The sequence below is a fragment of the Carcharodon carcharias genome, chromosome 4 (assembly GCF_017639515.1).
Source record: "Carcharodon carcharias isolate sCarCar2 chromosome 4, sCarCar2.pri, whole genome shotgun sequence".
NCBI classification, from domain to species: Eukaryota; Metazoa; Chordata; class Chondrichthyes; order Lamniformes; family Lamnidae; genus Carcharodon; species Carcharodon carcharias.
Window position 1 is genome coordinate 64,280,005 of NC_054470.1, and position 288,358 is coordinate 64,568,362.

Sequence of the window (288,358 nt, forward strand, 5' to 3'; positions counted from 1 at the left end):
GTCAGCTTTGATTTATGTGTGCAAGTCCTGGAGTGGAGCTTGAACCCACAACTTTGTGACTGCGAGGCTATCAACTGAGCTGCAGCTAACCCTCTAACTTATGTGGCATCCACCTAAAAACGGATTTTAAAAGAGAAACTGTACAATGGAGCAATGAAACTGTCAACTTTCTTCAGGAAAATAAAAACCCAAAGAACTGCAGATGCTGAAAATTTGAAACAAAACCAGAAAACACTAGAAATATTCAGCAGGTCACTCACCATCTGCACAAAAAGGAAGATAGCTAGCTAATGGTTCAGATATAACTGTTTGTCAAATGCTGCTTGATCTGAGCATTTCCAACATTTTGTGGTTTTGCCATTTACCTTTCAGGTGTAACTCTTCACTGTGATAAGGAGAAAATTCTATAAGGAAGGAACCCCATAATAATTCTTAACAAATTTTGTTTTAGATGGGCTGCATATGTTTCAACAAAATGTGTACTTTACCATGGACCATTTTTCAGCATAATGTGTAAACAGGATGTGTATATGTACTTCTGTGATATACTTGTCTTTCAGTTGCCTTCCCTCTTCCAAAGCCTCTGCCAATTCCACTGCATAATCAGATGCAGGGAACGATTGGGAGCAGACTGAAGTCACTGGTTTTCACTTGAGCTTTACTTCCTGCCCAGCCTGGATATGGCTGAGTTCAAACACCGATACAGGGAGTCAGCAATACGATCAAGAACATTTCCACATAATACCTTTATCAACTGGGCTGCATTTAACTTAATTTAACTCAGAAGGTCATGGGCTCAAACTCTGCTCCAGGATTCAATCAGATAATGCAGTCTGATACACTACAGAGATGCCAACTTTTGGAAGAAGCTTTAAACCCCTTTTTGCCCCCTCAGGTGGACAAAACAGATTGCAGGGCATTCTTTGTTGAAGAGCAGGGAGTGTTGCTGAAGTCCTGGCCAACATTTATCCCTCAACCAACATCACCAGTAATAAATTAATGTGTCAGTTATCTCGTTTGCTGTTTGTGAGATTTTCTTTTGTACAAATTGACTGCTCTGGTTGCCTACATTTCAGTGACTGCACTTCAAAATCAAGTTCTTGATTGTGACACGCTAAGGATGTGAAAGTCACTATATAAATGCCAGAACTTACCTTATAATTTTTTAAGCATGATGCTTTTTTTAGGCCTTGGAATTGCACAGCGTCTGAAGCCATTTGGAGTGAAGAAATTCTTTTACACTGGACGTCAACCTAGGCCTGAAGCTGCTTCCCAGATACAGGGTGAATATGGTAAGAAGGCAATCTTAAATTCTTTTTAGGGTCTTGTCCTTTCAGAAATCATGCCTATCAAGCACAGCTGTAGATTTGTATTCCATTTGGAGAAAAATTGCAACATTAAATTAGTTTCCTTCCATACTTGTATCCGTCATGGATCTCCCTTTTGTTCTTCGTTTGAGGCTTTCCCACTTCTGTATGCCCAAGATTTTGTTGTTTCCAACTGTTAGATTAGTAAATTACCAGAAGCATTTACTCATTTTGTTAATTCCAATGCTTTCTGACACAAAAAATGAAATCTTGTGGACAATTTGAAATTCTTACCTTCACCTCACCCCAAACTCCAAAAGCAAGTTCCAGATGATCATGGTTACCCATGAGTTATCACTGGTTGGAGTTCACACAGCCTGATGTCCTCCTCCCACAAGAACTTGAATTACGATCCCCATAGATGCCGATAACTTTAAACAAGTGACTTGAATTCCCAGTGACCATCTGAAAGGACCGCACAACCAGATTTCAAGTTTTAAGACTTTTACTGTAACAAACTGAAAACCAACCAAACTTTATGTAGCGGGCAACTAGTACACTAAACTGCAGAAAAGGTATCCTCCTTTTAACTTTTCACACAACCAATTACTCGAGGCCACAGTTATACTTTGTCTTGCTGTCTGCAAAATAATATTTTTCATAAGAATCAGTCCAACAGTCAAAATAAGTTTCCAGTGGGTTTGCTTCTCCCCATTTGGTCTTGCCAGCACAAATCTTTCAGATTTCTTAGAATGCCACGCGATGTGTCTCTTCAACCAGAGACCATCTCTCTCGCATTCTGCTTGGATGCTTGGTAGTTTAAAGAAAGGGCACCGTTCCTCTCTGCTGACTATACTAGCTATAGTCCTTTGTCTCTCTCTGTGAGAACACCCTCTCTCTTTTCTACCCAAAACTTGGAGACTGAAAGTTTTTCCATAGTCAGCACAGCTGCTCTTGCCTTAGTTTTTCAAATGTGAACAGTTTACACCTTGGTCCTAGGAAGTCTCAACCTGTATGTTCTTATCACATGCAGTGCCCCTGAATACACTAGCTGAAGAATCTGACTTCATCATCATATCGTGTTCTTTCAGTCCCCAAACAAAGGGAATGTGCAGTCGTGACCTCTTTTCCAAAACGAAGAAGACAGCGATATTTATCAATACGAGCAGGTAGGTGACATCATAACTCAGTCCCTTTCTCGTTTCAAAAGCTAAATGCAGGAGAATTAGGCATGTGTACATTTAACTTTCATAGGAACTATTCAAAACTAATCTGTGGAAAAAATATTTCAGTGAGAAAGTGGGCAATTGTGGAAGATATTTCCTGGAGAGAACTGGTGAGAGCAGTTGATATTGATTCACTTAAATGCAACTAAGATAGATTTCTTTCAGAAAATAACATTTTGGGATACACTAACTAAATTAGGACATGACATGTGTCAAGTGCAGTTTGAGTAATTTGGGACATGTGATAGGTGTAGCATGACTGGGAAAAACAGATGACTTTGGACTCATGAGTTCCAGAGCTTCAGCAATGGGGACTTCCTCTGTTCTGGACTAATCAATGGAGATTGATAGCTATGATTAGTCAGCAACTCTCTTATACATCGTGTGACTAGGAGGTGAACTAGATGGGCATTGGCCATTTTCTGTCTAGCAATTCCTATATTTGTATTTGGAACAGCTTACTTTCCATAAAGGAGCTGCCTTAGCATTAAGGTAAAAGGTTTGGCAATGACATCTTGTGCCAAATACACTTGGTGTGCTATGACTCTTTTCGGAATAGATTCAGTCAGGAGGTCTCAAGATATGGCAGGATGTTTACCAAATCCTTGTCATAAAAGACCATACCTCTTTAAGTATCTGGGCTTTTGTCTGATTTACCCTTTAAAAAACATGCCTTCTGCACAATGAGTTTCTTCTGCTAAAGAGCTGACCTGAGCTTAATAAGTTCATTGGGCTGTACGGACACTGTGATTAACTCAAGCTCCTGGATTGTGGGTGGTACTTACAAGATCCTACTTGTTGCCCATCCCTAGTTGCTGAGTGCATTAACAGCCAAGCATATAATATGGGACTGGAATAATGACTACATCCAATCATTTAGGATGGGTGGGGGGTGGGGCAGGTCTACTGCCCCAAAAGACAATGATGAACCAGTTGTTTTTTACAGCAATCTAGCTGATTCCACTGCTGCCAGCCCAGTGACCTCTAGGTTGCTAGCACCGTACCAGAACCGCTAAACTGCTATTCTAAATCAGCTGTTGCCTATAGTCTAAAAGACTCGACAGTCTATCAGAAAGGTACGGATGGAAGGTTGCCCCTGGGGTTTTATGCCAGCCATCATCTTGGCGGGAGAGAAGAGAATGATTGATTTAAGTCAAATGTTATAATTCCATTTATGTCGACAGCGTCGTGCTGCTCAATTAATTGAGTTGTCAATTTCAGACATTGTGTAGCTGTTACTGAACCTCCACAAAAGTAATGAAGTTCCCGCATGGCTACGATAAAGGGTTTCCTTGAAATGCATCCACTGTTTCGATGATTTCTGTGTCCTGCAGAGGAGCTGTGGTGAACCAGGATGATCTTTACCAAGCTCTAACCACTGGTCAGATCGCTGCAGCGGGATTAGACGTTACGGTTCCTGAGCCATTACCTACAGACCATCCTCTACTCTCACTGAAAAACTGCAGTAAGTTATAACTATCAGGTTAATGGAAGCTGCAGGGACGGAAAGCTCATATCAATCATAGTTAAAAACTTCGCAGGAACAATTTAATGAGAAAAATCCCTTTATAACTGTGGATAGTTTTTCAGTATCACAGTATAAACATATCTTGATTCAGTTATTCACTGTATCCACACAAAATACAAAAAAATCTTTGTTTATTTATATATTATTTAATTAAGTAGCAAAATCACCTATTGTTTCATGGTGAAGATCAAAACTGAAAATGCTGGACATCAGCCAAGTCCATTTAGGAGAGTGAATTTGTGAGAAAGAATGAAACTAGAGTGTTTAAAAAAAGAAATGATAGTTGTGACTGTGGAATAAATTAAAGCAGTTATGTTTTCAAATAAAGTCAGAAAACTGTCAGCAGGACAACCAGCATTTAAATAATGAGAAAACAAGTTATTGACCAGTTCTGTCGAAGGGTCATGAGGACTCAAAACATCAACTATTTTCTTCTCCGCCGATGCTGCCAGACCTGCTGAGTTTTTCCAGGTAATTCTGTTTTTGTTTTAAGTTATTGACCTTTCTAGTTTGTACCTCTAATTTATTCTGATGCAGGATTACGCACCCAGAGTGACATTTATCAATCTTTCTACATGTTGACTGATGGACCTGAATATTTCCAGTTGTTCCTTTTTATTTTATTGGTTATGTTTTGGGCTGGTGATGCCCATTGGTCAATCTTCCTGCCATTCCAAATCCCACATTAGTTTTCCTCCTGTGATCCCAGAACAGCTTTGTGTCTCCCTCCTGAAGGGAATCCTTACAATCCCTTTTTAAACCCTGCCACATTTTTCTGTTTCACCAAATCTGCTTGTTACACCATTTTGAGACAGATAATATCTTGTTGATGCTGATTTGAACAACTTAAAATTGGGCCTTAAAAAAGGGGAGAGATGCATGCAGGGATTACTAGTAATGTGGAGCAAGTTTCAGGGCTGTGGAAGGGGTTGTGGTGGTCTGGTGGAACAAAAAAAAGTTTCTCTTCCATGGAGAGGGCCATTTTATAAAGACTGACCATTCTATCACAGAATCGTTACAGTGCAGAAGGAGGCCACTCAGCCCATCGTGTCTGCACTGACTCTCAGCATTTTAACTTTGTACCAATCTCCTGCCTTTTTCCTGTTTCTATTTAGATAATCATCCAATGCCCTCTTCAATGCCTCAATTGAACCTGCCTCCACCACACTTCCAGACAGTGCATTCCAAAAGTTTTTCTCACCTCATTTTTGCTTACTCTAAAACTGTGCCCTCTGGTTCTAGATCCATTTATGAGCAGGAACAGTTTCTCCCTATCTACTCTGTCCAGGCCCCTCATTATCTTGAAAACTTCTTCTATCAAGTCTCATCTTAGCCTTCTCCTCTCCAAGGAAAACAGTCCCAACTTCTCCAATCTTTCCTCAGAACTGAACTGTCTCATCCCTGGAACCATTCTCATAAACCTCCTCTGCAGTCTCTCCAATGCCTTCACATCTTTCCTACAGTGTGGTGCCAGGAACTGTATACAGTACTCCAGCTGAGATCTAACCAGTGTCTTATATAAGTCCATCTTAACATCCCTGCTCTTGTACTCTATGCCCCTATTAATGAAGCCTTGAATACTCCATGCTTCAGAAACAGCTCTCTCTAAGTGTCCTGCCAACTTTAGTGACTTATGTACATATAGGCCCAGGTCTCTGTACTCCTGCACGCCCTTTAGAATAGTATCCTTTATTTTATACCACCTCTCCATGTTCTTTGTACCAAAGTGCATCACCTCACACTTCTCCACATTGAACTTCATCTGCTGCCAATTTGCTAATGTCCTTTTGAAGTTCTACACTGTCCTCCTCACAGTTTATAATTCTCCCAAGTTTTGTGTCATCTGCAAACTTTGAAACTGTCCCTTGCACAAAAAGATCTAGATCATTTATATAAATCAGAAAGAGCAAGGGTCTATACCGACTCCTGGGGAGCTCCACTACAAACCTCCTTCCAGCCCAAAAAATACTCATTAACCATTACTCTGTTTCCTATCCCTCAGGCAATTTTGTATCCATGTTGCTACCATCCCTTTTATTCCATGACCTATGACTTCCCTCACAAGCCTGTTGTGTGGCACTCTTCCAAATGTCTTTTGGGAGACCATATACACCACATCAATGGCCTTGCCCTCATCAACCATCTGTTACCTCTTCAAAAAACTCCAAGTTAGTTAGACACGATTTTCCTTTAACAAATCTATGCTGACTTTTCCAAATTAATCCACAGTTTTCCATGTGACTATTAATTCTATCCTGAATAATTGTTTCCAGAAGGTTCCCCACCATTGAAGTTAAACTGATTGCTCTGTAATTGCAGAGCAGATCTTTACAACCTTTTTTGAACAAGGGCATAATGTTTCTAATTCTCCAGTCCTTTGGCACTTCCTCCGAATCCAGGAAACATTTGAAAGATTATTGCCAGTGCCTCTGCAATTTCCATTCTCACTTCCTTCAATATTCAATATTCTTGGATGCAGATTCTATAAAAGAATAGAATCTCGCTTCTTGATCCTGCCTTGCCTGGTGGTCCTATCATGATCGATAATTGAGCACGTAAACTGGGCTGACTCTTAAGTGCAGAACTCGGTAGTGCTGTCTTTCAATAATGTAAAAGACCCACGGCACTATTCAAAGAGAAGGGAAGTTCTCCCAGTGTCTTGGCCAATATTTATCCCTCAATCAACATGTAAATCCGATTATCTGGTCACTTATCTCATCGCCATATGTGGGACTATGCTGTGCAAATTGGCTGCCATGTTCCCTACAGTACAACAGTTCACTACACGTCAAAAGTACTTCATTGACTTTAAATCTTTTCAGATGTCCTGTGAGTCATGAAAGGTGCTATATAAATGCAGCTTTGTTCTTTAACTGCCTCAGGACTACCACTTCAACCAGGTTTATGCTGAATGTGACACTCTTGCCCACGTTTGTTATAGGCTGCATACAACTTTAGACATTCTGAAGCATTCTGTACTTGGAATACTTTTAAATTTCCAAAGATGACAAGTTCAGGAGCACATAAATGTTTCTTGGTGTGGGCCTTAATCTAGTGATATGTTTCCATTTCAGTTATACTGCCTCACATTGGAAGTGCCACTTATGCGACCAGAAACACCATGTCTATGCTGACAGCCAACAACCTCCTGGCTGGACTCAAAGGAGAGCCAATGCCAAGTGAACTCAAATTGTAACTGGAAATAAACTTTCTAACTGACGCACATGTTTGTAAATCTTCCCTGTGAAGCATTAGGAAGTTTAGTATGTGAATTTATTTTGGTATTACTGTTTAAACAATAGCTTTTATTAAGGGATATACTTGGAATTGAGTTTAAAATGTTGAAGAGTTTCAATGTTATTGAAATCTAAGAATGGAATGGGTATTTTGTAAACATTTTAACCCAGATATAGGATCATTCCTTTTACTGACCATCACAGTTATTAATATATATCATGAAATATATAAAATTAAGTGACTAACGTATTCATCTAGTCGTGCACAATCTGGGTTGCAAGGTTGAAGTGGTATGATGTTATCTGCTTATGACCATTAGTACATGATTGATACTATTCTTCTTCCAAACTATTATAAATTAGAGAAACAATTTGGAAGGCTACTTCGGATGTAACCATCTAGATTGCAGCCCTGTGTATTGTAAGCATCTGAGTGAGTCTGTTAACATTAAAAAGGTGAATCTGAAACGCTCTGGTGTCACATAGCATATTAAGCTGTATGGTCACATGCACATACATATGCTCTAGTGCAGCAAGTGAGGTTGACCAGTTCACAATAAAACTTCAATTATAATCTCTCCATTTGTTAGCCTTTACTCTCGCCACTTGTATAGATAAGAAGGTACAAGACATCATCCAAACCTGAATCAGGAGACCAACTTTTCTAGGGACTGTTTGTGTTTTTCCAAAGAGAAACAACTTTCCTATTAACTCCATAAGAATTCTGAAAAGTACCATCTCTACAGCAGAAATCATGTATGTTTATCACTGTATCAATGGCTAGGTGATCTCCACCTCATGATAGGGTGCCTCAAAAATGTATGCATCACATGCTTGAATCTGAGCCTATCTGGAGAAGATGGAAACTGAGCCAAGTAGGAGATAACTGGACAGATGACCAAACACTATGTCAAGGTGATTTATTTTAAGGAAGGTCTTTAATGAAGGAAGTAAAGGGCATTCCAGAGCAAGGGGCTAGACAACTGGAGGTACAGCCAGCCATGGTAGGGCAAAGGTGGAATGTGGTGACAGGGATTGCAGTAGGTTACGGAGATATGGAGCAGTGTGATGAAGCGATTTAAACAAAATGAAAATTTTAAACGTTATGGGATTGAGAGCCATTTTAGATTAGTAGGGACAGGATATGGGCGGCAGCATTTTGAATGAGTTGAAGTATACGGAGATAGGAAGACAGAAAGCTGATCAGGAAAGTATTGGAATAATTGAGTCTGGAAAACATCATGGCACAGATCTGCACTGGTAGATGATAGTGGAAATTTAGATCACTTCCCCCAAAAGCTGTGGATACTAAGTCAGGTGAAATTTTCAAGATCAAGATTGATACATTTTTATACAGTAATGGTATCAAAGGAAATGGAGCAAGAGTAAACATAATTGAGTTACACTCAGCCACGATCTAACTGACGGGCAGAATGGGGCTTGGGGGGTCTACTACTGTTCCTATACTGAAACTTGTTCCAAGCTTGGTTAAAACATTGGGCAGTCTGTATGCCAATTGAGGTAGATGCATAATGAGCCAATGGGGTTCTGCTCAACATTTATTCCTCAACTAATACCACCAGATGAACTTGTCATCCATCTCATTGCTGTCTATAAGTCTCTGTTATACACAAATTGGCTATTGAATTTGCCTCACACAAGTGACTGTACTTTAAAACTTGTTCTTTAGGGATGTGAAAGACACAATGAAATTGTATGCGCTTCTCGCTCCTTCGATTTTACCCCTCATATTCTGTGCCTATATTGGTGTTGAAACAGTATTGGAGCCAAGAACCTGCAGGTTCTCCAATACCAGTGCAATAATGTACTGTATTTATATCCCACATTAATGATCAATATTTACACTAAACTAATGCAATATGGAGTAATTTTATGCTCCATTCAATGAATTTGAAAATTAAATTGAAACAATCTTTGCTTGAATGATTTTTCCTCCCTTTTAGGACTAACTTGAATGTGGTAGTGATTGAGAGATCCTGTGGATTTTGGCATGTTATTTTAAATTTACACTACCACTGTGTAAAATATTTCATGTAGAAGAACAGATCTTAAATAATATTCTCAAGTTTAAGAATTTTGCTGGACATGAACTTTTATTCATTATACAGTATATTGACCTTTTACAAAGACAGTATTCATACTGTACAAAATTACTTTTTACTACACAGTATACTTTGACAGTGTTTTCACCATTATTCTTTTAGTCCTATTCCATAGCAATTTTTGGCATATCAATCTCAAGTCAGGATAACTAGTAGCATAAGACTCTTCACACACTCTAGTATAATAAATACACCTTTCACGTTGCTTCAGATTTTAATAACTTTTGGCAGAGGATCCATACAGCTGAAATTTTCGATGGGGCTTTAGATAGGTACTGCTAATCAACCGGGTCCTCAGTCTCCATATCTAAATACTGAATAGTAAGAATACTTGTTTAAAAAAAAACTTAAGGGGACTCTTTAAATAAATTTAAAGTTTTTCCTTTAGTTACTTGTGGTTAAAAGACATTTTAAATGTTCGTACACCGCCCTTTATTTTCAGAAAGTGCTGTGCACTTAATTAATGCCAATCTTCAACAGAACCATAGTTTTTAGAAATCTGCAAATACCGCATTGACATCCATAAATTTGATGTAATATCCTGGAAAACTGCTGCATTTGAAATTATGAATAAATATTCCAGACCAAAAGTATACTGTATAACTGACTGCGCTGTCACTATCTTAAACAAAAGTATTGCCTTAAAAGTCTAATTTATACACTAAAGCTTGTTTATTTAGTTTTGTTTCTGACAGGCTGATTTTCTCCAGTTTTAATATTGTTCTTTTAAAAACAAAGTCGGACTGATTTGGTTACATTGACTGGAAATTGTCTTTTAAAATTCTCTTGTAAAATGTAGATAGAAATGGGAAATATTTTACCTGCCTGCACCCAGTATCACAAGCTCAGGTCATTCATGACAGACTGATCCATAAAGCAGCATCTTGTCCACAACTGTCTGGCATATTGGGAGGGAGTGTGTCATATGACAAACCTAAAGTCAATGAGGGGTAGGAGCTTTAAAGCAGTGGGATCAACCATGGAATCAGGGAACTTGATCAGTAGCAAGAGCTAGAAAACCAGGAAACCATTGACTCATGGAGAAAGTTAATGTATGTGTCATCAGTACAAACCTGTAATCCAGTCTAGAAAAACACCTATGTATGTATGTTACTTGCCCTTCTGTTTGGTCAGACTGTGCTTGCTGTAAATGATATACCTTGTACTTACAAGACATATACAGCATGGGATAAATGCAACATGGAGCTCCCCAGGTTCTACAAGTATTCTCTCCAACACCATTATAGAAGACAGTGACAAATTCTGGACAACTTTGTGCTGTCAAACAAAACCCCAAGCAGAACTGGGTTCATTTCACTTCTAATTTCTTTCCGAAGGTGGTTCTCTTCATTTATTATCTTAATTTTGCAAAATTTCCTCTTTTTGGATGTTCCATCTAACATTTCTACTAGTGCTGACGATGGTTCTAGATAGTACCAGAATATCATTTACAGAATTGAACCATCAGAAGGTTTCTGAACAGTGATGTATTTCTCCTGCAGTCCTCCAGCACAAGGTGGTGTGGTTATTAAAGGCTTGTTCAATAGTAGGTGATGAAGTTCAAATTTTGACCAGTGCTCCCACCCACCCCCCAAACACAAATATAGATTCCCAACGGTTGACAAACTCAGCTTACTAGTTCCTTCTTTAATTTAAATACCTTCAAGAGATAAAACACAAGCTAAACTTTTGAAAGATACACAAACAGACACAATTCTGTACTAATCACTTAGCAGATTTGCTTTAGTGTGCAACTACTGAAACAAAACAGCTTAAGAGCATATAAAAGTGCAGTACATATATACAGTTGCTAAATTCTACAAAATTTAATTTGTCCTGGACTCAGCACCTTATGGACACTGCTAGATAGTCAGTCAAAAGTCTTTTCATCTTTAATTTTACAAGCAATTTAAAAAAAAAAATCATCACTCTTTAGAATGATGAATCGTGCTGAAAGTCTAATCTCAAAGCAGAGTACTTGGCAAGCTGCTGCCATGCCATCTCAAGCAGGTTGTTTTGGAATGCTTGTACAAGTGGCTTGACTGACTGAATCTTTTCCCGCATTTTAAACATGCATAGGGCTTTTCTCCTGTGTGAACACGGATGTGTTTCTTGCAATCCGTTAATGTTAAAAAGGTCTTGCAGCAAATTTTACAGGCATACTTACGGGCACCTTCCACCACCAAAACATTGTGTTCCGACATGGCTTTCTTACACTTTGAAAGTACATCTGCAGATGCCCGTGTCAACTGGGGAGGGCCTGACTGCAAAGAATGATTATTTTCAAAAGCAGAAGAGGTACTGTTCAACATTCTGATCTGGGAATTAGAGCCAGTGTCCTGGGAACCAGAGCTTCCATCTCCAACTGAGGTCACAATGGGCATTTTTGGGGCAATACGACGATAACCTGGGAAATTACTGGCTCCTCCTCGCGATGAAATGATAGATTGTCTGGATAGTGAATGCAATCCAGAACTGGGCCTAGGAAAGTCTAATCTGAATGGCTCTCCTCCGGTTTTGTACCCGGTGGATTGGCCACAGGATAGGCCCAGCAAGTCATGCATAGGTCGCATAAAATGAGCATCAGGACTATCATTAAACGGATTTTCCATTCGAGCTGCCACTATTGCAGAGTTGGCACCAGCTGAAACCCCGGACACCGGGCTCATTAAATAAGTAGCTTCACTTTCTATTCTGCCATCGCTCGTTGTGTTCGGAATGTTATCATCAGCATTCTGGCCCCCACTGTAGCTGTTTGTTCGGTTCTTGTTTAAAAAGGTGGAAATATGAAAGGGAGCTTTTGAGTCAGTGTTTGCCGATTCTAGCATATGTATGTCCGTGACCCTGTCAGTACTAGACTGAGGATCAGAGAAACTCCGGTCACTACTCTCTGGGCTAAGCTCTAGCTTTTCTGCACCAGGCATTCCTCCTTCCACCTCCACCGATTCGCTACCTTCAGCCTGTGAGGCAACATCACTTGCCTCATCTTGAGGATCAGGTGAGCTTAATGGTTCAGCTTTCACAACAATTCGGACCTGCTCCTCATTTCCATTCACGTGAAGTTCTGCGGTCTCAGAGTGAAAATCCGATTTCTCGTTAGCAGAGTCTTGACTAAAAGCAGTTTCAATGTGAGTCGCTTGAGAAGCCATGGATGCTTGTGAATGACCAACTCCACTGTTATCTGACTGACTGGGCACCTGATTATCTTCTGGTGTGCTAAAGGCCTGTTCAAATATGATAGCACCTTCCACATTGTTTTCAACAGTTGCATCGGCTTTCGAGCCATCCCCCAGCTTCAGGGAGTCTGGTGTAAAGAGTTCCTCACATGTATGCACCACAGCTTGTCCATTATCCGATGTTTCCTCAGTGATGATAGACTCATCCACGGAAGGTCTCATCCTTTTCTTTGATCTTTCATCAGGAATGGCCTTCCTTTTCTGCAATCGCTGGACAGGAAACGCAGTTGACTGATCCTCCAAGTGATGGCGGAGTGATGAGTTCACGTTGACTTGCTCATCCATTGCCTGGCTGGAGCTGAGAGCAGAGCTTACTAAGCTCAAACCCAGCTGCTGAAGTAGAAAGGACCTCTGCATACGAGCATTTTGCTCCTGTAGCCTTTCACTTGTAGGAGACATAGGTACAGTCCTGGTAGTTAAGTAATGTTTGCAAGCCTTCACAACAGAATTAAGGTGGAGGTGGGAAGCTGCCAGCAGCACATCCATAACGTTACTCTCTCCTAGCATAAGCGTGGACGTGTACATCATTTCAACAAGGGCTGCAAAAGCCTCTGCTGTAACCACTTCACTGTCCAGCTGAACCATGTTCAGTGATTGATCACTCTCTGGGACAGTAAAGAGAGCACGGAAGTGGGTGCTGCATGCTGCAAGCACAGAGCGATGAGCTTTGAAATGACGGCTCCCGACAACAATCACACAGTCACAGAGCTGTCCGTGAAGCCGCTGATAGTTCAGCTGCTGGAAGACTTGTTCAAAGTGGCCTGGAAAATCCATGACCCTGTTAAAACAAAGAAAAGCTGTGAAAGTTTTTCCATGTGCAGCAATCCTCATTTCCCAGTTCATAACTTTCCTTTGGTTATGAACAAGTCTCATCACAATCATTTATCTATTTGCAGTTAGTGAACAATAATGGGGAATGTGTTAAAACTATGAACTGGTCTTAGCCTAAAATGTTCCTTCTAAAAATATAAATTTAATTATAGCAAGTACTTAATTATTTCATTTATGCATGAAGTTTTAAGATGAATGATTCCGCTTACTGACAGCAGTTATTGCTTGCAATAGAGACTGTCAGCAGCTTTCTGTTGTCAGATCATGTTAGCACAATGAGATGACACAGAAATGAAGGAACTCAGATTCTCCCGTTCACAGGAGTGCAGGATAACCATCAACAGAGGAAAGTACTTATCCATTTCAGCATGAGTAAGACATTTTCATGAAATCTATTTTTGAAAAGCTGTATCTTGACATGGGCACTTTCAAATGTTCATTGCCTAAGTTACATTGCACAAAGCATTACAGTATCTGGAGTACTTCAGACTATTTTAAATAGATATTTTCCCTAATGCAGTCATAAAAACCAGAGTTCTGTTCACACGCTTGGCCAAATGCGGTTCTGCTCATCTGCACATTTCTGCCAATATTAAAGAGATTAATTTTTATTTGGTTGTGATACATTTAAAAGCAATGCAGAAGGTCACACATGGATTTGTATTTTAAAACTAAAAGCAGCTCAGCACCAACTGCAACAAGCAGAGCCTGTGATGCAGGGCCACGCCTCTTCCATGTGGTCACACTAATGATTCCAAATTATCAATGTCTTCAAGAATCAGCTGAATTACACAGTACATCTGACCTCTTTATGGAACAAAACAGTCAGCACAGACACCAAGCATGTGCAACTAGGCTGTTTGCCAGGAGCAGCTTTCTGAAGATATAAGATTGCAGTTGTCTCTAAAAACAGTAACTGGCTAGTCTCTGTGGGTTAAGTCAAAATATTCATTTTAAAAATGTGCTTTTTTCCCCCCAAAATGACCATACCTGAAGAAATTACTTAAAAACTGTGCTGGAAATTAAATACCACAGAAGTAATGAATACTAATAATTTATATGGAGCCTACAATTTCTGAATTATCTACAACAATTCAGATTATAGAATCTTACACAGTACGATTTTCGACCCAGTTGGTCTGTGCCAACTCTTGAAAGAGTTATTCAATTAGTTCCACTGTCATATTCTACCATAGCCCTGTATTTACTTACCCTTTAGAGGAATGTGTGTGTGTGTGTGTGTGTGTATGTGTAATCCCCTTTTGAAAATTACTATTGAATCTATCACCTTTTCAGGTGGTGCATTCCAGATCATGTTGCATAAAATAAGTTTTTCATCTTCCCACTGGTTCTTTTGTCAATTATATTAAATCTGACCTCTGGTAATTGATCCACCAGCCTGTGGAAACTTTCTCCTCATCTAATCTATCAAGAACGTTGGAATATATAAACACCTCTATTAAATCTCCTCTTAGCCTTCTCTGCTCCAAGGAGAACAATCCAGGCTTCTCTAGTCTCTCGTCCCAGATATCATTTTAGTAAATCCCTGCATTCTCTCCAAAACCTTGACATCTTTCCCAAAGTGTTAGGCTCACTCCAGCTGGAATCTAACCAGTGATTCACAAAGGTTTAGCTTGCTTTTAACACTATGGCTGTATTTATAAAACCATGGGTACTGTAGGCTTTTCTAACAGCATTATCAACTTGTCCTGCCATCTTCAAAGATTTGTATGAACCACCAGTTCTCTCTGTTCCTGTGTCCTCTTTAAATCACATGGTGAAGATTGTAAATACGCACATTCCCTGGGGCCTAAAGTTCTTAAATATTGCACACTATAAATGTACCGGGTGTAAGTGTTGCAACCAAAAGTACAACAACGTCAAATTAAAAAAAATCAAGCTCCCACAGAGGCGACATCTAAATATCTGTTATAAGTTCTGCTTTTTAGCAGCTTTTAAAATTTTGGGCTTAAACCACATCTCTGTAATTCAGCTGCATTGATTCTTGATGCTCAGAATGAAACCTGTATTATCCCTTCACGCAGTTAACAATATTCTCTGAAAAATCATCAGTTCACCTCAACAATGTCAACTGTCTTTGGGAATCACTTCTTCCAATTTTTTTCTGCCCACTCCCTGACACTTCCAGTCTCATACTTGAAGTGCCGGAGGGGTGCAAAGCCAACCAAACTATACCCCTAGCAGGTTTTGGGAAGAGTAAAGGATGAAAACCAGAGAGGAAATAAATGGTTCTATTGCTGATGCTCATGAGGTTGATATAGCACATACCAGTGGGCGTACATGTGATGGCCAGTACAGTAGCAACTGTGCGTGTCCTATACAACATTTACTTGTCACTGTGAATGTAATGATTACTATAAGTACTTACAGGTGTACATGTAATGGCTGATTTTGCACATTCCTGCATACAATAACTGCTACAGCATAAACCTGTAATAACACTTACAGCATCCATATCCATAGGTATACATGTAACGATTGCTTTGGCATGTACCTGTACCCAAGGCCATACATGGAATGGCTGCAGCATGTACCTGTGGTCATAAATGTACTGATTGCTTATAGCATGATTATAACAAGATCACCAGGACAAAGATACCATGTTACATGTGCACTTGTTTTTTTTCCAGATAATGAATCTTTTTTTCTTTCCTTCTAATTTTGGCAGATCTCTTGTGATTTATTATTTGTATAGTGTACTGTTACACAATTACAACGCAGGAGATCACATTATATATACAGACTCTAGTCCTGGCTGCTTTGCATAGGTGCAAAAACAGCAGGCATGTCCAGCCTAAAATTTGCAATCCCCACAATAATTAGTGGACATACATGCCTTGGTTATCTTTATTCCTTCACTAGTCTATTATAAAGTAATTTGAAAACAATTTTGATTTCCTCTGGGATGGCTGGTGTGTGTGGGTGACAGGGATCCGCTTGTGTTGAGGTGAAAAATGATCCAGGATTTCCCAAGAACTTATGCAAGTACCGGTCTGCCTCTGGAATCTACGAGCTTAAAGAAAACACCTGAACAAGGCTGTTGATGTGTTAATGGAACATGCTTTCCCCAAGTATGGTAAGCTATGGCCTGGATTTTGCAGTAATAAAGATGGTGAAACTATCATTATTCCTTTGAAAATGACAGTGATTTCTGCACAGTTAAACAGGGAAATAATTCCAGGAGTTGCAATCAATGATTCTATGGTTCTCCAAGTGTGTGCTGTTGAGGTCCTCCCCTCAGAATGCAGTCAACTGGAAAAGTGAACTGATAAGAACATCTACCCTTATGCTCTTAGCCTTGCTGTAAAATGCCTTGAAAAAGTTATGCCTTGTTGAATGAGGTACAAGTGGACTTTTAACAGTGCACCAGATTCATAACTACTGCTAAGCAGCCTTAATGGCCCCATAAGAGTAATTTTATATCTGCTGAATGTCAAATTTCTTGGTAAGAAATTTCACATATTTAAAATAAGAACATTTTAAAAGTTTGCTTATTATGCTTTTGTTTCTACCTTAAACCGATATATAGGTTCAAATCTTATGTTTCAGTATATATAAAAGTTAGAAGCATGGGAGTCAGTGTTTATACTTCTCGATTTGCTGTCTGAGACAATACTTCAATGTGATTGGCTGCTTATCCCCTCCTCAGATTTCATAGCTGCTGGATGCCTGCAGATTCCCTCAACCTGATGCCAAAAACAAAATATGATGGGAAAGGGAGAGTTCATGCAACAGAGCTCATGAGATCTTTGTTGACAGTTTTGTTCAAGGTCAGCAGCAAGTACAGTATCTTCACTGCTGACCAGAAAATCCAGCCCAGTAAGCAATTTAGTAGCCCATCTTGGTCATAGAACCATAGAAAAGTTACAGCACAGAAAGAGGCCATTTGGCCTATCTTGTCCATGCCTGCCCAAGGACACCCAAGTGCCCTTTTTAATTCCACCTTCCTGCACCCAGCCCATAGCCCTGCAGCTTACAGCACTTAAGGTGCAGATCCAGGTAATTTTTAAAGTTTCTGCCTCTACCACCAACTTGGGCAGCGAATTCCAGACACCCACTATCCCCTGCATAAAAAAAAGTTCTTCCTCATGTACCCCCTACACCTTCTGCCACTTATCTTGAATCTATGTCCCCTGGTTCTAGAATTCTCCACCAAGGGAAACGATTTTATTCTGTCCACTCTATCTATTCCCCTCATAATTTTGTACACCTCAATCAAGTCACCTCTCAGCCTTCTTTGTTCTAAGGAAAATAACCCCAACCTATCCAATCTCTCCTCGTAGCTACACTTTTCTAACCCTGGCAACATTCTTGTAAACCTCCTCTGCACTCTCTCCAGAGCTATTACGTCCTTCCTGTAATGTGGTGACGAGAACTGCACACAATGCTCCAGTTGTGGGCTCACCAGTGTTTTATACAATTCCAACATTATATCCTTACTTTTATATCCTATACCTCTGCCAATGAAGGACAGCATTCCATATGCCTTCTTTATAACCTTGTCTACTTGAACTGCTGCCTTCAGGGACCTGTGTACTTGTACGCCAAGATCTCTCACTTTATCTACCTCTCCTAGTATATTCCCATTTATTGTGTAATTCCTGTAACCGTTTGACCTCCCTAAATGTATAACCTCACACTTCTCTATGTTAAAATCCATCTGCCACTTTACTGCCCACTCCCACATGTGGGAACTTGTCAAATGCCTTGCTAAAATCCATGTACACAGTATCCACTCTAAGTACCTCACATCTATTGTACTGGGAAATCTCTGAACCCTTCTGGCTGTGAACAGAGTCTCAGACTGCCAGTCAGGCTTTAAAAAGAAAGTTGCGTGGGAAGGTTTTGGCCGGCTCAGAAGCGTAGCACACTGAAAGCTAATTAGGAGTTATTTTATTTAAATATAGTAAGATGGCTCACGAATGTGGGAAGCATAATCATTTTATTATTTTGTATTATTACACATTTGTATTGATTGAAACAAAGTTACACTAACTGCTGTTTTGCTTGTTCACTCACTGTGAAATAAAGCAGCTTAAACAAATGTGTAAATTACACAAATATCTAGTCCAGACTTGCCGCTGGATGCTTTTAATACATAGCGGAACCCTATCATTAGAGAATGGGAATGGGAAATGAGCCCACATGCAGGTAACATTCATGTGTGCTTTCCTTCTCAAATTTGTAAGAATTCTGCAATGACTTTCATTCACAGCCCCTTTCATCCAGTCTTTGTTCAGCTCAGTGTATCAAAATCACAGCAGCATGACTTCAAAACAGCTGTTTACTTCACCTGGTTACTATCCTGAAGCATTTAGAACAAACATGCACTAACAATAAAAGGAACACTGACTTTTTTACTTTCGTTATGGATCACACATTAACACATACACACAAGATCTGCCATGGTGCTGCTTACAGTAAGTCAGGATACACTGTCTTGTTTAGATAGACTAGGAGATGTTGACACAGTGAGTCAATAAATAAATATGAGTAAATAAAATAGTTTTACTGAATGGTAATCTGGAATTTGAATTGCTATTTACTGGGAAACAGACTTGAACATCTATGGCAGATAATGGCTTTAGTCATGCACTGCCAGGTCTGGCTGGATCATATAAAGCATTATCTGGTCCTGCTTTCCTCTGTCAAAACTGCTCATTACTCCAGAATCATGCTGGAATGCAAATAAACTTGCTCTCTTCTCCAATACAAAACTATCTCCTCCACCCTAACCTTCAACCACAAGTGCAAGGAGCTCATGGACATCTTTGTCACTAAGGCTGACTGTTTGGCTGCTGGCTCCCATAGGCCAAATTTCTGAAGGTTTCCCCCATTCGAGCTCCGAACGTGAAATTTTCTCCAGTGTCACCATCTCCTCTCAAGTTCACCTTGTCCACAAGACTCACAACTTGCTCCCTTGACCCTATACCAACTAACTGCTAAGCAGCCAACTTCCCCCTTCTCCTCTTCTTTTAAATTTGCCATCATTACCCTCTATCCTTGTGAACAATTACCCCATCTCCAACCTCCCTTTCCTCTCCAAAGTCCTTCAATGTGTTGTCACCTCTTAGACCTGTGTCCCCTTTCCCTTTTCTATCTGACTCTTTCCAATAAGGTTTTCATCCATGCCACTGTATTAAATAATCCTCATTAAAGTCACAAATAACACTCTGCATGAATGTGCCCGTGGCAAACAAGCATGCCTCATCCTTCTTGACCTGTCTGCATCTTTGACACGTTTGACTGCACCATCCTCCTCCAACACCTCTTCACTGCCATCCAGCTGGTTGGGACTGCACTCACCTGGTTCCATTCTTATTAATCCAGCTGTAGCCAGAGAATCAACTCCATTGTCTTCTCTTCCCGCTCTAGGACGGTTATCTGGTGTCCTCCATAGAACTATCCTTGGTCCCCTCCTATTTCTCATCTGCATGCTGCTGCTCGGCAACATAATTTGAAAACACGTCAGATTCCACATGTAGGCAGATGAAACCTCAGGTCTACCTAATTAACATCTCTCTTGACTGCTCCACCGTCTCCAATCTGTCACACTGCTTGTCAGGAATCCAAAACTGAAAATTGCAGTTTTCTCCAACTAAATATTGGGAAAACTGAAGCAGCTGTCTTCAGTCCGCACAACAAAATTTTGTTCACTAATCACTGACTCTACCCCTCTCCCTGGCAACCGACTTGAGGATAAACCTTGGTGTCATATTTGACGCTGAGATGAGCTACTGAACACAGAACACATTACCAAGGCTGTATAATTCCACATCCATAACACTGAGTGACTCCAGCCCTTCCTCAGCTCATCTGTTGCTAAAACATTCACCCCAACATCAAACTAAAACATTAACTCTGCTTCTTGTTCCGCATATGCTATCTGAACAGTTGAATATTTTAAGCATTCTGTTTTGATTTTAGATTCCCAGCATCTGCAGTGTTTTGCCCTTGTATTCCAATCAATATACTTGTAAAGGCATATATTTTTAACACAGTAATTCACTGTAACAGCAAAATATCTTCATTATTTTATCATGTATTCTCTGAGAGATCTTCCTTTCCATTTATCAAGATAACTGGATCACAAATCACCCACCCAGGTTCCCACTATATCATGCATCATATAAAACTATTCTGAGATAGCACTAATTCAGATACATCACTCTCAATTTGGAGGACAGGTACATCCCACTGAAATATTGTGCAACCAAAGAAATGGGAGCATGGGGCCATGGCAACAGAAAATGTAAAAGTCTCCAGCATCTTCTTTCCCACAGATCTATCCAATAATACAGCTCTTGAAATTAAAGCAGGTGTGGGGATTTGGGTGGTGTAATTCACTCTTACTAATGACAGAGAATTCTTATTCCTGTGTGTTAAAAGAGCCACAAACACGGAGTACACCTCTTTTTAAAGAGTACAAATGATCCCTAAATTCTGCTATTTTTACATCAAATTTTTTAAATCAGATTCCAAAAGTCCAGCATCCATGAGTGAAATCCATGCATGTTAAGTTTATCAGTTTGCTAACCAGTACTGCAGTTCTTTACACCCAGATTGGAAATGCTACACCCTCCTTTCCAGGCACTTAAAGCACACACATTACATTATCTACACACAATAGCTGTCTGTCAATTTGTCAAAAACATAACGCTGACAGACTAGGAAAGTTCAGTATTCTAATTACACAATCATTCATAGCGCTGTCAGTGGCCCCACCAAAACAGAGAAAGGTCTTATGACCCCATATTCCCTAATTTCCTGAGACAATTTTCCAAGTCACATGATCCTCTCCAATTTCAAAATTACTGAAAACTTGCAGAAGATCAAACTACAGCATTAGTTTACATTTAGAAAAAGGTTTTGCATTTGGCAGATGCATTAAAAGAACGTATTGGATGCCACTGTTCCACAATGACAAACGACTGGTTGCCTTATTTTTGATGATTATTTTGAAGAGCACAAGTTAGTGTGGGGAAATGAAACACTTCCTTATTTCATGAACTCAGCAGCAGCAAGTCCTTCCACATCCAGCACAAGTAACATGCGGTCTGAACTTCCTCATATTCTCTGTCCCAAGAACCTTTAGTCCCAAATGTAAGACAGGACTGCATTATCGTGATACATCTCATTTATCTGACTACAATTATCAAGCTAGCACATGCCCTAAGTTGGACAAGGGGAATCAAGGGCACAGAATGCACTCTGGGTGAGAAAATTTCAATGTCTCATCAACAGTGGCTTGGTCATATAACCACTGACAGGACCTGCATCAGATGGTGAGAGAACCAATGAAGAATTAACACTTACTTAACCTCATCCTCATCAACCTACCTGTTGCAGACACATGTCCACAACAGCATCCATGGTCAAGATTGTGTCCTTACAAGGTCTGTGGAGAGAAAATATTACCTATATCACAAGGACATCTCCACTGTGAAGTGTGACACTACAGGGACAAACCAAGGATAGATTTACCTCATCAAATCCCTTCATAATCATGAAGGCTTCCATCAGGTCACCCTCAAACATTTCAACTCCAGTGGGAAACTACTAACTTCTCAAATTTCTTTTTTGAATTGTCGCCCTTCATCTCTTATAATGTCCTATGCTGTGTTTTTACGATGGCAACAATATAATCATCAGTCAGAAGCTATCAATTTTCAGGTCAAAAATTTCTATTGTTGAACTTAAATTAGACAGATCTTCCCCTTGGCAGAATTGGATTTAACAAAGCAGATGCAGATCAGTGGCAAATGGAATTTAATCTGGATAAGTGTGAGGTGATGCACTTGGGCAGTACAAACAAGGCACGGGAATGCATGATGAATGGTAGGACCCTAGGAAGTACCGAGGATCAGAGGGATCTTGGTGTGCCTGTTCACTAGTCCCTTAAGGTAGCGGGACGGATAGATAAGGTGGTTAAGAAGGCCTATGGGATACTTGCCTTTATTAGCTGAGGCATAGAATATAAGAGCAGGTAAGTTATGTTGGAACTGTATAAAACGCTGGTTAGGCCACAGCTAGAGTACTGCATGCAGTTCTGGAATCCGCATTATAGGAAGGATGTGATTGCACTAGAGAGAGTGCAGAGGAGATTTACCAGGATGTTGCCTGAGCTGGAGAGTTTTAGTTACGAGGAGAGATTGGATAGACTAAGGTTATTTTCCCTGGAGCAGAGGAGATTGAGGGGGGACATGACTGAGGTGTATAAAATTAGGAGGGGCATAGATTGAGTAGACAGGAAAGAACTTTTCCCCTTGGTGGAGGGATCAATAACCAGGGGGCATAAATTTAAGGTAAGGGGCAGGAGGTTTAGAGGGGATGTGAGGAAGAATTTTTTCATCCAGAGGATGGTGGGAATCTGGAACTCACTGACTGAAAGGGTGGTAGAGGCAGAAACCCTCATAACATTTCAGAAGTAATTGGATGTGCAGTTGTGATGCCATGGCGTACAAGACTATGGGCCTAGTGCTGGAAAATGGGATTAGAATAGTTAGGTACTTGTTTGACCGGTGCAGACTCAATGGGCCGAAGGGCCTTTTTCTGTGCTGTAGACCTCTATGATTCTATAACCCTTACCGGAGGCATTACAGTCAGGGCTAAGAATCAAGAAAAGTAAGTTTGGCCTTTGTTTCAGACTCTTAATCTTCTATTCATGTAAAATGTTCTGCAGCGCTGTAAATAAGGGAGCCCTACAGAACCGGTCACATTTTTTGCGCAAGCCAGATCTAATGCTGCAATGGTTCGTTCCTTTAACAGAAAGCATCTACTGTTGCAGCTAGCAGCATCACAGCCTTTTGTCGCTCAATTACCTGCTGCTGAATAACAACTTGTATTTATAGAGCACCTTTCAAGTAGTGGATTATGGGGGATAACAATCCAAAAAATATTCAAAAATCAGTCAAACAACTTGGCCTGGCCTTCCTTTCCCCCTCCAAACATTCAGAATTCTTTCAAAAATAAGGTCAGTTAGAATGGAAAGGCCTTAATCGGAACACTCAGTAGGTGACTGATAATAAAATCAGTTAAGTGATTACAAACATCTGCGAGAAGCTGCCTTGTGCTGAAATCTCACATTATAACTGTAGCAAATGGTCTTGGCGTGCCTATTAACACAGCCGCTTTAACCTCTCTCTCAACTCAAAGAAACGAGGCACTGAAGAAGTCTTTAACGTATGTGGATATGATCTCTGCATCTTGTGAATAAAGTCACAATGTTGAAAAGTTGTTTCCACAAAACATATATTGTGCGTCCTCTACTGCTTCACCAATACCCTGGATATCATTTGTGCAATGACATCTATTGGATATTTTAAATCTATTAGTTTTGTTGATGGTGAAGGAGATGGAAAGCATCTACACCACCCTTTTCCATCTGTACGCACTGGTTTATTGCTCATGATAGCCTTGTTCTATGTTAGGAGTGGTCACAGAATGATTTCTAAAGACTTCTGGTGTTTAAGGTAATGGAAGAGTTAAAAATCAGTTGCTTGCATCCAGCTTCCATGAAATATCTGAGCTTCAACCCAACATGGGTAACCTCATGCTCTGTACAGTTTGAGGTTCTACTTCACCTCCAGAAACTAGGCACTCAATCTATCCACTCATTACACCAACCCAAAGTTGCACTAGGTCTACTTTGCATTTTTAAACCAGTTGCAAAAAGAAAGGAATTAAGCCAATATGCTTCTTTTGTAACACAATCAAATCATCTCATTGCTTACCTGCATTAATACAGCTATAATCATGAGAACGTGTTATGCAGCACAAAGTACTCTCCAAACACAATCCAAGTTTAGAAGGACAAAATCTATAATTGCATTGTTAGATTAACATGTTTATCATCATGATTTACTGGAATCCCTGTGTATAACACACCTGCATGACAACGGCATGAAAATTTCACACGCCACCATTATATCTCATAGTCGTTTGGTAGTACAGAACTTGAGTATTGCTGAAAAAAAGAAACATATCGAAGCTTTTTGTCTTGCACTCATCAGGACAGCTCATAAGAATAGCAATACAAGGCAAAATAACAATTTATACTGTATGTGAATACAGTGCTGGTTGGTTGAGGCATTGCCATGGAGAATGCACAAGTGGTGACTGACAATTAACTGCCAAGCATTGCTTGAAATTTAAACCAGGCAGCTTGATCCTGATTGGTCAAGGCATTGCTTTGAGGAATGAGCAGTGAGTGGCTGTCACTTATTTTGTTTAGTTGAAACAAGCACAATGTGCGTATATGTTCTTTCTGTCTGTGCAAAGTATAAATTGTTGTTTTCCCCCTTATATTAGTATTCTTGCGAAGTATCCTGATGAGTGAAAGATGAAAAGCTTCCACCTCTCTTTTTTCAGCAATACTCATTATATCTCAGCAAGAACTGCAGTTGCTATCATTAGCATTTAAGTGTTTTGTTTTCAATTAAGAGGGTGGCTTTTCAAAAGGCATGCTGCAGATTTTCTCCCTCATTTGTTGCTCTCCAAGCTGGAGGAGACAGCTTGCAACTCTGCCTCTGCTGAGGCTGCACTAAAATCAGACACGAGATGTGCAAACATAACCAGGTGTACTTCCTGTGGAAACCAGATTTACTACCACTTTCAGCTCTCGCAGAATTGTGTGGTTGACATTATTAACTCAACACATTCTAACATTTATACAGCCTCTTTAAAACAGAAGAGAAATAGATACCAAGCGGTAATCAGAATTGGGGCAGATGACCAGAGTTATGGAAGAGGGAGGAGAAAGAATCCCCGAGTTCAAGTACAGACTGACCTGGAGGCAGGGCTGGAGGAGACTGCCACAGGTGCTGGGGTGCAACTGTGAAGTAATTTGTAAATGTAAGATAAGGATTTAAAATTTACTGTGTACAGGATTAGGTGACCAGTAGAATTGGTGAAGATAGGGTTGATGGGAAAGTGGGACAAAGCACAGAAATTACTTTACATCTACCTATATACTTGGTGCAAGCGTCACACTTACGCTTATTCTCTGCCAGTACATTAAAAGTGTACTCGTTCCAGGGTAACTCCTTGGGGAAAACAAATGTCATTAGAGAACTGGGAGCGAGAAAGCCAAAAGGGACACAGAGGGTGAAGAGCAGAAAGGTGAAATCAATGAAATTCTCAAGGTGAGATTTAAAGTCTTAAAAAAAAATTAGCTTTACAGTGGCACCAGAATTACCTACACAGTCCTGATATACTCAGTAGAGTAGCTGGTGGTGCATAAACTCACTCATGAGCGCCAAGTACTGGCTACACCTTCAAAATATCCTTGAAATACACTACAATGTACCTAGAACATCATAGTGCACTGGTACAAAGAGCCCTAACAACAAGACACAAACAAATAATTATAGAGACCCTTAAGATGACGATTCCTGAAATGGTGCTTTGAGTTCTGTGCATAGAAAAATGGCACAAATGTCGAGAATCTGCAACTTTAAACATAAGCCCTCCAGCCCCATAGTAAGACGTTGAAGTCTTGTAGCTGTAGATATGCAGACAATTAGATTAGAATTTGATCAATGTAGTAGACTACAAGTTCAATGAAGACCCAATGCGTTCCTGTTACCAAAATCCAGTGTTTTTATAATATTGCCATGTATACAGATAAACGCCCATGATAAATAGTGAACATTGCCTTGTATATCCCTGCATCTGACTGGAAAATCTAGATTAAGATTAGAAACATCTGTCTTAAAGATCTCCACTTTCATGTGAAAGATCAACTGTTCCACAGGGAAATTCCATATTAATAAATTCTACTGAATATCTGTAAAGAGCTAGACTTTCTGTTTCAACTATTTGATTGGCAAGATTTATCATTCTGAAAGCACTTTTTTGCAAACTCACAAATCAATGTGGATTTACTGGATTTTGCCTAAAACTAATCTAGAAACAAGAGAAACAAACTTCTTCAGCACAAAAAACAAAAATACCTGGAAAAACTCAGCAGGTCTGACAGCATCTGTGGAGAGGAACACAGTTAACGTTTCGAGTCCGTATGACTCTTAAACAGAACTAAGGAAAAATAGAAAAGAGGTGAAATATAAACTGGTTTAAGGGGGGTGGGACAAGTAGAGCTGGATAGAGGGCCAGTGATAGATGGAGATAACCAAAAGATGTCATAGACAAAAGGACAAAGAGCTGTTGAAGGTGGTGATATTATCTAAGGAATGTGATAATAGGTGACATTAAGGGTAGAAAGCAGGACGAGCAAGGTACAGATAGCCCTGGTGGGGGTGGGGTGGGTGGGAAGGGATCGAAATAGGCTAAAAGGTAGAGATAAAACAATGGATGGAAATACATTTAAAAATAATGGAAATAGGTGAGAAAAGAAAAATCTATATAAATTATTGGAAAAAAGGGGGATCGGAAAGGGGGTGGGGATGGAGGAGACAGCTCATGATCTAAAATTGTTGAACTCAATATTCAGTCCGGAAGGCTGTAAAGTGCCTAGTTGGAAGATGAGGTGCTGTTCCTCCAGTTTGTGTTGAGCTTCACTGGAACTTCTTCAGGTTTTGCATTTTCTGATGCCTATAGTGTGCTAATATCCAACCACATGGATTTTTGGTCCTAACTGAACAAATACAAACCAAACACTTACTACAGAGTGACTTATATCAGAATACATACTGCCCTCTGTCCAATTTCACATTTCCAGATTGACATCTGTAAAGCCAGCAATGAGAAGAGCAAAGAGAATGCACGCACATAATTTGAAGTTGCAATAATGGTACAAGATTAAAAGTATGTTGTGGCTGCAAATGGAAATATATTGATGGTTGTATCTTGATGTTGAAATTCTCCAGGCTAACTTCCTGACTTTAATCTTCCAATTCTGCTCTCATTTTGAGCATTCAATTTAAGTTAGATATCTGATACTGTTCTGAGGAACAAAGGGTGGTGTGTGTGTCCATAAATCTCTGACGGGCATGTTAGTGGGGTGGTGAAAAAGGCATATGGGACACTTGCCTTTATCAATCGAGGCATAGATTACAAAAGTAGGGAGGTCATGTTGGAGTTGTATAGAACCTTGGTGAGGCCACAGCTGGAGTACTGTGTGCAGTTCTGGTCGTCACATTATAGGAAGGATGTGATTGCACTGGAGGGGGTGCAGAGGAGATTCACCAGGATGTTGCCTGGGATGAAACATTTAACTTATGAAGAGAGGTTGGATAGACTTGGGTTGTTTTCATTGGAGCAGAGAAGACTGAGGGGCGACCTGATCGAGGTGTACAAGATTATGAGGGGCATGGACAGGGTGGATAGGGAGCAGCTGTTCCCCTTAGTTGAAGGGTCAGTCACTAGGGGACACAAGTTCAAGGTGAGAGGCAGGAGGTTTAGAGGGGGAGGATGTGAGGAAAAACTTTTTTACCCAGAGGGTGATGACGGTCTGGAATGTGCTGCCTGGGAGGGTGGTGGAGGCGGGTTGCCTCACATCCTTTAAAAAGTACCTGGATGAGTACTTGGCATTCATAACATTCAAGGCTATGGGTCAAGTGCTGGTAAATGGGATTGGGTAGGTAGGTCATTCAGGTGTTTCTCACGTGTCGATGCAGACTTGATGGGCCGAAGGGCCTCTTCTGCAGTGTTTGATTCTGGGATTCTGACAAAATTACAGATGCTCAACTTTTCAGATAGTTTATTTTTCAGAATGTAAAACAGAAAGGTGGTCATTTTTTCCCTGCAGTTCATTGATCAGAGAAAGGAATCTGGTATGGTATCCTGTGACTAATAATCAGGCTCCCCCCTCCACCACCGACCCCCCCCCCCCCCCCCCCCCCCCCCCCCCCGTGTGAAGATTTTATTTGAAGATTTTGAAAGTTTACCTGGATAGTGAGCACCAACCCTTTTCTGAGATAAGCCTTAACATGAGTTACTCCACTGAGGTTGGGCAATAACTAGGTCACAATTCAGGTAGTCCCCTCAATACTCATACATATTTCCATAAACATGCCCATGAACTTTAACCATAACAGTATACAGCAAGTGAATGGGATAAAATACCTGCTGGTTAACAATCTAATCTAATGACTAATTAACATGCCACCAAATACTTATCTCTCCACTGGGGAAAAGCACACGCTGACAGAATGGAATGGCTATTTCAGACTCAACCATTAGCCGCTTATTACTAGAAATAAACGTACACAGAGGAAACTTAAATTAGAAGATAAAATCGCAACGCAATATTTAGCTCTCCTAGAAACTTAATGATCTGAGACTTAAATAAGTATTCTGAGTTTTTTAGTCCTTTTTCAGAATCTTTCACATAAGACATGCCTTGGCACTTTATTCTTTTATCACTCTTACACATTTTGACACTTACACTCCTAATTATCCACGCATTTTTCTCACTTCGAAATTTTCAAATATTTTCCTGACTTTTTTGCTGATTGAAATATTCTCTCACCATAGTTGCCAGGAAATATATTGCAAGACAATTAAGATAGAAAATGGAGAAATAATTGCTACTAAACTAGTTGAACTTAGGCAAGATAAAACCCCTGGTCCAAATGGATTACACCCACCCAAGATTGCTGAATGTTTATCCATTCCACGATCTTAAACATTTACTCCGTCCATCGACACACAATGGCCGCAGTGTGCACCATCTACAAGGTGCACTGCAGCAACTCATCAAGTCCCCTTCGACAGCATCTCCCAAAACCACAACCTCTACCACCTAGGACAAGGGCAGCAGACGCATGGGAACACCACCACCTGCAAGTTCCCCTCCAAGCCACACATCATCCTGATTTAGAACTATATCGCCATTCCTTCACTGTTGCTGGATCAAAATTGTGGAACTGCCTCTCCAACAGCACTGGGTGTAGCTACATCTCATGGACTGCAGTGGTTCAAGAAAGCAGCTCACCACCACCACCTCAAGGGGAATTAGAAATGGGCAATAAATGCTGGCCCAGCCAAGCGACACCAACATCCTATGAAAGAAATAAATAAAAAATAAGGTCTTACACTTTGGTTGAAAGAATAAGGCAGCCGCATACTGCTTGGGTAATAAAAATCATTTGATGGTCCATAGGCTGGTCCAAAATGCAAGTCACTGGCAAGCAACGCCAGGGCCAAGGCCAAAGAGAGAACAGACCAGAACTCTCATTCCTACCAATTGCATAATGTCACACAACCAGGCAGGTTCCCATGTGCATAGCAAGAGTCATCATAAGTGCAAGCAAAGTCTGAAGGTGGATAAATCACCTTCACCAGATGGATTACAACCCCGAGTTCTGAAGGAGTTGGCTGAAGAAAGAGTGGAGGCGTTAGTGGTGATCTTTCAGGAATCACTGGAGTCAGGGAGGGTCCCAGACGATTGGAAAATCGCTAATGTAACCCCCCTGTTTAAGAAGGGAATGAGGAAAAAGACAGGAAATTACAGGCTGATTAGCCTGACCTCGGTCATTGGTAAGATTTGAGAGTCCATTATTAAGGATGAGATTTCAGAATACTTGGAAGTGCATGGTAAAATAGGGCAAAGTCAGCATGGTATCATCAAGGGGAAGTCATGCCTGACAAATCTGTTAGAATTCTTTGAGGAGGTAACGAGTAGTTTAGACAAAGGAGAGCCAATGGATGTTATCTACTTGGACTTCCAGAAGGCCTTTCACAAGGTGCCGCACTTGAGGCTGCTCAGTAAGATAAGAGCCCATGGTGTTAGAGGCAAGGTACTAGCATGGATAGAAGATTGGCTGTCTGGCAGGAGGCAGAGAGTGGGGATAAGGAGGTCCTTCTCAGGATGGCGGCTGGTAACTAGTGAAGTTCCACAGGGGTCAATGTTGGGACCTCAACTTTTCATTTTATACATTAATGATCTAGATGAAGGAACTGAGGGCATTCTGGCTAAGTTTGCAGATGATACAAAGATAGGTGGACGGACAGGTAGTATTGAGGAGGCGGGGGGGCTGCAGAAGGATTTGGACAGGTTAGGAGAATGAGCAAAGAAGTGGCAGATGGAATACAACGTGGGCAAGTGTGAGGTCATGCACTTTGGTAGGAAGAATAGGGGCATAGACTATTTTCTAAATGGGGAGAGAATTCAGAAATCTGGAGTGCAAAGGGACTTGGGAGTCCTAGTCCAGGATTCTCTTAAGGTTAACTTGCAGGTTGAGTCGGTAGTTAGGAAGGCAAATGCAATGTTGGCATTTATTTCGAGAGGACTAGAATATAAAAGCAGGGATGTGCTGCTCAGGTTTTATAAGGCTCTGCTCAGACCACATTTAGAATATTGTGAGCAATTTTGGGCCCCATATCTCAGGAAGGATGTGCTGGCACTGGAGAGGGTCCAGAGGAGGTTCACGAGAACAATCCCAGGAATAAAAGGCTTAACATATGAGGAACGTTTGAGGACTCTGGGTCTATACTCGATGGAGATTAGAAGGATGAGAGGGGATTTGATTGAAACTTACAAAATACTGAAAGGCCTGGATAAAGTGGACTAGGGGAAGATGTTTCCATTAGTAGGAGAGACTAGGACCCGAGGGCACAGCCTCAGAGTAAAAGGAAGACTTAAGAACAGAGATGAGGAGAAACTTCTTTAGCCAGAGAGTGATGAATCTATGGAATTCATTGCCACAGAAGGCTGTGGAGGCCAGGTCATTGAGTGCATTTAAGACCGAGATAGATAGGTTCTTGATTGGTAAGGGGATCAAAGGTTACAGGGTGAAGGCAGGAGAATGTGGTTGAGAAACTTATCAGCCATGATTGAATGGCGGAGCAGATTTGATGGGCCGAATGGCCTAATTTCTGCTCCTATGTCTTATGGTCTAACACTTGTTTTATAAGCAAGCTTTATGTTACATCTATATTAATCAATTAACAGTAAGTATTAGTTTCTTTGAAGATTGTGATATTTTATAACATATGTTAGATAGAATGTTTCAAATAAATGTACTCTCCTGTAGTCTTAAATGTTTATAACATGAACATGTCTATACTTTAGTTTATGGCATGAATAATATGCTTTTATTTCATAAAAAGTAGCAAAAATGCATATTTATAGTTTGGTTATGACATGGCAGATAGTGTGCGGCAGGTGGACCAAATCCACAAGGGAAACTTGGTCGCGCTATGACAATGGTTTTGCAATCTGTATCTATTACGAGAAGGTGTGTGCACGGAATTCAGAAGTAATAAATCCACCAAGACCTTTACAGATTTTAAAAATTAAATTGATTAACTAAATAAACACATACATAAGACTAGTTTCTTATTACTTACTATAGTAACTCCTAAAATTTCTAATTAACCTGACTCAGTTACACACCTCTTTTAAGGCGACAATCCAAAATAGATTTTAGATTTAAAACAAAACCAGCAAGTTAACACAATACCCACGTGATAGTGGAATTCCAAATGGCTTTTTCCCAACTTCAGTTTCATTATATGGCAGACTAATGCACAAATAGCTGGAGGCGTCATTAAGGCTATTTCACACACTTAGATTCTAATATCTCCCACATAGCCTTTCATTCTCCTTTTTATATGTTTCCCTTTTTAATATGTAAATTCTATTGTTCCATATACCTTTGAAGCTGTATCTTCCTCATAATATAAAAAACTTTAATGTTGCCAATCTTGTCAGTAACCTTTGGGAAAAATACACACACTCCTTTGCCTTGTTTATCTGGCTAGTTGCAAACAGATTAAGGTCCCTTTAAAATCCAAATCCCTTCATTTATGTAAAAATGCAAATTCTCCTCACACCTTACATGCTAAACCAGCATCCATATTTACTCATTAGCATGTCAAGCACCTAGCTTCTTTTGATGATTTCAAGCTTGCAGTCTACTTAGCTCCAAATGTAATTAAATCTCACAGACGCAACTATACTTACCCCCATAAACTTGATTCACAATAAACCAGAAAAATATTATGAAAATTATTATACTTTCATCACAGTTTCCGTAAGCTCCCATTAATTCTGATGATGTTTGCGCTGGCAAGTGAAAGCAGGCTGAGGTAGGACCTCTAGGCAGGGTAAACATTCCCACAGCCCACTTAAGTGGTCTTCAGATGAAAAACTTTGAGAAATACTGATTTAGGGGTATAGATACACATCACTAGAAGTATCAACAGGTTAATAAGACCATAAAAAGGGGGTTTAATTTCTAGAAGAATAAAATTGAAAAGCAGAAAATTTATGCTAACACGGTATCGAACCTTAGTTAGAACACACATGGAAGTACTGGGCACAATTTTAGTCTTCATGTTATAAAATGAATTTAGCAGCACTGGAGACAGTGCAATAAAGATTCACAAGAATTATACTAGAACAGATAGGTTATACTTATCAGAAAAGGCTGAGCAGACTGCAGCTGTTTCTCTAGAAAAGAGAATGCAGAGGGATAACGTGATAGAGGTCTATAGATTATGAAAGGAATTGTTAGATTAGACATAGAGATGATGTATCTGCTTACATTGGTGCATTTAAGAGGAGGCTAGATAACTACATGAGGGACAAGGGAATGGAAGGATAAAACAATAGGCTTGGATGAAAAGGGATGCATGGAGGATTTTGTAGTGCATAAGCGCCAATGTAGACCAGTTGAGCCAAACGTCCTCTATCTTTACTGTAAACCATGTACAGAACTTACGCTTCCAATCTATTGTAACTGGTTCAGGCAGCTTCTCATGCTTCAGAAGAGAAAAAAATATTTTTCTCACTGTGCAAGTTGTCATTAATTTTAAGGATCCTATAGTCCTGGCTCAATTCTGTCACAAATTTTTCAATGGGAAGATGGTTAATCACTGCCATCACTTACTCAGGTGAAATGACCAGGTTTTTGTTAACCAATCCGTTAATTTGCAACACCCTGCAGGATATATGGAATTCAGCTTCCTTCTTGAGGTGCAGATGGATCCAATCAGTATGGGTCATTTATCTATCCGACCTATTGTTTGCTTCATTCTGCTCAAGGAGCCGTGAAATGATTGACGCATTTGGTCACTTGTACCAAAACCTACGTCTAGCAACCTTCAATAAACAATCTTTTCACTTTAAAGAACCTATTTCTTAACTATGTTACATTTTCTCCCACTAACCACAATGCCATTATACAATGCACTTCTCGTTATCTCTCTCTGTAACCATAGCTCAGAGCTTTCCGCAATATTTTAAGTTTCAGCCTGCGTGCCCTGGAAATGGTAGGAAGGCCTCACTTTACAGCATAACAATCCACACTACTCATCTGATTTACACATGAAAGCACAGAAAATCCTTTATCGCTAATTGTGAGGACCATCATTTCTGCTATCCCAGTTCTGGTCATTTGCTAATAATTCAAAAGTCCTCAAGAATTAGTCTATGTTCTTTAAAATTTGGAACGAAGGTAAATTTAGTAAAAAATTGATCTGGAGTTACCAACTGGATCCCACTTACCAACCTCTCAATTAATAAGCTTTCCCCGGCAGGTCATGGGTATGTTGGTCTTTTCCTCTACCCCTTGCTTGAGCAGTGCTTCCTCATTTCTTCAACCTCTTACATGTATTAACTTACAACCGTTTTCTTCTCCTTGTGCTTGTGCTGCTATTTTCAGCTCCCAACATTTCTAATTGGTACATATGGTCCTTAGCTTTTTTGTTTTGGGTCCTTATCTTTTAATGCTGCTGCTGGATGAGCTAATTCTAGATTTTGTTCTTCATCACTTAGAGTTTCTAGTCTTTAATATTCGCGCTGCTTGCTTAATTTTAAAACATGAGCAACTCATCTGGTCTATACATGGTAATTATTCCACTTTAGCAACCATCAAGCATCATGACTTGGGTTCTCTCTCTAGCTGTGGTCAGCATCCTTAATTTATGTTTGTTGTGAGAGCAAGCCCTCTCAAAGAGAAACTGTAACTGTATGTAATGTGCCTTAGGGGTAAGACTGAAAAAAATACTTCAGAATGCCCACTGTACACTCCTGATCATTGATTTATGGGAAAGGAATACACAGACGGGCCATTTATTTCAGGTTAAAACTATAAAATGGAAACAAAATACAGTATATACAAAAGCAAGTTAAATCAGCAGATAAAATCATCACAGCATACTCAACTCTGGTCAGTTTTAACAGTTTTCTGAGACAAAACCATGAACCATTTTGAGATTTTTAATGTTCTTCAGAGTTCTTCATACGATCTATCAGTGAGGACATGTGGACCTGACTCCCAGCAGTGGCCTGCTTGTCATATCTCAAACCAGAGACTTCCTCACGAGGCAAATTACATTAAAAGAAGCACCAGGTTATCCCTCAAGAAGTAGGTACATAAGTTTCTAATCAGTTGAATCTTCCAGGCCAATGCTGTCCTATACACTCGCCACCTGTGGCAAATTGATGCCATGCAATTTAGATCCACATAAGACTGAGTCATGTTAAAGTTGAAGCAGTGGGCATGAGTACGAGTGTCAATCACTAGAACTCTATTTGTCATCCATCCCTAATTGAACAAGGAAGAATCAATCATATTGCTGTGACAAGAATCACAAAACAGCCAGACTGGGATTATGCTTATCAGAATATAGATCAGTCGTCAGGTTGTCAGTGACCTGAAAGCTGAAGGGCCACATACTCAATAAAACAAGGAAAAATAGTTGTTACCTCCTCTGTTTCTGTTCTCTCTGAGCGTGTCTAAATAATGATACATTTAGATCTCAGGATCGCTCTGTGAAAGTCGGGCTGGCCTTTGGAAGGATAGCGATCTGTCTGCTCTCAAAATTTTCCTTGGGAATCCAGTGACACTGGAGATGTTAAGTGAAGAATTTAATTTTGTCTGGCTTGCAGTCGGGGTTTTTTGCCCCAAAAAAAAAGTTGAATGGTGGACAGCGCGACATGGCTGCCAATGAGGGTTGAAATGTGCAATTAAAGCAAGCTGGGCTGGTGCAGCAACATCCAATATATTCAGCCTTCATATTAATAAATTAATTGAAATAAGCAATTAAGAGGAATAGGGCACTTTAGCGTAAAAGGAAAGATTACAGGAGGTTCACATGAGCCAAACATTTATTAAATGTCCAGAAGCTGTGTTTGGAAATGGCAGGCGACAGAGCATAAGTAAGGCAAGGGTTAGATCGCAGAAGCCAATTCATAAGAGATTTGTCAATTCTTTCCCCTCTGAGTCGCCTAAGATATCAATTCTGATAAAAACAGTTTATTCTTGAAGAATTTTTTTTAAAAACTGGAGCACACGGTCAGAAAGAGAACACTTCAGTTAACAGAGTGTCACCCTTGAGAGTATGCTGAGCGCTTGCTTTGTGGAACAGTTGGATTGCAAAACCCTTTTGAAGTTTTCTCCTGGTTCTGGCAGTGTGTATCGATCTTGATTGCTGATGGTTTAAAACCTCAAACCTATTTTTAAAAGGTTGCACATTTGTTTTATTAATATTGCATATACTTTGTATCACGTGGCGAATATGATGACCTGATCGCCACAAGTTTGTCGAGCATCAATATCCTACTGGACAACACCACTCTAGTCAGACAGAATATGATTTGCTACTTCCCTTATCTGCTTGATTAACAGGTTAATCGCTCTGGCCTGTTTTTTGTAAAGCAAGATCATTTTCAAGGGCCAAGTATGAAGCATCTGAAAACTCCCATTCATTGGACACCTGCCAAATAGAAACCTATAAAATAAACACCCATCCAGAGGTCTTCATAACTTGATCCCAAGGCCATTAGAATTGCAAAAAATTGTGAACGCATTCACTCAGCCACAAAAAACTCAAAGGAAGGTAACAGAAACTTCTTCCAGAAAGCAATTAATTCTAAGCAATTGAAATCTGACGTCAACATGTAATGCCTCCAGAGGTTCATATTAGTCGTGCAATCAGGCTCAAGCTAAAAGTACAAAAGAGATTGTGAGAGAAACGCAGCTATGGCTTCTACTTTAAAAATCCCTACAATTCAAAAGAGAGAAAACTGATACCTTATACCTTGTATCATTAACCATTATACCTCCCACATTAGGAGGCAATCACATCACTTTCTTAGATTGGGAATGTGAAGGAACAACAAACTGAATTTATTAGAACATAAGAAATAGGAGCAGGAGTAGGCTATTTGGCTCTTTGAGTCTGCTCCGTGGGTCAACAAGATGATGGCTAATCTGATTGTGGCCTTAACTTGAGACTTGAATATATTCAGTAATTCAGCCTCTGCAGCTCTCTGGAGTAGAGACTTACAAAGATTCATGACGCTCAGAAGAAATTCCTCCCCATCTCCATCTTAAATGGGTAGCCACTTATTCTGAAGTTATATCCCTCATTCTAGATATCTTGAGGGGAAACATCATCTCAACATCTACCTTGTCAAGCCCCCTCAGAATCTCCTGTTGCAAAAAGATCACTCCTCATTCTCCTAAACTCCAAGGAGCCAACCTGCTCAAAATTTCCTCATAAGACAACCCTTTCATCCCAGAAATCAACTCAGTGAATCTTCTCTGAACTGTCTCAAATGCAAGTACTGCTCCTTAAGGAGGCCAAAACTGTATATAGTACTCTATGGTATATAGAGGCCTCAGCAATGCCCTGTACAGTTGTAGCTAGACTTCCTATTTTTATACTCCATCCCTCTTGCAATAAAGTACAGCATTCCATTTGCCTTCCGAATTACTTGCTGCATCTGTATGCTGACTTTGTGTTTCATGTAGGAGAAGACCTAAATCAAATGAACAGATGGGTACAACAAAGAAGTTTGAGGGGACATTGGTTGTAGCGCTAGGGGAGGTTAGAGATTATGGTGGAATGAGCCCATGGAAGGATTTGAAGGCCTGAAAGAGAATTTTAAATGTGAGGTGTTGCTGGACCAGGAGTTAATGTAGATGAGCAAATTATCTTTAATAATTATTAGTATCCAAGTCCAGGATTCAACACTGTTTTTAACACAGGTTTTGTAAACATACCCTGACTTAGCAGTATGATTTGCATAATGACATAAGACCACTGTTTCTCATACAAGCGGGTTCTGCTCAAATTTAATGGTACCAAAAGGTCTCTGTTTATTATCCAAGGATGAGAGAAGTGTATGCAAAAGAACAAACCCAAAATGCTTCTCTAAGTATCGTGATTTGATCAGAGCACCCAGGTGACTGGCTCATATCAATAGATTTACAGCAACTGTAAACTGAGCTTAGTGGTAGCGCTCTCACCTTTAAATCAATGGTTGGCATATGATCCAGGCTGATGTTTAATTGTAGTAAGAAAGAGTTGCATTTGTGTAGACTTTCATGATCTCTAGGATGTCCCAAAGCTCTTTGCAATTCAAAAGCACTGCACTGGCTGTAGTCAATGTTGTACTACAAGGAACACAGCAGCTAATTTGTGTACACTAAGTTCCCACAAATAGGAGTGACCAGATAATCTGTTTTACTGAGAGTTGCTGCATTATAAGAGATGCTGCCCCTTGGATGATACTTCAGACCCAGTTTGTTCAGATATAAAAGATCACATGGTGTCATTTGAAGAGCAGAGGAGTTGTCATGTTTGCCTACATAACAAGAGTGACTGTTTGAAGTATACTTCATTAGCTATGAAGTGCCCTGAGAATGTGAAATGTCTTGTACCAATAAAAGTCTTTCTTTCAGGAATTATGGTTTTATACCAGCCTATCCACTGAAGATTCATACCATCACCTGAGGATGTTGCCAGCATGAGGTTCTCTTGCTCGATTTTTAACAGCACCAAGACATTCAAAATACCTATGGTAGCTGCTTAGCTCAGTGATCATGGCATTACAGTGAGTAACAAATCAAACTGGAATGCCCAGAGGTTCTAAAATGATCAACAAGAAGCATACTAACAATCTTAAAAGGACTAGAACATTCTTTGCAAGTTACTCCAAGTGTCTGCTGTCCATCATATAAATATCGGCTTTGTAATTGAAAGACAGTTGGCATGATATTAATAGAATGGTTTGAGGATAACTGTGCAACACAACATCTGATCCCTCCCAGCACCAAGGCTAGAGACTCACCTGACCTTCACGTTGTTAGGACAACTAGGAGCCACAGCATCCATGCTACCATACAGCTGCATATTCATGTGAAAGCTCTTGATCTATTTAATCTCCTTTTGCCAATATTACAAGGATAGTGGGTTTGCAAGTAGTAATCTTATTGAAGATCATCTTCTACCAATATAAGAAATCAGAGAAGACAAAAGGATAGCTGTGTGGACAATTATATTGGGGTTGAATGTCCCTTTCCTTATGGCCAATGTAGGTCAGTGAGCACACGGATCAGCTGAATCATAAGGAAGATCAACCATACACCATACAGTTCAGAAAAACAATTCAGACCCCCCGCCCCCCCGGGGAGAACACATCTCCATTCTCCACGAACATCATCCAAGCTTACACTTACACATTACATAATTAACAGGGGGGAGACAGTGGCATAGTGGTATTGTTGCTGGACTAGCATTCCAGAGATCTAGGGTAATGCTCTGGGGAGCTGGGTTTGAATCCCACCATGGCAGATGATGAATTTAATTAAAATCTGGAATTAAAAGTCTGATAATGACCACGAAAACATTGCTGATTGCTGTTAAAAACCTATCTGGTTCACTAATGCCCTTTTAGGGAAGGACATCTGCCATCCTTACCAGGTCTGGCCTACATGTGACTCCAGACCCACAGCAATGTGGCTGACTCTAAATTATGGATGGGCAATAAATGGTGTTCCATGAACGAATGAAAAAAACCAGACAATGGCATCTTCTCCAACTTTCACTAACAGCATTGGGAGTGCTAGCATTGTGATAATATTACTGGACTAGTAATCCAGAGGTGAGAGGGGAGTTCAAATAAATCTAGAATTAGTCTCTGTAAGTGATAATAAAACTACTGGATCGTCAAAAAAGTCTAGTTCACTGATGTCCTTTTAGGTCAGGAAATCTGCAGTTCTTATCCGGTCTCAATCTGGCCTACTTGTGATTCCAGACCCACAGCAATGTGACTGACTCTTAACCGTGCTCTGAAACAGGATCGTAAGCCACTCAGTTCTATCAAACTGCTACAGAAAAGTCAAAAACGAATAATGCCAGAAAGGACTGCCAGGCATCAACACAGCCACTGGACAGGACAAAACTGGGCCATCAGCAGAACTGTGTGCAATCTGTAACCTCATGGCCCAGGATATCTCTCATTCTACTATTCACAGTAAGCCAGGACTGCACACAAGCTAAACAGCAGAAGCAGCATGAAAGCGTAACCAAGCTGTTCCACAAACAACAGATCAAAGCTCTGCAATCCAGCTACATCCATGAATGGTGGTGGCCAATTGAACAACTAATGGGAGGAGAAGGCTCCACAAACATCCCCATCCTCAATGATGGGAGTGCCCAACACATCAGTGCAAAAGAAAAGGCTGAAGCTTTTCTAACCACCTTCAGCCAGAAGTACCGAGTGGAGGATCTATTTCAACACCCTCCTAATGTCCCCAGCATCACAGTCCTCAGTCAATTCGATTCACTCCACGTAATATCAAGAAATGGCTGATGACACTGAATACTGCAAAGGCTCTGAGGTTTGCAGCTGTAGTGCTGAAAATTTGTACTTCTGATTTGGCTGCTCCTCGAGCCAAGCTGCTCCAATACAACTGCACTATTGGCATCTACCTGACAATGTGAAAATTTGCCCAGCTATGTCCTGTCCACAAAAAGGACAAATCCAATGCAGCCAATTACTGCCCCATCAGTCTACTCCCAATCATCAGCAAAGTAATGGAAGGAGTCATTAACAGTGCTATTAAGTCCCACTTACTCAAATGTTCAGTTTGGGTTCCATCAGGGCCACTCAGCTCCAGACCTTGTTACAGCCTTGGTCAATACATGAACAAAAGAACTGAACTCAAAAAGTGAAATGAGAGTGACTGCCCTTGACATCAAGGCAGCATTGGACATTAAAGAGCTTTAATAAAACTGATGTCAATGGGAATCAGGGAGGAAACTCTCCATTGGTTGGAGTCATAACCACACAAAGGAAAATGGTTCTGGTTGTTGCAGATCATTCTCAGTCACAGACATTGTTGACTTCCTCAGGGTTGTGTCCTAGACCAAACCATCATCAACAACCTTCCCTCCAACACAGAATCAAAGGTGGGGATGTTCGCTAATGATTGCACAGTGTTCAATACCATTTGCACCTCCTCAGATACTGAAGCAGTCCATGTCCACATGCAGCAAGACTTGGACAATATTCAGGCTTAGGCTACTGAATGTCAAATAATATTGACACCACACAAGTGCCAGACAACGAACATCTCCAAGAATCTAACCATTTTCCCTTCACATTCAATGGCATCAATCTACAGTATCAACATCCTAGGGGGTTACCATTGACCAGAAATGTAACTGGGCTAGCCGCATAAATATTGTAGCTACAAGAGCACATCAGAAGTTGGGAATTCTGTGGCAAGTAATTCACCTCCTGCTTGCAGTGGTTCAAGAAGGCAGCTTACCAGCATTTTCTCAAGGGCAATAAATGCTGGTCTTGCCACATCCCATGAACAAATATAAAAAAAAATCAGAATTCCCCATCAACATTCTGACATTCATCAATGATGCTGAATTGGACCAGCCATATCTACACCATGACCCTGGTTGCTCAGACAAGCAACTTCTGATCCCTCAACCTCACCATCTACAAGCTCAAATCAAAAACTTGTAGGAGTACCCGATTGTCACCGAGCCAAAACAACACAAGATGCTTGACACTACCCAGGACAAAGCAATCACCTTGATGAACACTCCTGCCACTGAATTTAATGTCCACTTGTTCCACCAAAACACCGCAGTATTTACGATCTACAGAATGCATTGCAGCCACAAGGCTTACTTATTCCAAGAGAGTAACTCCCAGCACCATGACATTTAAAATGAAGGACAATGGTAGTAAAATCATGGGAACACTTATCAACTGAAAATTCCCCTCCAAGACAGACTTGGATATACAATCACCATTTCTTCATCATTACAACATCAAAAATCTGGAATTCCCTACCTAACCCCATTATGGGAGCACCATCATAGCCTTGCAATTGTGGACTCCAGATTGAGAATATGTAAATCTAAATCTATACACACACAAGTATTGCTGAAAAAAGACATTTTGCTGAAGCTTTTCGTTTTGCACTCATCAGGGCAATCACAAGAATACCAATGTCAGGGGAAGAAACAACCTCCTACCCCTCGCAAAGTTCCAATATGTGCGTGATACATTTGCTATATTTAAATCTGTAGCAGCATGTAATAATTTCCTTGCATGTCTAAATGAGCTCTATCCTGCGCTTAAATTCACCTTTGAAACATTGCAGTCAAATTAACTCCCTTTCCTTGACGTACTAGTTGAGGAATCTGCCGGGGGTTCTCTACCACAGTCTACCGCAAGCCTACCTTCACTGGTCAATATACACGTTGGGGTTCTTTCAGTTCCATGCGCTATAAAATTGGCCTCATCGGTAACCTCGTAAATAGGGCCCAAGCAACTTGTTCACCATACAAGCTTGATCTGAAATTGGGCTCATCAAAAGCATCCTGCAAGACAATGGCTACCCTGACCAGATGATTTCACGCTGTATATCACGCAAACTCATGAACGGGCCTAAGACTGTCACTTTCAGCCCTGAAAAAAGTGCCCAGTCTACCTCGGATTACCCTGGAAGGGCAAGGCATCTCCAAAGTTTGAGCAACAGCTATTTCACGCTGCTACTATGCAGTAGCAACACAAGTGGTATTCACCAGTAACAGGATGCTACCGTCAAGCCAAAAAGATGTTCTGCCTATTACACAAATGATTAATGTGGTATATGAATTTCAGTATGATGCTAGGTATGTGGGTTGTATGTCCCAAAGACTGGCGGATTGTATCAACAGCATATCCCTCCCGCTGTTCGTAACAGGCAAGATACAGACCATACCCAACCAGCCCATGCTTGCAAAACTCAAAACACAATGTCCAACATTAGATGTGATTCCACAATTGGACAACATTTGCTAAATAAATAAAATTACGCTGACAGACAATTTAAAATTGTCAGTCAGGCTCGCAGTATGGCACATGTGCGTGAACTGCAACTACATATATTAATACAAAGGGCCCTGTCCTTTCCAGACAGAAAGAATACGTACATATATTGCACCTGTTTCAGCTAAACAAAATAAGTGACAGCCATTCGTTGGTGCATTTCTCAGGGCAATGCCTTGACTAATCAGAGTCAAGCTGCCTGGTTTCAATTTCAAACAATGCTTTGCAGTTAACTGTCAGTCACCATAAACCGGTACATTCTGCATGGCACCACCTCTGCCAATCAGTGTCCACTTGCTTACCAATCAGCAGTTTCATTCTCATATGGTATATGAAGTTATTGCTTCCCTTGATATCGGTATTCATACGATTGTCCTGATGGGTGCAAGATGAAAAGCTTCAACACGATGTCTGTTTTCAGCAATACTGAACACACACACACACATTAGCCAATAAATTGAACCTACAATTAGTCACTTTAAAGCAAGAATCCTTGTATTTGGAAACATAGCAATGGAAAGTCAAGCTACTTTAGAAATAACAAAGAGAGAGACTCAGCAACAGGAAGTTGTGCAGTATGTAGCTCCAGCAGTTAAGGTAGATTAGAACCTTGCGCAATTAAGGTTGACCAGGAAACTAGAGTTGAAGTCTTAAAGCTGGAAAGGAACTTGCATATATGTTAAAGCTGACTAAGTTAAAATATCGAAGGCCATTGCAAGTCAATAGACCAGGTTCAAGGAACCAAGAAGAAGAGAAGACCCCAGAAGTCCCGGGATCTACGGAAAGACAGACCGACACACGTTAAACTCGTGAATTGTGCCATGCCTTTCCGAGTGGAATATTAAATATTAATCTTTGTTATTCAATAAACCTTGTTAGTCTGTATTCTAGGTTAGTGATTGTCCTTTTTGCCAATGCGGCTATTCCCTGATAAGAATTTTCTTCCTTTGGGGTTTCATCCAAATCCCCTCGAGGCTTCCTATATCATCCAGTTCACTCACCATTTTTCATCTCTCCCACCTGCTTTATCTGCCGATCTTCTCACACCTCCCTAAAGCATTTACACTACCTGGGATACAGTTATATGGTCACCATTCTCCAATGCTTCGCTTTCATCATCCAGCTCAGTGACACTGCCCTTGCTTGGCTTCACTCTTATCTATCTAGTTGTGGTCAAAGCATATCCACATGGCTGACATTGTTTTAAAAATACATTTACATTGCCGTACACAGATCCAAACCGCATGCAAATGTACGCTGCACAAATACTTGAATTTGCAACTCAAAAATGGCATAAACAAGTAATTTTAAAATTGTTATTCACTTCAGTAGAGTTCCAGGGGTCAAGTCAACACCCAGTTTACAAGCCACTGGAAACCTGCAAGCCCCAGATTCAATTCCCAAGCAGCAATGAGTTAAGTTAATTTCAGCCAAGTCAATATCTGACCTCAACGTCACTGGGAGTGGAATCACAGCTCCCACTCCTGACCACTATCAGTCTGGGTGAAAAACAGATCAGGCTTCACAGGCCCAGTAAAATGACCTGCTCACATTTCATGTCTTAACTCACAAAGAATGACCACAGACAAATTACTGGAGGCCAATCAACACTTCAGAACTGTATCCCAGCAGAGATCAGCACCTTCAGGAATAGAGAGGAGTAAGCTGGAACATGGGACACTTGCTCACTGACAACGTGCTGTCACTTGTCCAAACTTATATCAGCAGGAAACAAAGTTTCTTTCTATACTTAGGTAAAATTTACTCCGAGGTAATTTTGGTTAATGTCGGTGAGTATTCGCAACTCTAATTCAGCTGAGTTTATACTGACATACATTTGAAAATCGAATGGCAACCACCATTTGTGAACACAAAATGCATTGGCAGAATGCAAATAAAGTATTTATGCTGCATTGCACAATGCCAATATGTCAGTGCATAAACACCATTTATCAATCTAGCTTTTTTTTGTTATTTAGCAGACTTTTTCACTAAAATATTCCTTTTTTCCTGTTCTCTAGGTCTTTTTGCATGTCACACCGTTCTAAGCGAAAACTAAAGCTGCTCTGACACTGTCACAAGAACAGCCTACAATTGGTGGTCTTGTCCATTCCCCATATCAGCACAGCTGAATTCAGCGCATATGAGAGTTCCTATCTCTAGCATGTAGCTTCACTTTTCCTGACTTGGGCCGATGGAGCTCTAGTACACTGTCCTACACCAACCTGTTAAAACAGCATCCAATTAACTGAAGCCTTCCCATTGGTGCACTGTCATTTTATTTACTTATAATATTTTAAAAGCTGCATTTGGTAAAATATCCTACATCTCAGGTCAATCAATCTTCCCAGGTCATTTGTACCAGTCTTTGAATTTGCTTAAATCAGGGCAGCCAGAAAGTAACATGTAAGCAGCGAGGTGCAATTTCAATATCCCATCCTGACATGGCTCCAGAACTTGAGGGACTTAGAGTCATAGAGGTCTACAGCACAGAAAAAGGCCCTTCAGCCCATCGAGTCTGTGCCAGTCAAACAAGTACCTAACTATTCTAATCTCATTTTCCAGAACTAGGCCCATAGCCTTGAATGCCATTGCATCGCAAGTGATAGAAAAGTAAAGAACTTATCCTTTGCTGCTGCTATTCTGTCCCAAGGTGTCATCTAACCTTAATGTACTGAGCAGTCTACATCTACAATCTGGTCCTGTTCCACAAGGTGCCCATAGGACAGTGGCAGCTCAACCACATCCAAAAGGAGTAAGCCCAGCAACAAAAAGCAGAATCAGAATAAGGATAATATATAACTCAGTTAAAATGCAGCATCCTGCAGGTTACCACTGACCAGAAACGAAACTGCAACAGCCATATAAATACGGTAGTATAAGAGGTCAGAGGCTGGGAATTCTGCAGCAAGTAACTCACCACCCAACTCCCAACAGCCTGTCCACCATCTACAAGGCACAAGTCAGGAGTGTGATGGAATACTCTCCACTTGTTTGGATAAGTACAACTCCAACAACACTCAAGAAGCTTGACAACATCCAAGACATAGCAGCCAGCTTGATCGGTATCCCATGCACCACCTGAAACAGTCATTCTCCCCACCACCACCACAGTGGCTGCAATTTGTACCATCCACAAGATGCACTGCAGCAACGCACCAAGGCCCTTTCAACAGCACCTTCCTGGCCTTTACCACCTAGAAAGGACAAGGGCAGCAGATGCATGGGAACACCTGCAAGCCTCCCTCCAAGTAACACACCATCCTGACTTGGAACTATATCATCGTTTCCTCACTATCACTGGGTCAAAATCCTGGAACCCCTCTCTAACATTACTGTGTGGCTGTATCTTTACCACATGGTCTGCAGTGGTTCAGGCAGCAGCTCACAGCCACCTCAAGGGTATTTAGGGATGGGCAACAAGTCTTGGCCTTGCCAAGTGTTGGAATGCACACAGCCCAAAAACGAATAAAAAAAAACACTGCACACAACCTGAATAAATAGGACAATGAATACAAGTTGCTTACATTGAATCCAAGCTTCCTTTTTCTAAGGTTTAATTTGAATTAAATTCAAAGAAAGTCACTGACAGAGGCCTCATAGGAAGTATATGAGTCTGCAAACAGTACTGAAAACGTAAGTCCTGAACACCAATTCAATTTAAAGGGGAGGACAAGAGGCTGACCAAACTTTTGCACATCTAACCTAATATCTCCTTGTGCAGCTTGATGCCTACTCTGTTCTGTAATGCTCTTCTGAATTCATGCAGCACGGAATGTTTTATGTTATAGGTTCTGTGTAAGTTGTTGCTGTTGGAACTGTGAAAGGCAAATTTAGCACTTACACACAGCATTTTCTAAAATTATGGAATGCAGCAAATGGTGTATGTTGAAAGAATACTTGCAATAGAAGGTACCTTTTAGAGAAAAAAAAATAAACGCAAACCTCCTGTCTCATAGGACGTTTCAAATTTCAGCTCCATGAAGGAAATCATTCAATTGAAAGTAGCAAGCACCCCGAAAGGGAACCCTACAAATCAACAGGCTTTCTAATCCTGTACTGATTTGAAGGCAGTTGATTTGGGAAACATGGTATCTGCAGTCTGAAACATTGGCACGCTACATTGTTATGAAGCCACTCTTTGGCGCTGTGCAGGTTTTGTTCGAGGTCTGCATTTTCACCCACTTGTTTTAAATCTTCACTGTCATTGAGCCGTCACTGCAGGAGGGGGACAACAATCTAATTTCAGTCCTTCAATGTCAATACCCACCATCCAGCAAAGAAACTGAATAAAATGACTGCATAAAGTTCAATGATTAGTAAACGGACACAGGGCGATTTCAAAGCCGTAACTCATACAGGGGTTCAAATCCAGTTCTTACCTGATTTAAGCTTCATATTCTGCTGACTTGCATCACAATCTGAAGCCCTGGTCTACCACTCCCAGTTGTCGCTACTATAATGTATCAAATCCGGTGTCTGGCATACTCTGACCAACGAAAACACAATCTGACAACTTCAACCTGTTCATTAAACGGTCCGCGTCCCAGCCAGAAGATTATTTCCCCATGAACAAGGTGCGGGACACACGGCACTGTCTCCACGCTTGACATTGCAATAACACTGGTACCATTTTTGGACGGGGCACTGGGAACAACCTGCGTGCAGTCCGTGCAAACACAACACAGCACTGAATCCACATTTGCAAACCGGATGCATTGATGGATTAGCACCATCGGCCAAAGCACTCGCTCACGATCCAGCCTTCAACACACAAAACCTGCTGCCTCATTCCTTCCTCACTCCCGCTTCCTTGGCTGTTTAGGCACAGGCTGCCAAACGCTTTTCCCCCACTAGCCTTCCAATGCACTGACCAGCCCGCCTCCCCCCACTCTCTCTCTCTCCAACCCGCGCCTGCCCAGTTTCGGGTGCAGCTGCTTTCAGGAACTGTAATACAAAGAGCCTGGGAGCTGCTGCCACTCCAATGTCCAGTGTACGGGGGTGCTGATGGCTCTTTAAAGCTTTGTCAGTGCCTCGTCATCTTGCAATGCACCGTTGTAACGAATGCATTTGCAATGGCCTGCTGGTATCCAGTTAATTTGCCTAAGAATGTTGCATTAAACCACCCCCCTCCACCACAATCTATGTATGGGACTCACTGGAGTGTGGATTCAGTGCCTGCAATGAAAGCTCCAACTAAACGTTGCCCAGGGAGTAACTCTCAATGCCAGCGATGTCCTGGGTGGATACAAGCATCACAATCGCAAAAAAAAGGGAAAGCACTTCATACTAAACTTGGACAACAAATACCAAGCGGAGGGAGGCTGCCTCTCCCAGCTCAGGGTACCCGGACCCTGAATTCCAGTTGGAATTACACTGCGACTCCAGACAAGCAAATCCCACATCACGTAACCAGGAGGCCGGGTTAATCCACGAAGAAAAAGCGGACAAGTTGCACCGTGATAGCCCGTGCAGGTTCGGATGCAGGAGACTTGGTGGGATCGATGCGGACAACTGGCTTAATGGGGATGGCCGCTGCAGAGGGGGTGTCCTGGCCAGAGAGAAGCCCGGGCTTTGGGACATAGCCTAGTGGGATACCCCTGGTGGGTGCGTTTATATAGCACTATTAACACAGTAAAACGTTCCAAAACGATTCACAAAGGCAATCAAACAACATCTGACATCGAGGCAAATAAGGGCAGGGAGGTAGATTTTAAGCACTGTCCTAAAGTAGGAGGTAGAAAGGCAGAGGTTTAGGATTTTATATAAAGTACAACACAGGAGGCCATTCTGCCCGTCCAGTCTGCACCAATTCTTTCAAAGGGGAATCCAGTTCGTCCTACTCCCCCACTCTTTCTCCCTGCAATATGCTGAATTTTAAAAAATATACAACTACTTTTGCAGCTTATTTTTGGTAAAACAGTTCAAAAAGCAGCCTGCTGGTACATACGCAGCAGGGCTTTTTCGTGCATGGTAAAGGGTTTCTGCAGCTGAAGGCACAGTTGGCAATTGTGAGTGAAGAACATCTGACATGATACAAGAGGCCAGATTTGGATATGCAGGAAGCTGGGTGCACGGGCATAACACAATTGGAATGCAGGAAACAGGGTACAGAGAGGGTCGTTGGAGATGACTGGGTGCAGGAAGCAGGGTGCAGAGAGGGTGCCTGGAGAAGACCGGGAGCAGGAAGCTGGGTGTAGGGCGGGTGCCTGGAGAGGACTGGGTGCAGAGAGGGTGCCTGGAGAGGACCGGGAGCAGGAAGCCGGGTGCAGGGCGGGTGCCTGGAGGAGGCCGGGTGCAGAGAGGGTGCCTGGAGGAGGCCGGGTGCAGAGAGGGTGCCTGGAGGAGGCCGGGTGCAGAGAGGGTGCCTGGAGGAGGCCGGGTGCAGAGAGGGTGCCTGGAGGAGGCCGGGTGCAGAGAGGGTGCCTGGAGGAGGCCGGGTGCAGAGAGGGTGCCTGGAGGAGGCCGGGTGCAGAGAGGGTGCCTGGAGGAGGCCGGGTGCAGAGAGGGTGCCTGGAGGAGGCCGGGTGCAGAGAGGGTGCCTGGAGGAGGCCGGGTGCAGAGAGGGTGCCTGGAGGAGGCCGGGTGCAGAGAGGGTGCCTGGAGGAGGCCGGGTGCAGAGAGGGTGCCTGGAGGAGGCCGGGTGCAGAGAGGGTGCCTGGAGGAGGCCGGGTGCAGAGAGGGTGCCTGGAGGAGGCCGGGTGCAGAGAGGGTGCCTGGAGGAGGCCGGGTGCAGAGAGGGTGCCTGGAGGAGGCCGGGTGCAGAGAGGGTGCCTGGAGGAGGCCGGGTGCAGAGAGGGTGCCTGGAGGAGGCCGGGTGCAGAGAGGGTGCCTGGAGGAGGCCGGGTGCAGAGAGGGTGCCTGGAGGAGGCCGGGTGCAGAGAGGGTGCCTGGAGGAGGCCGGGTGCAGAGAGGGTGCCTGGAGGAGGCCGGGTGCAGAGAGGGTGCCTGGAGGAGGCCGGGTGCAGAGAGGGTGCCTGGAGGAGGCCGGGTGCAGAGAGGGTGCCTGGAGGAGGCCGGGTGCAGAGAGGGTGCCTGGAGGAGGCCGGGTGCAGAGAGGGTGCCTGGAGGAGGCCGGGTGCAGAGAGGGTGCCTGGAGGAGGCCGGGTGCAGAGAGGGTGCCTGGAGGAGGCCGGGTGCAGAGAGGGTGCCTGGAGGAGGCCGGGTGCAGAGAGGGTGCCTGGAGGAGGCCGGGTGCAGAGAGGGTGCCTGGAGGAGGCCGGGTGCAGAGAGGGTGCCTGGAGGAGGCCGGGTGCAGAGAGGGTGCCTGGAGGAGGCCGGGTGCAGAGAGGGTGCCTGGAGGAGGCCGGGTGCAGAGAGGGTGCCTGGAGGAGGCCGGGTGCAGAGAGGGTGCCTGGAGGAGGCCGGGTGCAGAGAGGGTGCCTGGAGGAGGCCGGGTGCAGAGAGGGTGCCTGGAGGAGGCAGGGTGCAGAGAGGGTGCCTGGAGGAGGCAGGGTGCAGAGAGGGTGCCTGGAGGAGGCAGGGTGCAGAGAGGGTGCCTGGAGGAGGCAGGGTGCAGAGAGGGTGCCTGGAGGAGGCAGGGTGCAGAGAGGGTGCCTGGAGGAGGCAGGGTGCAGAGAGGGTGCCTGGAGGAGGCAGGGTGCAGAGAGGGTGCCTGGAGGAGGCAGGGTGCAGAGAGGGTGCCTGGAGGAGGCAGGGTGCAGAGAGGGTGCCTGGAGGAGGCAGGGTGCAGAGAGGGTGCCTGGAGGAGGCAGGGTGCAGAGAGGGTGCCTGGAGGAGGCAGGGTGCAGAGAGGGTGCCTGGAGGAGGCAGGGTGCAGAGAGGGTGCCTGGAGGAGGCAGGGTGCAGAGAGGGTGCCTGGAGGAGGCAGGGTGCAGAGAGGGTGCCTGGAGGAGGCAGGGTGCAGAGAGGGTGCCTGGAGGAGGCAGGGTGCAGAGAGGGTGCCTGGAGGAGGCAGGGTGCAGAGAGGGTGCCTGGAGGAGGCAGGGTGCAGAGAGGGTGCCTGGAGGAGGCAGGGTGCAGAGAGGGTGCCTGGGGAAGGCCAGGTGGAGGGTGCAGAGAGGGTGCCTGGAGAAGGCCGGATGGAGGATGCGGAGAGGGTGCCTGGAGAAGACCGGGTGGAGGATGCAGAGAGGATGCCTGGAGGAGGCAGGGTGCAGAGAGGGTGCCTGGAGAAGACCGGGTGGAGGAGGCATGGTGCAGAGAGGGTGCCTGGAGAAGGCCGGGTGGAGGAGGCAGGGTGCAGAGAGGGTGCCTGGGGAAGACCAGGTGGAGGATGCAGAGAGGGTGCCTGGGGAAGGCCGGGTGGAGGGTGCAGAGAGGGTGCCTGGGGAAGGCCGGGTGGAGGGTGCAGAGAGGGTGCCTGGGGAAGGCCGGGTGGAGGATGCAGAGAGGGTGCCTGGAGAAGACCGGGTGGAGGATGCAGAGAGGGTGCCTGGAGAAGACCGGGTGGAGGATGCAGAGAGGGTGCCTGGAGAAGACCGGGTGGAGGATGCAGAGAGGGTGCCTGGAGAAGACCGGGTGGAGGATGCAGAGAGGGTGCCTGGAGAAGACCGGGTGGAGGATGCAGAGAGGGTGCCTGGAGAAGACCGGGTGGAGGATGCAGAGAGGGTGCCTGGAGAAGACCGGGTGGAGGATGCAGAGAGGGTGCCTGGAGAAGACCGGGTGGAGGATGCAGAGAGGGTGTCTGGAGAAGACCGGGTGGAGGATGCAGAGAGGGTGCCCGGAGAAGACTGGGTGGAGGGTGCAGAAAGGGTGCCGAGCAAGGACAGGATGCAGTGCGAATCCCGGGACAGGACCACTGTCACATGCAGTTGATGGCGCTCGCGCCCCCCTTATTGTGTGCTCACTCCCTCTGGCGCACTGCGCATGCCCCCGGCCCGCTCGCGCCTTCCCCTTACCTGTGCCGCGCGCCGCTTTCTCCCGCGCTCAGGAACAAAACAACCGGCGCGCCCGTGCCGCGTGTCGCTACCGCCGAGCGACAAATCGAGACCGACCGGGAAATCGGCCTGGAGCCGGCAAGCCGCTCGTCACAGAGCTAAGCTCCAGCGTTTGTTCGGCTGTGAACGAGACCGGTAGCAGGAACCTCCTCCTCCCCATCGGCCTCTGACAAACGGTCACCTCTCACCCGGAAGCGGAAACCACCTTCTCCTGGATTGACATGTGGAGCTTGGCATCGTTTCTGTGTCTATGCGTCATTGACTGACTAACTCAACTAGTAGCAAAGAGAATCAGTTGGCATCTGTGATACTAAAGAATTAAGCTTTAAATAGAATGCAGCTGTCTTAATGATTTATTGTAAAAATAATAATACATCACATTAAATCTTTTCGAGAAAAAAACTTGCATTTATATAGCACCTTTTAGAACCTAAGAACGTCCCAAAATGCTTCACAGCCAATGATGTGTAGTTACTGTGAAAACATGGGGCAGCATAGCAGCATTTTTATTTCAATCAAAGAATGATAGCAGCACAGAAGGTGGCCATTCTGCCTGTCGTGTCAGTGCCAGCTATCTTGCATGAGTAACTCAGCTATAGTTCCACGCCTCCACTCTCCACCCTTTTCCTGTAACCTTGCAATTCTCTTCGGGTGTTTATCCAATTCCCTCCCGAAAGCTGCAAATGAATCTGCTTCCACTACATTCTCAAGCACTGCATTTCAGATTCTAACTGCCATGTGCATAAAAAAGGTGTTTCTTCATGTCACTGTTCTTTTGCCAATCACCTTAAATTAATGTCCTCTGTTGCTCAACCATTCCACCAATTGAAACAGTTTCTCTGTCTAATCACCTCATAATTTGATCTATTTAATCTCCCCTCTACCTTCTCTTCTCTAAGAAGAACAACCCCAGTTTCTTCAGTAGAGTGAATAGAAAACATATAACCACTTAGCTGTTGAGGAATTGTTAAGTCAATTAAAGTCTAGCTTGGGAAAACCAGTACTTGTGGTTAAAGTTATGTTGACTAAGTTAAAACCTCGAAAGGCATCGAGATTCAAGGGACCAATTTCAAGGAACCAAGAAGAGAAGACCACAGTAGTCCTGAGATTCACAGGAAAAAAATGGACCAACACGCATTGGACTTGTGTATTGTGCCATGCCTCAACTAGTGAAATGTGAAGTATCAATCTTTATTTTCCAATAAATCTTGTTATTTTGCATTCTAAATTAGTGATTGTCCTTTTTGCCAATAGGGTTATTCCTCAACAAGAATTTTCTTACTCTGGGGTTTAGTGTAGGCTAAATCCCTACAACATCCTTTCCAAAGGGCTGTGCCCAGAATTGGACACAATACTCCAGTTGAAGCCAAACCAGTGTTGTGTAACCATAACTTCCTTGCCTTTGTATTATATGGCTTGAATTTTATCAGAAACCAGCATGTCCTGCCACCAGGACCAAATGTGGGTCCCAAGCCCACATCGGTGAACGACAGGACCGCTGCAACATTTTTATCGGTGACGGCAATTGCTAGACCTCTGTCTGGGACATTAAGCAGGGTGACCTGCCTCTCGGAGCTATTGGCCCAATAAGAGAGCCTGCAGCCTCAGCTGTGCCATGAATTGCTGTAACTGCTGCTGAGGCTGGAAAGGGAAAAAGAGGTGTCTTCCTAATGAGGCAGGCAGGCCCCGGTGATTGGAGGGCTGAACCCTCCATTGATGGCATCAGGGCTGCAGGAGCAGCTGAACTCAACTTGACCATCTATATAAGTACTGTGGCTACAAGAGTAGGTCAGAGACTGGGAATTCTATGGTGAGTAACTCACCTCCTGACTCCCCAAAGCCTTTCCACAAGTCTCTTTCTCCTCCCAGCCTCACAGTGGCTGCCACCAGTGGTGGCACTGCAGAGCTGCTGGCCCTCTGATTGGTCTGGTAGCTCAGAGAGACAGGTTGCCATCCTTAATGTCCCTGACAGAGGCTGATCAATTGGCCATTGCTGGTAAAGTTGCCATTGCAGGCCTACTGTTTGCTCACTTGCACTTGGGACCCACATTTGGTCCCAGTGGCGGGATATGCAGCTTTCAGATAAAATTCCAGCCATGGAGTACAAAAATCACCTTTACATGGGCAATTAGGGATAGGCAACAAATGCTGGTCTTACCAGGGACGCTCACTTTGTGTGAAAGGATTAAAAAAAAATCACCCTTAATTTCCAAGGACTGGTGATCTGGAGGAAAATTACTTTTGTATTGCTGAAAAAAGGGACATGCTGTTGAAGCTTTTCATCTTGCACTCATCAGGACAAAATACAAGAACACCAAATTTCAAAGGGATAACAATTTATACTTCATGAGAATAGGGTGTTGATTGTTTGGCCAGTGGACTCTGATTGGCTTGGCATTGCCATGGTAAATGCACCAGGGAACAGCTATACCCCAAGCTTTAGTTTAAAGTAAAAAAAAAACCAGGTTGACTCTGATTTGTTGAAGTGTTGCCATGGGGAATGCGCCAGGAAACAGTTGTCCCCCGTGCTTCTGTTTAATTGAAAAAGACAATGCCTGAACATGCTCCTTCTGCCTGCAGAGACCAAGGCTCTGATTATGAATATATATAGTTTCTAGCAAGCATAATTGAGCCATGTTGCGAGCCCAAATGATAATCTTAAATTGGTTGTTAGTGTAATGCTTAGCACACTTGGTATTGTTCAGTGAGTGCTGTCCAATCATGGAATCACATCTAATGTTGGACACTATGTTCTGAGTTTTGCAAGCACAAGCTGGTTGAATACAGTCAGTACTCTGTCTGTTGTGAACAGCTGAACATACTTTTGCCTGTGTGCTTTGTGCTTCAGCAACTTCATAGGCCAGACTCTTAATTGCCATCCCTGAGAGAGAACAAATTGCAAGGGAGGCAATTGCAATTCCAGTGCAATCTACAAACAAGCAAGACTTATTGTGTAAAAAATTCAAAAAGCGCTAAGCAGACATTGTAATATCCACAAGGAATGAAGGTTTGGTCAGTAGGTCTGGTAGCACCTGTGAAGAGAGAAACAGAGATTAATGAGCTGAATTTTATGGCCACCCACAGGCAGGAAAACATATGGTGGACCAGTAAATTAGGGAACTGTGCCATCGCAGCTGGCCTGCCCACCATGCTACTATTTAACAGATGGCAGGCGAAGGGTTGGGTGGGCCATCCACCCGTGGCCCAGTTGAGGCCCTAGATTGGGCAATTAATGCCCCAATGAAGGACCTCATCCTGCCGCCACTCATATTTAACAGTAACTAGAAAGGCCCAGGCTGAACATGTAGCCTAGCAGGCTTAGCCCTGCAGGCCAGTGAGAGGTGGGGTGTGTCCTTCCCAGGCTCCCTGTGCCAATTGAAGGACCCTCCCACAGGAGTTTTTCCTCCCGGCATCTACCCTTCTCCCCTGCCCTGCCAACATGCACCTGCACCCTGGGGGTGCCAACCCAGTCCTGGCGATATCCCAGATTTCCCTGGGTTTGGGGGCATCCATGGTGCCTTTTCCTGCTGGCCCTCCTGCAATACTGGCAGTAACCACTGATCCTGGTGAACTGCTGGCCTCCGATTGGCCAGCAGCCCAATAAGGCCACACTTCTCCCTGGAAATGAACAGACGTCTTGCCTCATACTGATTTTTTGGATAATCAGCTCGGGCTATTTTACAAAATGTTGCTCTCTGGAAGAGGAGAACAATCAAGGAGAAAGCAGGTAAGACATTGTCAGATGCATTGCATACCTTAAATATAAAACATCTATTTTCAAGCAAAAATCAGTCTTCTCATTGAACAGTGAAGTGACATTTTGAGAAGCTGGCTGACGCATTTTGCATTGAGATTGATTTTGACAAGCCAGATGATGATTCTTGCATTTTACAACAAATCAGAGGAGAAATAAATTCAAAGCAGCAAAAATTTGATCAAAGATGGTTAGAAGTTTTTGAATGGGCACTACAAAGTGAAAACATCTATTTTTTAAAATTGCTGCATTTTTTCTTTCAAATGCAAGCGTTTTCAGCATAATGATTCAGCTTTGGATCAAAGAAAGGAACCAGTTACTGCATGTGATAAGACTTGCAAAAGCAGAATTAAAAGATATAGCTGAATTATAGCTGAGGAACCAACTAGAGAACAGGCCATCCTAGACTGGGTATTGGCTAACGAGAAAGGAATAATTGGCAATCCAGTTGTCTGAGGCTCCTTGGGGATGAGCGACCATAATATGATAGAATTCTTCATCAAGATGGGGAATGATGTAGTTGATTCTGAGACTAGGGTCCTAAATCTTAATCAAGGAAATTACAATGGTATGAGACGCGAGTTGACTATGATGGATTGGGAAACGTTACTTAAAGGGATGACAGTGAATAGGCAATGACAAACGTTCAAAGAGTGCATGGGTGAACTGCAACAATTGTTTATTCCTGTCTGGCGCAAAAGTAAAATAAGAAAGGTGGCCAAACTATGGCTTACAAGGGAAATTAGAGATAGTGTAAGATGCAAGAAAGAGGCATACAAATTGGCCAGAAAAAACAACAGACCTGAGGATTGGGAGCACTTTAGAATTCAGCAAAGGAAGACCAAGGGATTGATTAAAAGGGGAAAATAGAGTACGAGACTAAGCTTGAGGGGAACATAAAAACTGACTGTAAAAGTTTCTATAGGTATGTGAAGAGAAAAAGATTGGTGAAGACAAATGTCGGTCCCTTACAGTCAGAAACAGGGGAATTTATAATGGGGAACAAAGAAATGGCTGACCAACTAAATACATGCTTTGGTTCTGTCTTCACGAAGGAGGACACAAATAACATACCAGAAATGTTGGGGAACACAAGGTTTAGTGAGAAGGAGGAACTGAAAGAAATCAGTATTTTAGGGAAATGGTGTTGGAAAAATTGACGGGATTGAAGGCTGATAAATCCCCAGGGCCTGATAATCTACGTGCCAGAGTACTTAAGGAAGTGGCCCTAGAAATAGTGGATGCATTGGTTGTCATCATCTGAGATTCTATAGACTCTGGAACAGTTCATACTGATTGGAGGGTAGCTAATGTAACCCCACTATTTAAAAAGGGATGTAGAGAGAAAACAGGGAATTATAGACCAGTCAGCCTGACGTCGGTAGTGGGGAAAATTCTAGAGTCCATTATAAAAGATTGAATAGCTGAGCACTTGGAAAACAATGGCAGAATCAGACAGAGTCAGCATGGGTTTACGAAAGGGAAATCATACTTGACAAATCTACTGGAATTTTTCGAGAATGTAACTAATAGAGTTGATGAGGGGGAGACAGTGGATGTGGTTTATTTGGACTTTCAGAAGGCTTTCGACAAAGTCCCACATAAGAGATTAGTGTGTAAAAGTAAAGCGCATAGGATTGAGGGTAATGTATTGAAATGGACAGAAAACTGGTTGGCAGACAGGAAACAAAGAGTAGGAATAAACGGGTCTTTTTCCGAATGACAGGCAGTGACTAGTGGGGTATAGCAGGGATCGGTGCTGGCACACGAGCTATTCACAATATATATTAATGATTTAGATGAGAGAACTAAATGTAATATCTCCAAATTTGCAGATATCACAAAGCTGGGTGGGAGAGTGAGCTATGAGGAAGATGCAGAGATACTTCAATGTGACTTGGACAAACTGAGTGAGTGGGCAAATGCATGGCAGATGCAGTATAGTGTAGATAAATGTGAGTTAATCCACTTTGGTAGCAAAAACAGGAAGGCAGATTATTATCTGAATGGCTATAAATTGAGAGAGGGGGATGTGCAACGGGACCTGGGTGTCCTCGTACCCCAGTCACTGAAGGTAACCATGCAGGAGCAGCAGGCGGTAAAGACCATAAGACCATAAGACATAGGAGCAAAAATTAGGCCATTCGGCCTATCGAATCTGCTCCGCCATTCAATCATGGCTGATAAGTTTCTCAACCCCATTCTCCCACCTTCCCCCGTAACCTTTGATCCCCTTACCAATCAAGAACCTGTCTATCTCAGTCTTAAATACAGTCAATGACCTTGCCTCCACAGCCTTCTGTGGCAATGAATTCCATAGATTCACCATTCTCTGGCTAAAGAAGTTTCTCCTCATCTCTGTTCTAAAAAGTCTTCCCTTTACTCTGAGGCTGTGCCCTTGGGTCCTAGTCTCTCCTACTAATGGAAACATCTTCCCCATGTCCACTCTATCCAGGCCTTTCAATATTCTGTAAGTTTCAATCAGATCCCCCCTCATCCTTCTAAACTCCATTGAGTATAGACCCAGAGTCCTCAAACGTTCCTCATATGTTAAGCCTTTCATTCCTGGGATCATTCTCGTGAACCTCCTCTGGATCCTCTCCAGTGCCAGCACATCCTTCCTGAGATACGGGGCCCCAAGTTGCTCACAATATTTTAAATGTGGTCTGAGCAGAGCCTTATAAAGCCTCAGCAGCACATCCCAGCTTTTATATTCTAGTCCTCTAGAAATAAATGCCAACATTGCATTTGCCTTCCTAACTACTGACTCAACCTGCAAGTTAACCTTAAGAGAATCCTGGACTAGGACTCCCAAGTCCCTTTGCACTACAGACTTCTGAATTCTCTCCCCATTTAGAAAATAGTCTATGCCTTTATTCTTCCTACCAAAGTGCACGACCTCACACTTCCCCACGTTGTATTCCATCTGCCACTTCTTTGCTCATTCTCCTAACCTGTCCAAATCCTTCTGCAGCCTCCCTGCCTCCTCAATACGACCTGTCCATCCACCTATCTTTGTATCATCTGCAAACTTAGCCAGAATGCCCTCAGTTCCTTCATCTAGATCATTAATGTATAAAGTGAAATGCTGTGGTCCCAACACTGACCCCTGCAGAACTCCACTAGTCACCAGCTGCCATCCTGAGAAGGACCCCCTTATCCCCACTCTCTGTCTCCTGCCAGACAGCCCATCTTCCATCCATGCTAGTACCTTGCCTCTAATACCATGGGCTCTTATCTTACTGAGCAGCCTCCTGTGCGGCACCTTGTCAAAGGCCTTCTGGAAGTTCAAGTAGATAACATCCATTGGCTCCCCTTTGTCTAACCTACTCGTTACCTCCTCAAAGAATTCTAACAGATTTGTCAGGCATTACTTCCCCTTGATGAAACCATGCTGACTTTGCCCGATTTTACCATGCACTTCCAAGTATTCTGAAATCTCATCCTTAATAATGGACTCTAAAATCTTACCAACGACCGAGGTCAGGCTAATCGGCCTGTAATTTCCCATCTTTTGCCTCACTCCCTTCTTAAGCGGGGGGTTACATTAGCGATTTTCCAGTCATCTGGGACCCTCCCTGACTCGAGTGATTCCTGAAAGATCGCCACTGGCGCCTCCACTATCTCTTCGGCTATCTCCTTCAGAACTCTGGGGTGTAATCCATCTGATCCAGGTGATTTATCCACCTTCAGACCTTTCAGTTTTCCTAGCACCTTCTCCTTGGTAATAGCCACCGTACTCAACCTCTGCCCCCCGACTCTCTTGAACTTTGGGGATGTCACTCGTGTCTTCCACTGTGAAGACTGACGCAAAGTACCTATTCAGTTCCTCCGCCATTTCTTTGTTCCCCATTACTACTTCTCCAGCCTCATTTTCCAGTGGCCCAAAGTCCACTTTTGCCTCTCTCTTACCCTTTATATATCTAAAAAAAAATCTTGCAATCTTCTTTTATATTACTGGCTAGTTTACCCTCATATTTAATCTTTTCCCTCCTTATTTCTTTTTTAGTTGTCCTCTGTTGGTATTTGTAGGCTTCCCAAACGCCTGGTTTCCCACTGCTCTTCGCCACATTGTATGCTTTCTCTTTAGCTTTTATGCTGTCCCTGACTTCCCTTGTCAGCCATGGTTGCCTCGTCCTCCCTTTAGTATGCTTCTTCTTCCTAGGGATGAATTTTTGCTGTGTCTCCCAAATTACTCCCAGAAACTTCTGCCATTGCTGTTCCACTGTCTTTCCTGCTAGGCTCATCTCCCAGTTAATTCTGGCCAGCTCCTCCCTCATGCCTCTGTAGTTGCCTTTATTCAACTGTAATACCGTTACATCTGATTCCAGCTTTTTCTTCTCAAATTGCAGGGTAAATTCTATCATATTATGGTCACTTCCTCCTAAGGGTTCCTTCACCTTAAGCTCCCTTATCAAATCTGCCTCATTACACATAACTAAATCTAGAATTGCCTGTTCCCTAGTGGGCTCCACCACAAGCTGCTCCAAAAAGCCATCTCGTAGACATTCCACAAATTCCTTTTCTTGGGATCCACTATCAACCTGATTTTCCCCAGTCTACCTGCATATTGAAATCCCCCATTTTCACTGTAACCTTGCCTTTCTTACACACCTTTTCTATCTCCTGGTGTATCTTGTGCCCAACATCCTGACTACTGTTCGGAGGCCTGTACATAACTCCCATTATGGTTTTTTTATCTTTGCGGTTCCTCAACTCTACCCACACAGATTCTACATCATCTGACCCTACATCATTTCTTGCTATCGATTTAATTTCATTTCTTACTAATAAAGCAACCCCATCCTCTCTGCCAACCTGCCTATCTTTTCGATAGAATGTGTATCCTTGGATATTTAGCTCCCAGTCCTGATCCCTTTGCAGCCATGTCTCCGTAATGTCCACGACATCATACCTGCCAATTTCAATCTGCGCCACAAGCTCATTTACCTTATTTCATATACTGCGTGCATTCAGATACAACACCTTCAGTCCTATATTTCCCGTCCCCTTTCTCGTTGTCATCCCTTTATCTGATGTGCTTGAAGTTAGATTCCGAGCCCTTTCCACACACACTGTGCTAAAGAAGGAAAATGGTATGTTGGCCTTCATAGCGAGAGGATTTGAGTACAGGAACAGGGATGCCTTGCTGCAATTATACAGGGCCTTGGTGAGACCACACTTGGAATATTGTGTGCAGTTTCTGGTCTCCTTATCTGACGAAGGATGTTCTTGCTATGGAGGGAGTGCAGCGAAGGTTTACCAGACTGATTCCTTGGATGGCGGGACTGACACATGAGGAGAGATTGAGTTGGTTAGGATTATATTCGTAGTTCAGAAGAATGAGGCAGGATCTCATAGAAACCTATAAAATTCTAACAAGACTAGACATGGTAGAAGCAGGAAGGATGTTCCCGATGGTGTGGGGGTCCAGAACCAGGGGTCACAGTTTAAGGATATGGGGTAGACCATTTAGGACTGAGATGAGGAGAAATTTCTTCACCCAGAGAGTGGTGAGACTGTGGAATTCGCTACCACAGAAAGTAGTTGCAGCCAAAATATTGTATGTTTTCAAGAAGGAGTTAGATTAGCTCTTGGGGTGAAAGCGATCAAAGGGGAGAAAGCAGGAGCAGGCTATTGAGTTGGATAATCAGCCATGATCATAATGAATGGTGGAGCAGGCTCGAAGGACTGAGTGGCCTACTCCTGCTCCTATTTTCTATGTTTCTATATTTATAGTATGACTTGTGCTAACTTTCAAATATGTCAAAGGGTTATGAATTGTTGGAAGTATCACGGACATAATTTATCTGCTCTCTTATTGCCTGTAATCAATGTGTTTTGTATGGAAAGAGTTGTGTCTTCTCTTATCTTGGAGTCTGTATTCCAATTAAATAATTCAGCAGCAAGCTTTTGTGAGTTTAAACTAATGTTATTTAATTTCATACTCTTTCCCTGAATTAATGAACATCACACACCCAGCCTCATGCGCGCACACACACATACACACAAAGATTGGATACAGATAAAGATAGTGCACTTTTACAGATTATGTTAATTCAGTCTCTTACAATATCTGGTTTGCCACATGGCAGGCTTGTGGTTTCTTGAATGGATTTGATAATTTAAAGTTGAAGTGAGGGTCTTTTAAAGTAAAGTGTTCACAACAGGTTGCTATATGTCTTGTAGTTGATTATCTAGGAGGTTGGTGCTCAGGTGAACTTTGAAACTGGAACAAGTTAAATACTTTGGCTGCTTGATGACTTGCAGCTAGCTTCCAAGTCTAGTTCTCAGACTGGCTGATGACTGATGGTTCTCATGGATCTGCTGGGTCCTGGAGTAATAAACATGCAGTCCCTGAAACCAGCTTTGAACACTGGTTTAACTCTTCTGAGGCCCACCCGGTCTAATGTGGATGGGGATGTCAGTATGAAAGATTGGGAAGTTGATAGTGACCATTGAGTTTCGATCTTCCCTTTTGTCCAGCATGGTGACAGGCAGTCTGGAAACTCTACAGTATTTGGGTGTTGGCTCATCCTTAAACAATGAGATGTGTGAATTCAACAAATGGCTGTTAAGTACCCTCACCTCTGTCCATATTTAATTAGATATTTGCTGGAGACTTGATACTGTCTATAGTTCAAATGCCAAATGTCACATGATTTGCAGCAGCCATCTTAACAGCTTGGTGTGTCCAATTTTTAAAAGTGACTGAAAGTTCAGAACATGACATGCCTGTACTGGGCATGACAAATGCAACAAGCAGCCAACTCACTAAAGCTTCCTGCTGAATTATTTAATTGGAATACAGGCTCCAAGATAAGAGAAGACACAACATAAGTACAGATTTAACAAGAAAGAAACTACTAACAGAAGCACTAAAATAGAGGGGACCCACCTTTATAAAGTGGGTGCAATAACATTTGTGAACTGCAACATTAAATTGTGGCACGACTGTGCCACATAATCAACCCTCCAAGAATATGTCTAGCCAGAGCTGGCAGCCCTTGTGGGATTTGAATTCAGAACTGTTTGAATCACCTGAACCCAACTACAAAAAGTTAAATTGTTTGGCCTGGTAGCTTAGTGGGGTATTGGTCTAGCAACCTGAGGAACTGAGTTCAAATTCCAGCATGACGATTTGGAAAATTGAATTCAGTGGACTCTGGTAGATTATATTCTGGCATCAGAAAAAAATCAAAACTGTAGGATTGTGGTAAAAACCAAACTGGAAAAGCAACCTTCCCACCCACCACTCCTGCCCTCCACCCCGCCACCCAATCTGGTCTGTCCTCCATGTGATGCAGTTTTAAATCTCGTTTGATAATTATCCTGTGGAACGCCTTGGAACATTTTTCAATTTAAAAGTTCTTATAGAAATGCATTTTTTGCTAACATTCCTTCCAGTTCTGAAGCTGCACTCGAAACGTTAACTTGCATGTTCCGTCCCTGGATGCCAACTAAATTTTTGAAATTTATTCTGGGGACAAGGCAACAAAGAGCAAGGGTACTTGGCCTTGAACCCGTTAAGGGTCATCCACATAATGTGGTGTTGGAAAACAGGAAGGAGTTGCACAATTTAGATGTTAACAAAAACTTGCATTTCTGTAGTGCTTTTCATAAAGTAAAACGCTCCAGGGTGTTTCACAGGAGCTTTATCAAACATAATTTGAAACCGCGCCACAGAAGGAAATACTAAGATAAGTAACCAAAAGTTAAGCTAAAGAGTTGGATTTTTAGGAGCATCTTAAAAGAGGAAAGAGATTAGGGAGGTAATTTCAGAGCTTGGCCTGGACAACTGAAGCCAAATTTGCCAATGATGGGGTGAAAAAAATCATTAATGCGCAAGAATTGGAAGCGTACAGAGACCTCAAAGGGTTGATAAAAGCAAAAAAATACAGATGCTGGAAATCCAAAACAAAAACAAAAATACCTGGAAAAACTCAGCTGGCCTGGCAGCATCTGTGGAGAGGTGCACAGTTAACGTTTCAAGTCCGCATCGAGAGGAGCACAGTTAACGTTTCGAGTCCGCATCGAGAGGAGCACAGTTAACGTTTCGAGTCATGAGTTCTTGAAGCATTAACTGTGCTCCTCTCCACAGATGCTGCCAGACCTGCTGAGTTTTTCCAGGTATTTTTGTTTTTGTTACCTCAAAGGGTTGGTTGAAGGAGACTACAGACACAGGGAGAGGCGAACAAGGTCACAGAGGTATTTAAAACCAAGGATGATAATTTGTAAATTGAGGAATTGCCAGACCGGGAACCATTGTAGGTCAGCAAGGCACAAGGGTTATAGGTGATTGGAACTCAACAGGCAAAAGAGCTTGCGTTTACAGAGGGCAAAAGATGGGAAACCAGCCAGGAGAGCATTCTGTGTCTCTCCTCTCTGCCTATGCTGCACATTCCCAATATTCTCAGTTTTCTCTCAGACCTCCAGCTTTTTATTTGTACTTAAATATTTTTTTTTTTTAAATGAGCTGAGTGATTGTTGCTCTTAATAAATGAGCCTAAACAATATTACAGCATGCCAGATTATAATAAATTAGATCAATATCTAATTGATAAAAGAGTTCGGTTTATTTTTGGACCAGGGGACTTCAAAGAAATACATTTTGTCTCCCAACTATTTTGCAGATCCTTTGTGTTCTCAGTCCAAAGGAGAGTGTGAGGTTTTATTGTGTGGCTGCAGTGAGAGGTCAAAGTTGGGATACCTGAATTCCAACATCATTTGCTGATTTTGCAATGAGGAAATGATGCAGTTGCTGTGTGTGGAGATGCGGGGGAGGGGAAGATAGAGATTACTTTTGCAAGAACACAGAGCACAGGTATATTTAGAGATCTTAAGAATGCTTGCCAAAGTTGGACCATTGCCAACAGTTGTATGTTATATGTTCTGTAGGTTTTGCAAAGAGGTTCTGAACCATATATGGTTGAACATCAAGGGCTGTAATCTCCAAGCTCCTCAGCGTCGGATTTGGGGTTACCCTAAAGATGCGCTGGGGAATCCTGGGAAGTTCCCAGATAGGGGTTTGCATGGCAATTGCCCTGAAGTGCACACTTCCTTTGGACACTTGCGCTGCGCTGGGAATCATATGAAAATGCAGTTTAAATGGCAAACTTCGAATGGTTCCACCAATAGTTTCCCAGAAAAAAATAGAAGAATTAAAACCTCTTTGAACTTCTGGGTAACTGTTGTAAAGACCCAGACCGATCCCTCCACGGCACTCACCCCCCCACAGCCCTGATCCTCCAGGGCACTACCCCACCCCTGACTAACCAATCCCCCATGATATTCCCCATCCACTGACCCCTACCCGCACGGGACTCCTCTCCCAACGCCACCCGCCGCGGGCCCGATTCTTACCCCTGGACCCCACCTTACGCCCCATCCCTCTGATGTCCGACCCATACCCACCAAGATTCCAATTCCCCAGCCCACTGAATGTCCACCTCCCCCCAAACCTCCCCAATGTCTAATCACCTCCCCAGGCCCTGATGTCTGACCCACTCAACCAATCCTGATGTACGAGCCCCTGCCCCCCTCCTGATGCCTCACCCCCCACATCCTCTCCCAATGTCCAACCCCCCCACCCCCTCTGGATGTCTGACACCCCCAGCTCCCATGATGTCTGACCCCCACCACCTCTCCCAATACCTGACACCCACAACCCACCGATGTCCGAAATCCCCCACTCCCACAAACATCCAACCTGCTGCACCCCTTCCCAATGTCTGACCTCCCAGCCCTTCTGTTGTCCGACCTCCCCACCCCCATGAATGTCTGGCCCACTGCACCCCCTCCCAACGTCCAACCCCTCCCCAGCCCCAACAAATGTCAGACCTCCCCGCCCTCCTGATGTCCGAAAGCCCCTACCCCCACGAATGTCCGGCCCACTGCACCCTCTCCTGACGCCCAACCCCCCACTGTTCAACCCCCCCAAATTTCCAACCCCCTTCAACCCTCACAAATGTCTGGCCCACTGTACCGCCTCCCGTTGTCCGATCTCCCCCACCCCCCCAGTCCCCCCAATGTCTGACCACCCCACTCCTCCATTTCCACCTGACCTCCAAACACCCCTTTTCACTTACCTTAGGCACCTACCTTCTCCCTGGCATTTCAATTTCAATGGGACCTTTAAACTTACCTGCTTTACCAGTGCCATAAAAATGGGGGCGTGTCCTGCTTCAATTTGACCATGGTAGACTTTGATGCTGGACTTCAGAGGCAGCTGTGCTGCCTGGATCTTGCCCGGCCTGTGTTGGTAGGTTGGGCACAACAGGCACGGAAGAAATTTGGCATAGGTAATTGGGCACAGAGCGGCGATCTGATGCTGATGCCACTCTGAGGAAGTTATAGGCCTAAGTGTTTATTGATTACACATAACTATGTATGTATATATAGGGAGCTTGTTTCTACACAGGTCTCTGTGCAGTCCATAACTGACCCTAGTCTTAGGTAATTTGTCTCTTTACATCACATTTTGGGCAGTACTTATTCCCAGTCCCACATTAACCCTTGCTATGCCTGATACCCTTACACTGCAACAGTTAGATTTTAATAAGAGAAACAATTGCAAACTGATAGCTGCAAATAAAGCTGTGTTCATTGTTCAGTGAAGCACAGAATCAGGGTATATTTTATTCCCTACAAAATGTTTAACCCAAAGTAAACATTATTTAACAAACTGTGCCCAAAAATAGATATTATACCATAACAAGGAGAAGATCCAGTCAATCACAACCCAGCACTGGATTCCTGGCTTCTATTTTATTTTGTCAAGCTACAAAACCTCCAGGAGAAAAGAAAAACTGGGCAATTTTTAAATATTGTCTGGGTTTAATCGAATGTGGAAGACCAAGCTGGGTTAATATTCAGTATGTTTTAAATTATTCATGTTTAAATAGGCTCTTGCAGTCTCAAATTCTTTGAACAGAATGAATGGTGCGGTGGTGAGCTCTAGGAATCTGCTGCAATCTGAAACCAGCAATTTGTACTTTCTGCTAGGAATTAAATATTAATATATTGGCTAATAATTCCTTATTTCCAACCACCGCCTCCCCCTCCCACCACACCCACACCCAGATTACCCTTCTGTAGAGTTTTGCTGATAAAATTAGGAAATGCATAGCAGCTGCCTTAAAACATTAAGTGGAACATTCCGGTCTGGAGTATAAGTTGGGCATCAGGAATGGAAGCGAGAGTGATTTCCTCATGGGAGTGGGACGGCTGGCCACATGCTTGTCAGTTCATTAGATGTATATGCGTGAGGAGTACGGTGAATCATGCGGCAGGTTGGGCAGGATGTCGACGTCCCCACTGCTTCCTCCTCAGCTGGACCATAGCTAGTAGAAGAGCTGGGTTGCCTGGAGCTAGCATCATGTCTGCCTGAGGTGATCTGTGAACAAATTGCGGTGGCCCATCTAGTCGGCATATTCTTTTAAGCCCTGAGCATTTCAGCCAATGGGAAGCCCTGGGTTGAGATTGACTGGAGCCTCTCCTTGTTATGGTATAATATCTATTTTTGGGCACAATTTGTTAAATAATGTTTATTTTGGGTTAAACATTTTGTAGGGAATAAAATATACCCTGATTTTGTGCTTCACTGAACAATGAACACAGCTTTATTTGCATCTATCAGTTGGCAATTGTTTCTCTTATTAAAATCTAACTGTTGCAGTGTAAGGGTATCTGGCATAGCAAGGGCTAATGTGGGACTGGGAATAAGTACTGTCCAAAGTGTGATGTAAAGAGACAAATTACCTAAGACTAGGGTCAGTTATGGACTGCACAGAGACCTGTGTAGAAACAAGCTCCCTATATATACATACATAGTTATGTGTAATCAATAAACACTTAGGCCTATAACTTCCTCGGAGTGGCGTCAGCATCAGATTGCCACTCTGTGCCCAATTACCCATGCCAAATTTCTTCCGTGCCTGTTGCACCTGACCTTCCAACTCAGGCCGGGCAAGATCCAGGCAGCACAGCTGCCTCCGAAGTCCAGCATCAAAGTCTACCATGGTCAAATTGAAGCAGGACAACCCTGCACATTTGCCTTCCCTCCCTGGCTCAATCCTTGAGCCAGGCTCCTCACCACTCCCTCAGCCAGCCTCCCTGCCCCATGCCCCTTAGACTAGCACCACCCGATCATCACCTCGTTGAACAATGCTCCCCAAAGATGAAAAAAACAGTGGCTACTCACTCCAACTCCAGCAAGTTGATTACCTCGCCTACTCCACACCAGTTAGCTGCAGTCGTAAATCTGAGGGCACGTACTGCTCGTTTGCCAATAACTTAATTGGGAGGGGGAATTTAATTCTGGTGAGCTGGCCTTTTAATGAGCATGCATGAGATGCGGATACATCAGGAAGATCAACATGACTTCAAACTTCCCTGAACTTAATTGCAAAAGTTCACCCCCGCTGTTGGGAAGCTGATTTCTGGTTCTCCAATTCAGTTAAGTTCCCCTGCCTGCCTTGCCTCCTGCTCCTGGGAGCAGCACAAGATTCTACCCATTATGTAGCTTTCAGGCACCATTATTTTTTCAGCCAAATAAGTCCCCATGTTCTTGAATCTTGCCAATGCAAAACATTCTCGGAATTAGTATTTGGTTGCATTAATTTTTGATGGGTTGCCCTGTTCCTGAATAAGCACATTTCAATTGACATAATCATCCATTTATTTCTATCACAAAATATAAGGCAAAATCAAGTTACCTATGTTAAAATTTATTTTAAGTTGTACTATTTTTATAATGCTAAATTTGACATGTAAGGAATTCACTCCCAATGTAGCACACACACTTTTTTTAGCAGTAAACCAATAGCCTGATTGTCTGTTAGATCTTAGCAGCTATTATTAGAATTAACCCTTTACTCTATATCTACCACTGAGCATGTACATAAGGAGCAATATCACAGTGATGTCATTCACTGAGAAAAGATGAGTGTGAAGCATCTTAGAGAGTAGCTCTAGCTTTGTCTTGGTCTTCCTTCCCCTTTGTAAATAGTTATTATGTAAATAAATGTGTTTTCAACAGAAAACCTTTGCCACCAGCAAGATCTCTTCTAGAGTAAGAAGCTAATGAGTCCCGAGATAAAAGCATGATAACAGGGTAGAAAAAAAATGGGATCCTTCCTAAAAGAGAAAATAGAAAAATGTAAAAACACAAAATAGAAGCTGGAGTAGGCATTGAGGCCCAACGAGCCTGCTCTGCCTCAATATGATTATGGCTAACCTTCTACAATTTCATATTCCTTCACTTTTCCCATATCCCTTGATCCCGTTCATGCCTAAAAATCTTAGAATCTCAGCCTTGAATGTGCCAATTCACTGAGCATCCACAACCCTCTGCGATAGAGAATTCCAACCAATTACAACCTTCTTTCAGCTGTGGCTCAGTTGGTAGCATTCTTGCCTCTGAGTCACAAGATTCTTGGTTCAGGTCCCACTCCAAGGGTGGGATTTTCCCACCCAAAGTCAATAGACTTTTGGCTGCTCTTCAAATTTTTTCTTGTCCTGCCCAAGCTAATTCCTGCTGCGGGTGGGACTGGAAAATCCCAGCCCAATGTTTGAGCACAAAAATCAACTAACGCTCCAGTGCACTACTAAGGAAATGCTCCACTGTTAGACGTGCTGTCTTTCAGTTGAGATATTAAACCATGGCCCCATCTGCCTGCTCCATTGAATGTAAAAGACCCATGACCCTATTTCTAAAAAGAGCAAGGAGTTAACCCTGGTGTACTAGCCAGTATCAAAATTTTGCTGTTTGTGGGAGTTTGCTGTGCGAAAATTGGCTGCCTTTGTCACTCTGGCAATCACCTTGTTAAAAACTATTACTTAGTTAAACAGGTGATGGGCATTGATTATCCCATTTAAATAGAATAAAAAGATACAGCTGGAACACTTTGCGTGGAAGCTACTTGGGAGCCAGTAGCACTGAGCAGTTGTCTTGAAAATAAATCAACTTGAACCAAAAGACTAGCCTGGAGTAATTCTTCCACTACAACCTCTTATTGTGAGTAACATGGTGGCAGAGAATGAACTTTAAGATTTGCTGATTGATTGCTGTATATGAAGATTTTGGTCTCAATCCTCTGAGGGAAAAGAAGTGTACTGTTGCTGACAATTTAAGTTATGGATTGGCGGAAGGTCGGTGTAAACTTGTAAGCTTTGACTATCCACTAATTTTTTTCTGACTCCGAACCCTTGGAAGGCTGAAGTTGAAAAGTGGACCTGTGTTACTTCTATTCCCTGAAAAAGCAAGGTATGGCTTTGGCATTATCATTACCAGCCAAAAATAAGATAAGGAGTAAAGTATTTTCAGAGTGGAAAGTGGGTGATTTGGATCACGAAGAGGAATTAAGCCTTCTGTTACAATTTTTAAATAAGTTTCACAAGAAGGATGAGTTATTGGAGGCATATGAAGCTTGGATGATCTTTGATAAGTTTAGAAAATCAGATGATCAGTCCATGGAAGAATATATCATGGATTTTGATAAATGGTACAGGAGACTACAGAGATTTGAACTTGAAATTTTAGAATTGGTACTGGCATTTAAATTACTGCTGATACTCTTTTAGTACCAACAGAGGTTCAACTCTGAGGGAGAGAATCTTTCTTAGATCAAATGGCTGCTTCCCTAAAAAAATTTCTGGGGAAACAGTCATTCCCTGCCACTTTTTTAGCAGATTTGAACAACTATGCTGTAAAACAAAGAAGTCAATAGTGGCTGAATTTTGAGTTGTCTAAATATTAGATGAAGATTCCAATACAAAGATGGGGTTAATGACAAGAGGTCTGAAAATGGTTGTAAGACGAGCCAATTTGAGAGTTGGGACATAGACCGTGTCTGGGGCGGTGACCGTAGACGTTTAAACCCAAAAAATGCATGGAGAATGGTTAATCGGTGTGATTCCCAGTATCATTACTTGATGAACTGCCCACAGCAAAGGAATCATGTTTTTGAAGTGACCCACAAGACAGATTCACCTGAAACTGAAAATGATGACGGTGACTGCCATGATGGAATTGTATTGATCACTGAGAGTTTGAATCCTGTGATGAGCATCCTGATGGTAGATTCCTTCAACTGTGCAGTTCTGGAACAAAAACAGAAATACCTGGAAAAACTCAGCAGGTCTGGCAGCATCGGCGGAGAAGAACAAATTCTGGGATAGTGGTTGCATTTCTACGTTGTGTGGCATGGACTGGCTTGACTGCTATCTGGAGTCTCTTGATGAGGCAGACTGGCTGAAGGTCAAACTGGCTGTAGGTCAATGAGTATGAAAACTCTACCTGCTTCAGGTTCAGAGAAGACAATGCATTAACATCCTCCAAATGGGTGGTCCTCCCTTGTAAGATAGCAGGGATCAATCTGTTTATCAGTACTGATTTGGTTTCTAGTGAGATGCCGCTATTGAGTCGATCTGCGATGAAGAAGGCTCAGATGACACTAGATATGAAGAATGATGGAGCAGTCGTATTTGGGAAAAAATGTGAATCTACATTTTACTGGGTCAGGCCATTACTGCTCAACACTAAGCCAGAGGTTTCACATCAAAAAGTTCACGAAGTTTTGTTAACTGTTGACAAGAATTTGGACAAAAAGAAGATCATTTGGAAATTACATACAGTTTGCACATCCGGTGCCACAGAAACAGAAGACTCTACTTTGAGATGCAGGAGTGCAGGATATGATGACCTTATTGAACAAATCACTGATCAGCATGAAATTTACCTTAAATATTGCAAGACACCATGGTGTCCTGTTGTGAGCTTGTCACTAGCCAGGGAGTTTAATGATGCAGTGGCAATGGAATTGAAAGTTTGGGACAAGGATAGGGGTATTTATTTACTACACTTCATAGATTATGGCAACCAGATTTAGCCTATCCACTGTGATATGTAGTGAAGACAAAAGGACCATTTTTGATAAAGTCATGAAGAAATTGGTAGGAACAGGATTAGAAACACTAATGAAGTTCTTCACAGATAATGGTGGGGAATTTGCCAGTGAGGAATTTCGCGATATGTATGAAAATTTAAACATCATAGTTATGCACACTGCAGCTGAGAGCCTGTTTAGAAATGGTCTTTGTGAAAGAAACCATGCAGTAATAGATGACATGTTACATAAAACATTAGCTGATCAACCAGGTTGTAAATTGCAAATGGCGCTAGCATGGGTGGTGCACACAAAGAACTCTCTGCAACTGGTTGGGGGGTACAGTGCCTACCAGTTGGTGTACGGAAGAAATGCGAAATTATCTTTGGTCAGATGCTCCCCCTGCTCTAGAAGAGACTAGCATTAGTTCCATCTTTTCTGCTCATCTGGGCGCTTTGCATGTGGGCAGAAAATCCTTCACTTAAAGTTGAAAATTCGGCAAGCCCTACGGCACCGCATAAGACCATCAGGAATGCAGTTTAGACAAGGAGACATGGTATATTATAAAAGGGAAGGCCAGAGAGTGTAAAAGACCTGGCAAGGTAATAGGGAGTGATGGGAAAGTAGTAATTGTGCAACATGGCAATCAAACTCTTAGGGTACATTTTTCACAGTTAATTGGTACTGACTATACCTTTACAAGTTCTGAACAGGGCATAGAATGTGAGGAGGCACCATGTACGCACGCGCGCACACACTAGTTATGAGGAGCAGACGACAGCAGATACGGGGTCCACTGACTTATGAACAAAGTAACACTGAGGTACAGGATAATGCTAATGGCCCAAAAGGGCAACTATCCAAAGTAGGAACAGAGATAACATACATGCCAGAAGGGACCAGTGTGTGGAGGGATGCCGCCATCATAGGGAGAGCAGGAAAGGCCACTGGTAAATACAAACATTGGCTAAATGTGCAGGATGAAGGACAGGAGACGAGATCTATTGATTGGCAAACTGAGAAAGCGCAGTATGAGTTCTAACAGTGGACCAGAAAGTGGTCGTGATCCTAGAAAAATCACGGACTTGCAAACAGGGTTCTGCTCGCATGGGAGAATGATCATAGTCGTAATCCAGAAAGGGAGAGGAATGTGAGAGGTTGTAGCTTAACAAGAACAAGGACTAGAGACCAAGCCAGGAATCTCCACAGGAGTAGAAGTCCTTATGACCAAGAGGACCCGCTAATAAATTAGAAAATAAACTGATAAAGGGAGCCAAATGGAAAGAGTTAGAAAGTTGGAAGGAATTTGGGGTATATTCTGAAATACCTGACAGAGGACAGCCAGCTTTATCTCACAGATGGATCTGTACAGAAAAGGTACTCCTATGCCGGCATATATAAGGCCAAAGTGAGATTAGTAGCTCAAGGCTTTGAAGAGAGATTAGGAGATCAGGATGTCAGAGTGGACTCACCTACTGCAGGCAAAGTGAGTTTGAAGATTTTTTTTAGCTATTTTGGCATCCTATTCCTGGGAGTGCAAATTGATTGATATGAAGGCTGCGTTTTTACAGAGAGGGATGTTTCAAATGAAAGTTTTTTTTTGAAATGGCCCAAAGAAGCCAGGGAGATAGAAGGAAAGCTATGGAAATTGAACAAATGTGTTTATGGATTGAATGATGTGTCAAGAGTTTGATATTTTTCCATGAGGTCTGTCCTGTTGAAAACAGGTTGCATTCAGTTGAAGGCAGCACCTGTGATGTTCTACAGGAACCATAGGGAGAAACTAGCTAGAACCTTTATCATGCATGTTGATGATTTCCTGTCAGGAGGCTCTGTTGAATTTGAACAATGGGTAATTGAGAAGATAAAGAAGGAATTCAAGGTCAGAAGTCAGGCTTCAGGGGCCTTTAAATACATAGGTTTAGACATTAAGGAGAGCAAGTTAGTAGTGACATTGAATCAACAATCTTACCTAGAAAATGTTAATCATATCCCAATAACTAGTGGTAAATCCTCACAAAAAGAGGATCCTGCTACCAAGGAAGAAACAGGACAGTTGAGAAGCTTGATTGGGCAGTTGAACTGGTTGTGCACTCAGACTAGTGCATTCAGACTAGGCCTGTAGCTAGTTATGGTGTGTAGGAGCTGAGTACCATGATGAAACATGCTACAGTTGAGCAAGTTCTGAGAGCAAATAAAACACTTAAAAATTAAATTCTGAGAGATGTGTGCTCTCGTTTCCAGCCTTGGGTGATCCAGAAGATGTGAGGTTGGTCATTTTTAGTGATGCTTTACATGCCAATCTTCCAGATGGGGACTCTAGCACAGAAGGGTTTATTACATTCTCGGTGGGAAAGAATGATTAAATGTTGCCCTCTGTCTTGGAAAGCCAAGAAAGTAAAAAGGGTAGTGAAAAACACTTTAGCTGCTGAAATGCTAGCCTTGGTAGAAGCATTAGATAAAGAGGTGTACTTATCCAGTATACTGGCAGAAATATTATATAAGGGGACAATGTGGGAAAAGTTTGCCCATAGAATGTTATGTTGATAACCAATCCCTTTGGTACAATGTTCATTCCACAAAAAGTGTCACTGAAGAAAGGCTAAGAATAGACCAAGCCAACATAAAAGAAATGTTAGAGAAGAGAGATCTCTAAGATAGAATGGGTTGACACAAGTCACCAACTATCAGACTCTTTTTACGAAAAGAAGTGCCTGCTCTAATAAATTGATAAATGTCTTGGATGAGGGGTGTATAATGATGCTGTGGGGAAAAAAAACTTTTTTTGTTTTATAATTGTTTATATATATTTGGTAAAAGAAATATAGGAATTATAGATGTAGAAACATATGACATTGTTTCCTTCTGTTTGTTTAAATAAAATGCTCTTAAATTTTTTTCAAAGTTTTAATTTAAAAAGAAAAGAGGGGAATCTGTCAAAGTGACAATCACATTGTTAAAACAAAACAGTTAAACAGGTGATGGGCATTGATTATCCCATCTAAATAGAAAAAAGATACAGTTGGAACACTTTTTGTGTGGAAGCTACTTGGAAGTCAGTAGCACTGAGGTGTTGTCTTGAAAATAAACCAGTTTGAGCCAAAAGACCAGCCTGGATTAATTATTCCACCACAACCTCTTATTGTGAATAACTGCTTTGTCTACATTACAACAATGATTACACTTCAAAAGTACTTTAAGAGCACAAGGCGTAGGAGCAGGAGTGGACCATATAGCCCATCAAGCCTGTTCCACTATTCAATACGATCATGGCTGATCTTGGGCTTCAACTCCATTTTCCCACATTCTCCCCATATCCCTTATTTCCCTGAGGGAGCAAAAATCTGTCTGTCCCAGCCTTAATTGTAATCACCTTCATTGGCTGTAAAGTGTTTTGAGACATGTAGTGGTCAAGAAAAGCGCTACATTAATCCAATTATTTCTTTCTTTTCTGAGTGAGGAAATTTCTCATTATTTCAGTCGTAAATGGCCAACCCCTTATCTTAGACTGTTACTTCTAGTTCTAGACTCTCCAGCCAGGGGATGCGATCTCTCAGCATCTACTCTGTCAAGCCCTCGAAGAATTTTATGGTCTGAATTTTGCCTTTGGTGGGCCCGCCCAATTGGCAGGCCCAGGAGGGGTCGGGAATTGGACTGCCAACCGCGATTGGCCCCCAACCACAATTTCACACTGGCTGGTCAATTAACCGGCAGCCAGTGTGAAATGTGTGCTGAAATGCTCAGCGCTGCTGGGGCGGGGGGCTGGAAGAGGGTGGGCGATAATGTCATCACGGCTGTGGGTGAGTACTGCGAGAAAGCTCCCTGAAGGCATTCAGCTGCCTCAGGCAACTGTGACTCCTCAGATACTGAAGCAGCCCATGTCCAAATGCAGCAAGACCTGGACAATATCCAGGCTTGGGCTGACAAGTGGCAAGTAACATTCGCACCACATAAGTGTCAGGCAATGACCATCTCCAACAAGAGTCCAACCATCACCCCTTGCTGTTCAATGGCATTACCATCACTGAATCCCCCACTATTAACATCCTGAGGGTTACCATTGACCAGAAACTGAACTAGACTAGCCATATAAATACTGTGGCTACAAAATCAGATCAGAGGCTAGGAATCCTGTGACGAGTAACTTGCCTCTTGACTCCCCAAAGCCTGTCCACCATCTACAAGGCATAAGTCAGGAATGCGATGGAATACTCCACACTTGACTAGATGAGTGTAGCTCCTACAACACTGAAGAAGCTGGACACCATCCAGGACAAAGCAGGCTGCTTGAATGGCACCATATCTACAAACATTCATTCCCTCCACCACCGACGCACAGTAGCAGCAGTGTGTACCATCTACAAGATGCACTGCAGGAATTCACCAAGACTCCTCAGACAGCACCTTCCAAACCCATGACCACTGCCATCTAGGAGGACAAGGGCAGCAGATAGATGGGAACACCACCACCTGGAAGTTCCCCTCCAAGTCACTCACCTTCCTGACTTGGAAATATATTGCCGTTCCTTCACTGTCGCTGGGTCAAAATCCTGGAACTCCCTCCCTAACAACACTGTGGGTGTACCTATACCACATGGACAGCAGTGGTTCAAGAAGGCAACTCACCACCACCTTCCCAAGGGCAACCAGGGATAGGCAATAAATTTTGGCCCAGCCAGCGAAGCCCACATCCCATGAATGAACAAAAAAAAAGACCTGAAAATCATCAAAGGTTTTAAAAGCTGAAAAAAATTGTCAATGCGTCACAATTAATCACTTGAAAATATAACTGATTAAAATGCTGCCCACAGATTTTTTAAATTTTATTTCATAATGGAAATTTCATCCGGCCCTTGGATGAGGTTTGATGAAAAATGTAAAGTCCACCTGGCCGATTCTACCATCCGCCAATCATAAGGTTGGACAGGCAATGAAAAATCTGAGACAATTGCATCTTTGATGGGCTTAATTGCTCTCTTCATGGCATGCACGCTTCCGACTTTTGCGTGTGTTACGCAGAGCGAAATATCGCACGAGTGCACGATGATGTCAGGACGCTTGCCTGACATTTTACACCTGATTGGGTCTGGTGTGCACCTGCCCGTGGGATGTAAAATTCAGCCCCATATGCTTCTCATTCTTTTAAACTCCAGAGTATCAGCCTATTCTACTCCATCTCTCCTCATCGGACAACCCTCTCATTTCTGGAAACAATATTGTGAACCTTCATTGCCGCCCTCCAGTGAAGAATCTATTGTATTTGGAATGAGCAGTGGGTATGGGTTTGCAACCATCTACAAAGTAAAAATGTAATAATGAGTAGTCAGCATGGACTTCAAAAGGGAAAGTCTTGCTTGACCAACTTCACTGAATTCTTTGTTAACAGAGATAGTAGACAAGGGTAATATAGTAGATGTAACCTTTCTAGATTTTCAAAAGGTCTTTGATAAGGTGCAACATAAAAGACTAATGAAATAATGTTATGAATGAGAGACTTTATAAGGCAGTAATGTTTTAAATTATCTCTTTTAATTTAACGTAAAACAGAATGTCCTGGAATGGGGGGTGACATTCATTCTAAATGCTGCCTGGAGACAGCGGACACAGGTCCAGGCCAAATCCCATAGAAACTCAAGTGTCATTTTTTTTCACACCTCTACACAAAAGCAGGGCAGTTGGTATTGCTGGACCCAGACTCTCAGACTCAGTCAGGCAGAGAGACTTGGAGAGGAAGACCCAAAAAAAGCTACTGCCATGCCATGCAGAGGGAAAGACTGTTTTTGTGTTAACCACCAAGCAGAGTGCTGGTGAGAACAGATTCCCTGTTGAAGAGACAAGACTTCTAGAGACTTAAAAATCAAGGAGTGCCTTGCTGCTGGAATTTGGTTTGATGAAACTCAGGAGATTGAGTGAAAGGATTTTCAAAGAGACAGTGGAAGAGTCATCCTGGTGTGGCAGGGAGAAGAGAACTTGTTGAATAGGAGTTTGGGACTTTATCTTTAAGGCTATATATCTGCTGAGAGTGTGGTGTAATGTATAAACCTGGTGTGTTTTCCGTTGTGTTAATTGGTTAATGGGGAAAGTACTTTTCTGTAGTTTGTGTATTAGTTGCTTATTTATTAATGTTTAATCGATGATTTTATTCATTCTCTTAAAAGTTATTGGTCTCTGCGGGGATTGTAACATTAGGTCACAGCAGGCAGAGTCAGGACAGTGGCAGAATAGATAGCTTGTTGGAAGACAGAAAGCAAAGAGTAGGAGTAATAAAGGGTATCTATTCAGAGTTGTGGAAAGTGGAGTTCCCACTGTTGTTCATTTATATTAATGATTTAGACTTTGGAATCAAAAACACAATTTCTAAAGTTGAGGATGACACCAAATTGTTGGGTGTGGGGTGGGGGCATATTCTATAATGATGAGGATGGAACAAATCACAAGAATATATTGAACTTGCAGAACTGGTATATAATTGATAAATTAATTTTAACAAGTGTGAGGTGTTACCCTTTTTTAGTAGGAATAATGAGGTTACATATTATTTAGAGATTAACAATCTAAATGGGGTTAGATGAGCAAAGGGATCTAAGACAGCATATGCATGAAGGCTGCATCTGTTACCAACGCCACATTAGGCCCAGATAACCTGCATTGGCCACACACAGGGCAGAATCTTCTGCCTGGCGGGCGGGCTGGTCGGGCGCAGGCGGATATGGAGCCGATCACTGTCCACGATAAGCTACATGCTGCCATTTTATGTGGGCGGGCCAATTAAGGCCAGCCCAGTGTGATGCGTGCCCAGTAGTATGCGCGTGAAAAAGCACAGGAATCTCCGAGGCACAGAGCTACCTCGAGAGTTAAAGTTTAAATTGAAAATTGGGGGGAAAAAAATTATTCAGGCATGTCCCCTCATGTGACAGTATCACATGAGCTGGGATTTATTTAATTAATAAAATCTTCATGAAACCTCATCCCGCCCATGGATGAGGTTTCAGGCAAAACGTGAAGGCTGCTTGGGCTCTTTGCCTGCCTGCCGACCTTAAGGTTGGACGGGCAGCCCTGTCAATTAGTTTAATTGCTGTATTAATGGCCTTAACAGGCCTTTGACAGTTCGGTGGGTGCGCAGCCAACTCCGGTGCGCTCCTGCCGAGCGAAAGACCGGAATGATGTGCAGTAATATCGGGACGCATGCCTGATGTCACCGTGCGTCATGTTACACGTCAGCAATTCTGCCCACAGTGATACATTAATCAGAAAGTAGCAATGCAGATCAATAAGGTCATAACAAAAGCTCTAGGGTTTATTTCTAGATGGATAGAATTGAAAAAGAGAAGTTATGCCAAACTTGGACACCTCAGGCTGCCAAAGGGATTGACAAGAATGATACCAGAAATACAAGGTTACACCTATCAAGGAAGAATAAACAGGCTGGACCTCTTTACTTGGCCAAATAGAGATCTGTAAAATTATGATACGTTTTGACAGAAACACAGAAAAAAATGTTTCCACTTGTGGGAATAGCAAAATCAGAGGCCAACAATATAAGATGCTCACCAAGATTCAAATATGAAATTCAGAAGAAACTTCTTTACCGAAAGTGTGGTGAGAATGTGAAACTGGCTACCACAGGGAGTAGTTGAAGCGAATAGTATAGATACAGGTAAAGGGTGGCTTGAGAAGTATATGAGGGAGAAGAGAACAAAGGGTTATAATGATAAAAGCTAGATAAGGAAGAATAGGAAGAGGGTCAAGTAAAGCATAGGTGCCAGTTGGACTGGTTGGGTCAAGTGGCTTGTTTCTGTGCTGTATATTCTCTGTATATCTATGGGGGAGGTGATGACCTTATGGTATTGTCACTGGCCTGGTAATCCAGGGATGCAGAGTAATGCTCTGGGGATCTGGATTCAAATCCCACCATTTCAGGTGGTGAAATTTGAAGTCTATAAAAACCTGGAATTAAAAGTTTGCTGATGACCCATGGTAAAAACCCATCTGGTTCACTAATGCCCTTTTAGGGAAGGAAATCTGCTGTCCTTACCTGGTTTGACCTACATGTGTCCAAACCCACAGCAATGGGTCTTAAATGCCCTCTGAACAAAGGCAATTAGGGATGGGCAATAAATGCTGGCCTAGCCAGTGATGCCTACATCCCATGGATGAATAAAAAAATGTAATTTTGTAATTCATGTGCCACTTACTCCAATTGATGGATGTCACACAGCTACTTTGTTAATGCATATTTTTAACTAAAAAATAAGATCTGGAAATGTACTTTGTGGCGTTCATGCCATATGCTGTGAACTTAAGGAGATGATGGATGTGTTTACTTTTTTAAAATAAAAGAACATGGCTTATGGACAATTTACCTTGACCCAAGATGGAGTCCAAGGGGTCAAGTGAATTTTTGTGATTTCTGCTCAGGCATGGACCAACTCATGTCTCTGGAAAGTCTTTAAAATGTAAATGTCCATGAGTGGAGGATACTTGTGGAATGTATAGCTTCTATTGTCTGGATATTTACTGATGTTCAAATTCAACGGTCACTCCAGACTCTGAACTTGAAATCTAAGAGGTATGAAAAAGAAGTTTTTATTACAAGGAGGTGTGAACAGCTACCATTCATCCTCCATTGAGAGCAATGGCTCCTATCATTGTATCATCTGTGTGGATAATGGAAGTATTGATCATGTGGTCACATGATCAAAACTGACTTGCAATAACACATCTTATTATTCCAGGGGCCAGTCAGGGACAAGTGAGCCTGGAAACTAACAGGGCAAATGAGGGACCATCCTCCAGCAAAAGGAAGAAACCGTGCCTAATGCAGGCATCTCAGGCAGTGAGAGAGGGGCTAACTTGTCATCAGCAGCAAGATTTGTTTTTACTGGAGCTTGGCCACAGCTTTGTGCAAAAACCCAGAAACATTCAACCTAAGTCAGGAAAACAAGAGAAGGAATTTATCATGCTTGCAACATTTCCCGTCTTAAAGAACTAATTTAAAACATTGGTTTGTCTCTTGTTATTCTGTTAATAAACTAAGTGTATGCATTATTTCTAGAACTCATCTTTTCTTGTATGTGTATGTTTGGGGGAGGGAGCATTTTGTTGTATTTACATTTTGTGTATTGTGTAAATAAACATATATCATTTCTTTGATCTAAACTTACCAGAAGGCCCGTTTTGTGTCAATTCTTTAATTTCACAACACTCAAAAGGTTTAAAACACTCCTTCTAAAAAATAATCTTGTTGTGAGCAACCGCAAGGGGAGGAGAAAAGGGGAAAGTTATTCTACGACCTCTGTCCCATTCATAACAATGTGCATCATATTGATGACATTAAAACACATGTTATATTCTGTGCGTGTCATGCTGACATGACAAATATGATGTGTGTGCTTCTATGATAAACAGGTTTTGAATGGAATTGAAGCAAAGGCTGCAATTTGGATTATTCCTGGATCTTCTTCAGGTATAGTTGCATGCTCTGTGTTCTTAGTACTGCAGCAAGAGACTATTTTTCATTCCTAATTGGTTGTGCACCAATGGCAGTAATGTTCTGGCACTGGTTATCCCTCAAATTTTATGAAAAAAATGATCACTCAAAGACAATCTCAGGTCACATACTAAGACATCGCTTACTAAAAACAAGATCACGACTATCTCCCTGAGCATAACTTTTATTATCCCACTTATCATAGTGGCAGGTAAGCACCTGCAGCCAAAATAATGAAGAAAGGTTTTTCTATTTTAGTTATAATTGAAGAAAAATTGTCTAGGGCACAAGTAAAATTCTTATGATGAGTCCCATAAAAGTAGAATCCATAACTACATTAGTAATTATGGCTTCTCATTTAGTCAAATTCCTTTTAAGTCCTTTAGTTATTTTCTTGAGTGTTAGTAATGTTCACAATAAAAAGTTCTAATGCTATTTTCTAAACGTACCTAGAAGTATCGGGTCCAATATTTCCGCCCCCGCCCCCCCCCCCTACCAGTGATATTCTTGTTTTTTTTTTCATTGCTCACATCCCAAGCAAAAAACAATTCAAAAATTACTCTTGTATTCACATACGCATGGGATAGGTTTGTAAAACCTTTGAATTTTTTTGCATACTCTTTCTGCATTTGCAGGACAAATTATCTCGTACCAGGCATGAACGAAGCAGACAGGAGGCCACCAATCTTGTGAAAGTGAGCAGCATAAACCCCAGAACTTTGCTGCAGGGCAGACAGAAATTCAATTTCCTTGCCGAGTGTGCTAATATGGGAAATCTGATTCATTTATTGTTTTGCCTCCGGAGGGTATGATCCCTCAACCTCACCTTCCGCCCAATCTGTCATTTCCTTGGAAGCTGCCCATAGTTATTTGTTGTGCAACAGGGAAGACTCTGTACCTCTTCTTGTTAATTCTGCCCCTCTATGAAGAGCATCTCCAGTTGACCATCTATTGTAACAGTTTATTACTTATTCCTGCCACCATTCACTCTCTAGGTGTGGATAGAGAATGTGGGCTATAGTTATGTCACATTATCAGCACTCTTAAGAAGAAATAGCTGGTTTTTACCAGAACAGAACTTAAACTGGCCAAATCTTTATATCGTACAATGCAACGAATGGCTGTTATTGGGGTGCTGAGTTTCATTAGACTTTCAGAAGATAACTGATAGCGTGAACAGAAATTCATTATGGCAAATTCCTAAAGTGTGTGGGTTACAGAGGAAAGTTATGAGCATCATCGGGGTTCAGAAGCAAATCATAAGAAGACATTGAACCTGTAGAATCGGCATATGATTGGCAAATGAACTTCAAAACAGATTAGTGCAATGTATTACATTATGGTCGGAAAAATAAGGAGGTTACAGATTACTTGGAGAATAAGAATCTAAATGAGAACAGGCAGAACAGCCAATGAGCTATTTAACTGGTTCAATATAACAACCAGTGTCAGACGAGGCTGCATTTTTTTTTCCTATACTTTTTGGCATTGTAATTGATTTTGTGATGAGACATTCACCTAGCATTGAATCAGGCACTGTCTGGGTTAGTGGAGAAGTTTAAACCCAAACTTTGCTGATATCAGCCACTTCATTAACAAAAATATATAAACTACCCAAAAAAGACACAGGCACAGCCAGAAACGTTAGGCTATACGTCAATGGCGAAAAGCCCAGGTCATGAAAGTTAATGCTGACTCTGACAAAGAGCATAGGAAAAGGAGTTGGTCATTCAGACCATTGGGTCTGTTATGCCATTCAAGTCGATTATGGATGATCTATACCTCATCTCCATTTATCCATTTTTGTTCCTTTGTTCCATATCCCTTAAAACCCTTACTTAATAAAAATGTGTTGATTTCAGTCTTAAACTTTAATTGATCCAGCATCCACAATAACAACTTATATTTAAATGGCACCTTTAATGTAACAGCCCAAAGTGCTTCACAGGAGCATTATAAAACAGTGTGACATTGAAACACATAAGTGGATATTAGGTCAGATGACCTAAAGCTTTGTCAAAAAGGTAGATTTTAAGAAGTGTCTTAAAGGAGGAAAGTGAGATGGAGAGGCAGAGGTGTAGGAAAGGAATTCCAGAGCTTGAGGCCTAGGCAACTGAAGGCATAGCCACCAATGGTGGAGCAATTATAATTAGGAATGCAAAGGAGGCCAGAATTAGAAGAGTGCAGACGTCTTGTGGGGTTAGGGGAGATCATAGACATAGGGAGGGGCAAGATGGGTTTGAAAACAAGGATGATAATTTTAAAAATCAAGACATTGCTTGACAAGGTGCAATATAGGTTAGCGAGTACAGGGGTGATAGGGTAACAGAACTTGCTGCAAGTTAAGAAAAGGGCAGCAGAGTTTTAGATTACCTCAAGTTTATGGAGGGTAGAATGTGAGAAACAAGCCAAGAGTGTTTTGGAATAGTCCAGTCTAGACTAATGAAGACATGGATGAAGGTTTCAGCAGTAGATGAGCTGAGACAGGGGTGAAGTTGAGTGGAGGTGGAAATAGGTGGTCTTAGAGATGGCATGAAGATGAGGTTAGAAGCTTATCACAGTGTCAAATATGCCACCAAGGTTGCAAACAGACGAGCTTAATCAAAGACAATTTTCAGTGAGAGGGATGCAGTTGGTAGCTAGAGAATGAAGTTTGGAGTGGGGACCAAAAACATTGACTTCAGTCTTCCCAATATTTAATTGGAGGAAATTTCTACTCATCCAGCACCGGATGTCAGATAAGCAGCCTTTTAATTTAGCAACAGTGGAAGAGTCGAAAGAGGTGCTGGTGAGGTAGAGCTGGGATTCATCAGTGTACATATGAAAACTAATGCTGTGCCTTTGGATGATGTCACCAAGGGGCAGCATGTAGATCAGAAATATGAAGGGGGTCAAGGGCGGATCTTTGAGGACACCAGAGATATTGGTGCAAGAACATGAGGAGAAGCCATTGCAAATGATTCTCTGGCTATGATTAGATAGGTAGGAGTGGAACCCAGTGAGTGCAGTCCCACCCAACTGGACAACAGTGGAGAGGCATTAGAGGAGGATGGTGGAGTCAACCGTGTCAAAGATTGTAGACAGATCAAGAAGGATAAGGAAGGCAAGTTTACCTTTGTCATAGTCACATAGAATGTCATTTGTGACTTTGATAAGACCTGTTTTGGTACTGTAACAGGGGCAAGAAACCTGATTGGAGGGATTCAACCATGGGAGTTCTGGGAAAGATCGGAATGGATTTGGGAGGCAACAACATATTCAAGAACTTTGGAGAGAAAAGGGGCAATGACAATGGGATGGAGGAGAGAAACTACAGAAAATTGCAAGTTCAAGACCAGGGCAAGGGGGAGTATTCAAGGGAGTTTGGCCAGGTGGGCTGGTGGAGGGCTACCAGTGGTGTCTGTGCCTTCAGCTGACAAGGCTGTAAGCTCTGGAATTACATTGCAAAACATCTCTGTAGTATAAGGGGTGTCTTGCATAGCAAGGATTAATGTAGGACTCGGAGAACAGTATCATCCACAGTATGATGTACATAGACATATGGCAGTAGGCAAGAGACAGTTGTATGGAGAGACTCGAGTAGAAATCAGTATGAAGTTAGCTCCTAGTCTGGGCTACACTTTGTACATAGTTATATAGATATGTGTTACCAATAAACAATACCATTCGACCTTGAATCCTCTGAACCTCTTCATGAGACCTACTGAACCAACCCTTACAACATGGTGGCAGTTAATGAACAAACTCAAAACCAAGGAAGCTGGTGAAGGACCCGGAATTTGAAAAACCAAAGGACAACGTCCTGCTCTGACTGACGTGTCCCTGAACTGAAAACATAGCTGGAGGTCTACTAAAAAGAAGTTCCGTTTCAGATTTGGATGCTGAAGGGCAGAAGAAAAATTCACCGTGCAGCTAAAGGACTCCACTAGAGCACATGGTGGTCCAATGTGAATCCCCAATGATTGCAGAGTCAAAGTACCTAGCAAGGGTGAGCAAAAATTCAGTACAAAGGCTGAACTAGCTTTTAAAAGCCTTCAGGCCATTAATCAGTCTGAACAGTCTGTTTTGTTAAACACTGCGGCCAGCCCAGGTTCAGAGTTGGCACCACACCATGTGGCAACCGAGCTTCGCTGAGGGAAAAAAACAAAGTTTTAAAAACTCAGCCAAAGCTGGAAATTGCTTTTTAATCACCCTAACGGACTCCAAAAATGTTCTAAAGGGCTCAAATCTTTGATTTAAAAATTTGCTGCAAGAAATAGATCCCTATGGGTTGGGTCTGCAATTGCTGTGGGTGCCTGCCAAAACCTGACAAGCGTGGGAGGAAGCATTGAAAAAGTGGTTACTGCAGCGCCATCATTAAAAGTGAAACAGCATTTAACAGTACTTCCCTGAGCTGAAACACAACCATGGTTAATAAATCAACCCTACCAGTTCAATCTGGGCTGATGCAAGAGCCAAACTAGATGTAAAACTGGGTGTCATGGAGAAGAAATTTTTTAAGTTACTGGGGTAGGATTAGGTAGGAAATCAGAGGAAGTCCAAGTTAATATGTTTTTATAATTATTTGGTAACATTTCCAATGAAATAATCCTAAAACTAGGCATTGATGAAGCTTCAGCCAGCTTTGATGAGGTATTAAAAGCCTTTGACAACTATTTTAAATCTTCAAATGTTGGAGAGTGCAGAGCTTAAAAAGAGGTATAGAACACCCACTGTAAAGCAACGAAAGGGAAAAAGACAACACCCAAGCAACCACATAATGGTTGCAGAACACGTCAGTGCAATGGGATGCATGAACTGAAGAGCTTAGTGCAGGGGAAAGAGGAGGCTAAGAAGCAGCCAGAAGGCTTAAGAATATAACTTTCTGAAAATGCCAACAAATTACCCAAACTGCAACAGCTGGTGGCAGTACAAAGCAGGCAGCTGGTTCTGTATGAAGGGACAGTCATAGACCATTCCAAGCTGAGAGCAGATAATGAAGCCACAAGTAGCATGACTACAGGACTGAAACAAGTTAAGGCTTTGTCGGAGACAGACCTGCCTAACAATGAAACCAAAATGAAGGACAAGGATAAAGCTTTGATGTAGGCAGAGAAAGAAAAGACAGAAATAAGATTGGAAAATGTAAATCTGAAGCTGAAGATCAAGGAACTAGAAGGAAAAGCATCGGTTGCCTCAGACTTACTGAGGACCATTGAGCTGTTGAAAGATGTAATGGCTGAAGAGAAAATCAAGAACCTAGAATGCCAAGAAAAAGCTGAACAGTCGCATGAGAAAATAGAAGCTCTGACAATGTTTCTGAGACTCTTCACACTCCAATTAGCAGAAATAAAATTACAGAATGTGAGCTTGAAGGAATTGCTGATAAATCAGAACAGCTGGTTGAATGTGGAATTAACAGCCAAAACTGAGTAAATTCTTAAACTACGATCCAATCTGAAGAACACGAAAGATGACATGTGCAGTATGGAAGGACAAGCCCAGACTTTAAAAGCAGATAAGGCAAAGTCTAAGAAGCAGATTGAGGATTTAACGAGCGAATTGAACGAGTCTAAGGAGCAGTCAGTGACTGTGGAAGGAAGATTCTGAAGGGAATTGAATGCCCAGGTGAAGCTGTTAAGTTTGTATAAGGATTCCATGGATAACTCTGAAACAAAAAGAATTGAACTCACCAGAGCAGTGGCTGAGCTGAATGAAAAGATTAATAATCTTGAACAAGTATCGGAAAATAAGAGACTAAACAAATATTTGGGTGAAATTGTGAAGCAAATGGAAACAAAGGTTACATTTTTGAAACAACAACTTCTAGGAAGAACATGGCGGAACCCACGAAAAAAGAAAATCGGAATCTGCTCTATGAATGAACAGAGCCAACATTCCCTCTGGAAGGAACAGGATAAGCAAATGGTATCTAACCACAGAAGATGGATGGTTGATGAAGAGAAATTCAACATGAAGGAGGGCAAGAAACGAATCAGATGAAGACAACCAAGTGCCGGAATCACAGAGTATTGATTTCAACTCCAAACCAACAAAGCTCGCCCAAAGGAACTGAGCCCACCATTCCTCCAAATGTGACCAGAATGAGAAACAATAACAAAAATACCTGGATAAACTCAGCAGGTCTGACAGCACCTGCGGAGAGGAATACAGTTAACGTTTCGAGTCCGTATGACTGTTCACCAGAATTGGTGTTCGGCATAGGAAGGGTTAATGTGGGACTGGAGAACAGCACCTCCCACAGTATAATGTACAGAGGCACATGACGGGGGATAGAGTTTTACGGAAAGACGCAAGTGGAAGGAAGTCAGCATGAAGTTAGCTCCTAGTCTGGACTACACTTTATACATGTTTATAGTTATGTATTACCAATAAACAGTACAACCTTACAGATCTCTGAACTCTCCACGAGACCTTTTGAACAACTAATAACAATCTTTGCCTCTAACTTTCTCACCTCATTAAATATTGGTCTTAAAGCCTACCATTTTGACCAAGCATTTGGCCATCTGCCCTAATATCTTCATACGTGGCTTAGTGTAAAATTTTATTTCATAACACTGCTGTGAACCGTTTTGGAAAGTTTGTACGTTAAAGACGTTATATAAATACAAATTGGTGTTTTTGTAATCCAAATCTTCAGTTGGTTATGTGCGGCTTTGACCTCTAGATGACAGTGCGAGCACGCCGTTAGCGGTGTTCCTGGCGACGAGCGGCCTCGGCCTGTAGGTGGCGGTATTCCTGGCGACGAGTGGTTTGGACCAGTAGGTGGCGGTGTTGCTGGCGCCGAGCGGTCTGGGCCTGTTGGGTCCTGTGTTAGAATCAGCGGCGTGTTTGTAGTGGTTGTGGCGATGGCGGTGGTCGGTGTGTGGAAGTACAGACCTTCAGCGGAGTTGAGTCCAGAACAGTCGGCCACACTTGGTAACCCCTGCGAGTGCTGGATTGGGGCAGCGGTTAAAGGCCCGGAACTGAGCGGTAGCACGGAGAGAGAGTCTGAGTATTAGATTCACAGATGGCGAGAAAGGGGAGAAGAGAGCTGGAGTGTCGGGGGTGGGCTGAGGGGAGAGACACACACAAAGATAAGGAGGGGTGAAGGAAAGAAAGGCTTACATTTATATAGCATCTTTCATGACCTCCTAGGTGTTTCAAATTACTTTAGCCAATTAAGTACTTTTGAAACATAGGCAGGAATTATCCAGGCCCATTGGCGTCATTCATCATGGCAGGCGGGGGGAGAATATGGCGAGAAGGCCAAAAATCGGTTTGGCGGCATCATGAAAGCAGGTTGCGATTGTCCGTTCCACCTGTCAGTAGCGGGCCATGCTTCCTGCTGCTGCATGTCAGGAACCTGAGTTCAATAATTTAGCATCTCATTATAAGCTCTGCTCACCAGAATCATTCCTCCACGCTGGATCACCCGGGCACGATCATGCCAACATGTTTCACAACTGTACATAAGGAACGTGCACCTGACGAGCTGCACTTCACCCAGGGCTTCGAGGCTTGTTTGCCTACCTTGCTTCAGATAGCATCACAGTCATCAGTACCAGGCAACACCATATCACTTTTAGGGAGGCTCATGGGCAAGTCTTTACCTACCAAACCAGCCGTAGAGGCAAGGGTGGCTTTTCAGTGGCTGTATGGCTAGGGCTTGCTTGGGAAAGGGGAGAAGTGCTCTCAGGCAAGGGGAGAGAGCAGTACTTTGGGGGGGGTGGGCACACCAGAGTGTGTGTGCGGGGGCACCCCAGAGTGTGGTTGGTGGGGGGGGACATCTTGATCTGTGCAAGTGGCCTCAAGATGGTGAAGACTGAGGAGGTGAGGCCAGATGGAGATGTGAGGGTATATGAGAGACAATGTGTAGTGATGTCCTTTGAACTGGCAGTGAGTGAGTTGCCAGTGAATGTGAGATGAGCTGTGTGTGATTGAGTGAGTGTGAGAGTTTAGAGTGATAAGATGGTTGCCTTACCCTGACTGGGCGGATGAGATAATTCATTTTTTTTTGCACCGGTTGGCTGACCTCTTGTGTGCAGCATTGGCACTGACTGCCACTGCTTTCCAAGCCGGAGTGGTGAGACTGATAGGCCTCCCGTGGCCAGAGTGGCGGCAGAGGACATCACAACAGGCTTCCATGGCATCCAGATGGTGTCCAAGGATGCGTCACTTAATCAGGGGGCTGTACTCTTGTTGCCTTTTGGGGCCATGTCTTCACCACAGCAGCCCTGGGCTGCAAGCATTGAGAAGTGTGTCCGCAGCTGCAGTTTAAATATGGTGCCTGGCGTGAGGAAACGGTGAGGCAAGTCAGAGGCCGCCCGCCAGCAAGATGGCGTGTTTCCTGTGGCTGCATAATTAATGAGGTGGGAATGGGACGATGTGGTGCAAAAACAAACTACTTTTTTCCTGCCCACTACTGCAATTTGTGCAAATCTGGGACGATTCCACCCATAATTACTGTGGTGATGCAGAAAATCTGGTAGCATATAGCCATGTGAAAATACGATGCTGTTGCGATAATGGAGCACTGGCTCAGAGAAGGGCAGTAATTGAAAAGCAGAGTAAGGCGAATGCTGGAGATCTGAAATAAAAACAGAAAATGCTGCAGCTACTCAGTAGGTCAGGCAGCATGTGTGGAGAAAAATAGAGCTAATGCTTCAGGTGGATGATTTTCATCAGTAAGATTGGACGATATAAGAGTTAGCCTTCCAGGGCCAGAGTGAATGGTGATGGGACAAGAACACAAACAAAAGATGTGCCTAAAGAATATAAAAACAGAAAATGCTAGAAAAACTCAGCAGGTTTGGCAGCATCTGTGGAGAGAGAAACAGAGTTAACGTTTCGAGTCAGTATGACTTTTTCAGTGCTAAAGTAGAAATGTGATGGATTTTATCCTGTTTAAGAGGGGGTGAAGCAAGGTAGAAGGTCAGGGAAGAGTCACATTTCTACTTCTCTTTAGCTCTGAAGAAGAGCCATACGGACCCGAAACGTTAACTCTGTTTCTCTCACCACAGATACTACCAGACCTGGCTGAGTTTTTCCAGCATTTTGTTCTTATTTTAGATTTCCAGCATCTGTAGTATTTTGCTTTCATCATTTGTCTATAGCAGGTATGCTGCTGACTGAAAGCAAAAATTAAGAGAAAAATTGAGGAAAAGGGAACAAGATGGAGGCAGAGATTATGGTCTGAAATTGTTGAACTCAGTGGTGTATTTGTTATGATGCAAACTTCACATTATTGTTTCTGAGATATCTTTTTTCCTTATCTGAGGATTCCAACCCTCTTTTCCCGCATTGTAGTTTATAGGGTTCTTGATCTTGTCTGCCACATTTCTTGCACTTCTCTCACTCCTTCCCCTCCTTCCCAAACCACGATAGGGTTCCCCTTGTCCTCACCTTCCACACCACCAGCCACAGTATTCATTGGATCATTTTCCACCATTTGTGCCACCTCGAGCACGACCACATCTTCTCTTCCCTTCCCCTCCCATTTCACCATTTTAAAGAGAATGTTCATTTCGTGATATCCAGGTCCGCTCCTCGGTCATCCCCAAAACGCCATCCCTTTCCCACGGCACCATTCCATGCAAATACAGGAGGCGTAACACCTGCCCTTTCACTTCCTCCCTTGCTGCCCACGGCCCCAAACACTCCTTCCAGGTGAAGCAGTGATTTACATGTACTTCCTTCAATCTAGAGTGCTGTATTCATTGCTCACAATGTGGTCTCCTCTACATGGTGAAGACAAAACGCAGATTGGGTGACTGCTTTGCGGAACACCTTTGCTCAGTCTGCAAGCATGACCCTGAGCTTCTGGTGACCTGTCATTTTAATTCTCCATCTTGCTGTTACACTGACATCTCTGTCATCGGCCTACTGCACTGTTCCAGTGAAGCTCAACGTAAGCTTGAGAAACAGCACCTCATCTTTCAGTTAGGCACATCACAACCCTCTGGACTCAACAGTTCAATCATTTCAGGCCATAATCTCTGCCCCTATTTTGTTTCCATTTCTTTGCTTGTTTTGGTTTTTCTCTTTGTTTTGCTTTCAGACAGTAGCACACTTGTTCTAGGCACATGGTTTGTTTCTTGTCCCATCATCATTCCCTTTGTGCCTGGAAGACTAACTTTTCTGTCATTCAATCTCTCCAATATTTCACCCTATCATAGACCGTCCTTTTTGTGTCCCACCCATCCCTTGCTCAAAATCTCTTATGTTTCTAACTTTTCCCAGCTTTGATGAAAGGTCAACGACCTGATACGTTCACTCTGTTTCTCTCTCCAATAGTGCTACTGACCTGCTGTGTGTTTCCAGCATTTTCTGTTTTTATTTCAAAGAAGGGTATCACTGGGTACTAAATATTCCTGGATACAAGGTGTTCAGAAAAGACAAGGCAGGAAAGAAAGGTGGGATAGCAGTATTGATTAAGGAAAGCATGGCAGTGCTGGAGAGAAAGAGAGGTTGTCCCAGAGGGGTCAGGAACAAAATCTTTGCCTAGAGCTAAGAAATAATAGAGGTACATTGCTCGGTGTAGTCTATAGGCCATCAACCAGTGGGAGATATGTAGAGGAACAGATTTGTGAGGAAATTACAGAGAAGTGCAAGAATTATAGAGTGGGTGTAATAGGGGCCTTTATTTATCTTAACATAGATTGAGATAGTAATAGTGTAAAGGACAGAGAGGAGCAAAATTCCCTAGAGTGTGTTCAAGTGAATTTTTTACATCCATATGTTTCCAGTTCAATTAAAAAGGAGGCATTGCTTGATCTGTTTCTTGGGAATGAGGTGGGCCAAGTGGATCAAGTGTCTGTAGGGGAACTTTTAGGGACAGTGATCATTGTATCATAAGACTTAGGTTGGCTATATTTAGGACAAGGAGCAATTCAGAGTAAGAATAATTAATTGGGGAAGGGCAAACTTGAGTGGGTGAGCATGGATCTCATCCACATAAATTGGAATCAAAGATTGGCAGGCAAAACTCTGAACAATTGGCTCCCTTTAAAGAGGAGATAGTTCAGGTACAATCAAGGTGTATTCCCATGAGGGGGAAAGATAGGGCACACAAATCCAGAGCTGCCTGGATGACAAAAGAGATGGAGAGTAAGATGAAGCAGAAAAAGAGTGCATATGTCAGATGGATAATACAATTGAGAATCAGATTAGAAGGTTTAGAGGGGAATTGAGAAAAGACGTCAGAGAAGCAAAAAGAGAGTATGAGAAGAGACTAGCAGCTAACATAAAAGGGAATCCAGAAGTCTTCTGCAGGCATACAAATAAGAAGTAAAAGGAAAGATTCACAAGAATGGCTTGAAGGATGAGGAACTTCAGTTACATGGATTGGAGAAGTTTGGGCTGTTTCTCTTGAAAACAAGAAGGCTTACAGGAAATTTGATAGAGGTATTCAAAATCATGAGGGGTCTGGACAGAGTAGATAAGAAGAAATTGTTCCTATTGTATAAGGATTGGGAACAAGAAGACCCCGATTTAAGGTGATTGACAAAAGAAGATATGTTGCCGTGAGGAAAAAATGTTTGCCAGCAAGTGTTTGGGATCTGAAATGCACTGCCTGAGTGGTGGAGGTTTTATCAATGTGGCTTTCAAAAGAAAATTGGATCATTATCTGAGGAGGAAAAAAATGAAGGGCTACAGGGAAAAGGCAGGGGAGTGGCACTAGATAAATTGGTCTTGCAGAGAGTCAAATTGCAGCCTCCTGTGCTGTAACCATTCTATGATTCTATGAAATTTGTGCACAGTAAGCTCCCAAGTACAGCAGATATGATAATGACCAGTTAACCTTTTTAGGTGATGGTTGACAGGTAAATATTGGCTAGGACACTAGGAATAACGCCCTTACTGTTCAAAATAATGTCGTGGGAACTTCTGTGTTAATCTGAGAGAGCAGGTGGACCCTAGTTTAATATTTTCTCCGAGTGTTTGACAGTGTAGCATTCTCTTAGTTCTGCACTGAGGTGTCAGCCTTGAAATTTGTGCTCAAGGCCTAGAGTGGGACAAGTCAGAACCTTCTGACTTAGGTGAGAGTGCACGTGTGGCTTACTCAGATGGAGTATTTTACCTAGGCAGCCCACAAGGATGGAGATCTTACTGGATTTGGTTATGAGTAATGAAGTAGCTTGGGTAGATGAATTGAGTGTGGATGAGCATCTTGGCAGTAGTGACCACATGATAAGATTTAAGATCGAGCTGGAAAGGGAAAAAGCCAGTTCAAACACTAGAACACGAGATTGCATTAGATCAGATTTTTAAAAGATGGTGAGCAAGGTGAGGTGGAAGAAACTGGCAAACACAACTGAGCATCATTTGCCAGCTAAACTACATTGATATTTAGTATAACTATGCAAACATGCAATCTACTTTTAAATTGAGGTTAAGCTAGAGTGATGGGGGGGTGGGAGCCTGAGTGGGGAGACACGAGAGGGAAACAAAAGTAAAAAGCAGAAATGAAAGGCAGAGGAAACAGGGACTAGCAGCAAATAGGGCCATAGTACGAAAAAATATGTGTAAAAAGACAAGCCTAAAGGCACTGTATCTGAATGCAGGGAGCATTCGCAATAAGATAGATGAATTAACAGTGCAAATAGATGCAAACGGATATGATATAATTGTGATTATGGAGCCATGGCTGCAGGGTGACCAAGGCTCAGAAATGAATATCCAAGGGTATTCGATATTTAGAAAGGACAGGCAAAAAGGAAAAGCAGGTGGCATGTCGTTGTTAGTTAAGGATGAAATCAGTGCAATAGTGAGAGAGGATATTGGCTCAGAAAATCTAGATGTAGAATAAGTTTGGAGCTAAGAAGCAGCAATGGGTAGAAAATATTAGTGGGAGTTGTTTAGGCCTCCAAACAGCAGTGGTAAGGTAGGAGAAGGTAATTAAACAGGAAATTAAAGATGCATGTAACAAGAGTGCTACAGTAACCATGGGTGACTTTAATCTACATATAGATTGGGCAAACCAAATTAGCAGTAATACTGTGGCGGATGAATTCCTAGAGTGGATTTTTAGACCAGTACATTGAGGAACTAACTAGGGAATAGGCCACCCTAGATTTGGTATTGTGCAATGAGAAGGGGTTAATTAATAATCTTGTTGTGCGGGGGCCTTTAAGGAACAGTGGCCATAACATGATAGAATTCTTCCTTGGGTTGGAAAGTGAAGTCCAATCCAAAATTAGCGTCCTAAATCTAAGCAAAGGTAACTACGCAGGTATGAGGTGTGAGTTGGCGAAGATAGATTGGGAACTTCATTAAAAGGTGGATGGGCAATGACAAACTGTTGCATTGTATATATTTCTTTCTGACGCAAAAACAACAGGAAAAGTGACCCAACCATGGCTAACAAGAAATTAAGGATAGTATTAGATCCAAAGAGAGTCATATAAAGTTACTAGAAAAAGTAGCAAGCTTGAGGATTGGGAGCAGTTTAGAATTCAGCATTGGAGGATGAAAAGATTGTTTAAGAGGGGAAAAATAGAGTATGAGAGTAAACTTGCAAGGAACATAAAAGAGGGCTGTAAAAGCTTCCATAAGTATGTAAGAAGAAAAAAGATTGGTGAAGACAAATGTAGTTCCCTAACAGTCTGAAACAGGAGAATTTATAATAGAGAACAAGCAAATGGGAGAACAATTAAACAAATACTAATTCTGCTTCAAGGAGGAAGACACAAATAACTTCTCAGAAATACTAGGGAATTGAGAGCTTAGTGAGAAGGAGGAATTGAAGGAAATTAGTATTACTAAAAAAAAAAAGTGCTGGAGAAATTAACAGGACTGAAAGCCGATAAATCCCCAGGGCCTGATAATCTACGTCCCAGGGTACTAAAGGAGGTGGCCATGGAAACAATGGATGTGTTGGTTGTCATCTTCTAAAATTCTGTAGATTCTGGAACAGTCCTGGCAGATTGGAGGGTGACATATGTAACCCCACTATTCAAAAAAGGATGGAGGGAAGAAACAGGGAATAACAGACCTGTTAGCCTAACATCAGTGGTAGGGAAAATGCTAGAGTCTATTATAGAGGATGTGATAACAGGACACTTAGAAAATATTAATGGGATTAGACAAAGTCAACATGGATTTATGAAAGGGAAATCATGTTTGACAAACCTACTGGAGTTTTTTGAGGATGTAATTAACAGAATAGATAAGGGAGAACCAGTGGATGTGGTGTACTTGGATTTTCAGAAAGCTTTTGATAAGGTCCCACACAAGAGGTTAGTGTGCAAAATTAAAACACATGGGATTGGGGGTGATATATTGGCATGGATTGAGAATTGCTTAGCAGACAGGAAACAGAGTAGGAATAAATGGGTCTTTTTCGGAATGGCAGGCAGTGACTAGGGGGGTACCACAGAGATCAGTGCTTGGGTTACAGCTATTCACAATATATACCGATGATCTGGATGAGGGAACCAAATGTAATATTTCCAATGCCGACGGCACAAAACTCGGTGGGAATGTGGGTAGTGAGGAGGATATTAAGAGGCTTCAAGGCGATTTAGACAAGTTGAGTGAGTGGGCAAATAAATGGCAGATGCAGTATAATATGGATAAGTGTATAGTCCATTTAGGACTGAGATGAGTAGAAACTTCTTCACTCAGAGGGTGGTAAACCTGTGGAACCACAGGGAATACGCCCCAGAAATACTAGGGAATTGAGGGTCTAGTGAGAAGGAGGAATTGAAGGAAATTAGTATCACTAAAAAAAACAGTGCTAGAGAAATTAATGGGACTGAAAGCTGATAAATGCCCAGGACCCAGATAATCTACATCCCAGGGGACTAAAGGAAGTGGCCATGGAAATAGTGGATGTGTTGGTTGTCAACTTCCAAAATTCTGTGGATTCTGGGAGGGCTGAGGAAGCCAAGCCACTGAATATATTTAAGAAGGGAATAGATACATTTCTAGACTCTAAAGGCTTCAAGGGGAATGGGCAGAGAGTGGGAGTATGGTGTTGAGATAGAGGATCAGCCATGATCATATTGAATAGTGGAGCAGGCCCCAAAGGCTGAATGACCTACTCCTGCTTCTATTTTCTATGTTTCTATGTTAATTCAAGTTACTGTTACTTTGAACTAATTGACAAAAAGAGACACCTTGTTCTGTTTTATTTAAATTACAGTACACAATGGTGACTTATATTTTTTCCCATTTAAAAAAAAGTTTGAATTAACAAGTGACTGGCATAGACTCGATGGGTCTAATTCCTTCTGTGCAGTTCTGTTATGACTATGACTGTATGTATAGGGTATGGTGACTTAATAGCTCTGATTTTGGATCAGCAACCCACAATGGACAATGGGTTCAAATCCTATCAGGGAGAATTGTGCAATTGAATTCAATAAATTTAGTAATTTGTAGACTCACCCTGGATAAAATAACCATCAAAGCTGCCAGATTATCATAAAATTCCAATTGCTTCATGAATGTCCTTCAGGGAAGGGAATCTGTCACCCTACTCAGTCTGGCCTATAAATGACTGCAGCCCAAGGACATGATTGACCTTTAATAGGCTCAGGGCAACAAACACTGCTTTGCTGGCATTAACCACAACCCAAGAATAAATCTAAAAAATTGATTCACTGATCTACAGTTTAGAAATAAATCATATTGCATTGGTTGTTTTAAAAAAAAGTTACCAGAATCATGTACAACTTACTTTCTGGGCTGCTAATTAAGTTTATAAAAATGTTGTCCTGTTTTACAGTTCAGTTTTCCAATGGGAAGCTCACAAATTCAGAAAATGTAGAATTTCAGCTGCACAAAAATATACACAAAAATAACCCCCGGAAGAAGAATCAGCTTATCATGGTAAGGGTTAAGTGACTTAAAACACTTAACAGTTTGTGTCATGGTTAAGCCTGGCATGGCTGATTGCTCTGATTGTGCTATTCCTTAAAGCTGTGTTAACAACATTGCTAGTTCTTTGAAATTGTTACACTTACTTGAGATGATTCTTTTTCATCCCCCTGTAGTCTGCTGAGACAGATAGATTGACGTACGTTGGAAATAATTTTGGATTGAGTGCCCTGAAGTGTAACTCACTGTGCAAGTAAGTGTGTTTCTTTGACTCAAAGGCAGAATTCCAGTTAAATGTAAAGTGCTGAAAACATGGGTTGTCAGCATATCAGAAAAGGAAGCAGTTGTGATGACAAATAGGCACTCTCTTGTCTCTTTTATATCTGCCCACACATTGAGTCCTGAGAGGGGTAATACAGATCAGCTGGAAAAAAATTGTCTTCCTTCCAGTTTGACCTACTGTAGTGTAAAGTAAGTATTGTATCAACTAGTCAAATTTGCAGGATGAGGAATCAGTTGATATCTCTTTGAAAGAGCTGGCTCAGGCAAGTTGGGGAAATGGCTCTCTCCTGTGTCGTAAGGTACAATGATTAATTTTTCCCCAAAACACAGCAACATTTTGGACAAAGCGCATTTTTTGTTTCATTTACCAATGGAGTCCTGGGAGCTGCATTGCCCATACACTGTACAAAGTTTGTTTGATGCTGGTCTTTGCAGTGAAAGCCAGATGTTGCAGTATGAAATAGAGACATTACTTGGTGTTTAGGAATAAACTGCCCTTGGTAACTTGAGAGGGGAAGGGTGAGGGCGAGACAGGAGGAGGAAAGAGGAGAAAGTGTGTGCAGGTACATGATATAATTGTGCTTGTTGTCATAATGAGAATTTTCATCATTTTTATTTTAACAGATCTGCTATGGAATTGCTTACATTGAGTTGGAAGATACAGTATTTCATAACTATATGGCTATTCTCAACAAAGTGTGTCAGGGAAAGTGTTGCATTAAGTGTGGCAGGATCATGTGCTAGATGTGAGAATTTTAATATTTATATTAGTCTTGCATTTGGCTGGCCTTTTGTCAAGTTTTTCTGTTATAATTCTTGTGTCCACATTTATAATATCTAATCTGTTTTTATAGTGGAAACTGCCTATGTAAACTCCCCCTCATGGGTGCAATTATAGTATGACAAATATGCATGGAGAACAGTTTGCAAACTTCTCAATATTTTCCCTGAAAAACTTTTACACTATAATATATCATGAATATAAAACCTGATGTGTGTATGCACTTCCTGTACATCATCTAATTCAGGTTTCTGTGTCAGAACAGCAGTAATTATTTAGCATGTACAAACTCTTCAACAGGAGATACCTGTCACAGCATCTGCAGCTTCTCAGTTGACCTGTATATGAATTCTTGAAGTATTACTTAAATTAATCACGCTTTGCAATTTGAGTGGGACACACACTCTTACGCCTTAATGGCAGAATAATACCTTGTGGTTTAATAGTATAATGTTTGTGTCCTTACAATGCTGCACATCCTCTGACTTGCTCATGTCCATATCCTGAACTTGACAATTTATATATAAAGTAAGAACAAGAAAGGGTCTCTCTGTTCTTCGTCCAGAACTTGCCCACCTCTTGCCTTAAAGATTCGGCATGATCTATGTTAATTGCTTTTAGTTGGGGCTCTTTTTCAACTTCTTTATCCTTCCAGTACATCCACAGCTGTTGATGGCCCTTTGCTACCTTGTGTAAATAGTTGCTGTTACAAGTATGAGCCTTGAGCCCTGTTTTCAGCCAACACTTACATTCATGTACTTTCCAGTAGAGACTGCTGGATAGTGATCAAGGTCAGAAAAGTTTCTCACCCATCTTATGGGCTATGGTGGCCAATTTAAGATCAAAATTCACCACCAAAGTGAACACATTATGAACTAGCATCAGTGGAAAGTTTGGTCAAAGTGATGAAGAGTGCACCAATCCCTTGCACTTTGACTTTTTTTGTTCTCTGCCATTTTCTCCCTCTAAAGAGTTTTCGTAATTTAGTGAGTTCTGAACGTTCTTTATGGATGAGCAATGAATATTGAGAGGTTTTTGAATGCTGGGAAAGAGATGGGGGTGGGTGATGAATCACAGTCAACCTTGATCCTGCTGTCATCTGATACCCAGATGCATGTTTCCAGCACAGAATGCTGGAGCACAACCCCTTGCCAATGTTTCATTGTCCTGATGAGATGCTGTATTCAATTATGGTACCTCTTCTACCTAAAATCAGCTAACCCACTGTAGACTCTGTGTTAAAACTAGGACCATTGCTCATTGCCATCAGGAACCAATGGTGCTTTAATTTTTATCTTGGCTCTTCTGGTAATCTTCTGAGAGTTCTGTGTTGACTTTCATTTTTTGAACCTGGGAAATTGACTAGGCAGAAAGTGACAAAAACAAGGTTTAACTTTATAATGTGGCTTACTCAGGCTGCTCAAGTTGTCCTTTGCTTTATACTTTTTTAATATGTAGTTAATTTGATTGTTTGCATGTTACATTTTGATTGGATTTTTAGCCTCTTCAGAGAGCTGAAGAATCTGTGTTACAGCATTAATAGGAAAGTGACTACGTGTTAACATGCATGCGGTATTTTTGTAAAATAAAAGGTTAATGCTTGGAAATTACTGTCCCAAAAATGCAAATGTTTGGGAAGTTACTGCAAAAAAAATGATGATAAAGTTTTCATTGATTGGAATGTGTTCTTGACCCATTCAGGTATTTTGTTGGTGTGCTAAATAAAAGAACTGGGAAAATGGAGGTGCACGATGCTCAGCTGTTCAACATGCAACCCTTCTTTCCTGGTAAGTTCTTCAGTACATAGTTTTTAGCCACCCAGCGAAGATAATTAGATATGGCTAAGTCAGGCTTCTATGCACCAACAACTTGGATGTATGTGCTACAGTTAATGTAGAAGCATTCATGGCACTTTGCAGAAATGTCATCAGCCAAAAAATGGGTACTGATTCAGAGAAGGGGATATTAGATGGATGACTACAAACCTGTTGACAATTCTGGGTGGGGTGAGTGGGATAAGGAGCTTGATAAAGTTAGCTCCCAGCAAGTGTGCTGAGCGGAGGTTGGCGAGAAAGGAGGATGAGGCAGCTGTGGATGCTGCTTCTAGGGTGGTAACAAGAGGTGCCTAGATGGTTCGTTGAAAAATGCAGCAAGAGATACTGGGGATAGCTGTGGACTTATCTAAAAGAGATTGAAGCCTGGAATGACAGCAGGAGAGTAGAATGGGGCGTTGGGTCTGTGCAAAGTACCTGAGGGAAGAAATGAAAGGTGCCAGGAGAGTGGGGAAAATGGTAGCATTGGTTTGGAGCAACAGCCGGAATGAGCTCATGAATAAACATAAAGCAATTTAGGTTACATGTGATCTCATGATCTGTTGAAGGACGTTTTAAAGAATTTTTTTGAGTGGGTGGAAACAATAACTGGGATGAGATTGTTTTGAAACTGGCGAGCCTACCTTACCTTATTTTTCCCAAGTAATACTAGCTGACCTCTTGTGACATTACTCATGGGTAGTTTGGAATTCAGAGCAGGGTATAGTTGTTTGGATGGAACTGTGCTTAATCGGTTTCGTCTTTTTTGAGACTACTGCTCAGGTGGTACTCCTAATGGCATTACTTTTGATTGGTAAACGTCTTCTGGTTCTGGATGACTACATAGCCAAATTGTGATTCTTGGTATGTCCACCTAGACAGTCTAGCAAGCTACTTGATCATCAAGAGCATCTCAGCTGGACTGCCGTCCGTCATTGTCTACATATGCATATTTCCAGCTGGAGTCACTGGACTGGATTTTGCTGCACAGGCAAGTTAGGAGGCAGGTCTGTCAGCAGTTTCGTTCAGCAGCATTGCTTGCTGGTTGTCCAATATGTTGCTGCCTTTGTGTGATTTTTCTGGAAGCAGCATCCTGAGGAAGAGGGCCACCCGCGTGGAAGCAGCTGGACATCAAATAATCTCATTGTTAACCCGATTGAGTGGTCTATTTCCAAATAGCTGCATCCAACTGCGCCTGTTGAAGCTAATGTCAGGCAATTGCCTGGTGGTGGCCTCCTGGTGACAGGTTGAGAGGCAGGGAGGCCTCCTTTAAATCCACCCAAGGGCAACAGCGAGCCACAGTCAAGGCTAGGTTTGCCAACCCTCCAGGATTGGCCCGGAGTCTCCAGGAATTGAAGATCAAACTCCAGGACACTGCTGTGTGTAACGCTGGAGAAAAAATCATCAGGATGTTAAAAAAAGGTTGTTTTATTTTGTCATTTTCTTTGAACATTTCTTGTTACCAGATATAAAAATATTGAAAATAGGTGAAAAAAGGCTGTTTTGGCTGACAGTCGAGCATTATCCAATTGGGTAATGAGCCTTTTGCTTTCCAGTTGGTGTAGAAAGGCAGTTTGTCAAAAGGGTGGATGTGTTGGCCAACCAATGGCTAGAGTGTGGGGCAAGTCATGTGATGAAACCTCCAGGAATACATTTAATTACAGTTGGCATCCCTAGTCGCAGCTGCAGGTTTCCTCATCACAATGATTGCCTGGCAACAGTGGCCTCATTTACTTTTAAAATTTTAGAAGTCTTTGGAGGGCATCTCCATTTTGAGGCCCCCTTGAAGTCCCCCCCATGCATTGGCAGAACCCACTTACCTGGTGGAGGGCACAATTAACCCTGCCACCTGTCCAATTGGACAGTGTTTCCAGAGGCAGCCTGTAATCAGCTGCCTGCTGGATAATCTCACAGGTGGGTAGGACTTGAATACCATCGGGGTTAGGACTCCCGTATGATCCTGACACCTGCTGGAAAATTCAGCGCAGTAGGTGGGGATTGCACCCTGAGTAAACATAGTATGAATTAATGATTGAACCTCAGACCTTTATGGTTTCTCTGTCTCAGTTCAATATGTGGAGCTTCAAGAATCCAGACTTTTGCTAGCTAGTTGCTAATCACTGTAATCCAGATCTCTGGTTTACTCTTAAAAATAAGAAGGAGCCTGGAGAAGGCTATGGGCCAAGTGCTGGTAAATGGGATTAGGTAGGTAGGTCAGGTGTTTCTTACGTGTCGGTGTAGACTCGATGGGCTGAAGGGCCTCTTCTGCACTCTGATTCTGAGATTGTTATTGTCAGTTGCTTCCCTTTCTGGTAAGATTAATTTTCCACAATCAAAAGCATGCTATAATGTCTTTGCTTTTCCAGGTTTTTTAAAGCTCTTCTATTATTAACTCTTATAACTTTAATGAATTTCATTCAGAGTATGAAATGTAATTTTGAACTGGTTGATGCACATCCTGAAGGCTAATAGGAGAACTATTCCTCCCCCATCGCTGACCGCCTCTGTCGTTACAGCTATTTGAACACAACAAGCTCTGTACACAATGTAATGTAATTCAGCAACAACTTCCACTGATGTGGTGCCTTCAATGTTGAAAAATATCCTAAGCTATTTCAGAGGCGTGATCAAAATACCAGTGCTGGGCCAAAAGAGGAGATGGCAGGATGGGTCACCCAAAGCTTGGCCAAAGAGATGGACTTTAAGGAGGGTAGGAAAAAACAGGGTCAGTAGAACAGTTTGTGTGTGTGGTGGAACAGGCAGGTGGGTTAGAGCTTTAAGATGCTGCAAAGTTGGAGAGGAATGAGGAAAAGGAAAATTTAAACACAGGGTTAAGGATTTTAAATTTGAGGTGTTGAGGACCAGGAGCCAATCTTAGTCGTTGAGAATATAAGTAATAGGTGAACAGGATTCTATATAATGCACGTAAGGATGTTTGTGGCATATGATCAGGCACAATATAAATGCACATTATTTTTATTTCTCTGGGCTTATTGGAGTATGTTTGGAATGGCTTTTTATTGTGGTCTAGCAAGGAACCACAGCACCATCACCTGTGAAATCGGTCTTTTAACCAAGAATTATTTGAAATGTCCATTTATAAATTGGAGCAGCATTTTGATGCCAGTGTCATTTCCTCAGGTGAATCTGCTACAGAAGGAGATCCCAATGAAAAAAACACCTCTTACAGGGAGAAGGTAATTACTCTTTGTGAAGCATTTGACAAAGACTCCATTTGTGGGATGCACTGCAGCTACTTGCCAAGGCTTCTTCAGCAGCACTTCCCAAACCTGTGGCCTCCAGCAGCCGGAAGGACAAGGGCAGGAGGTACATGGGAGCGAGTGCAATGAAGATTTACTAGACTGGTCCCTGGGATGAGGGGTCATCTTATGAGGAGAAGTTAGCTGGACTAGGCCTATGCTCCCTGACCAATGAGAGAGAAGAATGAAACGTACAATTCTTAAGGAGCTTGACAGGGTAGATGCTGAGAAAACTTTTCCCTGGCTGGGGAATCCAGAACATGGGGTCACAGTCTAAGAATAAGCGGTCAGCCATTTCAGATTGAAATGAGGAAAAAAAAATTTCACTCAAAGGGTTCTGAATCTTTGGAATTCTCTACTTTAGAGAACTGTGGATGCTGAGTCATTGAGTATACAGTATTCAAGACTGAGGTTGATTGATTTTTGGGCACTAAGGGAATCAAAGGATATAGGGATAGTGCAGGAAGATGGAGTTGAGGTAGATGATCAGCCATGATCTTAATGAATGATGGAGCAGGCTCCTAATTCAGCACCTATTTCCTATGTTCTTAATTATAAATACGTCACGACCACAAGTTCAATAAACAAAAATATAGAGGAGGACACCCTAGATAAATCTATATTTATGAGTACAGCAGCCTGGTAGTGATATTGGACTAACACCCGGTGACTGAGAGCTAAAATTTATTTAATGAATGATAAGTGTTTGAAAAAGAACAAGCAGATCGAGGCAGAATCATTATGAATATTTAGAATACAACTGGATATCATAATGGAAAAGTTAAGGTAGCAACCGGATGGGACACAATGCCTGATATTTTCTTACCCTGACATTTGTGTGTTTGTAAAGTTCTTTCTCCTTCCCTTCTGCACACACAGCACCATTTCTAGGCTGAAGCATTGTAAACCCAGTGATTTTTTTTTTATATATATCAGGCATCTCGGAATGTTGCTTTGTAAATAATTGCCAGTACTCTTGAGAGCAGCCTTAGATTTAACTGCTCTAGTCATTCTTCACCCCTTCACTTCTACTTTGTGCCTGTCATCATGTGCAATAATGGAGCAAGTTTATCTTGACATTGGTGATGCTGCATCTTAATGACAACACTCTTCAGCTGAGTGCTTGGGGCTTTCTCTCAAGCATTAACAAATCTGGCAGGCATCTAGCAGGAACCGCAGTTCAGTCCTTTGAGTTGGTTTGTGTATACTTTTCCATCTCACATGGCATCATGTGCTCATGTGACAAATGAGAGCTCCTGGAATTTGCACAATAATGGTAAACAAGTGGGAGTAAATGGAAAACCTCAGGTTCTTAAGGCTTTTAGGGTGACTGCTTGATCAGGAATTAGAATATTGCATTCAGTTTTATTTTAATCGGCCTGTACAGGCCTGTGAATAGGAAGGAAGTAATTAACCAAACTGATGTTTCGCTATTAAAGTATATTAACTGTTTGCTGTTGATTTCTAGGTGGATTCCCTCATTGAGGCCTTTGGTACTAACAAGCAGAAACGTGCCTTGAGCTCTCGCAGACTGAATCGGGTTGGGAATGAGACTTTGCAGGAAGCTGTGGCCAAAGCAGCAGAAAATATAATTGAAAAGAAAGGAATAACAGGTAAAGCAGCCAAATTGCAGGGCAGAGGCTACTCTATAAGTATAAGATCAAACAGTCTGCCGTCACAAAATAATTTTCAGTTACAGCAATCTGAGTTATTAAACTGAGGAAGGTGCAAGGAGCAGAGCCACTGAGGTTTAATGACTATTTTGTCAAGTTATGTGGATAAATCATGTATGCATCTCAAAACCATCCATTGTGATGATTGGTCAGTGCTAAGCTTTTGTATTACGTTGGGCATTGAGAATCAGTAGTCAAGAGAGGAAGAATGCAACTGTCAGTCACTTTGGTGACAGCTAGTAAGATAGGGACCATTAAGTACATGATGCATGAAAGAATCTTTAATATAGTGAGACTGCTCATTTTGGATCTTCGCAGTTCTGAAGACTGCTGTTGGGTTTGAACAATTGGGGAACAACATCTATCTGGGAGAAAATCTATAAGAAGCAGTTTCCATGTTTACTTCGCAGTTTGTACTTAACACCTGAAGGTCCTTCGTCCACCCACCCCAGGTTATGTTAACCTTTAAGAGATCAGTATAGGGACTATATTAAGACCTGAAGATTATTTAATCTTGTTACCATCCTTGTAGAGACTGATAACTTTTTAAAAGAGATGAATTTCCCAAATGACGAATGGAAATAACTGAAGGACGACTTTTCACATTTTAAGGCTTTTACTGTAGCTATAACTTGGAGTTTTGGAATCGGGCTGGGAGGCTTTTAAAACTTTATAGCTTCCCAGTAAACAAACTACAATCAATATAAAGACCTGAATCACAGTGAATGAAAGAGGGGAATAGTATTCTTAAGGTGGGAAAAAATTATTTTAAAGGGTATGAAAAGCACTGAGTAATGAAGACCAGGAATAGGCTGAAGTAAAGAATGGTGGGCTTATGTCAAAAAAATGATATTTCTAAATGTGCTTTATATATCTATATTTTAAATAGCTTGTGGTCAATTTTAAAGAACTAGCAGACTTGTGCGGGTTTAAATAAATTTATTACACACTTGTTCCGAAAATATAAACGCTACCCCAGTCACACACCGCACGCTCAAGAAAGATACAATAGAAGAAGATATTTCATTTCTTCAAGGTTAAACGAAAAGAATAGTTAACCATTCACGTGGTTGGCAGTGTTGTAGGCGATCAGTCATTGCAGGCCCAGTAAAGAATCTTTTTCCACTCTTGAATTGTAGTTCAGATGGGTTCAACTAGCTGAAGCCAGATATCCTGATTATTGCAGGATTCCCTCGAAGAGGTGACTGCTCAGTAGGTCACAAAACTAGGCACTTGTGATTTTTGTTTCAGGAAGGCAAATTTCTTTACAGATGGACTTGGAGTTTTGGAATCGGGCTGGGAGACTTTTAAAACTTTATAGCTTCCCAGTTCTTAAAAGGTAAAAATGATACGAACATATGAGCAAGGAGCAGGAGTAGGCTATTCAGCCCCTTGAGCCTGCTCCGCCATTTAATAAGATGATGGCTAATCTGATAGTAACCAGAAATCTGCATTCCACTGATTGCCAATAATCTATCACCCCCTTATCAAGAATCTACCCACCTCTGCCTTAAAAATATTCAAAGACTCTGCTTCCACCACCTTTTCAGGAAGAGAGTGCCAAAGACTCATGACCCTCCGAGTGAAAAAAAATTCACCTCATCTCTGTTTTAAATGGGTGACCCCTTATTTTTAAACAGTGACTCGTAGTTATAGATTCTTCCGCAAGAGGAAACATCCTCTCCACATCCACCATGTCAAGACCCTTCAGGATCTTATATGTTTCAATCAAGTCACCTCTTACTCTCCTAAACTCCAGCGGATACATGCCTAGTCTGTCCAACCTTTCCTCATCAGACAATACACCCATTCCAGGTATTAGTCTGGTAAACCTTCTCTGAACTGCTTCCAATGCATTTACACCCTTCCTTAAATGAGGTGACCAATATTGTACACAGTACTCCAGATGTGGTCTCACTAGTTCCCTGTACAACTGAACCCAACTTTTGTACTCAATTCCCCTCGCAATAAATGATAACATTCTATTAGCTTTCCTAATTACTTGCTGTACTTGCATACTAGCCTTTTGTGATTCATGCACTAGGACACCCAGATCCACCTGCACCTCAGAGTTCTGCAATCTCTCACTATTTAGGTAATATACTTCTCTTTTATTCTCCCTGCCAAAATGGACAATTTCACATTTTCCCACATTATACTTCATTTGCCAGATCTTTGCCCACTCATTTAACTTATCTATATCTGTTTGTAGCCTCCTTATGTCCTCTTCACAACTTACTTTCTTTGTGTCATCAGCAAATTTAGCAATCATCCCTTCATCCAAGCCATTTAAATAAATTGTAAACAGTAGAGGTCCCAACACTGATTCCTGTGGCATGCCACTTATTTCATCTTGCCAACCTGAAAAAGACTCATTTATGCTTACTCTCAGCTTCCTGTTAGCCAGCCAATTTTCTGTCCATGCCAATATGTTACCCCCTACACCATGAGCTTTTATTTTCCACAATAACCTTTGATGTGGTATTTTATCAAGTGCCTTCTGGATGCTGTCTTTTCTGGAGCAGCTGGCTTGTGGGGGGTTTTCTGCAGACGACCCAGGTGTTTTCACGGTCTTTAGATTAAAACTCATTATCTCTAACTTGTTTCGATTACATGGTCAATGCTGATATTGTCTAACCAGAATGGTTTGGAAGTCCAAAGACATCACTATACAATAGAAGATAGATAGTAGCGTTTCACACTTACTTTGTGGACAACTGATTTCTTCAACTCTCTTTTGTGAAACTTTGATCTTGGAGACAAGAAGTCTGGAGGTCTATTGACTTTAAGTTTTGGGTAAATCACAGATATTAGTATATGCAAATTCCACAGATAACATTCGTCTGGGTATGCCCTTTCCAGGGGCTGGCCCACCCAAGGTGACTTGATTAGAACTTTCCAGAAGCTTCAGATGGTCTGTGTTGAATAAGCAAAGGCCACCATATTCTTGGTGGCCATCTTAGTGCCTTGTGAGTGTCAATTTTAAAACACAAAAGACAGTTTCAGAAGCTTCCACAAAAGTTATGAATGGGACATACCGCTGTTTTTATGTGTTATTGTGGAATGTATTGAGTGCTGTTTTGTAATGTATATGTAATATATTTCCAACATTTTGTTTTCCTAAAGCTTTAACTAGTGAGGCAACGCAGTTCGAGTCTCAGGACCAATCGACTTTTCTTCCTCCCTGTCATGCTGATGCACATAAGCCTGAGGATGTTTATAAGTTTGAGGACCGTATCCTTTACTTGCTGAAAGTTGAACTTTTGCTATGTAGTCAGTTGCTCTTCACTGGTACAGTATCACCGCTCTAGAAATGGTTTAATTTGTCTTTAGGAGACTCATTGACGTTTACACACTGAAGGAGGCCATTTGGCCCATCGCGTCCACGCTGGTCAACAAAGATCTGACTACACTAATCCCATTTTCTAGCGCTTGGTCCATAGCCCTGGAGGCTATGACAATACAAGTGAATATCTAAGCACTACTTAAATACTACTTAAATGACTCAACTGCCCTTTCAGGCAGTGAGTTTCAGACTCCCACCACCCTCTGGGTGAAAAAATTTCTTCTCAACTCCCCTCTTAGCCTTCTACCTCTTAACCTTAAACCTATGCCCCCTGGTTACTGACCCCTCTACTAATGGAAAAAGTGCCTCCCTGTCCACATTATCGATGCCCCATATAATCTTATACACCCCTATCAGGTCCCCTCTCAACCTTTGCTGCTCCAAGGAAAACAACTCCAGCCTATCCAATCTTTCTTCATAACTCAGACCCTCCAGCCCAGGCAGCATCCTGGCAACTCTCCTTTGCACCCTCTCCAGTGCAATCATATCCTTCCTATAATGTGGTGACCAGAACTGCATGCAGTACTCCAGTTATGGCCTAACCAGCATTTTATAAATAACTTAGCTATACACAAAGTTTGTAATGTTACTATTGTGCAGTTCATGCTGTTGTGAAAAGGGTTTTAGATTTGATGTTGTGGGGCAGGGGAGTGACAAAGTATTAAAATGTATTTACAGAATAGAAACAAGCAGTTTTGGCCCAACAGGTCTGCACATGAGCCTTCACCCACCTTCTGTTCCTTGCTCCCTCATGCACTTATCTAATTTCACTTTAAATGCATTTATGCCATTTACCTCAACTACTCCCTTGTATTAGTGAGCTCCACATTCTCACTATTCTCTGGGTCAAGGAGATTCTCCCTATTTGATTTATTAGACTCTATCCTATATATATGGCCCCTAGTTCTTGTCTAGCCTGCAAGTGGAAACATCTTGTCAATGTCTACCTTTTCAAAAACAAAATAGTGTGGCTGCTGCAAATCTGAAATAAGAACGGAAAATGCTGGAAATACTCAGCAGGTTTCGCAGGATCTGTGGAGAGAGAAACAGTTTTGTCTTCGTTTTGGGAACTGCGGGTCGGGCTATTTCCAGGCATCACATTCCCTGCTTCTAAAAGGGAATGCATTCATCTGGTGTTTTGGTCTCCAGGAGTCATGTATGGGCTGGAGTTGGGATGCTGTCTCCCAAGGCGACAGTGGAAGTGGGCAGATGGTGAGGCCAACAGGTTAGAAAGCCCACCTCTGTTTACTGGGACATTGGCCCCATTCTATTCATGGTTGTTAGGCTGTTTAGCTGTGGCTCCTTCATATCTACCATGGCCCCTGCATATTTACTATGCATCTTCCATGCCCTCTCACCCAGGTACAGAACCAATGAGCTAAATAATAAAACTGGCAAATCTTTGAAATGCTCATGAAATAAGAAAAAATTAGTCCCTTTGAAAAAAATTGCCCCCCTCGCATTCTCAAAACTGTCAATCAACCACAGGCAGTAAAAGTCCTGTTGAAAGACTCTGTAATTCACTTAACATCTTCTAATCTTGTCCACATAAACAAATAGGCATTGAAAAACCACTTCTAAGTTAGTTTTATGTGCTTGTAATATGGTTATCAAACAAACAAAGTTAGCAGTCTCCTATGAGGTGTGTAAACATTCCCCTGCCAGGATGAATGTGTTAGTGTGTCTTGGAGGTTAGCCAGACATTCATAATGAGGCCTTCTGGCAAAATAGACGTCTGGCCATCTGTTCAGTCTGCTTTTGTTAATATACATGTCAGATGGCCTCATTATGAATGCTTGGTTGAGCTCCAATCCTTTTTGCATCTTCTTCGATGCCTCTATATTTTTAATAATATGGAAACCAGACTGTTCATACTACTCTGTGTGGTCTAACCAAGGTCTACACAAGTTAACATAACTTCGCTGCTATTCAGTTATCTCTCTAGAGATGAATTACAGAACTATGACTTTTTTATGACCTTATTAACCCATGTCCCTACTTTGTGACTTGTGGGTCCCTGACCCCAGATCACTCCGTTCTTTGCTCAATTTAAATACTTAATTACCAAGGTTTATGTCCTCATTCTACTTACAAAATGTAGCGCCTCACCGTTATCTATATTGATGTTCATTTGCCAATTATCTGCCCATTCTGCACGCTTATTAATGTATTTTGTCGCAGTCCTCCTCTGTATTAACGACATACTCCAATTTTGTGTCATCTGCAAATTTTGAAATTGTTTTTCTGGTTCTCGAGTCCAAATGTGTTGGTAATTAGCCATGGTCCATGAAGGACCATAGGCATCTGCCTCCATTAGAGAGACAATTGGTTATATATCTTGAGGGACACCACTCCACACTATGCATGGAGCAAGGCAAAGAGGCAGGCCCCCATGAACTACTACAGCTGGTACGGGGATTGAACCCGTGTTGTTGGCATCATTCTGCTCCACACTCTAGCCATCTAGCCAGTTGACCCCTCAAAATGAACTGTAATCACCAGGAAACAAACCTGGTTCAGTTGCTTGAAAGACAGCTATGCTCACCCACATCATTTCAGTAAATAGCTAAAAAGAGTCCCTCAGCACCAATTTCCCAACTTAGCAGTCGGCCCAAGAAGCATTCTGCCCCCAGAAGACTCTTAAGTGGTAGCAAAACCTGTCTACTTTTATGGAGAGCTGGTGACTCTCAACCAAGTTGCAACTGCTAAGTCAGCTTCCTGCTACAGTAATTAATACCCATTCAGGCAATCAATTTCAGTTGATTCACAGATAACTGCTATTGCCAGGCAGTTTCTGTTAACTGGATATTTTAACTAGATGGTTGTTTTAAAGTTCTAAGCCAGTGTCTGACTGTTAGTCAGAATTACAGCTTAATAAATACTTGTCAGAGAGATTCCACCTGCATCAACGCCCTGACTTAGCACTCGGCTCAAGACGCACTCTGACCTCAGAAGACCCTGTACTCCCTTATTCTATTTCCACTAATTGGTGAGTTAGTATCTGGAGGTCTTAAATATAAGATCTTTGTTTCTATTTGTTCATGGGAAATTAACATCACTGGCAAGGCCAGCATTTATTACCCTCATCCTTGATTGTTCTTGAGGAGGAGGTGGTGGTGAGCTGCTACCTTGAACCGATGCAGTCCATGTGGGGTAGGTTATCCACAGTGCTTTTAGGGAGTAAGTTCCAGGTTTTTGTCTGAGCGACTGAAGGAACAGTGATATAGTTTCAAGTTGGGATGGTGTGTGACTTAGAAGGAAACTTGCATTGGTGGTGTCTCCATGTGTCTGCTGCCTTTGTTTTTCTAAGTGGTATAAGTCGCAGGTTTAGAAGTTGCCTTCGAAGGAGCCTTGGCAAGTTGCGGCAGTGATCTTGTAGATGGAACATACTGCTACCACTGTCTGCCAGTGGTGGAGGGAGTGAATGTTTAAGGTGGTGGATGGGTGCCGGTCAAGGGGGCTGCTTTGTCCTGACTGGTGTTGAGCATCTTGAGTGTTGTTGGAATTGCACTCATCCAGGCAAATGGAGAGTATTCCATCACACCCCTGACTTGCGTCTTGTAGATGACGGACAGATTTTGGGGAGTCAGGAGGTGAGTTACTTGCTACAAAATTCCCAGCCTCTGGCCTGCTGTTGTAGGCATAGTATTTATATAGCCTTCCATCAACACCAAAAGAATAAAGAAAAATTATGAATATTGCTGAAAAGAGACATGGTGCAAAGCTTTTCATCAGGACGAAAGCAAGAATGCCAAAATTCAAATGCTCTCTCAAATTATACTACAGGACCAAAGAGTGCTGATTGGTTTGCAAGTTAACTCTGATTGGCTGGGACATTGTCATGAAGAAAGCAACGACAGGGTATAGGCTCCCCGAGCTCCTGGGTAATTCAGAAAAGGCGCAAGGCTTGAAGATATTCCTTTTGTTTGCAGAGAATGGGCTGCTGCATATGAATGTATGTCGTTTCTAGTGACATAAAGATTTGGAGATTTTTGATGCAGAATGTTATTAGGACGCAGAATGTCCTATCAGAAACAGTGGGGAAATCAGAATCCATAATAGTTTTTAAGAGGGAAGTTGATAAAAGTTGATAAAAATGAAACTTAAAAGGGTATGGGAAAGGACAGGGAAATGAGACTAAATGATTAACAGATTCACAAAATGCAATGGGCTGAATCTCTTGTAAGAACATAAGAAGCAGAACTTGGTATAGGCCTTACAACTTCTCGAGCTCTACCATTTAATAAGTTCAAGGTTGATCCCCAAAAGTGCCAAGTGCTGTAAAATTCCAAGATTGTGATAATTCAGTCCTGCAAAAATCCTAAAGCTGAGACTTTCTTTAAGAAATGACCACCACTTTACCTGGTTACAGCTCTGGTGGTATGGTAGTAGACAGATGGACAAAATAATTAGGTGATTGTAGCTTGTGTCAAATTTTTTAAGTTGTCAGACTTGGGTATCTCCTTAATTCACAACAAGTCATCTCACCTACTGAGTTTCAAGCAATCGAAGCACACTGTGCACTGAAAATTAGCACTGCAGAAGAAATTTGTAAACTGGCACAAACTGGCAAGTAAGTTTAGTAGACAGTCTGTTGGGATGATGCTGTCAGCCACAATTGCTGTAATTCTGATGCATTTAACAAAAATTTCCTGTTTGGAAGAGTACATTTTATATAAAAAGAAATCATGATCTATGCTCATCTTACAGTTCATTATGCCTGACCGCTCTTAATATCTTTTGTTACATAATATTACATGCTTTAAGCAAATCAAGGTTGGAAACTCTGGAGTAGCAGAGGGTAGAAAAGGTTTGAAGCACAATATTTAAGAAGTGATCTAATGCTGTTGTGTTTATTTTTAGCTATTCCTCCTTTGTCCTGGAATCATTGAAATCCTTACCTCAGGATGAGAAAAGTCGTGATTATAAGTGTCATTGCCTGTTTTATGTACACACTCTGATCAGATTGCACAATTTAAAAAACCACGAATTGAAGCACAAAGGTAAAATTCATCTTTCCTTCCTTTGTATTTTTGTCAGTGATGCTAAAGATTGACATGTATATTAAGTCAATTCAAAGAATTACACTTTGGAGAATTAAGAGCTTTAACATCAGTTGTGCAAAGGACAACATTCTCATTGCTTGTCTAGCATAAAAATACTAAATAGAGCCTACGTTTAAATGTCATGAGTCATGATCAAGGTCAGGAACCAGAATTTGGTCAGATTTAGAACTCTTGAATTCTACCAGTTTCAGATGATTCAATTGAACTTTACAAGTCTTCAAATTAATAATGTATGTGAACTTTATATTTTTTTTGTAGATATCAGATCCAATTTAACTTCCAATAGATTTTACTTTTATCCCGGCAAAGTTAAAATCCACTCCCAATTGTTGATAATAATAGGCAAAGACGTTTTTGTTTTGACTCCACCATTTTGTGATGACAGTATCATTTCTGTTGTGATCAGTCTACGTTATCTGTATTACTGCACTGTACAAAATGTTTACGAACAATTGGAAAATTACAGTTAGAAGTGCATGAACAGCTGTGCTACAGAGTGACTAAATAACAATTTTCCAGATGAATAATTACTAAATGAATCAATGTGTGAGTAATGATTTGGCAATTTGCTCATTTTCATGAGCTTAGCTTGTGTGCTGATTTGTCAACCTTCCTGGTGCCTGCAATGTTACAGAACTGGTCACTTAACTGTGGTGGTAATAGAATGGTTTTATTGTGTCAGCTTTGCTCATATGATCATAGGAAATAGGAGCAGGAGTAGGCTAAGCGGCCCATCGAGTCTGATCCGCAATTCAATAAAATCATGGCTGATCTGATAGTGGCCACCTTGCTGCCTGTTCCCCACGACCCTTGACTCCCTTGTAGATCAAAAATCTGTCTAACTCAGCCTTGAATATATTCAATGATCCAGCCTCCACTGCTCTTTGTGGAAGAGAATTCCAAAGACTAACAATCCTCTGAGGGAAGAAATTATTCCTCATCTCCATCTTAAACAGGAGACCTCTTATTTTTAAACTGAATCCCCTAGTTCTAGATTCCCCCAGGAGGGGAACCATTCTGTCAGCATCTACGCTGTCAAGCCCCCTCAGAATTTTAAATGTTTCAAAAGATCACCCCATATTCAAACTCCAGTGAATATAGTCTCAACCTGCTCAACTTTTCCTCATAAGACAAAACCTTCATCCCAGGAATCAGCCTAGTGAACCTTCTTTGAATTGCTTCCCAATATATCCAATATGCAAGTATATCTCTTTTTAACTAAGGAGGCCAAAACTGTACACAGTATTCTAGGTGTGCTCTCATCAATGCCCTCTACAGGTGTGGCAAGATTTCCCTTTTATACTCCCTCTTGCAAAAAGGCTAACATTCCATTTGCCTTCCTATGTACTTGCTCTATACTTGCATGCTAACTTTTGGTGATTCATGTACAAGGACACACAGATTCCTCTGTATTGCAGCATTCTGTAGTCCCTCCCCATTTAAATAATATTCTGCTTTTCTATTCTTCCTGCCAAAATGGACAACCTCACATTTTCTCTCATTATACTCCATCTGCCAAATTTTTGCCCACTCACTTAACCTATCTATATCCCTTTGCAAACTATTTATGTCTTCCCCACAACTTGCTTTCCTTACTATCTTTGTATTGTCAGCAAACTTGGCTGCAATACAATTGGTCGCTTCATGTAAGTCATTAATGTAGGTAATAAAAATTGAGTCCCCAGCATTGATCCCTGTTGTACCCCAGTTGTTACGATTTGCCAACCTGAAAATTGACCCATTTATCCTGAAAAATGGTGGAACACTGAGTCAGAGTTTATGGGTTCGAATCCCACTTCAGGACTTGAACATGTGATCTAGGTTGACTCTTCAATGCTTTACTGCAGAAATTCTACACTGTTAGAGATGCCATCTGTTGATGAAACATTAAATTGAGACTCCATTTGTCCATTCAGGTGGGCATTCTGTCCAGGGGAGTTCTATCTGGCCAACATTTGTCCCTCAGCCAATATCAAACAGATTTTGCTGTCATTTGCTGTTTGTGAGATCATTCTGTGCACAAAATTGGCTGTTGTTTGTTTACAGAGCGAACGTGACTGCACTTCAAAAGTAGTTCATTGGCTGTGAAGCACTTTGGGATGAACTTAAAAAATGAAAAGCGTTAAGTAATAGAAGCTTTAACTTTTATAGCTCGAGGTCAGCCTTCCAATAACATGTCTCTTTTGCACTTTGTGGGAGTGCATGATGAAATGGAAGTGCTTTCAAAATGTGGATTCAGATGAAGTAGGGAGATTTGGAAGTCAGCAGAGTAGTGGTGGAAGTGACTTGAAATCAATGAGTTTAGGCTGAATTGTTGCTATTGTGAGTTGCTAATTAGTTAAATCCCAGGTCTCAAATATTGCCTCTAGTTTTAATACCATGCAGGGCAGTCACTGAAGTACTGACGTCCTTGGTTTAAATTTAGTATCTGATCTCCAGAGTATATAATAAATGAATGCAAACTGACGTGGTCATAGTGACTGACTTTGTACTTTACAGCATGGTACCAAGAAGTTGTATTTGAACCGTGGGATTTTCTTAATTGGAGACAAATTTTCAATAATTAAGAAAATGTCATCTCATTAATTTCCATAGTTAAGACAAAAATTGAACAACTTGCCCCTAGGAAATGTGCTCCAAAAATCAATATGTCGTTATCATTTTAATTGATTTTTGAACAGTTTTGAATTGCCTGCTGGGAGAGATGAGAAGGGTATTTAGCATCAGTTTAAGATCCTTCATCTAGCTGATCCAAATTTCATCCATTTAGTTTGGGCTTGAGTTCAAACCCATGTTGTTGGGTGAAAGGTCACTGTCACTGTCCTCTGCACTGGTTGTTGCTTTCACAGCCTTTTTATTACTTTAAAATATATGCTGATTTTATTGGCAAGAAAGCATACTTGGGTTTGTGTGAATATTGTTGTAGTTTTCATAAATGTCTGGAGATTTCACATAAACATGCCCATGGGATTGAGTAAAATTCTTCAGATTTTCGTGGCTGACTCTAGATGCAGTCATCTGGTCCCTTGTCCAAAATTCAGCAAGGAGAGTTCCACACTCGCATTATTCCAATGTATTATTCCCATATGCCATTCCCAATCACCCTTACTTAGAAGTTGATTCAGATTCAGGCAGTGGATTTCTCAGTGAGCTTGTCAACGATGTAACAAGATTACACTGTGGAGCATCCGCAAGTCTGACAGCATTGTGGATAGTATGTTTAGAGAGGCAGTCACACCACAGATGAAGGGACTTGAGGAAGGAAGGGAATAGGTGACCATCAGGCAGTCCAAGAGAAACAGGCAGGTGGTTCAGGAGTCCCCTGGGGTCCCGCTCACAAATCGGTATTCCATTTTGGAGGCTGATGTGGGCACTGGTTCCTTCTGGCACAAGTAGCCTGTCTGTACAGGAGGGGAGGAAGAGCAGTAGTAATAGGGGATTCTATAGTCAGGGGAACAGATAAGCGCAATTGTGGCCGTCAACGTGACTCCAGGATGGTGTGTTGCCTCCCTGGTGCCAGGGTCTGGGATGTCACTGAATGGCTGCAGGGCATCCTGAAGGGAGAAGGTGATAAGGCAGAGGTCATGGTACATGTTGGTACCAATGACATAGGTAGAAAGAAGGATGAGGCCTTGCATCAAGAGTTCAGGGAGTTAGGCAGTAGACTAAAAAGCAAGACCTCTCGGATTGTAATCTCTGGATTACTCCTATGCCAGGTGCTAGTGAGCTCAGAAATAGGAGAATAGCGCAGATGAATATGTGGCTTAAGAGCTGGTGCACGAGAGAGGGTTTTAGATTCCTGGATCACTGGGACCGTTTCTGGGGAAGGTGGGACCTGTACAAGCGGGACGGTCTACATCAGAACCAGAGTGGGACTAACATCCTTGCGGGCGGGTTTGCTAGTTCTGTTGGGAGGAGTTTAAACTAAATCAGCAGGGGGAGGGTACACAGAATGTTAGCAGAATAGGGACACATCATAATACAGTAAAACAATCAAGTCAGAGGGAGTACAGCTGCATTAAGTTTCAAGGGAATAAGGTGAGGCTGGATGGCCTCTAATGCCAGGAGTATTACAAATAAAATGGATGAGTTAAGGGTGAGGATTGACACATGGAATTACGATAAGTAGCCATCACTGAGACGTGGTTGAGGGAGGGGCAGAATTGGCAGCTCAACATTCCGGGATATAGAATCTTCAGGCAAGAAAGGGGAAGGGGTAAAAGAGGAAGAGGCGTTCCATTATTAGTTAAGGAGTCAGTTAGTGAAGTAAGGAGAGATGATATCTTGGAGGGGGCATTGAATGAAGGTTTGTGGGTAGAGCTTAGGAATTATAAAGGGGCAGCCACATTGTTAGGTGTTTATTATAGACCCCCAGATAGTCAGCGGGAAATTGAGGAGCAAATATGTGCACAATTTGCGGAGTTGTGTAAAAACAATAACAATAGGGTAATTAGGTGATTTCAACTTTCCCAACATTAATTGGGATAGACATAGTGTTATGGGCTTGGATGGAGTAGATTTCTTGAAATGTGCACAGGAGAACTTTTTAGGTCAATATGTAGAGGGTCCAACAAGAGACGGCGCAGTGCTGGACCTAATTCTGGGGAATGAAGCTGGACCAGTGGCTGAGGTGGTGGTGGGGGAGCATTTTAGTGATAGCGACCACAACATGGTACAATTTAAGCTTGTTATGGACAAAGAAATAAACAAGTTACAAAAAAATGTTTTGGATTGGGGGAGAGCGGATTTTAGTAAAATAAGGCAGGACCTTGCCAAGGTAGACTGGGAACAGCTACATGTGGGGAAATCTACAGAGGAACAGTGGGGGGCATTCAAAAAAGAAATGGGGCTTGTACAGGCTCAACATGTTCCCTCTGGATGATAGGAAGGAGTAACAAGCCCAGAGAACCATGGATGACCAGGGATATTCAGGATACAATGAGAAGGAAAAGAGAGGCTTTTAGCAGGTACAAGGGGAGCAAATCAGCGGAGGCGTTAGTGGAGAACAGGAAGTGCAGGGTGGAGCTTAAGAAATCAATTAGGAGAGCAAAGAGGGGTGATGAGAAAGTTCTTTCTGGCTGCTAAAAGTAGGGAAAATCCCAAGATATTCTATAAATATATCAATGGGAAGAGGATAACCAGGGAAAGAGTAGGGCCCATTAGGGACCAAGGGGGCAATCTGCGGGTGGAGCCAGAGGACATTGGTAGAGTGTTGAACAAATACGTCACATCCATCTTCACCCAAGAGAATGAGGATGAAGGTATGGAACTCGGAGAGAGAGAATGCGAGGTTTTGAACAAATTGATATAGAGAGTGACTAGGTATTGGAGGTGTTGGCAGGCTTAAAAGTGGACAAATCTCCAGGTCCGGATGATATGTGTCCCAGACTGCTGAGGGAGGCAAGGGCGGAGATTGCAGGGGCTCTGACCCAAATTTTTAATTCCTCTCTAGCCACGGGGGAGGTGCCAGAGGACTGGAGAACAGCTAATGTGGTTCCACTATTTAAGAAGGATTGTAGAGAGAAGCCAGGGAACTACAGGCCAGTGAGTCTCATGTCAGTGGTAGGGAAACTATTGGAGAAAATCCTGAAGGAGCGAATCTATCTCCACTTGGAGAGGCAAGGTTTGATCAGGGATTGTCAGCATGGCTTTGTTGGGGGGAGGTCGTGCGTAACAAATTTAATTGAATTTTTTTAGGAGGTGACCAGGTGTGTAGATGAGGGTAGTGTAGTTGATAAAACAAAAACAGAAATACCTGGAAAAACTCAGCAGGTCTGGCAGCATCGGCGGAGAAGAACAAAGTTGACGTTTCGAGTCCTCATGACCCTTCAACAGAACTAAGTAAAAATAGGAGAGGGGTGAAATATAAGCTGGTTGATGTAGTTTATATGGATTTCAGCAAAGCCTTTGACAAGGTCCAACTTATAAAGAAGGCAAATGCACATGGGATACAGGGTAATTTGATGAGGTGGATTCAGAATTGGCTTAGTTGTGGGAGACAGAGGGTGATGACAGAAGAATGCTTTAGTGACTGGAAGCCGGTGTCCAGTGGCGTACAACAGGGATCTGTGCTGGGTCCCCTATTATTTGTCATTTATATAAACGACATAGATGACTATGTGAGGGATAGGATTAGTAAGTTTGCGGATGACACAAAGATTGACCGGATGGTTAACAGTGAGGTTGATTGTCTTGGGCGACAGGAAGATATTGACGGGATGGTCAAATGGGCAGATAAGTGGCAGATGGAATTTAACCCTGAGAAGTGTGAGGTGATACACTTTGGAAGGAGTAATTTGGCAAGTAAGTATTCAATGAACGGCATGACACTAGGAAGTTCTGAGGAACAAAGAGACCTTGGCGTGTGTGTCCATAGATTTCTGAAGGCAGAGGGGCATGTTAGTGGGGTGGTGAAAAAGGCAAATGGGACACATGCCTTTATCAATCGAAGCATAGATTACAAAAGTAGGGAAGTCATGTTGGAGTTGTATAGTACCTTGGTGAGGCCAGAGCTGGATTTCTGTGTGCAGTTCTGGTTGCCATATTATAGGAAGGATGTGATTGCACTGGAGGGGGTGCAGAGGAGATTCACCAGGATGTTGCCTGGGATGAAACACTTGAGTTATGAAGAGAGGCTGTATAGACATGGGTTGTTTTCGTTGGAGCAGAGAAGACTGAGGGGCGACCTGATCAAGATGTACAAGATTATGAGGGGCGTGGATAAGGAGCAGCTGTTCCCCTTAGTTGAAGGGTCATTCACGAGGGGACACAAGTTCAAGGTGAGGGTCAGGAGGTTTAGGGGGGATGTGAGGAAAATCTTTTTTACTGAGAGGGTGGTGATGGTCTGGAATGCGCTGCCTGGGTGGGTGGTGGAAGTGGGTTGCCTCACATCCTTTTAAAAAGTATTTGGATGAGCACTTGGCATGTCATAACATTCAAGGCTATGGGCCAAGCGCTGGTAAATGGGATTAGGTAGGTAGGTCAGGTGTTTCTCACGTGTCGGTGCAGACTCGATAGGCCGAAGGGCCTCTTCTGCACTGTGTGATTCTGTGATTCTTCATAAATGCTGTTTTCTGTTTACTGCTGATCTGGCATTTGAGACTTAATCAGCATTTGAAGTGTAAGGAAAATTTTGTTCACGGTTTATGACACATTAAAAGATATTTAGCAGTTTTCAAAAGCCTTCCGATTACTCAAAATTGAAGTAGCAGCTGCTGTGCACAGCCCATGAAGCTAATGTGAAACACTTGTAGCTAACCAAAGTTTCTAAGCTCTCCTGGAGCTACGGGAGTTATACTTCAGAACAGAATTCTTTTTTTCAATTCTGAATTTAATTCAGTTTGCCACTTTTGTGCCAGATTAATAATTTCATAAGAGGTCTCCCTTCTGAAGGAACTCATTAAGTTAACAAAATATCAAAGTGAACATAGTCTGGCGTGTTACTGCCAAAGGAAGAAGTACTTCTATAACAGTTGGAAGGTTTAATTTGAGTACCTGGGAAGCACAGTCCACATGAAGCATTTGGATGATGAATAAAAAGAAAACAATGTCGTAGAAATAGAATTCAATATTTCATCCCTTAAGTGAATCAGGAAAGATTTGATCAGTGATTATTGCTCAAGAGCAAATGATCCAAGTCTTAGTCATTCTGCATTTTCTTTTTAGAAACATTCTCTCCATCCCTACTCCTCTGAAGGCATTGACTGCCTACTTGAGGTATGGTTCCTATCTCCCTTCAGTACTTTGGTCAAGTGGTCGTGGTTCTAGCATGAAGTTTAACATTGATTATCGGCAGTTATTCAACAACATGAGATCCATGGCTAAACTAGGCACTTCCCTTACCCAATTTCCGGTAGCAATCAAGGGGAAGATACCCGTACAAGATTCTGAGACCAGTTGCACTGCCTCTTATTTTGTCCTTGTTGAACAAAGAGTAAGAGTGCAAACTTGGTGATCAAACATGGTTCTGTGCGGCACAGGCAGTCATTGATCCAACAGGGCAGCAACTTATTTGCAGGTTTAATTTCAGATGCTTTGCACAGTTCTGCCTTTTACTGCAGCAGCTGTTTGGTAACTGGAAAATCAAATAATTGTTCAGAGTTTGAAGCTATTGTGTATCTGCTAATCACTTACTCCGCTGACATACACGCATGTGTGCTGCAATCATCTTTTCTTCTTTTCGGCCTTTTGAAGAAATTTCTTTTTTGGGATAAGTCTTCCTTTGCAGTATGATATATATAAAATAAAATCCCAGTCTGACTCAAATAGTTTGTGCTTTGACATACTTTTGAAGGTTTTTTTATTCTGCAGATTTCAGTTGAAATTAAAGGAGGAAATGATTTCAGTAACTGTTAATTATTTTGTCCCGCATTTTCTTGATAAACTTTCAATGGTTGAAAAACTGAAGGATATTCATTGCCTGTTGTCACAGGAGAGTTACTGTTGGCATACATAAGCTCAAATTTGAATCAAGTCTTTCTATTAACTTTTCAGGTTATGTATTTTTTTTAAAGCAGTAAGCAGTACCATGAAATATTTTACAATTATAATCTTGTCTCAAGTTCAGATGATAGTTATAAATTACTTAAGCTTTGTTCCTATTGTCTGAAAATCCTTGGTCAGGCTCCTACCTTGTTGGTCACTACCCACGTATCAATTGACTTCTGACTTAACACAAAGGATAATTGTAATGTTTTTAGAAGTGAAACTGATGAAGGGTAAGTAGTTTGTGCTAAACATCTATTTGTTTATATAGATTTTAAAAATCAATATGCTAAGATGATTTTCCACATGCTTTTGTAATATTTTTGATCTTTTCCAAAAATTAAGATCCAATGCTGTGTTGCTACAATATGAGCAGTCCATTTCTGAATAAACTTCTGATTCATGTACAACATTAAAACATTCTCTTGCTTCAGGTTCCCTTGGGAGTGATGTTGCGGATGTTGTAAAAAACAGTTTGATGAAAAATTTCACAGTCCTGACTTACGACAATGGACGGTAAAGACGCTTTAAATAGTTAAGCTTCTGAAGAAGGTGAATTGCATAGATTATGATTACGTGTTCAAATAGAAAGCCCTGAACATCGGCAGTGCCATTAATGTTTCCTACAACATAATAAAAGAGAAAAGCTTTCAGCATCTCTTGAAAGCACATTATTACACTTGAAATATTGTTCCAAGATCTTCTATTCTGTTGTTCCTTCAATGCCCAGAAGTGCTGAGGAATCACAGAGCGCTATAAATGAAGGGGGAATTGATTAGTGCTTTGTTCCTGATAAAGTAAAACAGAATGGAAGGCTTTCTGACACTATTCTGCAGAAGTTGTCTCATTCTTGTCTAGGTGGAAAACTGCTGGCTGATCTTAATTTTGCTGAAACAGTTAATATTCTGTTGTTAAAAGAAATCTATGAATCGTATTAGCATATGGTTAAGCATGTAATTCAGATTTATCCTTTAATCCATTATTAATTCCCTTTTAGAATACTTTTTTCTCATGTCTTTACCAATATTGGTAACGAACAACTCCTTTGTGGTTAATTGTCTATTAATCTACAATATGTTATGCCTGTGTGTTTGTTCTGAATTTGGGTTATTTTAACTTAATTGTAGATAGGTGGTGCAGTTGCACTTGTGTTTGAGAGTTTGAAGTTCTTCTGCAAAGATTGGGGGACCCAACAGTAAACCCACTTACATTTGCCACCAGTCATAGTTCCCGCTGGGAGGAAGGGAATGAAACCATCTAGTGAAATGATGCTTGCTGTCTCATTTATGTTTCAGTGGTATTAATTTTGTATAGTAATTTGATTTGATTGCCTCTGTAAATTTGAATCCTAACTCACTGTGACTGTACCCAGCGTTGAGGAGTATTTGTAACTTTCAGCAGCTTAGATTACATTCTGTACACAGCCCTAATTTATTACAATTTCATTTAATTTTGGGGTAAGTGGAGGTGAATGGTGGACAGATTATTACAAGCATTCATACTGCTTGTAATAAACCTCTGCTTCAAAGAGTTTACAGCCTCACGTATGTGGCAGGGAAAGTTTGAGACCATAAACCAGAGCAAAATTAATTGACACTTGGAAAAACCAAAGCTTAAATGATAGCCAACATGGATTTGTTAAATGAAGATAGAGTCTGATAAACTTGATTGAGATCTTTAAATGAATTAATGTGCAGTTATGTAGATGGACTTTTGGAAGGGGTTTGATAAAGTGCAACATAATAGACTTGTTAGCAAAATTGAAGCCTGTGGGATTAAAGTGGCATGAGTAGCATGGACACAGAATTGCCTAATAGACAGGAAGTGGAAAGCAGAGAGTAGTGATGAGCAGTTTTATACAGGCCGGAAGTACGAGTTGGAGTCTCCCGAGGTCAAAATTAGGACCACTGATCTTTTTGTTGTATTAATGACCTGGACTTGGGTATACAGGGTATTATATCAAAATTTGTAAATGACGTGAAACTTGGAAATCTGGTAAACAATGAATAGAATAGTAACAGACTTCAGAAGGACAAAAGATTAATGAAGTGGGTAGACACATGGCTGTCAACATGGTTGAAATTTAATGGAAAGAAGTGGAAAATGATGTAAAATAAAAAGTGCTGGAAAAACGCAGCAGTTCTGGCAGCACCTGTGGAGAGAGAAACAGAACTAATGTTTCAAGTCCATATGACTCTTCAGAGCTAAAAAGAAGTAGAAATGTGATGGATTTTATACTGTTTAAGAGGGGTTGGAGCAGGTGGAGCTAGGGGGAGATTGACAAAGATGTCATGGACACAAGACAAAGGGAGTGTTAATGGTAGTGGTAAAGACTAAAGAAGGCATTGATAGTGGCATAAAGGTAAGATAGACGAATATGTTAATAGAACAAGGGTCAGCGCTCTGTGAAAGCACAGCATAGAAACAAGTAACAGATGGCCCTGTGGGGGCAGGGGGAGATGGGTGAAAAAGATTTTTAAAAATGAATAAATAAATAAAAATTAAAATTAAACAAAATGGATTAACAAAGAGGGGTAAAGATGGAGGAGCGAGTTCATGGCCTGAAGTTGTCAAACTTAATGTTAAGTCCGGAAGGCTGTCAAGTATCTAATCGGAAGATGAGGTGCTGTTCCTTCAGTTTGCGTTGAGCTTCACTGGAATGTTGCAGCAGGCCAAGGATGGACATGTGGGCGTGAGAGCAGGATGGCGTGTTAAAATGACAAGCGATAGGAAGGTCTGGGTCATACTTGTGGACTGAGCGAAGGTATTCCGCAAAGTGGTCACCCAGTCTGCAATTAGCCTCCTCACTGTAGAAGAGACTGTATTGGGAGCAGCGAACACAATAGACCAAATTGAAGGAGGTGTGAGTGAAGTGCTGCTTCACCTGAAAGGTGTGTTTGGGCCCTTGGACAGTGAGGAGGGAGGAGGTATAGGGGCAGGTGTTACACCTTCTACATTTGCATGAGAAGGTGCTGTGGGAAGGGGATGGGGAGTTAGGGGTGATGGAGGAGTGGACCAGGGTGTCACGGAGGGAACAGTCCCTACAGAATGCTGACAGGGCGGCGAGGGGAAGATGTGTTTGGTGGTGGTGTCATGCTGTAGTTGGCGAAAATGGCGGAGGATGATTCTTTGAATGACAAGGCCCTCAACCGTGTCTGATCCATCTCCCGCACCTCTGCCCTTACCCCTTCCCCTCCCTTCCAGAATCTAGATAGGGTGCCCCTTGTCCTCACTTTTCACCCCACCAGCCTCTGCATTTAAAGGATTTCAATTTCAATTTGATGTACTGTATTCACTGCTCCCAATGTGGTCTCCTCTACATTGGGGGGACTAAACGCAAACTAGGTGACTGCTTTGCGGAACACCTTCACTCAGTCAACAAGCATGACCCAGACTTCCCTGTCGCTTGCCATTTCAACACACCATCCTACTCTCATGCCCACATGTCCTTCCTTGGCCTGCTGCAATGTTCCAGTGAAGCTCACGCAAACTGGAGGAACAGCACCTCATCTTCTGATTAGGTACTTTACAGCCTTCCTGACTTAACAACTTCAGACCATGAACTCTCTCCTACATCATTACCCCTTTTTTAATCCATTTTTTAAATTTTAATTTTTATATATTCATTAATTTTTTTAAATCCTTTTTCCCCATCTCCCCCTGCCCACCACAGGGCCGTCTGTCACCTCTTTCTATGTTGTGCTTTCACAGAGCGCTGACCCTTGTTCTGCTATTAACACATTCTTCTATTTTACCTTTATGCCACTATCAGCACCTTCTTTAGCCTTTGCCACTACCATTAACACTCCCTTTGTCTTATGTCCATGACATGTTTGTCAATCTCTCCTTAGCTCCCTTCTATCTTGCTCCACCTGCTCCACCCCCTCTTAAACAGTATAAAATCCATCACATTTCTACTTCTCTTTAGCTCTGAAGAAGTCATATGGACTGGAAATGTTAACTCTGTTTCTCTCTCCACAGATGCTGCCAGAACTGCTAAGTTTTTCCAGCATTTTCTGTTTTTATTTCAAATTTCCAGCATCTGCAGTGTTTTGCTTTCATGCAAAGTGGTGTAATTTGAAAGGAGAAATGAAGAGAGGCAATTTATATTAAGTGGTGCAATTTTAAAGGAGTGCAGGAATAAAGAGGTGTGGTGGGTTCTCATACGCAGACCTTTGAAGGTGGTAAGACAAGTTGATTAGGCTATTCTTAAAACAAATGGAGGCATAGAGTATAAAAGCAAGGAATTTATGGTAAATCTTTACAAATGATTGGTTACTCCTCGGCTAATTCTGGGCACCACACTTTTAGAAAGGATGTCATGGCCCTGGAGGAGATGCAGAGGGGGAGATTTACTAAAATGGTACCAGGGATTGGGACTTGAGTTATGTGGAGAAAATAGAGAGTTACACTCCTTAGTGGAAAGGACATGAAAGGGAAATTTAATAGCTGTGGAGAAACTGATTCGACTGCAGGAGGCTCGGAAACCAGAAGACACAGATTTAAGAAATGGAGAGAATTTTTTTGATGCAGAAAGTTGTTACAGTCTAAAATACGCCTCCTGAAAGGATGTTGGAAGTAAATTCAATAATAATTTCCACAAGGGAATTGTGTATATTTACTTGAAAAGGAGAAATTTGCATGGCTTTGGGAAAGACCAAAGGAGTGCGACTAAGTGGATGGCTCCTTCAAAGACCCAGCATAGGCACAATGAGCCAAATGGCTTCCTTGCTCTGATGCTATGACATGTTTTGATACTTAAAAGCTTAAGGAGCCTACTGAAGCCTTCTGTCAATCAGGCTTTTGGTCACCCACTTCATTTGCACCTTCAACCTTTCCCTGTCTGTCTTCATTGTGAAGTGCCTTGGTGTCCTTTATGCTAAAGGCACAATATAATTGCAGTTTGTATTTGGATCGAGTTAAAAGATGAAAGACCCTTTTACTTAGTTTCTCGGATGAGGGAGAACCAGTTCTTTGTCAAGACTCTTTTTCTCTTAATGTGAAGAGTTGGCCATTGCACATGAAAATCTGAATGCTCTGTTTTAATGCATATTACTAACTAATGCCAGCTATTTGTGGGTTTTATGTTCTTATTTTAAGTCTGTTTTGTGCTCCATAGTCTAGGTTCTTTCCTAAGCTCCCATTTTCTGCTTGTGACAATTTGTGTCATGCTGACTGTCTCTCTGGTAACCATCCCTGTGATGATAAAGATTGGTGAGCTGCATGCAGTAGTAATGAGTGCATTATTTTTGTTCCTGATGAAGTCTTCTACTGGCTGCGTCTCCATTTTCTTAGAAGCTAGGACCCATATGAGTTCCCATAGAAAACCTTTTATTTAAGGAATTGAGTGGTGTCAAAGAAAAAGTTGTTCAATGTGAGAACAAGTTCAGTCAGGTAGAGGAGAGTGTTCGTGGATGGGGACTGGTTGGGCCTCCATTCTCAACGAAAGCAGAGCACCCACAGGATGGACATTTGGAGGGATTGAACGTCCATGGTGAGAAGGAGGCAGGTTGGGAAAATGGTAAAGTGGTGGGTGTAAGAAGAATCATGGATGTCAGTGAGAAGAGACTAGACAAAGGGAGAAAATAACTTTAAGACAGGAAATCTGTTCCATGAGCAAGATCAGGCTGAAACGAGGGTCTACCAGGGCAGTGCTATTTGTGGATCTTGAAGAGGTGTAAGTGAGCTGTGTTTGGGTTGCGGGGGGTCTACGAGTTGGAGGGCAGTTGAGATGAGGTTGGTTTTAACATCACTGTTCTTCAGTTAGCCAGGTAGAAATGCAAATTTGAAAATAAATTGTTGCATTGTTATGCTCACTGGAACTTTGGTATTTCTTTCAAAGAAGCTGCAAATTGATTGAGATTTTACAAGTAGATTACATACCCATTTTCATGTTTCCCAATGCTATCTTTGCTGCATTATATTTTGCTCTCCCTCTTATTATAATTTTAAGGAATGTTTGCCGCCACTGCTCTTGGTAGATTGAAAACGGAACTGTTGTGCTGTCATGGGTGCTATGCTGCTCTTAGGAGAGCAGCATAACTGATCAATTCATTTCATTTCATTTATTCCACCGTTTGGAAAAACATAACCAGCAGAGAGAGCTGATTGAGAATGTGTAATATCGGTATTGAGTAATCTTTCTAGTGACATCCATCCAAGGTTTCCAAAATTGTTATTTTTAGATCTACCTACTTCAGCATCAGATTAATTCAAGAAAGGAAACAACTATTTGGCCTGTGTTGAATATTTGCCAATTGCTTATTACTAATACAGTAGCATTTGTTTCAATGGTGAAATCCATTACAGTAATTCACTATATCTAGGTACCATATACGTAGTATGTTAGATTGACTGGAGTTCACACCAAATCTTTGCAAGAGACAAATGAGAGAAAAGAGTAGTGGAAATTCTAATGAGCTATTAAAAACAATGTCTTGATGCAATGGGAAAAGAAAGTGTTAAATTGGAAATTGATCAGAAAGATAAACATAAAAAGATTGCACAAATGAATAATAACATGCAGAGTGGATTAAGCCCTTTGGGATGAGAAGTACAATTTTCCTTTAACATGTGATGTACAGTTCATTGTTTCTGGATTAAATCTAGACTATTATATATTGCTTTTGACTGAGTAACTTAGTATGTTTTTAGTCATGTGATACTGAATTCAGCCTCAAGAACTGTTAATGTATCTGTGTTACTGGTTTTGCTGCATAATTTTATTTGGTGGAACAGATTTTTGTAAACATTAAAAACTCTCAGAATATTGTTTTTGAACTTTTGCAAGAGTATGACTGTTTTTGGAGCTCTTGGATTTAACATTTAAATCCAAGAGCATTCAGTAAGAATATATTTATCCTTCCTGTCTCTAAAATTAATTGTACACGACTCACTTGATAAATTTACAATTTTTATGATAGGCACAGGAATTAATGATCAATGTCATATTTGACTGGTAGTAGCTTTATGGCTATTAATGGAAAAATGGGGTTTTGCAGTGATGGCTGCTGTGAAAGCCTGCGTTCAAACCTTGTACATAATCAATTCCTACTGTCTTTGCTTTCAGTATAAAAAATGTAATGCCATCCTCCATGAAAGCTAAGATAGTGGCATACATTATTGCACTGGCTTTACACATCAACAGTTTTCAAACTGACCTCACGTATCTACAACGGGACTTAAAAATCAGTGAAAATAGGTAAGTATTCTTTAAGTATTTTGTTAGTTGCTCAGTTATTTTGTCCCCTCAGATTATTACTGTCAATTGGCGCATACTGGTTATTTGGTAACTAGCTCTTTGATTTGTGCAAGAGCAACCTGGGATTACTTGTCCCAAGATTTCCCCTCCGTCTTCAGTGATACCTTCCACCTAATGATTAGGCCAAGGTTGGAAGCTTACCATCTGAGGAATTGCAAGTGTGCTCTTTGTTAACACAGAGGCTTTGACACACCAATATGCTACATCACTGGTGTACGATAGCTATTTGATTCTAATCTGCATTGTTCCGGAAAAGCTGAATTCGATCTTTGGAGTGTTTTAAATTAATAAGACCCACAGTTGCTATGTTTTGTGTATCATTATGCCTAAACTTATGTATCATTGTTGGGTGTTGCATGTGGGCCCCATTCAAGATGGAAAATTTGTATTTTGCCTAATTTTGCTTCAAAATTGATTCAGCACAACATATCAATTTAACAGCAAGTAGTGGAGTCTGAAAGGAACTATTTAAAAGCAAGCAGTACAGATTGGGAAGAACAATGCATATAGCAAGGAAGGATTGGAAAGAGAAGTATGTTAATAGCAAGGAATACTGATTAGAAAGAATGGTGCGTTTGGTAGTAAGCAGTAGGTGTCAGCTGTGGTTCTGTGGTACAATTCTTCCCATTGAGTCAGAAATGCTGTGGGTTCAAGTTTGCATTAGGCTGACAATCCAGTGTCGTACTTTGGGAGTGCTGCATTGTCAGAGGTGCCATCTTTCAGATGAGATGTTAAACTGAGGTCCTGTCTGGCCTCTCAGATGGATGTAAAAGATCCCACAGCACTATATAAAAGAAGAGCTGGGACTTCACCCAGGTGACCTGACCAATATTAATCCCTCAACCAAATCACAAAAACAGATTACCTGGTCACTACATTGCTGTTTGTGGAATCTTGTGTGCAAATTGGCTACCCTCTTTCCTGCATTACAACAGTGACTACACAAGTGCTTTGGGAAATCCTGGGATCACGAAAGGCACTATATAAATGCAAATTATTTCTTTAGATTGGAAACAGCAGCCCAAGTAATAGCAAGCAGTGCAGATTAGATAGTGCAGCCCAATTAATGGTCATTTTTTAAAAGGCACAAATTGTGGCCATAGCAACGTGGCTCTCTCAACACAAGTAGGGTTGTACATGTGCTCCCCATTGCAAGTTTAGATGTCACGTGGAGAAAAGCTACAAAAATGCTCAGATCCTGCACCCAGAAATAGGCTGTACTCAGTGTTGTAAAAATGTATGCAAAGGTTTGAGATGTGAAGCACTTTAGGACATCGTAAGATATGTGAATATCAATGCTGATTTGTTCTAGTTCTATTTAAGATCTCAGCTATAGTATATTAAGCAGGAGTGCAACATGTTTGTACCTTTATTTAGAAAGGAGCCCAAGTGAAGTGTTTTTCAGGTGTTATATGCCATTTTCAGATTATTGTAATCTATTTTAAGTTTTTTTGTAGCTAAATATTAATAATTTTGCATAACATAAAATAAGTTTAAATATGGTTACAATTTTTAAAAAAATCCGTTACACAGATCTTATCTTTTCGAAGAGCTCCCAGTAGCATTCAGTACATTTAATATGGTTTTGACATCTGCACACTGAATATAGATAATTTATATAGATTAAACGGTATCAATAAAAGCCTATTCATTGTGAAACCATCTTCCAGAACTCCTTCATTTAGCTCACTGGATTTGGACATGCATTTATTTTTTTGATTCCTTGCTGCTTTTGGAAAAAAGAACAATTGGAACTGCTTGAAATGTAGGGCAGAATTTTGCCTTTGTCGGGCAGGCTCAGTGGGGGCGGTCAGGAAGCCGACTGCTGCCCATGATTGGGGCTGGACTGCGATTTCATGCTGGCGGGCCAATTAAGGCCCACCCAGCGTGAAACACGAGCAGCAGTGCTCAGCGCTGCCTGTGTGGGTGGGGGAGGAGGGCGAGAAGGGAACTTCATGCATGTGTGCAAGTGAGTGCTTGAAAACAGAGCTGCCTCAGGGAGATGAAGAGTTTTAAAAATTAGAAATAAAGATGTTAAAAATGTTATAAAAACATGTCCCTTCTCATGTGACTCTGTCACGAGTAGGGACATGGCATAAATTAAATTCAAAATTTTTTATTTGATGTTGAAAACCTCATCCCACTTGTGGGTGAGGTTTCCAAAAAAAAATGCAAAGGCCGCTTGACCTTTTTGCCTGCCTCCCCATTAAATCCTACGTTATCCACAGGAGTCGACAATCTCCTGCTCTGGATTCAAATGAGGCCTCAAGCCTTGCCAACCCAGCTGTTGAAGCCTAGGCAGCTCAGTCATTATATATTTTTATATGCCTTTTGTCTTTGAACTCTGTGGGCCTGGAGGTTTGGAAAGGGCTATTCTGAGTCCTGTTTTCTCATTGGTGAATAAATCCTAAATCAGAACACCAAGGCATGGGAATACAAATTAAATTTTGTACGTAGCCCCTGAAGCTTTATACGACGTTTCTTCTTGTGTCCCATGAAGGCAAAATCTTGAACAGTTCTGCTCCACATTACAGTAGGAATAAGAGTGTGCCAATCAGCCCCTTGAGTCTGTCTCTTTTTCCCCTGCCCCAACCCCCTCCACCACCCTTTAGTTGATTTGTATCTCAACTCCATTTACTTGCTTTTGCTCCATCTCCTTTGATAGCCTTACCCAACAAAAATCTATCTACCTATAGGGGGGACATTGAACCCTTAACCATGGTAAGCCAAATATTCCCTTATCCAACAATTCAGATGCACAAACTTTGCGGATTATATAAATAATTAATTAGTGCATCAGCAAAAATTCCCCTCAAATGTGCTATTAACTGTTTTTGTAGACATCTTTTTCTCACTCTTGATCAATGTAGAGATCGGTTTTAAAAAAAACTCTTCATTTCTCAACTTTTGTTTTGCTGTACTTTATAGAATTTTGGACATTGCAAGAGCGATGGGTTTAAATATTGCAAAGAAAAAGGTGGATATTCCGGGCAGTACTGCAGAGGATCATAAAATAGCAACACTCTCATTACCATTGGCTGTGCGAAGTAAACTTCAAGGTCGCAAAAGGAAGAAAACATTGTAAACAGAGACACATAGCCAAATGTCAAATCAGCTTTTGAGTCCACAAAGGCATATGCATGAAGAATCTCCAACAAGAAGTACATTATCTGGTATGAAGAGTTGGCAAATACTTCAAATATGCTTTAAATAGGAGGACCCAGGTACCATGACAGTGTGATTGAAATGTAATAGATATTTTGAACTATGAGTTAATAAGTGACTGTTAAGATATGTCTGTTTTCTTAATTAAACTTCAAAATACAGTCAGTAATTTATTTGGAGTTGAATATTTGTCCAGTTTATCAGGCAATGCAAAGGTGGATCAGAATTTGTATAACTGGTCAAATTCTCGTGTCTGTACTGAAATACAGTTGCTCAGTGAAGTTTGGTAATACATTGCCATTGAATAAGGTAAGTTTTGATATTCTGGAGTTTTACTCAATTACTTTTGAGGCTTGTGTGGGAAATTTTCTATGCTTTTCCTTGGCATTCAAAAATGTTAGCCAGTTGTAAGGTTGATGTAGCTGACAGGCCATTCGCCTGCAGAAAAAATTACCTTCCTATACAACATTAATATTTCTTAAATGATTCCACAGCTTCTGCTTATCCATCCCGTTTCAGTGCTCCTAATTGAAGAATTAGTTTAAACCAATCCTTAGTTTGCCTATCAACAGTTTGACTCTCTGCCTCCTTGTCCTACTGTATAATTTAAGTTAGAAAATATTCCAAAATGGTGTTAGCCAGGGCTATGGGGTAGTCATGCTCACCTCTTTGTTGAAGGTTCACTCGAGAGACTTAAGCACATAATCCAGGTTGATATTTCAGTGCAGTACTGCGGAGGTGCTGCACTCTTGGAAGGTTCCATCTTTCACATGAAACATTAAAACGAGGCCCTATTTGCTCTCTAAGGTGGACATAAAAAATACCATGGCACTTAATTCAAATAAAGGAGCATAATCAGCTGTTTTTCTTGCATTTTCCAGCAGCAGTTACTGAATAGTTTGATCATCAGCTGCTTGTCACATGCAGAACTTGTGTTTTGGAGAAATTATTAATTTAAACTACAAATGTGGCATATCTTATGCTGTGTTTTATGCCTTATGTTTTTAAGATCCTTTGATAAATATTGTCAAGATGAAAACTTTCTTAATCAACTGTGAAGTGCTTTGGGATGTCCTGAGGATGCAAAAAATGCTGCATAAATGCATCCCAAGAAAAAAAAAACCTTTTTAGTTACGTTCAATTGAATTGCATGTATAAAAGAGTTGACAGTTTGGATAATATAGTCTCTTAAAATCAAGACATCCCAAAGCACTTCGGGATGACTTGACCAACAGTCACTCGTTACATGGGTAAATATATCAGCTGATATGCATATAATGAATGAATGAAAAAGCTGTTTTTATATGAAGTTAATTCAATAGTTGTAACATTTAATTTAATGTATCCAATCGATATCAAAATTGAAGAGTGCCATTTGCTATCACAGGAACAGAAATTTTACAGCAGGTAGCATCTTGCCAACTGCCTCTCACCAATAGTTCAAAAAGTGGTTTGGTAAAGCAGGCTGCAGGTTTTTTATGATTTTGAAATGTTGGGAAATTCAGTACAATACACTTTCACTTTAAGATACTATGGCAAGGATCAAGAGTTCCTTGGGAGCCATTCTAAACCAGCTTAACCAAAAAGTTTCCTTATACAGATAAGCGAAAGTTATAAATTAAACAAATCTTCTATTAACATAGTGAACAGAGATCAGTGTTATTGGGATATAGATGGAATCTGGAAGGAGCAGGCATGATTTTCTCTCCTACCAGACTTTTTGCTGGGTGTATGCTAACATCAATTTGGATCATAGAATCCTGCAGCACAGAAGGCTATTCGGCCAATTGTGCTTGTGTGGCTCAATGAGCTATTCAATTAGACCAGCACTCCTTTCTCCATAGTGCTGCATTTTTCTCTTTTTTTATGTTAATACATTTCAGACCATGAATTTGTGTCCTATGGTCACTGCGAGTAGAAACAGTTTCTCCATATTTACTCTATCAAACCCCTTCATCTAAAGCAGAGGTGCTCAAATTTTTGAACGTAAATCAATATTGCAGCACTACTTTATCTCAACAGATGGTGGTCAGGTTGAGAATGAGGTTCAGACTGAAACTTTGGGGTTGAAAGCATTGTTATGCTGTCTCTGTGTTCAGTAATCGGGATGTTGAATACCACAAGGCTTATGTGTATTATGGTGAGGTTTTTGGTGGGGGGGGGGGGGGAACATGGAATCATTAGCTTTACTTGTCCTTACTAGGCTCCCAAAATAATTGTATTCTCCTTTACTGCACTACTCCATACTTTGTGGGTTGGCTTGAAATTAGCAGGCACCCAAATACCTTTAAATACATTTACTTTATGTATGTGCATTTTAAAAAATTATTTGAGACTGGAAGTTCCTTTCCTAGATTGCTGCAGTGTATTTATGTAGGCATAACCATTCTACTCGAGAGAGAATGGGCAGAGGGGTGAAGAAAAGCATTTGGGCGTATTGAGTACAAGGGAACACATTAGACAGATTATAGGTAATCTGGCAGAACAGATTGCCTACCTGTTGATTTCAGTGCATTGAAGATCAATATTCTCTACCAGATAATCTGTAGTTCTGATACTGGGTAACTAATGTTCTATTCCTTGATGCTGTTACTCTCACTTTGATTAGTGCAATCTGTAATAAATTCAGTACATGCAGCACTGTTTTTTATTGAAAACTCCTTATTACTCCCAGGTTGTGGAGTGCTAATCTTTTTTCCAATGTTAAAAGGCGTCACACATGTTGGCTGCTAGTTTATCATCCTGAGATCAGGTTACTTGGTTACTACAAATTACTTGATGTTTTCTAAGTATTTTTCTCAGTAACTGAAATTTCAAAAGAGCAAAATAAGAATGCAAAAATTTTTTAACAATATATATTTTAAAACATGATTAAATTAATTCATTGAATTATTTTTTTATTTCAATGATTTTATTAAAATCTTTACTTGAAGACCTTACTCTTTCTATAAAGGCTTGGACTTGATTTTTTTGCCACCGCTGAATTTGGATTGTGTAATCTGAGCATGTACATTTTATCAAAATACCTTGGATGCATAAGTACAATTCAGTAGATTTTCAAATCATTTTGAGAAACATTTCGAAATCATTATGTTCTCTATTTAATTGTAAAGGGGCAGTAGGAAACAAATGATAAAATTGATCTGTTGTAGTTTTTATTTTGGAATACCAAACTTAGGGTGCATTAAGCTGAAGGGGAGGGAGAGAGTTGATGTTAATTTGGTTTTCAAAATTGAATAGTGGTTGAATTTTGAAGTCTACTAATTATTTAAAACCCTAAAACATCTGCTGCTGTGAGGGATACAAAGGTAGACAAAGGTTATTTCTGGAGGGAAATGGAGGTGGAGAATAACTTTACTGATAAGATTTTAATTAGTTTTCCATCCAGATTTTTGTCCTGTGAACCTGCAGGACCAGACTGAGCACTAATTGAAGGTCCCTCTTCACTTTCACTGCGTTATGTAAGTGACTATTTATCTGTTGTTAGTGGCTTGATCTTCCTCCAGTGGCATCACAGCTAAACTCGATGCATCCTTGCCCCAGATAATAGCATTTTTTTTAATGGGGGTGAGAAGCAGCTGGACATGTTTTATCACATGTAGACCATGCCTAGTTGCTGTTATCCCCACACCATCTTCTGGTAATGTAGTTTGCAGGGTAAATATTTGCTAGGATAACTATGTCAAAGTGCCGGAGGTTCTTAGTTACAGATTGTAGGTTTTCACAATCGTTTTTAATTTCTTACTCATGAAGTGCAGAATATGAACTGTCGCAGCTGAAGTGGTGCAAGCTACAGAATCACTACAGTACACATGATTCAACTATTCATATTTACTTGTTTTTGCATCTACTTGCTTCAGTCATAGCACTCCTCTTAATTGGTTCAAGTTCCACACCAAAGACCTGAAAACATAATCAAGGCTGACACTTCACTGAAGTTTTCCCAATATCCTGGCCAACACCTGTATCACTAAAAAAAAATGTAATTAGTTTATCTGTGGCCCAATTTCAGTGCAAAATTGGTTGCTCTCTCTGCTTACATAACCACAATGTCTACAAAAAGTAATTCACTGGCTAAAAATTTTTAATGCTGATGAAGAGATATGTTAGAAAAATGAGTTTTTTTTTGTATTGAAATATAATATGGTTAGAGATCCCATGGCTTAAATTGAATTTATGTTTACAAATTGCCTCAGAGGCATCATGTGAGGTGGGACTAGAAAAAAATATTTTTCATTATAAGCCAACAGGGAAATGAACAGCAATAGTATCTTGATGACCTGTCAATCTGCACGAAGGCTTGGAAGAATTATTTAATTTAATAACAAACCTAGAAATTGAAAAGCTCACTCCATATATAACCAATTTTAACCATTGTATCTGAAGAAAAACCAAATTGAATATTGTCTAAAATAAATACACAATTCAGCCTCTGTTGGGACTCAAATGGCCAGTGCTGGCCTGGTTTCTTTTTGAAGTGCCCTTGTCGTTTGAATGTTGCCTCCTTACTCTTAGGTTTCTAAATTTTCAATAGTTGTTTTTATTTTCCCAGCTCATCCTTTTTATGTTAACACAATCAACTGAGGGCTATACAGAGAAAAGGTTGTCACTGCTTGTGTGAGCTAGCCGTTCACATTCTGACTCAAGTATCCCCCTTTGGAGTCATCCAAGCAGGAGAGTGATGAGACATGATCACAATGCAGACAGAACTCAAAGCAAACACTTCCCCAATTTCCCCCACCACCTGTAACTTCAGTAGAAGAGCTACAGTAACTCTTCCTGTTCTTCAATGATAAAGCCCACACCATGATGCGAAATGTTCTTTTACTCTTGAAGATAAAGCTTTAGGAGGAACTCATTACTGGTCCACAAGGAAAATGAAATACACTGTAGCTTCTCAAATAGGTGAAATTCCATTCATAACTATCACTCTTTGAAGTGCTAGGAGAAACCTTACTTCTGTGTAGATGTCAGCTCAGAAAACATTCAGGTTCAGATTTGCATGGATACAAAAAATAAAAATAAAAGTTGTCCCTTATTACATTGCAGCTTGGAGTAAAAATACATGGATAAGATTGGCAGCTGTTAATAATGCAGACTGTAGTACGAAACTAGGAACTTTAATAAGCAGGTCTACGCTTCTATTAGAGGGTTGCACCATGTTATTAAACTCCAAATGGAGGTTGCCAACAACTGTGGCATTTGTTTGATTATATTATGTTCGAAGATAACCTGTAAGGAAGTGAATTAACAAAAGGCATGCCCCAAGTTTCTTTTCTGTTACTGAAAACACATTTCATACAGGAATTGAGACATTAAATTGTTTTAGTGGCACATTCTGTACCAATGCTGATTTTAATTCATTAAAGTATGGAACAGAAAATGCTGCCATTATCATGGCAGCCCCCTTCGACCCTTGCAGCTATTCGAGTTGTCATGGATGCAACTCTTTGACGAGTCTGAACCATGGAGGTGGCTCGACTTGATCCATCGACAAGTGGCCTTGCTGGAGGATTGTCCAGTTTCCAGGCTATGCCAGATCTGCAAGAGCTAACAGAGAAATGTTCCATCAGGGACATAAAATGAGAAATATTGTTTACAGGTTTCACTTGTCATGGAACATAAGCAGCTAATTATGTAGGTCACTTTTACATTAATTTTTCATCAGACTATTGTAATGGAGAGTTATTGAAGCAATCAAATTTGATAAACCATCCAAGAAACAAGATGAAAGATGGTCCCATATTTCCCTCAGTCATACCTGAGGGGAATCATTTCAAGACCACATCAAGAACCTTACAATGTTGTGCCAGACAGGGAGTGGAGCAATTAGTAATACCAATGGAAAATGATTAAATATAGGTGACTCATCATGGCAAGCATTCCAAAATAATTGCAGGACTGCATATACACCATCCAATTCATATTAGCACCCAGTATTAGTATGCAAACTGCACATAGTTTGATGTCACAACAGTGGACACCAACACTGAGCATGTTTAATGTCCTCTATCAGTAGATAACATTAGTTGTGGAAGCTCAAAATCCTCCTATCACATGGAATACCATCCTACTGGGTGGTATTATGATGATCATTGCCACAGAAGAAGTGTTCACCTCACAGCCTGTCACACTACTAATCAGCCTGCAAATCCTTCCACTAAGGAAAGAATGTGAAGAAAAGAAAATAGCAAATAATTTTTTTGTTACAAGGAGGGCTGTGTCAATACAGACTCAGATGTGTCTTATTGATTTCCCACTTTAAAAAAGACTAACTACAGTACTAATAAGTAAATACCATTTTGAATCCTTTAAACCCTCAATGGAAACCAGGGACATAATCTAAACAAAGCATCTCCTCATCCACACAAAATTAGCTTAAAATAGTCTTCAAATTCCATCTGGATGACACTTTAAAATTTAATTTAATTTAGAATTTAAAAGAATTGTGTACAATACATTTATGTCTTTATTCAAATTTGCTTTTTTTTTCATTTTATCTGAAGGAGCCTTGTCAATGGGTTAGGGAGATAAACCATTAGCTTTAGAAATAGCTTGCCCATCAGAATCAGGTGGTGCTGGTGCTACATGGATATCAAAAGTAAACTGGAGTAAATAAATTGTGATTCAGAGATTTTCTTTCTACTCAGAACGAAATTGTTCTCTTTGTATTCCCATTTTTTTAGGTTTTTCCTATCTTGTAGCACAGCAGCTGGTTATTAAAAGGTAAATTCACCAACTCCACACACAGCAGGATACTGAACTCATTGGGAGAATCGGTTTCACAATGTTCTAGGCCATCCCCAAAACTTGTCACCTATGAGTGGAGGTTGCTGCAGGGAGTTTTGAATTGATGACCTTACCTAGCTACCAAGCCCTTAAATTGAGCCCATACTTGCTCTGCGATCCATTTGACAAGTCTCACTGAGATTCAGTGTGTATAACACCTTTCCACTCTCAACACTGACTCAATCCCAATTTCATTATTCGAGACCTGCCTCAGAGTTCAGTAAGCTATAGGCAGACTGGGTTGAACGGTGGCCAGCATATGCATCTTCACTAGTGTATTAATGCTAAGAGAGAGTTTAATAACTTTAAACTTCTAATATAGAATAACACGCACCAATTCCTGAAGCTTTCCCAATGGTTCCAGGAGATGGAAATACACTGTTTGGTGCATCACAAAGATCCTATGCCTGATCCCAGGGCTGTACTGAATTAGGCTTGCCACAGTTGCTGTTATGAGGCTTTTTTATTACTTCAATTAGAAAAGGCATTCACAAAGTTAAAAGCAGGTCAAGTAATAGAATTCTGAAGGTTCATTTCATACGTATCAATCCTACAATGCGAGTACCATACATTTTTTTAAAAAATGGAGCTGAAATGTTGATTAAGTGGAATTCCAACACATGAGCTACCCCTCCCCCTTACCAAACCAGAAGCTCTAAGACACAAAGTCCCAGCCTGAGAAAATGCGGAGCAGAGAGAGAAAATAAACAGGTAGGGAAAATGACCACAGAGCGGGTGGCCATGTGACCCATGACATCTTTACCCAAGGGAAATTTTACCAAAAATAACTTACGAAGAACAGAACTTACTTTTTGCTGCAGGCTAAAATTTCATTACTCTGCACAGTACATCTTTCTGGGTTTTCCGTTTTTTCTAAAATGGTCTTCCCTACTTTTCCTTGGAAGATTTGATTTTCTTGCACTGCTCCCTTAGCTTGGTCCAAGATTGCAATCCCATAGTCGTGAAGAGATTGGATTCTGTTTTTTGTCACCTGAAGCAAAGCATATCTAAGCATTATGTCATGGACCCATCCTATCAGTACATAAGTCATCTCCTATAGTAAAAAGAAACCTCAGGGTATTTTAACATTGACCAGTAATGCAGCCAAAGTAGGCAAGATGGGTAGATGGAGGCATATTCTGGATTGCACTCTAGATGCAAAATATTGCAACTTTATGTTCATAGAAAATAATGGTCTGGCCCTCAAAGGTCGCTAAAGACTATTTAAAATTTTGATGCAGAACCCACCTTCATATCTGCATTCTCGAGAAGCTGCAGACCACATCCGTGATTTCCCAGGATGTCATTCTCCAAGACAGTCCCTTCTCCCTTTGAGGTGACACCATGGCTGCTGTTGTCATAGATACCATTCCCCCGAAGTTCAACTTTGCATCCTGCTTCTACAAGAACTCCACCTACACTGTTGCAGGTGATGCTGTTGTTTGTGATGTGGGTAAATTGACTGCTCTGATAAACTGCAATCCCATTGTCATGATTGGCATGGACTGCGTTGGCTATTATGTTGAGTGTCTCACTGCTCTTTATGTACAGTCCAGCAGCTGGTGAGAAGAAATTAGAGGAAATATAAAGAATATCAGCCAGCACATGAAACTGCAGTAATAATGCACAGATTGGAACAGCAAAAGAGTAACTGGGTGAGTAAACAATAAACCTTTCTATAACCAATTTGCATTATGGTTGAATTGTTGTCTAAATGAACTGATAATTCCAATTATGCCATTTTGGGAGCACCGTTACCACAAGGACTGTGGCAGTTAAGGGGAAAGCAACAAGACATGGGCAATAAATATGGTCTGGTCAGCATCACCCACAGGAACAGGAGAAAGCTTGTTTTGCCATTCTATCAGATTATGGCTGATCTGCACCTCAACTTCATTACCTGTCTTTGATCCAAATCCCTTGATAACCTTACCAAAAAACATTTCATCTCACACTACCTTTCAGGAAAAGAGTATCAGATTTCCACTACACTTCATGCTAAGCGCACCAAGAACAAAACAAAAGCCTGAACAATATGCTACTGGGACCGGTTAATGGAGGGAGAATGTATTATTTCACAGTGATAATGTGACAATGATACACCTAGCCTTTAAAGCAGGTTGCTTGAAAAGTAACAACCCAGACTGCCAATCCTAGTGATGTTTTCTATTACTATCGCTATGTAGTCCCCTGCATACTTTCAGCCTTGGCAAAAGCTATTAATTGTTGAGATGACACTTTTTAAAACCATCCAGAATTTTGAAGAGTAATACGGACTCAAAATATTAACTCTTTGTCTTTCTCTCCACAGATGCTGTTGGACCTGAGTTTTTTCAGCGTTTTCTGTCATGTCTGTTGTGAATCTTTCATTTAACTATCACTATGGGGGATGGGAAAAAGGGATATTCCAACTTTGGCAGGGAATCAAAATAAAGACAGGAGCAGATCAGCCTCCCACTCCACCCAAAGGAAAGGATAATTAGGATGGAGTGTATAATGAACAATTGATCTACCACCACCTGTTTTGCACCCCCACTGAATTACACCAGTAGGTGAAAATTGCCCCACAGTGTGCTTTGCATGGTATGATGCCCCCACCCTTATACCTTAGCCCATCTTCCAATATACATTGAGCAACAATTGGGAGATTTGCTTGTGGCTAAAAAAAAAAACACTTCATCAGAGGCACCTCTTCATTTAGAAAAAAAATTGAAGCCAAAGAAGAAACGGAGTTTTAATTGAATGTGAAAGCAGACCTTGAATTAACAGCACACAAAGTGGTAATTCAGCCCAACAGGGGTCTTTGTCAATGTTTAAACTCCACAGGAGCCTCTGCCCACCTTCAACATTAGGAATGTTCTCACCAAGTTTACAAGTTTCTATTAGAATAAAGATAATAGTTTTATTTCTAATAACTACTACTTTCACTTTCATTATATATTCTCCATCAGCCAAACTGTGATTTTGTTTTAACATTAAATTATCCTACCCTAGCTTTGTGATCAAATGTCTGAAGACATTTAATACTTAGCCATTGAAATCAACTAGTCACATGTTTCTGGCAAGCTACAAACGCTAGTTGCTATAACTCCAATTCCCCACTTACCGCCATTGTGATTGATGTTGTTAAACTCAATCAGTGCCACGGTGATTGGCTTGTGCGATGTGTATCTCTCCTCGTCACTGTCAAAGTCATTTTCCCAATTGATGATCTCCCCTTCATCATTGAAATTCTCATTGCCTCTTTGGTTGTTGAGGTAGTCATTTGCGTCATCTTTACGACAGAAGACAGCCACTCCATAGATATTGTTGCGGCTGATCTGATTATTGGCAATGTGGGGTAGACTAGAGGACATGACCCATACCCCACAACCCTTGTTACCTGCACAAACATTTACCAACAAAATTAATTTCTTAATTTGAGATTCAGAAAACAAAGAACAACTTTATTTGAGATGCATTTGTCCTTTCAGACTTCTTGCTTTTTCTTCTCTCTCTCTCTGGACGTGTGTAATACAAAGAGGTGTACAATTCCATCAGTAACCCCACCCTAAGACTGTGTCTGGTAGCTGATCTTGACATAGGAGATTAGGTAGTGAGTACTGCCGCACAATTACAGAATCTGACCTCATTTGCATAGATATGGCCTTCCCAACTGCCATTTGCTGACAGCAGCTCCCTTGGTCCTGACTGGAAATGGAATCCAAGACCATTCTGGCCACTGTGGTGAGGGGGATTGGAAATCCTGCTTACTCATTGTAAGTAAAGAAAGCAAGTAAAGCAGCACCTTTACAGGGCAATTGAAGTATGGCTGACTGACAGGATGTTAACGCGACTAATACAGGATGAAACAGGAATGGACTTTTTATATGATGCACTAAAACTACAACTTCTGCAGGATTTTTAGATATCAGTCCCTTTACCGGGATGTATGCAAGTCTCTAAAGAAACCTCTACTGTAATTACATCAAGTTTACAGCACAACAACTGGCCATTTAGCCAGCCAAACTAAACTATGCCAGCCTTTTTATCCACACAAGCCTCCTTCCCTTCTTTGCCTAACTCTAACAGCATATCTTACTATTCATAGGAACAGCAGGAGACTACTTAGCCTCTCAAGGCTGTTCCACCATTATTCAATGAGATCATGGCTGATCTGGGACCTAGCTTCATATACCTGCTTTTGCCCCAGATCCCCTGATACCTTTGGTTTGACAAAAATCGATCAATCTCAGATTTAAAATTAATAATTAATCTACCAACTGTTATGACCACAGCCGTGTTTCCCAGATGGAAACTTGGCTTGCCGACCATAACCTTTCTTTGTATTCTGAAATCGAGAAGATGACGTACCGATCTCAGCATTAAGAGGTCCAGTAACACTTTTGCGATTTTAAAAATTAAAAGTAGAAGTTTTATTAACAAAAATAAATGAAAACTTAAGTGCGCAAAATTACAGTTACACAATTAAGGTTAGTCTTACAAAACATTCCCACAAAAAGACTCTACTTGAACAAGTAGATACCTCAAGCCAACACTCCCTTATAGATGTTAACTATAAAGAAATCCATAACATTACATAAGGCAAACTGCTGTAGCTTTAATAAAGGCATACCACAAGACCTCTATCTTCTTCCACTCTGCAGTGGAATCCACTTTAGAATAAAACTGCTTGTTGCAGCTCAAGACTTTTCTAGCTTGACTGGATGGTTGATTCAAACCGCATCCTCTCTCAGCCCAGAGCTCCAGCTATATCCCAACAGCTCAAGCAGCCCTGCTATCTCTCCACAGTAACACTAAAATACATTTTTCCCCTTTCATCTCTGGTTCCATTGTTCTCGCACCTCTTTGAAACGCAAATCCTTCCAAAATATAAAATCCTTTGTCTCTATCTTGTCTTTGCTTTCAGGTCGAAATATAATAATCCCATTACTATTTACCAATGGAACTCCTGCAAAATACAAACACATTTCTTTTCACCTCTGACTCCCCTTTGATATTGAAACAAACTCTCAACTTAATCTAAAAATGCAAATGTTAGACCTATTTACTTGTAACTCAAACTTAACACCTCTATCCTTTTCATGGCTCAACGCCACTGCCCCCAGACAACCTGACTCCTATCAATCTCTTGCCCAGCTTAATTAAATCATACAAATACATACACACACAGAATAACACATTTCCCAAAAATATTTTAAAAAATAACATCCATTCTCACACCAACCTTTATGTGAACAATTGTCTCCTACTTTCACTCCTGAAAGGGCTGGCTCTAATTTTTTGATTGTCCCTCAATCCCAGACTCCCCAACTAGTGAAAATAGCTTCTATCTACCCTATCTGTTCCCTTTAATTTCTTGAAAACTTCAATCAATCACCCTGTAACCTTCTAAATTCCAGGAAATACAACCACAGCTTGTTTGGTAAATCTACACTGTACTCCCTTCAAGGCCAATATATCTTTCCTAAGATTTAGGACCCAGAACTGCTCATGCTGCTCCAGGTGTGGTCTGACCAAGGCTTTGTGTAGCTGTAGCCTGACTTCTTGTATTCTATTCCTCTATATATAAAGACCGACATTCCATTAGTCTTCTTGATTTTCTGTACTTGTTCATAATATTTTAATGAAGTGTACCTGTACCCCACCCCCCAACGAAAGTCTTTGGAGTGCCAGTATTTCTAGTTTTCATTATTTAGAAAGTACCATGTTCTAACCATTTTAGGTCTAAAGTGAATGACCTCACTTGTCTACATTGAAATCCATTTATCAAAGTTTTGCACATTTAATCTGTTAATATCTTTTTATAATTTTATGCTTCCTTCTAAACTGTTTACAACGCCACCTTTCTTTGTACCATTGTCAAATTTAGATATGTAGTTTTCTATCCCATCATCTAAGCCATAATTAATGAATAAAGTGAATAGTCAAAGCCCCAATGCAGATCCTTGCAGGACATCACTTATCACATCCTGCCAATTACAGTACCTTCCCATTATTCCTACTGTCTCCTTCTGCTCAGGCAATTTCCTAACTAGGTTAATAATTTGCCTCCAATCTGATAAACTAAAACTTTAGCTAACAGTCTCTTATGAGGGACTTTATCAAATGCATTCTGAAAATCTAGGTAGATAACATACATTCCATAGAACCATAGAAAAGTTACAGCACAGAAGGAGGCCATTTGGCCCATCTTGCTCATGCCAGCCCGAGGACACCCAGGTTCCTTTCTAATCCCACCTTCCTGCATCTGGCCCATAAACCTGCAGTTTACAGCACTTAAGGTGCAGGTCCAGATACTTTTTAAAAGAGTTTAGAGTTTCTGCCTCTACCACCAACTTGGGCAGAGAATTCCAGACACCCACTACGCTCTGCGTAAAAAAGTTCTTTCTCATGTACCCCCTACACCTTCTGCCACTTATCTTGAATCTATGCCCCCTGGTTCTAGAATTCTCCACTAAGGGAAACAATTTTATCCTGTCCACTCTATCTATTCCCCTCATAATTTTGTACACCTCAATCAAGTCACCTCTCAGCCTTCTTTGTTCTAAGGAAAATAACCCCAACCTATTCAATCTCTCCTCATAGCTACACTCTTCTAACCCTGGCAACATTCTTGTAAACCTCCTCTCCACTCTCTCCAGAGCTATTACGTCCTTCCTGTAATGTGGTGACCAGAACTGCACACAATACTCCAGTTGTGGCCTCACCAGTGTTTTATACAATTCCAACATTATATCCTTACTTTTATATTCTATACCTCTGTCAATGAAGGAGAGCATTCCATATGCCTTCTTTACAACGTTGTCTACTTGAACTGCTCAGGGAGTTGTGTACTTGTACGCCAAGATCTCTCACTTTATCTACCCCTCTTAGTATATTCCTATTGTGTAATCCCTGTAACTGTTTGACCTCCCTAAATGTATGACTTCACACTTCTCTTATGTTAAAATCCTTCTGCCACTTTACCACCCACTCCAAACCATCTATATCGTTTTGGAGATTATGGCTATCCTCTACACTATCCACTAACTGGCCAATCTTTGTGTCATCTGCAAATTTCCCAATCATGCCCCCCATGTTCAGGTCCAAATCGTTAATATATAACACAAACAGCAAGGGTCCCAACACTGAGTCCTGTGGAACACCAGTTGAGAAACTTTCCATTCGCAAGGGCATCCATCAACCATTACTCTTTGTTTCCTGTTACAAAGCCAATCTTTTATCCAGTTTGCCACATTACCCTGAATCCCATGGGCTTTTACTTTCTTGACCAATCTGCCATGTGGGACCTTGTCAAATGCCTAGCTAAAATCCATGTACACAACATCCACTGCACTACCTTCATCAACCCTTCTTGTCACTTGCTCAAAGAATTCAATCAAATTTATGAGGCAAGACCTTCCTTTAACAAATCCATGCTGACCATCCCTGACTAGTCCATGCCTTTCCACATGACAGTTAATCCTATCTCTCAGGATTGATTCCACTAATTTGCCCACCACCGATGTAAGACTAACTGGCCTATAATTGTTTGGCATTTCCTTTGATTCCTTTTTAAACAATGGAACTACGTTTGCATTTCTCCAGTCCTCCAGTACGTCCCCTGTATCTAGTGTAGATTGCAAAATCATCCGCAAAGCATCTGCTATCTCCTCCCTGACTTCCTGCAGCAGCCTCAGAACCAATCCATCTGGCCCTGGTGACTTATCAACTTTCAAGGATTTCAACCTTTTGAGCACTTCCTCTCTCTTTATGACTATCCCTTCCAATATCTCGCAGTGTTCCTCCTGGATATCTACATCCTCCCTTTCCTTTGTAAACACGGAGACAAAATATTCATTCAAAATCCTTCCCACAGCCTCTGCATCTACACACAAGTTTCCATTTTCATCTCTGATTTTACCTTAACTGAACTTTTAGCATTAATGTATTGGTAAAACATCTTTGGGTTATCTTTAACTTTACTTGCTAATCTTTTTTCCTTTCTCTCTTTGATTTCCTTATTTCCTTTTTTAATTTGTCCCTGCACTGCCTATATTCATCTAGGCTATCTGCAGTGCTTAGTTCTTTGTGCCTATCGTACGCTTTATTTTTCTGTTTGAGCTTCCCCTGTACTCCTCTAGACAAACAGCGGGGTCTAAATTTGGCAGTACCACTCTTATTTTTGTAGGCAACACGTCTACTTTGTATAATTATGATCCGCTTTTTAGTGCTTCCCACTGGTTTTCCACTGTTTTATCCTCCAGCAGTGCTGTCCAGTCCACCTCAGCCAAGTCCCTTCTCATTTCTGTAAAATTTGCCTTCCCCCAGTTCAAGACTTTTACTCCTGCCTTATTTCTGTCCTTTTCTATGGTAATGCTAAATCTAACTGAATTGTGATCACTGTCCCCGATATGGTCACCAACTGTCACTTCACCCACTTGCCCTTCTTTGTTCCCCAAGACTAGGTCTAGAATTGCATCTCCTCTCATTGGGTTTGTCACTAATTGGTTGAAAAATTTTTCCCAGACATATTGCATGAGTGTTTCTCCCTCAGTGCCCCTTATGTTGTTTGAATCCCAGTTGATATTAGGGATTCATATTCAGTTGATATTCAGATGAAAGGTCACAGACCTGAAACATTAACTGTGTTTCTCCACAGATGCTGCCAGACCCACTGAGTGGCTGGGATTTTCTTGCCTTGTTGCGGGCAGGACCTGCCACAGGTGAGGCTGCACCCCAGTCAGAAGTCCATTGACTTATGGCGGGAGCGGAAGATCGTGTCGGCGGGTGGATGCAGAAAATCCCACCGAGTATTTCCAGCATTTTTTGTTTTAATCCATATAAATTTCCCTATCCACTACACTAGTCACCTATTCAAAAAGCTCAGTCAGATTCATCAGGCATAATCTATTCTTTACAAATCCATGCTGGCTCTCCGTGATGAGCAGAAAATTTTCAATGTGGTCAGTCATCTGATAAATAATTATAGACTCTAGCAATTTCCTGACAACAGATGTTAGGCTAACTGTTCTATAATTCCCCAGTTTCTCTGTTACCTTTCTTAAAGAGGAGAATGATATGCACAATTTTCCAACCTAAAGGAAGGTTCCTGAATTGATAGAACTTTGGCAGGTTATAGTTTGGACATCTGAAATGTTCTCACCTCCTTCCTTTAAAATCATGGGATGGAAACAAACAGCTCTGGGGATTTGTTGCACTTTAGTGCCATCAATTTTTCCACAACAGTTTTCTTGCTAATGTTATTTTTTGCTGTGTTCCTGATTCAATAACAGTTTTCTTGGGATGTTTGGCAGGCTAACCTCTTCATCTATTGTAAATACTGGTGCAGAGTAATTATTTAGAATGTCCACCATTTCCTTATTTTCACTGACATCACCATTATCAGTTTTCAAAGAACTCAGATTCCTCTTGACCACCCTCTTCTTAACATAATGGTAAAAGTTGTGTTGATTTTGATAGCCCTTGCCAATTTCTCTTCATGCCCCTTTTTCGTAGCTCTAACTATCTGCTTTGATGCCCTTTACTACTCTTTGTATCCTTCCCATTTGCCAGGATTCACACTTTCTTCTATGCTTTTTCTTTTAGTTCCATGTTGTCCCTTTAGTTGTATGGCTGTCTTTTTTGACAAATAAAACTCTTGCCTTTTAGCAGTAAGCACTTGCCCTGTGCCCTTTCTTGATCCAGATTTGCCCAGTTTATGGCAGATAGTCTCTGCCTCATCCCATTGAAATTCAGCCTTACCAAAATCTAGAATCTTAGTTTTCCATGTTTCTCCCTTTCAAACATTACACTAAACTCAACCATATTATGATCACTATTAATGTGCACACATTGTTAGGCTATTAACTAAATCTGGCTCACTAGTAAATCTAATATGGTCCACCTTTTCCCCCATATATTTGCCCTCAAATGTATCTATGTCATTCACTTCAACTACTCTTTGTGATAGCGAATTCCACATCCTCACCACTCTTTGGGTAAAGAAGTTCTTCCTGAACTCTTGGATTCATTACTGACTGTCATATACTTAAGACCTCTAGGTTAGTCCCACTCAAGTGGAAATATTTTCTCCAGGTTTATGCTTTCAAATAATTTTATTAATTTAAAGACCATGATTAGGTCACCTCTTCAGCCTTCTCGTTTCTAGAGAAAGAACCTTAGCTGTTCAGTCTTTCCTGATAGTTATAACCTCTCAATTCTGTCATCCTTATGAATCTTTTTTGCACTTTCTCAAGTGCCTCTACATCCTTCTTACATTATGAGATCCAGAACTGTGCACAGTACACATCAGATATGGCACATGGTTATAGAATAAAACAGACATACTGGAAGCGTCATTTTGAGTAGCTGAAAAGACTAACTGAAGTCCAATTCCAATGGAATTGTAAAGCATCCATAATATTGCAAACAAACCTTAAGGCTATAAAACAATATTCAATAAAGTGCCAGTACTCCCTAATCAAAAGAAATTAGACATAAGTACTCAAATGTGTTTAGATTTCATTCAATATAATTATAAGCTCTAAGTGTAAAAGGTTAATTTCCTACTCTGGCCTTGTCATGACCGTGAAGGAGGGTGTTAACAGAGCACACTCATTTAGGACCATGCAAATTAAATCAGGGAGATTAACTACACCACATTCTCATCACAGCTATGGAATTCACAGTGCAATTTGGACCAATCACAGTGGGAAAATTTACATGAAATCACTGTGAATTAATGACACATTTGTTCAGCAATCCTGGGTAGAAAAGAAGTGAATGACAAAAGATGATGTGATTAAGATTGTGAGGATCTATCAACAATTTCCTATCCAGTTAATAAATCAGCCATTAATTAAAGAAAACAAGATAATCTGCTTTTAGTGTTCACTTGATAAAAATACAGCTAAGAAAGCCTATTTGGCCCCATCTTAGGGCAACTGTCCAAACACTCCCCTGCACACCCCTCCCCCCACCACTCCTGAGTGTCATAGAATCTTATAGCACTGGAACAGGTCATTTGGCTCATCATGCCTCTGCTAGCTCTTTGAAAGAGCTATTCAACTAGTTCCACTCCTCTGTTCCTTCCCCATAGCCCTGCAATGTTTTTCTTTTTAAGTATATATCCCATTTCTTTGTTCCCCCTCCACATTAGAACATCCAATTGTTTCTTAAATGATCCAAGGGTTTTCATCTTCATTACTCTATCTAAGTCCAATCAACGCGTTAACCGCATTCTGAGTGAAGGAATATCAGACATAAATTTGCCATTTATAAGTTTGAATCTGTGTCCTATTTTCCCACTCTGGTGATTTAGTTTAGAGCAATTCTCTATTCTACCTTTTTCATGCTGTTTACAATGATGTAAAGCTCCACATAGTCACCTCTCAGGCATCTCCTTTCTAGGTGAAAAGCCAAGGTTACACCTAGGTTTACCTTAATTTACACCCTTAACACTGGGGTGGGTGGGGGGGGGGGGGAGAGACGGGGTTTAGCCTTTTGGCTCTTCTCTGCACAGCGTAATCAGTTTGTCTTGTGTCTTGGTGACCAGAACTGGACACAGTGCTCAAGGTGCCATCTGACCTAAGCACTATACAGTTTGATCATTAGCTCCTCTGACTTGTATTTTATTATTTAATATTGTACTGTAACTCTTTCGCGTACAAACACGTTTCCACCTGTTCCTATTCAGATGAAGTTACATTGTTTCATAGTTTGCCATTGTGAGATTTCAACTCTTGATCTTGGGGTTACAAGCCCAGTACCATAACCACTTGGCTATTTAGGCCAAGCTCGAATTGTAACCCTTTCGAGTACAAACACGTTTCCATCTGTTCCTATTCAGATGAAGTTACATTGTTTCATAGTTTGCCATTGTGAGATTTGAACTCTTGATCTTGGGGTTATAAGCCCAGTACCATAACCACTTGGCTATTTAGGCCAAGCCAAATATAATGTACTGTAACTCTTTCGAGTACAAACACGTTTCCATCTGTTTCAGATGAAGTTACATTGTTTCATAGTTTGCCATTGTGAGATTTGAACTCTTGATACTCTTTTTGAGTAAACCTGTTTCCATCTGTTTCAGATGAAGTTACATTGTTTCATAGTTTGCCATTGTGAGATTTGAACTCTTGATCTGCGGGTTACAAACCCAGTACCATAACCACTTGGCTATTTAGGCCAAGCTAAAGATGTAACTCTTTCGAGTACAAACCCGTTTCCATCTGTTTCAGATGAAGTTACATTGTTTGCCATTGTGAGATTTGAACTCTTGACCTTGGGGTTACAAGCCCAGTACTATAACCACTTGGCTATTTAGGCCAAGCTCTATAATGTACCGTAGTTTAACATCCTATTGGGCTTTGTTGATTGCAACTCTGCACTGGTTGGGCATGTTGAACATTGCATTTACTAAGACCCCTTGATCTCTTTAAACTACTTCAACACCATTCCTTACTCCAGTGGCCCAGGAGCACTCTGTTCTGTCGTAAAATACCTAGAAACTATTCCAGGATAGGGTGCCCTAGGGTGCCAGGTTATTGGTTACTACAATATTTTCTCTTCTGTCTTGATTTGTTATTTGCAAAATGGCTGTTTCACCAGCAATCTGTCTATTTTGGGTCGATACAGCAGCAGGATGAAGGAGGTAATGAGAGTAGGCTTGTATGGAATATAAATTCTGGCATAGACTTGATGGGCCAAATGGCCTGTTTCTGTGCTATAGAGTCTATGTAATTCTGATCTGTATTCTATAAATTCCTTTCAACATTATGGAGATGTTTGTCACATCATTAATCGAATAGAACATCTTAATTCATTATCCTTAACCAATCTGCACTGAGGCCAGAGAAGTTAGCAAAAACGAACTTACTTTGAGATTTGATTACACAAAACACAGAAACTTAAAGATGAGCTGAAATATAATCTGTTGCACCCTTACCATATATGGTATTTCCTTCTATTAACCCTTTCCCTCGTTCACCCACGACAACTCCATCCGAATAACCGTAACAGATGAGATTCTTTCTCAGAATAGGATCTCCTCCTCGCCGAATATCTGCACCTCCCCAATGATTTTCACGTATAATATTTTCTAAAATTGCAACGAAATGTTGGTAATACGACAACCAAAAAACCAGTTGAAATGCAAACCAAGTTAAATGTCATGGAAGAACTTACCCATCTGTAACCAAGTAACTGAAATCAGTGGATTTTTGGTGGAACTGACAGTGTTTACCCATTTATGCCCATCTCTGGGAGTTGGAGTTGAACCTTGGTAGAAATTACTGGTGCATCAGCAAAGTGGGATGCACATAAAACTCTGTAAGGAATGGGGCAGTGATCAAGATGTATACTTGCTGGGAAAACACTACGCTGTGCCATTTCCAAGACCCATGACTATTTCAGTAGCCCTGTATTATTCTCTTTTATCCAATATCCCCCTCCTCTCCTGAAGACTGACCAATGCTCACGCATGCTTCTATGAGCTGCACACACCCTGCTCTACCTATTTTTCATTTGTGGATCTAAACAGTTAATGTTGTCAGGTTATATGACAGTACGGAGCATCACAGCTGAGGCCAATCCTGCCCTAACCTTTGCACTTCTCCAGTAGCCCCCAATTATTTTTGTGCTTCAGTTAACAGAAGAGCTCCAAACTCCAACTATAAGATCAAACCATGAACACAGTCAAGAGTGGTATACTGCATGTGGGGAAAGTTTGTAGACAGCCCTCTCCTGATGGATGCAGTTTTTTTGAAAGGTTGTGAACATTAAGCGGGAACAAAGGTACTCTTCATTCCAAAACAACAAGTACTTCAGACTTGGAAAAGATTATACAAACAATAAGGTATAATAAAAATACACACCCCTCCTACATCATTTTCTTAAAAGACAGTGTGTGCTTAAGTCCTTGATAAAATATAGAATAGCAAGATAAGCACAGACTCACAGAATACTTAATTCAAGTATTTGTGCCTTGGTTAAAAAGCATAGTATTTTCTGTGTTGTAAAGTTGCATACTGACCTAATATTTGGCCCCTTCCATTTTCATTCACTGCAACACCTGCGGCAAGTCCTTGATATATGTGATTCCCACTGTGAATAGACACATTATCAGCTGAATACACACTACATTAGGAAGTGTTACTGTCTATATTAGTGGTGGTTAAAGGGAGAAATCTTTGACCACACCTGTAAATTCACCACTGGCACAACCCAAGATCCCAGGCTTAGCCCCCGATCGCATTCTCTCTTTTAAGTGCTTCTCCTTTGGAGTGTCACTCAGAGGTTTTTGCATGCATATCAATGACACTCGTTGCTTTGAATGGGTGAGTGAAGAAAGAACTTAAATTTATATAGCGTCTTTTATGATCTCAAGATGCCCCACAGCCAGTGAAGTAACTTGGATGTGTTGTCACTCTTGTAGGAAACATGGCAGCCAATTTGAACTAGCAGAATCCCACAAACAACAATGAAATGAAAACCAGTATGACTTAAAAACAGATTGGTCAGAGAGGTAAGTATTGACCAGGATCACCTGAAAGGGCAGATAGGACCTTAGCTTAACGCCTCCTCAAAAAGACAGCACAACATTGCAGCACTTCCTCAGTACTGCACTGAAATGTCAGTCTGGATTTTGTGCTCAAGTCTTGAGTGGGACTTGAACCCATAACCTTCTGACTCAGAGGCAAAAGTGCTATCACAGAGCCAAACCTCAATACTGTCAACCCCAAAACTTGGGTTAAGGTAATATTGGGACTAAACAATGTTACTATCTGCTTCAGATGTCATAAAGATGTTCATTGACTTATCACCAACATCTTTATAACCTAGAATTCATGCAAAAACAGTCATAGCATAGTCTAATGACTGTTTGATGGTCAATTTTATTATCACAACAAGTCATTTATAATTGACTTTTGAAAATAAATACTCAGTACCTAAGCAAGACCTTAGTTTGGGAATATTCCATAATATTCTTTCAAAAAAAATCAATGCTTTGAAACCATGTTTTAACAAAACTCAATGAAATGGCTGATATCAAGGTTTCCAGACTTTTTACAGGTCTAAATGCACAATGTACCTTTTTCCACTGTTACTTTTTAATGAAGATGTGCAGATTACATTTAACTATTCATGATATACACACAAAGGCGGTAATGCCACTTGGGATTTGTAGATTCAGCAATTACTCTTGACAAAAACACGGTGTATTGCCTATTTATACCTCAGGTGCTAAGAAACAAAATGCAATTCTTAGTTAACACAAATGTATTCAAAAGACTTCAGGTCATGCAAATATCTTTAATGATCAGTCAGGCATTACACAAACCCTAGGAATCACAGCTGTGCCTGAGAGATTAGGACCCAAATTACAGAAGCTGCAAGTGAGACACTCACCACACCACTGGGTTTCCATTATATAAAATGTAGATGCCAGCTTCTTTATTTCCATAGATTCGATTACTGCGAATGATGCCTTTTCCATTTCCGAGCACAACAATCCCTGAGCGATGGCCACTGTGTATCTGGTTACACTGCAGAGCAAAACAAAAACAGGGAAACACCACAACTGAGCATTGCTGCATGAATGCCATCACTTCTGCCACGCAGCACTAAAAGACCCATTGTTGTTTCTGAATATTCAGACTCAAACTGTTAGGCCATTATAAAATAGCTCAGATACAGCTCTGTTTGAGTAGCTGATCCATGCAGACAAGGACATCTCTCTTTTTGCATCCCCAACAGATTCAGCCCCCAAGTTTGTGCTGCTAGGAATAGGGTATTGCACACAGGTAAGGCACTCTCTGAGATTGGGGTTAAGGAATATTGTTGGGCTAGAATAGACGGAGCCTTACTCTCCAACCTAGACCATGTTTTGATGTTCAAGGTAGCCAAATGTTTCAGTGTTAGGGTGGTGGAAGCGTGCATTAATTAGCCTCAGGCCATTTGTTCCAGCTCCCGATCACAATTCAATGATTCTTCTCTGATGTCAGGTCATTACAGAGCTGCATTTGTCTGTAATTGAACTCCACCTAATGCCACGACAGAATTAGCATCATCAATCTTCATTCGTGAAGAAAAAAAGTCAGTTGATTTCTAATCAATATATATGTTTTGATTATCTAGGTCTCTTAACATGAGTTTGTTTTCATCCAACCCAATTTCCTAATCTAATGAAAAAAAAGACTTAAGCAGTAGAGGAAAAAAGAATAGGAGTAGGATGACTCAAAAATTGTTTTTTTTTGCACCTTTCGTACACATTGGCTGTTGTGGAGGGAAGCATTCACCACATTGAACAGCCAAAAATGGGCTAGGTGGAGTAAGTCACTCTCTACTGAGTCCCAACAATGAGTGGAGTGGCACTTCCATTTTCCACATCAGCCTTGCTCATCCATCACCTTTCTCAGTACAATCTCCAATTTAATGGCAATTTACACAAATTGGAGGTTCCTTTGCATTATGAGGTGCTGGGTCATTAGGACATTGCCCAAAGTCATTCACATAGAATCAGAACTGTCAGAAGAGTGATGCAGATTTTCATCCCATCAGTTTGGGCTGAATTCAGATTCAGACATTAAAAGGTTAAAAAAAAAGGGGAACACACTATATTATCAGAAATGTTAAAGTGATGGTGTTACTACAAAGGAAACAACCTACAAACTATTTTTCAATGGACATTAAATGGAAAAATATTCTTATGAAATACTTTTGCGAAGCAAATTCTGATACAACCAGTTTAAGTAAGTTCTGTTTGGGATCAAGAGCTACACTGAGCTTGGCTGCTTGTCAAAATCAATGGTAGCAAACACAAACAAACAGCCAAGCAAAACATAGGGTTAATTACCAGTATCAAAGGGTTGGCTCCCTTCCGGATATCAATACCAGCCTCTGAGTTGGAGTGGATGTTGTTGTCCGCGATTAGACCACCTGCTGCCAGTCGTAAAAAGATTCCTGATGCTTTGCACTGACTAATTTCATTCTTTATCATTATAATCTGAAGGCGAGAAGCAGGACCATTAGCTATTTACCAAGCAGAGCACATTTGATTAATACTAAAGTACAGTAGCCAACCATGTTTACAAACTATCAACTACAGTATTAATTCATTAAATAATTCTATTTCATGGACATTCAGCACAAATGGTCAGCATTGGCTCAGTGGTGACACTCATATAAGAGTCAGCAGGTTTTGCATTCTTACTTCACTGATTTAAATAGGTAGCCTAGCTCACACTTCAGAGCAGTACTGAGGGACTGTTGCACTGTCAGAGATGCCATCTCTCGTATGAGACTTCAGATTGAGGCTCTATCTCAGAAACTTTCTCTAGTTCTACAATACTCTGAGAAATCTGCATTCCTCCTATTTTGTCCACCATTAATGGCTGTGCTTTCATTTGAATAGTACCTAACCTCTGGAACTCTCTCCCTAAACTTCATCCCATACCTCTCCTCTAAGAACTTCCTTAAAAATCACCTCTTTCACCAAGCTTTTGGTCATCTGTCATAAGGCCTCCTGTTTTTAGCTTGGTGCCAATTTTTGTCTGATTACTTCATGGCTATGGGAAGTTTCATTACCTTAAAAGGTGCTATATATATATGCAAGTTGTTCTTGCGGACGTACTGAGCGAGGTGTTTTAGTGGGAGAATTGGGGGAACAGAGAGTATTTGTACCTCTCACTTTTTTCTTAATAAAAATCACCCCCCCCCACCGACTTAATTTTTGGAGCAATATTTTGGACTGCATTTTCTCACCAGCCATTCCAAGCTGTTATTGTCCAACTCCATGTTAATATGCACTGCAAAATAAAAAGGCAAAAACCCTCAACACTTAAAGAGCACTTTAAAAATGTCTCTGAACAGGTTTTTGTCCCCCACAGCAGTACACACTAATTGCCTAAAGACACAATAATTTGGATTATTTCTTCTGCACCACTTGTTCTACCATTTTTTTTCCTTTGATTCCATGTTATAGCTTGGGTCAAAACTATGGGTTAGGATTTCAAACTCTACTGCCTAACAAATGTGTGCAACTTATTCAATATTAGAATTTGGACCATTTTCATTCTACTTCAAAGTCGCTTCTACAATAAATTGTAAAATTGCAGCTACAGAATGTATCAAATGAACACATTATGTGAATCACATACTACATTTGGTTAGGGAAAAAAATGGCAGTGTGGAAAGGAGCGTTTGGAGGAGAAACCTCCACAATAATAATGCAAAATCTCTCAAAATGGACACCTCGAGTACCTTACAGTGGCTTGAGAATGGCCCTCATTAAAAATGACAGCACGAGGAACTGGAGGCAATTTTTGTGACCTGGCTTGATGATTGGTTGGGAGCTAGGGAATACAGAGTAAGGATAAAAGAAATGTACCGTGATTGGCAGGATATGACAAGTGGTACTCCCTGGGGCCTGTACTAGGGCATCAGCTGTATACCACATCTATCAATATCTTGAATGAAGGGTTTAATATCTAAATTTGTAGGTGACACCTGAGGCATGTTAAGTTATGCAGATGGGAGCAGCAATTGGGAAAACTATGGCAGATGGAATTTAATGTGAGGATGTGAGAGGTCATTTATTTTGGGTGAAAAAAACAACAAAGTGGACTTATTTTCTCAATGGTGAGACACTAGAAGACTACAGAGGACACAAATCATTAAAAGTCAGGTACAAAAAGTAATGAAAGAAGACTGATGAAACTTTTGACCTTTACCTCAAAGAAGTTAGACTTCAAAAAGTCTCGGCCAGGTGCTGCACCTCAGGAAAGATATATTGCCTCGATGAAAGTACAGTGCAGATTCACCAGAATGAGACCAGGTCTTAAAGAGTTAAAATATAAGGTCATTGGCAAATGTAACCCCACTATTTAAAAAAGGAGGGGTGGGGAGAAAACAGCGAGTTACAGACCGGTTTAGCCTAACATCAGTAGCAGGGAAAATGCTACAGTCTGTTATAAAGGATGTGATAACATGAGACTTAGAAAATATAACAGGAATAGACAAAGTCAACATGGATTTATGAAAGAGAAATCATGTTTGACAAACCTACTGGAGTTTTTCTGAGGGCATAACTAGCAGAATAGATAAGAGAGAACCAGTGGATGTGGTGTATTTGGATTTTCAGAAAGCTTTTGATAAAGTCCCACACAAGAGGTTAGTGTGTAAAACTGAAGCATATGAGATTGGGGGTAACATATTGGCATGGATTGAGAATTGGTTAGCAGACAAGAAACAGAGAGTAGGAATAAACGGGTCCTTTTTGGAGTGGCAGGCAGTGACTAGTGGGGTACCGCAAGGATTAGTGCTTGGCCCCCAGCTATTCACAATATATATCAATGATTTGGGTGCAGGAACTGAATGTAATATTTCCAAGTTTGCTGATGACATGAAACGTGATGGGAATGTGAGCGATGAGGAGGGTGTTAAGAGGCTTCAAGGCCATTTAGACAAGTTGAGTGTGTGGGCAAATACATGACAGGTGCAGTATAACATGGATAAATGTGAAGTTATCCGCTTTGGTAGGAAAAACAGAATGACAGAGTATTACTTAAATGGGAATAGATTGGGAAATTTTGATATACAATGGGACCTGGGTGTCCTTGTCCACCAATCGCTGAAAGCAAGCATGCAGGTGCAGCATGCAGTTAAGAAGGTAAATGGTATGTTGGCCTTCATTGCAAGAGGACTTGAGTACAGGAGCAAGGATGTCCTACTGCAGCTGTACAGGGCCTTGGTGAGGCCACACCTGGAGCACCGTGCGCAGTTTTTGTCTCCTTACCTAAGAAAGGAAATACTTGCCACTGATAGAGTGCAGCGAAGGTTCACCAGACTGATTCCTGGAATGGCAGGATTATCATATGAGGAGTGATTGGGCCAACCACGCCTGTATTCACTGGAGTTTAGAAGAATGAGAGGAGATCGCATTGAAACGTTTAAAATTCTGGTGGGGAATGGACAGACTGGATGCAGGGGTGATGTTTCCTCTGGCTGGGGGTGAGGGGGGTGGGGGGGTGGTTCTAGAACAAGGGGTCACAATCTCAGGATACAAGGTAAGCCGTTTAGGACTGAGATGAGGAGAAACTTCTTCGCTCATAAGGTGGTGAACCTATGGAATTTTCTACCACAGAAGGCTGTGGAGGCCAAGTCGCTGAATATATTTAAGAAAGAAATAGATTTCTGGACTCTAAAGGTGTCAAGGGGTATGGGAAGAGCGCAGGAGTATGGCATTAAGATAGAGGATCAGCCATGATCATATTGAATGGCAGAGCAGGCTTGAAGAGCCAAATGACTTACTCCTGCTCCTATTTTCTATGTTTCTATGTTGCATAAATGGCTTGTGCTTCCTCAAACTTAGAAGGCTGTGGAGTAAGCTAATCAAGGTTTTTAAAATAAAAGAAGTCTATAGTTTAGGTAAAGAATTATTTCCTCTGATGGGAGAATCCAGAACAAGGGGAGATATTCTTAAAATTACAGTTAGGTCATTCAGGAGAAGCATGTTTTCTACATAAAGGGTTGTGAAAATCTGGGGGAAGCCCCTCCCTCAAATAGTCTTAAGCATTGGTCCAACTGAAATTTTTAAGATTGAAATAGAAGGACCTTTATAAGATAAGGGTACCAATGGTTATGGAACAATGACAGGCAAATGCAGTTGAAGGAGAGATCAGCTGTGACCTAATCGAATGGTGAAACAAGCCTAATGGGCTGAATGGTCTATTCTCCTGTAGCTATATTCCTAAGAATATCATTGATTTCACATCACTGGTCTCAATAGTGAGTAGTGGCTGGCTGTCCCGAGCATGGATACCATTAACCAATTGTGGCCTCAACTAACATTCCACTTATCCGTTTGACAACGGGGCTCACAATAACAGGAACTCCAATGATATTTTCTCCCCTTCCCCTGCCAGGGGTCCTGAGCCAATTGTAACACTTGACTGTCATCCTGCTTTGACCAGCTAACTTAGTAGAGATGAGGTAAGCTGTTCAAGTTTTGCTCTCTTGATTTAAAATCTCCTCTGAGCTCTTCGAGAAAATTCAGCTAAGTAGTCCTTGGGTGCCACTTGAGGACTTTTTATTCACAGGACAACTTAAGATCAATTGCACTTTACTGATGGAAGACATGGAAGAAAATGCTGAAAACAAATGACAAACACAGGGAGGAAGTTAATGGGCTGAATGACTGCAGTCTACTTTAAAGAAAAGCAGCAACTTGTTAGATGGCTTAAAATTAGGGTTAGGCTTAGGTTTTTATATCATTAAAGAAGCTCTGCATTTTTTTTAAAAGCAAGTTGCAGCTCTTTCAACTTATTACAGCTTCCTCTGTACTTGGCGTACCAGTCTCCCCTCTCCCCCTTTTTTTTAAATAATGGTTCAAATGCTCCTCTATCTTTCAATTTAAGGGCCCTGAGCAAAGCAATATCTGTTTTCACCACAGCTGCTGACTGATCTGCTGTGTTTCAAGAATTTGCTGCTTTGCCTCTCAACCCGATTTTCAGCATTGCAACTTTTTATTCCATATCTTATATTCAATTCTGAAAATTGCTGTTTTAAGTCTTATTTCAGGACAATGTAATGATCCGTCTTTAAAATGTCAAGGTAATGACAACTTACTATTTATATAGCACCTTTAAAATAGTAAAATGTCCCAAGGTGCTCCACAGGAGCATTACCAGGTGATCAAAGAGGTAGGTTTTAAGCAGAGTCTCAAAGGGAGAAGAGAGAGATGAAGAGGTGAATAGGTTTGGGAGAGAATGCCAGAGGTTAAGACTCAGATGGCTGAAATACTGCATATAATTGAATGGTGAGACAAAGGAAGTGAGGCATGCACACGAGGCCAGAGTTGCAGGAAAACAGAACTCTCAGGGGATGTAGGGCTTCGGGGTTGGTTACAGAAAAGGAAGATTTTGGAATCATTATGAGGTAAAAATTCAGTCCAACAATGGATTGCCCTCTCTGGAAAATTTACATATTTATTAAAGTTTTTCTGAGGATATAACTAGTTAGGTAGAGAAAGGGAACTAGTAGCAGTAGTATTCTTGGATTTTCAGAAGTCATTCAATAAAGTGACACACAAAAAGTTAATATGCAAGATAAGGTTTCATGGTGTTGGGAGTGATATATTAGCATGGCTAGAGGATTGGTTAATGGATAGAAAGCAAAGTGTAAGGATAAACAAGGCTGTAACTAATGGAGTTCTGTAAGGATCAGTGCTTGGGCCTCAGCTATGTACAATCTATATTAATGACTTAGACAAAGAGACAGAGGGTAATGTATCTAAGTTTGCTGACAATACATAGCTAGGTGGGAATACAAGCTGTGAGGAGGGCACAAAGAGACTGGAAACATATAAAGACAGGTTAAGTGAGTGTGCAACAAGTAGCAGGTTGAGTATATGGGAAAGTGTGAGGTTATTCACTTTGGTAGTAATAGAAAAACAGAATAACATTTACAAGTTTCACACATTTTAAAAACTGATATTCAGAGGGACTTGGGTATACTCATACAAGGAACACAAAGTTAGTATACAGGTACAGCAAGCAATTTGGAATGCAAATGGCATGTCAGCCTCTGTTGCAAGAGGATTGGAGTACAAGAATAAAGAAGTCTTGCTGCAATTGCTCAGTGCTTTAGTCAGACCTCACCTAGAATATTGTGAGCAATTTTGGTCTCCATATTTAAGGAAGGATATACTTGCATTGGAGATAGTATAGCGAAGGTTCATTAGATTGGTTCCTGGGATGAGAGGGTTGTCCTATGGTGAGAGACTGAGTGAATTGGATTTATATTCTCTGGAGTTTAGAAGAATGAGAGGTGATCTCATTGAAACATACAAGATTCTGAAGAGGCTTGACAGGGAAGACACAGAGGCTGTTTCCCCTGGCTGGGGAATCTAGAATACAGGGGCACAGGCTCAGAACAAAGGGATGATCAATTAGGAATAAGATGAAGAGAAATTTCTTCATTCAAAGGGTTGTGAATCTTTGGAATTCTCTAACCCAGATGGTTGCGGATATTTCATAATTGAATATATTTATTGCTGAGATAGACAGATTTTTTGGTGTCTCAGGAAATCAAGTGATATGGGTAGCTGGCTTCAACTCCATTTTCTAGCCCAAGATCAGCCATGATTGTACTGAATGATGGAACAGGTGCCACAGGCTATATGGTCTACGCCTGCTCCTATTTTTTGTGCTCTTATATCCTTAAATTCAATACTTGAAGGAGCTGCATTTCTTTTATATTTCTCAATACAACATGTCAAGAACGAAGTAATGAAATTACATTTTGGACTATTTTTGGCTGCTAAACTGAATTACAATACAAAATCATTTCACATACAATTTATTTTAATTTAAATAAATATTTAGCAGATGAGATGAGATTTAAAATTGGATGAAATGAAATTATGCTGACCTGCAGTGCCCTCTAAGTGACATAAAAAATCATCACTGTAGAGGTGAGAGCTTTCCACATCAAACACAACCCCTTTGCATTATGTGAATGATTACTTTAATATGTAGAAAAGACTTTACCTGGCTTTCAGTTGGTGTCATGTTTGAATCCAAATTGAGTGACTTATGATGCAGGCTGTAGGCAGCATCAAACTAGTGTCAAAGAGTCAAATTTGAATCCTCAATCTCTGTGCATTTTAACAGTTGCTCGATGTACTGTTCAAATTAAAATGGCCATGCAAGAGTGAGGAAAAGCTAAAGAGAGAGAAGTGTCGAGAAAACAATGAACAATTGAGGATTCAAGATGGGAAATGAGGAAAGAAGAATGGCCTGTAATTTATTTTTATTTAAAAAGGATAGGGCCACCCAGAAACAGACAACAGAGCATAAAATCCCATGCATACACAGTTCCAGAAAGAACTTGTAAAGAGAGAATACAGAATTTGCTTTTCACACCCTCAGGATGTCCTAAAATGCTTCACAAGTGAATTATACCAGTTAAGGGAGGAATTTTGACCAAGACATCAGGGGAATTCCCCTGCATTTGAAACAGTGTTGTAGATCTTTTTCATTCTCCTATGGAGCCTTTGTTTGTTGTCTCTTCTGAAAGACAGCAATTCTGACAATGCAGCACTATGTATAGTGCGCTGAAACTAGATGATATACTCAAGCTCTGGGGTCTAGAACCCAAAGTCTTCTGACCCCAATGCATGAATGCCAGCAACTAAGTCAAACCTACACCTAATAATTGTGTTTCTATTCACTATAGCTGTATTAACACCTTTTTCTTTCAGCAGGAAGCTTTGCTTAGTCTCACTACCAATGTCTCAAAATTAAATGAAGGTCTCTTTTTAAACTTATGTAGCTCTCCTGACACCTTAATGTATGCTTGCTCAGAGAAGTTTAACTATTATATCCAATGGTTTCTACACACTTGATTTTACCCTATTCTCAGCAGCACCAGGTTAGATGGAAATATTTAGAAATAGACAACTTTCTGGCATTGTTAATTATAATTTCTTGCTCTGCAGGATTTTATGAGTAGCACTAATGGGGACACTTCCTCTTTAAACATTATTTTAATCTCTATACATGTGGACCTTGAAAAATGAACCACTGCTGTTGTGAATCCAACTGGCTCTCTGCTTTAGCTTGTCAAAATCTTTATATTCCAGAAAAATCTGTTGTTCTGCAAACTAGTCATAACAATTAATGTCAATTGCACAAGTAGAACATGTAAACCAAGCTTAACGCCAGTTAATGGTCATTAATCCAATTTAATTTTAAAAACATTTTTTGATATTTCCTCCTGCCTCGTATTAAATATTTGATCAGCTAGCTCACATTCAGTTTTTTTCCTCTTCCTCCATTCTTATACATGACAAACTGTGCTTCTAAATTTAGCCGGTACTAAAGCCTTTGTCTTGAATCGGTCACTGCTGACGAACGCTGGCTCAGATTATCAAGATGCAACTTAGTACCTCGCTGTGCAATCACTTGTTGCCATGCGTCCTACCCAACATTTAGAAGAAATGTTGAACTAACATCAAGAATGATCATTGACTGAAGGTTTGTTTAGAGTCTGCAGTTTTCCTTTATAAGTAAATAACCAAGATAGGCACAGTGTATACATACACTTCACTGCCGTACTGACAGAGCACTGCGTTGTTGAACATTTAGGTCTTTCAGATGAGATGATAATCCCTGTCTACTCTCCAAGGTGGATTTAAAAGACTGTACAGTACCATCCCAGGTGTTCTCTCTGGTGTCCAGCAGAATATTTCTCCTTCAACCAACGTCATTCAAAACAGATTATCTGTTCATTTAACCCATGAAGTAACTACACTTCAAAAGTATTTCCTTGACTGTGAAGCGCTTTGAGATATCCTGAGGCTGTGAAACATGCTATATTAATTCTCTCTATAAATACATAGAATTTATATAATATCTAAGTTATATCAGAAATTAATTTTCGATTGTGTCCTCTGCACAATAAAATCAGATATCACAGTGGACATATTTCCACCTCCTGATGTCAGTCATTCCGGGAACATCAATGGCAGCCTTTTTCCATCAGATCGTATGCATAGTGCTTGTACAGATCAAACAGATAAAATCCTGGGCTTTAGGAATCTTTATCCTTCAGCCGAAGTAGAGATTGGTAATTAACTCTGGAATTGTTAGAATTCACTATCCCTGTTCCTCTGATGTTTGTCACACTACCCTTGGGGGAAGTTTGAATGTGGCTGTACATTACAGTATTGAACCCTGATATTAGTGGGAAAACTGACCTCTGCCAGGCCACTATTGATGGAAATGTCCACCGTAGACTTTGTGTTGTGTTAGTATGGTTGCCTCTGACAAGCAGCAATGAGCCCCTCAGGGAGGATAGTGGAGGAAAACCCAGTGCAGATGTCTGCTCCTAGGATGCCTCTAAGTGTAGAGTAAGGTAAAACTTCCATCTATTTAAGGTCTTTCACAACCTCACGATGTTCCAAAAGCACTTTGGTGCTAAGGAAGTACTTTAAGTTTAGTCACTGTTGAAATGTAGGAAACACAACAGCCATTTGCACACACCGTGCGCCCTCAAACAGGATTGGAATATATGACCATTTGTTTTAGTGATGTTGGTTGAGGGATAAGTATTGGCAAGGACACCAAGGAAATCACCCCGATCATCTTCAAAAACCACCAATAGATTTTTTATATCCACCCAAGAGGGGAAAGATCGGACCTTACTCAGAAAAGCACCTCCAACGGTGCAGCACTTCCTCAGCAGTGCATTTAAGCACCAGCTTAAAAGATTGTGTGCTTAAGTCCCACAGCGGGTCTAATGATACAACCAGTTGACAAGGTGTGACTGCTACCACTGAGCCCAGGCCGTGCCAAGTTACTTCAATTCAGTTAAGGAATAATACTGATCTGTGCCCTGGACAAATGAAGGGGAAATCCAACAAAAATAAAACTCAGCTAGTATTTCTGCTCTTCTCCATCATTGACCTGTGTTGGAAAGTGCACCCATCTGGATAAATGGGATGGGACAGGATTAGGTTTAGTACCACACCACCTCATGTGATGTACTATTCATGGTGAAAAGTCTACCAGCCTACCAACAATCAGTGGCTGGGTTCACTTGGACAAGACAACAGAGGGATCCTGGAGATTCTAACTGTACCCCAGTATTAACCACCCCCTTCAGGACAAAACAAGGGCTCTGTGTTTTGTTTACATGTATAATTGTTATTTTAGTAATAAAGTGAAAGAATAAATCTAGGGGCAGCTGCAATGATGGTAGGAATAGATGTAGGACTATCCAGGAAGGGACCATTAAAAAAGTTTCTTTTTTGAAAGCTGAAGTCCCTTTCAGTCTTTATTTGGTCCATTCAGCCTCCCCACGCTTTTTAAAAGTGACGTTTGGTCCTCCTTCCCAGCCTTTCTTCAAGTATCTATTCAATTCCCTATCGGAAGTTTCTATTGCATTTACTTCGGCTGGCCCTTCTGCTGGTGCATTCCAGATCATAACTTGGTGCGCAAAATATTTCTCATCTTCCTTCTGGTTCCTTTTGCCAATTGTCTTAAGTGTGCTTCCTCTCATTATCAACCCTTCTTCACTAGAGACAATTTTCCATTATTTACTCTATCAAAATCCTTCATAAATGTGAACACCTCTATTAAAACTCCCCAATACCTTCCCTTCTCTAAGGAAAACAATCCTGTGTGCTCTAGTTCCTCCCCATAACAGAAGTACCTTATCCCTTGAAAATTTCTAGTAAAACTCATCTGCATTCTCTCCGAGGCTTTGACATCCTTCCTAAAGTATGGTGACCAGAACCAAATATAATGCAAGTGATTTATAAACTTTTAGCATAACTTCCTTGCTTTTATACCCTACTAATAAAGCCAAGGATCCCATAGGCTTTTTTATAAAAGACAGCCATAACAACCTGTCTGCCACCTTCAAAAATTTGTGTGCGCGAACTCCACGTCTCTCTCTTTCTACACCCTATTTAAAACTGGACCATTTACTTCATGATGTCTCTCCTCATTCTTCCTTCCAAATAGCATCATTTCACAGCATTATATTGCATCCGCCAACCCCATTTCACTAGTCTACATCATCCTGAAGTGTTCAGGGGTTCCCTGATGTTTAAAACTCTGTAACCTTGCCCAGCTGCAATTGAAATCGCTACCCTTAGTCATACCTTGGCATTTTGGATACATCGCACAGCGTAGCTCAGATTTCTGAAGATATTGCATTCCAGTCTAGCTTGGCCTTGACTGCAAACAAATACACCGCCCTTTCCATCCCGAAACAGGCACTTCCGGATTAAGCAGCCCTGAAGAGTGCTGGCAAGAATCTGAGCATCTTTATCCTTTTGCAGCTCCTTTTGGAGAGTTTTTAACTCCAAGTCCATTTGCAGAAGGTCAGTTCCCTTCTTCTGAGATCTAAATGGATTGGTCCTCGCCAACAAGCGACTCAGGCCATGAGACTGGTAAGACAGTTTATACACAGACTGCTCATCATCTTCATTCTCGCTACACGTGCTCATTTCACTGTCACTGTAATCCGTCTCCAAGGTAATGACCTCCCCCTTACAAGGGTTCCGTTTCGTAATGAATCCTTCTCCGTTACACTGACCATCTCTCTCACAGGATATGTGGAAATTTTGTATGGAGGCCGAAGCCTGGCGTGTATCAGTCACATTTTCGTTCAATTCAAATGTTCTAAAGGTGCTCGATGAATGCTGACAATAATTTTCAGAGCTACAAGCATTTGAAAGTGCTTGGCCTGGCACGTTCAAAACAGAGTTGGATTTGGCAGCCACCGCTAGGTGTTTGCAGGCCCAGTTTCTGTCAGTCAGACCAGGGCCCTCCACAGTCACCGATGTACTCTCACTCCCAATAAACTCACAATTTTCAATTATGCTGAGAGCTACATTATGGAAATTGATGCTAGACTGGCTGAAAGTACAAAACTTCACTTGACAGGTTCCAGGTGCATGGATCTGCAGCTGCCCATTTTCTACATTGCAGTTATCAAACTGGACGTGGCCGGACAACGTCTGTTGATTAAAAGTGACAAAGTCAACATGTATGCTCATCAATCTCTTTACAACTAGTTAAACTAAGAGTGTTCTTTTCAGTTTTTTTTGTTTGAGATGAGTGACATTGACAAGGCAGCACTTATTGCTCAACCCTGCTGTTCCGAGGGCGAGTTAACCACATAACATGGGACCAGAGCCATACATAGACCCTGATGGGTAGGGGTGGCAGCTTCCCCTTCCTGAAGGACACCAGGTGAACCCTGTGTGGTTTTTTTTAAACAAGCCAGTAGCTTTCACAGTTACATTTCTGGCTACTGCCCACAAATTATCAGGTTTATTGGTGGCATTTTAACCTCTGGATTACTTGTCTAGTACCTTGGGAACTAAGATAACATATCCTATATATACACAAACAATTCCTAAATTGTCAAGGGTTGACTTTTATGATTCCCTCACTTGCAGCATTGGGTATTTTTTTGCGACAGAAACAGACATCAGGAATTCAAGTGCAGAATTCAGTATGATTTATGGCAGTCATGATTTTTCAGTAATTAATTTCAGTGGTTGAACAGTTGTGTGGCCCAAAATCATCTTACTAACCTTCGTGCCCTGATTAGTTTTATGGTCTGTGCCAGAGCACTAACTAAACTGTTATATTTAGTTACTAATAGAAAGAAGTTAAAGATTTGGGATTTTCCTAATACGAGAAAAACAGCATTTATTCTGCAGTTTTCTTTGTATTTTGTCTAACTATGGTCTTCTCAGCAACAAACACTAATCCATGGACACATTCACCAACGTTACTTCATGTTGCCATTCAGAGGTGTGCAAATGCTACCTCAATGCAATTCACTGCCTGATTTGCCCTCCATAATGGAAAGGCCGATTGGATCATCTCCTCAATGCTGTATCAGTCTGATCATGCACTGAGCAGAACTGGGAAAAATTAAGCATGCACTATTCAGTCTGTGGCACAGTGCAATGAACCAAAAATTGAACTGTACCACATCAGTCTGTGGCAATGTGCAATGATAAACATTGAACTGCTCTCATAAACCTCTGTGCCATGATATTCAGCATTAAATTTTGTTCTAAAAATCTGTGACATTGTACAATGATATTCAATATTGAATGTGACCCAGTCTGTGGCATCATGTTTTGTGTGTATTGATGTTGTGCTGCACCTGGTAGCAGTAGTGTTTTCTCAGTGGTGAAATCATGGTGATCCAATGGTAGTTTCATCACACACGTTACAGATGCAACACAGCATTGTGACCAATGGAAGATACCACTGTTGCTGTTCACCCAGCTTCAACAGTCGTGGCAGATAGGACTCCCGAACGGGAAATGGATATTCCTCACTGGCAGTATATGCACTGACAAGTCTAACCTGATGTTGCTGCCAATTGCTGGAGGCAATGACAGCTGAGGATTGGTATAAAAAAACATTGTAAATACTTATCCTGAAGGAAGTGCCAGTGAATTCAGCTATGGCTCGATTGTGTGAATAACTCTAATTACAAACTCCAAGCTGCCTTGGGTTTATCAGTAACTCAACGGAGAATGAAACACAAAGTTAAAACAAATAGACTGATAAGAGACCACAGACACCTGAGTTAGCTGGTAGAGATGCAGGGCAAGGATATTTCCCTTACAGCATCAATCTTGCCTGCTCCTTTGACGCAGATGAACAAAAGGCTACATGAAGCAGCCGAGCACTTTCTTATGGCAAGAAGGAAAATGAATAGAATTGCCAGCCTTTACAATTGTTAGTAGCTGCAGTGGAACAAGAATGCAGTTCCACAGTTGCTCATCCCCATTGCATTATGCAAATCAGACAGTTTCCCCTCCACATTGGGACAAAATGCCAATTCATTTCAAACAAGGGTGTAGGAAGCTAATGAGCTCCAACTGTTTAATCCAGCAACTGAGAAACAAACTTTTTGAAGGGATCTTGTATTCAAAATGAGCACAAAACCAGTTGTTACAGTTTTGAGTGTTGGATCACTAACTCAGCATTTAGAACTACGGGTCCAATTCTGCTACTCAGCTCACTTCTTGCTGCAAGCCATGCTGAGCAGGCCAATGCTGAGGCAAGGCTGGTGAATGAGGGAAGATCAGATGGGGAAATCGAGCCATGATGGTACCTTGCACCTCTTACCTAACTGGAGGAGCACTGGGAGAGGTGTGGGAGCTGGTCATCCACCCGACTCTTTAAAAAGTTGTGTGAAGGCTGAGTCAGAACAAAACACAGGAGTGATGAGAAATCGTCATAAATTCACACAAAGGAATTATTGTGACTCATCTCATAGCAATGCAGTTTAATTCTATAACGTCAGGAGCTAGAGGGACACCTGATAATTATAGCTCTCTATCTCTGTACCATTTAGCAGTGTTCCTTGTAGAACTAGGCATTTATGATTGCTTCAATTGTAGCTTCAAGTTCAAAAATCTATTTTTCAATAGTTATTATAAGTACCTGTAATTACAGCTTTGCAATAGAATTCATCTTACTCAAAAGGTCCATATTGAAAAATCCGATACAACCTTCCAGTAAATTATGTTCAATTAGAGTGACCAAGTTGTCCATTGTACATTAGTCAAGCTCTAAGGGTCATAGTTTTCTCATGTAGTGTGTTACTTTCCACAGTATTATATGAATTTACAGCATAGCAGGCAGCCATTCAGATGATGTGTGATATTTCTTTGCTTGAGTAATCAAAAATCTAGTCCCACAGCTCTGCTCCCCCCAAAATCCAGTGTGTTCCCTTCTTCAACTATTTATATTCTCTTAAAGATTCAATGGTCTCTACCTCAACCATTCTTTGTGATAAGTATTGCATGCTCCAACAACACTCCATGTAATGAATGTCTCCAAACTTCTCCTTAACACTTAGTGATGACATTAAATTGGGCTCTTCTTCCTCGACTCACTCATCTAGAGGACAGTCTTCCCCTACTCAACCCATCAAATCCTTTCGGAATGTCTGCCCCCACTCCGATCTTCACCAGCAGCTGCTCTTTTCAGACTGACTACTCTCCAACCCAAATCCCTCACAACTCCAACACAGATTAATCAATCTCAGTATCTTAAATCTCTTCCCATAATCATCAATTCTCAATGATTGTAAAGGGTGAAGGCGTTTGCAACTGTCTCCAGCTCTGAAGTATTTCACGTGGATTCCATCTGAAATTCCGCCCCTCAGGTTTCACTTCCACTCACAATTACAGATATCTCCCAGGCATTCAGTGTTCTTCGAACTACTGTTCTCTGCGCTTCCTGAGATCCACACTCAGTGCCATACACCACCACATGCATGCTCTCAACCTCTCTATCTCAAAGCAGTCCTGGACCACAGTTTCATTTCATCCTCTGTCTCATCAAAATGTTAAAAAAAAACTTTTTATTTCCTTTCAGGTGTGAAGGATTACAAGCTTCAGCAACTCATGCATAGCATGCATAGCAAAGGACCTCCAGATCTCTCTTCCCCTATCCCTTCTACTAATCTTACCCCTTGCCATGTATTAACAATACCCTCTGACCTTCCCCTCTCTGATTCAAAACAATCTGTCCTGAGGCAAGGCCTCAATTTCATCCCCTTACGCCCCAATCTCAATGACTTTTGAACATGGCACAACGTGGAGCTCTTCTTCCATCGCCTTCCAACTCCCCACCCACTTCTTTGGCCAGGAAGACCCCACACATCTTCAGAACTCGCCCTCCACCTGGACTCCTCCCTCTAGCCTCTTACCTTTGCCAGATATTTTCATTCAGAAATGCTGATGTGGCATTGGCCACCTCAATTTCTCTGCTCCCCTCACTCACTTTAATCGCTACTCTCTGAACTTTTGCACTCCATTCTCTTAGGCCAAACGACAACTCTCCGACACCTTCTCCTACCTCCACCAGATCATGACCCCACCAAAGATCAAGCCATCATCTTCAGATCTGTCACTGACCTCATCCTCTCTGGAGCTCTTCTCTCCATGGCCTCCAACTTCATAGTCCCCCAGCTCCGAATAGCCTGTTTCTACCTTCTTCCCAAGATCAACAAACTGCCCTGGCAGACCTATCATTTGGCATCTATCAAATCTCCTCACAACCTTCGCTTCTCTAAGGAAAACAACACCAGCTGCTCCAATCTATCCATGTAACAGAAATCACTCATCCCTGCAACCATTCTACTCAATCTTTTCTGCATTCTCTAATGACTTCATATCCTTCCTTAAGTGTGGTGCCCAGAAGTGGATACAATACTCATTCCTGTTGAAACCGAATCAGAGTTCTATAAAGATTTATCATAACTTCCGTTCTTTTGAACTCTATGCCCCAATTTATAAAGCCCAGGGTTACAAATGTCTTTTTAGCCACTCACCTATCCGCTCACCTTCAACAATTTGTGCACATATACCTCAGGGCTCTCGGTTTCTCCATTCCCTTTTGAATTGTGCACTTTATTTTATATTTCTTACCAAAATATACCACTTCATACTTCTCCACATTAAGTTTCATCTGCTACTATCCAACCATTCCACAAGCTTGTCCTTGTCCTCTTGAAGTCTATCACTATCCTCCTCACAGTCCACAGTGCTTCCAAGTTTTGTGTCATCTGAAAATTTTGAAATTGTGCCCTGCACATCCAAGTCTAGGTTACTAATATAGGAAAGGAAAGCAGGGGTCCTAACACTAACCCCTGGGAAACCTCACTATATTGCTTCCTGCAGTCTAAAGAAGCATCCATCCACCATTACTCTGTTTTCTGTCACTCAACCAACTTGGTATCCATGCTGCCACTGCCTCTTTTATTCTAGGAGCTTCAACTTTGCTGTAAAGTCTATTAGGTCTCACTTTATCAAACGTCTTTTGGAAGTCCATACACACCACATCAACCACATTCACGCTACACATGTGCCAGGCAATGACCATCTTCAATGAGAGAGAATCTTGTCATTTCCCTTTGACATTCAATGGGTTTACCATCACAGAATCCCCCACTATCAACATTAAGCACATTGACAACAGCGGAATGCATGATCAGAGAGAATATGAAGCGATTAGGAAGGCAAAGACAAATGACGAAATTAAATTGTCCAGGCACATAAAACAAAATAGTAAAATATTTTTCAGGCACATCAATAAAAAAGGAAGCCTGTGATGGGAATAGGATCAGTTAGGGATAGGCAGGATAGTACCAGAGGTAACGATAGAGAAATGAAGAAATATTAAACAATTATTTCACTTTGGTATTTACCAGGGAAATAGCACAGGTAGACATGACATTGAATGATAAGATGAGTAAAAAGTGCATTTAAAATAAAGAGGGGGTGTACTGAATAAACTCAAAGAGGATAAAGCCCCTGGTCTGGAAGAACTGCATCCACATATTTTAGAAGAATCTAAGGAACAGATAGAGGCATTACCACACATATTTAATAATTTGTTAGATAAGATGTAATTCCAAAGCATTAATAGTTAATGTATTTGCTATAAGTAAGAAGGGGGACAGATCATGCCCAAGGAATTATTGGATCAATCAACTTAACATCTGTGATAGAAAATTAATCGAATCCCTGCTAAAGGAGAGAAAAGAACATCTAGAAATGAAAAATAAAGCAACAAATAGTCAGCATGGATTTCAAAAGGAAAAATCTTGCTTGATCTACTTTATTGGTTTTTTTAAAGGAGGTAATAGAGAGGATAGACAATGGTAATGTAGTAGATGTAATTTATCCAGATTTTCAAAAGGACTTAGATCAGGTGCCTCACACTAGATGAACAAATAAGATCAAAGAATGTGCAGTCAGGGGACAAGTTTTAGAATTGGTTGCTAAGCTGGCTTCAAGACAAAAAGCAGAGTGGAGAAAAAGGTAGTTATTCAGAGTAGCAGAAGGTGAGTAGTGATGTTCCACAAGGGTCAGAGCTGGGGCCACTGCTGTTCACAATTTTGTTACCATTCCCATGGGGGAAGCCAGAAACCAAAATAACCAAATTTACTGAATGACCTTCAAATGGAGAAATTATCAACAAGCTTTTTGTTGCTTTTACTTTAACTGGCAAAACTGAAATCAATGAGAATCAGGGGGAAAACTCTCCACTGGATGGAATCATACCTAGCACAAAGGAAGATGTTTATAGATGTTGGAGGCCAATCATTTCAGTTCCAGGCAATCACTGCAGGTGCCCCTCAGGATAGTTTCCTAGACCCAACCATCTTCAACTGCTTCATCAAAGATCTTCCCTCCATCATAAGGTTGGAAGTGGGAATGTTTGCCATTGATTGCACAACATTCAGTACCATTTGCAACTCCTCAGGTACTGAAGCAGTCTTTGTCCATATTCAGCAAGACCTGGACAACACTCAGGCTTTGGCTGTTAGGTAGCAAACAGCATTCTACAAGTGCCAGGAAATGACCATCTCCAATGAGAGAGAATCTAATCATCTCCTCTTGATATTCAATGGTATTATCATCACAGAATCCCCCACTATCAACATGCTGGGCTTATCATTGGCCAGAAACTGAACTGGACTAGCCAGATAAATACTGTGGCTACAAGAGCAGGTCAGAGGCTGGGATTTCTGCAGTGGGTAACTTACTTCCTGACTCCCCAAAGCCTATCCTAGGCACAAGTCAAGAGTGTGATGGAATAGTCTCCACTTGTCGGGAAGAATGTGCCTCCAACAACACTCAAGAAGCCCAATCCTACCAAGGACAAAGCACCCCACTTAATTGGCACCCCATCCACCAACTTAAATATTCATTCCCTCCATGACTGATGCACAGTGGCAGCTCTGTGTACCATATACAAGATGCACTACAGCAATTCACCAAGAGGGCACTATCCAACTCCGCAACCTCTTCCATCTGGAAGGAAATAACAGCAGATGCATGGGAGCACCACCACCTGCACTTCTTCACACTTCTCCAGGCCATCTCCCTCATCTACATCTCCTTTGCTGTTTACCAATCACCTACTTTTTGCCCTAACACAAAAAGGTTGTGTGCACAATTTTAAAGTAGTCATTAACCTTTTATCTTCCATTTTGTCAAATACTTTTAAAAAATCTCCCTGTAGGTAATTCTTGCATCTTAATTTGTGCATGATATGGAATTTAAAATGCATAAATTAGTGAGCTACCAGACAAAATGTGCCCTTAATCAAAACTCTCAGTTAACAAAGCAACTTTCAAGGAAGTGGCAAAAAATGCTCTCACCCTTTCCATATCAACTTTAATTTCCCACACCTACACTATTACCAACACTACTTTCTTCCATATTTACTCTAATTTGCCTTCCACATTATTCAAAGCGCGAACCACACCATTATCATCTATGCATTCAATTTCTCTCGTACTGCTCTTGCAAACCTCACCTCACTTGCATGCTCCAGAGGTTACAATTCCTACAGAATACTATGACTTGTATGCTCGCCCAGGCAAAGTTCCATACTCCTATCAAGCTCCACTGCATCCTCAATGAATTGGTTTTAATCCTTGTTTATTTCGTGGCATTGCTGCACCCAATTTCAGCAGCTCCTTACACTGATAAAGCTGCACGCAGCCCTCTGTTTGTCTAGCACTGGCCTATTTCTCGTTCCACTATTCACGCTTAGTAATTTATGCTGCTTCCTAAATGCCTCCACCTCCCACCATTCTCTCAAAAGGATCATGGCCATAGCCAATAATCAGTGGCATGCAATTGGCCACAATTAGGTAATGTGATGAACTTCTGACTGATTGGCTTTTAGGATCAGGGAAAAATTTCAGAATTATCCTTTTAGACATTTTACATGTTATTATTTGGGAGATTAAACCAGTTTGAGAATTTATAATAGTGTCAGTTGGACATTCTCCGTCTTAGATAGTTGTGTAGATAAGCCAAATGTTTTGTTTAATTCCAATCATTAAATTCCTATGATGCATTTCAAACTGCTCACAAGAATGCAAAGTTTAAATCCTTTGCATGTGCACTCCTTTCTCCGTGCTCAAAAATGTAACAAAATAAGATGTTCCTCAAGCTATTGTTTATGCTAAACTTCTCTACAGTGACCAAGTTCCAGTGAGACCGCATCTTCACCTTTAAAATAATGTTTAACTATTTATTGACAGTATTTTGATATGAATTACCAGAATAAAATTTAACAAGCAACTGAATTAGCCTAACTACAAGCAAATTGAATATTTACACTCAGAGAGGTTTATAATCAATAATCAAGTAAACTGATTTGAATTATTAATCTAAATTAGGTGATTAATTCATGATTTATTCAACATGATTATATGCTGCATATCAGCAACAAGACATTGTTAACGAAATAGGAAATGGTCAGTTGCAGCAAATTAGTAATAATGCCCAGGACTATTTTTGCACAATGCACCAGGTTATCTGTATAGGTCACAGGACTGAAGGACAAGATTGGGCCATCTTAAATGTTGTACGCTAGGGAATTGAGGAATAGGAGTAGGCCTTTTAGGCCCTTGAGCTCGTTCTAACATTTGATTAGATCATGGCTGATCTGTAGCTCAACTCCATTTATCTCCCTTTGATCCATAATCCTTGATACACTTACCCAATATAAATCTATCAATCTCAGTCTTGAATATTACAGTTTTGAACAGTGCAAAAAAATGCAAACTCCACCCTCAAAGCATGTGAATAACCATAGGGCAAATCAGTTTGCATCACTGGTATGTAGGGTGATTTTTCATTTTAAAAATTGCAAAACAAAATATTAACCAAATGCTGAAATTTGGCAAAATGTTAGCCCTCCTCCCACCTAGAACAGTATTAGACTTACAGCTTAAGTTAAATTGATACCCGATCGAAATAGTGAGTCTGATGTATCAAGGCAGGTTGGCAACTTGTATCAAACATATACGGTTTAAAAGATCTTGTGGATTTCCAATATTATTGATTTTCAGAAGGCACCTCCCACCCCATACCAAAAACACTGCAAGGACCGTTAAATTTTCAGCCCACTCCTTTAATTGTTGCCAAGAGTTTTCAGCACAAAGTGGCAGATGGAGACATCCACCAGCGGCCAACTGGCCACTTCCTCCCCGCCACCACCACCCAACACACACACCCTCGCCCTCCCCACACACCCCCTCCCCTTCCCCCGAACACACACAGCCCATCCACCCCCACCCCTACACGCTCACACTCCCCCGCCCGCCACACGCACACACCCCTCCCCACAACACACCTCCGCCTGCCCCACACCCGACACACCCTCCTCCCCCTCCACACGCACGACCCTTCCTCCTCCTCCACACGCACGACCCCTCCTCCTCCTCCTCCACACGCACGACCCCTCCTCCTCCTCTTCCACACGCACGACCCCTCCTCCTCCTCCACACGCACGACCCCTCCTCCTCCTCCACATGCACGACCCCTCCTCCTCCTCCACACGCACGACCCCTCCTCCTCCTCCACACGCACGACCCCTCCTCCTCCTCCACACGCACGACCCCTCCTCCTCCTCCACACGCACGACCCCTCCTCCTCCTCCACACGCACGACCCCTCCTCCTCCACACGCACGACCCCATCTCCTCCTCACGCACGACCCCTCCTCCTCCACACGCACGACCCCATCTCCTCCTCACGCACGACCCCTCCTCCTCCTCACGCACGACCCCTCCTCCTCCTCACGCACGACCCCTCCTCCTCCTCACGCACGACCCCTCCTCCTCCACACGCACGACCCCTCCTCCTCCTCCTCCACACGCACGACCCCTCCTCCTCCTCCTCCACACACACGACCCCTCCTCCTCCACACGCACGACACCTCCTCCTCCACATGCACGACCCCTCCTCCTCCTCCACACGCACGACCCCTCCTCCTCCTCCTCCACACGCACGACCCCTCCTCCTCCTCCTCCACACGCACGACCCCTCCTCCTCCTCCTCCACACGCACGACCCCTCCTCCTCCTCCTCCACACGCACGACCCCTCCTCCTCCTCCACACGCACGACCCCTCCTCCTCCTCCTCCACACGCATGAAACCCCCTCTTCCTCCTCACGCACGAACCCTCCTCCTCCACACGCACGACCCCTCCTCCTCCTCCACACGCACGACCCCTCCTCCTCCTCCACACGCACGACCCTTCCTCCTCCTCCACACGCACGACCCCTCCTCCTCCTCCACACGCACGACCCCTCCTCCTCCTCCACACGCACGACCCCTCCTCCTCCACACGCACGACCCCATCTCCTCCTCACGCACGACCCCTCCTCCTCCTCACGCACGACCTCTCCTCCTCCTCACGCACGACCCCTCCTCCTCCTCACGCACGACCCCTCCTCCTCCTCACGCACGACCCCTCCTCCTCCTCACGCACGACCCCTCCTCCTCCTCACGCACGACCCCTCCTCCTCCTCACGCACGACCCCATCTCCTCCTCACGCACGACCCCATCTCCTCCTCACGCACCACCCCTCCTCCTCCTCACGCACGACCCCTCCTCCTCCTCACGCACGACCCCTCCTCCTCCTCACGCACGACCCCTCCTCCTCCTCACGCACGACCCCTCCTCCTCCTCACGCACGACGCCTCCTCGGCCTCACGCACGACGCCTCCTCCTGCACACGCACGACGCCTCCTCCTCCACACGCACGACCCCTCCTCCTCCTCGTCAACACACACACGACCCCTCCTCCTCCTCATGCACGACCCCTCCTCCTCCACACGCACGAGCCCCCTCCTCCACACGCACGACCCCCCCTCCTCCTCCACACGCACGACCCCCCCTCCTCCTCCACACGCACGACCCCCCCCTCCTCCTCCACACGCACGACCCCCCCTCCTCCTCCACACGGACGACCCCCCCTCCTCCTCCACACGCACGACCCCCCCTCCTCCTCCACACGCACGACCCCCCCTCCTCCTCCACACGCACGACCCCTCCTCCTCCTCCACACGCACGACCCCTCCTCCTCCTCCACACGCACGACCCCTCCTCCTCCTCCACACGCACGACCCCTCCTCCTCCTCCACACGCACGACCCCTCCTCCTCCTCCACACGCACGACCCCTCCTCCTCCTCCACACGCACGACCCCTCCTCCTCCTCCACACGCACGACCCCTCCTCCTCCTCCACACGCACGACCCCTCCTCCTCCTCACGCACGAACCCTCCTCCTCCTCACGCACGACCCCTCCTCCTCCTCACGCACGACCCCTCCTCCTCCTCCTCCACACGCACGACCCCTCATCCTCCTCCTCCACACGCACGACCCCTCATCCTCCTCCTCCACACGCACGACCCCTCCTCCTCCTCCTCCACACACACGACCCCTCCTCCTCCACACGCACGACACCTCCTCCTCCACACGCACGACCCCTCCTCCTCCTCCTCCACACGCACGACCCCTCCTCCACCTCCTCCACACGCACGACCCCTCCTCCTCCTCCTCCACACGCACGACCCCTCCTCCTCCTCCTCCACACGCACGACCCCTCCTCCTCCTCCTCCACACGCACGACCCCTCCTCCTCCTCCTCCACACGCACCCCTCCTCCTCCTCCACACGCACGACCCCTCCTCCTCCTCCACACGCACGACCCCTCCTCCTCCTCCTCCACACGCATGAAACCCCCTCTTCCTCCTCACGCACGAACCCTCCTCCTCCACACGCACGACCCCTCCTCCTCCTCCACACGCACGACCCCTCCTCCTCCTCCACACGCACGACGCTTCCTCCTCCTCCACACGCACGACCCCTCCTCCTCCTCCTCCACACGCACGACCCCTCCTCCTCCTCCTCCACACGCACCCCTCCTCCTCCTCCACACGCACGACCCCTCCTCCTCCTCCACACGCACGACCCCTCCTCCTCCTCCTCCACACGCATGAAACCCCCTCTTCCTCCTCACGCACGAACCCTCCTCCTCCACACGCACGACCCCTCCTCCTCCTCCACACGCACGACCCCTCCTCCTCCTCCACACGCACGACGCTTCCTCCTCCTCCACACGCAGGACCCCTCCTCCTCCTCCACACGCACGACCCCTCCTCCTCCTCCACACGCACGACCCCTCCTCCTCCACACGCACGACCCCATCTCCTCCTCACGCACGACCCCTCCTCCTCCTCACGCACGACCCCTCCTCCTCCTCACGCACGACCCCTCCTCCTCCTCACGCACGACCCCATCTCCTCCTCACGCACGACCCCATCTCCTCCTCACGCACGACCCCTCCTCCTCCTCACGCACGACCCCTCCTCCTCCTCACGCACGACGCCTCCTCCTCCACACGCACGACGCCTCCTCCTCCAAATGCACGACCCCTCCTCCTCCTCGTCAACACACACACGACCCCTCCTCCTCCTCATGCACGACCCCTCCTCCTCCACACGCACGAGCCCCCTCCTCCTCCACACGCACGACCCCCCCTCCTCCTCCACACGCACGACCCCCCCTCCTCCTCCACACGCACGACCCCCCCTCCTCCTCCACACGCACGACCCCCCCTCCTCCTCCACACGCACGACCCCCCCTCCTCCTCCACACGCACGACGCCTCCTCCTCCTCCACACGCACGACCCCCCCTCCTCCTCCACACGCACGACCCCTCCTCCTCCTCCACACGCACGACCCCTCCTCCTCCTCCACACGCACGACCCCTCCTCCTCCTCCACACGCACGACCCCTCCTCCTCCTCCACACGCACGACCCCTCCTCCTCCTCCACACGCACGACCCCTCCTCCTCCTCCACACGCACGACCCCTCCTCCTCCTCCACACGCACGACCCCTCCTCCTCCTCCACACGCACGACCCCTCCTCCTCCTCCACACGCACGACCCCTCCTCCTCCTCCACACGCACGACCCCTCCTCCTCCTCCACACGCACGACCCCTCCTCCTCCTCCACACGCACGACCCCTCCTCCTCCTCCACACGCACGACCCCTCCTCCTCCTCCACACGCACGACCCCTCCTCCTCCTCCACACGCACGACCCCTCCTCCTCCTCCACACGCACGACCCCTCCTCCTCCTCCACACGCACGACCCCTCCTCCTCCTCCACACGCACGACCCCTCCTCCTCCTCCACACGCACGACCCCTCCTCCTCCTCCACACGCACGACCCCTCCTCCTCCTCCACACGCACGACCCCTCCTCCTCCTCCACACGCACGACCCCTCCTCCTCCTCCACACGCACGACCCCTCCTCCTCCTCCACACGCACGACCCCTCCTCCTCCTCCACACGCACGACCCCTCCTCCTCCTCACGCACGACCCCTCCTCCTCCTCACGCACGACCCCTCCTCCTCCTCACGCACGACCCCTCCTCCTCCTCACGCACGACCCCTCCTCCTCCTCACGCACGACCCCTCCTCCTCCTCACGCACGACCCCATCTCCTCCTCACGCACGACCCCTCCTCCTCCTCACGCAAGACCCCTCCTCCTCCTCACGGACGACGCCTCCTCCGCCTCACGCACGACGCCTCCTCCTCCACACGCACGACCCATCCTCCTCCACACGCACGACCCCTCCTCCTCCTCGTCCACACACACGACCCCTCCTCCTCCTCATGCACGACCCCTCCTCCTCCACACGCACGAGCCCCCTCCTCCTCCACACGCACGACCCCCCCTCCTCCTCCACACGCACGACCCCCCCTCCTCCTCCACACGCACGACCCCCCCTCCTCCTCCACACGCACGACCCCCCCTCCTCCTCCACACGCACGACCCCCCCTCCTCCTCCACACGCACGACCCCCCTCCTCCTCCACACGCACGACCCCTCCTCCTCCTCCACACGCACGACCCCTCCTCCTCCTCCACACGCACGACCCCTCCTCCTCCTCCACACGCACGACCCCCTCCTCCTCCTCCACACGCACGACCCCTCCTCCTCCTCCACACGCACGACCCCTCCTCCTCCTCCACACGCACGACCCCTCCTCCTCCTCCACACGCACGACCCCTCCTCCTCCTCCACACGCACGACCCCTCCTCCTCCTCCACACGCACGACCCCTCCTCCTCCTCCACACGCACGACCCCTCCTCCTCCTCCACACGCACGACCCCTCCTCCTCCTCCACACGCACGACCCCTCCTCCTCCTCCACACGCACGACCCCTCCTCCTCCTCCACACGCACGACCCCTCCTCCTCCTCCACACGCACGACCCCTCCTCCTCCTCCACACGCACGACCCCTCCTCCTCCTCCACACGCACGACCCCTCCTCCTCCTCCTCACGCACGACCCCTCCTCCTCCTCACGCACGACCCCTCCTCCTCCTCACGCACGACCCCTCCTCCCCCTCACGCACGACCCCTCCTTCTCCTCCTCCACACGCACGACCCCTCCTCCTCCTCCTCCACACGCACGACCCCTCCTCCTCCACACGCACGACACCTCCTCCTCCACATGCACGACCCCTCCTCCTCCTCCACACGCACGACCCCTCCTCCTCCTCCTCCACACGCACGACCCCTCCCTCCTCCTCCCACACGCACGACCCCTCCTCCTCCTCAACGCACGACCCCTCCTCCTCCTCCTCCACACGCACGACCCCTCCTCCTCCTCCACACGCACGACCCCTCCTCCTCCTCCACACGCACGACCCCTCCTCCTCCTCCACACGCACGACCCCTCCTCCTCCTCCACACGCACGACCCCTCCTCCTCCTCCACACGCACGACCCCTCCTCCTCCTCCTCCACACGCACGACCCTCTTCCTCCTCACGCACGAACCCTCCTCCTCCACACGCACGACCCCTCCTCCTCCACCACACGCACGACCCCTCCTCCTCCTCGTCAACACACACACGACCCCTCCTCTCCTCCACACGCACGACCCCTCCTCCTCCTCCACACGCACGAGCCCCCTCCTCCTCCACACGCACGACCCCTCCTCCCCTCCACACGCACGACCCCCCTCCTCCTCCACACGCACGACCCCCCCTCCTCCTCCACACGCACGACCCCCCCTCCTCCTCCACACGCACGACCCCTCCTCCTCCTCCACACGCACGACCCCCCTCCTCCTCCACACGCACGACCCCTCCTCCTCCTCCACACGCACGACCCCTCCTCCTCCTCCACACGCACGACCCCCCTCCTCCTCCACACGCACGACCCCCTCCTCCTCCACACGCACGACCCCTCCTCCTCCTCCACACGCACGACCCCTCCTCCTCCTCCACACGCACGACCCCTCCTCCTCCTCCACACGCACGACCCCTCCTCCTCCTCCACACGCACGACCCCTCCTCCTCCTCCACACGCACGACCCCTCCTCCTCCTCCACACGCACGACCCCTCCTCCTCCTCCACACGCACGACCCCTCCTCCTCCTCCACACGCACGACCCCTCCTCCTCCTCCACACGCACGACCCCTCCTCCTCCTCCACACGCACGACCCCTCCTCCTCCTCCACACGCACGACCCCTCCTCCTCCTCCACACGCACGACCCCTCCTCCTCCTCCACACGCACGACCCCTCCTCCTCCTCCACACGCACGACCCCTCCTCCTCCTCCACACGCACGACCCCTCCTCCTCCTCCACACGCACGACCCCTCCTCCTCCTCCACACGCACGACCCCTCCTCCTCCTCCACACGCAGCGACCCCTCCTCCTCCTCCACACGCACGACCCCCTCCTCCTCCTCCACACGCACGACCCCTCCTCCTCCTCTCCACACGCACGACCCCTCCTCCTCCTCCACAACGCACGACCCCTCCTCCTCCTCCACACGCACGACCCCTCCTCCTCCTCCACACGCACGACCCCTCCTCCTCCTCCAACGCACGACCCCTCCTCCTCCTCCACACGCACGACCCCTCCTCCTCCTCCACACGCACGACCCCTCCTCCTCCTCCACAACGCACGACCCCTCCTCCTCCTCCACACGCACGACCCCTCCTCCTCCTCCACACGCACGACCCCTCCTCCTCCTCCACACGCACGACCCCTCCTCCTCCTCCACACTCACGACCCCTCCTCCTCCTCCACACGCACGACCCCTCCTCCTCCTCCACACGCACGACCCCTCCTCCTCCTCCACACGCACGACCCCTCCTCCTCCTCCACACGCACGACCCCTCCTCCTCCTCCACACGCACGACCCCTCCTCCTCCTCCACACGCACGACCCCCTCCTCCTCCTCCACACGCACGACCCCTCCTCCTCCTCCACACGCACGACCCCTCCTCCTCCTCCACACGCACGACCCCTCCTCCTCCTCACTCACGACCCCTCCTCCTCCTCACGCACGACCCCTCCTCCTCCTCACAGCACGACCCCTCCTCCTCCTCCACACGCACGACCCCTCCTCCTCCTCCACACGCACGACCCCTCCTCCTCCTCCACACGCACGACCCCTCCTCCTCCTCACGCACGACCCCTCCTCCTCCTCCACACGCACGACCCCTCCTCCTCCTCCACACGCACGACCCCTCCTCCTCCTCCACACGCACGACCCCTCCTCCTCCTCCACACGCACGACCCCTCCTCCTCCTCCACACGCACGACCCCTCCTCCTCCTCCACACGCACGACCCCTCCTCCTCCTCCACACGCACGACCCCTCCTCCTCCTCCACACGCACGACCCCTCCTCCTCCTCCACACGCACGACCCCTCCTCCTCCTCCACACGCACGACCCCTCCTCCTCCTCCACACGCACGACCCTCCTCCTCCTCCACACGCACGACCCCTCCTCCTCCTCCACACGCACGACCCCCTCCTCCTCCTCCACACGCACGACCCCTCCTCCTCCTCCACACGCACGACCCCTCCTCCTCCTCCACACGCACGACCCCTCCTCCTCCTCCACACGCACGACCCCTCCTCCTCCTCCACACGCACGACCCCTCCTCCTCCTCCACACGCACGACCCCTCCTCCTCCTCCACACGCACGACCCCTCCTCCTCCTCCACACGCACGACCCCTCCTCCTCCTCCACACGCACGACCCCTCCTCCTCCTCCACACGCACGACCCCTCCTCCTCCTCCACACGCACGACCCCTCCTCCTCCTCCACACGCACGACCCCTCCTCCTCCTCCACACGCACGACCCCTCCTCCTCCTCCACACGCACGACCCCTCCTCCTCCTCCACACGCACGACCCCTCCTCCTCCTCCACACGCACGACCCCTCCTCCTCCTCCACACGCACGACCCCTCCTCCTCCTCCACACGCACGACCCCTCCTCCTCCTCCACACGCACGACCCCTCCTCCTCCTCCACACGCACGACCCCTCCTCCTCCTCCACACGCACGACCCCTCCTCCTCCTCCCACACGCAACGACCCCTCCTCCTCCTCCACACGCACGACCCCTCCTCCTCCTCCACACGCACGACCCCTCCTCCTCCTCCACACGCACGACCCCTCCTCCTCCTCCACACGCACGACCCCTCCTCCTCCTCCACACGCACGACCCCTCCTCCTCCTCCACACGCACGACCCCTCCTCCTCCTCCACACGCACGACCCCTCCTCCTCCTCCACACGCACGACCCCTCCTCCTCCTCCACACGCACGACCCCTCCTCCTCCTCCACACGCACGACCCCTCCTCCTCCTCCACACGCACGACCCCTCCTCCTCCTCACGCACGACCCCTCCTCCTCCTCACGCACGACCCCTCCTCCTCCTCACGCACGACCCCTCCTCCTCCTCCTCCACACGCACGACCCCTCCTCCTCCTCCACACGCACGACCCCTCCTCCTCCTCCACACGCACGACCCCTCCTCCTCCTCCACACGCACGACCCCTCCTCCTCCTCCACACGCACGACCCCTCCTCCTCCTCCACACGCACGACCCCTCCTCCTCCTCCACACGCACGACCCCTCCTCCTCCTCCACACGCACGACCCCTCCTCCTCCTCCACACGCACGACCCCTCCTCCTCCTCCACACGCACGACCCCTCCTCCTCCTCCACACGCAAGACCCCTCCTCCTCCTCCACACGCAAGACCCCTCCTCCTCCTCCACACGCACGACCCCTCCTCCTCCTCCACACGCACGACCCCTCCTCCTCCTCCACACGCACGACCCCTCCTCCTCCTCCACACGCACGACCCCTCCTCCTCCTCCACACGCACGACCCCTCCTCCTCCACACGCACGACCCCATCTCCTCCTCACGCACGACCCCTCCTCCTCCTCACGCACGACCCCTCCTCCTCCTCACGCACGACCCCTCCTCCTCCTCACGCACGACCCCTCCTCCTCCTCACGCACGACCCCTCCTCCTCCTCCTCCACACGCACGACCCCTCCTCCTCCTCCTCCACCCGCACGACCCCTCCTCCTCCACACGCACGACACCTCCTCCTCCACACGCACGACCCCTCCTCCTCCTCCACACGCACGACCCCTCCTCCTCCTCCTCCACACGCACGACCCCTCCTCCTCCTCCTCCACACGCACGACCCCTCCTCCTCCTCCTCCACACGCACGACCCCTCCTCCTCCTCCTCCACACGCACGACCCCTCCTCCTCCTCCTCCACACGCACGACCCCTCATCCTCCACACGCACGACACCTCCTCCTCCTCCACACGCACGACCCCTCCTCCTCCTCCACACGCACGACCCCTCCTCCTCCTCCACACGCACGACCCCTCCTCCTCCTCCACACGCACGACCCCTCCTCCTCCGCCTCCTCCACACGCACGACCCCTCCTGCTCCGCCTCCTCCACACGCACGACCCCTCCTCCTCCTCCACACGCACGACCCCATCTCCTCCTCCTCCTCACGCACGACCACTCCTCCTCCTCCACACGCACGACCACTCCTCCTCCTCCACACGCATGACCCCTCCTCCTCCTCCACACGCACGACCCCTCCTCCTCCTCCACACGCACGACCCCTCCTCCTCCTCCACACGCAAGACCCCTCCTCCTCCTCCACACGCAAGACCCCTCCTCCTCCTCCACACGCAAGACCCCTCCTCCTCCTCCACACGCACGACCCCTCCTCCTCCTCCACACGCACGACCCCTCCTCCGCCTCCACACGCACGACCCCTCCTCCGCCTCCACACGCACGACCCCTCCTCCTCCTCCTCCTCACGCATGACCCCTCCTCCTCCTCCTCACGCACGACCCCTCCTCCTCCACACGCATGACCCCTCCTCCTCCGCCTCCTCCACACGCACGACCCCTCCTCCTCCTCACGCACGACCCCTCCTCCTCCTCACGCACGACCCCTCCTCCTCCTCACGCACGACCCCTCCTCCTCCTCCTCCACACGCACGACCACTCCTCCTCCTCCTCCACACGCACGACAACTCCTCCTCCTCCTCCACACGCACGACCACTCCTCCTCCTCCTCACGCACGACCACTCCTCCTCCTCCTCACGCACGACCACTCCTCCTCCTCCTCCTCACGCACGACCCCTCCTCCTACTCCACACGCACGATCCCTCCTCCTCCTCCACACGCACGACCCCTCCGCCTCCTCCACACGCACGACCCCTCCTCCTCCACACGCACGACCCCCCTCCTCCTCCACACGCACGACCCCTCCTCCTCCACACGCACGACCACTCCTCCTCCTCCACACGCACGACCCTTCCTCCACCTCACGCACGACCCCTCCTCTTACTCCTCCAAACGCACGACCCCTCCTCCTCCTCTTCCACACGCACGACCACCCCTCCTCCTCCACACGCACGACCCCTCCTCCTCCTCCACACGCACGACCCCTCCTCCTCCTCCACACGCAAGACCCCTCCTCCTCCTCCACACGCAAGACCCCTCCTACTCCTCCACACGCAAGACCCCTCCTCCTCCTCCACACGCACGACCCCTCCTCCTCCTCCACACGCACGACCCCACCTCCGCCTCCACACGCACGACCCCTCCTCCGCCTCCACACGCACGACCCCTCCTCCGCCTCCACACGCACGACCCCTCCTCCTCCTCCTCCTCACGCATGACCCCTCCTCCTCCTCCTCCTCACGCACGACCCCTCCTCCTCCACACGCATGACCCCTCCTCCTCCGCCTCCTCCTCACGCACGACCCCTCCTCCTCCTCACGCACGACCCCTCCTCCTCCTCACGCACGACCCCTCCTCCTCCTCACGCACGACCCCTCCTCCTCCTCCTCCACACGCACGACCACTCCTCCTCCTCCTCCACACGCACGACAACTCCTCCTCCTCCTCCACACGCACGACGCCTCATGCTCCTCCTCACGCACGACCACTCCTCCTCCTCCTCACGCACGACCACTCCTCCTCCTCCTCCTCACGCACGACCCCTCCCCCTACTCCACACGCACGATCCCTCCTCCTCCTCCACACGCACGACCCCTCCTCCTCCTCCACACGCACGACCCCTCCTCCTCCTCCACACGCACGACCCCTCCTCCTCCTCCACACGCACGACCCCTCCTCCTCCTCCACACGCACGACCCCTCCTCCTCCTCCACACGCACGACCCCTCCTCCTCCTCCACACGCACGACCCCTCCTCCTCCTCCACACGCACGACCCCTCCTCCTCCTCCACACGCACGACCCCTCCTCCTCCTCCACACGCACGACCCCTCCGCCTCCTCCACACGCACGACCCCTCCTCCTCCACACGCACGACCCCCCTCCTCCTCCACACGCACGACCCCTCCTCCTCCACACGCACGACCACTCCTCCTCCTCCACACGCACGACCCTTCCTCCACCTCACGCACGACCCCTCCTCTTACTCCTCCAAACGCACGACCCCTCCTCCTCCTCTTCCACACGCACGACCACCCCTCCTCCTCCACACGCACGACCCCTCCTCCTCCTCCACACGCACGACCCCTCCTCCTCCTCCACACGCACGACCCCTCCTCCTCCTCCACACGCACGACCCCTCCTCCTCCTCCACACGCACGACCCCTCCTCCTCCTCCACACGCACGACCCCTCCTCCTCCTCCTCCACACGCACGACCCCTCCTCCTCCTCCACACGCACGACCCCTCCTCCTCCTCCACACGCACGACTCCTCCTCCTCCTCCACACGCACGACTCCTCCTCCTCCTCCACACGCACGACCCTTCCTCCACCTCACGCACGACCCCTCCTCCTCCTCCTCCACACGCACGACCCCTCCTCCTCCTCCACACGCACGACCCCCCCTCCTCCTCCACACGCACGACCCCTCCTCCTCCTCCACACGCACGACCCCTCCTCCTCCTCCACACGCACGATCCCTAGTCCTCCTCACGCACGACCCCTCGTCCTCCTCCACACGCACGACCCCTCCTCCACCTCCACACGCACGACCCCTCCTCCTCCTCCTCCACACGCATGACCCCTCCTCCTCCTCCTCACGCACGACCCCTCCTCCTCCTCCTCACGCACGACCCCTCCTCCTCCTCCACCCGCACGACCCCTCCTCCTCCTCCACCCGCACGACCCCTCCTCCTCCTCCACACGCTCGACCCCTCCTCCTCCTCCACACGCTCGACCCCTCCTCCTCCTCCACACGCACGACCCCTCCTCCTCCTCCACACGCACGACCCCTCCTCCTCCTCCACACGCACGACCCCTCCTCCTCCTCCACACGCACGACCCCTCCTCCTCCTCCACACGCACGACCCCTCCTCATCCTCCACACGCACGACCCCTCCTCATCCTCCACACGCACGACCCCTCCTCCTCCTCCACACGCACGACCCCTCATCCTCCACACGCACGACCCCTCATTCTCCACACGCACGACCCCTCATCCTCCACACGCACGACCCCTCCTCCTCCACACGCACGACCCCTCCTCCTCCACACGCACGACCCCATCTCCTCCTCCACACGCACGACCCCTCCACCTCCGCCTCCTCCACACGCACGACCCCTCCACCTCCGCCTCACGCACGACCCCTCCTCCTCCGCCTCCTCCACACGCACGACCCCTCCACCTCCGCCTCACGCACGACCCCTCCTCCTCCACACGCACGACCCCATCTCCTCCTCCTCCTCACGCACGACCCCTCCTCCTCCACACGCACGACCCCTCCTCCTCCACACGCACGACCCCTCCTCCTCCTCCACACGCACGACCCCTCCTCCTCCTCCACACGCACGACCCCTCCTCCTCCTCCACACGCACGACCCCTCCTCCTCCTCCTCCACACGCACGACCCCCCCTCCTCCTCCACACGCACGACCCCCCCTCCTCCTCCACACGCACGACCCCCCCACCTCCTCCACACGCACGACCCCTCCTCCTCCTCCACACGCACGACCCCTCCTCCTCCTCCACACGCACGACCCCTCCTCCTCCTCCACACGCACGACCCCTCCTCCTCCTCCACACGCACGACCCCACCTCCTCCTCCACACGCACGACCCCTCCTCCTCCTCCACACGCACGACCCCTCCTCCTCCTCCACACGCACGACCCCTCCTCCTCCTCCACACGCACGACCCCTCCTCCTCCTCCACACGCACGACCCCTCCTCCTCCTCCACACGCACGACCCCTCCTCCTCCTCCACACGCACGACCCCTCCTCCTCCTCCACACGCACGACCCCTCCTCCTCCTCCACACGCACGACCCCTCCTCCTCCTCCACACGCACGACCCCTCCTCCTCCTCCACACGCACGACCCCTCCTCCTCCTCCACACGCACGACCCCTCCTCCTCCTCCACACGCACGACCCCTCCTCCTCCACACGCACGACCCCTCCTCCTCCTCCACACGCACGACCCCTCCTCCTCCTCCACACGCACGACCCCTCCTCCTCCTCCACACGCACGACCCCTCCTCCTCCTCCACACGCACGACCCCTCCTCCTCCTCCTCACGCACGACCCCTCCTCCTCCTCCTCCACACGCACGACCCCTCCTCCTCCTCCTCACGCACGACCCCTCCTCCTCCTCCACACGCACGACCCCTCCTCCTCCTCCACCCGCACGACCCCTCCTCCTCCTCCACCCGCACGACCCCTCCTCCTCCTCCACACGCACGACCCCTCCTCCTCCTCCACATGCACGACCCCTCCTCCTCCTCCACACGCACGACCCCTCCTCATCCTCCACACGCACGACCCCTCCTCATCCTCCACACGCACGACCCCTCCTCCTCCTCCACACGCACGACCCCTCATCCTCCACACGCACGACCCCTCATCCTCCACACGCACGACCCCTCCTCCTCCTCCACACGCACGACCCCATCTCCTCCTCCACACGCACGACCCCTCCGCCTCCTCCACACGCACGACCCCTCCGCCTCCTCCACACGCACGACCCCTCCGCCTCCTCCACACGCACGACCCCTCCGCCTCCGCCTCACGCACGACCCCTCCTCCTCCACACGCACGACCCCATCTCCTCCTCCTCCTCACGCACGACCCCTCCTCCTCCTCCACACGCACGACCCCTCCTCCTCCTCCACACGCACGACCCCTCCTCCTCCTCCACACGCACGACCCCTCCTCCTCCTCCACACGCACGACCCCTCCTCCTCCTCCACACGCACGACCCCTCCTCCTCCTCCACACGCACGACCCCTCCTCCTCCTCCACACGCACGACCCCTCCTCCTCCTCCACACGCACGACCCCCCCTCCTCCTCCACACGCACGACCCCCCCTCCTCCTCCACACGCACGACCCCCCCTCCTCCTCCACACGCACGACCCCCCCTCCTCCTCCACACGCACGACCCCCCCTCCTCCTCCACACGCACGACCCCACCTCCTCCTCCACACGCACGACCCCACCTCCTCCTCCACACGCACGACCCCTCCTCCTCCTCCACACGCACGACCCCTCCTCCTCCTCCACACGCACGACCCCTCCTCCTCCTCCACACGCACGACCCCTCCTCCTCCTCCACACGCACGACCCCTCCTCCTCCTCCACACGCACGACCCCTCCTCCTCCTCCACACGCACGACCCCTCCTCCTCCTCCACACGCACGACCCCTCCTCCTCCTCCACACGCACGACCCCTCCTCCTCCTCCACACGCACGACCCCTCCTCCTCCTCCACACGCACGACCCCTCCTCCTCCTCCACACGCACGACCCCTCCTCCTCCTCCACACGCACGACCCCTCCTCCTCCTCCACACGCACGACCCCTCCTCCTCCTCCACACGCACGACCCCTCCTCCTCCTCCACACGCACGACCCCTCCTCCTCCTCCACACGCACGACCCCTCCTCCTCCTCCACACGCACGACCCCTCCTCCTCCTCCACACGCCGACCCCTCCTCCTCCTCCACACGCACGACCCCTCCTCCTCCTCCACACGCACGACCCCTCCTCCTCCTCCACACGCACGACCCCTCCTCCTCCTCCACACGCACGACCCCTCCTCCTCCTCCACACGCACGACCCCTCCTCCTCCTCCACACGCACGACCCCTCCTCCTCCTCCACAACGCACGACCCCTCCTCCTCCTCCACACGCACGACCCCTCCTCCTCCTCCACACGCACGACCTCTCCTCCTCCTCCACACGCACGACCCCTCCTCCTCCTCCTCCACACGCACGACCCCTCCACCTCCTCCTCACGCATGACCCCTCCTCCTCCACACGCATGACCCCACCTCCTCCGCCTCCTCCACACGCACGACCCCTCGTCCTCCACACGCACGACCACTCCTCCTCCACACGCACGACCACTCCTCCTCCTCCTCCACACGCACGACCACTCCTCCTCCTCCTCCTCCACACGCACGACCACTCCTCCTCCTCCTCCACACGCACGACCACTCCTCCTCCTCCTCCACACGCACGACCACTCCTGCTCCTCCACACGCACGACCCCTCATGCTCCTCCTCACGCACGACCACTCCTCCTCCTCCTCACGCACGACCCCTCCTCCTCCTCTTCCGCACGCACGACCCCTCCTCCTCCTCTTCCGCACGCACGACCCCTCCTCCTCTTCCGCACGCACGACCCCTCCTCCTCCACACGCACGAACCCCCCCTCCTCCTCCGCAAGCACGACACCCCCTCCTCCTCCGCACGCACGACCCCCCCCCTCCTCCGCACGCACGACCCCCCCCTCCTCCTCCGCACGCACGACCCCCCCTCCTCCTCCGCACGCACGAACCCCCCACCTCCTCCGCACGCACGACCCCCCCTCCTCCTCCGCACGCACGACCCCCCCTCCTCCTCCGCACGCACGACCCCTCCTCCTCCTCCGCACGCACGACCCCTCCTCCTCCTCCGCACGCACGACCCACCCTCCTCCGCACGCACGACCCACCCTCCTCCTCCACACGCACGACCCCTACTCCTCCTCCACACGCACGACCCCTACTCCTCCTCCCCCGCGCCTCCTCACTTCTCCTCCTCCTCCCCGCGACTCCCCGCACTCCTCCTCCCCTACCCCACACTCCTCCTCCCCTCCCCTACCCCACACTCCTCCTCCCCTACCCCACACTCCTCCTCCCCTCCCCTACCCCACACTCCTCCACCCCTCCCCTACCCCACACTCCTCCTCCCCTCCCCTACCCCACACTCCTCCCCTCCCCTACCCCACACTCCTCCTCCCCTCCCCTACCCCACACTCCTCCTCCCCTCCCCTACCCCACACTCCTCCTCCCCTCCCCTACCCCACACTCCTCCTCCCCTCCCCTACCCCACACTCCTCCTCCCCTCCCCTACCCCACACTCCTCCTCCCCTCCCCTACCCCACACTCCTCCTCCCCTCCCCTACCCCACACTCCTCCTCCCCTCCCCTACCCCACACTCCTCCTCCCCTCCCCTACCCCACACTCCTCCTCCCTCCCCTACCCCACACTCCTCCTCCCTCCCCTACCCCACACTCCTCCTCCCCTCCCTACCCCACACTCCTCCTCCCCTCCCCTACCCACATTCCTCCTCCCCTCCCCTACCCCACACTCCTCCTCCCCTCCCCTACCCCACACTCCTCCTCCCCTCCCCTACCCCACACTCCTCCTCCGCTCCCCTACCCCACACTCCTCCTCCCCTCCCCTACCCCACACTCCTCCTCCCCTCCCCTACCCCACACTCCTCCTCCCCTCCCCTACCCCACACTCCTCCTCCCCTCCCCTACCCCACACTCCTCCTCCCCTCCCCTACCCCACACTCCTCCTCCCCTCCCCTACCCCACACTCCTCCTCCCCTCCCCTACCCCACACTCCTCCTCCCCTCCCCTACCCCACACTCCTCCTCCCCTCCCCTACCCCACACTCCTCCTCCCCTCCCCTACCCCACACTCCTCCTCCCCTCCCCTACCCCACACTCCTCCTCCCCTCCCCTACCCCACACTCCTCTCCCCTCCCCTACCCCACACTCCTCCTCCCCTCCCCTACCCCACACTCCTCCTCCCCTCCCCTACCCCACACTCCTCCTCCCCTCCCCTACCCCACACTCCTCCTCCCCTCCCCTACCCCACACTCCTCCTCCCCTCCCCTACCCCACACTCCTCCTCCCCTCCCCTACCCCACACTCCTCCTCCCTCCCCTACCCCACACTCCTCCTCCCCTCCCCTACCCCACACTCCTCCTCCCCTCCCCTACCCCACACTCCTCCTCCCCTACCCCACACTCCTCCTCCCCTCCCCTACCCCACACTCCTCCTCCCCTCCCATACCCCACACTCCTCCTCCCCTCCCATACCCCACACTCCTCCTCCCCTCCCCTACCCCACACTCCTCCTCCCCTCCCCTACCCCACACTCCTCCTCCCCTCCCCTACCCCACACTCCTCCTCCCCTCCCCTACCCACACTCCTCCTCCCCTCCCCTACCCCACACTCCTCATCCCCTCCCCTCCCGCACTCTCCTCCTCCCCTCCCCCACACTCCTCCTCCCCTCCCCCACACTCCTCCTCCCCTCCCCCACACTCCCCCTCCCCTACCCCACACTCCTCCTCCCCTCCCCTACCCCACACTCCTCCTCCCCTCCACTACCCCACACTCCTCCTCCCCTCCCCTACCCCACACTCCTCCTCCCCTCCCCTACCCCACACTCCTCCTCCCCTCCCCTACCCCACACTCCTCCTCCCCTCCCCTACCCCACACTCCTCCTCCCCTCCCCTACCCCACACTCCTCCTCCCCTCCCCTACCTCACACTCCTCCTCCCCTCCCCTACCCCACACTCCTCCTCCCCTACCCCACACTCCTCCTCCCCTACCCCACACTCCTCCTCCCCTACCCCACACTCCTCCTCCCCTCCCCCACACTCCTCCTCCCCTCCCCCACACTCCTCCTCCCCTCCCCCACACTCCTCCTCCCCTCCCCTACCCCACACTCCTCCTCCCCTCCCCTACCCCACACTCCTCCTCCCCTCCCCTACCCCACACTACTCCTCCCCTCCCCTACCCCACACTCCTCCTCCCCTCCCCTACCCCACACTCCTCCTCCCCTCCCCTACCCCACACTCCTCCTCCCCTCCCCTACCCCACACTCCTCCTCCCCTCCCCTACCCCACACTCCTCCTCCCCTACCCCACACTCCTCCTCCCCTCCCCTACCCCACACTCCTCCTCCCCTCCCCTACCCCACACTCCTCCTCCCCTCCCCTACCCCACACTCCTCCTCCCCTACCCCACACTCCTCCTCCCCTCCCCTACCCCACACTCCTCCTCCCCTCCCCTACCCCACACTCCTCCTCCCCTCCCCTACCCCACACTCCTCCTCCCCTCCCCTACCCCACACTCCTCCTCCCCTCCCCTACCCCACACTCCTCCTCCCCTCCCCTACCCCACACTCCTCCTCCCCTCCCCTACCCCACACTCCTCCTCCCCTCCCCTACCCCACACTCCTCCTCCCCTCCCCTACCCCACACTCCTCCTCCCCTCCCCTACCCCACCTCCTCCCCTCCCCTATCCCACACTCCTCCTCCCCTCCACTACCCCACACTCCTCCTCCCCTCCCCCACACTCCTCCTCCCCTCCCCTACCCCACACCCCTCCTCCCCTCCCCTACCCCACACTCCTCCTCCCCTCCCCTACCCCACACTCCTCCTCCCCTCCCCTCCCCCACACTCCTCCTCCCCTCCCCTCCCCCACACTCCTCCTCCCCTCCCCTATCCCACACAACTCCTCCCCTCCCCTACCCCACACCCCTCCTCCCCACCCCCACACTCCTCCTCCCCTCCCCCACAATCCTCCTCCCCTCCCCCACACTCCTCCTCCCCTCCCCTCCCCCACACTCCTGCACCGCTACCCTACCCCACACTCCACCTCCCTCCCCTACCCCACACTCCTCCTCCCCTCCCATCCCCACACTCCTCCTCCCCTCCCATCCCCACACTCCTCCTCCCCTCCCATCCCCACACTCCTCCTCCCCTCCCCTACCCCACACTCCTCCTCCCCTCCCCTACCCCACACTCCTCCTCCCCTCCCCTACCCCACACTCCTCCTCCCCTCCCCTACCCCACACTCCTCCTCCCCTCCCCTACCCCACACTCCTCCTCCCCTCCCCTACCCCACACTCCTCCTCCCCTCCCCTACCCCACACTCCTCCTCCCCTCCCCTACCCCACACTCCTCCTCCCCTCCCCTACCCCACACTCCTCCTCCCCTCCCCTACCCCACACTCCTCCTCCCCTCCCCTACCCCACACTCCTCCTCCCCTCCCCTACCCCACACTCCTCCTCCCCTCCCCTACCCCACACTCCTCCTCCCCTCCCCTACCCCACACTCCTCCTCCCCTCCCCTACCCCACACTCCTCCTCCCCTCCCCTACCCAATCCTCCTCCCCTCCCCTACCCCACACTCCTCCTCCCCTACCCCACACTCCTCCACCCCTCCCCCACTCCCCTCCCCCACACACCTCCTCCCCTCCCCCCCACCCCCACATCCCTCCCCCACATCCTCCTCGCCATCCCCCACACTCCTCCTCGCTATACCCCACCCCACACCCCCACTTCTCCTGCTCCTCCCACCTCCACGCTCCTCCCCCCCAGGCTACTCCTCCCCTCCTCTCCCCCACCCTCCTCCTCCCCTCCACTCCCCCGCGCTCCTCCTCCCTCGCGCTCCTCCTCTCCCCCGCGCTCCTCCCCTCCCCTCTCCCCCACGCTCCTCCTCCCCTCCTCTCCCCTGCGCTCCTCCCCTCCCCTCTCCCCCATGCTCCTCTTCCCCTCCTCACCCCCGCCCTCCTCCCACCCTCCTCTCCCCGGCCCTCCTCCCACCCTCCTCCTCTCCCCCGCCCTCCTCCCCCCCTCCCCCAACCTCCTCCCCCCTCCTGCTCTCCCCCGCCCTCCTCCCCCCCTCCTCCTCTCCCCTGCCCCCTCTCCCCCGCCCTCCTCCCCCCCTCCCCCGCCCTCCTCCCCCCCTCCCCCTCTCCCCCGCCCTCCTCCCCACCTCCTCCTCTCCCCTCCTCCTCCCCCCCACCCTCCTCCTCCCCTCCTCTCCCCCACCCTCCTCGTCCCCACCCCCCACTCCTCCCCCCCCCCCCCCCACTCCTCCTCCCCCCCCCCCCCCCCCCCCCCCCCCCCCACCCCCCCTACTCCTCCTCCCCCCCACCCCCCCTACTTCTCCTCCCCCCCACCCCCCTACTCCTCCTCCCCCCCACCCCCCCACTCCTCCTCCCCCCCACCCCCCTACTCCTCCTCCCCCCCACCCCCCTACTCCTCCTCCCCCCCACTCCTCCTCCCCCCCCAACCCCACTCCTCCTCCCCCCCACTCCTCCTCCCCCTCCCCTCCAATCCTCCTCCCCCTCCCCCCACTCCTCCTCCCCCTCCCCTCCAATCCTCCTCCCCCCCACTCCTCCTCCCCCCCACTCCTCCTCCCCCCCACTCCTCCTCCCCCCCACCCCCCCCACTCCTCCTCCCCCCTCCCCCCACTCCTCCTCCCCCCTCCCCCACTCCTCCTCCCCCCACCCCACCACTCCTCCTCCCCCCACCCCACCACTCCTTCTCCCCCCACCCCACCACTCCTTCTCCCCCCACCCCACCACTCCTCCTCCCCCCACCCCACCTCCAAATTTAAATGTACCATTACCTGGCAAGGAGGCAAGAGCTTCTAATATCTGGTGGATTTATATCATTACAGTAGCCTGAGCCACAGAAAGCACTTAGCTGCACAACATTGGATGTGGTTCAGCAAAGAAAATTACTAAGTAATGTGGATTGAGCTTGTAGTTATTAAATCCATAAACCAGCAGCTTCGAGAAAAGCCAGACAACCTTCCTTTTCAGTATGCACTCTTGTGTATAGCTGAAGGATGATCACTGGCCAGTAAAAGGCCCCTCATTTCAAGAGGGTTTCTTGCGACTGGGGTGTACATTAGATCAAACTCTAGTCTTTAGCCTCTCAAATATGGTTCCAAATCCATTCAGCCTACTAGGGCAATCATCTCCTCTATTGATTGCAAGGCTCCTGCATAAGACAATCAATCTAACTCCTACTATGAATCAGCCTGCATCACAGGACTGACATTAAACTGGCAATCTGACTCAGGGGCACAGGGTAGCTGGTGCAAGAAATGGAGAGCAGCTGATGGTGCTAGTTAGTGATTGGCAGTGCCCACTCACATCGGGGTGAAATGTTAGTTGAAAGACTCCTAAATTCCAACTTGATATTCTACAATGGATGCTCACCTTGTACACAACAGGTGTGAACCATGCAGGCATGAGGACCAGATTGCATAGCCGTGCTGTTGGACAGTGTTGGTCAAAACTAATGAGAAGTGCCACATCCCCTAGTTTTCCATGTCCAATTATTTCCACTGGGACCTTTAACGTCACCTCATTCTGTTCTTCATATACTCCAGGGGAAATAATAATCTTATCATACACATTGGCAACTGCTAAGGCACTCCTGAGATTTACATGTTCACTTGTTGGGCCAACAAATATAGTTTTTCTATCCTTCTTCCGCCTAAATAAATACAAGCAGTTTGAGGATTCCAGATCCTGGGCATTTCTGGTCCAGATTTTTGAAGTTAAATGGTGTTGTTTAAAAGCCTCCCGCCAGGAATGGGGCTCAACATCAGGCTGATTAGGCCAATTTGGGTGTTTGCACTCACTACATCCAAGACACAGTTGTCTCCATCGGGTATTATCCAGGCTGATAATCAGTTCGTACCAGGCTCTGCACACCACACAGCAGCGACCCAGGTCTGGGAGAGGTAAATAAGCCAGAATCAGGCGCCACAACTCTAGTGGGAGACCACTGATCTCCATTGTCACCTATGGATTAAAGAGAGAGAATTAGACAAACTTATAAATACATAAAGAAAGAAGTTGCATTGGTATAATGGCACTGAGTCATCAGAATATTGCCAATGAATTACTTTGACGTGTAGTCACTGCATTACTTAACCAATTTTGTGCACAAAGAGCAATGAGATGACTAACTGAATTTTTTTTTTACTGACGTTAGTTGAAGGATATATATTGTCCAGGGTACCCATGCTCTTTTCCAAGCAGCAGCACAGAAACTTCTGCATCCATCTGAACAGGGAGGCAGAACCTCGCCTCATCCAAAGTCAGCATTCTGTGACACTGCAGTGCTCCGTCACTAATGCAGTGAATTGTCAGCCTGCATTATGTGCTTAAATCCTAGAATAAGAATTAAACCCAACTTTCTATCTCAGAGGCAAGGATGCTATCACAGGACCACAGTCAACATAGTAAATCTCAGAATGGCAAATTTTGTCTGTTTTTATCCTCTATACCTTTTTTGGGATGTGTCTTTTACTGTGCATGGCCCTCTAAGATGTCAAATTTGAGTTTAATCTGAATTAGTTACCAGAATGGCAGAGGAATTACAGTACTTGATCAGAATCTTGTTTTTAACCACTCATTCACTGCAATTTGGCTTTTGGATGAACAGCATCACAATTCAGAAACAGTGAATATTATCACAGTATATTTACAGTGCAATTCATATTTTCACTCAGAACCATTAATTTGGTCTCTGACGATTCACTTAGCACCACATTTCTGGGTATTGGCATGTTTAGCTCAGGAAACCCTGTGATCTACATGGATGTAGTCATTTAAGTGATGAGCCAATCCAACATGCGGTCAGAAAACTCCTTTGATTGCTTGATCAGCAGCTGTGAAAAATAACTCATCTAATTCTGTCTGTTCAATTCCAACTCATTGATCAAAGCTGTGTCACAAACAATTAAGTAGGGGGAATAACAAGCAGCTCAGGCTACAGAGCAACAGCAACTCTTTTCATATAAATGTTTTAGAGAGTGCACTTACATCATACAACTGTACCACTGAACCACTTTGCACCAAAAGAACATGTATTCATATTATGCCGTTCACAACCCCAGATAAGCAGCCAGTTAATCTGGCACTATTAACTTTACACAATCACAGCTCATTCTTCCTGACCTGTCCGCAGCCTTTGAAACGGTTGACCCTGCCACCTTCCTCCACCTTCTTTCCACCTTTGCCCAACTGAGTGGGACTATCCTCACTTGGTTTCATTCTTATCTATCCAGTAGCATCCAGAGAATCTCTTGCAAGGGCTTCACTTCCCACTTCTGACCCATTTTATTTGTAACCTGCATGCAGCCCCTCAGCAATATCATCTGAAAACAAGTCAGATTCCACAGATATCCTGACAACACACAACTCTACGTCAGCACCACCTCTCTTGACTCCAACAATGCCTCTGGTTAATCAGGCTGGTTAGACATCCAGTATTGAATGAGCAGAGATTTCCCCCCCAGTTAGATAATTTTGGAAGTTCAAAGCCACTGTCTTCAGTCCCTGCCACAAACTCCATTCCTAGCCATCAATTCCATTCCCCTCTCTGGCCACCATCTGAAGCTGAACCTTGGTGTTCTATTTGATCCTGAGCTGAGCTTCTGTTCCATATCCTTTATCACTAAGACTGCCTATTGTAAACTCCTTAATATTACCCAACTCTGCTCCTGCCTCAGCCCATCTGGAGCTTAAACCCTCATCAATACTTGGTTACCTCTAGACTCAACTATTCCAAAGCTCTCCTAACAAGCCTCCCATCTTCCACCCTCAGTAAACTTATACTCATCCAAAACTCTGCTGTCTGACTCCTAACTCACATCCAAATACTATTCAGCATCACTTGTGCTGGTTGACACACACTGGCTTCCACTCCAGCAACACCTCACATTTAAAATCGTCATCTCTATTCTCAAATCCGTCATGGCCTCCCCCTCCGCATTTCCGTAACTTCCTCCAGCCCTACAAAACTCCCAAGAAATCAGTGTTCCTCCAAGTCTGGCCTCTTATGCATTGCCAGCTTCTTTCACCCGACTGTTGGTAACCTTGCCTTCAGCTGTCTGGACTCCAAGCTCTGGAATTCCTCTCTAGCTTTCTTTTCCCCTTTAAAGATGCTCCTTAAAACCTACCTTTTTGATCAAGCAATTGGTCATCTGTCCTACTACGTCATGATGTGGTGCAGTGTCAAATTTTGTCTGCTAATATTTCTGAAAAGTACCTGGGATCTCGAACCACATTAAAGGCACTATATATATGTAAGCTATTGTTGTTATATTGGTTGATGAAGTGCATGAAAATGCAAAAACAATTTATTAGGTTTAGAGCATTGGTAATCTTAGTTAGTAGCCGAGCAAGATCTTTCACAGGACAACGATACTCTTTAAGACGGCACAAAGTACATTTATATAAAAGGTTAAACTATTCAGCCGTGACTGAATCAAACTGTTTAAAGTTTAGCTTGAATTGTTCATCTGGAATTGAACTCATTCCCATCAGAATTTCTGATAAACCATCAGAATATATACCCTAAACAAGGGCTTGAATGTACAGGGATACTACAGAATCCTAAAAGCTGCAAAGAAGCTGGTTTTAACAATTCATCTTAATATTATTGGTACATTAGTTGCCTTCATTTAGTTCCTTACGTATCAAAAGATTTTAAAGGGCTTCAGACACAATTACTAGCAGCTGTTATGTAGTCAAACATGACAGCCATTCTGCACCAGCAACATCAGACATATTTCTCTGGTGTTAATGATTGAGGGAGGAATATAGTCAAGACACCAGGAACACTGTCTACTCTTCTTCAAATGCTTGAGTTTTTATCCCGCATTTTCTGTTTTTATTCCAGGCCTTTAATGCCACCTCCACCAGACAGACAGAAACCAAGACTTTGGTTTAGAATTGCAAATATTATAAGGTATAGGAACTCATCCCTTACAGACAGAGGAGAGTTTAAATTGGTAAAGGCACTCAATTTATTCCTTAATGAAGAATAATTAACTTGAATTTATGCCACACCAAATCACTTCTCACAGACCATCCCAAAACAGTTGACCCACAATCAATTACTCTGGAGTGCTGTCCTACTAATGTTGATTTTCTTAAAGCATGCGTTGATGACATTATTGAGGTGACTAGCGTAAAAGAGTGAGAACCGGGTTTTACTGAGGTATAGTCACAAACACAGCAAAGATTCACCATCAGCTGCATTTATTAATTGCAATTTCTCAAATCTTCTAAACCAATAGGTTATTCTTAACATGGGTGTACATTAAGGCAACGTAATAACTCCTTTATTACAACATATCATCATAGAACAGGCTAATGGGTCTATTCCTGTGTTCAAACTCCTCCCACTCTATTTCACCCGATCCAAACACCACAACCTTAGATTGCTTTCTCCCTTATGTACTTATCTAGCTTCCTCTTAAACGTATCTATACTATTTAAGTCAACTACTACATGCTGTGGCAAATTTCACGTTCTGATCACTCTCTGGGTGAAGAATTCTCACCCGAAATCTATTGGGTCCAAGACTATTTTATATTTAAGGCCCCTATTTATTCCCCAGAATCAGAACCATTTCCTGTACATCTACCTGATGGAACCCCTCCTGTTCAGTCCTTCCTGATGGTTATAACCTCTCAGTTGTGGTCTCATCCTTCCACCTTTCTTTGCTCCTTCTCCATATTCAGCCAATATCCTTTCTATAATACAGAGATCAGAACTGGGCACAGTACTCTAAGTGGGGTCCAACCAAGATTCTATACAAATTTAACATAAGTACCAGAGTAGTGACCAACTTTCCCTGCCAAGAAGCAGCCTAAAAATCTGGAAACAAAACACAAATAAGTAGAAGGACAATAGGACCTTAATGCAATCAGAATTATTGGCAGAGTCTTCCATAAACATGCAGCAAGATGCCATATTTAACCATCTAAATCAGGAGACTTAGAGCTGGGTTATCAATTATCAGTTGGTACAACTCCATGATAAAGGGTGAAATATCCCTTTAAAGGCTAGAAATAATGAATAACTTGTATTCTTATGACACATGGTCATTTCTCTCAAAACATCCCAAAATATTTAATGTACAGTGAATTACTCTAAAATGCAGTCATTGTTAATATTACTGTCAATCTTTTAGCTAAAAGGAGTTCATGAGCTCACCTGTTATAGAGCTGTTATTATTGAGATTACTTAAAAGGGTTTTCTCATGTTACTAAGGTCCCACTGGGTCCCCTTGTCAAATTGCCTAGCAGTATGTCCACAGTAATTGTTTGTGCAGTGTATTGTTTACAAAGTAGGGAAATTGGAAACAGCACAATTTTAAGGGCTGAATCCAACACCCCTTTTTTTCCTGGACCCTTTAAGTGAAGAGAAAATTATTTGGACACACTTCATAAAACACTGGTTTAGCCTCAGCTGAAGTACAGTCTGGGCACCACACTTTAGAATGGATGCCAAGGCCTTAGACGATGCAGAAGATATTTATCAGAATGGTACCAGGGATGAGAGATGGAAGAGTTTTGATTGTTCTCCTTCGAACACAAAGGTTAAGAAGAGATTTGACAAATGTTCAAAATCATGAAGGCTTTAATAGACGGAGAAACTGTTTCCAGTGGCAGGAGGGTTATGACCAGAGAACAGATTTAAGATGATTGGAATAAGAACCAGAGATGACATGAGGAAACTTATTTTTTAATGCAGTCAGTTGTCATAGGGTGACCAACTGTCCTAGATTTTCCAGGAACGTACCGGCAGTTCAGCCTTTGTCCCGAATATCTTGGGTTTCGGCAGGCCTTTTATTTGTGCGTGCATTGGGAGCAGCAGGTTTGTGTTCAGGGCTGTCCTACAGGTATCCAGCGGGGGTGGATCTGGCAGGTAGCAGTATCAGAATCGGGTATGTCGCACACTTGTATCCCCCGCTCTTAAAGTTTTGTCACCCTTGCTAACACAGTTTTCCCAACCACCCTTCCCCCCCCCCTTAAAGTTTTGTCACCCCTGCACCCTTGCTAACACAGTTTTCCCAACCACCCTTCCCCCACCCGGCCCCCTCTCATAGGTTCGTCAGCCCCGCTGTGAAGGCTTTGCCAGCACCCACACAGCCTGGAAGGGAGGTGGAGCAGATTCAATAGTAACGTTCAATTTGGAATTGGATAAATACTTTAAGGGAAAACACTGCAGACTGTGACGAATCAGGAGAGTGAGACTAGCTGGATAACTCTATCCAAGATCCAGTACTGGGCATGTGGCCTCCTTCTGTGCAGTATTCTTCTATGATAATGGGGGTATTTGCCATGCCCCCAACTAAGAAAGGTGCATTGTAAGAAAATGTATGGGATAACTGATGCTTTCCTACTTGTAATGTGGGCTTAACAGATTTCTCATAGTGGATTTGCTTTAATTGTACAATGTTTTATCATAAGGAAGATTTCAACTCATTTGTATCGATTCCAGAGCGTCTATCGGGGTAGGGACCCAGCTTGGGAAGGATTCGTACACCAACTCTAACAGTGCCGGTACCAGGCTCCAACTCACCTTTTGTTTCTTCAGTAAGGCCGACACATGGCGTCCGCAGCTCGAGTCCGCGGACTCTCACTCACCGCTCGGCCCGGCCTGGCCGCAGCAACCAACAGCCGCCTTCTGCCGCTCCATCAGCTCCCGGAAGCAGCTGAGAGCAGCGACCTGAGCCTCCGTCCACCGCCCAGCCAGCTGCCTCCACTCGAATGCTGCAACCAGCCCCCGCCGCCAGGCATCCCGAGCTCGAACCCGAGCCTGGGGGCTGACATCACCTAGCAACCGCACGGTCGTTAGGGAGATGAGCTGCAGGCTTCCAAAAGGCAAAGAAGTGCATTAGAGTAAGAGATAGCTCCAATATACGTTTAACACAGAAAGGAAGAAGATATTGTCACATAGTGCAACTCACTGACAGATTTTATCAATGAAAAAAATCTATTCAAAGCAGTGCCTGTGTGCTGTAAACACGAAAGCCTAACACTTTCAATCCAGCCAATAAATACATCTGAAAATATGGCATTAAAAAAAGTTAGGGTGCATTTAATACTCAAATATTGACACTTTCACAGGTAGATGAATTTGTTAAAATGCACCTAAATTATGAAAATTTCATAAGTCACTTCCATGCCATTGATTCCAAATGGCTTTGCTGTCAACCAAATTCTAAATAGAATGTACGTAATTGTAAGTAGAAGCGACCTTTCCCAGCTCCAAAACAAGTTACAAATACTGGCTTGACAATTAGTCGTCTGGATAAACTCTGGTCTTCATACACTCCATTCCTCGGCGATACTTAAGGCTTGACCGAATACTTGAAAATATTTTAAATAAAGCCAATTCTGTAGCATTTTGAGCAAAGTCACTGAGTACAGAAATATTCATCAAACCCCTATGTATTTTGAATCACTGATTTTTTATAAATTGCGGCATTACTTTTGGAGCTTTATTTGCCGATTGCAGACAGCTTTAAAAGTTCCCTCAGACAAGTTTTCCCACCAGGAAAATCTTTAGGAGTACACCTGGCAAATAAAATCTTGAGACGATTTTTCCCTTTCTGTTCCCCAAATCCCCACTTCAAGAATTATGAGCCGAAATTCCTCTAAGCAAGCACTGGGACATTTATTGTTAAGTAGACCATGAATCATCAACGTTTCCTGATGGTATAACACCAGTACTTCTGTGATAGTCTATATAGAGCAGTGTGTTATACGATAGACTTCTACACTGGACAGAACATCTTCAAAACCCATGAACAGGTTTGAACAGCAGGGCTGGAATTTAAACTTGTCAATGACAAGACAGAACAGCAGAGTCGCCCCCTCCCCAGATTTTATTATTTTTGGATATATTGGGACACTTCCATGTAAAATGTAGAATTTCCAGTGCTATAGTAACACCAGCACAAATGGTATTCATGAATAGGTGAGCCTAATTTTGTAAGAGTTTTCTACTACACACTGTCAAGACTCACTGGGGATAGTGCACTGCGATGTTAAGCCCCACTGCTCCCTGAGCTGCGACAAATGTGAAAAAGTTTGATGAACCTACCTAATTGTTTAATTTAGGTTAACAGAATATGAGCACCAGGTTTATAAACTTAATAAGTAAATAAATGTTTATTGACCAAATTGTCCTTAACCAGTGGCAAAAAAAGAAATATGAACTGCTAATTTTTAACTCTATAACCTAAACTCTACCACTTCTTAAATCCCTACACACACATACAAGACACGTAAGACACACAAAAACATGGATTTTAAAAGCGGGATAAAACAGTTCAATAGCAATTCTGAGGTACAGGATTCAATGAGTTGATTTTGATTGATGTCTTCCAAGTTCCTTTCAGTTCTTTTTTGATGACATGAGGTGGTCCTCCAGCACTTTCAGTCTTTAGTTCATTGGTTGAGCACTTGCCTTTCAATGTTTCTAACAGCGACTTTCCCCTCTGCCTCTTGACAAGGGTTTTCAAAGAGAGAGCAGGTTATAGAAATATGAGAAGAAAAAAACAGCTAGCTATTATTGTAGACTTACTGGAATCTTACACACACAGGAGAGGGAGGTTTTAGGTCTTTTTCCTTTCAGGCTAGGAGCTATTCTGCTCCACTGTTCTCAAACAAACCCTGATCATCTGGTCAGGAGCCAATTAAAACGTTTTTGCCAGACAGTTCCCCATTAGTCCAGACTCCTCCTCGGCACCATCCTGTTTTTCATGGCACACTCTGTTCCAGGGCAACAACATTGTACATATCCCTCATACTGTTCTAGTGGACATGTCTTTTGAACTGCAGCCGTTGTAATTTTAATCCACAGTCCAACAGAAATAAAAAGACATGTTCTTTACAACAAAAATAAAAAGATATATTCCTTACAACACTACCTCCAGATATAACTCCAAATAGTAAGGATTATTTAGTTGACTTAACCATCCGCACTTAGGATGTCATTATTTTCAAGCAGCTCTTAACTCCAAAAGTATCTTTACAAATCCTGGGCTGCAGTGGAACCACTTTGCTATACATTTATTACAGCTCAATCTTCACCATATTTTTGGTCTCATGTGGAAGCTACATATTTTATAGCGGCATTGCAGATGTGTCTTCCTGGATGCCTGCAAAGTCTGGAAGTATCAGGAGTTAAGAGCTAAATTAAAAAGAAGGACCTCAAGGGTAATAATCTCTGGATTATTATTATTTTTAAATGTATTCATTCATGGAAAGTGTACATCACTGGCAAGGCCAACATTTGTTGCCCATCCCTAATTGCCCTTGAAATGGGTGACTTGCAAAGCCATTTGAGGGCAGTTAAGAGTCACCACATTTCTGTGGGTCTGGAATCACATGTAGGCCAGACCAGATAAGGACAGCAAATTTTCTCCCCCTAATGGACATTAATGAACCAAGTAGGTTTTTATGACAATTGATGATAGTTTCATTGTCACCATTACTGAGACTAGCTTTCAATTCCAAACTTGATTAATTGAATTTAAATTCCACCAGCTGCTGTGGTGGGATTTGAACCTATGTCCCAAAAAAATTACTTTATCACTGCGCCACAATCTCCTCCTGTTGACCAAACCAAGTACAAATTGGCATACGGAAAAGGCAAATCACGACATAGGAACATAATAAATCAGAGCATGTGTAGGCCATTTGGCCCCTCAAGCCTGATCTGCTATTCAATTAGATCATGGCTGATGTGATTGTGGCCTCAACTCCACTTTTCTGCCTGTCCTCCATAACCCTTTACTCTCTTCTAGATCAAAAATCGATTTACATAAATTTATGTAATGTCTCACCTCCAATGCACTTTGGGGTAGAGAATTTCAAAGCTTAACAACCCCCTGGGAGAAGAGATTTCTCCTCACCTCTATCTTAAATGGGAGACCCCTTATTCTGAAGCTGTGCCCCCTAGTTCTAGATTTCCCCTCGAGGGGAAACATCCTCTCAGCATCTACCTTGCCAAGATCCCTCAGAATCTTATATGCTTCAATAAAATCACTTTTTATTCTTCTGAACTCAAAAGAATATAGACCCAATATGCTCAACCTTTCTTCATAAGGCAATTCCTTAATCCCAGGAATCAACCCAGTGAATCTTCTCTGAACTACCTCCAATGCAAGTATATCCCTCCTTAGTTAAGGAGACCAAAACTGTCCACAGTACTCTAGCAGTGGTCTTACCAATGCCCTGTAGAGTTGTAACAAGACTTCCCTACTTTTATACTCCACACTGCTAGCAATAAAGGCTAACATCCCATTTGACTTCCTAATTAATTGTTGTACCTGCATGCTAACTTTTTTGCGATTCATGTACAATGCCACCCAAGTGTCTCTGTACCGCAGAATTATGTAGTCTCATTCCATTTAGATAATATTGTGCTTTTCTGTTCTTCCTACCAAAATAGATCACCTCACATTTCCCCACAAAATTCTCCATCTGTCAAATTTTTGTCTACTCATTTAACCTATCTATATTCCTTTGCCTGGACACTGCACTCCAGACCTGCCTGGCTCTATTGCAGGGATAGGCATGCCCTAGTCCTCTGCAATTTTCATGGAGCTGGATCAGCTTTTAAAGGACTTGTCATTCATGGCCCCTCAGACGATTCATGAACCATGGTCTTCATGAGGGGACTTTTTAAAAGGTAAGTTCAAAAGGTCCCCTCATGCCCCCCATGCCAAGGTATGCCCCAACTCACCTCCTATGGGTCCTCTTGCCCCCATGCCAGGGTAAGGCTCCCCACCTATCCCCAATGGCCCCTCATGCCCCCATGCCAAGATAAGGCCCCCACCAACCCTCCAGGGCTCCACAAACCCCCATGCCAATGTAAGGCCCCCTACTGCTCCTCATGCCCCTTGAAAAGGTATGTCCTTTACAGGAAGGACATAATTGCTCTGAAGAGCATAAAGAGGAGATTTACAAGAATGTTGCCAGGGCTTGAAAATTGTAGCTTTGAGGAAAGATTGGATAGGCCAGCATTGTTTTCCTTAGAACAGAGGAGGCTGGGGTGTGACCTAATTGAGGTGCACAAAATTATGAGGGGCCTAGATAGGGTAGACAGGAAAGACCTGTTTCCCCTAGCTGAAGGGTCAGTTACGAGGGGGCAGAGATTCAAGATGATTTGTAGAAGGATTAGAAGGGACATGAGGAAGAACTTTTTACCCAGAGCATGGTGTGTGTCTGGAATTCACTGCCTGAATTGGTGGTTGGGGCTGAAACGCTCAACTAGTTTCAAAGGTACCTGGATCTGCATCTGAAGTGCTGTAACCCGCAAGGCTATAGACCAGGTGCTGGTAAATGTGATTAAAATGATCCTCTATTTTTTCCCCCTTTTTTGGCCAGTGCAGACATGATGGTTTGAATGGCCACTTTCTGTGCCATAACTTTTGTATGGTTCTATGGTTCTATGTCCCCCATGATCCACTGCCTATGGCCCCTTATACTCCCGTGCCGAGGTTTGTCACCTATGGCCTATGGCCCCTCGTGCCCCCCATGCCAAGACAAGGCCTCCACTCACCCCACCATGGACCCTCATATCCTCCATGCCAAGGTAAGGCCCCCCTCACCTGCCCTTTATGGCCCCTCATACCCCCATGTCAAAGTAAGGGCCCCCACCCACCCCAACCCCCATGACTTCTCATGCCCTTTGCCAAGGTATGCCCCCCAGACCAACTCCCTATGGCTCCTCAAGCCCCAATGTCAAAATAAGGACCTCTACCCACCCCCTATGGCTTCTCATGACCCCATGCCAAGGTAAGGCCCTCCACACATGCCCTATGGTTCCTCATGCCAAGGTCACCACCCCCACCCATTCTCTATCGTCCCTCAGCTCCTCATACCAAGATAAGGCCCTCCACACAACTCTATGGCCTCTCATGCCCCTCTTGCCAAACTATCCCACTTCCATTCCGTTTCACCACTACACACTGCATTGAAGCAATGGACCCTGTAGTGGCAATAGGATGCCTGAAACAAAGCTTCAAATAAGTCATTCATTGATAATTTTCCACCTTCTTAAAAATAACTCCTTTTTAATACGGGGCAATAAATGTGTCAATCATGTGAACATTTTAAAGTTTCAATAGCTTTCAAATAGCTTAATAGTTCAGGCACCCTCTTTACAGGGTGTATGAAATAACATATCATTCAACCCATCCAAACTTCTCAGTTGCCTCCCTAGGTGCTACACAGGACCTTAGCCACAATGTATGTTCTGCAGTGTCCATTGATATCTGATGAGGAAGCGGTTTTCTGATACAGAATGCAGAGAAGCAATTTAAGCAGCCGTTCTTTTTAAGACATAAACGTTCGTTGCCGGATGTCCCTGGAGAGGGAGCACGCGGTGTCTGCTGACACTCTCGAGGCCTTCCGTGCTCGGTGGGCACCGTGGGGACTGGGGTGTTTTGTTGACCCCTTTAATCACATTTTGATTTAAAGTTTGTAAGGTTCACTTAAAGGTTGAAAATTCTTGTGACGCAATTTCAATTCAGGTTTGCTGAGTTAACTGGCGGAATCTGGAATAAAAACAGGACAAATGGGAATGCACAGCAGTTTACTTAGCATCCAATAGAGTCAACAGAGAAAGTTGGTTCATCTTTCAGGTCCCTTCATTAAGACAGGCCATGAGCCAATTTAACTTAAGTGATTGAATGAAATGAAGCTGCAGCATCCAGCACAGAAAAAGGGTGTTGGAGGCTGCACTCCCTTTTTAGTTACTTGAAAAACCTTTTATTGATGTTTTGTTTGCACTTCAGCCCCACGGTCCTGATCTATGGGCACCCGGTGCAGAAGGGGGTCGGGAAGGAGGAGGACCTCCTCGTGAACCTGCTCCTGGGCCTGGCCAAGTTGACCATTAACAGGTCCAGGCAGCAGGCGATCGACGGGGGAGTCCCGCCCAATTGTTTGTCCCTCTTCCGCGGCTACGTTCGCTGCCGAATGTCCCTGGAGAGGGAGCATGCGGTGTCTGCTGACACTCTCGAGGCCTTCCGTGCTCAGTGGGCACCGTGGGGACTGGGGTGTTTTGTTGACCCCTTTAATCACATTTTGATTTAAAGTTTGTAAGGTTCCTTTAAACTTTGTCCTTGGTTTTACAGCTGACCTGAATTAGGGGCTGTGCCTGATTTATCCCAATATTGTTGATTTGGTTTTCATTTAAAAGATTATCCAGCACAGAAAAGGCCCGTTTCCATAGTCACAATCTTAATCTCAACAGATTTGGCCTAAACTCAAGAACAAGCAGCTCTCACATGTGTAAACAGCCAAGCTGTAGGTTTTTAAGCAGGTGAGAGAACCTCCCATTAAGCAGCTCAGGGAATGTTCAGCCTGCAAGTTTTACTAGTGGGTTTATGGTATTCTATCGTGGCCTAATAAGTGTTATGTAGTTTGTGGAAAGATGTTATATTGAATGATTGTTTACTACTTCATCTCACACTTTGGGCTGAAATGATCTCTGTCCATGCTACAAACAGAGGACAGTCCTCCGGGAAGAATTAAGTGAAGTATGAATTATTTCCTCATGAGTGAGATTTTATAAATTATAATTCATTTTGCTTATCCAATACAACTATAACTAACCTGTAAAGAAAAATGATATTCCAAGGCTCTCCTAGCTGGCCTCCCATCCTCCATCTTCTGTGAACTTCAGCTCAATCAAAACACTGCTGCTGTTATCCTATTGGACACCAGATCTTGGTCATGTTTCACTCCTGTCCACAATATGCAGTCCATCAATGTCTCCAATATAAAATTTTCATTGTTCTGCTTAATTCACTTTATGGCTTCACCTTTTCCTAACCTCTTCCAGCTCTACAACTCCTCCTGAACACTCCATTATTCTGATTGTAACTTCCTGTGAATCCTTCTCCACTTTGCCCCACCATGGTAATCGTGATTTTAGTCATCCAAGCCCTATGCTCTGGAACTTCTCCATGGATTGCCAGCTTGACATGATGTTCCATGTTTGTACACTCCGATGATCCCTTCAGCAATGCCATTGGGAGCCCCTTGCTCCTGGTAGGACCACCCATGGCAGCAAGGTCAGGGGGAGGTGCTGGGCAAAGTGCAGTCCAAAAGGTGAAGAAAGACTATGCATCTCACTGCTGTGAAAGCAGAAGAAGGCTGCAGTAGCAAAGTGGTGCCAGTCATCATGATTTAACACGTCATCGAAATCCAATCAGCAACCGTCAAAATCTTATGGACAATATCGTTAAAGTCCCCATGTTACATAAAGTCACTCCCAGGCTTCTACCACAGTCCATTATAAATGCCAAGTCCTGTGGCTACGGAGGATTGGTGACGGGGACTGTAAACCTTGGAGTCCCTATTGAAGAACCTGCGCACAGGCAATAGATGCATGAAGGTCGTTAGATACTTATGTTGGGACAGAGGTGTCTTTGGGCAGCAGCATCTGTGACTGAGCAGTTCTCTTCAGGAGACCCTCTGCTCACCCCAAATGGGGAAGGAGCTAGAAAAGATCCCTAAAAATAAGTTGTCCCACTTTCTCCTGGCTGGAGAGCCACATCCTGTGGAATTTTTGTGGTCAAAGAATGAAAACTTTAAATTTTGCAACTTGGAATGTTAGAATACTAATGGGTAATCTCAATAGCGACCATCTGGAAAGAAGAGCTGCAATCATATTACGTGAGCTCTCAAGGCTCCAAATTGACATCACCACCCTCCGTGAGACCTGTCTTCCTAGGTAGTGACAGCTGAAGGAACAAGCAAAGGGTCTCACCTTCTACCGGAATGGAATGGCTGACAGCGACCCTTGAGTTCACCAAGTTGGTTATGCCATCTGGAATAGAATCTTGGATGCACTGCCAGAAATTCCAACTGTATAAATGAATGATGAAATCCTCACTGCCACCCCAAAAGAAGTAAAAATTATTCTTCTGGGGGACTTTAACACCAGGGTTGGCTGTGACTCAATGTCTGCAATAGAACCATTTGGCAAAAACTGGGTGTGAAAAACCAATGCAAATGGCATCCTCCTGCTGACAAAGTGTGCTTATGGCCTCATTATAACAAACACCCTCTTCTGCCAGAAGGATAAGTACAAAACCACATGGGGGCATTGGTTCCTCCTAGATTATGTCATAGATTGGGTGAAAGATCAAAGTGATGTCTGTATCACTTGATCCATGATGGGGACTGATGCCTGCTGGACAGATCATCGGCTTGTTCGACTGGTGATGAACATCCACTTCACACCAAGACATCGCAAGGCTCAAAAGTCCAAGAGAAAGAAGATCAACGTCTCAGCCCTAAAGCAGCCTGACCGAAGAGATCAATTCCAAGTGCAGCTCATGACCAATCTGGAAAATTTCACACATCCAATTCAACTCCAGAACAGTGGGATCAAAGAAAGTCGGCTGTACCAGATTCCTGTGCCTAGACCATTGGGTTTGAGCATCGTCGTCAACAGGACTGATTCCACAAAAATGATGCTGAAATATCTGACCTACTGGAACAAAAATGAGCATCCTTCATTGCTTTCATGGCAGCCACAAGGTCGCAAATCAAGAAGGCAGCATTTCAACAACTCAAGGCTAATGCCCAAAGAAAAATCCAGAAGATAAAGGACGTGATGGGAAGAGAAAGCCCAAGAGATCCAATAATGCGCTGACCACCATGACATGCAAAGCTTTTTTTGAAACCACCATCTATAGACCAAAGTCAAATGGACAAAATCCCCTTTGCTCACAAGATGGTGTTTCTCTTCATAAACATGACAATGCCATCCATCAATGCTGGAAAGAATATTTTGAACAACTCTTCAAGTGTGAATCATTAGTGACAGCTGATACCCTGCAGGCTATCCCCCTGTACCCTGAGGTAGAATCCAAGGGTGATCCACTATCAAAGTGATCAAATGGATGAAGAACAACAAAGCCTGCATCCCCAGTGGTATTTCAATGGAGGTCTTCAAAGCTGGCACATTTTTGCTTACTTCAAAATTCCATACACTCATCCTACGGCTTTTGGATGAAAAAAAACTCACCACAAACTCAGAAATGTGACAATTGTAACTATCTTAAAGAAGGGAGGTAAATCACGCTGTAGAAACTATTGAGGTATTTCCCTCTTGTCCACAGCAGGGAAAATCCTGACACACATTCTGCTGAATTGCTTACTTCCTATGGCTGAGGAAATCCTCCCAGAGGCACAGTGTTGCTTTGGACCTCCAAGAGAAATCTCGGACATGGTCTTGGTTGCAACAAATCCAAGAAAACTGTTGAGAACAACACGAAGAATTCTGCATTGCATTCATCAAACTGACCAAAGCATCTGATTCAGTAAATTGCGAGGCTCTATAGATTGTGCTCCAGGGATTTGCATATCCAAGAAACTCCATCACAATCCTGCTATTTTTTTCATGATGGTACAACTGCAACTGTCACACCATCATGAAACAGATTCAAAATCCGGACCGTGGTCAAGCAAGGCTGTATGATGGTGTTGATGGAGAGAATCTGGAATATGTTGTGTGCTTCCCATACCTTAGCAACCATTCCTCTCAAAAGGCCCCAGTTGACGAGGAGACCCAACACCAGGTCAGTTGCCAGCTCAGCCTTCTACAAACTTCAGCAGCGAGTGTTTGACAATGAAGATCTCTGCAAATCAACAGATGTCCTATTGTACAGAGCAGTTGTTGTCAGCACGCTCCTGTGTAGACCATGCTGCTCCTGGAGACTGCTCTGCCATTCAATGTGGCCATGTCTGACCTGCTGCCTCAACGCCACTCTCTGGCAGGGTCTCCATATCCCATCATTCCCTGAGTGAATAAAATCTTGTCTCTCTTAGTCTTAAATATAGTGTGGGCCTGAACTTCTGCGGAGTGGCAATCAGAGTTGGATTGCCACTCCACTCCTAGTGTCCTACCTCAAAATCCAGGCGATCCTTTCTTGCCCGACCTTTGGACTCTGGCGGGGTGGGAACTGTGTAGGGCAGCACGCTTCATGCTCCTCAGTCGAGGGCTGCACAGTCAGACATAAGGTGACCACATCTCCTCGTACAGCAGATAAGTTTAGATGTCCAGCCACTCTCAAGCCATGGAAATGGTAGGTTTGTAAGGGAAGTGGGTAGGATTGGAGGGTGGGGTGGTGGGTCAGTGGGGCAACAGGTCGGGTGGTCAGTGCTTGGAGGCGGTCAGTGGGACGGTTGGTCAGGGGGAGGTCAGGTAGTCAGTGGCGGGGTTTCGACTGGCGGGGGGTGTTTGTTCGGTGGGGGGGGAGGTCAGGTGGTCAGTGGGGGATGGGGTTGGGTGGTCAGTGGGGGGTTTTGGAGGGTGGGACTCAGATGGGGTGGGGTGGGTCAGGGGCTGGGAGTCAGGTGGTTGTTGGGGGGGCCAGGCGGTGAGGTTGGTTGGGAGGGGTTCAGGTTGTCAGTGGGATGGGTGGGAGTTGGGTGGCCAGTTGGAGGGGCACCAGCCTGGGGTTTAGGTGGTCAGTAGGGGTGAGGTTGGTCGGTTGGTGGGTGTCAGTCAGAGGATGGGTCGGATGATCAGGGTTGTGAGGGTTGGATGGTCAGTGGGGGTGTGGGGGCTGGGTGTTCATTTGGGGAGGTCGGTCAGGGGTAGGTTGGTTGGTCAGTGGGGTGGGGTCGGTTGGTTGATGGGTCGATTAAGGAGGTTGGTTGGTTGGTTGGGGGCGGGGGCATCGGTTGGTTGGGGTGTTGGGGGGTCGGGTGGTCAGTGCAGGAATTGGGGTGGGGGTCAGGTGGTCCATGGGGGGGTGTGGTGGTTGGTCAGTGGGGGCGTGCGGGCTGGGTGATCAGTGTGGGTTATGGGTGGGTGTCAGTTGGTCAGTTAGGGGGGAAGAGGATCAGTTGGTCAGTGAGGAGGCAGTGGTGGGGGTTGGGTGGTAAGTGAGGAGAAGACAAAGTCCCGTCTTCACATTGAGGTTACCCTCCATTGTGTTGTGCGGCACTACCATATTCCTAAATGGGATAGATTTCAAACACATCTAGCAATTCAAGACTGGATATCCATGAGGCGCTGTAAGCCATCAGCAGCATCAGAATTGTACTCGAACACAATCTGTAACCTCAGGCCCAGTTTATCCCCCACACTACCATTACCATCAAGCCAGGGGATTAACCCTTTTTCAATGAAGAGTGCAGGAGGGCATGCCAGGAGCAGCACCAAGCATACCTAAAAATGAGTTGTCAGCCTGGTGAAGCTATAACACAGGACTACTTGCATGCCAAACAGCATAAACATCAAGTGATAGACAGGGCTAAGCGATCCCACAACCAATGGATCAGATCTAATCTCTGCCACATCCAGTCGTGAATGGTGGTGGACAATTAAACAACTCACTGGAGGAGAAGGCTCCACAAATATCCCTATCCTCAATGATGGGAGAGCCCAGCACATTAGTGTAAAAGATAAGGCTGAAGCATTTGCAACAAACTTAAGCCAGAAATGCTGAGTGGATGATCCATCTTGGCCTTCTCCGGAGGTCCCCAGCAACACAGATGCCAGTCTTCAGCCAATTTGATTCACTGCACGTGATATCAAGAAACGGCTGAAGGCATTGGATACAGCAAAGGCTATGGATCCTGACAATATTCCGGCTATAGTACCGAAGATTTGTGCTCCACAACTTGCCGCGCCCCTATCCAAGCTGTTCCAGTACAGCTACAATACTGGCATCAACCCGGCTATGTGGAAAATTGCCCAGGTATGTCCTGTACACAAAAAGCAGGACAAATCCAACTCAGCCAGTTACTTCCCCATCAGTCTACTCTCGATCATCAGTAAAGTAATGGAAGGGGTCATCAACAGTGCTATAAATCGGCACTTGCTTAGCAATAACCTGCTCACTGATGCCCAGTTTGGGTTCCGCCAGGGCCACTCAGCTCCTGACCTCATTACAGCCTTGGTTCAAATATGGACAAAAGAGTTGAACTCCCAAGTTGAGGTGAAAGTGACTGCCCTTGGCACCAAGGCAGCATTTGACAAAGTGTGGCATCAAGGAGCCCGAGCAAAACTGTAGTCAATTGGATACATGGGGAAAACTCTTCACTGGTTGGAGTCATGCCTAGTACAAAGAAAGATGGTTGTGGTTGTTGGAGGTCAGTCATCTCAGCTCCCTGACATCACTGTAGGAGTTCTTCAGGGTAGTGTCCACGGCCCAACCATCTTCAGCTGCTTCATCAATGACCTTCCTCCATCATAAGGTCAGAAGTGGGGACGTTCGCTGATGTTCAGCACCATTCGCAACTCCTCAGATACTGAAGTGGTTCATGTCCAAAGGCAGCAAGACCTGGGAAATATCCAGGCTTTGGCTGATAAGTGGCAAATAACATTCGTGCCACACAAGTGTCAGGCAATGACCATCCCCAGCAAGAGAGAATCTAGCCATCGCCCCCTGACGTTCAATGGCATTACCGTCACTGAGTCCCCACAATCAACATCCTGGGGGTTACTAGTGACCAGAAACTGAACTTGACTAGCCATATAAATACTGTGGCTACAAGAGCAGGTCAGAGGCTAGGAATACTGTGACGAGTATCTCACGTCCAGACTCCCCAAAGCCTGTCCACCAACTACAAGGCACAAGTCAGGAGTATGATGGAATACTCTCCACCTGCCTGGATGAGTGCAGCTCCAGAAACACTCAAGAAGCTTGAGTGGCAGCATATCCACAAACATTCAATCCCTCCACAACTGACACCCAGTAGCAGTAGTGTGTGCCATCTACAAGATGCACCAAGGCTCCTTCGAATGCTCCTTCCAAACCCATGACCACTACCACCTAGAAGGACAAGGGCAGCAGATAGATGGGAACACCACCACCTTGAAGTTCCCCTCCAAGTCACTCATCATCCTGACTTGGAAATATATCACTGTTCCTTCACTGTCGCTGTGTCAAAATCCTGGAACTCCCTTCCTAACAGCACAGGGGGTGTACCTACACCACATGGACTGCAGTGGTTCAAGAAAGCAGCTCACCACCACCTTCTCAAGGGCAACTAGGGATGGGCAACAAATGCTGGCCGAGCCAGCGAAGCCCACATCCCATGAATGAATTTAAAAAAGCTGGATTGGGGGTGTCGGTTTGTCAGTGGGGGTGGTCAGTTGAGGGCTGTGTAGTTGGGCGTCTGTAGTAGAGGGGTGTGCAGTCGTGGGGGGTGCAGTCGGGGAGAGGTGCAGTTGGGAGGTGTAGTTGGGGGTCCCTTGTGGGTCGGATGGGTATGGGCATCCCATTGTGGGGGGTAGTGGGGGGTGAGGGGTTAGTGGGAGGTGGGGTTAGTTGGGGGGGTTCTGTGGTGGTTGTGGGGGTGTCCCATGGGCGTTGTGGGGGGTGCTGTAATAGGGCAGTTGGGAGTAGTCAGGGGTCCCTTGGGGTTTTGGAGGAGGTCAGTAGTTACCCAGAAGCTAGAAGTGGTTTAAATTCTTCCAATATTTTCTGGGTAATAATTCCTGTAAGCACGCGGAACCATCTGAAGTGATTTAAATTGCATTTTCAGGTGGTTCCCAGTGCCAGGCAATTGCCCATCAGAAGTTTGAACTTCCTGGGCAATTGCCGTGCAATCCCTACCCGGGAAATTCCGGCGGTGGTTTCCCAGGACACCTTTGCAGTACCCCACAGATACACTGCCCCGGAGCTCGGAAATTATGGTCCATTTAATTATGGAGCATTCACAATTCTCTGGGATAGAGAATTCCAAAGATTCACAACATTTTGAGTGAAGAAAGTTTTCCTCATCTCAATCCTAAATGATCGTTCCCTTACCTTGGGACAATGCCCACATGTTCTTAATTCCCCAGCAGGGGAAACTGTGTCTACGCTGTCAAGCCCCTTCAGAATCTTGCATGTTTCAATGAAATTGCCTTTTATTCTTCTAAACTCCAGAGAGTATAGGCCTAATTTACTCAACCTCTCATCTTAGGACAGCCCTCTCATCCCAGGAACTAATCTAGTGAATGTTCACTATGCTGCTTCCAAGACTAATATAACCTTTCTTAGATATGGAGATTATAACTTTGCACAGTTCTCCAGGTGAAGTGCAACCTAAGCCCTGGAAAATTGTAGCAAAGGTTCCTTATTCATGTATGGCAATCCTCTTGCAGTAAAGGCCAACATGCCATTTGCCTTTCTAATTGCTTGCTATACCTCCATACTAACTTTCTGTGTACCTTGTATGCATACACCCAAGTCCCTCTGACTATTGAAATTTACAAGTTTCACATCTTTCAGAAAATATTCTGCTTTTCTATTCTTGCTACCAAAATGAATAACATCACAATTCCCAACATTGTACTCCATCCTGGCATCTTGTTGCCCACTCAATTAACCTGTCTATGGTCGGGATTTTCCGTGCCCGCTGGCATCAGGCATACCTGGTGCCCATCGATGGTGGGCCACGTTCTCCGTCATTGAACTTCGGGAGCCTCATTGTAATACATCAGCATATCATTATAAGGCCGCCTGCTGGACTCATCCCGCATCCCCGCCCAACCCAACCGCTGGATCGTCAGCCCACGTTGGCGGGAAAACACGCTGGTGCAGAACACGTCTTGACAACTGTGATGTGCAGAAGTTGGAACTTACCGCCAGGGCCTTGCTCACATTGCGGACGTCAGAGCAGCAGAAGATGCTGGAGCCTGACACCAACGGCACACTGGAGGAACATCCATGGCATGCTGGGTGGATTCTCATGGACATGGCTCTGCTGTGAAGCAGCTCACGGAAGTTGGAAAGTCACAGTTGATGCTCACAACAGGCGATGGTCGAGGGGGTGGGAGAGGAAGGTCTAGGATCAATTGGGAGAGGGAGCGGTGTCAGGGGGGTGAGGTTTGGAGGGGGAGAATTAAGACGTCAGAAAGGTGAGGTTGGGAGGGGGAATGAAGATGTCAGGGGGATGAGGTTGGGAGGGGGGAATGAAGGTGTCAGGAAGGTGAGGTTGGGAGGGGGAGAATAAAGGTGTCGGGGGGAAGGTTGGGAGGGGGTGAATGAAGGTGTCGCGGGGGGAGGTTGGGAGGGGGTGGAGGGAGGAGGAGGTAACGGGGAAAAGATGGCAACTGGGGAGGTAGGTGTAAGGGGGGTGGAAGGTGTAAGGGAAGGAGTTCAGAGGAGGGAAGGAGTGCAGAGTGGGAAGGGAGCCCTGGGGGGAGGAAGGAATGTGGAGAGGGGAGGGAGTAAGGGTGTAGGAAGAAATAAGGGTGGAGGAAGGAGTTGGGAAGGGGCAAGGAGTAAAGCTGGAGGAAGAAATGAGACTGGAGGAAGAGGTAGGGCTAGAGTAAGGAGTCGGGAGGGGGAAGGACAAGGGGGTCAGAAGAAGTAAGGGTGTCTGAGGGAGTCAGGAAAAGGGAGGGACTAAGTGGGGGGGGTGGTTGGGGGGAGTGCGAATCCTAAGGGGGGTGGGGAAGGGGATCTGGGGGGAAGGGGTTCCAGGTGGGGAAGGGGTCTGGAGGGCGAAGGAGGCAAGGGGTTCCGGGGGCAAGGGATCCGGGGGAGGGGATGTCCAGGTGAATGTTCATGTAAGGGGTCTGATGGGTCCATGACTGCCTCCTGGGGAGAGAACTGAGGGCGGGCATGGTATGAGGGAACGGTGAGAATGACTGAGGCAGAGTGAGGCAGTAGGGTGTGAGGGTGAGGGTTTGATGGTAGCAGTAGAAGGGACGGCAAGGGTGGTTGGTGGGGACTCAGAGGCAGACACAGACCCTGGGGGTGGGAAGGAGGAGGTCAGGGAGGTGAATGTGGATGGGGGTGGGATTTTCAGAAAGGAAGGGAATGTGCATGTTCAGCTGGATATCCTCAAAGGCAAAGGGTTGTAGCTGGTAGGTCACAGGGGGGATGTGGAAGGTGATGCAGGTGGGGGATGGGGCGGGGGGGGGGGGGGGGGGGGTGGGGGTGGGTCGGGGGGAGCATGGTGGGTGATGGTCAGCTGTGATGGGGGAAAGTAAGTGGTGACTGGGGTAGTGGAAAAGATGGATGAGCACATAAAAAACCGAATCAAGACTGTGCTGTCCAAATCTAAAGAGAAACAACAGTTGTGGTGGGCGAGATCAGGTGCTGCATGGGAGTGTGATCAGTGGGTGGCGGAGACGCAGCTCAAATGGACAACTGAAAGTGAACACAGCAGGCAGCACTGAAAATACTCAGGACATTGAGGTGAGTATGATATATGAAGGATCACTGTGCGTGGGAGAATGTTTGCTTGAGGCTCGAAAAGCCCTGTCACACACATACTTTTCCTTCCAGAATCACTTGTTGGCCAGTTGCTCTCTCTGCGGTGACAGGGGATGAGGTTGAGGGGCTCACAGCCAAAAGAGATTCAGAGGGAAAGGACAGCTTCTGAGACTCATGAGTGGATAACCCAGGGGTGTTCAGCTGCCGCTCCTCCTTCCTTCAGGTGCCTGAGGGCCCCGGCCTGACTCCTTGTGGGGAAGAGGCACCTGGAGGGATGTCAAGGTGCCCCGTTTCCCTCTTGCATTGCCACTGCAGGAACTCCCCCATGGCTCCCGCGATGGTGTGGAGGTCTGCACACATCACCGCGTTCTGCTGGACCAATGTCTCCATGGTGTTCACCATCCTCCCCATGGGGACCTCCATACAAGCACATATGGGCACCACTTCATCAGAGAGCAGGCGGACGCACTCCTCCGACTCGTGCACCACTCTGCTGAAGGCTTCCAACAACTCCGTGTGATGTTCTCCTGCCTTCTGTTGATTCTCCAGGATGAGTTGGAAGGTCAAATCTAGAGGCTCGTCACCTGACTCGGACCTGACAGATGCCTGATCCCCAGCAGTCCTCCGAGTGCCAGGGAGCTCGGCTGAACTTGCCTCCTCCTGCTGCGGACATGTGTCCTTGCAGTTGCCACCAGATTGTGAACTGAACCTGCTCTAGATCTAGGTCCAACTGAGGTGTGTGTCTCTGTGCTGGAGCAGGATGTGGGTAAGTACTGTGACGGGTCTTCCAGGCTGCTTATTTCCAGCTCCTCAATGGAGGAGGTGTCCTCTTGGCTGGAGGTGAGCATATGGATGGAGCTGAGGACTGGCTGGCTGAGGGTATTGGTTGCTTGGCAGGGGTCCCTGTGAACCAAAGTAGAGATAATTAGTGCATGGCAGCAAAGTCAAAAGATGGAGAGAGAGCACTCACAGTTGTGTTGAGAGAAGGATGATGCTGTACAGGATCCTTACGAGGGTGTTCACCGCTGACCTCACTGTCGCTGCGGACACAGTCCACATCCTCACCAGTCAGCGCGATGGCATGCTCCTCAAAGTGAGTGAGGGGCCTAACATGGGCCACTCCACCCCCAGTCTGGGACCTCTTCCTGTTGAGGTGAGCCAGCTTCTCCCACATGAAAACAAATCGAGAAAGTGTGAGCAGGACACATGGTACTGTGTGTAATGTTTGTGTGGCGAGCAGAGCCACGGACAGGACGAGCCGCAAGCTGGAAAGGATATGAGCCTGTTGGAGATGTGAGGGTATGTATGAGAGTTAGTGGTGTTGTCCCTTGAGGTGTGAGATTCCTGTGGATGTGTGATGGGTTTGTGAGTGTTTGACTTGAGAGTGATGAGAAAAGTGACTTATGCTGGCAGAACGGATGAGATCATTCATCCTGTAGTGGCACTGGGTGGCTGTCCTCTTTCGCAGGGCAATGGTGCTGTGACCACCGCTGCCACCATCTCCCAAGCTGGATTAATGAGGTTGTAATGAGGTCTATGACATCTTTGGCAATCTCTTCTTTGCCTCCACCTATCACTGGCCCTCTATCCAGCTCCACCTGTCCCACCCCCCTCAAACAGCTTATATTTCACCATATTTCTATATTCTGATGAAGAATCATACGGATTCGAAACGTTAACTGTACTCCTCTCCGCAGATGCTTTCAGACCTGCTGAGTTTTTCCAGCTATTTTTGTTTTTGTTTAATGAGGTTGCTGCCCATCCTGCAGCCAGAGCGAGGGTAGAGGACAAGCGAGTCTCCAAAAGGTGCTCGAGGGATGCGTCATTGAACCTAGGGCTGTGGAGACTCACAGGGGAGATAGAAATATTTTTTCTCTACCAAGGCCAGGCAGGCAGGGCATTGTGTTTGGAGGGGTTCGCTTTAATTTAGTTATAAGACATAAGTCAATTACAATTGTTAGACTGAGTGGGGAGAGTTGATTTAAAAAGGACTTCCTATTCCGACTAGCTATAAGACCACTCTGGGTTGAAATGTATTATCACAAGCTTCACAGAATTTAAGTTAATTACAATAAGTACATAAATACAATCCTTAGTCTTCTTCTTATCGTGTCCATGGAGAGTCTATACATGGCCCAGCCAGAACTAGACACATTTTTGCACCTTGTTGTTGAATTCGGCAAGATCTGCAACAGTGCAGGGTTCCTCTAGTGATAGGCATTGCAGGAGATATTGCATAGTCTACAGCTCAATTCCACATTCACAAGTTGTTGGGCTGGTTGTATATCCCCATTTGCTTAGTGATACCTTTGAATGACCTACACTAGTCCTAAGTCTGTTAAGGCACTTCCAGGTTGCCCAGTTGCAATTAGCTCCTGGGGGAAGGCTTTCATCTGGTAGAATTTCCATCGCTGGGGGTCGTTCGAGACTGGCGAGCTGGTCTTTCCACAAGGCGATGTGAGCTTCAGATGGGGTTGATTGTAATGGAACAACACTGTTCATGAAGCTCTTCCTTGACTTTAGGAGGCTGGGTGTAGGTGTATGACCATGTAGAGGGTGCCTCTCACCTGATGTTTGACGGAGTCGCTCTTTCTTGCTGGCTACCAATCTTCTTACATCAGGGGGAGCGATACCCTCCAGGATATATAGACTGTTGGTGTTTGTTGGTTTTAAACAACCTGTGATAAGTTGGCAGCTTGCATTCAGAGCTGCATCCATCTTCTTAGCATGAGTAGATCTTTCCCATGCAGGGCAGGCATATTCGGCAGTGGAATAGCAAAGAGCAAGTGCACTGGTTCACAATGTTTTCGAGCTTGGTCCCCATTTTGTGTTAGTGAGCTTATTCAGGATGTTGTTTCGTGCGCTCACTTTTGCCTTTGTCTTTTCAATATGGTTCTTGAAGGTGGGGCATTTGTCAAGGGTGATTCCTAAGTAGATAGGGTGCTTGCAAAGCATCAGTGTTGCTTCACACTAAGTTACTTTAAGCTGGCGTTTGGCTTCACAGTTTCTGAGGTGGATTGCACAAACTTGCGTCTTTGATGGGTTTGCGTGAAGGTGGTTTTTTTCATAGTCCGGTGTTAGTCCCTCCAAAGCCTCAGGAAGTGTTTTCTCCACAGTGTTAAAATCAGTGCTTTGGGCAATGACACATAAGTCTTCGGCATATATAAAACGGCGTGTGACACCGTCTATAGGTTGATCATTTGTGTAGATGTTGTACAGCAGCGGTGCAAGTACGCTTCCTTGAGGAAGACCATTCTTCTGAATACGCCATCTGCTGCGCTTCCCACCTAGTTCAACATAGAACCGGTGATTCTGAAGGTGCTTTCTAACAGCTCTGTTAAGTGAATATCTTTTGTCATCTCTAGGATCTTGCAGAGGAGACGTCTATGGTTCACTGTATCGTATGCTGCTGACAGGTCTACAAAAAGAGCACCTGATATCATCCCTTGCTCAAAACCATCTTTGATATATCGTGTGAGGTTGAGCAGTTGGCATGTTGTTGATTTGCCGGGGTGGAAACCTGCTTTACTTAGTAAAGATGGTGGAAGCTGTCAGTTCACTTTGGATCACCAGTTTGTGACTTCCAGACGACTGTGGCACTGTCACTTGAGATGTGCTGTTGACTGAAGTCTATCTTCCTTCTTGCTTCTTCATGCTGCACGACTGGCTGCTAAAAGTTTCTGCTCATTAGCCTTTGCTAGCCATTACCTCTGTGCATGGTCAGTAACATTCCTGAGTTCTGATTGGTCCAGGCAATGCATGTCAGTCCCTGATTGGTTAGGTGATGTGAGCTTAGTGTCCGATTGGTCTCTTAAAGGTGATGGTCAGTTTACTGATGTCACTTCCTGTTAACTCCTGACTGGTTCCCTAAGATGTCAGTCACTTTTGGGATTGTCCTTCTCATTACAGCTTTTCCCTGTTATTTTATTAAGCTTATAGCTTTCCACTAAGATAGTGAAGCACCACAAGGTAATTTATGTGTCTGCTTAAGAGAATGTGTGGTGTCACATCCTAAATGTTTAATTGATACATCTAGGTGTTCTGGAGAGTTCACGGCATAAATGTGCTTATGCCTGGAGCAAGTTAATTAAAAATAACAACGGAATACAAAAGGCACACAGCCCCAATTACAAAGTTATTCCAACATGAAATCTATACAAAGTATGTATAAGAATAAGGGCATAGAGACAACCAATGTGGTAAGACTGAACAAGATACAAGTATAATATACAGCAAAATACATTCAAGTAATACATATTCCTAGGTAATAAAAACTTCAAGAACTACATAGCTGATCACAGAACCTCATTCCAAAGTGCATATATATAGTACTTAAATATATGGTATGTATATACGTATATACATATATGTGATATATAAGCCTGTTACATACTTTAAAAGAAAGTAACTTTTAAGTTAAAAAGCTAAGTCAATTTAAGACAGAATAGTAGCTTGAGACCTAAAACTGTTCTACTTCACGCTTTTGAGAGGAATACAGCAGGATCAGTGTTAAATCACTTCCCAGAGCTTAATTTATCCAACCTTGACAATCTTTGCAGCATTTGCTTTGACAATTAAACTACAAATGACCTCACATTGGTCCTGTAACCAAGCCATAAAATATAACTGTGGATTTCCTCCAACATTTGTCTCATTGTAAGGCCATAAAACATAACTGTACTTTGGCCTAAAGGCAATATGGCACATTTCACTTGTCAAGGAGGAATGCAACTAAAGACAAAGTCTCACATGGTGTGATACTAGTGTCTTACAATTAATTACCAGTGTCATACAACTAATTAGAATATCATATTAAGTTAATTGATTAATATACTTTGATTCCTTCATAATTGCACCTAACTAAACTAAAACTAATTATTAAACATTGCCTTTCCTACAACAATGGTGTCTTTGCTGCCCCGGGCCCCCTCCTTAGGCCACGGAGCCTCCGAGTACGATGCTCCCCAACGCAACTCCCCCCCCCCAACCCCCCAAGGAAGCTGTCAGGAGGCTGCCAACATGCTGCTTTACTGTCAGCAAAATGCCAGCATCCGGGAAAATGGTTCCTAACTGTGCCTTCAATGGTCTAAATTGATGGTCTGCTGCCATTCCCATCACTTGTAAAATTTGCTGGTGGCAAGACTGTGTCAAAGTGTCCTCCTGGCATGGCTCCGCAGCATTTTACTGGGCATCCCTCTGCCTCCTATCCTACCACTAGTGCCCGGCAAAATGTCACCCGATATTCCCCACATTTGGGGACCCAAAACTCGGGTCCATAAATGTAAGATTGCAACTAATGAAGCCAATCAGTAATTCAAGGGAAACTTCTTTATGCAGAGAGTGGTTAGAATGTGGAACTTGCTACCATGAGGAATAGTTGAGAAAGATAGCACAGATGTATTAAAGAGGATGTTTGATAAACACACGAGGGAGAACGCAATAGAAGGTTATGCTGGCAGGGTTATATGAAGTGAGATGGGAGGAGCCTATTGTGGAGAATAAACACCAATTTAGACCTGTTGTGTTGAAAGTTTTGTTTCTATGCTGTACAGTTTGTGTAAAGTAATTTGAGGATTCAGTGTCACCATGCTCCCCATTGTCCCAATCACACTGGTCTCCTCTCCTTTCCGTTTCAATTTTACATTATTACATATAGTTAAATAGGAAACCTGGGAAGCAGAGAAGTAGAGTTGATTGAAGCTTTCTTCAGTACAGGTCAGAGAGCCAGAGATGCTAAACTGTGGTGCTCTTACATGACCATTGGTAGGGAGGTGCAATTACAGGTTTTCCTTTTCTTTGCAAAGCTTGCTTGCTTCATCTCGAGCTTTCCTGTAATTCATTAGAGGCTCTTTGAGTTTCTACCAATGTGCTTTCATTCTTCTGTTGAAGACAGTCTTCATTTTGCTGAATGGTTAATGTGCTCCTTTTGCATTTGATCGTGAAGGACAATCAATTGTTCTTTCAACTGTTCATTTTCTTGTTGACCTCTTTCCAACTCACTCTGGGCTTCAGTGCATCATTTTGTTACTACCGATAGTTCTAACATGGCTTTTTCTGAAGTAATATTAACATCCTTTTTAGCTCTTTATGTTTTTCCATTGATTCTACAAGGAGTCCTTCAGTGTTGCTACTTCTTTGCATGCCTTTTCTGCCTGCTGTTTTGCCTGGCTATAGATCTGGTTGAGCTTTTCTAACTCCTGCTTTAATTTGGAATAGAGGGTGGTTATTTCCTCCTGATACCTTTGTGTTGTCTCTGAAATTTGTTTGTTTAGATCTCAGACAGCTTGACCCATTGAAGACTTCAGTTTATTGTGTGTTTTCAAAGGTAGGTATGTACTCAGCATGAATCTTGTGCTTCAAATCTTCCAGTTCAGCTCTGATGCGAACATTTTCTTGTAAAACAGCTTCATTTACTTTTTTGCATGTTTTTCCTCTCTTGAGTTACTTTGGGTAGCTTTTCTTCATTCATAGCCATCTGCTCGCTCTGCACTGATACCTATTTCCCTCGCCCTGGGGTATTTTGGCTCCCTTTCTCTGGGGTTTGCTGTTGCCCTTGTTATGGAGTCTTTTGTTGCCCTCGCTCTGGGGTCTTTTATTGTGCTTAGCACTTTATTGGGAGCTGCCCTCTCTCTGGGGCCTCTTGTTGCCCTTGGTGCAATTGCTAGGAAACAGTTGGTTTCCCTCTGTCTTTATTTATAGAGACTTGTTGCTGGAGAGATTTTTAACTCAGCTTTGAAAGAAAAGCTTTGCAGGTGTTGCAACAAACCTATCAGAGTGTTCCAGTGTTTGGTACTGTCCTGTAATTTCTTACTGTGCTCTGCAAGTTTCTCTATTCAACTCTGCCAGCCTTTTTTTCTTCAGTCTTTTTTAAACCTATGTTTTGTATTTGCAGCTCTTTTTCAGCTGCCCACTGGATGCTGAACCTTTGGGACCACCGCCTATTCTGAAATTTAAGTACAGCTACTTTCTTTTGTAGTTTTGCTCACCATCTCATGAACAGTGTCACTCAGGTTCTTGCAATCTTTTGTAATGGACCTCGACACACTTTGGTGGATTCCTCACTTCCAATTCTGTAGTGAGGCTTCTTCAACTTTTCTTCAAGTTTTCTTCTTAGGTGCACATATCTCTAGTTAGGCTTTAGTTGCTTGTAGTTTTTCATACCTCAGGATGTTGTTCTGGCTTCATGCATTTAGCTGTCACCTTTTATATCATTGCAGATCACCATGTTGGACTATAGTACTACCTCTGATGTGATATCTTTTAGAAGCTACCACCACTGCCAACAATGTTGTACTATGGCTTCTTTAGATATATCAGTGATGAGATCTTGAGATTTGTATATTTAAATATGAACCATTTATTGTTAACCTTTAACTATTTACAGTTCCCAGGTTGCTATCATGCATGGTGCTATTACCTCCATGCAAGCTGGTTCCAGGTTGCTCTCTCCAGTCCGTTTTCTCAGTCTATTGCCATGTGACTCTATACATTATACCATGGGTAGGGACATTCTCCAGTCCCACATTAACCCTTGCTCTGCTGAGCGCCTTTACATTACAAAGGCATGCAGGCACATACAACACCATACGACAGACATCACTAGCAAGGTAAGCATTTATTGTCCATCCCTAGTTGCCATGAAAACGTGATGGTGATGGGCCTTCTTCTTGAACCACTGAAAGAGGTTTGATACAAATGAGTAGCTCGCTAGTCCACTTCAGGGAACAGTTAAGGGAAACTATATTGATGTGGATGGACTGAAGTTGCCTATAGGCCAGATCTGATATGGATGACAAGTTTCCTTCCCTAAAGGACATTAGTGAACTGGTTGGATTTCTAGAACAATCCAACAAATTTGTGGTCATTTTTACTGATACAATCTTGGTATCTCACAGCCTACAAATTCACAGGCTCTATTTCAGTGTCTGGCATCTGACTTCCTTTGATTGTAGGTGAACTGAATGCATGGTTACTCTGGCTAATATTAGCCTCCTCTCTCAACAGCACCTTCACTGAATGCTCGGTGCCTTTTCTTAAATTGAAATATGAAAGTTCCTGTGCATCCTCCCCTATGTAATATATATCCAACTCCTTGGCTTCTGGTTTCACCGAAGACTTTCCTCTTCCTCGGAGATCTGTTCTTAACAATCGTTAGATGCAAGCATGGGTTTGTTTGGAAGTGGTAGCTGTGTCTCTGAAACGATTGAGTCAGCTGTGAATAAATGAATATGCCAATTCAAATTAATGACTTTGTAAAGATCACCATGAAGGTGTGAGAGCAAATAGTTTAGTGTGAAAAATGTAGTGATAGAAAGTTTGCTGAAATATATAAAAATGTTGCATAGGTTCTCCGTCCTTTAGACATCTGCTATAATAGTTATTTTTGATTATCTTGTGCCCAGTTGTCTCATCATGAACTTTCTGGAAAGCAGTAAATGGTAGATAACAGACTCCCAGGCTGACTTCTGTTACTTTATCAAAATAACATTCTTTATTTAATGGAAATTTATTTGTGTTTTCAGGAGAATCACAAACAAAGGTGTTGCACTCACACACAAGAATGCACACACACAAATGACACACACACACACGTGTACACATTAGGGTTGCCAATTTTGGTTAGTTATATTGTTGGAGATTTTATCATGTGACATTTGATCATTGTTGTTGTATTTACTGTAAATACTGTGGCTACAAAAGCAGGTCAGAGCTGGGAATTCTGCAGTGAATAATTCACCTCCTGACTCCCCAAAGCCTGTCCACCATCTGCAAGGCATGAGTCAGGAGTATGATGGAATTCTCTACTTGCCTGGATGAGCGCACCTCAAAGTAGGATTTTCTGGGATTTTCCTGGAATTTGGTTTTCTGTTCTGCATCCCTTGTGGCAGGCCTGATTGGAGTGGTCCGGGAAGGCCCAAGTTGGAGGGGTCTGGACAAACCCAAGAGGAGGGGTGTCTAGCAGGCCTGAAGGAGAGGGGGGTCCAGATAGACTTGAGGGGGAGGGGGTCCTGGCAAGCCCATGGGCGGAGGAGGATTGGACAGGCCTGAAGGGGGAGGGGTTCTGGGCAGGCCCCAGGGAGAGGGGATCCATGCAGGCCCAGGGGTGGGTGAGGGGTGGTGGCATGCAGGCTCGAGCGGGTGGGTTTCCAGGCAGGTCCCAGGAAGAGGGGGTCTAGGCAGGCCCAAAGTGGGGGAGCCTGGTGGGCCTGATGGGCAGAGATGTCCAGCAGGCTCAAGGGGGGTTTTGAGAAGTGCTGCTGAGTGAGCAGTGAAAAGGGGGTTTGTGGAGAGTGACTGGGGGAAAGGGTGTTTGGGGAGAGGAGCTGCTGAGTTGGGCAGGTGACAGTAGGACTGGCGTGTAAGGCTTCTGAGTGAGTGGGGGAAAGGGAATTTGGGGAGAGGGGTTGCTGAATGAGTGGGGAAAGGGGGGTTTTGGAAGAGGGGCCTCTGAGAGTGTGGGGTAGGGGCCGATGCTGTGCATGTTGTTCCCCTGAAGCTCCCACCCCTGGGACTATAGTCTTCTAGTTCCCCTCTACACTACTCCGGCCTCGTCAGTTACCCACTCTCTAATATTCCAGTGAAGTATCCCTTATATTTTTTCCCCAGAGTTGGTCATCCTGTGTTGAAGTATTCAACAGGCAGGTTGCTGAACCCATTGGGTTACCTTTCAACTAAAAGGAAGATAAAACCACCAATCACATCAATATTCACTATAATGGACAGCTCTGAAAAATCTCATGCAATTCTCTTTAAGGGGACACTGATGAGCTTTACATTCAGAATTATATGTGCAAGGAGTTTATGTTATCATAATTTAGATGGAGAGTCTGTGATTATTAACCCATTTGAATAGGGATCTTTCAATCAAAAATATTCGAGAACCACTAGGTTAGAACTGTTAGAAACATGACAAAAATAAGCATGGGGAGCAGTGAGAAACCTGAAGAGAAACAGCTTCAGCTGCACTTTTACCTATCGTCTGGTCTCACTGGATAGGACTGAAAATATTTCAGGTTCAATAGTGTGCCATTCTGAATGGCTTAATGCATCATTGTGATTCACAATACACCAGTGATATCAGTCCAAGCATGCTTTTATACTCCATTAATATACAGTGTATCAACATGTTTTTTTTTCTCAATCTATTTATTTCATCTTAATTGAAAATTAAAGAGACCAAAACCTAATAGTTTAAATGCTCTCTTTTTTTTTTAGAAACCAGAGATACAGAGGGACAGATATCACAGAAACAATGAGTTGACAATGGGAACCCAAGGGGCAAAGTTGGGAAGGGATAGACACATGGAGTTAGAGATGGAACACAGACACAGGCAAGGACCAAGAAACAACTACAGGTACACATGGAAAAGAGAAATGGAACCATTGGCACATGCATGAATATAGGCCAAGGTTTTCCCTGCGGCCTTCTGAACTCTGTCATCAGGCTTAATTGTGGTTCAGAAGCCCACACTATGTGGGAAACAATCACTTATTGTGATCTTCCCCGGAGCGATCAATTAATGGTCAGGGAATGGCTTGCTGTACAATTAAGGACAGTGGGTCAGCTCACAAATCTCGAGGGGCAGTCAGAGAGCTTCCAGCTTGAAAGCAGCTGCAGGGAAGGTAGGTGAGGGAGACAGTACCCTAAAATGGAGACGGCAAGTCTCCAACTGTTTCAAACTTTGAATTAAAAATGGCCCTGTAGCCTAGTCACCACTGTGGAGGGGTTGGGAGCAACACCTCCACAGGGCAGCCTGCAGTTGATGCTGCACCCAGGCAGGCAGGGAGGGCCCATAAGCATGCCTGGAGCACTGTTCCAACCCCCACCCCTAGTCTGCCGCAAGGAAGCCGTTTCCAGGCAGCTATCCTGGCCTCCCGGAACCTAGAGGCCGACTAGAAAATCCCAGTTGATCTCAGTTAAAAGACCTTCATTGACCTTGAATTGGGATGAAGTGCCAAGGCTTGGGAGGCAGGTAGTCCTGCCATTCCTCACCACCCCCATTACACCCTGCCTCCGGGAAAATGGCCCTAGGGCAAGATGGAGCTGGGGGACTGCTGTGAAATTCCATGCTCACAGAACCACAGACACACAGGGGAACCAGAGAGAGAATCACTTGCATGCACAATGACTGAGAAAGGAACACAGACATGTCAGGACAGAGTGATAGAATTGCAGACACACAAAGCTGCGATTACAGACAGACAAAGGAACATAAAGAATTATGAACACACATATGGCAGCAGAGTAAGAGAGAGAGAAAGGAGAGAGGTACCTCTCACAGGTAGCAGGGATGAGCAATTGAGGTCATTTACTGTCAAGAATGGACTTGTCTTATGCCAGGCTTACAAAGCATTTCAAAAATCACTTCACTTCAGTAAAACTACACTAAAGGAACTCTGCACTCAGAGAAGCATGCTAGATTGGTAAGTACATTTCTGTTTTGTCATTGGACAGCTACCATTCCTGAGCATCCTCCTTCCTGAATCAAGTCATTGGAATGTGATACTATGAAACAGCTTTCAATTCATTGAAGCAGTAGTTAATCATTTGGTAACGCAGGTTTTAAGATGTTTTGAAATATAATCAAATTCTTCTTCAGTTTTATTTATGATTTGAACAGATAGCTTGCACTCAATAAATATCATTGAAAGTAGTTTGCAGCGGTCATAGCCTGTGCCCTACCTGGCTTGCTGTAGTCATGTGACCTCTGCCATGAGGGAATGTCTGGGGGCAACAATGATACATTAATTTCAATAAAGACGTTACACTAGACGCACTGTAGTCTTTGAGCTCGTAACATGATGTCAGAGTGGAGCTGAGATTGAGTTTTGAAAAGCTGGAAGAGAAGCCACAGCTACTGAAAGAGGAATGCTGAAATGTTCCAACCTGCAAAAAACTGCTGAAGAAAAAAAAACAGACAAGGAAAAGCTAACACAAGCTGAAGGCTGCAAGTAAACTATTGGATGAGACAAAGTTGGGTATAAATTTTCCACTCCCAGGCCCTGTCAAAATGAAAGAAGATAGACAGCAACTTATATATATATATATATATATATGGCAATTTTTCCATTTGGAATGGCAAGACTCCAAGATTGCAACAGATTTAATTAACATGCTGGAGCTGATACGAATAGCAACACTTTTAACATTTTTGGGGAGAAACTGCTACAAGTTGTATTCCAACTTAAATCTATCTGAAGTACAGAAAAAAAAAAAGATGACAGAGATTTTGAAAGCCTTACCTCCAAGTGAACGTAACTTATGAATGGTATGTGTTCACTATTCAGACTCAAGGTGAAAAATAGTCCATTGATCAGTGCAAGACTGCAATAACACAGCTCACAGAAGCCTGTGAATTCGGGCAACTAAAAGATAATCTCATTAAAGATAGAATTGTATTAGGCATAAGAGATCCGACAGTGAGAACAAGTCTACTGAGTGGAGAAACATGAAGCTTGTAAAACATCAGCTAGAGCACATGTGTGGCAGAACAGAGCAATCATTATGCTGAGAGATATTCCAGGCTGAAAGAGCAGAACAAGCGCGGACAGAGAGCAGGATGCAAATACTGTGGAGAACATCATACAAAGGAAAAGAAGTCTTGCCCAGCGTGGGGAAAGCAGTGTTTTAATGGCAAGAAGCCTAATCATTTCTCACACAAGTGTTTGGCTAGAAAGAAGCAAAACAAGCCTATGCAAATGGCCACTGGAGAGATATCAGCTGAAGAGTTTGATGAATTGCTGTACAAAATACAACAAGCCAGTTCCGTCGAGTCTATAGGTGATAAATGGTTTGTGACTGTTAGAATGATGACCGCAGAAGGAGAGCATCAAATGAACAAGAAATGTCAGATAAACACTGGTGCGTCATGCAACATCATGACCTTCACAGACCTGTGCAAAGTGGCTCAACATGGTGATCCAAAAATGAAGCCCTCGAAAGTAAGGTTGAGGCCATGTGCTGGCACAATAATCATACCAAGAGGACAAATTAATCTGAAAGTTCAAAGCAATGGCAAGAATAAGGATCTGGAGTTCCAGATCATTGACGGTACTCAACAGCCTCTCATCTCAGCCAGAGCAAATCTAAAGCTTGGACAGATAACCCTAAATGTGCCAACAGAGATTTACAATGTGTCGTAGCACACAAAACCATTGATTGTTGAACAGATCCCAGAGGAGTATAACAACATGTTTACAGGGTTTGGATGTCTTCCTGGTGAATATCATCTCGAAATAGACGAGAGTGTGAGACCAGTTCAGCATCTGCCAAGAAGAGTTCCAGCTGCCCCCAAGCCTAAAACAAAATAGAAGAGCTGGAAAAGAAGGGAGTAATTGAGAAAGTTACAATTCCTATAGACTGAATTAGTAGCATGGTAGCTGTGAGACAACCTGGAAAGCCCAAAAGGATCTCAATAAAGTGCTGAAGAGATCTCACTATCCCATGTCAACCATCGAAGGAATTTTGCCACAACTTGCCAAGACAAAGATCTTTACTGCCCCAGATGCGAAGGATGGTTACCGGCAAGTGAAGCTTTCTAACTATATTCTGGACGCCGGTCGGGAGGTACAGATGGTTACACAAATATTTGGCATTTCCATGGCTCCAGAAGAGTTTCAATGCAGGGAGCATGAGACAGTCAGTGATCTTCCTGGAGTGGAATCCGTAGCAGATAATCTATTAATCTATGGATGTGGAGACATGATGGAAGAAACCATAGCTGACCATGAACAGAATTTAATACGACTAATGGAGAGAGCTCGCCAGTTGAACCTGAAGCTGAACAAGAAAAAATTGCAGTTGAAGATGCCTGAAGTCAGGTACATAGGCCATGTTCTGACATCAAAATGTCTGCCCGGATCCTGACAAGGTGAGAACTGTCACAGCGATACAGTGACCAACAGATGTGAAAGCAGTGCAACAATTTGTTGGATTCTTGAACTATTTAGCAAAATGTTTGCCATTTTGTCATCAGAGTGTGAACAATTATGCAAGCTCACTGTCAAGGGTGTGCAGTGGTATTGGGGCACCTACTGGGGCAGAAGTCACCTTGCAGTGTGATGCCAGTGAGACAGGTCTTGGAGCAACCTTAATGCAGCAAGGACAACCAATCCCATTTGCACCCAGGGCATTAATGAAAACTGAATGACGCTGCACTCAGATCGAGAAAGAGTGCCTGGGTATTTTTTTGCTTGTGAGCATTTTCATCAACACCTGCTTGGGAGAGAAAAAGTAATAGTGGAGTCTAACTACAAGCCACTTCAAAGCATTTTTCTCAAACCATTACCATATGCTCCAAAATGTTGGTTAAGAATGTTACTTTGTTTACAGAGATATCATCTGTATGTGACATGCAGGCAAGGGAAACAGATGTACATCACTGACATTCTGTTGAGAGCAGCACTTCCCATGAAGAAAGTTGAGGATGCTACAATAGAATATGAAATATTTCAGATTCAATGTAAGGCAGCTGCTCGACATGCTCTGGAAGTCATCAGTCCAGCAGAGACATTGAATCTGACAGACAAGTGCCTTGCTCAAATCAAGCAAACTACCAACAAGATGCAACTTTACAAGCACTACAGGAAGTAGTGATGAAAGGATGGTCTGAGAGCATCAGGGACACACTTGTGGTCACAACAGCATATTGGACATACCAAGACGAATTCACAGCCCAAGATGGCAACTTGTACAAAGGAAATAGAGTCATTATCCCTAAGGAGATGAGCAGAGAGATGCTGAAGCACATCCATGCAAACCATCAAGGAATTGAATTGATTCTGAGGAAGGCAAGAGAAGTGTTCTACTGCCCAAACATGAGCAATGAAATGAAAGACCTCATCAGACAGTGTGGTGCTTGTAATGAGTACCAAGCTACACAATCTAGAGAGCCGTTGATGATGTCTGATATCCCAGATAGACCATGGATGAAGCTGGGAGTAGACCTCTTCACTATAGCAAGAACCAATTATCTTGTCACTGTGGACTACTATTCTAACTACTGGGACTTAGACAAGCTGACTTCAATGACGACAGGAGAGATAGTTGAATGACTGAAAACACACTTCAGTCATTACGGTATTCCATAAATTGTGATTAGTGACAATGGCCCTCAGTTCACAAGTGAAGAATTCAGCCGCTTCACAAAGGATTGGGAAATTGAACACTATATGTCATCTCCGCTCCATCCCCAGTTGAATGGAAAGTCTGAGGCAGCAGTGAAGATCGTTAAAGGAATCATTAAGAAATTCAGCAAATCTAGCATATGTATTCAAGGCAATCCTTGAGTGGACAAACACACTGACTGAAGGTATAGAAAGTAGTCCAGTCCAAAGATTAGTGTCACTCCATACCCAAACTACTCTTCCAATAGCTAAAAAGCTATTGAAGCCAGAAGTAGTAATAGGCATGAGTGAAAAAATCAAGGCCAAATGACAGAAAACCAAAGTTCATTTTGACAAGACTGCCACACTATTGCCAGAGTCAATTGGAGACTCAGTTCCGGGTACAAACCTTCAATGCTCTCAATAGGAGTCAGCCCCCGTGGCAACTTGGGACATGCATAGAGCAGTTGTCACATCGATCAGATGCGGTGGAAGTGAATGACCAAATATACCGGTGCAACTGCAGGCATATATGAACAACTAGAGAAGCTGTTCCTTCACTGCAGGCAGATGATTAGGAAGATGGGATCTCACCAGCTACACAGAGTATAGAACAACCATCAGTCCCAGAGGTCCACTGGTCCCCGACAACAGAAATGGAAGAACAACCACAGTACCATGGCAACAAGTGCCATGGGAATGATACTCCAGCAGACGGAACATCACCCAGATGAACAGCCAATGACAACACACACACGTACTATTAAAAGATCTGCATTTTTAATAACCATGCATGCAATGCATGTGCAGCAACTGATGAGAAAAATGTGCAGTTTGTTAATACATGAGAACAGTTGAGGTATAGTGGGTAACTTGGATAACTCACAGTTACACATGATACTGTCTGCAAATTTGTCTATTGCTTATTATGAAAAGGGGGATGTTTGGGTTTTGAAATGCAACCATGAATACATGACTTATCTGGCTTGCTGTTGTCATGTGACCCCTGCCATGAGGAAAAGTATTGGGGCAGCCATGATACACTTAGTTCAATAAAGATATTACACTAGGCTCACTGTAGTCTTTGAGCTCGTAACAGTCTGGAAGGTATAGAAATCATCAGAAACACATTACGGGATACTAGATTAACCTAGAGATTTAGAAGACAGCAAATTTTAGATATCTGGAAATATACAGTAGATCAGCCATCTTCTGAAAAGGGGGAAAACAAGCTAATAACAATTCTAATGATTGGTGTCTACCTGGAATGTTAACCTATCGTTTTGCATCTCAAACCTTGACAGAACATGCTACATGTATTCTAGAACAAAAACAAAAATACCTGGAAAAACTCAGCAGGTCTGACAGCATCTGCAGAGAGGGACACAGGACTCGAAATGTCAACTGTGTCCCTCTCCGCAGATGCTGTCAGATCTGCTGAGTTTTCCCAGGTATTTTTGTTTTTGTTCTAGATTTCCAGCATCCACAGTATTTTGCTTTTATCTACATGTATTCTACCTGGCCAATAGATGGAGTGCCTTACAGATATAAAGAAAGCTTCACTTCAGAAACTGAAGAAGAACATATTTGCATTTGGTTGTGGAGTGGGGTGAAGGGGGGCAGGTGATGATGGAAGGGGTGTAGAAGTAGACGAATATTGATAATGGCAGAAGTATGGAGACAGGGAGAAAATGAGGAAAGAAAGTGAGACTGGGATGGGAAGTAGTCGGTTTTTTTACACTAGATTTTTGGAGAAGTTGAAGGAGTCCATTGGAGACTGTGAACCTTCATCCCGCTCGGGACCCTCTCACATTCCTCCAAGCCTGCTTTTTGTTTCTCTGCCCTTGTACATTACCTTCCCAACCCCTTGCACTTTCCCTTCTGCTTCCTGTGCTCCACCAATAAGCCCCTGCTTCTGCTTCCCAACTCACTTTGCCCCACTTCATTCCCTTCCTTTTTCACCTCCCCATTTCCCCTAGCCTTTATCTCCTCCCTTTCTCCCCAGTGCCTCCCTTTACCCTTCCCCTAACTTGCTCTAAGCCTGGACACTGTTTAACAATACACTGATAATCTATTCTGATAGCTTCAGGCCACCAACCAGGCTCAAATTGATAAAAGCTAGGTACACCTGAGCTTTGGTCACTAAACAGGCCCTGTTCCTTTTATACTAATTATGATAACGTTTTAGAAATACAACTACAGCTATTGGCCTGCTAAGCTATCCGATCTTCCAACACTCCATTCCTGGAAATTTTTTTTCTTTTTGGCCATTCAGTCATTTTTCTTTCAATTTCATTCCGAATGGACCCTCGTTGAACTTTATATATTGTACCCTAGTCCTGAACTTGTATTGTTCTCAGGTTCCCCTTCTAACTCCCTTTATGCCTGCTTCAAATTGATATTCTCCATGAGAAACGCTGGCTGAGCCCTCAACCCAATTCCCACTAAACTTGAAGAATAAAAAAGCAGAGTACTATTTAAATGGAGAGAGATTGCAGAACTTGGTGGTACAGAGGGATCTGGGTATCCTGGTACATGAATCATAAAAAGCTGGTATGTAGGTACAGCCAGAGATTAAGAAGGCAACAGGAATGTTGGCGCTTATTGGAATATAAAAGTAAAGAAGTTTTACTACACTGTACAAGGCATTGGTGAGACCACATCTAGAGTACTGTGTACAGTTTTTGTCTCCTTATTTGAAAAAAAATATATAATTGTGTTCAAAGCAGTTCAGCGGAGGTTCACTTGACTCATTACTGGGATGAGGGGCTTACTTTTGTCAGAATCATATTGCTCAAAGCTGAAGTTTACTTTTACAAAATGGAAGGATTTGCCATGATCTGGACATGTGGATGCTAACCTGGGATTTTTTTTTAAAAGAAGGTCGTAAGTTCACCTTAGAACTGTAAACAAGCAGGCCTCTTCCAAGAAATCACCTGATCTATACGGGGGGGTACTTGAGGAGGAGTTGTTTGTTTGTGTTGAACTGCAAAGCGCTTTAATTAATGAAAAGCTGGGAGACAAAAGGCAATCACATGGGAGGGAGGAAAAAGACTTAAGTTGTGAACCTGCTTGTTTTGAAGGCAGTCTTGTTGGAGAACAAGCTGAGAAAGGAAGGCTACCTTGACTGGCTCTCTCTCGCTACCTTGCCTAAAATTATGTGTGGCTATCAACCTGTAGCCAGAGAACTTTCATCTAAGTGTAACCAGTCTGCATTTGGACCTGGAAAGTTGAGACCAGTGGTGAGAACTTCCAGGCATCCACTGGGATCTGCACATGAGAGAACTCCAGGCTGAGAGCGTCGAGACCCTTGTGGACTTTATTCTTTAATTTATAATGCTCATCCTCCAAAGCCCATTTCGGCAGGGAGACACTAAGGGCAGAATATTTCACTCGTCGGGTGGGCATGTGTCCGACCCGAACAAACGTAAAATAATGCGCGATGACGTCGGTCAAGCATCCTGACATCAACACGCACTTGCGCGATATTTTAGTCGGCGGGCATATGTGGGAGTCAGCAGCATGCCCGTCAACAATTAAATGGCCTATTAAGTCCATTAAAGTCATGATTAAAAGAAATTTTGGCCAACCTTATGCTTGGTGGGCAGGTGAATTGGCTAGGCATCCTATGAATTTTTTGCGAAGCCTCATCCATGGGGTTTTAATCAGTGATTAAAAAAATAAAAATTTTTCAGACTAATTTTTAATATGTCCCTGCTCATGTGACACACTCACATGAGGGGACATATTTTTAACATTTTTAAATTCTTTATTTTTTATTTTAAAAATCTTCAGCTCCCTGAGGTAGCTCTGCGCCTCAGGGGGCTTTTACTGTGCACACCTGCACCCATACGCAAATTTACACGCTTGCCTTCCTCCCCCCTCAACCCCGGCAGCGCTGAGCGCTGGAGCGCCTGATTCACACTGACTGGCCATTAATTGGCTGCTCCCGCTCACCTTTGCCATGCCCGTCCGACAACTGGAAAATCTTGGCCTAATCTGTTTGTCCTTTTTTTGTCTGTGTGTGCGCTGGGGGAATTCTTTAGAAAGAGATAAACAGTTATACTTCCCGATTGCAATTGTGTGATAACCAGTACTTGCAACTTGTTAAAAGAAGTTTTGTTTTAAAATAAATTAATCATTCTGAGTTTTTGAAAGAAGCCTGGTCAGAGTCTCTTTTTTTCTGGGTACGAGAGGTGTAGGTACACAATTGGCCATTTTGGTGAGAAATTTAAACATTTAAATTAATGGTATGGCCTGCAGAGTAGTGGGGCTTGATAATTTGCGCATCCTCCCATCCCAGTAACACCTTATGAAGAAAGGTTGAACAGGTTGGGCTTATACCCATTGGAGTTTAGAGGAATGAAGCATGAGCTTATTGAACCATTTAAGATCCTGAGGGGATTTGATCGAGTAGGTACTGGGTGGATTTTTACATTTGTGGGAGAGACTAGAACCAAGGAGTGCAGTTTAAGAAGGTTTACTTTTTAAGACAGAGATGAGGAGAATTTTTTTCTCTCCAAGGCTTGTTGGTATATGGAATTCTCTTCCCCAGAAAGCAGTGGAGCCTGGGTCCTTGAATTTATTCAAGGCAGAGTTAGGTAGATTTTTGATAGACAAGGGAGTCAGGGGTAATGGGGGACCGCAAAAGGCAAAGTGGAGTTGAGACCACAAGCAGATCAGCCATGATCTTATTGAATGGTGCAGCAGACTCAAAGGGCTAAATGGCCTGCTCCTGCTTAAAAGTCCTACGTTCCTATGTTCTAGCTACCAAACTTCCATTCCTGGCTCAGATGTTAGCTGGCATTATTACCGGGTCTACCTCCTCAGCCACTCTGCTTCCATCACAGTCCTGAAACATTGGGCGGAATTTTCTGTGCCCGCTGGCGTTGGGTGTGTTTGATGGCGTGAGCTGCCAATACGGCAAGAAGGCCAAAAATCGGTTTCATGCCATCGTGAAACCAGTTTGCAATTGTCTGCCCTGCCTATCAATGGCGGGCCACATTTTCTGCTGCCTCTCGGGAACTTCATTGTAATACATTGGCCAATGATTATAAGCCCAGCTTGCCGGAATCATCCCCCCCTGTTGGATCATCCAAGCATGTCGGCAGGAAAACACGTCGGTGCAGAACATGTCTTGACAAGTGTGATGTGCAGAAGTTGGGACTTACCGCCAGGGCCTTGCTCACATCGTGGACATCCAAGAAACAGAAGATGCTGGAGCCTGACAGCAAAGGGACCCTGGAGGAACATCCATGGCATGCTGGGTGGATTCTCATGGACATGGTTCTGTCGTGAAGCAGCTCATGGAAGGCTGAAAGTCATTGTTGAGGGTTTGCTCACAATGGATGATCATTGAGGGTGTGGTGAGGAAGATCCAGCTATGATTGGGAGAGGAAGATGCACTGGGAGGTGGGAAAGAAAGGTCTAGATTTGACTGGGAGAGGAAGGTCTGTCGGTGGGGTGCGGGGGTGAGGTTGGGTTGGGACAAGGGGGAAATTAAGGTATCTGGGTAGGTGAGGTTGGGAGAGGGGTAATGAAAGTGGCTCATGACGCCTCTCCGCCACCCAAGAACAGAGGCGGTGCAGCAGTACAACAGGGGACGCGCCTCCACAAGGGCAGTGGTAGAGAGAACCATAGGTCTTCTCAAGGTGCGTTTCCGATGCATGGACCATTCAGGGGGGCACACTGCAATATCCGCTCCCCTGAATTGTGGGTAGTTGAATGTTGCGCTGTCCACAATCTGACACTGGCAAGAGGGGATCCACTGGAGGAAGAGGATCTTGATGCAGCTCCTCAGGCCACAGAGGATGAATCCAGTAGCAAGTCTGAAGAGGAGCATGGTGAGAAGAATGCTGAGGGCATGGAGACAGACCTTGGTAACCTGCAGGGATGCAGGGACACCAGGGATGCCTTGATCCAACGCTTCTTCAGCTAGGCTGCCAAATGAGAACTACTACCTCATGCCAGGGCTGCTGCCCGCATCTTAGATCGCAGAAATGACCCTTTCCTTGGCTCCCAAGTTACGTTCAGTGCCTGTGCAATGAAATTTCGAGCCACCCATGTCCAGCATTACATACCGGCCTATCCTGCACCTACAAAATAAATGAAGCATGCTCAGGCCAAAAACACAAAAGCAAGCGTAATTTTATTTTGGAACTCACATAGTCTTGAATGGAAAAAAACCCATGACCAGTCGCTCTTGTGCTTAAGGTGCTTTAAACCTATGTTTATAGGTACTATGTCTAGGTGCTCCCCCCTTGCTGGCACTGGCATTGGAGACAGCTGCTCACTCTGCTGTCTTGTCCTGATGACCTCGGCAGGCGTCCTCTGGCCCCTGGAGCCTGTGCTGGCCCCAGCTGGGAGGGAGCGGCCAGTGCCACACCTGGCATCTCCCTAGTCGCCACAGCCTCCTCAGATGCCACGGTCACTGGCAGAGGGGCTGCCATCATCCAGAGGGCCCTGAGAGGAGCCCGCAAAGATGACAAGTATCTCGTGCTCTGACATGAGGTCACTCTGGACCTCCCTGCTTGCCATTCATGGATGGGCACCTAGCTGGGATACTGGGTGCCCCATCCATTTCACACAGACACTGACCAGTTGAGGTCAGTGCCTGTGTGAGGGCTTGCAGGTCCGAGCGCAACCCCAGAAGCCACTGATTCTGTCCCTGGAGTAGCCTCTCCATGAGAGTTGCAACTTTCTCCATGGAGGAGGCAGTGCGCTTGACCATGAGGGCCTGCGCAGTGCTCGTGCTCCACAGGGACTCCTCCATAATGGAGACCATGGCATGCAGACTCTCTTGGAACTCTACCAGATCCTTCCGCACACCCTGCTGGACGTCCAGCATCTGCTGCCTGATGGATGACTCCAGAGGCCCATCATTGGCCTTTGACTGAGCATCATCCTGGTCTCCAGCAGTCCTCTGACTGCAGACACCCTGGGAACTCTCTGCCTCCGCCTGCATCTCAAGCGAGTGTGAAGTGCTTTCACCAATCTGCACCGAGATACTAGCTGCCAAACTAATGCCCACAAAGGTATCTGTGCTGGTGCCTGGTTGAGAGAGTGGGTATGACGCAGGTTCTTGGGGAGCATGGTGGTCCTCCGGTATCAGGGGTGGCCCTACAGGGTCTGAAGAGCGAACGCCTTTAGGTGAACCTAAAAGGGAGAAGAAGGACATATCATTAGTTATAGTCATCACACTATCACTGTGCATGCCAGGCACCCTGGTGAGACAATGGAGCCCTGAAAAATGGTGCCATTTATCATTCAATGATCAATGGGGACTCCAGGTTTGAGGCTCACATCAATGAGGAGACTGCACTAGAATGGTTGCACAAACCGAAACTCTCACTTCAGTGCACTCACTCTTACCTTCTGACACCCCAGCATCACCATGGATGCTTGACCGAGGTGCATGCGCCTCTTGAGCTCCAGGGCCTCCTGCTCGTACTGAGAGAGGAGGTGTGGGTGTCCCCCACCAGTCCACAATCTCTCAATATTATTATGGGATGTCTTTTCCTGAAAGGCCAGAGAAGCGTTGAGTAGTCCACTCTGTACCTGCAGTACCTGGTCAACCCCAGCTGAGGAGCACCTTGCAGGGCAGATCTGAGTGATGACCCTCAAGCTGCTTGGCACTTAGTCCAAGCAGCCAAGGCTCAGCCCCTTGGCCAGCCAGCGCGATTGACACTTGGCACTCAGACTCTAACACCCCTGAGCTCCATGGAGGCCAGCCAGCCCAAAACAATTGAACACACTGACCCATGCCAACACAATACTCACCCTTCCTGAACACAGCAGGTCATTGAAGCGCTTCCGACACTGCACCCAGTTGTGCTGCACCACATCGTGGCTGCTCACCCAGGTTTTCACCTCCTCCCATGCCTTCTTTGTGAGTTGCGGTGGCCTTTTCTTCCCATCTCTGGGGACAAGTGTGTCCGTTCCAGAATCCACCTCTTCCAGGAGGGTAGCAAGGCACACATCGGAAAAACAGGGGATGCCGAGTATCCACCCGACCTGCCCTCCTGCCTGGTGTTTGCTGCCGCACTCGAGTACATCTTTATAACGGCAAACAGATGTCCTTCCCTGGCAGCCTTTCTGGGGCTGCCTGGGCCATTTTTAAACAGGCCGCCAGGTTGCCATTGGACCCCGTAGCCCCTCGGCCCTTCCTGGCCAGTGGTGAGCTGTGTTTCACACTGGGTTGGCCTTAATTGACCCACCAGTGTAAAATCATGGTTAGGCCCTAATAGCGGGTGGCGGTCAGCTTCCCAACTGCTCCCATCTGCCCTGGCTGAGCCTGCCCGACGAGAGCAAAATTCTGCCCATAAAGAACATAGTGAGGGGGTGAGCATTTTCAGGTGGTGAAGCGAGTATGAGCATTATTGGGAAATGGGAGGTTGAGCATTGTCGGGCTGGGAGTTGAGCATTGTCGGGGGTTTGAGGGGGGTGAGCACTGTCGGGGCGTGAGGGGTGGGGGGGAAGGGTGGGCATTGTTGGGGGGTTGTGAGCATTGTTGAGGTTTAAGGTGAGGAAAACTATGGAAACTAAAGAAATGTGTCTAAGGTTTCAGTGCTTATTCCAATGCTTTTTGATGAGATCTGTTTTGCTAAAAAAGGTGTGCTCAAATAATAAACAGATTTTATTGATACCAAAGATAAACTTTCAGGCACCTTTATGATGCATTGTTGATTATTTATGGCTTGGCACAGCAGAATTTAAGCATGTCGTCATTAACTAGAGGGAGTAGAATTTAAAATTGGGAGTCAAGCAAACAGAGTGCAGCTGAGGGAACTGAGTGAAGACTTGGAGTTAGGTAAGTGAGGGAGTTTTAAACGTTAATTTTGTTCTTAAATTTTGCGGTTAAAATCTAAGCTAGTCTGTAATTAGCAGTAACTGGAAAGTACTGTGTAAGCAGGCAATTTCTGGCAGTTTAGACAGGGTAAACTCACTCTCTGCTGTGAGAGCTGAGTAGTTAATTAGCTAATTGGTTGAATCTGGTTACTGCAGCCGTAGTTCAGTTTACTATAAATTTAGGGTTCTTTAGTACAGCCTTGGCAAATGGAGTGTAGCTGGGGGAACTGATTTAAAACTTGGAATTAGGTGAATAGGAGAGTTCGGTGAGGGGGGAAGGAGGTGTTCATTTCCTTTTTCTACCTTTACCATCCTGTAGGAATTGATTCTTGCTCTACTACAGGGAAAGGAGCTAGCAGTTTGGTGAGTATCAGGTGGTGGTTAAGTTCTATTCTATCCTTAAGGTTTAAAATAGTGCACAAATTGGTGGTAAAGTTAATAAAAGATATAAAAAACGTAAATAAGTGACTAAGTAATTAAGTATTTATTTAAAACACATTAAGTATGGCAGGACAGGTGATGTGTCAAGGCTGGAGCATGTGGGATCTCCTGGATAACATTGTGATCCAGGGCAAACATGTTGGCAGTAAGTATTTGCGGCTTGAGGAACTTTGGCTCTGAGTCATTGAGCTGGAGGCTGAGCTGCAGTCTCTGTGACACATCAAGGAGGGGGAAGGTTACCTGGATGCTTTGTACCAGGAGGCACTTAGGATAGGGTCTTCTGATTTGGTCAGTGGTCAGGGACAAGAGGCTGTGACTGTGAGTGAGGCAGGTAAAGGGACCCAGAAGGCAGGAGTGTAGGAGTGTGAGCCTCTGCAATTGTCCAACAGGTTTGAGGTTCTCTCAGCTTGTTTGGATGAGAGAGGGGGCTGCAGGGGGGGATGAGCAAACTGAGCATGGCACCATGGTACAGGAAGCCATCCAAGTGGGGGGAGCAAAAAGGAACATAGTGGTAGTAGGGGTATTGACACTGTTCTCTGTAGCAAAGAGCGAGAGTCTAGACAGTTGTGTTGCCTGCCTGGAGCTAGGGTTCGGGACATCTGCACAGGGCTGGAGAGAAACTTGCAGTGGGAGGAAGATGATCTAGTTGTCGTGGTCCTTGTGGTTACCAAAGACATAGGTAGAACTAGGAAAGAGGTTCTGCGTAGACAGTATGAGGAGCTAGGTACTAAATTGAAAAGCAGAACCTCAAAGGTTATAATGTCTGGATTATTACCTGAACCGCGTGCAAATTAGCATCAGGTACTTGAAATTAGAGAGCTGAATATGTGGCTCAAAGACTGGTGTGGGAGAAGTGGTTTCCAATTTGTGGGGCACTGGCACCAGTACTGGGGAAAGTGGGGGCTGTACCTTTGGGATGATCTGTGCTTGGACTGGGCTGGGACCAAAGTTCTTGCGAAACTAGGGAAGAAGAGAGGGCTTTAAACTAAATAGTGGGAGCAAGGGATCAAATGTGGGAAGAAGTGATATATCAAAGAGTTGAGACAAGGTAAGAGAGGAAAATAGTAATATGGGAAATGAGGATCAGAGAATGGCAGGAAGGGACTGAGAGAAAAAACCTCAGAATACACAAAGAATCAAGACTAGAAATCACAAAGGTAACAAAAGACTAATCAAAAGGTGCATAGCATTCTTAAAAAATTAGATGAATTGATAGCACACTTTGAAGTAAATATGATCTGATAGCCATTACGGGGAGTTGGCTGCAAGATGACAAGGATTGGGTCCTGAATATTGAGGGGTATATGACCTTCAAGAAAAATAGGAAGCTAGGTAAAAGTGGAGGGGTAGTATTGTTAATCAAGAATGGCATTTGTGCAATAGTTAGAGATATTCTTGGTTCAGGAGATCAGGATGTAGAACCAGTTTGGGTGGAGATGAGGAAAAGTAGGGGAAAGAAGTCACTAATGGAAGTGGTCTAGAGGCCCCCTAACAATAACCACAATGTAGGACAAAGGATACAAGAAGAAATATTGGGTGCCTGTGATAAAGGAACTGCAATAATCATAAGTGACTTTAATCTACATATAAACTGGAAAAATGAGATTGGCAGTAGTAGCCCAGATGAAGAGTTCATAGAATGCTTTTGAGATAGTTTCTTAGAGCAATACGTTCTGGAACCAACCGGAGAGCAGGTTATATTAAAGTTAGTATTGTGTAATGTGACAGGATTAATTAATGACCTCAGAGTGAAGGCACCCCTAGGTAGCAGCGACCACAATATGATTGAATTTTACATCCAGTTTGAAAGGGAGAAGAGTGGGTCTAAAACTAGTATTTTAAACTTAAATAAGGACAACCATGTGGGCATGAAACCTGAGCTAGCTGAAGTGAACTGGTACACTAGGCTATGGGATAGGTCAACAGAGAAGCAGTGGCAGGCATTTAAGGGGACATTTCAGAATATTCAGGATAAGTATATTCCTACTCTAAAAAATTCTAAAGGGAGGATCCACCATCTGTGGTTAACTAAAGAAGTTAGGGAAAGCATCAAACTCAAGGAAAAAGCATATAACTGTGCAAAGATGAGTGGCAGGACAGATGATTGTCAGAATATAAAGAATGGCAGAGAATGACTAAATGGTTAATCAGGAGAAAGAATATGTGAGGAAACTAGCTAGAAATGTAAAAACAGATAGCAAGAGTTTCTACAGGTATTTAAACAGGAAAAGAGTAAGCAAAGTGAGTGTTGTTCCTCTTGAGAGTGAAACTAGGGAGTTAATAGTAGATAATAAGAAAATGGGGGATGAAATGAATAAATATTTTTCTTCTGTCTTCACTATAGAGGGTATAAAAAGCATTCCAGTAATAGCTGCAAATTGGGAGGTGGAAGGGAGTGAGGAACTTGGTGAAATTACAATCACTAGGGAAACAGTACTGAGCAAACTGATGGAGCTGCAGGCTGACAAGTCTCTGGGCCCAGATGGATTTCATCCTAAGGTCTTATAAGAGGTGGCTAACGAGGTAGTAGATTAGATTTGGTGTTAATTTTCCAAAATTCCTCAGACTCTGGAAAGGTTCCATCAGACTGGAAAGTAGCAAATATAACCCCTCTATTCAAGAAGGGAGGGAGGCAGAAAACAGGAAACTATAGGCCAGTTAGCTTGATGTCTGTCGTGGGGAAGGTGTTAGAGTCGATCATTAACGAGGTTATAGCTGGGCACTTGGAAAAGCTGAAGGTCAGCATGGGAAATGTCAGCATGGTTTTATGAAAGGAAAATTATGGGCAGAATCTTCTGCCTGTCTGATGGGCTAGTCGGGAGCGGGTGTGGGGCTGATTGCCACCTGTGATCGGCAGTGCGCTGCCATTTTATGACATGATGCATGCCCAGTAGCACTCAGCGCGACCTGTGTGGGTGGGGGGAGGAAGGAGAGTTGGGGCACAGAGCTGCCTCAGTGATTAAGTTCAATTTTAATGACTGTTAAAAGGAAAAATTAAAATTATTCAGACATGTCTCCACATGTGACAGTTTATCAATTATCAAAAATATATTTTTTTAATAAAACCTTCATGAGTTTCCATGAAAAATGTGAAGGCTGCTCCACCCGCTCACCAACATTAAGGTTGGATGGGCAGCCCTGTCAATTAGTTTAATTGATCTGTTAATGGCCTCAGCAGGCCTTAGACAGTTCAGTGGGCACTCAGCTACCTCTGGCACGCGCCCGCCAAATGAAAGATTGGAATGACACGTGGTGATGTTGGGATGCATGCCCGACATCACTGTGCATCATTTTACACGTTGGTATGCGGGGCCTGCTCCTGCACACTGAAGAGAAAATCCTGCCCCATGTTTAACCAATTTATTGGAGGTCTTTGAAGGAGTAACATGTGAGGATGGAGGGGAGTCTGTAGGCGTTCTGTACTTGGATTTTCAGAAAGCATTTGATAAGGTGCCACATCAAAGATTATTCCAGAAAACAAAAGCTTAGGGTGCAGGGGGTAACATATTAGCTTGGATAGAAGATATGCTGGCTGGTAGAAAACAGAGAGTATGCATAAATGGGTCTTGTCTGATTGGCAGGATGTGATGAGTTGAGCCCCACAGGGGTCTGTGCTGGGGCCTCAACTTTTTACAATTTAAATGAGGGGAGAGAAGGAATGGTAGCTATATTTGCAAATGACACAAAGATAGATAGGAATATATGTTGTGAAGAAGACATAGCGAGTTTGCAGACGGATATAGATAAGTTGAGTGAATGAGCAAAAATCTGGTAGATGGAGTATAATGTGGCAAAATGTGAAGTTGTTCACTTTAGCAGGAAGAATAAAAAAGCAGAGTATTACTTAAATGGAGAACGACTGCAGAATTCTGAGGTGTAGAGGGATCTATGTGTTCTTGTGTATGAGTCACAAAAATTTAGTATGCAGGTACAACAAGTAATGAAGAAGGCTAATTGAATGCTATCCTTTATAACAAGAGGAATTGAACATAAAAGTAAGCATGTTATGCTTCAGTTATACAGGGCATTGATGAGACAGCATCTCAAAAATTGTGTGCAGTTTGTTCTCCTTATTTAAGGAAGGATGTAAATGCATTAGAGGCGGTTCAGAGGAAGTTTACTAGATTGACACATGGAATGAATGGGTTGTCTTATGAGGATAGGCTGGACAGGCTGCGCTTGTTTCCACTGGAGTTTAGAAGAGTTGGGGGTGGCGGGTGGCTTGATTGAAGTATATATGATCTTGAATGGTCTTGACAAGGTGAATGTGGAGAGGATGTTTCCTCTTGTGGGTGAGTCCAGGACTAGGGGGCACTGTTTTAAAATTAGAGGTCGCCTTTATTGGACAAAGATGAGGAGAATTTTTTCTCTCAGAGCATTGTACGACTTTGGAACTCTCTGCCTCAGAAGGCGGTGGAAGTGGGGTCGTTGAATATTTTTAAGGCAGAGCTAGATAGATTCTTGTTAAGCAAAGGAATCAAGTGTTATTTGGGGTAGATGGGAATGTAGAACTCGAAACACAAACAGATCAGCCATGATCTTATTGAATGGCAGATCAGGCTCGAACTGCCGAATGGCTGACTTTTGCTCCTATTTCATATGTTTGAATGTCCACAGGCTTTTGTTGCTTTATTTGGTATGGATATTAAACGAAATAGGGCTGCTATAACTTTAAATCAACAGTCCTCTTTAGAGACTGTTACCTCAATCCTGGTTAATGATAGAAGGTCATCATAGAAAGAAAGTATAATAATCTTAAGAAAGGCAGTGGATTTAGGATCCTATTTGGCAAATATCTTAAGGGACATCCTGCTCAATGGGAGTACTGAAGATAGTATGCGCATTGAATGTCACGTGTCATTGTGGAAGAATATACACTCAATGAAAGTCTGAGAAAAATTATGAATTGAGCTTGCTCTGTTACAACAAATGTTGAAAAAGTAAGGAAACCTTTAAAATAGTTTGTGCAGGTCATGAGCTGTCAAATTGTTTTACTAAATGACATATGCCCAACGAGATTGTTAAGGGTTATGGACGAGTGTCACAATGCAATGCTTTGTACAGAGTATGGGAGACTTAAATATTTTTTGACATTTTAGTTGTGTATACAAATGGCTGGATTTTATGTTCCCCTGCCAGTGGGTTTGAAGGCAGGGGGCTCATGAAATCTATTGGTTGGCTTTCCTACTGTCTATCCTCCTGCACCTGACCTGTCTGAAACGTTACAGGGCACGGGGTGCAGGGAAGATGTCGGGCCACCCGCCCACCCGTGGGCCTATTGAAGCACTTAGGTGTCAATTAATGGCCACTTAAGAGCCTTACCCTGTCCCTGCTGTTATTTTACCTGTGGCAGGAGGAGGCCCACACCATGCAGGAAGCCCAGCAGCTTTAGCTGCGTAGGGTGGTGTCGGGAAAGTTGAGGGGGGGTCCTCCTATGAAGGCCTCCTGGTCCACCAGAGGCAGCCCCTGCAAGGTCACACCTACTCCTTTACCCTCCTACCTGGCCTCTCTAAGCTGGGTCTCCAACCCCTACACCCCCTCGCTAGGGACTGTCAGCTCAGCGCCGGTGACTTACCTCTGAGCCTGGGCTCCTCTTCATTAGCAAAAACAAAAATTGCTGGAAAAATTCAGCAGGTCTGACAGCATCTGTGGCGAGAGAAACAGAGTTAATGTTTCAAGTCCATATGACTCTTCTTCAGAACTAAAGAGAAGTAGAAATGTGGTGAAATATATACTGTTTAAGGGAGATGGGACAGGTGAAACTGGATAGAGGGCCAGTGATAGGTGGAGGCAAAGGAGAGATTGCGAAAGATGTCATAAACAAAAGGTCAAAGGGGTGTTGACAGTGGTGATATTAACTAAAGGATCTGCTAATGGTGACATTAAGAGTAGAAAGCAGGATGAGCCAGTGACAGATGGCCCTAGTGGAGGTGAGGTGAGGGGAGGGGACGGTGTGGGAGAAAAGACTAAAATAGGCAAAAAGGTGGGGATAAAACAATGAATGGAGATAAGTTTAAAAAATAACAATAAAAACAGGTGGGAAAAAATATATTTATAAAAAAATTGAAAAATAAATATTTGAAAAAAAGGGATCAAAAAGGTGTGAGGTTGGAGGAGAGAGTTCATGATCTGAAGTTGTTGAACTCAATGTTAAGTCCGGAAGGTTGTAAAGTGCCTAATCGGAAGATGAGGTGCTGTTCCTCCAGTTTGCGTTAAGCTTCACTGGAACATTGCAGCAGGCCAAGGATGGACATGTGGGCATGAGACCAGGGTGGAGTGTTGAAATGGCAAGCGACAGGGAGGTCTGGGTCATGCTTGCGAACAGTCCGAAGGCTTCCCGCAAAGCGGTCACCCAGTCTGCATTTGGTCTCTCCAATGTAGAGGAAACTGCATTGGGAGCAGCGAATGCAGTAGACCAAATTGAGGGAAGTGCAAGTAAAGCGCTGCTTCACTTCAAAGGAGTGTTTGGGCCCTTGGACGGTGAGGAGGGGCAAGTAATGGGGCAGGTGTTGCATCTTCTGTGATTGCATGGGAAGGTGCAGTGGGAGGGGGTTGAGGTGTAGGGAGTGATGGAGGAGTAGATCAGGGTGTCCCAGAGGGAACAGTCCCTACGGAATGCTGACAGGGGGGGCGGTGAAGGGAAGATGTGTTTGGAGGTGGTATCATGCTAGAGTTAGCGGAAATGGTGGAGGATGATCCTTTGAATGCAGACGCTGGTGGGGTGGAAACTGAGGACAAAGGGGACCTTATCATGGCTCTGGGAGGGAGAGGAAGGTGCGAGGGCAGAGGCACAGGAGATGGGTCAGACACGGTTGAGGGCCCTGTCAACCAAAGTGGGTGGGAAACCTCGGTGAAGGGAAACATGTCAGAAGCACTGTTTTGGAAAGTGGCATCATTGGAACAGATGCAACAGAGGCGAAGGAACTGAGAGAATGGGATGGAGTCCTTACAAGAAGCAGGGTGTGAGGAGTTGTAGTCGAGGTAGCTGTGGGAGTCGGTGGGCTGGTAATGAATATTGGTGGACAGTCTAACACCAGAAATTGAGACAGAGAGGTTAAGGAAGGGAAAGGAAATGTCAGTGATGAACCATTTGAAAGTGATGGAGGGGTGGAAATTGGAAGCAAAATTAACAAGTTTTTCCAGGTCCAGACGAGAGCATGAAGTGGCACTGTAACAGTTATCGATGTGCTGGAAAAAGGTTGTGGGAGGGGGCCTGAGTAGGACTGGAACAAGGAATGTTCCATGTACCCCATAAAGAGAAAGGCATAACTGTCCATGCAGGTACCCATAGCCACATCTTTTATGTGGAGGAAGTGAGACGAGTTTAAGGAGAAATTGTTCAGTGAGAGAGCAAGTTCAGCCAGACGGAGGAAAGTGGTGGTGGATGGGGATCGTTTGGGCCTCTGTTCAAGGCCTCTTCATTAGGCCTGGCTGTAGTCCAAGCAGTGACTACTGCTCCTGGCTGGTACTTCTGGAACAACAGACTTGCCGAGCATCTGATTGGCTGGCAGCTCTCTCAGGCTGGACTTTCTCCAGAGGTAGGGATGTAAGTCTTGTCTTAATGCAATTAATGTTGCTCCCAGTGTTAAATTGCTGTAGGGCAGCCGGCGGGATTGTGGGCAGGCTTTCCACTGATTTTTTTGTCCAGGGCTGGGGACCACGACATCCTGTAAAATCCAGACCAAAGTCTATTTTTGTTACTTTTATTTAAAGAGAGAGAAGGGAGTCTGTTAATTGCATATTAATTGCATTCAGATGGAGGGTATTAATTCAGGTCTCACCTGTGCTCATTAGCTGAAAGGGTGTTGTTCCTATTGGTATGTGATATGTAGCTTTGCAAATAAAAGCTGATAAATGAATAGAGACTTCAGTGTTCTGTCATTCATCTGGCTATCTGAGTTTTGACAGCCATGTTGATACATGGTACGATTTGTCACAGAGTCACCATGATTTGGATGATCTGAAACTTAGGCAACATTTGTTGCATGTGGGATCTCTACAGTTTCTGAAATGACAAGCTCCTGGATGAACATTGCCACTAATGCGGCCTTGATGTCAAGGGCAGTCACTCTCACCTCACCTCGGAAGTTCAGCCCTTTTGTCCATGTTTGAACCAAGGCTGTAATTAGGTCAGGCGCTGAGTGGCCCTGGCGGAACCCAAACTGGGCATCAATGAGCAGGTTATTGCTAAGCAAGTACCACTTGAAAGGGGTCATCAACGGTGCTATCATTACTTTACTGATGATTGAGAGCAGACTCATGGGGCGGTAATTGGCTGGGTTGGATTTGTCCTGCTTTTTGTGTACAGGACATACCTGGGCAATTTTCCACATAGCTGGGTAGTTGCCATTGTTGTAGCTGTACTCGAACAGCTTGGATAGGGGCCCACAAGTTCTGGAACACAAGTCTTCAGTACTCTTGCTAGAACATTCAGGGCCCATAGCCTTTGCAACATCCAGGGCCTTCAGCCATTTCTTGATATTGTGTGGAGTGAATTGAACTGGATGAAGACTGGCATCTGTAATGCTGCGGACCTCCGGAGGAGGCCAAGATGGATCACCACTCGGCACTTCTGGCTGAAGATTGTAGCAAATCCTTCAGCCTTATCGTTTGCACTGATGTGCTGGGGTCCTCCATAATTGAGGATTGGGATATTTGTGGACCCTCCTCCTCCAGTGAGTTTAATTGTCCATCACCATTTACGATTGTATGTGGGAGGACTGTAAAACTTGGATCTGATCCATTGATTGTGGGATTGCTTAGCTCTGTCTATCATTTGCTGCTTATGCTGTTTGGCACACAAGTAGTTTTGTGTTTCTAGCTTCACCAGGTTGACATTTCATGTTTAGGTATGCCTGGTGCTGCTCCTGTCATGCCCTCCTGCACTCTTCATTGAACCAGGGTTGATCCCCTGGCTTGATGGTAATGGTAGAGTGGGGGATGTGCCAGGCCATGAGGTTATAGATTGTGTTCGAGTGCAATTCTGCTGCTGATGGCTCACAGTGCCTTATGGATGCCCAGTCTTGAGTTGCTAGACCTGTTTGATACACACAACACAATGGAGGGTGTCCTCAATGTGAAGGTGGGACTTTGTCTCCACAATGACAGTGTGGTGGTCACTCCTACCGATACTATCATGGACAGATGCATCTGCAGCAGAAACAAAAACAGAATTACCTGGAAAAACTCAGCAGGTCTGGCAGCATCGGCGGAGAAGAAAAGAGTTGATGTTTCAAGTCCTCATGACCCTTCCACAGAACTAGGTGAATCCCAGGAAGGGTTGAAATATAAGCTGGTTTAAGGTGGGGTGGTGGTGGTGGGTGGGGGGGGTTGGGTGGGGGGAGAGGGAGAGAAGTGAAGGGGGGTGGTGTGGTTGTAGGCAAAAGCAGTGATAGAAGCAGATCATTGATCATTCTAGAATCTAGAGGCAGTTGAAAGATTTTAAACAGTGCATACTCTATCGCTGTAGCTATCTAGATTGTAGCCCATGAGATCCTGGGGATTTGGCAGCTTTTAGTTCCTTAAGTTTTTCCAGTACTTTTTTTCTACTGATATTACCTTACTTTCCTCTCTTATTATACACTAAATTACCCTCCAATACAGCTATGCAACTTCTCCTATGAAGACAAAATAAAAAGATTTATTTGCTTTGCCATTTCCTCATTTCCCAAGACAAATTCTGAAGTCTCTGCCTCTATGAGACTTTACTTTAGCTCATCTCCTCCTGTTTAGATATGAGGGTGATTCCATGGTGCAAGTGTATTAGAGACACATGTAGTGTCCACCATGGCTGTTATTACACGACTGGTATATTCTGATAGGGTTTCCACCTCAACATCTAGGCCATCAGTTAAATATTGGCAAAACCCAGATTCAAACAAGTGAGCATTAATATTTGGATCTACCACCCATGAAGAACACTCCATTGATCTATTAGGCCTAGCGTGTTTGGGAAAATAAAGATTCCCTAAACAAAAGGATGACATCTTTACACTTCAAAAGGCATGGCATTCTCCTTAGTGCCCGAGGTCATTCCACTGGCAGCATTCCACACCAGTGTTGTCTCAGAAGCATGGTTTTTGGGGGCAGTAAAGGATTAACCAGAAGGACCCTCTGCTGCAATATACTGCAGCATTGGGACTACCTCAGTGTGGATCATCCATTGGCCAGGATGGATTTTTTTATTATTCATTTGTGGGATGTGGGCTTTGCTGGCTAGGCCAGCATTTATTGCCCATCCCTAATTGCCCTTGAGAAGGTGGTGGTGAGTTGCCTTCTTGAACTGTTGCAGTTCCCGTGGTGTAGGTACACCCATGATGCTGTTAGGAAGGGAAGTCCAGGAATTTGACCCAGCGATAGTGAAAGAACGGTGATATAGTTCCAAGTCAGGATGGTGAGTGGCTTGGAGGGGAACTTCCAGAGAACTTACAGAGCAACTGATTTTTCTGACTGTTGCGTTCCCACTCTGACCCAATGTGCACAAGGAATTTCACTCTGTGATTCAATCACCAATTGCAAGTACTGGGTGGACCCTTATCCTAAAAAACTGGGAAGGTTGATAGAGAGTTGGGAACCTGTTTGATTCAATAGTGGATTTTGCCGGCCACAGCATCAGCATCCTACTTCCACGATTCCCTACCACTCAGAGATGGTAGCTGGGATGATGCACTAAATTTGTCAATGGATGGATTTCTCATGAGGCTCAGGCAAGTCGTTGCTGACATCTGCAGCATCTGGACAACATTTGACCCTGGCAGGGGTTAGAATAGCTGAACTGTACATTGATTCCTGGAAGGCTGTCCCCCTGGTTATGGACACTTAGCTGGAGGTCCTGCTGCAGGGTCTGAGGCACTGAAATGAGGTGATAATTGCTAAGGATGGAAGGAAGAGGCCAGCCTCAAACCAAGCAGGTGTGGATGGAAGTGGCCGAGGAAGTGAGCAGCAGGAGTGTGATCTCTTGATCCTGGAGACAGTGCCCCAAGAGATTCAAGGACTTCAGGAGGGCAGCAAAGGTGAGCAGCATAACTCATTCAGGTGACATGCCAAAGCATTTTTGTGCACAACAGATTGCAGTTCCAATCATTTCTCTCTCTCCAGTCATCTCCACACACCCCCATCTGAACACCCAACACACACACTCAGCCGCATCTTTGTACAATCCCACACCCATACTTCCCAGTCACACTCTGCAAATGTTGCCCTGACCTCCTCTCCACATAATCTATTTATCACACTCACAATTCTCAGCTTTTTCTCCTTCCAGACATGAGCACAGAGCTGCAGGGAGAGGGGGAGAACCGAGGGCTGGCCCTCCAGTGACAGACACTGTGACGATCACTGGTAAATGTGTGTCCAGCTGGTCCACTGGGAAGGAGGTCTTGTTCCAGGAGGCAGCAGACATCAGCAATGACCTGCCATGAAAGACTGAGCTTCCTGATATTGTGGTAATCACACATGTCGAGAGAGCTGACCCTCTGCATGTAGACCCTGTTTTGGGGGTTTCGCCTCCTGCCAGCTGGATCTCAGTGTCCATCAGCTCTGCTCTGTGGAGTGGTATGTGGTTGAGGAGAAGGGAGCTGGTGCTACTGCTGCTGGTTTAGTTCCTGCTGATGCTAGTGCTGTTGTCGCTTCTCTTCCTGTTCCTCAACAGAGGTTCAAAATGAAGCTGCATAAGCTGCTCCCATGCTGTGGTGAACGCTGGGGGCAGATCAGGGGACTGACATGCAAGACAGGGGAGGGGTACTGATTTCCAAGAAGTTGTAAACCAGCTGTCAAGCAGTGAGTGCACACAAGCAGTGCTATTGAGCAGCAGCCTTTCACCTGGACAGAGACAGGAGCAGAATGTGGGTTCTTTTGTTGTGATGCATTGGCACTATTTCACCTTCAAAATCTTATTTTAAACGCCCTAACTCTGGAGAGCAAGTCCACATGTTTTCCCAGCCTATGTTGCTCCCATTGTTAACCTTTAGCACACCCAGAGCTCAGATTGTTGACACCTAAATGTAATCCCAAATGAGTAAAAGAATCATAGGAAATACATCCCAGGGACCAATCTCACAGACCTTCGTTGTCCTGATTCCAATGCAAGTATATCCTTTCTGAGATATAGAGACAAAGAATGCAGACAGTATTCCAGCCCTATACAATTACAGTAAGATATCTAAATTCTTGTCCTCCAAAGGCTAACATGCCATTTACCTTCATAATTGTTTCTGTATCTGCATGCTAACTTTCTGTGTTCCTTTTACGTGTACGTCCATGTCTCTCTGTGAACATTAACAAACTTTGTGCTTTATAAAAAAAAATACTACTTTTCTATTCTTACTACCAAAGTGAATAACCTCACACTTCCCCTCATTGTACCCCATTAGGAGCCATGTTGCCCTCACTTAACCTGTCTATGCCTTCTTGTAGCCTCTTTGAGGCTCCTCACAGCTTACATTTCCACCTAGTGTTGTATCATCAGCAAGCTTAGGTACATTACTCTCTGTCTCTTTATCTGAGTTATGAAGATAGATTGTAAATAGCTCAAGCCCCAGTGATGATCATTGAGACACACTCTACCCGTCACATACTACCAGCTTATAAATGACCCATTTATCCCTGCTTTTTATTGATTCCTCTTTCTGTGCCAATACATTACATTTAACTCCAGGAGCTCTTATCTTGTGTACTAACCTTGTGTTTGGCACCTTGTTGAATAACTTTTGGAAATTCAAGTACACTACATTTACCGGCTTCCCTTCATTCATCCAAGTAGTTCTATCCTGAAAGAACTCTAACAGATTTGTAAACCACGAGTTCCCTTCCACAAAATCAGGTTTACTATGTCTGATCATACTATGATTTTCTATGTGCATTGATAAGACTTCCTTGATTATACATTTCAGCATTTTCCCAACATCTGATGGCAGGCTAACTGGTCTATATTTCTTTGTTTTGTCACTCTCTTCTTTCCTGAATTGTGGTGTTACATTTTCTAACCTCCAATCCACTGGGGCCATTCAGAATCTAGGGAATTTTGCAAAATTATAGACAACACATTCTCTCTCGCTGTAGCTATCATTTTAGAATGGTAGGATGGTAGACCATGATGTCCTGGGAGTTTGTCAGCTTTTAGTCTCTTAAGTTTTTCCAGTACTTTTTCTCTGCTGACATTAATTAGCATAACTTCCTCTTTATTGTCCCTAGATTACCCTCTATTTTTGCTGTGTAACTTGTGTCTTCTAATGTGAAATTAGACAGAAAATATTTGTTCAGCAACCCTTCCATTTCCTCATTCCCCATAACTTCTAAAGTCTCTGCTTCCAAGAGACCAATATTTACTTAAACTCATTGGATATGAGGGTGACTCCATGTTGTAGGTGTATTAGGGATATATGTAGTATGTCCATCATGGCCTATATTACGCTACTGGTATACAATAACCTGATAGGCTTTCTACCTCAACTGCCAGGGAATCAATCACTCACTGGCAATTCAGCTTAACTGTTTGGATCGAGTGCCTGTGAAGAACACTCAATTGATCTGTTAGGCCTAGCAAGACTTGCTTGTGTCACCCTGAGTAACAGTTGGGCAGTGTTCAGAATAAAGACTCCCTACATAAAAGGATGGCCGTCCTTACACTTCAAATAACTCAGCATTCTTCATAGAGCTCCTGAGGTCAGACTGGCTGCATTTAACATCAGTGGTGACAGACGCTGTGATGATCACTGGTAATGTGTGTCCAGCTGCTCAACTGGGAAGGCGGTCCTGTTCCAGGAGGCAGCCGATGTCAGCAACGATCTGCCATGAAAGCCTGAGCTTCCTGACATCCTGGTAATCACACATGTTGAGAGAGCTGACCCTCTGCATGTACACCCTGTTTTGGGGGTTTCGCCTCCTGCCAGTTGGATCTCAGTGTTCATCAGCTCTGTTCTGTGGAGTGGTATGTGGCTGAAGAGAAGGCAGCTGGTGCTGCTGCTGCTCATGGTGCTGCTGCTCCCCCTGTTCCTCAACAGAGATTCAAAGTGGAGCTGCATAATGCTGGCTGACTGCTGTGGTGAATGCTGGAGGCAGATAGGGCAAATCAGGGCGATGAAGTGCAAGACAGGTGAACTGACTTCCAAGAAGTCAGAAATCAGTGGTCAAGCCCTCCCCTTCGTCCTCTTACCTTGCTCATCTTGATGAGTTCCACACAGCTGGGGAAGCACTGTTAAATCCAGAATGCTAGATTAAATCCTGAATTACTTTCAGATTAGAATCCATCAATTATTTATCTCACAGCTCCACCAGAGTTTTGCACCCACCTGGAAACTTACTGTTATGACACAGCAGTTGGTAAGGGCTGAGTTATTTAAAATTCCAGAGGGAAATTTAAATAACTGCCATAACCTATATTTTCAATTGGTATGTTTGAGATGCAACTCTGAATTCAGAAAAGAAACCACCAAGCCTCCAGAGGCTTTTTATATAAATTAGATCGTTCTCAAGGACAACTAGGGATGGGCAATAAATGCTGGCCCAGCCAGCGAAGCCCACATCTTGTGAATGAATAAAAAATATTAAACATTTATTAATTTTAATAAGAAATTAAACACATACATGCTACAAATTACTACTATGTGAGCCCTGCAATCTGATCAACAAGTTCCACTACTGCAAACATTTATCCAGCTTTGTCTTTGCCTCAAACATTTCCTCTAACAAAGCACTTAGAAAGGTCGATGGGGAGGCTAGTTGTTGACTGTCAATAAAAAATTAAATTTAAGGATGTAGAGCTGGCACTGAGAAATAGATGGGCCACAGAGGGATGCAAGGAAGCTCCATCTTTTGTGATATCTCTATTAGCATTGATTGGTTTTTAGTCAGGATTTGCTTTCTCTTATATTAGGTCCACTTTCCTTTGTTGTTTTCGTTTTTATGATGAGCCTGTGGGTAGATGATTAGTACCCCCCATTTTTTCTTGCTCATCCTGACAGCAACTATGTACCTATGGCAAAAGAAGAAATTAGACACAGAAAATACTGGATTACAACAAGAACAACAGCAGGTATTTTATAGCTTCCCTCACATAACAAAACCATTTAAACTGGAAATATTGAATACAGATTCTGGGTCCAAAACCAATTGGCCTGTTTAGTTTCTTGTAATGCTACTGGTGCCAGCTTAGAGTTCATCACTCCTGGAGTTGGACAACTGACAACTTCTTTGAAGCACTTTACAATTTCTGTCTTAATGACCACTAGTTCTAACCATTTGTGTGAAGAAATTCTTCAGCTCACCAACCTTCATTCTTCATGCTTGGACCCTGTGCTTACATACCTGATTGTTCATTTGTTCAATCACTCACTTCATCTCAGCTCTGTCATTTATTCTACCCTAAAATGATACTGATCAACGAACAGAGGTTTCAACTGGAAAACTCTCAACTACATGTTGCTGCTACAGCAGCCATCTTTCTAAATAATTAGAGTAATTATAATGGGGGACTTCAATTATCCAAATATGGACTGGGATAGGAATAGTGAGAGTTCCTGGAATGTGTTCAAGATAATTTTCTGCAGCAGTATGTTTCCGGTCCAACAAGAGGGCAGGCACTGTTGAACCTGGTTCTGGGGAATGAGTTGGCCCAAGTGAATCAAATATCAGTGGAAGAGCACTTAGGGGACAGTGACCATTATATCATAAGATTTAGGTTGGCCATGGAAAAGAAACAATCCAGAGCAGGGATAATTAATCGGGGGAAAGCCAGCTTCACTTGGATGAGAATGCATCTGAGTCGAGTGAGTTGGAATCAAATATTGGCAGAAAAGACGGTGGCTGAACAATGGGCCATCTTCAAAGAAAAAGTATTGCAGGCAATATCAAGGTATATTCTCTTGAAGGCAAAAGGTAGGACAAATAAATCCAGAGCGCCCTGGATGACAAGAAAGAAGAGGTGCAGATGAAAGGGAAGGAGTGCGTGTATGACAGATGTAAGTAGAAAATACAATGGAGAATCAGGCTGAATATAGAAGGACCAGAAGGGAAATGGAAAAATAATAAAAGCAAGGAGAGAGCATGAAAAGCAACTGGCAGCTAACACAAAAGGGGATCCCAAGGTCTTCTATAAGCATATAAATAATAGAAGAGTGGTAAATGGGTTTCCAAGGAGACATCTGAGAGTGGGGCTGATTAACCAAAGGGAAAGAGGTTCTAGGAACCAGACTAGCTATGAGCAACTAACAGCAGCAGGTACTTCCAAATTTCATTGGTGAATCCACATACTTGGAACTAAAAGTCCATTTTCTCACTAACAGTTTCAGTAATGCAAGCTCCACAAGATAGTGCAACTTGCGGACCACCTCGAGAACCTCACAACCTCCAGTGGTCGTGCACCACATTTTGAGAGCCACTGGCTTAAACTACAATTTGATAAAATGTTTAGTCTGCTTTGCAAAATTGGGAAAATTACAGGAGGCCCATAATATAACCGTTAAATCAAATACTGACTGGAGTTTGTTTGACACCAGAGCTTGCTACAATGGCGTAGACATTGGCCAAATAAACATCAAACCAATTCTTTAGCACTGAACTCAGTGGGGGACAGGGAAGTCTGGATAGCTGTTTCACCAATATCAAACTGATGCTTGTTGGGGCCAAAGCTGAGAGCTCATAAAATTGTACAGATATGCCAACAGATTAAGCCACATGTTCCATTACCTAATAGGTTCTCCGATAACTCTGGTTCAGAAGTGAACTTACTGCTAACAGCACCATGGGTGTACCTACACAGGTACTACAATTGTTCAAGAGGGCAGCTCACCACCACCTTTTCAAGGTCAATCAGGAGTAGGATTTAGATGCTGTCCTTACCAGTGACACACACATCCTACGAATGATTAAAAAAACTTCTGCACTCACTAACCTAGTTGGATCTCTATCTCTCTTCTCTTTTAAAAGTCCTTAAAACTCACCTCAGACCAAGCTTTTGGTCAACTGATCTGATATCTCCTTACATGGCTGAGTGTCATATTTGTTTTGTAACGCTCATGAGAAGTGCCTTAAGATGTTTTATTATGTTGAAGGTGCTATATAAATTGTAGGAAGTTACAAAAACATCTGGGAGAGTAGGAAACTAGAGAAGCTTGATGAAACTTTAATGCTTGCACAATGCACTTTTTGGATTGCCTAAATTTATTGGCACATTGAACATTTTTTATTCACTCCTGTATGTGGGCTTCACTGGTACCTCTAGAATTTATTGCCGTTTCTTGAGAGGTGGTGGTGGATCTTCTTGAACAACTACAGTGGCTTACTGGTCATTTCAGAGGGCATTAAGTGCCAACCATGCTGGCATGGGATAAATTTGATTTTTTTGAAATGGTGACTAAAGTTGTAGACAGCATGTCTGTGGATATTATTTACATGGATTTCCAAAAGGCATTTCATAAAGTCCCGCATAAGAAAATGCCGGCTAGAGTTGAACCTCATGGAATTGATGGTAAATTACTGACCTGGTTAGGGAATTGGCTGAGTAACAGACAGGGGATAACAGCTGGTAACCGAATTGGGTCAGCACTGGTCATATTCTGCTGAAGGATGTGTTGGAGCCTCAACTATTCACCATATTTATTAACTTAGATGAGATGAGGGGATAAAATACATACCCCAACGTGATGAGGTATAGAAATTAATTAAAAAGGCTAATGGAACGGTGGCCTTTAAAATCTAGAGGAATAGAATACAAGGGGTTAGAAGTCATGGTTCAGTTACACATTGCCCTGGAGTACCGAGAGTTCGGGGCACACCTTAGGAAGGATATATTAGTCTAGGAGGGAGCGCAGCATAGTCTTAACAGAATTTTAAAAATTCTTTCATGGAATGTAGGCATTGCTGGCAAAGCCAGGATTTATTGCCCATCCCTAATTGCCCTTGAACTGAGGAGCTTGCTAAACTATTTCAGAGGACAGTTAAGAGTCAACCACATTGTTGTGGGTCTGGAGTCACATGTAGGCCAGACCAGTAAGGACATTGGTAGAACAGGCTCAAGGGGCTAAATGCCCTTCTCCTCCTGACCTGTTTGTCCATGTATATGCCACAAGTCATTAGTTAGTTCACTGGCAGAATGTACTAAATAATCACTTAACCATTTTCAAATTGAACAGGCCAGCTGGTTGTTATGAACGGTTCCATGTCAAACCAACAACTCACTTTATTGCTTAAAAGAACATAATCCAGCTATCGCCCTCAGTACAATAAAAGTAGATTGATCAACAAAAACCACTGATATCCTTTACACAAAATTCCAGCATAATTTAAGGCTTTTACAAATATTTAGGGAGGTTGAGGAACTTCAAAATTTAGATATATTAGAGAAAAAGAGATGAAAACGTAAAGGAAAATGTAACTAGTGTTTTAAGAAAAAAAATTTAAATCAAAGTTGTGACTTTTACATCAGTGCAACTAACACGAGCTTTCATAATCTTTAATCAGACCAGATGAAAAATTACCAATTGTTTTAATAGATAATCCAATATGAAAATGTACTTAATTTTGTGCAAAACCAATTATTAAAGCAAATCCAGTGAAAAACTTCAAATAAACTCACAGCTAAGGAAGTATCAATGCTCCATGGCATTTCTTGCATTGCACCCCTCAAGCCTGGAGGCATGACAAGAACCTCAAATATCTTTTGCAGTCATGTACTCCTTACAGGTTCAAAAGATTAGTTTTGTGCCACTGAAGCACTGTTATCAAATACTGCAATTCCTACACGATTCTCCAGGAAGGAGGGAATTCAGCTGATCTCTAAACCAGCTGGACTGTGGATCAGATTCACACTGGGGCAGACATCAAGTGTTATAAACACAGGCTTTTTTTTTGCACATTGGCACATTAGTGCATGCTGGGCATCTGTGGTGTAAAGCAATCACAAAACAAAGAGTCCTTGTCTGAAATAAAATGGGAATGGTCAATCTGAGATAAGCATGACCAGCAATTAATCCAGTTCCACAGGCAGAGATTTCAATCTGTTGAGGGTTGGCAGCTTGTCCTATAGCTGAGTTTAAAAGATCCATTTGTTAGCAGCGGTAGAATTCCTGATTGTCCACGTTCATTTCATCATTCTGTATCAATGAGGATCATCACTTCCTGCATCGTGCTGGTCCTGTGGGCAGCGAAGTTCAAATACTATCCAGTTTCTTTAGGATAAATGGAGCTGGAAAAAAATGGTATGATTTAGTATAATTTGCAGACTAAAGCTATTTGAAAAGGGCAGCATAACATGTACCAGAGGCAATTATAATGAAGGTGGGCTGGTTGAGCATCGATAAATTAAAAACAGACACGCTGGGTCCAATAGCTTTTACTTTTTATTAAAAATACTTGCAATTGGACCTTTTTGCTGCAATACTTGTACATGAAAATAAGAAAAGCCTTAAAAACATAAAAAGCTGAAAGGGATATGCCAAGCGCTGAGATAAATCAACAGGGTCTCTGTTAGGAGATTTGATTATCGACTTCAAGCAAATGCAAGAGAAATGTTGAGACTGCTCGCCTTTCGCACACATTATTTCTGGACTCAGTATTTAATATTAGGAGTGACACTGCTGTGGCTGAGGGACTGATTGATGCTTCATGCTTTTTCTGAACTGTATTGAGTAGTGGACGAAAGGCAACACTTGGCACCTCTGACTGGGAGGCTCAACCAGAAGCTTCGACCCTTTCAGGACCACAGGAAAAAAAAAAATCAGAAACCATAAAACATTATAAAATCTACAAACAGCCATCCCAGACATCAAGCATAGAATTTCTCCAATCAGAACTTTAGTCCTGTTGCACCCCAGTAAAATCTCCCTGTGGGATATATTGCAGATGTCCATATTCTTCCCAGTAGAGCCACACTTCACCCCCCCATCAATCCCTCTCATACAGCTGCCCTGCCCCAAACCAACTTACTGCATTCATCACTCTTCAACCCCCAATCTGTCCCGAAATAGTCCCTCTCCCCCAGCACGGCCTCTCTTCCGCCACCCCCCCCCCCCCACCCCACCCCCCTCCGGGGTACGGTCTCTATCTTTCTCTCCCCCGGGTACGGTCTCTCTTCTCTTCCCCCACCCTACCACGGGGTACGGTGTCTCTCTCTCTCTCTCTCTCTCCCCCCCCCCCCACCACAAGGGGTACGGTCTCTCTTTCTTTCATGTGGGATACCCACTCCCCAGACAGATGTCAGGTTGGGGGGGGGGGGTTCACTGGACGGTCCTGGCTCCCCTCTCCGCTCAGATGTGCGCAAATCAAAGACGGTCGCAGCTTGAACATTCCGGGGCAGAGGCAGCGATCCGCCCGGGACAGCTTCCCGGTGACTGTCAGCGGCAGGCCCATGGCCTCGGTTCCTGATTCCCAAACTACCCGCCCCCCCCACCCCCCCAACAATCTCACACTCACTAGCCCGCAGAATGGCCACGTAGATGAGGAAGTTGCGGACGGAGCGCAGTACATCCGCCCGCATTTTCTTGCGCAGCTCCTCTGGGTCCATCTTCGGCCCCAGTGCCTCCATCCTGAACATTGCGGCCCCCACACTCCGGCTGCTGACGCCTGATCCCAGCCCTCTCGCCGCCACGTGACCACCTGGCTCCAACCAGCGGGCTTCTCACGTGCGTCAATGACGCTACTGCCTTCAACCAATAGGAGCTGCAGGAATGCCCCTCGCGTCATGTGACCGGCCCTGCCGCGCGCGACTGGAGAGAGTTTCTACCCCTTCACAGTGAGACTGAAAGCTTGTGTTGAGTGCTGCTGCATATCTGAAGTAAAAAGAGAAAATGTTGGGACTACTCAGCAGGTCTGACAGCACCTGTGGAAAGAGAAACAGAATTAACCTTTCGAGTCCGTATGAAGAATAAGTCATACGGACTCAGATGCTGTCTGACCTGCTGAGTTTTTCCAACATTTCCTGTTATTTCAGATTTCCGGCATCTGCAGTATTTTACTTTTGTCTTAGTTTTCCTTGAACTCTGGCGCAACACCCAGGATTGCCATCCCTAGTGGCTAGTCTGGGTGTATCCCCAAATGAAACATAAATATTCTCTGATAAAAGCAAAATACTGCGGATGCTGGAAATCTGAAACAAAAACAGAAAATGCTGGAAAAACTCAGCAGGTCCGACAGCATCTGTGGAGAGAGAAATAGAGTTGACTTTTCGAATCTGTATAACCATTCTTCAGAGCTACAGAGAAGTAGAAATGTGATGAAATTTATACTGTTTAAGGGGGAGTGGGGGTGGAGCAGGTGAAGCTGGATAGAAGGCCAGGGATAGGTGGGGCCAAAGAAGAGGTTGACAAAGATGTCATGAACAAAAGGATGTAGGGAGTGTTAATGGTAGTGGTAAGGGCTAAAACAAGTGCTGAAATGGCATAAAGGTAAGAAAGCAGAATGTGTTAATAGCAGAACGAGGGTAAGCACTATGTGAAAGCACAACATGGAACAAGTAACAGATGGCCCTGTGGGGTGGGGGAAAATGGGATCAAAAATGGGATAAAAAGATGATTAGAAAAAGGGATAAAACAATCACAGAATCACACAGTGCAGAAGAGGCCTTTCGGCCCATCGAGTCTGCACTGACATGTAAGAAACACCTAGATAAAAACAAAAAACTGCGGATGCTGGACTCGAAACAGCAACTTTGTTCTTCTCCGCCAATGCTGCCAGACCTGCTGAGTTTATCCAGGTATTTCTGTTTTTATTTTGCGTAAGAAACACCTGACCTACCTACCTAATCCCATTTACCAGCACTTGGCCCATAGCCTTGTATGTTATAATGTGCCAAGTGCTCATCCAAGTACTTTTTAAAGGATGTGAGGCAACCCGCCTCCACCACCCTCCCAGGCAGTGCATTCCAGACCGTCACCACCCTCTGGGTAAAAAAGCTTTTCCTCACATCCCCCCTAAACCTCCTGCCCCTCACCTTGAACTTATGTCCCTTCGTGACTGACCCCTCAACTAAGGGGAACAGCTGCTCCCTATCCACCCTGTCCATACCCCTCATAATCTTGTACACCTCGATCAGGTCGCCCCTCAGTCTTCTCTGCTCCAATGAAAACAACCCAAGTCTATCCAACCTCTCTTCATAACTTAAATGTTTCATCCCAGGCAACATCCTGGTGAATCTCCTCTGCACCCACTCCAGTGCAATCACATCCTATCTATAATGTGGCGACCAGAACTGCACACACTGCTCCACTTGTGGCCTCACCAAGGTTCTATATAACTCCAACATGACCTCCCTACTTTTATAATCTAAGCCTCGAATGATAAAGGCAAGTGTCCCATATGCCATTTTCAGCACCCCACTAACATGCCCCTTTGCCTTCAGAGATCTATGGACACACACGCCAGGGTCCCTTTGTTCTTCAGAACTTCCTAGTGTCATGCCGTTCATTGAATACTTCCTTGTCAAATTACTCCTTCCAAAGTGTATCACCTCACAATTTTCAGGGTTAAATTCCATCTGCCACTTGTCTGCCCATTTGACCAGTCCATCTATATCTTCCTGTAGTCCAAGACACTCAACCTCACTGTTAGCCATCCGGCCAATCTTTGTGTCATCCGCAAACTTACTAATCCTACTCCCCACATAGTCATCTATGTCGTTTATATAAATGATGAATTATAGGGGACCCAGCACAGATCCCACTGGAGACTGGCTTCCAGTCACTAAAGCATTCTTTTGTTATCACCCACTGTCTCCAACAACTAAGCCAATTTTAAATCCACCTTATCAAATTACCCTATATCCTATGCACATTTACTTTCTTTATAAGTCTCCCATGTGGGAACTTGTCAAAGGCTTTACTGAAATCCATATAAACTACATCAACTGCACTACCCTCAAACCCATACCTTGTCACCTCCTCAAAAAATTCACTCAAATTTGTTAGGCTTGACCTCCCTCTGACAAAGCCAGTTGACTATCCCTGATCAAACCTTGCTTCTCCAAGTGGAGATAGATTCTCTCCTTCAGAATTTTCTCCAATAGTTTTCTTACCACTGAGACTGACTGGCCTGTAGTTCCCTGGCTTATCTCTATAACCCTTCTTAAATAGCGGAAGCACATTAGCTGTTCTCCAGTCCTCTGGCACTTCCCCCGTGGCCAGACAGGAATTAAAAATTTGGGTCAGAGCCCCTGCAATCTCCTCCCTTGCCTCCATCAGCAGAATGGGATACAAGTCATCCAGATCTGGAGATTTGTCCACTTTTAAGCCTGCCAACACCCCCAATACCTTGTCACTCCCCATATCAATTTGCTTAAGAACCTTGCAGTTTCTCTCCCCGAGTTTGATACCTTCATCCTCACTCTTGGGTGAAGATCTATGTGAAGTATTGGTTCAACACTCTACCAATGTCCTCTGGCTCCACCCATAGGTTGCCCCCTTGATCCCTAATGGGCCCTACTCTTTCCTTGGTTATCCTCTTCCCATTGATATACTTCTGGAATATTCTTACTTTTACCAGCCAGAGCTTTCTCATATCCCCTTTTTGCTCTCCTAATTGCTTTTTTAAGCTCCACCCTGCACTTTCTGTGCTCCACTAATGCCTCTGCTGATTTGCTTCCATTGTACCTGCTAAAAGCCTCTCTTTTCCTTCTCATCGTAACCTGAATATCTCTGGTCATCCATGGTTCTCTGGGCTTGTTACTCCTTCCTATCATCCTAGAGGGAACATGTTGAGCCTGTACCCTCCCCGTTTCCTTTTTGAACGCCCCCCCCCCCCCCAATGTTCCTCTGTTGATTTCCCCACATGTAGCTGTTCCCAGACTACCTTGGCCAGATCCTGCCTTATTCTACTAAAATCCACTGTCCCCCAATCCAAAATGTTTTTTTGCAATTTGTCTATTTCTTTGTCCATAACACACTTAAACTGTACCATGTTGTGGTCGCTATCACTAAAATGCTCCCCCACCACCACGTCAGCCACCGGTCCGGCTTTATTCCCCAGAATTAGGTCCAGCAATGCACTGACCCTTGTTCGACCCTCTACATATTGACCTAAAAAGTTCTCCTGTACACATTTCAAGAAATCCACTCCACCCAAGCTCTTAACACTATGTCTATCCCGATTAATGTTGGAAAAGTTGAAATCATCTAATATAATTACCCCATTGTTATTGTTTTTACACTCCTCCGCAAATTGTGCACATAGTTGTTCCTCAATTTCCCACTGACTATCTGGGGGACTATAATGAACACCTACCAATGTGGCTGCCCCTTTTTTATTCCTAAGCTCTACTCACAAAACTTTATTCGATGCCCCCTCCAAGATATCATCTCTCCTTACTGCAGTAACTGACTCCTTAACTAATAATGCAATGCCTCCTCCTCTTTCACGCCCTCCCCTGTCTCGCCTGAAGATTCTATATCCCGGAATGTTGAGCTGCCAATCCTGCCCCTCCCTCAACCACGTCTCAGTGATGGCTAATTTCTCACAATTCCACGTGTCAATCCTCACCCTTAATTCATCTGTTTAACCTGTAATACTCCTGGCATTAAGGTAGAGGCCAACCAGCCTTGACTTACTCCCTTGAAACTTAATGCAGCTGTACTCCCTCTGACTGGATTGTTTTACTGTATTATGATGTGTCCCTATTCTGCTAACATTCTGTGTCCCCTCCCCCTGCTGAATTAGTTTAAACTACTCCCAGCAGCACTAGCAAACCTACCCACAAGGATGTTAGTCCTGCTCTGGTTCAGATGTAGATTGTCCCGCTTGTACAGGTTCCACCTTCCCCAGAAATGGTCCCAGTGATTCAGGAATCTAAAACCCTCCATCCTGCACCAACTCTTAAGCCATGTACTCATTTGCGCTATTCGCTTATTTCTGAACTCGATAGCACGTGGCACAGGGAGTAATCCAGAGATTACAACCCGAGAGGTCTTGCTTTTTAGTCTACTGCCTAACTCTCTGAATTCTTGATGCAAGACCTCATCCCTCTTTCTATCTATGTCGTTGCTACCAATATGTACTGTGACCTCTGCCTTATCACCCTCCCCCTTCAGGATGTCCTGCAGCCGTTCAGTGACATCCTCGACCCTGGCACCGGGGAGGTAGCACACTATCCTGGAGTCATGTTGATGGCCACAATAGTGTCTATCTGTTCCCCTGACTATAGACTCCCCTATTACTATTGATCTTCCTCTCTTCCTCCCCTCCTGTACAGACAGGCTGCTTGTGGTGCCAGAAACTTGGTTCTGTCTGCACTCCCTGGAGGAACCAGCCTTCAAAATGGAATACCGAATTGCGAGCGGGACCCCAGGGGACTCTTGAACTACCTGCCTGTTACTCTTGGTCTGCCTGGTGGTCACCCATTCCTTTCCTTCTTCAAGTCCCTTCAGCTGCAGTGTGACCACCTCTCTAAACGTGCTCTCCATGATGCTCTCAGACTTGCGGATGCTCCACAGTGTCCCCATCTGCCATTCCAGCTCTGAAACCTGAGCTTCCAGGAGCTGCAGTTGGACATACATCCAGCACACATGCTGGAAATGTTCCCAGCTTCCCACATGGAGCACGAGGAGTACACCTTGGCTTTGACCTCTCCTGCCATGACTTATCCTTTTAAATTAAACCTTTTAAATCAATTACTCCAGGACACCTCTTTCCTGATCCTCATTACTACAGAATATACAAACTATAAACCACAAAAAGACCTTTAACTATAAGTGATAAAAGTAGTAAATACTTACCTGAACTTACCCACTACTTACCATTCATTTCTTTCCCTTGTAGCCTCTACTGCTGTTGCAGGGCAAGACCACTCTCTGAAGATTTAAGAAATTGGATAACAAAGACAAAATACAAAGAGCACCTCTTCTCCTCTGCACCAAACTGCCAATACCCACAATCACTCTGGCTGTGTCTCACTCAGGATGAGCTCTCACCCCTGTTTGTCTGCAAGCACACAATAAATGAATGAAAAAAGTTGAATAAAAATTAAAATAAGTGCATAAAAATAAAAAGGGGTGTAGATAGAGGAGAGAGTTCATGGTCTGAAGTTGTTGAACTCAATGTTAAGTCCGGAAGACTGTGAAGTGCCTAATCGGAAGATGAAGTGCTGTTCCTCCAGTTTGCATTAAGCTTCACTGGAACATTGCAGCAGGCCAAGGACAGATATGTGAGCATGAGAGCAGGTTGGTGTGTTGAAATGGCAAGCGACCGGATGGTCTGGGTCATACTTGTGGACAGACCAAAGGTGTTCTGCAAAGTGGTCACCCAGTCTGCGTTTGGTCTCCCCATTGTAGAGAAAACCGCATTGGGAGCAGCGAATGCAGTAGACCAATTTGAAGGAGATGCAAATGAAACGCTGCTTCACATGAAAGGAGTGCTTGGGTCCTTGGATGGTGGGGAGGGAGGAGGTAAATGGGCAGGTGTTGCACCTTCTGCGACTGCATGGGAAGGTGCCGTGGGAAGGGGATGAGGCGTTGGGGGTGATGGAGGAGTGGGCCAGGGTGTCCCAGAGGGAACAGTCCCTACGTAATGCTGACAGAGGGGTTGAGGGGAAGATGTGTTTGGTGGTGGCATCGTGCTCGAGTTGGCGGAAATGGCAGAGGATGATCCTTTGAATGCAGAGGCCGGTGGGGTGAAAAGTGAGGACAAGGGGGACCTTATCATGGTTCTAGGAGAGAGAGGAAGGTATGAGAGCAGAGGCGTGGGAGATGGCTCAGACATGAATAAGGGCCCTGTCAACCACAGTGGGTAGGAAACCTCGGTTAAGGATGACATGTCAGAAGCACTGTTTTGGAAAGTGGCATCATCAGAACAGATGTGACGGAGGCGAAGGAATTGGGAGAATGGGACAGAGTCCTTACAGGAAGCAGGGTGTGAGGAGCTCTAGTCGTAGTTATAGGAGTTAGTAGGCTTGTAATGAATATTGGTGGACACTCTATCACCAGAAATGGAGAAGAGGTCAAGGAAGAGGAGGGAAGTGTTGGAGATGGACCATGTGAAGGTGATAGAGGGGAAGAAATTGGAAGCAAAATTGATAACTTTTTCAAAGGCCAGACGGGAGTATGAAGCAGCACCACACTGAACTGTTATTAGCTACCCAGGAGAAAAAGAGAATATTTTACTTGTAGTTTGCCTCTTAATGGAGGCACAGGACCAGCAAGGGTGAGTTAGTAGTGAGGAGGGAGTTTGGAGTGGGGTCAGGGGCATGAAGGAGTGGAAGAGGGATTTAAGGGAGGACAGTGGATATGGTTGGGGGCATCGAGGAATAAAGTGGGGAAAGGCCTGGCGTCTTGGGTGTGGTGGAGGTGTTGGTGGGAGCAATCAGTCATGGTAAGAAAATGAGTTAAAGGGCGGGGTCAGTACTGTCCAAATGTTGGTCTGCCCAATGCAGTTGGGTAGGAAAGTTGTGGCTGTGATGCAGAGCCTCCCTTCTTGTCTGGGAGGCTCTTTTATAGCCCCCCATAGCTGCAGTGTTGTCAGCTGATGGAGAGTTTCACCAATGGAAAACTCCCCTGCTACATGATTGCATGCGCAAGCTGAAGGTCCTTTAAATTTTAGTTGGAATCATATGGGAAGTGATAAAAAGCAGGAGAATGGAAGTGGTGGCCACTTCCAGTTTTGCAGTTGGAAATGGTGCACCATGGTTAAAACCCGCCCAACGTTTCAGCTCCCATTGGCTGTAAAGGATTCCAATAAGGTATTCAAAGAAGAGAAGAGTATTCTCCCTGTTGTCCTAGTAAATATCAACCCTTTAACTGATTTCAGTGAAACAAATTATTTGATAATTTATCACATTGCTGTTTGTGGGAGCTTTCTGTGCTCAGATTGGCTGCTGCATTTCCTACATTACATCAATGACTACACTTCAAAAGTATTTAATTTGATTTAATTTAAAGTGCTTTGTGACGTCCTGAGATGGTGAAGGATGCTATATAAATGCAAATTCTTTCCTTTTTATTGCTGCCAAAAGAGACAGGCTGTTGAAGCTTTTCATCTTGCACTCATCGGGACAGATGCAAGAATGCCAAATTTCAACTCTGATTGGTTGAGGCATTGCCAAATGCACCAGGAAACTATTATCTCCCATTTTGTTTATATCAAAAATGGTGCCATGCGTGGACTTGTTCCTTTTGCCCCCAAAGGAAAGGTCCCTGTGTATGAATATATGTAGCTTCTAATAAGCATAAGTGAGCCAACATTGCGAACCTGACTGATAATCTTACATTAGTTGTTGGTGTAATTCTTAGCTCAATCTGGATTGTTTAACAAGTGCTGTCCAATCACGGAATCATATCTAACATTTGACATTATGTTCCAAGTTTTTCAAGCATGGACTGATTGAGTACAGGAAATACAATGCCTATTGCTAACAGCTGAAGGGACATGCTTGCTAGAAGCCACAGGTATTCATACACAGGGACCTGTCCTCTGCAGGCAAAAGGAATGTGTTCAGGCATGCACCTTTTTTGAATTAAACAAAAGAATGGGGGACAATAGATCACCATGGCAATGCCTCGACCAGAGTCGACTTGGTAACCAATCAGCACCCTTTTCTCATGCAGTAAAAATTGTTGCTCCCTTTGAAATTTGGCATTCTTGTATCTATCCTGATGAATGCAAGACAAAAAGCTTTAACAGCATGTCTATTTTTTCAGCAATACTCAAGTTCTTTCTATTTTCTTTTCAACTACTCTTTCCACCCTGCTCCTGTATCCTATTCTCTTCTCCATCATGTATACATCAAGTCTCCCTTTAAATGCATCAATGCCACTGCTCCATCCACGGTTCCGAACCGTCCTGGCTAGCCTGGGTGTATCACATGTAAATCTTCTCTGCACTTCTACGAGAAAACCAGGAGAAAAATAGAGTTTTGCACGTGTAGTTTGCCTCTGAATACCTTCAATCTGCCCTCCCCTCAGGTTTATATGTTATCGGTAGGGTGGCCATTTGTCTTGTTTTATACTGGGCAGTTCATTTTTCGGGTGGACCCAATTTGAATCAGACACCTTATTTACCAATAGTTTTAAAGCACCTACTGTCCCAACCTGTAGAGAAACATTTAAAGTTGAAATTATTGCCTACGGGCTACCATACCAGCCCCACAAGATCCTCAGGTCTATCGAGGCAGGTAGTGGAGGATGGGAGCTCTGGCTGCGTTCAGTGGGGTAGGGTGGAAACTGCCTGCGTGTGCTTTCTTTATGACACTTAGATGCTTTGTCACTACGTTGCAGAGGCACACTGATGCATGCAGCACGTTGCTCTCGGCTAAGTAGCTGCCATGAGATCTGAGGAGAGAGTGAGAGAGACGCAGCAGCTTAGTAAAAATTGATTAAAAGCCTGACTCAATTTTTGTTAACCTGCTTTAGATCCTCAAGGTTTATTATTAGTTGGTAATGCACAAACACCCCCAAGATTTGCTTGCTGTAAGATGCTGGGTTCATTATGTAATATAAATAAAATTAAAATTTTAATTAAAAAAAAGTACACAGGCTTGTGCGCATGAATGAAGGGGCCTGAGGGACATCTCACTTTTATCGTCAACAATGTGTTAGAGGTCAGCCTTTAGTGGATGGTATTGTGTGTGGAGCGATTTGTATTCTCAAGGCAATGTGACATGATTGATCATGCAGCATCTATTGGCCTTCACATAAATGATATGCCATAGAGATTGGCTGAGATTATGTGGGAGCATGAGAAGTGATGTGCTGCTCAGACACTCATGACCCTCTCAATGTGGGCAAGGAGCAAAAAGAGGGCTCATCATAACTTCAGCGACTTCATGTGCCCTTGTGAAGCCTGTATTCTCGGAGTGAGTCATCTCATTTACATCCTGTGTGATAAAGGCCCATTGCCCTTGGCCTTCTAAAGTGGTTAGTGAGGTAGCTCCAGTTAGAAGTTGTCAGAGGTGGGTACGTATTCAGAACAGGCAAATGTTTTCATGCAAGGTACTGATGGTCAGGTAGATGTCTCATTCCTGGGCAAAACAACTGAAGATGAGGTTGTCTCTGACAGCCCTGGTGCCTCCATTGCCCTGGCAGCTTGTAGAGGTCCTGCAATATATCTGTTCTCTCCCTCATATCCTTCTCCGTCATCGTCATCTGAGGTGGTTAGCAGCTCCTCCATGTCATTGCACGGTAATTCCTCTCCCCTTTGCATTGTAACGTGAATGCACAGCAGATTATGACAATCCTGCACATCCTCTGTAATGTATTTTGCAATGCTTGGCTGGAGTGATCATGGCAGCAGAAGTGCATTTTTGGCAGTCCTATCATCTGCCCTACGATTGCCCTGGATGATCAGTGTGCTGCATTGTAACACTTCTTCGCAGGGCTGTGGGGATGATGCACTGATGTCATGAGCCACTTCCTCAGGGAATAGCCGTTGTCACCCAGGATCCAATCCTGCGCTTGGGCAGGGGTGTCAAATAGCTGTGGCAGCTGGGAGTTCCGTAAGATGTATGGATCATGAGAACCCCTGGGAAATGGGCATAGACCTGTAAAATTCTTTTCCAGTGGTCACAGACGACTTAAGAACATTAGGGAGTGAAATTCCTTTTGATTTACAAACGCAGCAGGCTGTACCCAGGGAGCTTCAATGACCACATGTGCAGTCAATTATATCCTTTCCTGTGGCAACGATGCAGTGGCCACTAAGCCAACTGCTGTAGTGACCTGGCTTTCAGCATCTATTGGGAACCTGAGGAATTTTTTGGCCCTTCGGTACAGGGCATTCGTCATCTCCTGTATACACCTACCTGTTGCAGCCTGGGAGATGCCACACGTGTCTCCCTTGGAGCCCTGGAATGAGCCACTGGTTTAGAAATTTAGGGTTGTGGACACCTTGAGGGCAACTGGTATGAAGCCTCCAAATCCATGGAGCTGCAGGTTTTGTTGAAGGACCACGCACATATCAGTGATTGCCTCTTGGTAAAACCATCTCTGGCATTACCTTTCAGACACCTGAAGGTCATTGGTGTGCATTCTGAACTCTATTTTTACAAAAGACTTGTATATATTTTCATGGTTAACACATATACACTATAGTCTAACATTTTTGTTTGTATAATTAAATGTAGTAAGGAATAAGAAATGGGTTGAAAAATTAAACCATCTTTTTGGAATTATGATGGTTCATTTTTTGCCAAGGAAGGAGGTGTGAAAAATGGGTGTCTTTTTATATTTTTGGGGAATGTTCTGTTATTCTAAGAAAAGGCTATGTGTGTGTGTGTGTGTGTGTGTGTGTGTTAATTAAGCTGAGCAGAGATTAATAGGAGACAGGTTGTATGAAGGGTTTAAAACATAAAAAAGATAGAGGTGTTAGGTTTGAGGTACAAGTGAATAGGTTAGATCAAATAATTGCATTTTTATATAAGTGGAAAGTTTATTTGAATATCAAAGGGGAATCAGAGGTAACACAAAACATGCTTGCATCTTGCAGGAGTTCCATTGGTAAATTATTTATTGACTTGAAAGCAAAGACAAGATGGAAACATGACAGATCTTATATTTGGAAAGATTTGGGTTTGAAAGAGGTGTGAAGACAATGCAACCTGAGATAAAAGGGAAAAAAATATTTTAGAGTTAATGTGGAGAGCTGTTTTGAGCTGTAGCTGTTGAACTGGGGCTGTAGCTGTTTGAGCTGTGAGATGTAGCATCTGGATCTATAGCTGGTGACATGGCTGAGAGAGGATGCAGTTTGAATCAACCATCCAGTCAAGCTAGAAAAGTCTTGAGCTGCAAAAAGCAGTTTTATTCTGAAGTTTGAATTTTCACAGCAGGGTGGAAGAGAGTTACAGGTCATGTGGTATGCCTTTATTGAAGCTACAGCAGTTTGCCTCGGATAATATTACTGGATTTTTTTTATGGTTAAACATCTATAAGGTAGTGTTGCCTGGAAGGCATTTACATGTGTGTCTGACCATGTAAGTCTTTTTGGGGGAATGTTTTGTAAGACTTAAGTTTAATTGTGTACCTGTAATCTTGTATGCTTAAATTTTCTTTCATCTTTGTTCATAAAACCTTTAGTTTTTAAAATCCCAAAAGTGTTACTGGACTTTTTACTGCTGAGATCAGTATGTCCCCTTCTCTAGTTGAAATTTCACACTCATCTTGATAGCAGGAAACTCAGATTTCGGCTCCCGCTTATTTCCCACTCTTACAGCCTCCATTAAATACCATCCTGAAAGTTTAATTTTGCAGTATATATAATAGCATCGAGTAATATAAGCATCCCTTTTAAGTATTGTGAGCTCTAAACTAACTGTAGACAGCCATGTAAATTTATCCTGAAATGTTTATTTTTAAAAAATTAAAATGAATCATAGACGATTTATCTAATTGCAACATAAAGTGTGCATAGAGAACTGCATTTTGCAAGACCTTATCAGTTAATTAGCATTCCTTTATTAATTTTAATGTATTCAGTGAGTTCCTCATATTTGATTTAAGTAATTATGTACTGATTTCCTACAATGATGGGATATCAAAAAAGTATGGGAATGGTTGATTTGTTCAAATTCATTCCATTCTAGGTATCAGGTTATGAATTAATCAGATTACATTATGTTCCTTCACTTGCAGTTTTCCAAAACTTTGAAAAATGGCTGTTACTGAAGCATTAAAGATGGTCAACAGAATATAGAGGCGGTTGTTTTAAAAAAAAATCTGTCTTATATCACATGACAACATTTCTCAAAGATAAATGATGATAGTCTGAAATAGTCTCAAAAACTTTAATTTTTTGTGAAAGATTTTGATGAAAACTGAATAGTCTGTCTGTCACTTCACAGATTCCGCCAGACATGCTGCATGCTTCCAGCATTTTCTATTTTTATTTTGGATTTCCAGGGTCTGCAATATTTAGATTTTTGTTAACCAAAATGAGTAAAACAAAAGCAATCAAACAAGACCAAAGGTATTAAAAGGTATATGGGGAAAAAGTTGAGTGTGCTGAGTTAGGTCACAGATCAGTCATGATCTCAGTGAATGACAGAACAGACTTGAGGGGCTGAATGGCCTACACCTGTGTTCCTATGGTTCTATGTGATAAAGTGAATGCAATAATACACATCATGTGCTGGCTCTTATTTACGTATATTATTATATAAACAGCTATCACAGCAGACCATTTCCATTTTTCACACATTTTTATCAAGGGAGCAACTTGGAGAAACCAAAGATACAGTCCCACATTTGGGATTGACAGTGGAACTCAGGGTGAGGTATTTGGGAAAGTGATTTGAAACATTGATGTTATTTCTGCTGTTTAAATTAAATATTTTAGTATTAAAAAGAACATTAACTCACTGATCACGTCATTATTTATTTCATTGCATATTTATTGTAGGAATATTTTTCTTTTTAAAGCATCTTGAAGCTAGCAAGGTAAATGTAATAACATTTCCAAACTATGGGCAATGTCATGTGGTTAGATGTCACAAGATTAGATAGAGGGAGCTGGGTTACTGTCTCCAAGAATTGAGGCAGGCCTTCTAAACAGTCCGCCTCTGCACCCGCACTCCTCCTCTGCACCCACACTTCTGTATTCCAATTCAGCTCCCAAAATGAGCTGTGAACCCAAACCCCATGTGAAAAGACAAAAATCCCAGACGAAGTCACATGAGTCGGTTGTTCATTTTGGAAAGTGGTAAAGTGTGTTGAGTTTGAGCCCATGTGAAAATCTAGGCCCAAGTTTGAAAACAATAATTGCGGTATAATTAAAGCCATTTATATTTCTTGAACTGTGTTTTTTTTTTCATTCTCGGGATGTGGGCTTTGCTGGCTGGGCTGGCATTTATTGCCCATCCCTAATTGCCTTGAGAAGGTGGTGGTGAGCTGCCTTCTTGAACCACTGCAGTCCATGTGGTGTAGGTACACCCATAGTGCTGTTAGGAAGGGAGTTTCAGGATTTTGACCCAGTGACAGTGAAGGAAAGGTGATATACTTCCACGTCAGGTTGGTGAGTGACTTGGAGGGGAATGTATTACTTGTCGATGTACAGGAGACTTCTATGTTTGGTCATTAAATTACAAAGGTGACTTTTAATGTAGGCTTACAACCACACCACATCCTTCTGCTCTGTATTCTGTCTCCCTCTGCTGACACCTTAAAGTAATTGCTATAAAATATATAATGAGCAAATACATCTCTGATTACAGAGGTTTCTTTGTGACCTCTCAATGTGTTTGTACAGTAATCCTGTATGTGCTTTTACACAGATGTTGATGTGTTGTATTACAAGTGCATTAAGCACAAGTATATGGACATTTGTGGATTGGGAGCTCTGCTGGCTTATCTTGTAGGTTGGCTCAGGTGGTACTGAGGCCGGAGTGGCACTAGTGTAAACAAAGAGCAGGTTATCCTTTTGTTGAAGTGATGGCCCCAGGACAGAGGTGTTGTGGTTGCTAAAGTGTTGTTTGGAAGGTGTAGGACGTGTTCTGTTGGCACAGATTGTGGTCTCTTGTTCTGGATTCCCTTACCAGAAGAAATAGGTGCTCTGTAAATACCCTATCAAACCCTTTATTATTTTAAACACTTCAGTAACATTCTGCAGCTCCAACAGCAGCTGGACATGCAGAGAATGGATGGGAAGAATTCACATACTTCAGCCTGTTTTAGTAGATGATTATCGATTGAATGGACTTTTATTTTTTAAATATGCAGGGAACTGCTTAATATTAATTTCCATCCAGCTAGGATCCAATTTAACGATTATGTTCCTTTGCTCACGATTTCTGTCCCAGAGGACATAGGTTAGAGAGAAACTAGGGGATTTGTTAAACATTTTAAACACCTTGATCAGTTCACCTCGCAATCATCTATATTCAAGCAATACAAGCCAACTTTATACAAATCTATCTTTATAGGAGATTCTATTAAGCCCCAGTATTATTCTGGTGACTTTGTGATATGCCCCATCAAAGGCTAATATGTTCTTATTGAAGTGCAGCTCACTAAACTGACTGCAGTACTCTGGATGGGGGTCTGACCATAACTCTACACAACTTCTCCTTTGCATAACTTCTCCTTTGTAACCCAGCGCCCTTGAGATAAAGCCCAACATTGCATTAGCATGTTTGACTGTCTTTTTGTACCTGTTTACAACTTTAAACGATTTGTGTACTTCAACTTCCAAAACCTTTGTTCTTCCACAATTCCTAATTTCTCACCTTTTAGAAAATAAATGGATCGGAGAACGATAGATCCAAAATGGGTGACCTCATACTTTCCTACATTAAACTCCAACTGGCATAGGTTTTGCCCACTCACCCAATCTACCTACACCCCTTTGTAACTTCCCTGTGTAACCCATTTACACAACTTAGTATCTCTCCTAATTTAATGTCACCTGCAAATCTGGATATACAGTTCCGTTCCTTCAGAGTCAGTAACAAATACAGTGGAAAATTGAGGCACCAGTATGATTCCCTGGAGGACACCACTGGATACAACCTGCCAATCTTAGTATCTATTTTTTATCCTCACTTTGTCTCCCTATCTCCCAAACAATGGTCAACCCAGCAATAACAGCAACATGTATTTATATAGCACCTTTAACATAAAACATCCCCAGATACTTCACTGGGAAATTACAAAATAAAATATCACCAAGGTACATAAGAAAATAACAGGGCAGATGACAAAAGCCTTGGTAAAAGAGGTAGGTTGTAAGAAGCAGCTTAAAGAAGAATAGCAAAATAAAGGGGTAGAGAGATTTAGATAGGGAATTCCAAAGCTCATGGCCCAGGCAGTTGAAGGAGCAGCCACCAATAATAGAGCAATCAAAACTGAGGCTGCTCAAGAGATCATATTTGGAAGAGCCCTTTTGCCCTCTGCTTTTCTATTATTCTTGGGATGCTTTATCCACCTTGTTTGTTACATCTTCAAAGAACGCTAATAAATTTGTCAAACACGATTTCTCTTTCATAAAACCATGTTGACTCTGCCTGATTGTATTATAATTTTTGAAATGTCTTGCCATTATCTCCTTAATAGGGGGCTGGTTAGCTCTGCTGGCTAGATGGCTAGAGTGTAACACAGAATGAAGCCAACAGCGTGGGCTCAATCCCTGTAATACAGAATGACGCCAACAACTAGCCATGGTAATTAATGGGGGCCCTGCCTCCTCACCTTGTTCCATGCTTGTGGAGTGGCACCCCTCAAGCTACGAGCAGCCAAAAATGTCTCTCTCTAATGGAGGGAGATACCTATGGTCCGTTGGGACTATGGCTAAATACATATCTCCTTAATAATGGATTCTAGCATTTTTCCAATGACAGATTTTAGGCAAACTGGTCTATAGTTTGCTGCTTTATCTCCCTCCTTGAATAGTGGTGTTACATCTGCAGTTTTGCATTCCTCTGGGACCTTTCCAGAATTTAAGGAATTTTGATTGCAACAACGCAACCAAACCATTATCCCTGATACCACTTCCATTAAGATCCTAGGATGCCGGCCATCAGGTTTAATCCCCCATAGTTTTTCCTTGAATCTTTGCTCTAGTGATTGTGATTATTCCAAGTTCCTCCCTTCATTTTGCCCCCGGCTTTTCTACTATTTGGATGATTTGTGTCTATTCGTCTGTGTAGACAGATAAAAAAATACTTGTTTTAAGTCTGCCATTTCCTTGTTTCTCATTATTAGTTCCCTAGTCTCACCTCCTTTTCCTTTCTTCCTGTCCTTCTGAAATGTCAAATACCCTTGAATATTCAGGTCACTTTGCAACCATGTCTCTGCAAGGGCTAGAATATCATACTCATGTATTTATATTTGTGCTATCAATTCATCGACCTTGTTATCTGAATGCATCCAGCATTTGTAAAGAGCCTCTAGTTCAGTCTTTTACCATTTTTCCCCTACTCTGACCTTATTTGCTGGTGTACTCTTATGTTTGTACACTCAGTCCCTTCCTGCCACACATTGGCATCATTAACAGGGAGGGGAATAGAGCTGGTGGCTGGGGAGCGGTGTTTGTGGCAGGGACCAAAGACAATGGATTTGGTTTTCCCAATCATTAATTGGAAGAAATTTGAGTTAATCCAGTACTGGATGTCAGACAAACAGTCTGATAATTTAGAGAGCTGGCGGTGAGGTAAAGGTGATGTGTCATCAGCATGTGAACTGACATTGTATTTTCTACTGATGTCGCCAAGGGGCCTAGGATAAATCCTTGGGGACACCAGAAGTAACTTTGCAGGAAGGGAAAAGAGAAGCCATTGTATGTGATTCTTTGGTGACAATTAGATAAATAAGATGGGACCAGGCAAGTACAGTGCCACTCAATTGGATGATGATGCGTGTGATCAACCTTGTTAAAGGCTGTAGACAGATCGATAAGGGACGAGGAAAGATATTTACCTTTGTCACAGTCACATAGGATGTTAACTCAAGTCAAAAGGCTACCTCCAATTTAGTGTGCTATCACGATTGCTAACAATGTTTTATGTGGAATCATCAAATGCCTTCTGAAATTTATATCGAAAAAAATCCATAGACACACACTTTAGTACTCATTCCAATTGGAGACCCACCTCCCCTCCCATCCCACTCAGTCCCCAGTCACCACCACTGCATTAGGATGGTTTCTGCTCTTACCACAAACTGTTAAATTTCAATCACCTTGCTTCCAATTTCCATTCTTCCCTCACCTTCATATGGCCCACCTGATTCTTCCCTTCTTTGACTGCTTCATCTCTGAAGATTGGTTATCTACCAACATCCACGATAAGCCCACTGAATCCAACAGCTACCTTGATTACACTTCCTCACACCCCACTTCTTGTGAAAGAAATGGAGAATGCAATTATCTTTACATTTGTTCTGATAGTGTCACCTTCCACACCACTGCTTCTGATAGGTCTTCCTTTTTTCTCAACTGAGGATTTAACCCTCACCATGGTTGACAGGGCCTTTGGCTGTGTCCATTCCATATCCTGCATGTCTGCACTCACCACTTCCCACTCACTGCCTCTATTTTAAATGGATCATCTCCCATCATTTCCACCGCTTACAGCATGGTGCCACTAAAAACATCTTCCTCTTCCAGTAATCTGACATCTAGAGCTGAACGAGGTGAGGAGAAGACTGCCCTTGACATTGAGGCAGTACTTGACAGAGTGTGGCATCAAACCCTAGCAACATGATTCAATGGGAATCAGGGGAAACTTTGCTAGATGGAGTTATACCTAGCACAAAGGACGATGTTTGTGGTTGTTGGAATTCAATCATCTCAGTTCCAGGATATCACTTCAGGAGTTCCTCAGGCCCAACCATCTTCATTGACATTCCTTCCATCATAAGGGGATGTTCAGCACCATTTGTGACTCCCCAGATACTGAAGCAGTCCATGTTAAATGCAGCAAGATCTGGACGATATGCAGGCTTGGGCTGACAAGTGGCAAGTTACATTCACCCCACATAAGTTCCAGGCAATTACCATCTCCAACAAGAAAGAATCTAACCATCTCCCCTTGACATTCAATGGCATTACCATCTGTCAGGAAGATACAACAATTCTCAATGCTATTGGAATTTATTGTAGAGTAAGTGGGTTGTATGCACATGCACCTTAATGGAATTAAAAGCAGCTGGTCTGAAGACCTAAACATATTAGAAGATAAGCTAGGTTTGAAATGTTAAGCAGGTAAACATGTTAAGCAGGTAAAGGGAATACTTGCATTAAAAAAGAGACTAGACTGAATTCAAAAGAAGGTGTGAAATGTTTTATCTAGCTAGGAGAAGTTCAGAAACAGTGTTGTTGTTTCCCCCCCCCCGAAGATTACTGGTAAAATTGGTACTATGATAGATCTTTATTTTCAGAGAGGTAAAGTCTAAGACATAGTGAAACAATGGGAATTTGCATTAAAAGGGGAAAATATGTATAAAGGAGCAAAGATTGTAAGGGCAGGAATTCGAAGATCTAACAAGTGTGAAACAGCTCCAGCATCTAAGCCTCAAGCTGCTGTCTATAAAAAAACTGAAGTTAAGAAAACTGATTTTGAATTGGATTGTTCAGCATATCATGTTTCTTTGCCTGGGTCTTTCAAAATCCATTTGTCTCACTGTTGCCTTAATGAAAGTGTAACTGGGGGATTTAGTAATTTATAGACTTATTTATGTATTTAAAATCATTTATTCTATTAATAAAGGTTTAGTTTAGTTTTGTAAGAAACCTATAAGGCCTGGTGGTCTTATTACTATGGAATTCACACGTCTCAAAATGTGTACATATTGCAACAAGAGTTGTGGCAGAACACAGTTGTGGCAGCTGTTTCAAGGTTCCCTTTGGGATTTGAGCAGCTTGGCATTTACTATCAGCTGTACCATAAAACCATTGCTGAATGCCCCATTGTCAACATCCTAGGGGTTACCATTGACTAGAAACTGAACTGGACCAGCTATGTAGCCACAGTATTTACAAGAACAGGTCAGGTGCTAGGAATCCTGCAGCGAGTAGCTCACCTCCTGACTCCCCATAGCCTTTCAACCATCTACAAAGCATAAATCATGTGTGATGGAATACTCTCCACTTGCCTGGATGAGGCAGCTGCAACACAAGAAGCTTGACACTATCCAGGACAAAGAAGCCGACTTGATTGGCACTCCTTCCACAACATTCACTCCTTCCAAAATATTTAAAATTGGAAGTCAGGTTTGTGGGCTTTAAAAATTTTTTTACACAAATCTTAATAAGACACTACTAAAGTTTAAAATTCCACCCCATAAGAAATCAACATGCATCAGGAAGATGTCCGCCATTAAAACACTGCAGGAGCTGTTTTTAGTTGAACAACTTATTTTCAGTAAAATAGATCTTCCCAAAAAAAACACCCTGGAAGCATTCAGGCCATGGGTGCATTTGTTTAGTTTCCATAGTTTTCCTTTTCATTGCTGCTTCTTTTTTTAAGATGGTTTCAGAAACTTTTATCTGAAAAGTATTGCTCTGCAAAACTACAGCTCATATTGAATGAGCTACACTCCCATGGATATGTTCCAAAAAAAAGAGCCAAAATGGATTTTTAAATATTACTTTTTCAGCGGTGGGAGATTGCTAATAGAATAGGACATGGTGGCTTCCTTCAATATTTTTACACATTTCACACTACTTAAATCTCTATCAGTCTTATACTCCTCATCCAGTAGATATTTATGTTAACTTACTAGTTGGCTTCAAAAAAAAGCCAAGTCTCTTGACCCCGAGATCTTCATGAATAATAATTTCTAATTAATTGAGGGTAATTCTCCTCATACTTACTGTCTGTAGTTTCCCAGCTAAATGAAGGCCACCTGCCATTTTATGGCTCTCCCACCTAACTCTGACCCAGGCACATGAGCCCAGATCTTCTGGTCTCCAGATGGTCATACCCAGAGGACCCCTTGGACATCCAAATGCAAGGACTCCATGGGAATTGCCCAGAAAGTTTCAATTTCCAATGGGTAATTATCCTGTGCCGAGAACCCTCCGGCACCAAGTTAGAGGCAGAGACTTTAGATAGTTCCAACTCACTTACCAGACTATTTACTGAGGGAAAGATAGAATAATTAAAATCAGATGCAACTCCTGGGTAACTATACTACTGACCCCCACCCCAACACCCCCACCACCCCCCCCCGCCCCCACCCCCCCACCCCGCTAGACTATCCATGATCCACCCTATCCCCTCGTCCACCCACCTTCCATCCTACCTCTCAACCACTTACATTCAGCACATCTAAACTTACTGGTATACGGCAGCTAGTGCAATATAAAAGAGGGGGCATGGCTTGACTTCCCTCAATGATGCTGCACTACAAGGAAGGGCTCCCAGAACAGGTATGCTCCACATTTCTCAGGCTGCCTGGTTTGGATATCAGGATGAGAAATGTAGAGCTCAGGTGCAAGATAAGTAAGTAGAAGCGGAGTGGCAGTCTGATGGCAGTGGAATCCTTTGAATTGTAATTAACCCAGGCTTGTTCAATTTGAATTCACTTTTAGGTTGTTTACTAGGTTCTTAATGAGCCTCTGTTTAACACTAATTTCCAACTTAAAGTTATATTTCTAAAACTGGATGTTATACCTCAATATTAATATTAACTATGAACTAGATGATCATGATAGAAGGTTTACTCAACAGCATGGGTATCTCACTACAAACTACATCAGTAGTTATAAAATGGTTCCCTCCAGCTATTTTCCATGGAACTGCAACTCTGCCATGACTTCAATATGTTGCCATCGTCAAACCTAAAACAAGTTGTATGTTAATATTCTGTAACCTTAATGATCCTTGGCCAGACCTCCAAGCTGTCGGGGGGATCCAGTCGGACACCAATGACATTTTGTTTAAAGTAGACAAAGTTTGAGATTCAAAATACTTAATATATAAAATAAATCCACAGGTTTGAACAAAAAAAAATAAAAGCTTTACTATACAAGGTCAGAAAGAAAACAATTTACAATATCTACCTTATACTCTAACATTCGGGGTAAGTATGAGGTACAAGTGAATTAACAGGCAAACTGGTCAAACACACCACACTTCACAATAAATGACAGGTACAACCAAAACAAATTCCATGGATTTCTCAACAATCCACCCAGATATTGGTTGACAGACTAATCTCACTGAAACAGTCTGGCTTTTTTATTCCTTCACAGATGCAGCTGTCACTGGCTAGGCCAGCACTTATTGCCCATCCCTAGTTGCCCTTGAGAAGGTGGTGATAAGCTGCCTTCTTGAACTGCTGCTGCCCATGTGTTGTAGATACACTCACAGTGCTGTTTGGAAGGGAGTTCCAGAATTTTGACCCTGTGACAGTATAGTTCAAGTCAGGATGGTGTGTGACTTAGGGGGTAATTTGGAGGCGGTGGTGTTCCCATGCAGCTGCTGCCCTTGTCCTTTTGGGTTTTTGTCCTTCACAGGTTTGAAAGGTTCTGTTTAAGGAGCCTTGGTGAGTCACTGCAGTGCATCTTGTAGATGGTACACACTGCTGCTACCGCACGTTGGTGGGTGGGAATGAATGGTTATTGTGGTGGATGGGGTGCTAATCAAGCAGGCTGCTTTGTCCAGGGTGGTGGTATTGAGCTTTTAGTGTAGTTGGAGCTGCAGCTGCAGTCATCCAGGCAAGTCTGTCACTTGTGCAAAACAAAAACAGAAACAGAAATACCTGGAAAAACTCAGCAGGTCTGGCAGCATCGGCAGAGGAGAGCACAGTTGACGTTTTGAGTCCTCATGACCCTTCAACAGACCTAAGTAAAAATAGAAAAGGGGTGAAATATAAGCTGGTTTAAGGGGGGGTGGTGTTGTTGGGACAAGCAGCCCGTGATAGGTGGAGATAAACAAAAGCTGTCACAGACAAAAGAACAAAGAGGTGTTGAAAGTGGTGATATTATCTAAAGGAATGTGCTAATTAAGAGTAGAAGACAGGACAGATAAGGTACAGATATCTCTAGTGGGGGTGGGGGAATACTAAAAGGTAGAAATAAACAATGGGTGGAAATACATTTAAAAGTAATGGAAATAGGTGGGAAAAGAAAAATCTATATAAATTATTGGAAAAAACAAAAAGGAGGGGGAAGAAATGGGAAAGGGGTGGGGATGGAGGAGAGAGTTCAAGATCTAAAATTGTTGAATTCAATATTCACTCCGTAAGGCTGTAAAGTCCCTAGTCGGAAGATGAGAAGCTGTTCCTCCAGTTTGCGTTGGGCTTCACTGGAACAATGCAGCAAGCCAAGAATAGACATGTGGGCAAGAGAGCAGAGTGGAGTGTTGAAATGGCAAGTGACAGGGAGGTCTGGGTAATGCTTGCCGACAGACCGAGGGTGTTCTGCAAAGCGGTCACCCAGTTCTGCGTTTGGTCTCTCCAATGTAGAGGAAACTGCATTGGGAGCAACGAATGCAGTAGACTAAGTTGAGGAAAGTGCAAGTGAAAAGCTGCTTCACTTGAAAGGAGTGCTTGGACCCTTTGACAGTGAGGAGAGAGGAAGTGAAGGGGCAGGTGTTGCATCTTCTGCGGTTGCATGGGAGGGTGCCGTGGGAGGGGGTTGAGGAGTAGGGGGTGATGGAGGAGTGGACCAGGGTGTCACGGAGGGAACGATCCCTATGGAATGCTGCCATGGGGGGGTGGGGGGGGGGGTGGGGGGGTGAAGGGAAGATGTGTTTGGTGATGGTATCATGCTGGAGTTGGCGGAAATGGCGGAGGATGATCCTTTGAATGCGGAGGCTGGTGGAGTGATAAGTGAGGACAAGGGGGACCCTATCATGTTTCTGGGAGGGAGGAGAAGGTGTGAGGGCGGATGCGCGGGAGATGGGTCGGACACGGTTGGGGGACCTGTCAACCACCGCGGGTGGAAAACCTCGGTTAAGGAAGAAGGACGACACGTCAGAGGAAATGTTTTTGAAAGTGGCATCATCAGAACAGATGCAATGGAGGCGAAGGAACTGAGAGAATGGGATGGAGTCCTTACAGGAAGCGGGCTGTGAGGAGCTGTAGTTGAGGTAGTTGTGGGAGTTGGTAGGCTTGTAATGGATATTGGTGGACAGTCTATCACCAGAAATTGAGACAGGGAGGTCAAGGAAGGGAAGGGAAGTGTCAGAGATGGACCATGTGAAAATGATGGAGGGGTGGAGATTGGAAGCAAAGTTAATAAATTTTTCCAAGTCCCGATGAGAGCATGAAGCAGCACCGAAGTAATCATCGATGTACCAGAGAAAGAGTTGTGGGAGGGGGCCAGAGTAGGACTGGAACAAGGAATGTTCCACATACCCATAAAGAGACAGGCATAGCTGGGGCCCATGCGGGTATCCATAACCACACCTTTTATTTGGAGGAAGTGAGAGGAGTTAAAGGAGAAATTGTTCAGTGTGAGAACAAGTTCAGCCAGACGGAGGAGAGTAGTGGTGGATGGGGATTGTTCGGGCCTCTGTTCGAGGAAGAAGCTAAGGGCCCTCAGACCATC

The 288,358-nt window shown here is 44.3% G+C and overlaps 4 protein-coding genes and 1 pseudogene across 9 annotated transcripts; 2 read left to right on the plus strand and 3 right to left on the minus strand.

The window, feature by feature from the left end:
* Nucleotides 1-7,280, plus strand: part of LOC121277169 — a 26,020-nt pseudogene extending 18,740 nt beyond the window's left edge.
* A 2,112-nt stretch (nucleotides 7,281-9,392) lies between these two features.
* On the minus strand, nucleotides 9,393-51,634 carry LOC121277168 (zinc finger and BTB domain-containing protein 5). The gene is made up of 2 exons (XM_041186274.1): nucleotides 51,408-51,634; nucleotides 9,393-13,434 (listed from the first exon to the last, which is right to left on the minus strand). The coding sequence occupies exon 2, from the start codon at nucleotides 13,428-13,430 to the stop codon at nucleotides 11,385-11,387; it is 2,046 nt and encodes a 681-aa protein (XP_041042208.1). The 5' UTR covers nucleotides 13,431-13,434; nucleotides 51,408-51,634; the 3' UTR covers nucleotides 9,393-11,384.
* A 35,738-nt stretch (nucleotides 51,635-87,372) lies between these two features.
* Nucleotides 87,373-131,678, plus strand: polr1e (RNA polymerase I subunit E). 2 transcript variants are annotated; one of them, XM_041185848.1, is made up of 13 exons: nucleotides 87,373-87,469; nucleotides 96,293-96,396; nucleotides 96,561-96,637; nucleotides 97,291-97,412; nucleotides 99,149-99,234; nucleotides 102,400-102,455; nucleotides 103,987-104,131; nucleotides 107,318-107,425; nucleotides 112,017-112,110; nucleotides 112,401-112,540; nucleotides 121,522-121,603; nucleotides 128,157-128,288; nucleotides 131,277-131,678. In XM_041185848.1, coding segments are annotated over exons 4-13 (1,002 nt in total). In that variant the 5' UTR covers nucleotides 87,373-87,469; nucleotides 96,293-96,396; nucleotides 96,561-96,637; nucleotides 97,291-97,410; the 3' UTR covers nucleotides 131,434-131,678. The 2 variants fall into 2 exon arrangements, with proteins under 2 accessions (XP_041041782.1, XP_041041781.1); XM_041185847.1 differs by lacking the exon at nucleotides 97,291-97,412 and having other exon boundaries at nucleotides 87,381-87,498.
* fbxo10 (F-box protein 10) lies at nucleotides 121,538-203,657 on the minus strand. 5 transcript variants are annotated; one of them, XM_041185844.1, is made up of 12 exons: nucleotides 203,458-203,657; nucleotides 197,287-197,877; nucleotides 165,958-166,818; nucleotides 155,143-155,292; nucleotides 153,696-153,832; nucleotides 152,320-152,390; nucleotides 151,234-151,386; nucleotides 141,409-141,684; nucleotides 139,551-139,861; nucleotides 139,112-139,293; nucleotides 132,179-132,315; nucleotides 121,538-121,840 (listed from the first exon to the last, which is right to left on the minus strand). In XM_041185844.1, exons 2-11 carry the CDS (start codon nucleotides 197,869-197,871, stop codon nucleotides 132,207-132,209), a joined length of 2,835 nt encoding a protein of 944 aa, XP_041041778.1. In that variant the 5' UTR covers nucleotides 197,872-197,877; nucleotides 203,458-203,657; the 3' UTR covers nucleotides 121,538-121,840; nucleotides 132,179-132,206. The 5 variants fall into 5 exon arrangements, 4 of the variants coding, with proteins under 4 accessions (XP_041041778.1, XP_041041780.1, XP_041041777.1 ...); XR_005942777.1 differs by lacking the exons at nucleotides 121,538-121,840; nucleotides 132,179-132,315 and adding exons at nucleotides 137,003-137,063; nucleotides 138,637-138,771 and having other exon boundaries at nucleotides 203,458-203,656; XM_041185846.1 differs by lacking the exon at nucleotides 132,179-132,315 and having other exon boundaries at nucleotides 121,539-121,840; nucleotides 203,458-203,656.
* Nucleotides 203,658-262,580: 58,923 nt separating this feature from the next.
* Nucleotides 262,581-265,074, minus strand: tomm5 (translocase of outer mitochondrial membrane 5 homolog (yeast)). The gene is made up of 2 exons (XM_041187013.1): nucleotides 264,875-265,074; nucleotides 262,581-263,648 (listed from the first exon to the last, which is right to left on the minus strand). The coding sequence occupies exons 1-2, from the start codon at nucleotides 264,993-264,995 to the stop codon at nucleotides 263,614-263,616; spliced, it is 156 nt and encodes a 51-aa protein (XP_041042947.1). The 5' UTR covers nucleotides 264,996-265,074; the 3' UTR covers nucleotides 262,581-263,613.
* Nucleotides 265,075-288,358: the final 23,284 nt, after the last annotated feature.

Coding starts and splice junctions, on each gene's coding strand:
- tomm5 (XM_041187013.1), bottom strand. CDS start 264,995: ATGTTCAGGATGGAGGCACTGGGGCCGAAGATGGACCCAGAGGAGCTG. Junction 263,649..264,874: donor CGTGGCCATTCTGCGGGCTA/GTGAGTGTGAGA, acceptor ATTTTTTTCCAG/CTCCATTTATCCTAAAGAAA.
- LOC121277168 (XM_041186274.1), bottom strand. CDS start 13,430: ATGGATTTTCCAGGCCACTTTGAACAAGTCTTCCAGCAGCTGAACTAT.
- fbxo10 (XM_041185843.1), bottom strand. CDS start 197,871: ATGGAGATCAGTGGTCTCCCACTAGAGTTGTGGCGCCTGATTCTGGCT. Junction 155,293..165,957: donor GATGTATCCAAAATGCCAAG/GTATGACTAAGG, acceptor TCTCGCCTTCAG/ATTATAATGATAAAGAATGA. Junction 141,685..151,233: donor AGAAGGAAATACCATATATG/GTAAGGGTGCAA, acceptor ATGTTTGTGCAG/GTAACAAGGGTTGTGGGGTA.
- polr1e (XM_041185847.1), top strand. CDS start 87,429: ATGGCGGTGGTCGGTGTGTGGAAGTACAGACCTTCAGCGGAGTTGAGT. Junction 87,499..96,292: donor AGAACAGTCGGCCACACTTG/GTAACCCCTGCG, acceptor CCTGTTTTACAG/TTCAGTTTTCCAATGGGAAG. Junction 112,541..121,521: donor CCACGAATTGAAGCACAAAG/GTAAAATTCATC, acceptor CTCTTGCTTCAG/GTTCCCTTGGGAGTGATGTT.